The sequence below is a fragment of the Lissotriton vulgaris genome, chromosome 2_1 (genome assembly GCF_964263255.1).
Source record: "Lissotriton vulgaris chromosome 2_1, aLisVul1.2, whole genome shotgun sequence".
In the NCBI taxonomy this organism is placed as follows: Eukaryota; Metazoa; Chordata; class Amphibia; order Caudata; family Salamandridae; genus Lissotriton; species Lissotriton vulgaris.
Genome location: NC_141687.1, coordinates 590,590,663 through 590,879,020, shown reverse-complemented (window position 1 = coordinate 590,879,020; position 288,358 = coordinate 590,590,663). Strand labels below are relative to the sequence as shown.

Sequence of the window (288,358 nt, the reverse complement as noted above, 5' to 3'; positions counted from 1 at the left end):
CTTATTCCAGCTATTGGCATCAGTATTTTCATCATGAGACTTTTGCCTAGGTTGGAAAACCAACTACCTACAGAAGAGAGACCATCAGTCAGTCTCTTCCAGGCACTATCAACCTCCAGTGGTTTGAGTTATTTTTCCAAATTAGTTATGTTTCGCACATATTTCTTAATTTCTACGCTTTTGTCAGGAATGTAAGTGCAATAATGTTGCGCTTTCAGCATCCTGCAGACTCTGCCCTCTTTTGCCAATAAGGTATCAAGAGCAAGGCGATTCTGTAAAACCATTGATCTGATCGCAACCAATTCAGTATTGACCAGCAGAAATCCAGCAGCAGTGTCAGTTGATAACCGATCCACTACTGTAGACAATTTGCAAATACGGTGAGTATTCAGAACCACTCCCACTCCAGGTATAAGTGCACTAAATATATCACCTATAATTTCTCCTACACTTTCTCGTCTACTACGTACTAAACCATTAGTATTTTCATTGCTTCCAGCGGCGTTGTTCACATGGTATATTTTCGGGAAGACAATGCCAAAGTAGCAGCTCCCATACCAGTGATCCGGCAATTTGAAATAAGCCTTGTTTCCACATATATAATAAATTCCGGGAAACACAGGTTCTGACCCATTTTTGAAACCCCAACCTCCAATTACCTTATAATTATGTTCGCATTCACTGGAACCGATGAATACATTGTTATAATAATCAGTCTTTTCTCTATGCAGACAGAGTTTCCCTTTAGTCCAGCAACAGTGCAGGATTAACTTCACCATTTGAGGTGCTTTCCATGTTTTCAGCCCATTTAGGAATTTTATGTCCTCTATCATTTTCCTTTCTTTGGTAACTCTCCCTTCTCTTTTCTGCCATTTTCAAAAACATTTTCTCTTGCTCATGTAATGAACAGGTCAAATTATCTCTGCGTGCTTCATTTAAATCTATGTCACCTATAGTCAGAAAGTATTCTCCCATATAACGAGTCACCTCACTTCTAACATGTACAATGTTCAGGTTTCCCCGAATAGGAAGTTCAGAAAAGATTACGTCAGTGTTTGAATAGTAGTACTGTAAGGTGCTTCTGTAAAATAAGCTAGCTAATATACTATAGGAAATTCCATAGGTTAGGGGTAGATGATGATAGGTCACACCTTCAGCTACAGAAGTAGGTAGCTTCATGCAGACATAACAATCCTCTATTTCCATGGCTTCTACATAGTGCACTAAAAGATTTGCAAAGACATTTAAATGTGTTCTGTTCTTCATTTTGTGAAAATGTAGTCCTCCCTCATCTGATGCATCTAAGTCAGGTTTTGTTTGTCTCAGGCTAACTGCATTGTCACGTCTTTCTACACTTTGTGGTGTTTCTTCAGTTTGTACAGCTTCTGTGTCAGGCGTCACTTGTTTAGTGGGATACAGGTTAGTGTCTTTACTTATCATGAAAGGTATAAAAACTGTTAGTCCTATCCATATTATCAGTACTATTGCTACACTACATAAGCATACTTTACAGCAAGTTTTACAACAGTTTCCTCTAGGTCTTCCATTCACATTTGAATCAGACATTTTGGCTTACGAGTGGCTTTCCAACCCCTCTTTGTTTCTTTACACAAGAGGCTTACGCAGTTTTACTCTCAAGTTGGGTCTTCTTCAGAACTCCGATCAGCAATCGACTCTTCGTCACTTTTGTCACTTGTTTCTGGCTCATCAATTTCTTCCAACATCAAGTAAGTCCATTCAGGACTCCGATAAAGTTTGTTTTGCCTTTTCACTCGTGTGCTTCGTCTGTTTGACTGGACTCTGGTTTCTTTTCTCACTGGCAGCTCTTTTGCGGTCTTCTAATTTCTCTTCTACAGTTTTCAACCTTAGTCTCAGTCTCTTTATGTATCTGGGTTCACTCTTCTTCTTGAGCCTTTTAGCTGTTACTGCAGTTTGGTTCTCCTCACGAGCCCTTTTATTTTCATTCAGTTGTGGCACTGTCTCTTTACCAGTATCTGTTTCCCTTCCTGTCTGACTAGTCCCAGGTCTTTCTTCGGATTCTTCTGCCTGGTTGCTAAGCTGGCCTTGTTCAGGTTCACTTTGGATTTCCTTTTGATTTTCAACAGTTTTAGGCTCTGTCTCCTGAACACGTTCGTCTATGTCTATCTGTTCCTGTTCATGCACTTCGTTCTCTTGATTTTCTTCCGCATGAACTTCAGCTTTAATTACTATCTGTCCCTTTTCAGTGTCTGGAGTCTTTGGAGGAGTGTCGATGACTTGATCTGTCCCTACTTGACCTATTTCCTGATCGGGTCTGATGTGATTCTCGATAACCTGACCTTCTCCGTCTATTTCTGTCTCGTCCTCACTATTCCACTCTCTATCTAGGTAGGTGTACTTTCTGGTTCTTATTGGATCAGGATTCACATCATCTGCTGGGAACCATTCGACGTCTTGACTGGTGCTCGGTAGTTCGATATCAGCTAGTTCCGGACCCTCATCTGGAGACTCCTCAGCTGCACCACCTTCAGCTTCAGTCGCGTCTTCTCCTGTCACCCGCTTCGTATGGCTGGTATGGATCCACTTCGGCACGCCTGCACACTTCACAGCAGTTGTTGTGACAAGGATCACTTGTCTCGGTTTTCCCCACTTCGGTGCAAGGCAACTCTTCCGGGTGTGTTTCTTTAACACAACCCAGTCACCTGGTTTCAATTTATGTGCTGGAGTTGTAGGCCAGGCGACGGCGTCCTCCCCGATCTGGTGAGAGATAGAACGCACTTGGTCACCCAGCTGCCTGCAGTATTCTAGTACCAAATCATCAGAAATACTTAGCAGTTTGTGTCCAGGTACCCATGCCTGTCGCATCACTCTTCCCATTAGTACTTCATGGGGACTCAGGCCTGTTTTCCGGTTTGGAATGCTCCTCAAACTCATCAGAACAAGAGGCAAGGCTTCTATCCAGTTCAATCTTGTAGAGTTACACATTTTCGCCAGTCTGGATTTTATAGTGCCATTCACTTGTTCAACTACTCCAGAAGCCTCTGGATGATAGGCACAGTGCAGTTTGGGCTCAATTTTGAATGCTTTATAGAGTTCTGCTAAAACCTCGTTGGCAAAATGCCCACCTCTGTCTGTTTCAATTGTCTCTGGAAAACCATACCTAGGTATTAGCTCCCTTAACAACAGTTTGGCTACAGTAATGGCATCATTTTTCTTTGCTGGGTAGGCCTCCACCCACCTTGAGAATAGGCAGACTATAACTAGGACATACTTATATCCTTTGCACATGGGCAACTGAATAAAGTCAGCCTGTAGTCTGACAAATGGACCTTCTGCCTTTCCAATTGTACTCTGTTCCACTACTGTTCTTTTCCCTGGGTTAAATTGCTGACAAACCAAGCACCTCTGGCAAAGTGTCTCTGCAATGTCCCTGAACTTCGAATTGTAAAACACTTCATGGAACATACGGCACATCCCATCCCTCCCTATGTGTGAGTCTCCATGTATCAGTCGGGCCATTGGAGCAACCACACTGTCTGGTAATACAGGCATACTTTTCTTATCGACAATAACACCATCCCTGTCCCTAGGGTGACATCCATCTTTTTCCCATCTCTCCTTTTCCTCTGGTTCTGCTGCATGCTGCAACTCTTTCAATTCCCACCAAGTAGATACACTCTCAAACACCATAAGTTGGCAGCTGCTTCCGCCTCCCCACAATTTTATTTTTAGGGACATTTTGTACCGGGCACAGTATTGGGCAATTTGGTCAGCATATCGATTTCCGGCTGTCACATCGTCGTTACCAGATTTGTGAGCAGCACACTTGACCACCGCCAATTCTTTGGGCAATTGAATTGCTTCCAGTAGGTTCTGTACCACCTTTCCGTTTCTGATAGGGGTACCTGAGGAAGTCATGAATTCTCTTTGAAACCATAGCTGGCCGAAGTCATGAACAACCCCGTAACCATACTGGCTGTCAGTATATACGGTTACTTTCTTGTTCTTCCCTTGCTTGCATGCTCTTGCCAATGCAATCAATTCAGCTACTTGGGCAGATTTTATTTCACTTAAGTAGGATGCCTCTAGGGTCGTTTCCAGTGTGACTACAGCATAGGCAGCACTCAGACCTCCATCCTCATGTCTTAGACAGGAGCCATCCACAAACATCACAAGGTCCTCAACAGGTAAGGCTGTTTCTTTTATTATATCAGGACGTGGTTTAGTGCTAAATTCAGTTAGGTCCATGCAGTTATGTTCAATTTCACCCTCCACGTCTGTGTTTTGGGTGATGGGTAGCAAGGTTGCAGGATTGAGAATATTACATCGGGAAATTATCACATTTTCTGCACCTATAAGAATTCTCTCATACTTAGTCAGCCGACTAGGTGTGAGATACTGGGTTTTAGTTCGGGTCAGTAGGATCACAACTGAATGTGGAACATATACTGTTACAGGATGTCCCATCACAATATTTTCACTTTGTTCTAAACTAGTGCAAGTAGCAGCTACTGCTTTTAGGCATCCAGGTAGTCCAGCAGCCACTGGATCTAAAGTGGCCGAAAAATAGGCCACAGGACGCCTGGTCAGACCATGTTCTTGTGTTAGGACTGAGAGCGCACAATTGTCTCGTGTATCACAGAACAATTCAAAGTTCTTGGAGTAGTCTGGCATTCCTAATGCAGGAGCTGAGCACAGACAATTTCGCAATTTTATCCAAGCTGTCATACTTTCATCATCCCAACTAACTGGATCCTCAACCCCTTTCTTTGTCATTTTTATTAGTGGTTTCGCTAGAACAGCAAATCCCACAATCCACTGTCTGCAGTACCCTACAACTCCTAGGAACATTCGGACTTCTTTCTGGGTTCTAGGCAAATCCATGTCTTTAATTATTCTGATTCTTTCTGTTGTGACTTTCCGGATACCTTTCTCTATCTGGTGCCCCAGATATTTCACTGAATTCTTACAGAACTGTAATTTGTCAGGTGACACTTTATGTCCTCCCTGGCCCAGGTGATTCAACAAGGCAATGGTATCAGTGACACAGTCATTTCGACTTTTAGACGCCACCAGGAGATCGTCTATGTACTGAACCAAAACTGATTCTCTAGGTAGGATTAGTGATTCAAGGCATCCTTTTGAAATCTGGTTGAAAATCGAAGGACTTTCTGTGTACCCCTGGGGGACACGATTCCAGACATAGACATGACTGTCGAATTCAAATGAGAAAAGAAATTTGCTGTCTGGATGCAATGGGATGGAAAAGAATGTGTGACACAAATCAATAACGGTAAACCATTCCGCATTCCAGGGAATCTGATACAGGATCACTGCAGGGTTTGGCACAATAGGACAGCAAGGTACCACAATCTGGTTTACCTTTTGCAGGTCCTGCACTACCCTGTACTTTCCACTAGGCTTTTTAATTCCAATTATGGGCGAATTACATGGACTGCTCATTACTTCCTGTATAATGTTCGGTTCTAGCAATCTTTTTACTTCAATGGGAACTCCGGCTTTCACTTCTGCACTCATTTTCTGATACAGATCACTGCAGGGTTTGGCACAATAGGACAGCAAGGTACCACAATCTGGTTTACCTTTCGCAGGTCCTGCACTACCCTGTACTTTCCACTAGGCTTTTTAATTCCAATTATGGGCGAATTACATGGACTGCTCATTACTTCCTGTATAATGTTCGGTTCTAGCAATCTTTTTACTTCAATGGCAACTCCGGCTTTCACTTCTGCACTCATTTTATACTGTCTTGTTTTTGGGTAGATGGTGGTTGTCTTAATGGCTATTTTAACTGGGTTTGCCATTAATCCTACATCTTTCCCAGTGAAATCCCACACAGTGGGTATCACTTTCTGCTGGAGCTCTTCCGGTAAGTCCTGTATCGTTAGGGTCTTAATTTCGGTGTCAGGCCTCAGTAACATCAACTTGTACAGGCTATCTTCATCTGGGGTCTGAATTTCGACGCCTTTTGGTGTGCAAAAGATGGTACAGTTCATTTTGCACAACAAATCACGTCCCAGTAAATTCACTGGACTATAGTCCCAAACCACAAACCTGTGCATTTCTTTAAAGTTCCCTATAGAAATCTCCATTGGTTCTGTTACTGGAGTACTGATTATTTGATTCGACACACCCACTACTTGGATGGCTTCTCCAGAGAGGGGTAGGTTTGGAACATCCACTGTTCTCACAGTAGAACGGGTAGCACCAGTGTCCAACAGAAAGGTGACGTCATTTCCCTCAACCTTTCCTTCATGTATGGTCCTGACTGGTCTACCGGCAAGGAGGCGCCAAGCACGCACTCCTCGTCCTCCCCCCTCAGGCCCCGTCAGTATGGTTCATCACAGAGGAAGGTATAATTTAACAGGAATTGCGAAGTTGCTGCATTTCTTTCAACCCCTCCTTCCCAGACCTCAACCCCCTCATTTTGCTGAGCCTGATTCCTAAAGTTAGGTCTAGGAGCCCGTGGCAATGGAGGCTGTTTTACCTGTTGCTGGTTCTTTCGTGGCCTCTCTTTCTGCACCTGTGGATTTAAACCATTTATGGGGGCATTACCAGCCTGCAAATGCGGACACTCGTCTCTCCAGTGCCCTATCTGACCGCACCCGTGACAGGGGAATTTCTTTTTGGCCTCCTCTTTACTCATTTTTACTCGGGGCTTTCCCCCTCCTCCAGAAGTGGCAATTTGTGCATTATCATTATTCATTTTACTTAACTGTTTCTCTTGTTGTTCTGCCAATTTTACCTGTGCCCACATCACTTTCTCCTTAAGGGCTTTCCTTTTGTTCTCCATCTCATCTTCACAGTACTTAGCGTACTTAAGGACATCATCTATGGGTTTTCCCTGCCAACAGATTTTATTATCCCTGATCCACTGGGATATTTCAGGTCTCAACCCCGACACGAATCGGTAAGTGAAATGAGTCATGTCCTTCATTTCAATATTATCGATTCCACTGTAGGTTTTGAATACCTGTAGAAACCTTTCATAATAGGAGTGCACTGTTTCATCCCGCTCTTGGGTAGTTCTATCTATTCTGGTCCAATCAGTTTCCTTTGCTGGCACTTTCCCTTTCAGGTACTGTATGACTTGATCACACTTTCTCAATACATCTGGCGAGGGAGCTCCGGTTCTGGAGTCTCTCTCATATTCGTCACTGGGCCAATCAACTGCAATTTTGCATTCTGTCCATAAATCTACAGGAACCACAATGTCAAAGAACTCATCCAGGTCTTTCAAGAGACATTTTTGAACTTTCATGAATTGCTCAACCTGCCTATACCACTCTACGGGTTTTTCTCTTAATTTCGGGAAATCATTTGTAAAGGATACAATATCCTGTCAGGACCATGGGACATGAACAGTAAGTATGGGCGGAAAATCCGTTACGCTCGCGGATTTTGTGGATTTTCGGTAAATTCGCGATCCGCGAGATTTGCGAATTTCCCGCAAAATCCGCAAATTCGCACGCAGCGGATTTTTTTTTTCTTGGTGATACAATTTTGCGGCGCGTGGCGTTTATCATCGTTTGCCGAGTTGTTTTTCTCGATATTTTGCGAGTGCTGCGCCATTTTGGATCTTGCTGCGGGATCCCGCGGGAATTTGGCAAGCGCGATTACGTAATCGCGGCTTGCCAACTTTTGCAGCGAGCGTTTGTCAACGCGAGTATGCCGAGATCACGTCTCGCGGTACTTCGCAATTGCGAACTTTGAGATGCGGCGAGCAGCAACAATCCGCACACGCGAAAATATAAAATTTGCAATTCTGCACAAGAAATCCACCAGCAAGCAGCATAAACCTTCTTGAAATGATGATTTTTATCTGAATAACTCCTTAGGTTGACATTTGCCTGCACTTTTTTTGCGAGGAGTCCATTTTGGGGAGGGGGGGAGGGGGGGTGGGAGGAAGGAAGTGCCCCACAGTTTTCAACTTCCTGTTCCTGTCCAGCAGGCTCCTCCCAGTGCTTTGTCCATCTCCTGGTCACTTTTCATTTGGATCTGGAGCTGGAAGGATTACTTTCTGTGGATGCTGCTGGATATTTGGATTTTAGGCCTTTTTGACTTTCTTTGGATCACTTTTGGATTAGAAATTTCACAAGTAAGTTTGTTTGGGGCATTACAGTTGCTGCAACTACAATTTTGGAATTTTCGATTTTTGGGCTGTTTTGGGGCCTTTTGCCCAGGGGTACTCAGTGGTGGGTGCACTGAGTCTTTCTGTGGGGTGTTTTGAATTTAAACATCATGGAGGAGCTGGATGGCTTGGGGTTGTGCTGATTTTTCTGCGATTTTCGTTTTTTTGGCCTGTTGTGGCCTTTTCACCAGGGGGTAGTGAGTGGTGCATGTGCCTAGTCTTTCTGTGGGTTGTCTTGAATTTAAACATCATGGAGGGGCTGGATGGGATGGGATTGTGCTGATTTTTCTGTGATTTTCGTTTTTTTGGCCTGTTGTGGACAGGCCATGTGGTTGGGGGCCATTTTGAGTGCTGCTACAGGCCCTGGCCATGTGCTGTGATGGAGGGGGCCATTTTGAAGGCAGGCAGTGTTCTCAGGCCTGCACCCATTTTGCCTAGCTTTCATCCATTATGCCCAGGGGTAGTGAGTGGTGCATGGGCCTAGTCTTTCTGTGGGTTGTCTTGAATTTAAACATCATGGAGGGGCTGGATGGCTTGGGATTGTGCTGATTTTTCTGCGATTTTCGTTTTTTTGGCCTGTTGTGGCCTTTTCACCAGGGGGTAGTGAGTGGTGCATGTGCCTAGTCTTTCTGTGGGTTGTCTTGAATTTAAACATCATGGAGGGGCTGGATGGGATGGGATTGTGCTGATTTTTCTGTGATTTTCGTTTTTTTGGCCTGTTGTGGACAGGCCATGTGGTTGGGGGCCATTTTGAGTGCTGCTACAGGCCCTGGCCATGTGCTGTGATGGAGGGGGCCATTTTGAAGGCAGGCAGTGTTCTCAGGCCTGCACCCATTTTGCCTAGCTTTCATCCATTATGCCCAGGGGTAGTGAGTGGTGCATGGGCCTAGTCTTTCTGTGGGTTGTCTTGAATTTAAACATCATGGAGGGGCTGGATGGCATGGGATTGTGCTGATTTTTCTGTGATTTTCGTTTTTTTGGCCTGTTGTGGACAGGCCACTTGGTTGGGGGCCATTTTGAGTGCTGCTACAGGCCCTGGCCATGTGCTGTGATGGAGGGGGCCATTTTGAAGGCAGACAGTGTTCTCAGGCCTGCACCCATTTTGCCTAGCTTTCATCCATTATGCCCAGGGGTAGTGAGTGGTGCATGGGCCTAGTCTTTCTGTGGGTTGTCTTGAATTTAAACATCATGGAGGGGCTGGATGGCATGGGATTGTGCTGATTTTTCTGCGATTTTCGTTTTTTTGGCCTGTTGTGGCCTTTTCACCAGGGGGTAGTGAGTGGTGCATGTGCCTAGTCTTTCTGTGGGTTGTCTTGAATTTAAACATCATGGAGGGGCTGGATGGGATGGGATTGTGCTGATTTTTCTGTGATTTTCGTTTTTTTGGCCTGTTGTGGACAGGCCATGTGGTTGGGGGCCATTTTGAGTGCTGCTACAGGCCCTGGCCATGTGCTGTGATGGAGGGGGCCATTTTGAAGGCAGGCAGTGTTCTCAGGCCTGCACCCATTTTGCCTAGCTTTCATCCATTATGCCCAGGGGTAGTGAGTGGTGCATGGGCCTAGTCTTTCTGTGGGTTGTCTTGAATTTAAACATCATGGAGGGGCTGGATGGCTTGGGATTGTGCTGATTTTTCTGCGATTTTCGATTTTTTTGGCCTGTTGTGGCCTTTTCACCAGGGGTATTGAGTCTTGCATGGGCCTAGTCTTTCTGTGGGGTGTCTTGAACTGAAACATCATGGAGGGCATGGATGGAATGGGATTGTGCTGATTTTTCAGTGATTTTCGTTTTTTGGGGCTGTACTTGTGGCCTTTTCACCAGGGGTATTGAGTCTTGCATGGGCCTAGTCTTTCTGTGGGGTGTCTTGAACTGAAACATCATGGAGGGCATGGATGGAATGGGATTGTGCTGATTTTTCAGTGATTTTCGTTTTTTGGGGCTGTACTTGTGGCCTTTTCACCAGGGGTATTGAGTCTTGCATGGGCCTAGTCTTTCTGTGGGGTGTCTTGAATGTAAGCATCATGGATTGTGCTGATTTTTCTGCTTTTTTCGATTTTTTTGGGGGTGTATAACTGAACTGATGTTCCTCTGTCTTCCATTGCTTTTAGGTGCACAAGACTCAAGAGAACCACCAGTGCCAGGAAGAAGTCCTGCAGCGGTGTTTGTGCAGCATAACGTCACGCGACGTCACGTCTGGCCTCAGACAACTCTGCAACTCGTGCAACTGCGGCCTGCTGTTCTGACCTGCTCTGAAGAAGATGCCCCCAAAAAAAGGTCTCCGTAGCTCCTCTAGCAAGAAAGTTGCTAGTAAGGAGCAGAAGAAGCAAGTTATCAAGGAGGCTGGTGTGCCGGCGCCACGTTTTTTGGGAGCAAAAAAAAAAGTACGCCTGCAGCAGCAGCAGGATCTGCTGGGGACCAAGCTGGGAGCAGCACCCCCGCTCCATTGGGTTCAGTGCCTCCACCACCATGCCAACTTAAGTCAAAGCCCTTGAGTGCTTCAGAGGCAGTCAGTGTACTTCTCCAATCACCATCGACCAGTGATGTTGGCTCATCGCAAGAAAGAAGCAGCAATGTCCCTGAATCAACACAGGTTGTTGTAACTCATCTGACAAGTGTTGAACAACCACAGCCGCAACAACAACATGTGCAAGTAGTACAAGCCCAAGCACATGTGGAAGGAGAGGCAGCGCAAGGAGATGCGCAAGCAGAGGTGCATGGAGGGTCACAAGTGCCCACAATAGTTGTTCCTCCCGAAGTAGGGGCACATCAGGAAATTGACAATCAGACCGAGGTATCATTTGAGGAAACCACTCCTCCTGATGATCATTCATTGTCTTCCACATCCCTAGCAAGGAAAAGATCAAGGGGGTGTCTACATCTTCTTCAGGCCCACCTCCTGATGATCTGGATGACGATTGGGTACCACCACGGCAGCCTGAGAGTGAGGCACACCATGATCTGACAAAGATACCTAAGCGTAAAAGGAAGGTCGTCCAAAAACTCAAACCTATGGAGTGTGATGAGGCTCAACAAGAAGTGACAGATACTGCTGCTGATGAAGCCTCTCACGACGACGAGCCAGTCATCATAAAGGTCACTGCAGCCCCAGCGGGCATGCAGCAAAGAGACATTTTGACCCTATCCCGAGAAGCTGCTGAGCGTGATGATGATGTCGACGAGGAGTCAATGGAAACACAACAATCATTGGATTTGGAGTTAACTAGTACACCAACACCTACCGCTTCCATATTTCTTCCTCGCAAGAAGGGACTTCCATCCACCTCGACCTCAATTAGTGGTGGTGAAAGTGCAAAACGTACTGAAGTTCGGCAATCCACATCCTCCACTTCATCTGGCATTAGCAGCAGGACCACCACCACCAGTATCGCCGCCTCCTCCGGCCCCCAAAGACATTTCAAGTCTCCAGTTTGGGACTTCTTTAGTGTTTGCCCAAGAAAGGAAAACGTAGCCATTTGTAGCATTTGTAAGCTTCGAGTTAGTCGTGGTAAGTTTGGTACCAACTATGGTACCGGAGGCCAGAGAGGTCATCTTAGGAGAGCGCACCCTGTCCAATGGTTTGCGCACCTAGAGGCGGTCAAGGTAGCCCGAATTGCACGTAATGAAAACGTTGATTTTTCATCTGATGATGACGAGGAGGAAGAAGACGATTCAAACACTTCACTTACACCCAGTACCCCTGTCAGCAGCACACCCCATGTGAGCCACACTAAGAGTGTGGGAGAGAGTGAGACATCAATGCGGAAAAGTTAATCAGCGAGCGTAACTGGGTCGAAGATATCATCATCATCCCGTAAATCCTTGGTCCAGGGCAACATTAAAAAGATGTTGTTTACAGAAGCGCAATATGAATGCAACCACCCACTGACGCGTCTGTATAACACTAAGCTGGCTAAAATGCTAGCTCTGGACCTTCTCCCTTTCTCTTTTGTAGAAGGGGTTGGTTTTCTAGAATTAGTGGCAGCGCTCTGCCCTAAATGGAAGGTTCCTAGCCGGTTCTATTTTGCCCGAGTTGCGGTTCCAGCACTACATGAAGATGTTCTGGAGGTGATTGGGGCAGCTTTGCAGAAGAGTGCTGTTCACACTATACATCTGACAACAGACATGTGGACCAGTGGCGCAGGCGCTGATTGCATGTGCATCACTGCACACTGGGTCTCTTTTTCAGGGGCTAAAGCAAAGCTAAACGCAGGTGTTGACACAGACATTGTTTTTAAAGCTGCTCGGAAACATGCAACACTAGCCATGTTTGGTTTGGAGAAACGTCACACAGCAGAAAACATTTTGGATGTCTTTAACGCAAAGGTCCTTAATTGGCTGTCCCCAAACAACCGCCAGGTTGGTTATGTTTCCACGGACAATGGCGCCAATATAGTTAAGGCCATGAGGCTGGGTGAGTATTTCAGAGTGCCGTGTTTGGCGCACTGTATTAACCTGGTTGTCCAAAAATTCTTGGGTAATAAAGACAGTGCAGCGTACAGAGTATTGGACACCTGCCGAAAAATGTGCAACCATTTCAGCCATTCTTTTAAGGCCCGGAAGCAGCTGAGGAGCCTGCTATATCAACGTCAAATGCCAGTGAAAGCACTCATCCAGGAGGTGGTAACACGTTGGAACTCAACCTTCTACATGCTTGAGCGTCTGTATGAGCAGTATACGGTACTCGATCAATATTTCTTAACAGAGGGTACAGCTCAGGAGAACCTGAGGATGGGTGCGGCGCAATGGAACATGGTTCAAAGCCTGACACGCATGCTTCGTCCTTTTGAGTTCTTCACGTGTGCAGTCAGCAAGGAGTACTGTAATTTGGGAAAAGCTATCCCATTGTTGTACATGCTGGAGCACCAACTGAAGGAGGTGTATTCTGTGTTTGAAAAAGATGTAAAAAACCAAGACTCTTTTTTTGTTCTGGCTGAGAAAATATTAGAGCTCCTACAAGGTGATGAACGTCTTAAAATGATCCACTCAGAACAGCATTACATTTGTGCTACTATTCTGGATCCACGCTACAAAAAGGCGCTGGCAGGCCAAAGCATTCTTTCCTTTTGATGATGAACATGTTCCAAAGTACAAACGTTGGCTAGCCTTGTCAGCCAAGAGGTTTGAAAGAGAACGGCAGAAAATTGAAGGAAAAGGCAGTACATCAGCATCAGCAGGCCATCCCCAGTCAAAACAATCCACTTCTGCACCTGTGGCTGTGGCACAAGTGACCTCTCAGCCGTTAAAGACACCGGCAACCAGATCATCTGCACCAGACACAACAGAAACATTGGAGGCTGAAGAGGATTGGCTAGCTCGGCTTGGGTTTGGTTCTCAAAAGGTCAGAGGCACAGCAACAGCTAAGCAAAGTGGAGGAACCTTGGATGAGGACCTTGAGTCGATGGTGAAGGACTATCTGAATGACTCAACAGAGGTCTATGTTAATGCTGACCCATTGGCGTATTGGCATGGGAAAAAAGAATTGTGGCCACAGCTCACCAACCTGGCTTTAAACTACTTGTCTTGCCCACTCGCAAGCGTGTCTTCTGAACGTGTTTTCAGTGCTGCTGGTGGCATTGTAACTTCCAAACGGAGCCGCCTCTCGCCCAAAAATGTGGAGAGGTTAACAATGATCAAGATGAATCAGCACCTCATACCACCAGATTTCAGAGTACGAGAAAGCGCGCCGGATGAAGACGAGGTGGCCAGCAACATAGATGAGGGAATTTCTACTCTGTCAGGTGACACTGAGCTCACCCTGCCTGAATTCGCAGAGTATGATGACGAAGCCTTATTCTTATTCCTGGACCGTGATACCGAGCCCTGAAAATGAGACAACCAATCAATAACTTTCTTTTTCGTCCTTATTCACTTTTATTCCGGTGTGTCTGTCTTTCTTTGTTGTTCACAGTTAATATAAATCAAACTTTAATCAGATAATCACAAAACAAGCCCATCAGCAGAACTGTCTTCACTTCTTTGCTAATTGATTTGAAGGTGCCGCAGTCTGCATTCCTCAGGTTCACAAATTCAGAAGAACATGCTCCTCTATCCTCCTCCAGACTCCTATTTCCATCAAAGCAGAGGGCTGGTTTACGCCCAATGAAGAAAGACTCAGCACTTGTGGGGGTGTTGTTTTACCTCTTTGCAGGTGAGTTGACGGCTCTGGGGCCATTGTTGGGAAGCTCTAATACCGGATAAAAGTGGTTTGGACCAAATCCGAGGCGCACATTTTTTAGTGTTTTTGCTGACTTGCTTGCCTTTGAGGTGCTCTTAGGGGGGTTCCGTCTGTTTGTGGGTGAGGTTCGGGGTCTGGGAGCACTGCTGGGACACTCTAATCTTGATTGCATTTGCTTTTCAGGAAATCCGTGGTGGCAAACCGGACCTATGGACTAGCTACGCAGCGCGTTGCGACCGAAGGCCGAGAAATATTGCAAGTATGAGATTTTGCTTTTGGCCTGTTTGGGGGTGTTATGCTTTTTGGAGGGTGGGTTGGTGGGTCTTGGGGCATTCCTGGGAAGGTCTAATACCGGGTAGAAGTGGTTGGGACAAAATCCAGGCCGATTTTTTATTTTGCTATTTCTGACATTTTGCTCAATGTAGCGTTTTCGGGGGCCTGTTTGGGGGGCTTCCTGGTGTTTGTGGGTGGGTTTTGGGGTCTGGGCGCACTGCTGGCTATATATACTTTACTTTGCAAGAGGTTTGAAGCAAATCCATGGTGGCAGAGGGGAGTTAGGGCCTAGCTGCAGAGCGCGCGCGGAGTGATTTGGGAAATTTGGGAAAAAATGACAAAGTCCCCATTTTTGTACTTTTGCTCTTTGGCTGTTTGGGGGTCTTCTACTCGTTTTCTCCTGGGTTGACGGCTCTGGGGCCATTGCTGGGAAGCTCTAATACCGGGTAGAAGTGGTTGGGACAAAATCCAGGCCAAATTTTTTCTTGCTATTTCTGACATTTTGCTCAATGTAGCGTTTTCGGGGGCCTGTTTGGGGGGCTTCCTGGTGTTTGTGGGTGAGTTTCAGGGTCTGTCAGCACTGCTGGGACACTCTAATCTTGATTGCATTTGCTTTTCAGGAAATCTGTGGTGGCAAACCGGACCTATGGCCTAGCTACGCAGCGCGTTTAGACCGAAGGCCAAGAAATATTGCAAGTATGAGATTTTGCTTTTGGCCTGTTTGGGGGTGTTATGCTTTTTGGCGGGTGGGTTGGCGGGTCTTGGGGCATTCCTGGGAAGGTCTAGTACCGGGTAGAAGTGGTTGGGACAAAATCCAGGCCGATTTTTTTTTGTTGCTATTTCTGACATTTTGCTCAATGTAGCGTTTTTGGGGCCTGTTTGGGGGGCTTCCTGGTGTTTGTGGGTGGGTTTCGGGGTCTGGGCGCACTGCTTACTATATATACTTTACTTTGCAAGAGGTTTGAAGCAAATCCATGGTGGCAGAGGGGAGTTAGGGCCTAGCTGCAGAGCGCGCGCGGAGTGATTTGGGAAATTTGGGAAAAAATTACAAAGTCCCCATTTTTGTACTTTTGCTCTTTGGCTGTTTGGGGGTCTTCTACTCGTTTTCTCCTGGGTTGACGGCGCTGGGGCCATTGCTGGGAAGCTCTAATACCGGATAAAAGTGGTTTGGACCAAATCCCAGGCGCAAATTTTTTAGTGTTTTTGCTGACTTGCTTGCCTTTGAGGTGCTCTTAGGGGGGGTTCCGTCTGTTTGTGGGTGAGGTTCGGGGTCTGGGAGCACTGCTGGGACACTCTAATCTTGATTGCATTTGCTTTTCAGGAAATCCGTGGTGGCAACCCCGACTTATGGCCTAGCTACGCAGCGCGTTAGGACCGAAGGCCGAGAAATATTGCAAGTATGAGATTTTGCTTTTGGCCTGTTTGGGGGTGTTATGCTTTTTGGCGGGTGGGTTGGCGGGTCTTGGGGCATTCCTGGGAAGGTCTAATACCGGGTAGAAGTGGTTGGGACAAAATCCAGGCCGATTTTTTTGTTGCTATTTCTGACATTTTGCTCAATGTAGCGTTTTCGGGGGCCTGTTTGGGGGGCTTCCTGGTGTTTGTGGGTGGGTTTCGGGGTCTGGGCGCACTGCTGGCTATATATACTTTACTTTGCAACAGGTTTGAAGCAAATCCATGGTGGCAGAGGGGAGTTAGGGCCTAGCTGCAGAGCGCGCGCGGAGTGATTTGGGAAATTTGGGGAAAAATGACAAAGTCCCCATTTTTGTACTTTTGCTCTTTGGCTGTTTGGGGGTCTTCTACTCGTTTTCTCCTGGGTTGACGGCTCTGGGGCCACTGCTGGGAAGCTCTAATACCGGGTAGAAGTGGTTGGGACAAAATCCACGCCAAATTTTTTCTTGCTATTTCTGACATTTTGCTCACTGTAGCGTTTTTGGGGGCCTGTTTGGGGGGGCTTCCTGGTGTTTGTGGGTGAGTTTCGGGGTCTGTCAGCACTGCTGGGACACTCTAATCTTGATTGCATTTGCTTTTCAGGAAATCCGTGGTGGCAAACTGGACCTATGGCCTAGCTACGCAGCGCGTTTGGACCGAAGGCCGAGAAATATTGCAAGTATGAGATTTTGCTTTTGGCCTGTTTGGGGGTGTTATGCTTTTTGGCGGGTGGGTTGGCGGGTCTTGGGGCATTCCTGGGAAGGTCTAATACCGGGTAGAAGTGGTTGGGACAAAATCCTCGCGGAAAAGCCTTTTGGCACTTTTTGTAACTTAGGGTTCGTTAGGGTTAGCCCTAGCAGCAGGATTGCATGTGTTTCGGGGTGTTCTAGATTTTTGCAACTGAGTTCTGGGGTCTTAGAGCACTCGTGAGAATGTGTAATTTTGGTTGCAAGTCATTTGAAGAAAATCCATGGTGGGAAAGGGGGGATTTGGCATAGTTAAAGAAAGCCTTTGCCACTATTCTTAACTTAGGGTTCGTTAGGGTTAGCAGTATTTCTATTGCATGTGTTTGGGTGGGGGGGGTTTTCGAGTCTTGGAGCGATGCTGGCTATGGATACTTTTGCTTGGTTGCTTGCAAGTGGTTTGAATGCAATCCACGGTGGGTAAGGGGGTACTTGGGCCTACTTTTACTTTCAAAGTACGTTTTGTCACCAGTTTTCTGCTAGGCCTCGTTTTTTGAGATTTGATTGGGGGTCTTCTACATTTTTGCGACTGGCTTTAGTAAGGGTCTGGGCGGGAGCACTGCTGGGAAGATCTAATTTTGTTCTAAAACACAGTTTACAGTACACCTAGCTTGAGGGGAAAGATCCGCTACATTAATTTGCCCATACTTATTTATCCTTCAAAAGGTGACTCAGACACAGTACGCACTTTCAAAAATATTGTACTGTGTACTAGGAAAATCAAAGTGTGACTTTTTGCACTCCACAGCCTACATACCTTATATTTATTTATCAGTGGTGTTGTAATATTATATCACTTCCTGTTTTTCGTTGAATAATTACAGGCCGGGTTTCAGTCTGTGCAATGGGAAAAAAGGATGGAGTCAGGCTTCACATTAGCGAGCCACAATTCAGCATCAGGCAGGCAGTGGACAGGGTGTCTTCTGGTCACCAACATTGATGGACGAAGCGTCAGCTGCAATGGAGGAGTGCCGCTAATGAGAGGAATTTTTTTCGGCATGCAACTTACTTACCAAATTCAACAGGACAACTACAACAACATACAGATACAGTATCCTTTGTGTTTTTCTCTGACTGTGACTGCATTTCTTGGATCTCTCTCTGCTTCTAAATTGATCCCTTAACACATCACTTAGTCCACTCCACAATCACATCTGCACCACACATAGTCATTTGTAAGTGCTCCTACGTAATTCGCAAGTCGCAGCACGCCCCAGCCCGTAGAGGACTGGGATGGCCCCAATGATGAAGCATGTCACCAAGGGGCAACCCTGGTGAGTGAGGGGACACCTAGAAAAAGAGCAATTTCTCCTTTTCTATCTACTATACCTTCCAGACCAACCCCATTGAGTGTGGTGAATGGATTTATAGTGACCAGAAAGGCTCTCAGGTATCTGGCAACAGAGACCTTATGTTGAATATAGTTATCAATAATTCCACACACGCCCTGTACTGTCGCATTCTTTCTTCCAAAGTTGTCGAAAGTACTACTTACTTTTCACTGACATGCATGCAGTAGTGCATGCACTTTCAAAGATTGATGGATAGGTTTGTACCCAAAGATTTGTTTATGTTCACAATTGTTTGTCCATGCTGTGCTATTTTTTCTTGTCTCCCAAAACCTTTCCCAAAAACCCCCGTACCCATCGATTTTTCAAACCCTAACCCTCTTCCCCCGGGCTGTGTGGTTTTGATTGATGTGTGACTAAATTACAGCAATAAATACACACACTTGCTGGGGAGGATAAGGTGATAGCAACAGGCTGGTTAAGAAATCCGAGGATATATTATTACTCTGCTTGACAAAGACCCATGGCTAATGTCAAAGAACTTCAACCGAATTAGTAGTTATACTTTACCATTTGTTAGGCTACAATGTGGCACTGTTCTAGTGTACTTCTGTCACCTGCTATATTCTCTATTGTACTGTTGAATTGCTCAGGAGGACAAACCAGATTTAATTTTCTTTTTTTTCATAGGCATGCAACTGCCACTGTGTCACACCACTAGTACCACACTAGTACCACCGCTATGAGGAAATTTTATCCGCCCAGGATTGCCAACCTTATTCGCTGTTTCCCATGGAGCCAGCCCTGGGTCTAGCCCTACTTTCAAACACAAATTACAGGTAAGATAAGCGTTTGGTGGTTTGGGAGTATATTGGAGTATTAGGAGAGACGAGAGACTGACGGTAGTACTACTAAAGTCCTAGGACTCTTGAATTCACTTCACTTACTGTGTGAGAGGCACTTAGTGTTGAAAACATTTGGGCATTTACACTTAAAGGAAGAAAATGGAACTAAACTTTCAGGAAAACAAAGTCACTGTTAAACCCCCACCCACCAGGAAAGCAGTAAAAAACAGGTATGTTTGAAAAAGTATATTTATATCCCTAACAAAATAATCTCCCGCAAGACCCTCCCTAACCCCAACGATTGTCCTTCAAAAGTCCCCAAAAATCCAACTCCCAATTCCCACCCCCCAAAAGTCTCTAAAAAAGGGGCAAAGGACACTATGGGTGGATGCTGTTTACTTTTTGGGCCAGGGCATCATGCTCCTCGCGGAGCAAGGCGTGCTGTAAGCGGAGCCCCTCCAACACGTTTGTGAAGTGGTGGAGCTCCTGCTGAAGGCGGGACACCATCAGGGTACTGCGGCGCAGGTGTGCCTTCACTGCCTTGCAGGTGCAATGGCTGTGAGAGGCAGCTGTTGTCCTTGCTGCTCGGCGGTGGCGTTTTGCTTTGGCAGCCCGGCTCAGTCTGGGTGGACCACTGTGCTGGGTGGCAGCCCGTGGGGCCACGGAGGCCGATGCAGACGACGTTGTTGTTGTGGTCGACTGCACACTTTCTTCGTCCTCCAGGGCCACCAGCCGCCGATATTCCGCAACAGTGGCATCGATCCTCCGTTGCCAGGCCGCTCTAGCCAGCTCCTTCCTCCTTGTTTGTTTGGAAGGAGCATCTATATGAAGAAAGAAAGACATAGTCTGTAACCAATGCTCTTTAAGATTAACTCAATCATTCAGCAGAAATTTGTGTTGCAGTACAACTAGCAACTTGCAAGCGCATTACATAACTATTGAGGCCAGTATCTATCTAACCTCCCACTTCTTCATCCTTGCTCTAAATAATCTGATTATCTATCACTTCACATGGGATGTTTTTGCTTATATATGGGATGACTTTAGGTGCTTTGCTTTTTATTGAGTGACCAGTGATACATCCACACATGAATGACTGAGTACTACTAAACTTATTAAGAGAGGTAGGGGGTGGCCACCGTAATAACCGGATCTATGCTGTGCTTGCAATACAAACTACTGCTACTATTGATGGTAGTATTTGGACAAAATTAAAACTTCTTTTCCTTGCCTTTCCTACACTGGAACGGGCGTGCGGGTGCAGTGTTACATGCTCTTCAAAGTTACACTTAGTTCATCCACTGACCGTCTACTCTCTCTAGATCATGGGTACTCACAAACTTTCTCTCAGGGGCTACATTTACAGTGTAGTTTGTGGCCGAGGGCCGCACTGGTGGGGGCGGAGTCAGAGGGGGCGGGGCTAAAGCAAAATGAAAACTTGTGACCATGAGGTTGCACACAGGTCCCTGCAGCAGATGCCTTCATCCACTGAGCCACCAGACCCAGCATTTACATACACCTCTCTCACTCCTGCTCTCCCTCCTGCCCTCCCTCTCCATCTCTCTCTCCCTCCTGCCCTCCCTCTCCCTCCCCCTCTGTCATCTCACTGTGTGTGTGTCTGTCTGTGTCAGCCTTCAGCCCGGGCTGAGACAGCTTCCTCAATGCGCACACACAGACAGCCACACCAAAGTACTTAACAGGTCTTTAAAAGACCATTAACATATTATTGAGGCTTTGTTTGTTGTAGCGCCCCTGCATCTCCACCCTGACAATCACTGCTTGCCCGGCCCCACAGAGCAGAGGCTTTGTTCTATTTCACCTCTTTGTGGCCCTGCATCTCCACTCTGCTCTGTGGGGGCCGGGGGAGCAGTGATTGTCTGCAAGGTCTGCGCACCGCCAAGGAAGGCTTGCCGGGCCGCCACCGGCCCGCGGGCCGTACTATGAGTACCCCTGCTCTAGATACACATATGCTATCTAAGAGTCAGATAGTAGCATGATCCAGGTATATGGACACATACAGTTTCTGTGTCACCCACCCAGGCTGTTGTCCTTCCACCAATCATTGCTTCATCATTCACCCAGCCATGCATCTCATATTCTTTCCTTCCCAGCCACGTCTTCAATCTCAATAAGTAAGGAATATATAAGAGCTTACCTCTGCCCGCCACCACCACCGTCTCAACTCTCACAGCCGGCACTGGACCCGCCGCCTCCTCCCCTGAAGAATTGCCCTCCGCCTCCGTGTCGAGCACCACCACCTCTGCGTTGGCCCCGCCACCAGATATTCCACCTACAAAGTACATTTAAGAATGTTAGAATAAAGCACTCACTAGTATTTGGTCTAGGAATGAAGACATGTGAAAACAATGTAATGCAGCACTTTTTGGCACAACTGATGAAGGCTGGCTTTTTAACACGCACCATTTTTTTCCACACAGACAGAAGATGGACTTCTAACAACAAGATCAAGTTGAAACAAGGTGAGAGCTCGGCTCGACCACAAGAAATGTCTTCAATTAATCGGCAGCACTAACCACTTTTCCATTCTCAGTTAAACGTTTCGTTTTTTTATTATGACTTCATTTTAATAAATGTGTTTACTTTTAATAAAGCTTTTAAACTTAGAGAGACTCTGTGTTTTTGGTCCAGACTAGAGTGACTGAGCGAAAGGTTTTGCAATTTTTGCAAGCATGAGTCCGTGCCTCTGACACTTCTTGACTCTGACTCCGGACTCTTCAGCTACGTTGGATAATCATCATTGGGGATCAATGATCGATGAATTCGGGAGGTAAATGACTGTGCCACACTATGTAGTCAGTCAGTAAGGACATTGGGGGTTCAAAGTCTGTTATCACAGAGGTATGTGGAAACTCTAACAGCGCCTATTATAATTGATTAGCAATGCACTATTTATTGTCCATAGTCTGTTTCTGCAGAAGAATTGTCCGCGCCACTGTAGTGGTATGGATTGTCCTCCTATCCAAACCAAAAGGTAGTATCTTATTCTTTCTTGGTGGTCATTCACATTTTATAGTTGGGAATTTTCAAGGCAGATAGAACACTTCAAAAGACATTATGGACAATCCCAGAGGACTGCACTAAGTTGATAGAGCTATTGCTGACTAGAATGGGAGTTTCGCCAAGCGTGCAATCTTAGTTAGCTACACAGACAGACTAATAAGAATAATCTAGTAATACCACAGGGAGTCATAGTAGAGGCAGGATAAGAATTTAGATACAGTCTACAAGAAGATCAAAGACGATTTTGGAAAAATCAAATGAGGAACGCTAGGAAAAATAGGTACTAGTCTAAAATGAAAACTTACTGGGGCCAGCTAAGGAGCCATCGCCTGCCCTATCCTGGCCCTGTTCAACAGCATCCGCCGCCTGCTGCTCCTGTGTCCCCTCGCCCCTGGGGGGAGCTGATGTACAACGATGCGTCACACAAACCCTGCACCTGCTTGAAGCAGACGTACGGCTTGACCCAGCATTGGGGAGATAGGGTACCCCAGAACATTGTTGGAGCTGCTCCATCGTTGCGACGCAACTCCAGCAGTAAAGCTTCGGTGACGTTTTGGGCCCATGGTGCGCCGCATTGCAAATACGGAGCACCATGTTTGGTGGTGGTAGCGGGCCGCACAATTACTGGCGCATCCCTGCTACTTTGCAGGGATGCGACGGTAATTGCAATTCTGCCCCTTAGGGGCATACTTACTTACGCGTTCTGGCGCATCTCCAGAGATGCGCCAGATCAAATGCGTCACGCAAAACTACCCTTGCGACACGGCAGATGCGCCTCATTTACAATGCGGCGCGCCCTGGCGCAAGGGTAGGCACTTGCGTGACACATCTCGTCACGTAAGAGCGGTGCATCGCTGGAGTCATGTCGCCAACGCAATGCAACTCCAGTAATGCTCAGGGCCACCCAATACTTAACATGCTGTGTCAGTCCTTACGCCTGCTTCAAGCAGGCATAAGGAATTGAATTGACGTAGCAGCGTCGCAGAAGTGCCTGCGTTAAATCTTGTAGATTTGACGCAGGCACTTTTGCGAGGCGCACAGCCGCCGGACCGCCCACCCTGCGTACTAGGAACGCACCCATTGTGGCGCAGGCCCAGGGCTTTATAACGTGACGCATCTCCCTAGATGCGTCACGCTGTAAATGACTCGCAGGGATGCGCCACGTTTACGCCGCTGTTGCGTCACGCAAGGCAACGTAAACGTGGCGCAAGGGGCTTGTAAATGTAATCTGCCCCTTAGTGTCTAGCATTACGCAGTTCTGTAAAGTACACTCATACATAATTGTTACTCAGGCCAATGAGACCACAAAATAGAAAACAAATAAGCATAGTAGCAACACCACTGAGAAGGAGAGCAGTGCACCTGAAATGCACAGAAGATTTTGAAATATAATTTAACTACAATGTAATCGTCAGCAGCATTATTGGCTTGCTCCATGTCAAAAACAAATATTTGCAATACAACAACACAGAGCAGGAGAAAACATAGTAGTGAGTGATGAAATAGCTACTACTACTCACCAAGCCCGGGGATCTCCAAGCCGAGCTGGTCCAGCAGGTCGCGCTCCCTGGCCAGGACGTCCGTCCAGCGGTGGGTGACCTGGCTGTAGGTGCGCTGGACCCCGGAGAGTTGGGACATGGCCCAGCACACCTTCTGCCACCGCTTGCGGCGCTCCCGGATGTTGTAGCCGCCGGCCGCGATCCTGCCGCCTCCCGCGATGGTCCTGGGCAGGCGGCGCTGGACGAAGTAGACCAGCGCGCCCACTTCCTCCGGGCTGAATATCTCCCGTCGCGTCACCTGCTCCCCCCTCAATCTCCTGCATGCTGTCCTGGCACTGGGTCCAGGACTACTCCTCCCCGCCGCCGCTGCGGCCCTCAAGTGCCTGGGCAGCTTCACGGCGCCTGGCTTGACCATGGTCTGGGCAGGTAAGGTAGGAAGAAGTAGAAAATTAAGAAAGAATAGGATAGGAAAGAAGAAAAGAAAAGAATTAAAAAAGTAGTTTAAAAGTAAACAAAAATAGCAGAAAAGACAAAAATATACAGCTAGGAAAAGAGAGGGATAGATAAGAAGCAAAATCGTTCAAAAAAAACTGAAAACAAGCAAAGGATGGCAAAGATAGCAAGAGGATTAAACACCATGCCCAGACACAGGAAATGAATGAAAAACAAGATGGCCGCCCGTTCACGAGCGCGAAAGTAAGTTCGCACGCGATTTTCCTCTGCGATCTCGTGCGAACTTGTACTCGCAATGCGCTTACGACGTGAGATTATACATCGCGGGCGGAAACGGAAATACGTCACGCAAACAAAATGGCCACGCCCGTACTCGACCTTGGGGTAAATTCGCGTGTTGCGCTACAAGCGGCTCGCAAATACTACAAAAAAACTCGCGAAACAACACGCTGCAAAAAATATATAAAGCTCATTCGCACGAATTGGCGGCTTCCGCGGTCGGTTTCGCACGACGCCGCGCCTCGTGAATAGCGCGAAAAAAACTAAAAACAAATTTTGCAAAAGCAAAAGCAATGAGCAGGTGCAAAAGGTCAACCTCATCATTTGTAACGATTCCCTGTAGTGCTTCCTGAGGGGGCCCTCCAGAATTCGGTTGCCTGCTTGCAACTATTGTGTGACCCTGCTCTGACCTTAACTGTATGCCACAAAGGTCCTGATTTACAGCTAAGGGAGCAGACAAGCAGGTGCCAGGCTGGAACTTCAAATTCAGTGACACATTAATTAGCCCCTAATTCATTATTGTCAGTTGGGGCAGGGCAGGTGTTGTTAATAAACTAACCCCAAATTAATTCTTGTCAGTTGAAGCAGGGCAGGTGTTCTTGCTTTCCCCCCCCCCATCTTCTACAGTGATGATGAACCAGAGGGTGGCATTGATGTAACAGAGGGTGGCATGGGTCAAAGAGAGGGTGGCAGTGGTGAAACAGAGGGTGCTGGGAGGCTGTGATGATGAACCAGACGTAGAAACAACATAGTCGCGACCGTTGCGAGCCGACAAGTCAGTTCGCAATTGCAAACTAGTACCAAATCCCCGCGAACTGGCAGAAACCCTTGCGAACACAAAAAAAAAAAATCCAGAAATTCGCGTGAATTCGCGGATTTTGCGGATTGCAAGTTCGCAAATCCGCAAAATTCGCGAACGCGAGATCCGCAAAATTCGCCCATGCTTAATGAACATATTTCCCACCTGGCACTTCTCTCATGGGATATAATTGCTCTGCTCTATTAATGTCTTGCAGGACATATTCAGAGGTGTTTTGCTTAGGCTTATTGTCTTCCTTTTTCTTTGCCCATCTGGCTTTCCATTTGTCTAGATCTCCCCATTTCTGCAGTATGTTCAGTAATTCTCTTATCTGAATCTTCTTCCCAGACACATTCATGTTTTCTAAATCTTTGTCTGAAAATTCTGCTCTGTAAGGCTTTTGCAGAACTTTGGATTTGCTAACATCTATTCCCATATCAGCTGCAGTATCCATTAATTTCTCATGGAAGACTCTAGTGTTTCGGGTAAGACTCTTGCTGATAAATAGCAACTCTTCCTCATCTAGGGTGTTTAATCTATCCAATCCCACATTTCCAGCCATTAGTTCCTCCATTTTTATTCTTAATTTATAGATATCTAATGGTTTCGGCTGAGGGGAAGTTTTCTCTAGTTCTCGGGACCATCGGTCTATTTCATCCGGAGTCAATACTGTGGCACTCCGGGTACCTGAAGCTGTTTCTATCAGGACCTCCTTTACTTTTGCCTGGTTTCCTGACCGCGGTACACTGGTTCCGGGTTCCCTTATGGGCAGATCCATTAAGGAGATCACAGACTCACATTCACTTTCCTGATCATCAACTATGAGCGGCTCTTTCCTCGGGGGTGCTATGACTGGTGTAATAACTGGAGTTCGTGGACTGACCTGTCTGTCCCCATAAAGAGGAACAACAGGACCTATAGTAACTGGAATAGTCAATGCGTCAGGACTGGGATTTATCTGAGCTATTGTCTGAATTAAGTCATTTCGCTGTTTAATCAGTGCTTCCTTCTCTCGCTCATGTAAAACCCTTTCCATAGAATTGTCATGCATTACTTGGGGTACTAATGGAGGGTATATACTCGGGGCAGTTGGGATTGCCTAACATGGTCGGTCCTCACTAAACGGTTGGTAATTTGGGACCGCTGTGCTAGGTCTGCAGAATCCGTCACTATCACTGGCTTTGCTACCAGTACCAGTTACATCTGTCTCACTGGCCCTCCTACTTCTAGGATATCGATAAAATTGATTTTTCGAGCTTAGAGGCTCAGACTCTTCAGCATAGGGAGGTGGATTTTTCATCAATAAATCTTCTAGGTGTTCATCCTCTGAGTCCCCCATAGCCATTAAATGTCGGGTTTTCTCTAACCTTTTTCCTCCTCCGTGTTCGGTTACCCCAAACATCGGAAATAGTCCCTCGACCATCATATTCTGTCTCCACTGTTTCATCTTTTTCTCCGTTGTTTCTCGCTGCAATTTTGGATACCATTTGCTTACTCCCTTATCCATTCGGGGTCTGTCTCGCTCTAGAGCCTCAATTTCCCATTCCTCTAAAGCTTCATACTGCGTTAATCTGGGTCTGGGGTGCAGTTCATTCATTCGGGTCCTTAGGTTAAACAGGATTCTACCATTAAAGGTACCATCGAGGGGAAACGCTAAGACTCCATCGACTTCAGTGTACTTTACCCCATTTTCCAACCATACACAGGTATGATACCCTTTGTCAAACATCATAAATGATGCGGGAGTATTAGGTGGTGGAATGATTACACCTTCTCTAGTTCGAATGGGCTTGTCTTTCTTGAAATAATTCTTAATCTTTTCGGCAAATGACAATTTTCTCTTGCCTCCGTACATATTGTGAGGTCTGCCTCTGTACATCAATTCCTTATGAAAACCTAAATTCCTTGGATCAGGTAAAAATTCGGGATACTGCATACACCTCTCCAAACTAGCTTCTAGCTCGGATTGAATAATTTTCTTTACTAATGTGCTTCCAATGCTAACGAGTCTTTCAATTCGCAGCAACCAATCAACACACAGGTTGCAAATACTCTTGACCAATGGGTGCGCGGCCTTTTCGCGAGACGCGGTCTCACGCTTCGCACTCACCCCTCCTTTACAATTCCAGCTTCGCTACACACCCGCTGTTCTGACCAATACCAGCGCGGCACGGAGTGACGTCAGTGCGGCTTTGCGATCGACTCCCTCCTTCACAAGATAACGGAAACTTTGAATTTTTCTTAAAGTGCAAGTGCTCAATTTAGTTAACAACGTATAACATTTGCCACTGTGCTTGAGAGTTCTAAAAAGAAAGAAAGTTTTCCTCTCACTACAAGTAAACCACTTCTGTCTACTTTTCATTCACTTTGGAATGGATAGACTTCTCTGCCTATCTTCTCATACGAGCATTAGAGAACCTGCTACTTCTTTGACTCATCCACCTCTTTTCGGGATATATACTAAGTCAAACTTTCACCAGCGGACTCTTTTGCTTATCACTCAAGCTCCGAGAACCTACAACTCCTTCCGCATGTGACCCTTACTAGGTGATATCACAACGGGAGTTTACACAAAGGACTCATAGCTATCATTTATTCAATAATTCTTTTAGAAATCCTAATTAGCGCTTCCAGTTCTGCCTAACCATGCACTAATTTCCCTCCCAGGCAATGACCTCACAGCCAAGTGGATTCTACTCACCACCCGCTATTTTATTTCCCCGGGGATTTCAGACTACATAGAACAATTTACGTACGGGTTTGTTAGATACATGCAATAATATAGCAGCATTTCATAAAACTATAATTACAAACTTTTATAACATTTCAACACAATAATAAAACATTGATTTTTAGCAGCAATTTAAACTTTAGCAGCACATTTTACTTTTCTCAGTTTGTCAGAAATGATCCTATCTATCTATCCTAACGAGTCCTAACCATCTATCTGCTACCAGAAAATTTACTGATAGAGCGCGCAGGTCGCCAGACTTCTTGATTTACCAATTCACACGCACTGGGCCCATGACGTGTTTTAAATGACAGTGTTTTTGTGAGTCGGGCGAGTTTACACGTTAACCATCAGTAATTTGGGTGTGATTTCCTTATCACAATGATCAGTGTACCTGACTTACCACAGGTACCTAAGTTCCCGACGAATCAGGAGCTAGCAGTGGATGAAAGATAAGATTACTATATATACCTTGTACATTTGTAAAGCAATTTTACGGTTGTAATGACCACGGACACCTGAAGGGTTTTAAAGATTTTATATAGTAGTTTTATATTCAGAATGACATGAGAATGAAACATATGCAGATTAGAATATCGATAATCAAGATCATAACAACGATATAGCTGTGAATGAGGGCAAGCACCATTGAGTGCAAGAGGACAACTACTGGGTATGGGTAACAGGGAAAATGCTATTTCAGGTTCAGGCTTAAACTAAGGCAGGCAAGTGGGAATGAAACCTACTATTTGAATAGGACACTAACGGTCATAAATGAAACTTGACCCTATACTATCTTACTACTTGAAGGCGTATTCACTAAGGGAAGGTAAAAATGGAACACACTGTATAAGCAAACAGTTCAATAATATTCTACAGGTAAGGGAAAAAATGGAACAAACTAAATAAACATTTACATGTAAAATCTTTCGGAAAATGACAGGGAAAAATATCTCAGGCAAGAATGCCTTATTAAAGGAGGAGAAGAAAGAGTATAGAATGACGAACACCCACAATTATATTTACCTAGGACGGGAATGAGGACTAACCCTGGCCACGGGTCAGTGAGGAAAAAGGCGAGGACAAAGACCCTCAAGGATTTAGGATGCCAGTAGGCGAGCAGGTATAGCTCATGGACAGTCAGGATACCCCTCAGGATTTGGACCGGGACTGGGCTCATCAAAGGGCACGACAAACACCTGCAGCTTCGGATGCAACGCCTGCGCTACTCCCTCTCTGCACGGAATCCGCCAGTAACCCCGATTGGGTTTTCGAATCTCCCAGCAAAGTACTTCGCCAGCACTTAAGACTATTTCCACCCCTTGGAGTTTGTGGAAAATATGGACAGAGTGCTCCGCAGCCCTCTGTATCAATCACCTATAGAGTTCGTAGGGTCAGTGACAGGTCAGCTACTCGGACAAGTCGGACAATTTCTCTAGCTAAAACTAGGCTAGTTATACCCTTCTCGGGTCCCTAGACCACCCACAAATGTTGCAAGTGACAGGATCCCCAACTTTGGATTGGACAAGAGAGGTGGTTAGGTCATTGTCACCACCTAAAATTCTATGTTACCACAATGAATATTTAATTTTCGTACCCACCCCTTACATTCCAGTTCCCATGGCATAACCGTTGAAGAGAACAATAGAGCACACAGTGGAAAGAGACAAATGTAGCAATTTCAGGTGAAATTCAGCTTCTTCTCCCTGGGTCAGGGGGCATATTCCCACGAGCATCTCAGCTTCGGTAGCCAGCTGGCTGAGTTCCACTGATGCAAGGCTCGGTTCTCATGTCACGTGATCGGGTCTGTATAGACTTCAAAGATGGAGAGGCTCCCCACTCCCAGGCCCCCAGATACGCGGTACATGAAAAGTAAGCGAAAACAAATTAGAAACACAGAAAAATTGAATACACTGTACACCATGATAATCTACACTACACCCCTTACTTAATAATATCTATAGCGTTAGAGGTTACAGCAGAAAAGATAGATGTGCAAAAGCGGCGGTAGCAGGCGGAGAGCATGTTAAGGACAAAGCGGCCATATTTGCAGTACTGCGCATGAGCGAATATTCCCTCCAGAACTGCAAGTGCGTCACATCACATGGGTATGACCGACGCATGCGCAGACTAGATTTCTGCGAAGCAGCGATTCTGTAGTATGCAAGCATCATTATGATTAATAGACACATAGGCAAGCATCCTTGGGACACCCGCGTGTACTGTAAAAGTGCAATATTAATGACAAACAAATTGATTAATGATATTACAAGTTAATCGAGGTTCTTGAATATGAGCAAGGCACTTTACGTGCGAATCCTTGCTCCATCAGCCCCACGGAGAGTGCTTTTTGTGATTTGGTGGATATCCATTCAGTAGTTTTAAGCAATTGATGCTCAAAAACTTTGTATATTTCATACAGAGCAGGCTCCATGGACTCGAGAGATCTCCTACAAAGATCTGAAAGGCTGCCACAACATCAACTGTCCCGTTAGTCTCACCAGCACACTTTAAAGAATTCTGAGCTCCACTACCCTTGGGGAAATTGTGCCTTTACCACCCTTACCTCAATGAGGCCCTACCCTAGCAACTTTTGAACAATATTGTGCATCGATTTTACAGTATGTCATAATTTTCTGTTATAATACGAACTCTATGTATATTAATCTTTTTCTCTTGTAACTTTGTGCAACTGCTCCTGTAAGCTGTTAAGTACTATATATACATGTATGGTTTAGCTACCTCAAAAGTGCATCGGCACCTTATGCTAATATCTTTTCATATATTTCACCTACATACGGCCACAATATCTGTATGCCTACTCCAAATGTAGTTCACTCAATTGCTGTTATGCAAACTCTATGAAGCGCTGTGATGCATTTGGGTCGAGGTTGCACTATATAAAACTCAATAAATAAATGAAGTGGTCGCAGACATCTTAGGGAAAAAAAAACATTGGGGCAGGGTAGGAATCCCCTGATCACCTAGGCCTGATGGTTGTGTCCCATGCGGGCAACGTAAATGTAAATGTTAATGTATTGGCATTTATATAGCGCACTACTTACCCGTAGGGTCCCAAGGCGCTTCGACCGCTGCGAAACCCTTCCTGGCTTCTCTGAGAGATGGTCCCTTAATGGGTATCTCCAGGGTGAGACCAGGCATCCCCGGCGGTCTGGTGGGGCCGTTAGTGAAGATGAGGCAAGCTAATGCCCAGAGTTGCCGAGTGTGATCGCTGATCAGAGTGGGCACCGAGGCGAGAGAATAATCGAGTCCGCTGACCCTGGTCCAGAAACCTGCCGCGCCGGGAATCGAACCCTGGTCCCGGGCCGTCCTCTGCTCTCGGGTCTGCCGCCTCTAACCAGTGAGCCACACTACAAAAGCACATGTGTAAAAAAAAGACCCTTGAGGTGAGCCAAGACCCAGGGGGGTGGCATATATGCCCTGGCACCAAAATGTGATGAAAAGAGGGGGGCCCCAGCCTGTTCCTCAAAAGGCCCTGACCCCATCTCCTGGGGCCGGCTCCTACACTGTTCCTTGAAGTCCACCCCCGGAACAGAGTTGTTTCCCTGCCCGCACCACAAAAGGACTCTACACAGGTTTAGAAAAATATATTATTATATTCTGAACAAAACAAGACTGAAATAGAATGTGGCAAATAGGTAAAGCACTAGGGGCGTATTAAAAAAAACTTTAAAAAAACCTCAAGTTTATGATGAATAAAGTGAGTCTTCGTGATTGTTAGAAATGGGATTCCTGGTTGGCTGGGATATGCACCCAGGCCAGGCTGGAACCACCACTATAGTCAGTGTAAATAAGAAACACACTAAAAGATAACCAGTGCTCACCCTCGGGTAGCTTGGCACAGAACAGTCAGGCTTATCTAAAGAGGCAATCTGTAAAGTATGTGTGCAGCATACTCACACAGTAACACAATAAATGCACCACAAAAGGATTCCACCCCGGTTTGGAAAAATATATTATTATATTGTGAACGAAACAAGACCAAAACTACAAGAATCCAATGTATAGAAGTTGAGAGATTGAGTTTTAAAAGAGTAAATGCAGTAAAGAGCTTTGAAGCAATAGCGCTAAAAAGGTTACTTTAGGCTGCACTGGAATGGGGAAAAGACAAAGTTTGTGCCGACTGAGATGGAGCACCGCTGGCTAAAGGACTCATGCAGTCCCGGGTGAACAAAATGCTTTTCCTGGTCGCAAACAGCGAGACACGTCGATGTTGAGGCCAGCAGGTGCAGGATGCGTCAATGTTATTTGCGCAGTGATGGCAATGCGTCAGTTCCGAATACAGATGCCGGAGTAGTTAGGCGTTGAGCCATTTACCAGATTCTGCATGCAGTCCAGGGGATGTGTCAATCTCACCAAGCTGCAGCAGCGGCAATAGGCTGTTGATTTCTGGAGGCAAAGCGATGGTTCTGATGCATTGTGCTGATTTTACTCCCGCAACCGGGTCGATGAGTCAGTTCTGCTACAGGCAGACAGGAGATGCATCAGAATCCATGTTGCAAGTGTAAGGGCTGCTTTCAGTGAGCCTGGCACAGCACCCGGTGTAGAGACTTTGATTTCCCTGAGTCTCAAGTAACAGGAGTCAAACCAACAAGTCCTGGGAGATCACTTGGGATGAACTTTAGCTCTCCTTCAGCAGAGTCAGAAAGGAGCAGGCAGCAGAGCATCAAATAGAAAAGCACACTTTCGAGATCAGCAGTCCAGATGAGTCCTTTAAGTAGTACAGAAGTTCTTCTGTCAGAGCTTCAGTTACAAGTTCAGCAATGTCTTATTTTAGATAGTCAGAGACCCAGTACTTATATACAAAAGTGTCTTTGATGTGGGAGTGAGTTCAAAGCAACTTTTTGAAGTGCACGAAGAATCCCTTGCAACCCAGTCCTGTCTGCAAGGCAATTTGTGGGGTGTATTCAGTCAGTCATGTTTGTGGGGACAGGCCAATGTCTATTCAAGTGAAGTGTTAGCAGCTCCCATCCATCCTGCCCAGGCAAGGCCATCAGAAGGCAGATGTATGCAGATGGGTACTCAGACACACCTATCCTTCCTGTCTTGTGACTGTCTAAAAGAAATGTAGAAAGTGTAGCTGTAACCCACCCTAGACTTGTATTGGAGTCAGGCTGTCAGGCACACATAGCAGTAAGTGCAGAGAAATGCCCACTTTCTAAAAGTATATCAACAACAGTGTGCCTCCCAGACCATAAGTGAAAGTCTTTTCATAAGTATAGGAATCTACCCGAGTATTCCTATTTAGGTTCACATGATGAACTCGTTAACTTATGATAACTTCTGAACAGGTGAGTAATGTTCCGTACTTCTACCTTTAAACAACTTCTACAATGCAAAACTCTCTGATCTGGAGTTTTCCAAATGAATTTTTATCATCAATCCTTTTCAGTATATATACATATATATATATATGCAAAAAAGAAGGAGAGAACTCTGGGTAGTTCTCAAGTTTAGGTGGAAAGCAGTTCCTGTTAGAGCACTCTCAACACCAGCGACACTCTAGATCTGCTCACCTCAAATATCTGTTTTTCTATCAAAGTCTTTAAGCATAGGATTAGCACAGTGCCATCCACGCCGAGATAGAAAAGGACAAAGTCTTTTGCCATTTCTACAGCAAAGTCTTTAATCATAGGACTAGCACAGTGCTGTCCTTGCCGAGCTGTAAAATGACAAAATACATTTATCACTCCAGGCACAGTAGTATGGCTTTGAATTGGTAAAATACCAACTCAAGCCAACCTAAAATGAGAAAAAGCAACCCCTGACACACTGTTTTGCTCTAATTAGAGAGGTATAGCTTTGTCCAGACACAAGGGAGCACCCAGTATAAGTCAAAACAAAACCCTTTCAGGCATAGAGTGATGCATAAATTATGCAAAAAAGAAGGAGAGGAGAACTCTGGGTAGTTCTCAAGTTTAGGTGGAAAGCAGCACCTGTTAGAGCATGGGTGCTCACAAACTTTCTCTCAGGGGCCAAATTTACAGTGTGGTTTGTGGCTGAGGGCCGCACCGTTGGGGGCGGGGTCAGTGAGAAAGGGGAAGGGGCTAGAGCCAAAAAAACTGTGACAATGAGGTTGAACACAGGCCCCTGCAGCAGACGTGTTCGTCCACTGAGCCACCAGACCCAGCATACACACATCTCTCTCTATCTCTCTTTCTCTCTCTCTCTCTCTCTCTCCCTCTCCCTCCCTCTATCTCTTCCTCCCTCTGTCTCCCTCCCTCTCTCTTTCTCTCTGTCTCCCTCCCTCTATCTCCCTCCATCACTCTGTCTCCCTCCCTCCCTCCCTCTCTCTGTCTCCCTCCCTCCCTCCCAATCTTTCTCTCTCCCTCTCTCTCTCTGTCTGTCTCCCTCCCTCTCTCTCTCTGTCTCCCTCCCTCTCTCTGTCTCCCTCCCTCCCTCTCTCTCTCTGTCTCCCTCCATCTATCTCCCTCCCTCACTCTGTCTCCCTCCCTCCCTCCCTCTCTCTGTCTCCCTCCCTTCCTCCCTCTCTCTGTCTCAGCCCCTCCCTCTCTCTGTCTCCCTCCCTCCCTCTGTCTCCCTCTCTCCCTCTGTCTCCCTCTCTCCCTCTGTCTCCCTACCTCCCTCTCGCCCTCCCCTGACTCTCCCTCTCTCCCCCTGACTCTCCCTCTCTCTCCCTCCCTCACCCTCCCCTGACTCTCCCTCTCTCTCCCTTCCCTGACTCTTCCTCTCTCTCCCTCCCCCTCCCCTGACTCCCCCTCTCTCCCACCCTTGCCCTACCCTGAATCTCCCTCTCTCTCTCTCCCTCGCCCTCCGCTGACTCTCCCTCCCTCACCCTCCCCTGACTCTCTCCTTCCCCTGACTCTTTCCCTCCCTCCCCCTCCCCTGACTCTCTCCCTCCCCTAATTCTCCCTCTCTCTTCCTCCCTCGCCCTCCCCTGACTCTCCCTCTCTCTCCCTTCCGTGACTCTCCCTCTCTCTCCTTCCCTCGCCCTCGCCTGACTTTCCCTTCTTTCCCTCCCTCGCCCTCGCCTGACTCTCCCTCTCTCTCCCTCCCTCACCCTCCCCTGACTCTCCCTCCCTCACCCTCCCCTGACTCTCCCTCTCTCTCCCTCCCTCACCCTCCCCTGACTCTCTCCCTCCCTCTATCTCGCCCTCCCTCGTCATCCTCTGACTCTCTCCTTCCCTCGCCCTCCCCTGGCTCTCTCGCTCCCTCTATCTCTCCTTCCCTCGCCCTCCCCGACTCTCTACCTCCTTCTATCTCTCCCTCCTTCGCCCTACCTTAACTCTCTCCCTCCCTCTATCTCTCCCTCCCTTGCCATACCCTCTCTCCCTTCCTTGCCCTCCCCTGACTCTCTCCCTCCCTCGTCCTCCCCTAACTCTCTCCCTCCCTCTGTCTGTCCCTCCCACTCTCTCCCTCCCTCGCCCTCCCCTGACTCTCTCCCTCCCTCGCCCTCCCCTGACTCTCTCCCTCTCTCTCCCTCCATTGCCCTCCCCTGACCCTCCCTCTCTCTCTCTCTCCCCCTCCCACCCCTGACTTTCCCTCCCTCTCTCCCTCCCTTGCCCTTCCCTGACTCTCCCTCCCTCTGTCTCTACCTCCCTCGCCCTCCCCTGACTCTCCCTCCCTCGCCCTCCCCTGACTCTCCCTCCCTCGCCCTCCCCTGACTCTCCCTCCCTCTGTCTCTCCCTCCCTCGCCCTCCCTGACTCTCCCTCCCTCTGTCTCTCCCTCCCTCGCCCTCCCCTGACTCTCCCTCCCTCGCCCCCCCGGACTCTCCCTCCCTCTGTCTCTCCCTCCCTCGCCTTCCCCTGACTCTCTCTCCCTCTGTATTTCCCTCCCTCGCCCGACTCTCTTCCTCCCCTGACTCTCTCCCTCCCTCACCCTCCCCTGACTCTCGCCCTCCCTCTGTCTCTCCCTCCCTCGCCCTCCCTCACTCTGTCTCCCTCCCTCCCTTCCTCTCTCTGTCTCCCTCCCTCCCTCCCTCTCCCTCCCTCTCTCTCCTTCCCTCGCCCTCCCCTGACTCTCTCCCTCCCTCGCCCTCCCCTGACTCTCCCTCTTTCCCTCCCTCGCCCTCTCCTGACTCTCTCCCTCCCTCACCCTCCCCTGACTCTCACTCCCTCTGTCTCTCCCTTTCTCGCCCAACTCTCTCCCTCCCTCGCCCTCCCCTGACTCTCCCTCCCTCTGTCTCTCCCTCCCTTGCCCTCCCCTGACTCTCCCCCCTCTGTCTCTTCCTCCCTCGCACTCCCCTGACTCTCTCCCTCTGCGTCTCTTTATCTCTGTCTAGGCGGGGTGTAATAATTCTATTAGAAATATCACGAAAAGCAAGAGCTCTTTGCTGCACCCATCGAACCACCTTCCCCAGCCGTCCCAAAATCTGCAGCACGTTATTAATGACACCCTAATGTAGAGGGTGCACAAGAGCTGGCTGGACCGCCTCAGCAGGGATTAAGTGTAATCCGGAGGGCAGAGATTCCAAGTAAGGCTGGGCTGACTCTGACTTTCATCCCTTCAGTGTCGATAAAACAAATGCTACTTGGGGGAGCACGAGCTGCGCAGAGTGATCTCCAAGTTCATGCTCGGTCCAATCAGTCACGGGGTTTGTCTTTGAGTCCTGGTCACTGTAATTGTCCAACAATTCTCGGATTCCAAGAGAGCAGAAGAAGAAGTGAAGTGGGAGGACTGCTCCCCGTAACCGCAGATGCTTCCCAAGGCCCGGCTCCAGCCATGCGCTGGGTGTAAAGTAAAGCTTTGGGCACTGTTAAGAGTAGGTTGTGAAGGACAGCCCTGCCGTCAGCCAGCGGCAAGCAAGCTTATGTATGTGACAACCAGAAACCTGCATGCCAGATCAAAGCCCTGAAGGAAATATATGCGCCACATACAGGCTTGCAACGCCCATTGAGTTCAAAGGGCTCCTCCCCTCCACACGAGTGTGGCAGCTTGCCTGGCGCACACAGCCGCACCGGAGCACTTCACAGGTCTTTACAAGATTATTAACTTGTTAATGAGGCTTTGTTCTGTTTCACCTCTTCTGAGGCACCTGCAGCTCCACTCCTGGCCCGGCCCCCATAGAGCAGAGCCTCTCCGAGTCCAGGCTGACACTCTTGAAAATATTTTTTTTTAAACTGGTTCGATGTCCCCAAGGTCCGCGGGCTGCCACGGTACTATGAGTACCCCTGTGTTAGAGCACTCTCAACACCAGCGATCTGCTCACCTCAAATGTCTGTTTTTCTATCAAAGTCTTTAAGCATAGGATTAGCACAGTGCCATCCACGCCGAGATAGAAAAGGACAAAGGGGCATATTATCAACAACTAGCGATATTTATCGCTAAAGAAGCTTAGCGACATTTTTTTTTATCGCCAAGCATCGTCGGATTTTATCGCAGAGATAACGTGTTATTAGCAACGTTTATCTCTAATGCGATAAAATAACTGGCGATAGCGGCGAAATGCTGGAATATCACTGGAAAACCAGCGATATTCACGCATCATCGCCAATAGGGTCTAAGCCAGAATATCCACCTCCCATTGGATCAAATGGCTAAGAACTGGTCTGAGCAGGCGTTAGTTTTAGCGATATTCGCGCTTAGCACGATTTTTTTATCGCTACGCCTGCCTAGCTAATAGGCGATAGCGACGTTAGCGATTGCTTTCAGTCGATAACTGGTTGGGTACGCCCACTTTGCATGTCCTTAGCGATAAATATCGCTGACATGCAGCGGGGCCCAAACTGCTCGCTAACCTAAAAGCTCACCTAAAAGCTGTCGCTCACCTAAAAGCTGTCGCTAACTGATGTTAGCGACAGCTTGCTAATAGGGTGATGAAATTATCGCTGCAAAAGCGGCGATAATTTAATTTCGCCTGCCTTGATAATATGCAGGATTTTGTTTTGACTTAAACATATATATATATACATATCCAAACCTCGCAGAACCCCCATTAGGCTTGAGCCATATGGACACCAAATGTCAGCAACATCTTCTTTATTGGCATCTTGCTGGCAAACCATCAATCAGGTAAGTAAAAACAAAATGCAGCCATCGTTCCAGCCAAACGCGTTTCAGGAGTTATATCCCTTCATCAGTGGCTTTTGTGAAGGGCTGACGGAAAGCGTTCTTACGGCACTTGGATTTAAAAAATACCCTCGCCCCGATAGGTGTAGCCAAACTGGCATTATGGGAGCTGTAGTCCACGCCGCTCCAACCACAGTGGGTGCTTTCACCGGAGCCCAAATGTCATTAATATACGGCAACTCTCCTGTTGAAGTCTTTGCCCTGCTTTGTTGCCACCAAAATGCTGAGAGCCGGCACCACTCTGCAAAGGTGTCGGTTCTGGTCCGCTCTGTGATCCGCAGTGCTCTGTGGCGCCGCCACGGAACCGCTCTTGCAAGCGACAGGCTCATTCCACGACCCGGGAAGACCGTTACAAATCCAAACCTCTCAGAACCCCCATTAGGATTGAGCCATACGGACACCAAATGTCAGCAACATCTTCTTTATTGGCAGTTTGCTGGCAAACCATCAATCAGGTAAGTAAAAACAAAATGCAGCCATCGTTCCAGCCAAACGCGTTTCAGGAGTTATACATATGTCAGAAATATTTGCAACATATACTGTGAGAATACTGTTGTAATTTAACAGCGACTAGATTAAGCATTAGCAGAAGACATCTTAGTTTTAGCTATTATCGTGATATTCAGTGGACTCCATTTTGTATTCATGGCAGCCATTTTGTTTGCTACATGCTGCCGCGTGTCGACCATGTGCTTTGTCCTATCTTCCTGTTAACCGCGCTTGAAATCTGCCCGACAACGAGTTATATTTAGCATACCCCACTTTCGCGCATGCCCAGTAGGGTCTACATCTGTTAGTGATTAGTACCAGGCAGGAATGTGTTTACCCGTTCCCAAAACCGTTAGCTCATCCCACTGAGCGATTGTGCCTTTCAATATTACCTTATATGTACATAAAACTTGCTTCTGTGTTTGTACCGCCTTCTTTTGAGCCGTTGTGTGGGTCTAAATGGACCGTGCTCTTTTAGTTTGTGGTGCTACTTCTTGCAATACCGAAAGGTACTGTCTGAACCGTAGCACCACCTCATGAGGTGTAAAAAATGTTATCTTTTCTATTCCAGTTTCTGTGCCAACTTCTTCCTATTGGTCTAAGGACTTTGTGCAGAGAAGGGCGAACCCCTTGCACTGGTGGGCCTTGCTGAGGCCTGCTACTACAAATTGGCGCCCCACGTGGGGCTCATCGATGACTCGGATGCCAGAAGGAGTGGTCGCGACGAAGGATTGGGATTTCGCCGCGGACGATCGTTGCCCGAGGAGAACCCAGTCTTGGCAAACCAAGGCGTTTTTCTCTTCTTTCTGATCTGACTATCCAGGTGGTGCCGGTCCTCGACTGAGATCTCTTCTGTTGATTCGCCGTGCAGTGACCGTTTGGTCGAATTTAGAACTTGGCAGTTGGAATCTGGACACCCTGTGAGTGGTAAGAGCCATTTCTTTGCACAAATGTATGGGTTTTGGATGCCCTTGTTTGGTAAGGTAGTTTTAGGAACACTTACCGTGGCATATTTGTTTGGAAAGGCTAGTCAGATTTGTATCTTTTGAATTTGATATATGAGTTGCAATTCATATAGGCAGGTAATGTGGAGACTTTTCTCCAATTTTTGATTTGGATTTGAACGACACATCGTACTAGAGGTACCTTAAGTGCTACTTTGTTTTTAATACTGCATATTTTGCACTATTTTTGGCATGCCTGTTTTTAGCGCACTTCGTAGGATGTGTTGCTTTTGTAGTGGTACCAGTTTGAGACTTGAGGAATCGCAACCGGCTCCCCCAGAAGAGACGCCTAATAGAGACATGTATGTTAAACATGGTCTTTCTTCCATAATGTACAGCACATTGTGGAATAAATACACTCGCAAGGATCCTGAGTTACGTTGGCCTATGCAGGGGTCATTTGATATACGAAAGATTGAGTATGTGGAACAATGTATGTTTGAGCGAAAGTCTAGATGTGATATGTTTGACTGTGTGCGTATGTGGGAGAAAGAAGTGCGTGAACGAGCGAAACGTTAGCAAGCATTGATTGAAAAAGAGCAACAGACGAATGTGTATGAGAAAGCGTTGGAGTTGAGAAAAGAAAGAGGTGAAAGAACTGAAAGAGAGAGAAGAGAAAGAACACAGATTTCAGGTATCTGGCCAATACGCTGTTCGACAACCTCTCTATCCTGTCCTTAATAAACCGCAAGATGATTTTTTGTTACTAGATCGCCCTCCACCTCCGTATGCCGTTCCGTCTGCCCCATCTGAAGATGATGTGGATTCCGATTCAGATCACCAAAAGACGCGAGACACTCGTTCTATGCTCTCCGTTGATCGTGCGTCCGAACTTAGACAGGCTCCTCGTAAAGCATGTCTTAGCGCTGCTCCTGCTTCCGATCTTTTAGATAACATAAAAGGGTGGCAGGAAAGGGAGCAGTTATATTTTACTGAGATGTTTGCCTCGCAAGTTATTGAATTTTTTCAGAAATATTCTACAGACTTAGAACCTGATGATGTAGCAGCTGATCATAAAAACATGCGTGATGGTCTTTTTGTTCTCTCCCAGGTGACTGATGCGATCAGGCATTTGGTTAAATTACGAACTGAGGCGGCTTGCTTGAAGGAGGAGAAAAAGATTGCAGATGCAGCTGCACGGAAATCTCAGACCGGAGGGTCGCAAGCCTCTATCTTCGGAACGGATAAGACATTGATAGTTCATGCGAAGACCATGCGGGAAGCCGCGCCTTTGTATGTTCCTCCTAAAGGAGCGGGTACAAGTGATGATAAAAGTTCTATTGATGCTAAAGGGTATTTTATCTATAATTGGGTGTATACTCCCTAGAAAAGAGCGGATGTGATGGCACTTAAAGCAGCATTAAAACCAAAAAAGGGACACTGTTCCTCAATGTCGTGTGCAAATAGTCACCCAAAGCGTAAGGGTGCAAATAGTCACCCTTGTTTTCAAATAAGAAAAAAGGGAAAGAAGAAGAAGAAATATACTAGGAACAAAGGACCCACCAAAAAAGTGAAAAAACAAATTTTGTCTTCTGTTGCCCTCACACACCCCTGGGGGTGTCATGCTTCATCATCAGGCGTTTGCTGCTCATAGGGCGGCGCTGCAATTCCCTGCAGGTCCCCAGAAGGGTCTCTTTATCGGAGATCTTTTTAGGACAGCCGGATGGTGCATGCGGGTGTGCGGGGTGGGGGTCCAATGAGGGTGAAGAAAGTGCATGCAAAGTGAAATTGAGTTAAAAAGGGGGGTAAATATGCAGCGAATGTCTCATTTGTATAGCCATAGCAGACTGATCTGCTAAATAAAATCTTGTTCCTGTAGGCACACTGACCCCAGGGGTGAAGAAGATTATGGGTCAACATGTTTCGTGCCTACGACTGTCCTTCTACACACCCACCCGCCAACTAAGATCATCCAATCAAGCACTCGCCGCAGTCCCACGCATCCGAAAGTCCACCATGGGTGGCAGATCCTTCTCCTTCCTGGCTGCCAAGACCTGGAACTCACTCCCCACTTACCTCCGCCTTACTCAAAACCACATCTCCTTCAGAAAAGAACTTAAAACCTGGCTATTCGACAAATAATGAACCCCTTCCCCAAGCGCCTTGAGACCCTCTGGGTGAGTAGTGCGGTATACAAATGCCCGAACTTGAACTTGAACTTGAACCTACATCGCCTTAAGGGTCGTTGGCGCTTCATCAGGACCAATACTATAAAATTAAGGTGCACGTGAAATCAATTAAAATACCCTCTAAATTTAACAGGGCGGGCGGTGAGGTTGTATACCTATGATCTGGCTAAAGCTTCATTATATATACTGCTCCTGTTCAATAAAGCTGTCGAAAAAAACTATGATGCCAGGGGATCAATACTCACTCTATTTATAGCAGGAAAAACATAAATTAGTCCTACCTTCAATAACTCATAAAGAAAAATAAATGTATCTATTTTTCAAAAACTGCCTATAACCAAGTGTAGTCCAGCACACTTAATCAAACAATTATTTTTCAAAGCATGTATCAAATGTATTTTTTCATTTTTTATATGCTTTAAGTACTGTCTTTTCTTTTTTGTCCATCAACAAACAAATATACAAAAAATTACATAAATATATACACAAAATACATACTATACATATACACACATATTATACATTGTTGGTCAAATCACTTGTTGGACCTTTTTTGCCCTATACATTTACAAGGAAAGGATGCTTTGTCAGTAGAACTGTCGACCCGTTTCAGCCCTCTGACTATGGACTTAGTTGTCCTTCGAGTACAACTACTTTCACAAACGGTCTTTAGCTTCGACACGGCTAAAAGTAATGCTATCCAGAACGGTGGTCGTTGTGGATGATAGAGAGTGCCCCAACGTTTAAAACACAAAAAAACTGAAGAGTTCGAAGCTAAAGACCGGTTGTGAAAGTAGTTGTACTCGAAGGACAACTAAGTCCAAGATTAGTCTGGAGACAACATTAGCGCATCCTTACTGGGTGCTTACCCGGCCATTCTTCATGCCCCGCTTTGAAATTAAGTTTGATGATGGACCATGGAAAGCCCATGTCCTGATGAGGCCCATAGTCAGAGGGCTGAAACGCGTCGACAGTTCTACAAGGACACCCCATATGAAATTATAAAAAGTGTTGGTAAAATAAACAAAAGAGAGTACACAAAAATATTGAGGGAGAAGTATTGCACCGTGTGCACTCCATTGTTTTAAGGGTGATCTGTGTTTGAAGGAATGCCATTAATAATCTGACAAAGCATCCTTTCCTTGTAAATGTATAGGGCAAAAAAGGTCCAACAAGTGATTTGACCAACAATGTATAATATGTGTGTATATGTATAGTATGTATTTTGTGTATATATTTATGTAATTTTTTGTATATTTGTTTGTTGATGGACAAAAAAGAAAAGACAGTACTTAAAGCATAGAAAAAATGAAAAAATAAATTTGATGCATGCTTTGAAAAATAATTGTTTGATTAAGTGTGCTGGACTACACTTGGTTATAGGCAGTTTTTGAAAAATAGATACATTTATTTTTCTTTATGAGTTATTGAAGGTAGGACTAATTTATGTTTTTCCTGCTATAAATAGAGTGAGTATTGATCCCCTGGCATCATAGTTTTTTTCGACAGTTGTGTCATTTACCCAGATGCCATTGGGTTACTTGGGTTCCCCCCCCCTATATTGCCCTGTTCAATAAAGCAGCATTACCTGATCCGCAGAAAAATCCAGCCGCTTTCTATGAGGATGTTTAGGGGGCCATTACCTCTTGCACTATGACTTTGTGTGATATTGATTTATTTTTCGGATTGATATTGCCGCCGGATATGTGGAGGTCCGTTCGTAAAGTTAATGATCATGCAACTTTTGGTGCGGAATGGAGGGATTTAGAACAAATGGATGAGGAAAGGGAACCCGCTCAAAATCCATGTCAATTGATATCAGATCTTCCCGCAGCTATATTAGTTAAACTAAAAACGATTATTCCCCCTAAGAAGATAGATTGGACTGTTCTAGCATCGTGTAAGCAAAAGGTAGATGAATCGGTTTCTGATTTCTTTAAGCGCTTTGAGGAAGCTTTTCATGATTTTAGCGGTCAGTCCTTGACAGATGATACAGGCAGACATCTCTTTGTTGATAAATATGTTACGAACTTGTTACCGATAGCTAGCCGTTTAAAAGCCAGTGAAAGCTCTTGGACTTCATCTCCTCCAGCATCTGTTTTAACTATGGCCCAATATTATGAGCGTCAGGAATTAGAAGCGAAAGGTAGTGAGGACAAGAAATCTAAGGAATTAAAAACAAAGGTTATGTTGGCTCAAGCTTATGGTCCGCCTTCTAGAGGTTATGATAGAGGCGGGCATGGATCTTTTAGTTTTTCTTTCACTCGTTTGAATTTGTGTATCAACCAATGTGCATATTGTAAGAAATGTGGGCATTGGGCGGCCGATTGTCCAGTATTACGTTCCAACAGAATTCACGAGGTCGGGGACAAATGAGAAATTGCTCAGGATATTCAGGGCCTAGGGGAAATACGAACGATTGCGCTAGATTTGCTACTAATGTACGAGCGCAGGATGGATTTAACACTTTTGATAGACCAAACCAATACCAGATGTCTGATTATGTGCAGCCTGATTTTCACAATTCTTCTTATGCATAGGATTGCCTAGGATGGGGTAAGGAATCAGTTGAAGTTCCAGTAGATCAGACGGGTCCCTATGTTACAGCACATGTTTTGGGTTCTACTGATCAGTTTCTGGTTGATACAGGAGCTACTCGTAGCGCCTTGTCTAAACAATTAGTTCCAAGGGCTCCCCTGTCTGGCGTAACTATTACTTTGATAGGTTTCGATGGAACGCCTTCCCTTAGCCCATTATCACAACCACTTGCATTCCATGTTGATAAATTTAGTGCTCCATGTCCGTTTTTGCTTTCCCCAAACACACCAGACAATATTGTGGGTCTCAATATGCTCAAGCATTTCAGAGCTACAATGCGATGTTCTCCAGAAGGAGTGCGTGTTATTTTGAACGATAATAATCCCGTGATTGAAAGAGCTTGTCTTGTTAAAGAGGATATTGCATTGGCCTCAGTCCCTAAAACTTTGTGGACTACCTCAGATACTGATGTGGGTCAAATGGTTATCCCACCGGTACATATTAGTGTCAAGGAGGGAGCGTGTTGTCACGTTTGCCTCAATGCAGGATTTCACAGGAGGTTGAAGAAGCACTTACACGAATTGTACATGACCTAATTCGGTTGGGGTTGTTGAGGAAGTTCCATTTAATGTTTGTAACAGCCCGATTCTTCCGATTTTGAAAAAAGATACTGACACTAGGGTTTATAGGTTTATCATAGACCTGAAAGAGGTAAACAAGATTGTTGTACCAGAGTACTCTGTGGTTTCTGACATTACGACACTTCTTACTTTGGTTCCCCCGACTGCAACCACGTTCTCTGTGATAGACTTGAAGAACGATTTCTTTTCGATCCCTATTCATCCTGATAGCCGATATTTGTTCGGTTTCACTTTGAATAATCGATCGTATAGATTTTTCAGAGTGCCTCAAGGCTATACTGAGAGTCCAAGCATTTACAGCCAAGCATTGAAAAGACAACTTGATTCTTTTGCTTTGCCTGAAGGTTTGGCTCTCATACGATATGTCGATGACATCTTGTTGGCAGCAGATACCCCTGAACAATGTGAAAAATGCACTCTGTCCTTGCTTTCTTTTCTTGCTTCACATCATCATAAAGTTTCACAAAAGAAATTGCAATATTGTAGACCAAAGGTAACCTATTTAGGTCACCTTTTGTCTACAGGCAATTTTAGACACACCAGTACCTTCTACACAGAAAGAAGTGTGTGCATTTCTTGGTCTTACTTCTTTTTGCAGGCAATGGATATTTGGGTTTTCATACATTGTTAAACCGTTGCTAGCACTTTTGACAAAAGATACTCCAATACCCCTTCCATGGACAGATGAATGTGAGACAGCTTTTCGGCAGCTACGACAAGCCCTTTGTTCAGCACCAGTGTTAGGTACTCCAGATTATACGAAGCCTTTTACACTCTACGTGAATGAGAAAGATGGATGTGCATTGTCAGTTTTAGTCCAGACACATGGCGATAAGCAACGTCCCAGTGCATATTTGTCAGCAGTTCTTGATCCTGTTGCCCGAGCGTTGCCTGGGTGTTTTCGCTCAGTTGCGGCAACGGCTGTGTCAATACGTCAAAGTGAAGGGATAGTTTTGTCACATAAGCTGTTGGTGCTGGTACCCCATGAGGTTGATGATCTTTTAAATCAAACAAAGACGCAGCACTTAACTAGTGCTCGTCTGACAGGATATGGATTGACATTGCTAGCTCCTCACATTACATAGAAGAGATGTGCAACTCTAAACCCAGCTACTTTGTTGCCGTATCCGGTGACTCAGCCTCAGTCACAAGAAACACATGATTGTATATTCCTTACTGAAGAACAGACAAAGGGATGCATTGATTTGCAGGATACGCCCCTTACAGATGTGGACGGGGAATTGTGGGTTGATGGGTCCTGTTTGAAACTGCCAGACGGTACGACCTCAGCCGCATATGCAATCACTACGCTTGGGACAGTAGTGGAGACAGCTCGCAAACCACAGAAATTGGCTCAAGCAGCTGAATTGATAGCTTTGACACGAGCATGTGAGCTTAGTACTGATTTATGTGTGAATATTTATACAGATAGCCGCTATGCTTTTGGAGTGGCGCATGATTTTGGCCTACTCTGGAAGGAAAGAGGTTTCCTTACATCCCACGGGATGCAAATAATGCACGGAGAACTAGTGCATAATCTTTTGACTGCACTGACATACCCAAAACAAATAGCTATCGTGAAGTGTAGTGCACACAAGAAAGTGACAGATAAAGTTGGACAGAGTAACGCTTTTGCAGACCACGTAGCACGTGAAACTGCGATGCAACGAAGCACTACTCCCATGTATGTAGTGAAGTCACAAGCTGAGTGTTGGCATGATGCTAGACAAGAAGTACTAGAGATACAGAAATCTGCTTCTGCAAAAGAACGTGAACAGTGGTCTGAAGAAGGAGAGTTGGATGATGAGGGTTGTTGGCGGAATAAGCAGATGGATAGGTGGAAACTGCCTTTAGCCTTTGTACAACCTATGGTTCAGATGGCACATGGGTTAGCACATGTTGGAGCTTCAGCAATAACTAAATTGCTTACGCAAGTTTGGGAGCATCCATAAATTGCTAGCACAGCTAAGAGAGTAGTACAGTCCTGTTTGATCTTTCTACAATATAATCCTGGAAAAGGGACACAAACTCCTGCAGGAGGGTTTGCTACATCAACCGCACCTTTTGAAGTTTTGCAAATGGATTACATTCAGTTTGAGCCTTGCAACAAGCTGAAGTATGTCTTGGTGGTGGTCTGTGCCTTTAGTAAACGGATTGAGGCGTACCCCACAAAGGACAATACTGCTATCACTACAGCAAAGGTGTTGTTGAAAGAGTTTTTCCCGAGATTTGGTGTCTGCAAACTCTTATGGAGTGATAACGGACCTCATTTTGTTGGGGAAGTTATTAAATATATCCTGAAAGGATTAGGAATTAAACAGAAGTTCCATGCGGTGTTCCATCCACAGTCAGCAGGATTGGTGGAAAGGTATAACTCTACTCTGAAGCTGAAAATAGCGAAAATACAGGCTTCCACATCTTTGACTTTGCCAGATGCGTTGCCACTGGCATTGTTGTCCATCAGATCAGTACCACATTCTCGAACAGGTCTCACTCCCTATAAGGTTGTGTTTGGCAGGCCAATGAATATTTGGGGAGTTCAGAAACCGAGTTCTGTATATGATGCACCTTATGTCCTGGTGAATTACTATTTGGCACAGTTAACTGATAGCTTGGTTTCTATTCATCAACAGGTTCGCGAAACACTTCCTGACAGGTATACAAGTGAAGGCCATGAACTCCGACCTGGTGACCTGGTCATGGTGAAGTCATTCGAAAGATCAAGCAGCCTGGAACTGAGGTGGTGAGGGCCAGAACAAGTACTCCTGGCCATGAGAACAGGAGTTCGAGTGACAAACCGGAAAAATAGGGTACACAGTACCCACTGTAAAAGAATATTGCCTACCTTGGTGGATCCTGCTGTGCTGACCGATCATTGAGAGATCCTGACGACGGAGAAAGGCCAAGCTGTATCACCTGACGAATCTGTGGAGTTCTTCCCGGACCAAAGGATTCCTGGAGCATCGCGATATGACTTGAGACCAAGAAAAGAATCTGCAGTTTTGAAAAAGACAGGTTGAGCAACCGCCCTGGGTTAGCAGAAACGGAATACCGATATGACAAGGGGGGGGGGATCAGCCCTGCGTAGTGTAGCGACACCCGTCTTGATCTTCGGTGAAGAAATCAGTGGCTGCCCACGGGATAAGAGCTCCAACGGTTGTGTTTTTTAGTTTCTGGAAAGAATTGATTTTCATTGCTGCTAAGATGAATAAGAGAAAGATCATTGGTGCTATAGGGGTTGTTGCTGTTTTGATGATTATGGCAGCAATCACTTGGTCTATCAAGAAGATGGCCCCTGCTCGTGAGCTTTATGTTGTTACTACTCCAGTCCCAGAGGATCACCACTACTACACCCTTCCGTATCATGAGCAGAAACATCATCAATCTTATCTTAATAACACTTTTGTTCAGATGTTGCATCATACTCATAATGCCACAAACACTACCAACTGTTGGGTATGTGGAATGATACCGGCGCATCAAAAGAAAGGAGGAACACCTTTTATTCCTCTTCCTTTCTCACATAATGGTTCTTGTCGAGCCTGGTATACGCTTTTGTTTGTACCTAGAAGGCCTACAGTGGGTGGACTTCTTTTCCGTCTAAATAAAGTGTGTTATAAAGACAAAGATGGGTATCCGCAAGCTAATGGAACTAAATGGGAATGGGAGGAATACCGACCGGACAATATTTCCACGCCATATGTCTTCACCAACACAAGAGACTCAGCTGAAAATGAACAATTTGTGATTACTGTTACAAAGACTAAAGCAGATTTATGTGTACCAAGCATTGGACGAATTCCAGTTGGAGTAAGTGATTGTATCATGATTTTAGATATTGAGGGTGTAAATGATAGTTCTTTTTTAGCTTTACATAGCACATACCTTGTATGTGGCAATTATGGATATCATCGACTACCAATTGGGTGGTCGGGTATATGTTATGTATCTTTATTATTACCTACTGTTTTTTTGACACCTGCATCATATCATCGGGATTTTAAACTGTTTAATGATATTACTATAAACAGATATAAGAGGACAATAAGTACTGATGAAGTAGACCAAACAGACACTAGTCTACAGCAATATGTCGATTTTAATTTTCATTTTGTTCTCTTTTGTAGGTGCTGCATTAAATAGTAGGAAAGTGAGACGATTAACTAGGGTTGTAAAAGCTGTTACTAATCAGACAGCTATAGCGCTTGGAAATATTACTGAGGAACTGCAAATTGCAAGAATTGTAGCGCTCCTAAATCGTATGGTATTAGATGTGATGTTAGCTGATCGAGGTGGTGCATGTCGAATTATCGGTAGTAGTTGTTGTGTCTTCATCCCCAATAATTCGCCCTCAGTATATGATGCAATATTTAAACTACATAAAATTGCTGCAGATATTCACACAAAGAATGGTACCTGGACTTTTGCTTGATGGTTTTGGGATCTAGTCTCTGCTTGGGGTTAGAAATTACGGACTATTCTATGTATTGTAATTGCAGCATTTTTCACCTGTTGTATGTGTATTCATTGTGGTCCAATGCTTTGCTCCATGTGTATTACTGCCTGTATACCAGCCAAGAAGGATGATACAGAAATGAAAGCACAACACATATTAGATAAGGAAATAGCTGAAATGATGCGCATAGATATACATAATGAATATTTAGATTATCCCAGAAAAGCGAATGTCTTCAGCTAATGCTGAAAGGGTCGTCTGTTGTAATTTAACAGCGACTAAGTTAAGCATTAGCAGAAGACATGCTCATTCTACGACCCGGGAAGACCGTTACAAATCCAAACCTCTCAGAACCCCCATTAGGATTGAGCCATACGGACACCAAATGTCAGCAACATCTTCTTTATTGGCAGCTTGCTGGCAAACCATCAATCAGGTAAGTAAAAACAAAATGCAGCCATCGTTCCAGCCAAACGCGTTTCAGGAGTTATACATATGTCAGAAATGTTTGCAACATATACTGTGAGAATACTGTTGTAATTTAACAGCAACTAGGTTAAGCATTAGCAGAAGACATCTTAGTTTTAGCTATTATCGTGACATTCAGTGGACTCCATTTTGTATTCATGGCAGCCATTTTGTTTGCTACATGCTTCCGCGTGTCGACCGTGTGCTTTGTCCTATCTTCCTGTTAATTGCTCTTGAAATCTGCCTGGCAACGAGTTATATTTAGCATCTCCCACTTTCGCGCATGCCCAGTAGGGTCTACATCTGTTAGTGATTAGTACCAGACAGGAATGTGTTTACCAGTTCCCAAAACCGTTAGCTCCTCCCACTGATCGAGTGTGCCTTTCAATATTACCTTATATGTACATAAAACGTGCTTCTGTGTTTGTACCGCCTTCTTTTGAGTCCCTGTGTGGATATAAATGGACCATGCTCTTTTAGATCGTGGTGCTACTTCTTGCAATACCGAAGGGTACTCTCTGAACCGTAGCACCACCTCACTAGGTGTAAAAAAAAGTTATCTTTTCTATTCCAGTTTCTGTGCCAACTTCTTCCTATTGGTCTAAGGACTTTGTGCAGAGAAGGGTGAACCCCTTGTACTGGTGGGCCTTGCTGAGGCCTGCTACTACAATACAAAACAAATGATCTGTGACAACGCTTGAGGCAATGTATGACGCTGCAATTTACATATATAGTGCATTTACCCAAGTAGACATTATTTACAACATATATTTACAAGTATTCCTCCACCCACATTTTCTTGAGAGTAAGTCCTATTTGTGATTACAAATTTAGGGCCTCATTTATGAAAAGTGACGCATCGCTGCGTGAAAACAGCGATGTGTCACTTTTCACTGCGCCCTCCTTGCGACACCAATGATGCGTCATATTTACGGTATGACGCATCATGGCGCAAGGAGTTACAGACACGTCAGTATTTCTGACGTATCTGTATGGCGCAAAAGTGACGCATTGCGAGAGTTTGTCACAAAAAGTGACACAACTCCAGCAATGTGTCCTTTGAGATGGGGCAAGCCCCATGTGAAAGGGCCTGCATCAGTCTTACGCCTGCTGTGAGGCAGGCGTAAGAAATTGATGCATTTGTGTCTTAGAAGTGGCGCAGTGAAATCTTATAGATTTCACCGCATCACTTCTATGACTCTTTCTTGCGTCAGAATGCCCCCCCCTGCATACATTATACTTGGCGTAGGTATAATGTCGCGCAGGGGTTTACAAAGTGACGCATCTACCTAGCTGCATCACTTTGTAAATATGGTGCAACAAGGCAAATTTTTTACGCTGCTGGTGTGTCTCAAAAAGTGATGCACCGGCGGCGTAAAAGTGACGCACAGCCTCATAAATGAGGCCCCTAGTGTTTTCCCTGGTGACCTGTTTCTTAAAGTCCTGGTGACCTGCTTCCTTTAGGTCCTCCCTCTAATTCACATAATGACACTCTTCTAAGGCCTTCGGGAGGTCAGACCCTATTATTATTGTACTAGTTTAGCGTCCTGTGTTATGTTATTCCTTGTAGTGCCCTCTATGCACTAAACTTGGTGGATTTTTTCTTTGGTGGATTTGGGGAAGGTCAGGGACCGGGATGTACAGGGTTTATCTGTTGAGGATGTTGCCCGAGAGGAATCGGGAGAGTGGTGGGTGTGTTTTATCGGAAACTGGAAGAAGGCATTAGAGATGCATGTTGTTACATTTTCCCCCTAACTAATTACGTATTGAGGCTGCCGTGCTTCACAAACACACCAAGTTCCCTTCCCAAAAAGTTGAAAAGCCCCACCTCCCCCACACAACGGCCTGTTTTAGTTGTGTCTTGCATACACCCAGGAGGTTGTGACCTACTTGTGGATACAGCGTTGTTTTTCGCACTAAGTCAGGCTGTTTTTTTATTCTGACCTTTTCTGAATGTGGAAAGCCATCGGAGGGGTTTTTGTACATCCTTTCTCTCTCTGGAGGCACCTGGGTTGTTTCTGGAAACTATGGGTCAGATCTACAAGAAAGTGCTGCAACGCGGCACCGTAAGCCCTTTGGCTGAGCCACGCTGCGGCACTTTCGGAGCACAGGAATGCGACATATTTACAAGAATATGTTGTATTCCTGTGCTCTCCCCTGCGCTGTCGCAGAAACAGCTGCCAAGCACCAGCACTGGCACCCTTGCACCATGGTGCAAGGATGCCTGCGCCATGGGGATATTGTTTCTGTGCAGGAAGGGGCCCCTTCCTGCACAAAAACAATCACTAAAGGCTTTTTCCTCTTTCAATGCGGGCTGTAGAATGCAGCACACATTGAAAGAGGAAAAAACGAGGAGAAATGAAAACATTTCTCCTCGTTGCGCCTCGCTGCACCACCTCTAGGGAGGCGTAGCATTCAGACGCATCTCCAGATTGACTATTTCTCGTAAATCTGGAAATATGTCTCGTTCCATGGGTGTTGGTGGGAACACCCACAGCAACACCCATGGAACGCCCCTTCCACGCACAGTGCTGCGTGTGAAGGGGGCGTATTTACAAGGAATGTAAAAGTCACGCAGGGTGGCTTTTCCTGTCTTTGTAAATATGGAGGAGCGCCCTGCGCCACCAGTACGTCACGAAAAGTGACGTACTGGTGGTGCAGGGGGCTTGTAACTTTGTCCCTGTGTGAGGACCAGCCCCCTCAGGCTGCAGAGCGTGTGTTTTCCAGCCTTAATATGAACACAGAGGAAGAAAGTTTACTGGCAATGCTTGTCCTTAGGGAATAATTTACAGCCGAGATTAGAGGCATGCATCTACTGGAGAACCGGGCCTTTTGGGCTGGGCGGCGCAGGGCAGGCCTAAATCCCCGGATTCACCTGCCTTGTAACTAACAGATACACGAGACACTCCGTTGAGCGTGGAAGCCAGGTTTATTAGCTGCAGCTAAGCACAGTTGTCCTAGAAGTTACACTTGGAGTAGGTTCTAAGGAGACTGCCACTTCAATCCGTGGCGTACAATCTCTTATACTAAATACATTTACAATATCCCACTCCCCACACACACAAAACGAACCAATGAGAAAAGTTGGAAAACCAGCTATCAGGTGACTCAGAATACGCCTCTTTCTCGGACCCCGTGTGTCACCCCTCCCAACAAATTAATCAGTGATGGTGTTCACAATCCCCTCTCGCAGGTAGCAGGACATGCTTGTATATCTCAAAGGACAGTTGTGTAATAGGAGCATACAAGGAGAGAATAGCGAAGGCCAGTCATATAAGATAGTATAAGGGAAGAATAGGAGAGGGCAAATAATCGGCTGAGACAGGGATCAATCGAACCAGACATGGATTAGCGAACTCAGCTAGACCCTGACATAGGGTTTCATGAACAAGGACAATACAGTTACTTTTTAACTGAAAGGACACGTAGCAGCTGGAAAAGCAAAAGCACATCGTTCGCCGTGCTGCCTGAGTGAGGGTAACACAAAATGGCGACAGGAAACAAAATGGCGGCTAGATACGGGACAAAATCTGAAATCGCAGAACCTCAGACCCTCCTTTTGCCATTACTCAGGCAATACATCAGAGACTCAAGTCAATCTGAGTCGATGTCAATGGCCATAAGGTCATCGAGCTGTTGCTGTAACATCATTCTAATGTTCTCTGTTTTTCATGATGCAGGCTTCAGGACACACATAGCGGCACAAAGACCACATATCGCAGGTCCACACTGCACACAAAGGCAACAAGAGAAGATAATAGCTAAGACCATTCCAAGGAAGGTTAGTATCTTCCATCCCCATGTGGACAGTAGTCCCCAAAACCATCCCATCACAGACTAATCTCCTGTGTCCTGATGTATAGACTCGGAGATGGTACGTAACTTAGAGATAGCTTGGTATACTGTAGGGGCATTATCAGGAATGTAAACCCAGCAACTAGACCCAATCGATTTACAGACTCCACCCCTATCTGCAAGGATAATATCTAAAACTATCTGATTTTGTAAAGTCATAAGACGATCCGGCTGAAGCTCGGCTGTCACATTACTCAAGGCTCCGGAAGTTTAATTTATTGTAGCCTCAACAACACGAGCTAAGTGTCTGATGTCTCTGCTATTAGCCATTGGGCCCCAGAAAGGATGCAACCCTTTGATGAAGTCAGCTGCCTCCTGTCCTGCTGTGTCCTTCTGATCAAAGACTCCCCTACCATGTCTCTTTTTGTAATGACTTGAAGGAGCAGTATACGTTGGGGGAAGAAGAAAAGCCACATAACATGTTCCTGAGAAATAAGTAGGAAGCCATGTATAGGCTCTATCATGACAGATGAAATATGTGCCTCGTGATGGCACTAGCGGTGAGGGAATCTGAGGTGTATAGACATAGGTATGAGAACAAATACTCCTCTCTGGCTGATTCTTGACATTCTGACCATTAATTTGTAAGCAGAAATTACCTCGATGAGGTACAGTCCAGATTGGCGGAGAGCTCCTTAGTTTAGCCTTTTCCCTAAGGCTAGTAACATATCGTGTTATGTTCCATCCATCATATGCTCTCTTCTCATCTACAGGAATCTTACTAATCTAAGCAAGCTTAGCCATAGTCACAATTCCCTTAATCAAAGTACTATGACTAAAGTCTGCTCCACCACCATATGGACTGCCAGGAGGATATTGCAGCTGATTTTGATAAAGATTAGAAAACATAGCCAGATAAGCCCAGGCGGAACCTTCATGGGAGAATGGAAAAACCAAATATGGCATGCCCCTCTCTGTATTATCAGGCATGAGCCCACAGACCCAACAATCAGTAGTATTCATTACTAACTGGTGTTGGTGTAGTAGCTGATTGAACGAATTGTTGAAGTATTCAGTCCTCCTAGTCTGCTCATGTGCTGAAAGTGTATAGAACCAGTGTGGGGAGGCAGTAGCAGAAAAAGATACAGGGACGGAGGAGGGGACAGGTAACGGATGTAGGACATAAACAATCCAACTTCCACACGCTAATGAAGTGCAAAAACATATCAAAATACATAAAGTTATCCCACATGGACTAACCATCAGTTTCTTAAATCGCTGTTTCATATTTACAGTCTAATCATTAATTTCCACTTTCGTATCCATTACTCTAAAGGCGTTGCTCACGATAATCTTCCTAGATCACTTAGCTGTGATTGTTAGCCGTCCTATGACACTGCAAGTCCTGTGGATCCTAGGTCACTACTCAGGTCACAGCTTAAGACTCCTACCGTGACCCTGCAACTTGATGGATAGTGGAAGAAAACACAAAAAGAAAATATCTTGTTCAAAACAAAAAGGTATAACCAGAAAAATCGTAAAAATTTAATTGTTCTTGACCACTCTCGGTCGCAAGTTATATCGAGTCTTATTGGGGATCGTCTGGTCCTTAAACAAGGCTTCTGGGTTAACAGTGTTCAAACGCAGATGTGTTGGGACGGCCTCCTGTAACACGTCATCGTCTTCTTTCTCAGAGTTCGTGTGGCCCAGGCGTTCACTACTAAATGGTACAAATCTAGGCACTGTTTCACTTTCGTTGTCCGCTATACCCTCACAAACCCACTGATCAAAAGGCAAGGGCAGGGGTATCTTTTTACAGTGCATGCCATGGACCCAGTTCTTTTTCCCAACAACCTTTACTGCCGTCCTTGTAGTTAGTAGCACTTGACGTGGTGGGCCCCAACGAGGTTCCAAATTCCGCTTCCGCTGAAAATTCTTCACGCAGACCCAGTCGCCAGGTTGGATGGAATGACCTGGGTCTGCGGAGGCCTCTGGCAAAGTGTTGTGAACCTGTTGGTGAAGAACACATAATTTAGTGGTGAGGTCATGCAAGTAGTCAATCAGCATTGGGTATGGAATATCAGAATACTTTTTAGGTCGAGGCACTCTCCAGACATTTGCTGGTTGCCCAAAGACGACCTCATACGGACTCAAACCTAAACGGGAATGGGTAGTAGTTCTTGTAGACAGGAGTGCTAATGGTAAGGCATCAGGCCAGGCGAGACCTGTGCTCGCCTGAATCTTTGCCAATTTGAGCTTGAGAGTACCATTATAACACCCCCCTCAATCCTGCTGACTGAGGGTGGTTTGCCGCATGGAATTTCTGTTTGATACCAAGACCTGCACATACTTTCTGCATGATCTCGCCTACAAATTCACTCCCATTGTCAGACCAGACAATGCGCGGCAAACCAAACCTCGCGAAAAACTCCTTCAAAAGAACTTTAGCAGTAGCTAAGGCAGTATTGTCCTTTAGAGGGTAGGCCTCTATCCATCTGGAGAAGGCACAAACCACCACCAGAACATACTTAAGGTTATTGCAACGATCCATATGAATATAATCGATTTGCAATACCTCAAAAGGATAGGTAGGGGGAGCAAAGTGACCTGCTGGAGTTGGGGTTCCCTTTTCTTGGATTATGCATTAGACAAACAATGCAATGCTTCACTACGTTTTCTGCACATTTAGGAATTCCTTCATTCTGCCATACTGTAGCCAAGATTTTACAAATGCCTTTTGCACTAATATGGGCTGGACCATGCGCCATAGTAACTACAAGTAGTACATAGGCGTCTGGTAACAGCCATCGTTGATGCTCTGATAATTCCGTCCAACACCCAGTCGCGTCCAACATTCCCGTACTCTCTCTCCACTTATTCAACTCTTTCTCCGTAGCCTCTTCTTGAATCATTCTTACACTTTCTATCGTATCCTCACACATTTCTCCTTCTCTGATCCATCTTGCAGGGCCCGCAACATACATACGACTCGTAACATCTCTTGCTGTCTCTTTTGCTACCTCGTCTGCAAGAGCATTCCCACGACCCACATCATCGGTAATCTTTTTGTGAGCGCCACACTTGATTATTGCTATTTGTGTAGGCAAGGCAAGTAAGTCGAGAAGATCGGTCACCAACTGACCATGCTGTATTTTAGTCCCATGGGAAGTAAAGAATCCTCTTTCCTTCCACAAGCGACCAAAACTATGAGCCACACCGAAAGCATATTGGCTATCAGTGTAGACGTTTACTCTCCTTCCTTTCGCCAAAATACATGCTCTCGTTAAAGCAATTAACTCAGCTGCTTGGGCTGAATTCTGTTCAATATGTGCTGTCTCCACTACAGTATGCAAAGTAGTAACAGCATAAGCTGCAGTTGTCTCTCCATTTGGAAGCTTGAAACAAGATCCATCTACCCATAGGATCCCGTACGGATCCACAAGTGGTGTATCTTTTAGATCTATTCTCCCTTTCGTTTCCTCCTCTGTTCGAAGAAAGCAATCATGCTGTTGCTGAATGCCTTTCTCATCCGGTATGGGCAACAATGTTGCTGGGTTCAAAGTATTACACCGCTTGATATGTATATGACTAGCCAAAAGCGTTAGCTCATATCCAGAAAAGCGAGCACTGGTAAGGTGTTGTGTCTTAGTCCTATTCAAAAGAGTATCTACTGTATGTGGTACCATAACAAAATGGGTGTTGTCCAATACCAATCCAGCAGACTGACGAATAGAAATTGCTGCCGCTGCTGTAGCTCTGAGACAACTAGGCAATGCCTTGGCTACTGGATCCAACGTAGCCGAAAAATAGGCACATGGCCATTGTTTGTCTCCAAATTGTTGTGTTAAAACTGACAATGCACAACCTTCTCTTTCTTGCACATAGAGTGTAAAAGGCTTACTGTAGTCCGGAGTACCTAACACAGGTGCAGAACACAAAGCATTACGTAAATCAGAAAAACTCTTTTGGCATTCATCAGTCCATGGGAGAGGTTGTGGTGTATCTTTCAACGTAAGCGCAAGCAAAGGCTTAGCTAACAAAGAAAAATTCGGGATCCATTGTCTGCAATATGAGGTAATGCCCAAAAAGGCACGTACCTCCCTCTGTGTGGTTGGCTCAGACATTTGTGCAATCGCTTGAATTCGTTCTGGGGTCAATCGTCTTCCCTCCTTCGACAAGAGATGACCTAAGTAGGTAGCCTTGTGGCGGAAATATTGCAACTTAGAAGGGGACACTTTATGATGTAAATCAGACAAATGACGCAAAAAAGAAACCGTCACATCCTTACAAACATCCTCTGAATCAGCAGCAATCAGCAAATCGTCAACGTATTGGATCAAAGTAGCACCTGAAGGCAAAGTGAACGCGTCAAGCTGAGATATCAAAGCTTGACTGTAGATAGAGGGACTTTCACAATGAACTTGAGGGGCACGCTTGAACCGGAAACTTCGGCCTCCAGGAGAGAAGTCAAAAATATCTCTACTTTCCTCAGCAATGGGAATACTAAAGAAAGCATTCTTCAGATCAATAACCGAAAACCATGCCGCTGAGGCTGGTATCATAGTAAGCAAAGCAGTGATATCTGGGACAACAGGAAACTGGGGGACAACAATCTTGTTGACCTCCCGAAGATCAATCACAAAGCGATACACAGGTGGTTGAGAAGGATCGCTGCATTTAAGAACGGGGAGAACAGGACTGTTACAAACATTGCCTCTCGTTTCTTCAACCACGCCCTTCTGGACCAGATCATAGATAATAGCCATCAAGGCTCGCTCACCATCATTAGAAATCTTGTATTGCGGAACACGTGGCAATTTAACATTAGGCTTGATAGTAACCACATAAGGAGGAATCTGTAACAAACCAACATCGTTCAGACCTGTAGCCCAAAGCGTAGCAGGAAGAGACTGCAACTCAGGTGGAAAACTATCCTTTGATAGATATATGGGAGAAACCAATTTCTTACCCAAAGTAAGACATACACCAGAGGGGGAACAATACAACGTTGCATGAAGACGTTTCAACAGATCCAGACCCAACAAATTCTGTCCGCAACCAGTCGTTAAAATAAGTGGAGCCTCCAGATCATAAGGACCAATCGAAAGAGGCAAAGGACAAGAAACTGGGTTAGCAACTGGGGTGCCAGAAAATCCTACAGAAATGTTTGTTAAGCCAGACAAAGGTGCCCCATGGATTTTTGAATGGATCATAGAACTTCTCATTGCACCAGTATCCAAAGGAAATGGCTCTGCAACACCCAAAGCAACTACCTCAACATAAGGCCCATTCTGATCCACTGGAACTGATATGACTCCCTTACTTTGTCCATGGCTGTCCTAACTGGAATGAAAATCCTGAATCTCACTCTCAACATAATAATCCTCATTGTAATATTGTGCAGACTGAGTATTCTGCTGATCAAAATAATTTGACGAGTTCTGAGGGGGAAAGGAATGCTGCCCCTGAGGCAACTCACCTCGCCCTCTACCCCTAGGTGCTGATTGAAAATTACCACGGCCTCGCGACCCTTGAAATCCACCATTACGCTGCAATAAAACCGGACAACTATTCTTAAAATGGCCTTCCTCTTTACAATAGGTGCACTGATTAGGACCCAGGAAAGGTCGCGGAACAAAAGGCTCAGGTTTCTGCAGCAACCTTTGAAACTGAATAGGTTGCTGAAACTGACGCTGACCGGAACGAGGAGGATAAGCCTGCTGAAGAAGAACTCTCGTTTCTTAGTCTTCTTCTCAGCCTTATCTTTTTCCTCCTTGTCCCTATTCTCATAATATTGAGCAGTAGCCAATATTTGGGCAGATGAAGAAACAGCCCAAGAACTTTCTGAATCTTTTAACTTATGAGACAATTCAGGAAGCAGATTGAAAACAAATTTATCCACAAATAATCTCTGTCCCCCTTCAGTACTCAAGTCCTGACCACTATGGTCAATAAACGTCTCCTCAAACCGAGTAATGAAATCAGAAACACTCTCATCTTTCTTCTGTTTACACGCAGCCAACTTATCCCAGTTAACGCGCAAGGCAGGCATCATCGTCTTCATTAAAGCGATGATTCTACCAGGCAACTGCGTAATCAAATCATCTGGCTTACCACCACCCACTTGTGCTGCATCTGCGGCAGCTATAGCGGCCCAATTACCTCCAAAAGCTTGATGATGGTCCTCTCTACGAATCCAAGCCCACAATGCTTGTGGAACTACATTCCCCATTAGCATATCAACATCAGCCAAATTCATAATACATGCATCAACAGTCTGGGACAACTCTTTATAATAACCAGCAGGATTTTTACGAGGGTCCGGCAAAGACTGCTTAAGTGCTAAAACTTCAGCTCGTTTCCAAGGAACATGTACCCATACGCGCTGAAAATGAGCAGGGACAGCTTGAGCAGCACCTACTTGCGGAATCTCTTCCCTCCATACTGGAGGAACTTCTCTCATAGGATAATTCTTCGTTTTCTGTCTAACTGCAGGATCAGGTTCGGGAATAGTCCGGGAAGAATATAAGGACCTAAAAGTAACAAGTGTCTGTATGGCATCCTTAACATCAGGACCCACTATAAGTCCTTTATCGAACTTATCCTGTATCTCCAATAGACCCTGAGGAGTTAGATCCAATTCCATATCCTCCCATCCTTTAGTGAGTATGTCACACATAACATTAAAAACGTATCTTTGTGTAGGCGCATTCCATTGGAGAAAGGTACTCAGTATATCAGGTACACTATATAATGGACCATTCATCATCCATCTATGAGCCAGGGAGTCAAATACAACCCGTTCCTCGGAATCTGGGAGTTGACTACGGGATTGCCTTCGAGAAAAAGCAGAAGATCTATTAAATGAACCAAAAAGGGGGGAGAAAAGACCAGAAACAGTATCAACTAACCGATTACGAATCGGAGAAGAAGTAGGGAGTAAAACTGGAGATGAAGTATTAAGCAAAGGTATAGAAGGGCTACCCGTTGGAGGAGACACAAAATGCAAAGGAGACTGAGGTACAGAAGTTTGTGGCAAAGGAGGTGCAGGCGGTATTACTGGAATAGTCAAGGGTGCAGGAGCCGGAGCTCCTGGCTGAACAACAGGTTGCTGCGCAGGTGGTAATAATACAGGTGCATTAGCGCCTGGCGCATAAGGCGGAGGCAATTTCAGCAAATGAGACATTAAGGGTTCTTCATCAAGGTCTTTGCATTGTGGGGGTAACACAGGATAGCACCTATCTATCGCCATCCGATGCTGTCTATCTGAGACCTCAATCGCTCGATCAGTCTCATCATCTTTAAATTGCTGGGCAGCCTGTATAACTATCATATCTTTCATTTTCCTATCTCTTTTTGCTTGTTTAATTTCTCTCTGTTTGGCTTCCTTACGCCAAAGGCGGAAAGACTCAAACATTGCCGGCCGGGCTTTTCTTTTGAACAGAATTGACTCAAAATTATCTAAGATATCAGGCTCAAAGCTACCATTTTGTGGCCACCGTAAGACACCATCTTTCTTTTTGTATCGGATCCATGCATCGTTAAAGGCAATGGGACCAACACCATGCTTAGAATAGAGCTCATAAGTGGGAGTTCTAACCAGAGGAATCGAACATGACTCCTCAAGCAGGGAATCCCTAGTACAGCAAAAACAACAGAGTTTCCTAAATCCGCTCAGACCAGGCATTTTAAGCCCACTGATCCGTTTACTAACTTCGAGGAGTGAAAGCAAAGAACACAGTACAAAAGTACTCACCCCTCGGCTTCGACTATTGCAACAGGCGAAATAACAAAAAAAATAAAAAACAAAACAAAGAAGTGGGCGCTACCCACGAATACTCAACTAAATGGTCTTCCCACGCCAACGGAGGTCCGTCTAACGTCTCGCAATACCAATCGTCACCAGAGGATCCAAGGCAGGGCGGTAGTCAGGGCAGCAGTCATCAGCAGCCGTCGGAAAGGAGTAGCCACACTGCAAAAGACCTTCGGTCCACTTCGACATACAGGGGTCGCTTGGCGTGGCTCATGAATCCTCCGGAATTTTCTTGCGGGGCTTCTCACGACCCTCGGGCTGAACTGCTACCACTGAAACCACCCCACGTTTGGCGTCAGTTGGAGAACCGGGCCGTTTGGGCCGGGCGGTGCAGGGCACGCCTAAATCCCCGGATTCACCTGCCTTGTAACTAACAGAGACACGAGACACTCCGTTGAGCGTGGAAGCCAGGTTTATTAGCTGCAGCTAAGCACAGTTGTCCTAGAAGTTACACTTGGAGTAGGTTCTAAGGAGACTGCCACTTCAATCCGTGGCATACAATCTCTTATACTAAACACATTTACAATATCCCACTCCCCACACACACAAAACGAACCAATGAGAAAAGTTGGAAAACAAGCTATCAGGTGTCTCAGAATACGCCTCTTTCTCGGACACCGTGTGTCACCCCTCCCAACAAATTAATCAGTGATGGTGTTCACAGTCCCCTCTCGCAGGTGGCAGGACATGCTTGTATATCTCAAAGGACAGTTGTGTAATAGGAGCATACAAGGAGAGAATAGCAAAGGCCAGTCAGATAAGATAGTATAAGGGAAGAATAGGAGAGGGCAAATAATCGGCTGAGAAAGGGATCAGTCGAACCAGACATGGATTAGCGAACTCAGCCAGACCCTGACATCGGGTTTCATGAACAAGGACAATAGAGTTACTGTTTAACTGAAAGGACATGTAGCAGCTGGAAAAGCAAAAGCACATCGTTCGCCGTGCTGCCTGAGTGAGGGCAACACAAAATGGCGACAGGACACAAAATGGCGGCTAGATACGGGACGAAATCTGAAATCGCAGAGCCTCACTACCTGCCTCAACAAGACAAGCTGATTGCTGTTCGGAGGCGCAGAGGACAACGGAAAGATAGGGGCAGGTGTCTCCTGAGCTGCTGAGCACTCGGAGTAGCCTGCCAATTAACTTTTTGCACCTCAAAGGTCGCGGAGGGGCTCATGGTTAATGTGTTCTCGTGTTGTGGACACAGCTGACTTCATTTAGGCTGCTTTTTGTAGGGTTCTGTCTATTGGTCACGGCTGGGTGTGCATTTGTAAGCTAATGTTTTGATTACTGCATTATCGTTGGCAGAACTGGGGATTTAAAGAGCCGTTGTTTCTGTCATTTGTGGATTTTTTTCCAAGCTGCACGGTGTTTTTTTCTGCTATGGAGAGCAAGAAGTGTGCGCAGAGAAGGCGGATTGGTTTCCTTCTCTTCTGACTCTGAGGGGAGCCTGCCTGGGGCTCAGAGTTCTAAGAAACCCAGGGAACAGTCCCCTGCCAGTCCTGCTTATTTGACTGAGGCCCAGGTCCGGTCCATGATTGAGGTGGTGGTGGCTATGGCCTTGGCTGTCAAGCCGAAGAAGAAGGAAAAGAAATCAGCGTCTTCCACAATAAATAGAAAGATGCAGGATTCTTCCTCACATTCAGAGTTGGAGAGTCCTAATACTTCTGCTTCTGGGAAGTACATTTCCATAGGATTTGGTCCCAATTTGGATCATGTGAGACATAACCTGGGCTGAGGAGCCTTCAGCCCAGCCAGATGAAGAGGGTCTCTTCCCTCAGTATGCCAAGCCTTCTCTTTTGTCTCTCCCTCTTCATAAGAGGATAAAAGACTTAGGGCCATATTATCAAGAAAGGGCGATACATTATCACTGCTTTTATCGGCAGGAAACTGTCGCTAAAGCGATGATAATGGGCTTGATAATATGCCCTTGTGAATTCCCATAAAAGCCCAGGTTCTGGTGTTAACCTGGGCTTCTATGGGAATTCACAAGGGCATATTATCAAGCCCATTATCGCTGCTTTAGCAGTAGTTTCCTGTCGATAAAAGTGGCGATAATGTATCGCCCTTTCTTGATAATATGGCCCATAATCTTCAGGCATTAGAAAGAGGTGGATCAATCCAGTATTCCAAGTTTCCTCCAAAAGCTGTATGCCCTAACTGAAGGGGAGGAGGTATTTCTGCCCAACATTAAGGTGGATTCTATTCTGGCACCTTTGATTGGCAGGACGGAGGTTAACCCAAAAGATTTCTCTCTTGCAGATGCTGTGGATCGCAAGATTGATGGTGCTACTAAGAAATCTTTTGCTGCCAGTTCTGTGTCCATGAAGACGGCTACTTTTGCGGCATACATAGCAAAGTCTTTAGATGAGGACTTTGAGTCTCTTTCTGTTGCCATCCGGGAGAATTTAGACTGATCTGATTTACTGCTGCAAATGGAACAGGAGGCAAAGATGTTAGCTGATGTTTCTTCAGATATTACGAGATCCTCAGCAGTGGCTTCTGGTGCATGCATCCCGGCACGCTGCCATTTGTGGATACAGGACTGGAAGACGGATTATGCAGAAAAGGTTTTCCTAGCTGGATGCAACCATAACAATGTCTTGCAGAGATAGGAAGCATATTTTTCCTATAATGGGGCTGCCTCTAGATCCTATAGGTCTTGGAATAGGGATCATAATGATTTTTCTAGGAAGGATGCAAAGGTTTGTTCTTCCAGCTGCAATTTCAGCCTAGGAAATTCTCCAGGTCGCTGGACTCTGGTAAACAGGTGGGAACAAGCTAGAATCGTTCCAGAATAGTCTCCCCTTCTGGTGGGGGATGGCCCAGTGGGAGGGAGATTGTTAGACTTTGGCAGCGTTTGGCAGGAGTCCATCAGACATCAATGGGGGCTCAGTCTACTTCAGGGAGGCTATATGATCGAGTTCATTCAAACAGCTCCGGATTCAGGAATTCTCCCTACCTCTATTCCAAGGGATCCAGGAAAGAGAGAGCCTTTGTGGTCTGGCATTCTCACCCTTTCGAAGAAAAGGGAAATTATGGAGGTTACGGCACAAGAAAAGGGCAAAGGAGTTTACTCTAGTCTGTTCCTGGTGCAGAAGGCAAACAGAGAGAACAGGCCAGTTATGGACTTCAGAGGAGTAAACTGGTGGGTAAAGACAGTCCATTTCAAAATGCTATCCTTGCAGCAAGTTACTCCTTTGGTTTCAAAAGGCGACTTTCTGGCCACCATCGATCTTCAGGGTGCCTACCTTCACATCCCCGTTTACAGACGTCACCATAGATGTCTGCCGTTTGATGTGGGTCCCTGGCACTTTTCATTTCGGGTGCTGCCATTCGGTCTGAAATCAGCGCCAAGGGTCTTCACCAAAGTTCTACCTCCTATGATGAGAGTTCTGCATCAGGAGGGCATCGCACTCCTGCCGTATATTGGCGACTGCCTGGTATTCTCATCCTCCCTGGAAACCTGTCTCATATCACGAGAACTCTTTTGGTTCTGGAACATCATGAGTTTCTGGTGAATCAGAAGAAGTCCCATCTGATGCCAGTTCAGGTCCAGATTTTCATTGGTGCATGGTTTCTAACCAGCACAGGAGTGGTTTCGCTGTCAGAAAAAAGGATCAACAAGATTCAATATTATTTGTTGGAATTTATTGGGCAGGCCAATCCCACTGCAGCAGACTGGCTGCAGGTGCAGGGAGACCTTGCAGCGACCATTTTTCTGGTGCCTTGGGCCAGGCCAGGTTCCATCTAAAAAGTGGTGAGACACATTCTGGGTCATTGTTCCCCGTGATCTCAAGATTTGTCTGTGAAGATTCTGATGACAATGGTGATGAGAGAGAAGCTTTCTTGGTGGATGGAGTCCGTACACATTAGGAAAGGGTTCAGCTTAATGCCCCAAGACACCCATCATCTTGACAACCAATGCCAGCTCAACAGGTTGGGGGGCTTGGATTGGTGCATGGCCATTGCAGGGTCTTTGAACAAGGGTGCAGCAGTTGAGGTCCTCCAACTGGAGGGAGCTGGAGGTGATTCATCTGGCGCTGATGGCATTTGCGCCCATGTTTAAGGGAAAAAGTATCCTGGTACGGACAGACAACAGCACATCCAAGTCCTACCTGAACAAACAGGGGGGGACAAGATCTCCAGCATTGTTGAGGATCTTCAATCAGATCTTTCTTTTAGCTCAGGATACTGTCATGGAGCTGAGAGTGATTTACATTCAGGGGACATTCCTTCCTGTCAGGACTTTTTTCCATGTTCTGTTCAAGGGTGAGGCATGAGGGAGCTATGGCAGTGGATGCCCTGTCTTGTCCTTGGCCAAAGGGGATAATTTATGCTTTCCCGCCTCTTCCTCTTCTTCTGTGGTTCCTAATCAGGTTGAAGCAAGAGGATTCGGTGGTGATACTGGTAGCGACAGCATGGCCCCATTCTGCTTGGTACCATCTAGGGGTTCCTTCTTCCAGTAATTCCATCCCCCCTAGCATTTCCCTGCCTTCAGTTCAAACCATTAAGTACCCTCAGGCTGACGGCTTGGAGGTGGAAAGGGTTGGGTTACAGGTAAAGGGAGTCTCTGAGAAGAAGGCTTCCTCCATTCAGGCTTTTAGGAGAGCCTCCACTCTTTCTTCTTATTCTACACACTGTGCCACTTTCCAGGAATGGTGTACAACTAAACATTTAGTCCCACAGTCAGTTTAACTGGTGAGGGTGCTCGATTTTCTGAAGGATGGTTTTGCTTTAGGGTTAAAGCTTTCTACTCTTAAGATTCAATGGGCAGATATTAAGGCTTTCTGACCATCTACAGGTAATTTACAAGATGCAGATGGGCTCATCCAGAGGCTTTTTAAGGGGTTTCTTAATCTCAAGCCTCCGGCTAGGCCAGTATGCCCATCTTGGGATCTTTCTTTAGTCCTGGAGGTGCTGCAGAAGTCTCCTTTTGAACCTCTTGAGAAGGTAGATTTGAGATTGCTCACCTTGAAAACTTTCTTCCTGGTTGCAATTACTTCAGGGAAGAGGTCTGGGAAATTGGGTTCCTTATCAGTAAGGCATCCTTTCTTTAGAGTATTCGTGAACAGGGTCATTTTACATCCTTGTCCTTCTTTCATACCTAAGGTAAATTCAGTATTTCACAGGGAGGAGGAGGTTATTTTACTACGTTTCATCCTAATCCTTCCTCCCCAGAGGAGGTGAAGCTACATTCCTTGAAAGCCAAGTAGGCTATTCTGCTTTATTTGGACAGAGTTTCTGATTTCGGGATTTCTTCTTCTTTGTTTGTGAATTTTGGACCGACTAGGAAGGGTTCTAAACCTTCCACCCAGACTCTGAGTAGGTGGATCAGCTCTCTGATTGCATTGGCATATAGAGAGGTTGGTGTTCCGTGTCCAGTTGGGGTGGAAGGTAGATCCACTAGAGCCATGTCCACTTCCTTGGCAGAGGCTAAGGGAGCATCTTTGGTTGAGATGTGTAGGGCTTCTACTTTGGCTACGCCTTCTACATTTGTACAGCTTTACAGAGTTATGCAGGAAACTGGCCTGGGGGAGGTTTTGGGGTGAAAAGCGCTGTCTACTATGAAGTAATAGGAGGTTTAATTCCAGGATTAAATAAACTGAGTGGTGCATAAATAATCAGTTGTCCTGGTCAATGTTATTGCTTGCTATGTCTCATTACGTAATTAATTAGGGGGGCAAAGGTAATGAGTAGGTAATGCTCCAATTACTCTTTTTTTTTATTGAGCAAAGCAAAAATGGACATCTTACAAACAATTATCATCAGGATATTACACTAATCATTTTACATTCACTAAGCCAATCTTAAATTAGCTTTAATCCAATTAAAATCAAAGGATCAAAACATATTAAAAATCAACATGTTACAACAGTAAAAAGGCTGCATCTTAAACTACTTCCAACTATATACGTTTTGCTATTAAAATGCTAATGCGCTTAGTGCTACAGTACTCAGGGACGATCCCCCTACACTATTTGAAAAAGTGCAGAAAAGTACCAAAGTGCTATAGTGCTTTTTAAGTGTGCTATTTCAGCACACAAAAAGTGCTACGTGCTGAACTGTCAAAGTGTTATAGTACAAGATCTATAAAATTTCTATCCACACCATAGTTTCTAAATTCTTTAAAATACTTCCAAACAGCCTCGAATTTTCTTGTGGTGCCTGCCCTCATAGCATATGCTTCTTCAAATACCATTGTTTGTTTCATTTTATTTATCCACTTCAAGTAGGAGGGGACATCCTCTGACCTCCAATTCTGGAGGCTTAAGGAGTGGGCAACCAGAGAACTGATCATAATATGTCTCCTCTGATTTTGTTATGTCTTCCCTTACTCTAGAAATGCCAAAGAGGGCTACCATATCCTCAGGGTCTACCCTCTTTTGAATTGCCTGGCTTATAGCCGAGAAGATCTTCACTCAGAAAAGCTCTAATTTTGTACACGTAAAAAAAGTATGAAGCCAGTCCCCTCCCCATTCTGATTGGCATCTGAAACATTTATTTTCTACTTCCAGGTATCTTTTACTGAGAGATTGAGGGGTGTAGAATGACAGCTAACGAGACAGGAGGGCTATCCTTTTAAAGTTGGCAGCTCTTAATGCCTTACTGCCCAACTGGGATATTAACACCCACTCCTGACTAGACAACGTACAATTAGTTTCACTTGCTACTCTTCCTAAAAATTTCTCGACCACGGGGACACATTGAGTTTCATCAGCTGCGAACACCAGTTACCTACCCCACTTAATTTGACTCGAAAAAGGGTGCTTACCTGCCTTGTTGGGGCGCCACTTTATGTAAGATTATATTTTTTAATAAAGTTTGTAATCTGTATATACTAAATAAAACACTCCTATTATGATCGCCATGTCTACTTTGCATCTCTTGCCAGGTAATTATTGTATTATTCGTTGAAAAATATCCCAACTCCTCTAACCCACAATCTTTCCAGTTTTTCAGACAACTAGAATGAATTTGGAGACCCAAACTTTTGCATTCCATCAGCTTTAAATAGTGGAATCCGGAGGAGCCGGCCTGTTTAAAAAAAGATTTCAATCTAGAAACAAAGTCCTGTAGCGTCTTATATCTAGTTCTTTTCAGCAGTTTAGCTATTTTTAAGAATGTTGACATCTGTGAACCTGATTCCTGTACCATTTTGGCAAAGATAAAATTGTCTATTTCAACACTTTGGGGCAGATTTATGTTGTGTATGCGCCACGTTTGCGTCACGCAACTGTGGCGTAAACGTGGCGCATCCCTACGACCGATTTACAACGTGACGCATCTAGGCAGATGCGTCACGTTGTAAAGCCCTGCGCCGCTTGTGGGCGTTCCGGCGCAGGGTGGGCGTTCCGGGGCAGGTGCTCCTCGCAAAAGTGGCTGAGTGAAATCTATAAGATTTCACTCAGTCACTTTTAGGCCAATGCTGCGTCAAAACCCTGCGCCTGCTTGAAGCAGGCGTAAGGCTTGACGCAGCATTGGTCAGATAGGGCACCCCCGAGCCTTGCTGGAGCTGCGTCGCGCTTGCGACACAACTCCAGCAATGCGTCACTTTTACGGCACAGATGCGTGACGCATCTGTGCCGTTTTTGCCCCATGGTGCGCTGCATCATAAATGCGGCGCACCATGGGTGGCGTAGCTGTGGCGCATGTTAACTGGCGCATCCCTCGGGATGCGCCAGTTAACATAAATCTGCCCCTTTGGGTCCAAAAAGCTCTCTGTGAGATTTAAAATCGCTGCTTCAAAATAAATTTGCATTTTAGGCCGTGCTAGTCCACCATACTTAATATCTAACTGGAGTATTGTCTGCTTAACCCTGCAGGCCTTTTTACTCCAGACATATTCTCTAAACATGGATTCCAGCTCTTTGAAAATGTTAACATTAATTTTCAAATGTACGTTAATGAAAAGAAATACTAATAAAGGAAGTATGGACATTTTTATAAGGGCTACAAGGCCTATTAACAGTAATGGTAAAATTGACAATTTATCGAGAAATATTTAGATTTTGTTCTGCATTGCTAGATAGTTTAAACTAAATAGTTGTTCATATTGATTTGAGACAAATACTCCCAGATATTGTATTGATTCCGTACTTAACGCCTGGGATTTAAGGTTGGAGGGGTGAAACTCCACGTCCGTATTTAAAATTAAAATCTCTGTTTTATTTTGATTTATTTTATAGCCCCCAATCATTTCAAACTGACTAAATTCTAATAATACTCGTAACAACAAGAGAGGAAGGGAACGGACTCAACGCTCCTACTCCCCTCGAGAGAAATCAAAAAAACAATTAAGGAGCGTCATGCCAAAGAAAATATAAGAGCAAGCATGTAACAGTATTCCCAGTCCAGGATCAACTGTAGAAGAAACCTCCTTAGGTTGTTCAGAAAGCCCTCACTCACCAACCTGGTTGGTGAAATGCTTCATCATCGGGCCCCACCAGGAGTGGCCAAATGCTACCCTAGTGTGCTGCAACGCCAGATTACTGCGGAGCTGTTTTTTTTATGTGTACGATGTGAATTAAGTGATTTAAAAATGTCCAAATTGTGTCCAAAAAAAGTTTTATTCGTTTTGACAATTGGAAATGTATAAAAATAGAAGTGTAGGATAAAGGACCAAAATTTGAAGTCCAGGTTTATCCTTTTTGTGAGGTCAACATGTTTCTGCCTATGTGAAGGTACTTATACAGGCATTCGTCAGGACCAGTGAAATAAAGTGTAGTGATGGACCCCGTGGTATGGGCGCACTAAGGCCCACCCTAACCTGGGGTCACTAGTGTTAGAAAAGAGAATATCTTATGTAAAAACAATTTAACAAGATTCCGTCACAATGGAGTGGAACCGAGTTTATTAGAAGGTGCTAACATTAAGAGCACCATGGGTCTCGGGAGGGGGGTGGTAGCGAAAGTGGCACACCGACCTTGATGCTAGGCACCCGCTTGGTGCCTGCGTGGACCCTCGTTAGACCGGACCTCGAAGAAAACTCTTTTTTTTTATTCTAATAACACCCAGTCCAGATTCAATTTCTCAGGACTTACATATAGATTCATCAAGGTCCCCTTTTGCAAGTCTGTATTAGTGATTATTAAGGAATCACTATTACAGACTCGCAAAACGGGATGCATGTAGAAATCGCAATATTTTTTGCGATTTCTACTGCTTCCTTATTTGCGATTCGCAAATTGCGAATCGCAAATAAGGATGCGATTTCCCATTCATTCCTATGGGCCTAAAGGCCCATAGGAATTAATGGGGAGTCAATCCTTAATTGCGGTTAGCAATTAGCGAATCGCAAATAAGGATGCGATTTCAAGGGTGCCAGGGTGTCCAAAGGACACCCTGTAGCACCCCTGAAATCCAAATGTACACAGGTGTTGCGCACACACATGTCCAACGGACATGTGTGTGTGTAACATACAACTTAGAAAAATGCACTAAAGTGCATTTTTCTAAGTTTTCGCTATTTACCACGAAGTTACACTTCGCGGTAAATGGCAGCCCCATATTGCGAATTCGCAATTTTTAAAAGGTTCATGAATAGCATTTAAGGAATCTCTAATTGAGATTCCTTAAATGCGATTCTTCGCAATTTAGCGAGTTCTGTAATTGCGATTTTTGCATTTGGGATGATGAAGCCAACATGCAAAAATAGCGCTCGCAAAGGGCCGGATTCTCAGAATCTGGCCCTTTGCGAGCCGATTTTACTTTGATGAATCTGGCCATATGATATAGAATAACATCATCAGCGAACAACTTATTTTCATCACACCTGGTTTTGGGGTTCTAATTTCCACATTGCCACGAATGCTTGCAACCAGGGGTTCGATAAAGAAGGTAAACAACAAGGGGGACATCGGGCACCCTTGTCTGGTCCCACAGTTAACCTCTTCGATGCATGAGACAGCCCTCGGCCGTCAGATGCAATGGTGGGAGTGTGCGTCGGACAGCCATGGGGCCGTCGTTCTGCGCATGTGTCAAATTTCGCTGCACCGTGGCGGAATTGGCGCTGTGGCTAAGCGGTTAATGCTCACTGTTCCTATTTGATTTGCGTTGATGACCACCTGGGCCTGGGCACCCTGATAGATGTTCTTAAACATATCTATCACCTGGGCAGGAACCCCAAATTTGGCCAGACCAAAAAAAAGAGCATCCCAATTCACCAGGTCAAACTCCTTTTCACAGCATCCACCATCATACTAAGTGGGGGGGGGTTGTTTTATTCTTTAAAAAGTCAAGAGCTTGAATTAAAAAATCTGGTATTCGAGGACATTGACCTTCTGGCAACAAATCCTGACTGATCTTTATGTATCAGTTCCTGCATGAGTGGAATAAAACGATGGGCCCAAACTTTCATGACAATTTTATAATCGGCGTTTAGGAAACTGATCGGCCTATAAGAATTAGCGTCTTTATGGTTTTCGCCCTTTTTAACAAAGCTTATAATCACAGATTCTTTAAAACTAGAGGGGCCACAGCCCCCTTTTTAATGTTATTAAATAACTTTGTCAAGAAGGTGATCAGTTCCTTTGAGAAGGTCTTGCAAAATTCTATGGGGAGCCCATAGTTACCACACACTTTTGCGCTGGGAATCGATTTCAGAACAATAGCCCAACAATCAAAGCTTTGTGTATTGGTCAAAGGTTAATTCCATATGTTTACAAATTAAGAAGATGCGCAGGATCTTTTTAAGGAGATTTCACCCTCAAATTGATGGGACCTACATGTATACTGTTGATGCTTTCATTGCTGGGGGGGAGGGGTCACCAAGGGTGTAATACCATGACACCCAACATAGAATCACGGGGGTGAGAGGTGGCTAGCGAGGCTGTCCACATTTCTCGAGGGGAGTTTCTTGGGGTGGGAGGGTGGTGTTGGCATGAGTATAGTAGTAAAAAGAGCAATAGCAAATGGAGTAAAGTAAGCAGGATTTGTAGGGTTTTTTTGTTGATACAAAGCATTTTAGAAATGACCAGTAAGTGCTGCACTATTTCTGTTAATGTAAATGGAATCCTAATCAAACAAAATTATGGAGGGCTTATAAGGTGGCTGCTTCTTTTGCACCGCAAGTGGTATTTCTTCAGGAAACTCATTTAAAAACTAATTCCCCAAAACTTTTGTTTCCAAGAGATTTTTCACATGCTTTCTATGCCTCTGCTGAGCTGGCCAAAAGAGGCGTAGCTATTTACTTTGGTAGAGATGTGCCTTAGGAATTTGGTCAAATTCGGAGAGACCCATTGGGTAGATGGATTTTGGTTGAGGTGAAATTAAACGGTCTATACTAAATTTTGTAAATTACTATGGTCCAGTAGTAGAAGATCCCCTACCATTAGTGAAAGTCAGTGAATTACTCAGAGGAATACCGGGGCTGATTATTTTGAGAGAGGATTTTAATTGTATTCAAGATTTGAGGAAAGACACTTCTTGTAAAAATAAGAAACAGTTAAAAACCAAAGACCAAAAAAGTCCTAGAAACTATTAAACTGGAGTTCCATTTGCTAGACCCCTGCAACAAAGTAATTAGCTAACAAATAAATATACATATTTTTTTTTTGCAGAGTTTTATATAGCGCAAACTTGACACCGAACCGAATTTGGTATCAGAGCGCTTTACATAGCACCAGTTACATTACATGAAGAGACACATTCATTTTTGTTAGGCACAGGGAGATTAAGTGATTTGCCCAGAATAACAGGATGTTTGGCGTTGTTACCGAGACTCGAACCCAGATCCCCAAGTCCAAGGTCGAGCACCCTAGCCGTTAGGCCAACTCCTTTCGCCAATTTAAATTGGCCTCTCGTATTGATTATTTTCTTATTTCTCGATCACTGAATTATATGGGTATTGAAATAGGAGCTAATGCATTCTCAAAACACTCCTTTGAAAAACTTGAGCTGGCAATAGAGAAGGGAAGGAGGACAAGATGCAGGTGGCAGATGGATCGTCTCCTACTACAAAATGCCCAGTGGATAGCGGAGACAAGAAAATGGATTGTGGAGTATTTTAGGATTAATGAAGGAACAGCAGAACTATTTTCTGTGTGGGTGGGTTTAAGGCAACATTACGGGGGCAGATGATTGCTTTTTCTGTTGTTCAGTCCAAAAAACGACAGGCTAAAATTACGACACTTCAGCAGGCAGTGGATAGGGCACTTAGGATGTAAAAAACCCATATACAGGGGGAGGCGGGAGGTGGGGGTCGGATTGAAAAGGCAAAGTAGGTACTAAGGGAATTTTTTTTATTAGAAGAGATAAATAGCTCTAGGACCTATCACCAGCGGGTATACGAGGAGAGTCAAATGGTTGGGAAACTGCTAGCTGGGCCACTAAAAACAAACAGGAAGCAGCCCGTATTTCCGAGATCATAGATCCCAAGACTAGCGATGTATAAATTAACGGATAAGGATTGCATAGCTCGAATTTTTATGGAGCATTATCAACAGCATAATACCACTCGCTATGAGGTTGGACTGGACTTAATCCAGGAATATTTTGAGAAGACAAATCTCCCCAGCTTCTCTGTGGTTTGTAGACAACAAATTCAACTAGACATAACAGAAGAGGAAATTTTAATTGTTCTGAAATCAATGCTTCAATTTCTACAGTAATTGCTTTACTCTGAGTACGTTTTCACCCTAATTAAGAAACCCCTCCCTCCTGCCCTGTTGGGACCAGGACTACTGTACTAGGTGGAGGCTTGTGTCAACTAAAACAGGAGGTTCTGAATGGGGAGGTGGTTTTCAACTTTTTGGAAAGGGAACTGGGTCTGTCTGTGAGGCGCGGTTACCTCCATCATCATAAAAAATCCATCATCTACTCCTGATACTGTAGAATGGACCGAAGAACTTTCTAAATTCTTGGAGGACAAAATCACAACCATATGTGAATCTTTAAGCCCAGACTCTCTGCCTACACAGTACCAAGATCACAATCCCACTATCTAGAAATGTCCCTCTAGATGGACTACTTTCGAAATGTTTGACAAGGATACGACCATTACAATAGGGCAAAAGATTAAATCAGGCTCCCCGTATGATCAACTACGCCCGAAACTATTTACTTTACTTGCCCCGGCTCTAGTAGACTGTCTTACTAGCCTCCTTAACAAATCTCTGCTTGAAGCAGATGTCCCAGAGATTTGGAAGGCGGCGAGAACAAGATCAAAACTGAAAAAATCTGGAGCTGACGTAAACATTCATGTAAATTATCGACCCATCTCCCTGCTCCCATATTTTGGGAAAATATTGGAAGCATCGGTCAACAGACAGCTGGTCAAATATCTTGAAACAAATGACCTACTTGACCCTTCACAGTCGGGTTTCCGTGCTGCTCACAGTACGGAGACAGCACTGGTTGAGTTTGCAGACAACATAAGAATTGCCCTGGACAAACATCAATCTTCCATCCTTGTCCTCTTAGACCTGTCTGCGGCCTTCGACACCATCTCCCTTCGTATTCTGATTCAGAGACTATGGGAGAGTGGTGTCAGAGGGCAGGTATTGGAATGGTTCAAGAGTTACCTCTCTAACCGGACGACTACAGTTCAGATAGGCAAAATCCTGGCCAGTACTCGGCCTGTCAAAAGGGAGGTGCCACAGGGCTCCATCTTGAGCCCCACGCGCTTTAATATTTATATGGCTCCCCTGGCCAAAGTAATCAGAGCGTTCGGCTTCGATGTTATATCTTATGCCGACGATACTCAAATTCTAGCCACTCTTGGCCCTGACCGTTTTAAGAACTGTCTGATGGAAATGAAAAGCTGGATGCGTCAAAATCACCTAAAGCTGAATGGCAGCAAATCAGAGGTCATGTTGTTCGGCAAAGCCATTGGACATTGGACCCAGGACTGATGGCATACACAACTGGGTGAATGCCCAGTCCCCAAGGAATCGATCCGCAACCTAGGTCTCCACATGGATAATAAGCTCTCCATGAAAGCTCAGGTAAACCACATTGTTGGTACCTGTTTTGGCATCATGCACAGCTTACACAAGGTCTTTAAGTGGATACCAGCTGAAACCCGTAAGCCCTTAGTACAAGGCCTCATTATAAACAGACTTGATTATGGCAATTCACTGCTACTTGCCACAAATGATTGCCACATTAGAAAGCTGCAGGTTCTGCAGAATACGGCAGCACGCCTCGTCCTGGACTTACCTCGACGATCCCCCTCTGTGCCGTGCCTAAAAACCTTACACTGGCTCCCTGTGAAAAAACGGATCACGTTTAAAATACTATGTATGGTACACCAACATATGTATGGAAGGGGCCCAAAATATTGGACCATGAAACTCACATGGTACATGCCAAGGAGGCAGCTGAGATCAAGCACTGAGTCACTACTCACTCCTTTGAGAATTCAAACTGCCAGGAATGGAGGTCGCGCTTTCTCCTTTTTGGCTCCATCCCTATGGAATAAAATGCCTCTCAGCCTGCGCACAATCTCCGAACACAGTAGTTTCTGAAAGAAGCCTAAGACCTGGCTTTTCTGCTAATCTTTGCTACCTACCCGTTTGGTCAGAATTAAGCATGGGTGAATTTTGTGAATCTGGCATTCGCGAATTTTCGTATTTGCGAACTCGCAATCCGCAAAATCTGCGAATTCTTCCGAATTTGCGTCTTTTTTTGTGTGTTCGCAAGGGTTTCTGCCAGTTCGCAAGGATTTTGTACCAGTTTGCAATTGCGAACTTACTTGTCGGCTCGCAACGGTCGTGACTATGTTGCTTCTACGTCTGGTTTATCATCACAGGTTCACAGCCCCCTCTGTTTCACCACTGCCATCCTCTGTTTCACCCATGCCACCCTCTGGTACATCAATGCCACCCTCTGGTTCATCACTGTAGATTATGGGGGGGAAAGCAAGCACACCTGCCCTGCTTCAACTGACATGAATTAATTTGGGGTTGATTTATTAATGTGTCACTGTTTTAAAATTCCAGTCTGGCACCTGCTTTCTTATCTGTAATTTGCTTTCTCTTGCAGTGCATTTTTTCCCCCAGGACCTTTGTGGCCTACTTTTAGCTATTCTATGAGCCTGCTGTGAGGGTCAGAGCAGGGTCATAGAATAGTTGCAAGTAGGCAACTGAACTCTGGAGGCGCCCCTCAGGAAGCACTACAGGGAATGGTTACTAATGATGAGTTTGAACTTTTGCACCTGCTGAGTGCTTTCAGTTTTGCAAAACTCGTTTTTCTGCAGAAAAGCAACTGTAATGCCCCAAACAAACATAGGCAACTGAACTCTGGAGGGGCCCCTCAGGAAGCACTACAGGGAATGGTTACTAATGATGAGTGAACTTTTGCACCTGCTGAGTGCTTTCAGTTTTGCAAAACTCGTTTTTTCTGCAGAACAGCAACTGTAATGCCCCAAACAAACTTACTTGTGAAAGTTGAATTCTAATCCAAAAATGATCCAAAGAAAGTCAAAAAGGCCTCAAATCCAAAAAAGTGCAGGCAAATGTCAACCTCAGGAGTTATTCTGATAAAAATCATCATTTTCTGAAGGTTTATGCTGCTTGCTAGTGGATTTCTTGTGCAGAATTGCAAATTTTGCAATTTTCGCGAGTGCGAGATTGTTGCTACCCGCCGCATCTACATGTTCGCAATTGCGAACTCTCGCGATGCGTCGCCAAACTCCTGCGGGATCCAGCAGCAAGATCCAAAATGGCTCAGCACTCGCAAAATATCGAGAAAAACAACTCGGCAAACGCTGAATGACGGTAAGTGAACGCTGCACGCCGCAATATTGTATCACCAAGCAAAAAAATCCGCTGCATGCGAATTTGCGGATTTTCGGTAAATTTGCGAGAGTTCGCGGATTGCGATTTTACCGAAAATCCGCAAAATCCGCGAGCGGGACAGATTTTCCGCCCATGCTTAGTCAGAATCGTCTGCATGCGCCATGAGACTCTTTTAGACATGATATGTCCGCAATACAAATATCCTGACTTGACTTGACTTGACCCCATTAAGTAATCAATTACGGTGAAAACATACTCAGAGGAGTAATGCAATTACCGGTAAGTAATTGAAGCATTCGTATATGTAACACTGCAATACTTTTCTTTATGGAAATTTGCATTTTCTTCTAAAAAAAAATGATTTTCAAATGTATATCTTAAGAACTAAAAAACTGTCTAATGTCCTTAACCTGTTCACCTCTGCGAATATTTAGCCGCAGTGCGGGCGTTTCACGGAGTGGGCGGGGCTGCGTCGGCCATAGGCTGTTCGCAACACCAGGGAGGTAGTGCTTGCGACGGTAGCACGTAAGGGGTTAAAAGACGCGTGCTAAAATTTAAAAATTGTGTTTTCATTTTTTAACAGTTTCAGTAGGATTGGCAGTGGTTCCCGAGTTAGTAACGTTTTTTTAGGTTTCGCCTATTATCATTCGCTTGCGAATGTAATAGGCGAGAATTCAAGTGCTCCATCGACTCGTCAAACCACTGCGGTTTTTTCACAGCGCATGTGAGTCACGTGGCCAAAAAAGCGGGTCACATGACCACACAAGCACGCGCATCTCCCTAATCCGCCTGCCACACTTCTCCTCCCCTCGCTCGCATTCCTGCCCCCCCACCAGGCTCTCCCGCCCCCATCCGGCTTCCCTCCACACATCTCCCTAATCCGCCTGCCACACTTCTCCTCCCCTCGCTTGCATTCCCGCCCCCCCACCAGGCTCTCCCGCCCCCATCCGGCTTCCCTCCACGCATCTCCCTAATCCGCCTGCCCCACTTCTCCTCCCCTTGCTCGCATTCCCGCCCCCCCACCAGGCTCTCCCGCCCCCATCCGGCTTCCCTCCGGCCATTTGCCAGCATTGCGAGCCCATTTGCCAGGAGTTCTCCCCCGCCCGCAGCTTGACAATGTAAACTCCTATCGCTACAATACGTATCAGTTTGCAGTTAGTAATCTCTCTTAAACTGCCTATGCACTCCCACCCACACAGAAATAGTACTGCGACTTCCTCATTTCTATCTATGTTTGCATCTGTTTCTCACTAGAGCTAGGGGTTGCACACGCTTCCCCTGGCACAGTCGTACTCCGTTAACATATTGGATTCTACGCATGCCCGCCAGACTCTCCCGCCCCCATCCGGCTTCCCTCCGGCCATTTGCCAGCATTCCGAGGCCATTTGCCAGGAGCTCTCCCCCGCCCGCAGCTTGACAATGTAAACTCCTATCGCTACAATACGTATCAGTTTGCAGTTAGTAATCTCTCTTAAACTGCCTATGCACTCCCACCCACACAGAAATAGTACTGCGACTGCCTCATTTCTATCTATGTTTGCATCTGTTTCTCACTAGAGCTAGGGGTTGCACACGCTTCCCCTGGCACAGTCGTACTCCGTTAACATATTGGATTCTACGCATGCCCGCCCAGTGAAGCCCCCAGGCACCTCGGTTGTAACCCCACCCTCTCGCAGATGCGGGACTGCGGGACTCCTGATTACGGTTACTAAAGGACTTGTAATGCAGTCTGTTCTCTAGGAACATTTACCTTGCCATCAAGTCCAATGAAACAGTATTTGAAATGTGCGGCAGTGGCCGACTGCATCACCACATGCCGCCGGAGCTTAACGCAGGAACTTTTAACCACAGCGGGCAGCACCTCATCTGTTTACTTGTTATGTAGTGAAATGTGCGACAAGGTGCGTGGCAAAATTAAGAGTGGGTTTGTGACAAAATCTTAATTGAGGGCGGTCGCTCTACACGCATGATGCTGACATTCTAAGCATTGACTCTTGAGGCTAGAACCAAAATCGTTCATTGTGATGATATGAAAGTCCCGGGTTCAAATCCAGGCACGGCCATCCCACCCCTTCATCCAGTCAAGGTCAACCAAAAAATAACAGGCAGTCCCGTATGAGCTCACCAGAGAGGGGAATCATGTACTCTCGATCAAAGCGCTATAGCGCATTCCCGTTTGAGATGCTAATCAACAACCAGTCAAACATCACTGGCTCAGGTTTCATCATCGGTGCGGCCCCAGAAAGCAGGCACATAATTATATTATTGACATTTCACGGGCGGGGCCTTGGAGTACGCTTTACACACTAGAACCACCACTCCCCTCGGCCCCTCCCCTACAGGAAGGCTCTGACACGCACCACACCCCCTCCCGGGAGCTCTTGCCCGGCCTGTGGTACAGGTGAGAGGCAGTCTTGACTTCTTCGCCAGTCTCTGGGCCACTTAGATTTCTGTGGGAATCCAAAAAGGCCTTAAGCAAAACAAGCACTTCCGTTGCCAATAGGTTTCGCATTTGGAAAGTTGGAGCTATTGGTTTTGTAAATGACATTTTATATTTATATATCGTTATTGGCATTGTCAATAACAATATATAAATATAAAATGTCATTTACAAAACCAATAGCTCCAACTTTCCAAATGCGAAACCTATTGGCAACGCCAGTGCTTGTTATGGTTTGTGACTGGAATTCCGGTGGCAAACTATGGATACTACTGATCCGCAATTTGGAAGGGACGCTCAAAGTACTGTATGGTATCCAGTTTTAGACTCATTGTAAGAGATGATAAAACTTTAGTTTCAGACATCTGGCCACATAATTCCATCCCTGTCCAATTTTGTACGCCTTTCCCACATTCCTAGTGGTCTGTCCTCGCTGGTAAGATGACCCCTTGGACTTCCTCTGTCTGGCAGACCCCTCCAATGTCCATTCATCACCCCTTTGTGCGTACTCCTGTCCCTTAACACACCACTCCCCCACTTGCCAAGCCGGCCGTCCCTAGTCTCTTAAACAGCGATCTACTACTCTTCCCATTACCAGTGTTCCAAAGTGATGCAGGGCGGGACCTTGAATGTCTCAGGGCTACTATGCTCAGGGCTTTAAATGGTCCGGGTCTTGCCGGTGCATCGGCAGTTCTAAAAGCCATATGCTGAGAGGGGTCCCTCGAAGTGAGGGAAAAAAAGGTCTTTTAACTCGGCAGAGCCAGCGTCGGATTGGTAACGTGGGCATTCGGGCAATGCCCGAGGGGCCGGTGTCCGAGGGCTGCTGTGGGCTGCTATTTTGAGCAGTCTGGGGGCCTATTGGGCGCTGTCTCTGTTCTTCTGATACAGTCAGCGGCCCAGTGGGTGTCTGAGAGGCCTATCTAGAGAGGATGGGCGCTCATTACCTCCGCTTAGCAAAGGTGTCACTCCCTTTGTCTCGCTGGCCGGCCCATTAATGTCTGCACGTACCCAGCGGGAGCAGGGGGCCAGAGTAGAAGTGGCCTCACTTGTCTCACCAGTGTAAACTAACGCGTGCATCCCCCCCCCTAAAGTTTTTTTATAAGATTACACCAAGGCAGTGAGTTCGAGTGAAGGGCCTTCACAAGCTCAAGAAGCTGTAATGGCATACCTAAAGCTGCAAGCTTTCTCCACAGGGTTGGTCGATCGACTTTATCAAACGCTGTGGAGAAGTCTATAAATGCCACGTAAATTCCACCACCCCGAACACGTACATATTTATCAGTAATCACCTGCAGTGCTGTTAAATTATCTAATGTTCCATGATCTTTACGAAATCCAGTTTGTTCCAAAGGTAAAATACAGTTAAAATCTATCCAATTATTAATCAAAGTTAAAAGATATTTAGCGAACACTTTTCCTATTGCATCTAATAAAGCTATTAGACGGTAATTTGCCGGATTGTCCCGTTCACCCTTTTTAAATAGGGGAATTAATATACTACCTCTCCATGAGTCAGGGACAGATCCGGAAAGGAGTGATATGAGGAGTGTTTATGCAAATGTGGGCCGATTTTTTTTTGTGTGCCCGGGCCGATTTTCATTCCCAATCCAACCCTGGGCAGAGCCCCACCCTTCACTTAGTCTTGTTGTAAGTGTATGCAGGGTTTTAAGTGGGCAGGGTCTCACTGGGTCTGATCACCGACAGTTTTTTTAAAGAGACCTCAAAACGGGTCTCTATTCGGCTCTGTTTTGTGCCTGTGCTCTATTTTTGTGCCCTGGCACAGTCGGTCCGTTTTTTTTAGCGTTATAGGGGAAGGGAAATCCTTTGAAGGGAGTCATTTTCTCTCTGGATTTCTCTTCTCGGAACTCAGGAACAGCAACATTGTTGTGGTGTCACCAGGGCTTCATGTGGAAGATATATGTACAAGCACAGTTGCTGCTTATTTATCTCATGCAACTAACAACCATTGACAAAGCTAATAGTCCTGACTTGTTGTAGGTATGATGTTACTTGTTGTGTCGTATAGCTGGATACAATGGCAGAAACAGCAAAATACAAGTGGGGCGACACACTATTCTAAGCACAAACTTTTAGCTTATGTGTTTTAAGCCACGCCCTTAATTTCAATGGCCACGCCCCCTTGAGAGACACCCCCAGTGTTTTCATCCCACCTAAAGCCCTAGGTGTATATCAATGAAAAATACTTTACGTCGGCTTTTTTCCACAAAAGCTAGACATATATGTCAGAGGGTGTATTGTATCTGATTCTGGCATAAAGAGAGGCAGCAAACTGCCAGTCGGGTGGCAATCCATGCTAAACACAAATGTTTAGCTTACATGTTTAAGCCACGTCGGTCACTACATAGGCTACGCCCCTTTGAGAGAACCCCCTAGTTTTCTCATCCCACTTCAAGCCCTGGCTATGCATTCACTTTTCTCCAGTCCTCCTTCGCCAGCCATGAACATGGAGCGTTCTAACCAGCGCCCCCTGCACGCTGCAACATCCATCATCCTCCGGCATCAATAGTTCAGCTCTGCGTCTCCATTGGCAGGTGCAGGGCTGCGCAGCCTCAACATTCTCTGAGGCGTCACTGCCTTATTTCTCATCACTAGAGTCCCCACCAAACACTGCCTCGTGCAGTTGTCTTAGGGCACGCTGAAGACAGGGCCTCGAGTCTCTCTGCCTTCCGTCCTGTATTGGCATCTACTACTGTCTGCCCCTTCCACCGCCCCCTTCGGCACTACCCTTCCCCCCAGGTGTGCCACTCTACCATCCGACCCCTCAGATCACCCCTCTGCTGCATCCCTCTGTTCCCAAGCCAGGCACTTCACTCAGTCCTGGTGACTTGGATAGAGGAATAATGGATTCTATTGGACTTTACTCGTTAGTAGAGGTGCCAGGGGCCCTAATGCAAGCAAAGCAAATGGGCCCATCCACTAGGATTGGGTGATAAAAGACAGCCATACTTCGGTGTACAGTGATACTATCACACCTCTGGGCCTGGTGCCACTGCACCTGTTGTGGTTATGACAGCACCGCCATTGACACCTCTCACTGTCTCCCTTCTGTGCTTTTGTATGTTTCAGTCCAAAGCTTTTTCTCTCACGACACTCTGCATTGACGACGGGGTGATGATGTCAGCACTTTCCAGGGACAGCATGTTCTTTTCATAGAAGTGAGTGCCAGAAACGTATACATACGTTTGATTTTCCCGGCCTCTTTATAATAAAATGTTATTTCTTCGAAGAAAAATTCGGGAGAAAAAGACGGTTTTTTGTAATCGACATAATTTGAAGGAAAAATAATTTTGAAATTAAATATGAACAGTAATAAAAAATGTTTTACAAATAGGTTATGGTTCTACACATAGATCAATTAAATTATGATTAATTACTTTAAGATTACAATTGCGAGATTTTACTTGAAAACGTTTTGTTTGGATATGTCAGAGAGAAAGTGTACAATAATGTTGAGAACTGTATTCGATCCATAACAAAGCGATGTTTTTTTTTGGTTTTTTTATTGGTATTTACATGTTACAGAGTACAAAAGTAACACACAACAAATTGCAGGTTTGTAGGGCAATTGCATAGGACCTTGCGGGTTTCGGTGGTGGTTGTGCTTGCATCTGGTTCAGAGATTGGTTGTACAGTCTTCTCGTGTCTGCCCCTAGTTCCTGCGCCCATATGACATTTAACATAAAGGTTGATGCGGGTGCTTGCGCTATAGTTGGAACATAAAACGTAACATAAAACGAAACGTGAACGCAAAAGTATTTCTGAATCTGTCCTCCGGGAAAAACATGGACCCAAATCTACAACTTTCAATTCCGTAAAAATGCTAGCCTATTCGGCCAAAAGTTCAAGTGCACCGTCCCTCATCTACCTCCACCCTTCACTCCCCACTCCCACAGTGCGAACTGCCCTGGGGCTGACATATCTTCTATTTCTGTCTGTGGTTCCTTGAGCCCGGCTGCCTGCTTTACGAATGACTGAAACTAGAAACGCATAAGTCCTTTAAACGGAATGAAGCTTGCTTGCTTTGACGTCTAAATTGTACGTTTTAAGAAGACGGAGCCCGGCGATAACCTTTTAAAATTGAGCACTATACAAACAAAAATATGGGGTGTGAAAACTTTGACAGGCAGGTAAGAAGTTACCTTTGGTGTAGTAAGTAGCAGGTGCGGAGGTGCCGCGCTGGGTGTGTGTTGGAGGGTGGGCCGATAGGCGCACCCCAGCTGCATCAAGGCACACTGACCAACAGAGATGGGAAGGGTAGAGTCTAATGGAATTTCGAAAGGGATAGAAAGAAATGGATGAAATGCGAGGAAATGGCCAAAGCTAAAAAGAAGAAATAAAAGTGAAAAACTACCAACTACTGCTAGACATAAAAATCAGCCCATCCTTGAAATCCTTTAGAAAGGAAGTTAAAACCTGTCTTTTCTCTGCACAGCTCTAATCAACATCTTCAAGAGCCAGTAGTACATCTCAGCGCCAAGACGCCTTTGGGCATTCCTGCGCTCTACAAATAGATAAATCAAATCAAATCAAATCAAAAAGGAGGAATGTAAAACCAAGGGAATGAGAGAAAAGAGCTTTTAAAAAGAATACAGCAAAGAGAAAGGACAAATTATGAACGAAAGCCCACAGAACAGCAAGACAAGGGGAACACAATGTAAAATAAACCAAAGTGAGAGTTAGACATGATAAAGTCAGAGCAAACAAGTCTGAATTCAAAGCAAAGAAGACAGAGTGCACAGAAAGAAAAATGAAAGAACAGAGAAAGAAATAAGAAGGCGGCACATGGAAATGTATAAAAGGCTTAAGTAGGGGAGGATGTAGCCTTTTTGCTAGAGCGGTCGACCTCGAAGCTGGGAACCGGGTTCACCTAGCTTCACGTCTCGGCAACGGCGCTCAACATCCTGTGATTCTGGGCAAATCACTCAATCTCCCCGGGCCTAACAACATTGATGTGTCCACCGGTACCGAAACTGGTGCTCATGTAAAGCGCTCTGATATCCGATGACTCGGGTCTAGTTCGCGCTATATAATACTTTAAAGAAATAAATAAATAAAACTGTGTATTTCAAACAAGAAGGTAAAGCCGCAACTCCGATAAAGAAATTAAAAAACAAAGCATAGTGTGGAATAAGTTGCAAGTGTGAAAAAAACTAAAAAAAATGAACAACTTGATTATATATAAATGGTTGATGCTACAAAGAAATGAACGATCTTTACAGATTGTGAAAACAGGATTCGCTGGGGAAACAGTAAAATGCAATAGTAGAGATACAGCGGCATAAAGAACGCGGACAGGTACGGAAAAGAGACGCATGAATTAAGGGAGAAAGAAAAACAGAACGAGATATAGGAAGGTGCGGTGACATAAAGTGGATGTAAGAATCCTCCTTTGTTTTAAAAGCTGCTCCTATATCTAACTTCACCAGCCTCGGAATTCTGAGCAGAGCTTTGATCACCGGGAGTAATTTACAATTATTTTAAGCACCGAGACGTGATGTTTTAGAGAAAAGAATGGAGTTGCCGTCGCAGAGGCCGGTGACTTTGCCCTCTGTCCCGCTCCAAAGCCCGTTCCTAAGCTGGGATGGGGCAGGTGAGGGCGGCGTTGCGGGCCCGCTGTCCCCGGTGTACTCCTGAGCTGCATCCAATGGTTCGGTGGGATTGTTGGACGCTGACTGCTGCCGCTCGCTCTCCGAGTCCTGAACCTGTGCAGGGCAGGGTGTGCCGGCAGCATCCACCCAGGTAATGGTACCGCGCACAACCCACGTAAAAAAACACCCCCGTGTTCACGCTGTTGCCTCGGGCCGCCGTCCCAGTGACAGCTCTCCACACGCACCGCCAACATCACACAACCGTGTCTAGAGGCAGCTGGTGCCAAAGACCAGGAAGTGCACCAGGTGTGGATGAAGTGACAAATGCGCGAGCGAGGACCCAGTGCGCGTGAGGACCTTGTATGTCATGTACATCATGTACAGTAACCTTACGGACCTGCCCCCTCTTACATCACTCGAAAGATTAGCTTCCTTGAAAAAACACAGGGCGCCTCACCGCGCGTCTCCTCTACCTGTTCCACCCTGGAGGGACCACTCCCCCTCCCTCCACCTGTGCTGCAATTCCCGGGCATTAGCGCTTTATTCCAGCCCAGGTCTCGACAGGTCAAGGCGACATATTTGATCCCTTACTCAGGGGCGCCACAGAGGCAGTCTATCCCTGATTGTACTCCGAATCACCCAGAACCTACAGCCACAATTTACTCCCCAAGAAGTAAGCATGTTCTTTTTACTTGCTGTATGTGGTGTGCGCCACACTTACTGTGGGAGGCAGAGTTCATTCTATTGATGCCGCGTGTGACGGGGCCCTCTCTGGAAGCCTTTCCAGGGTTATCGCCACCTTCCTGTGAAGGGCTGTGCGTGCACTGCCGCTCTGTGTTGTGAGGTTGGATATTGCTGCGTGATAAATGTGAAGTACTTCTCTGGTGCAATGAGCTGCTGTTTAAGGTAGGGTGCGGCTATTTTCATACCGCCTTTCTGATATTCCCCTGGTGGTCTGCAGGCCACGGGCAGGGCGGACTGAGAGCAAAAAACAGCACTGGCAATTTTATTGAACCGGACGGGGGGTGGGGGCGTTGCAAGGGGTGGGCGAGTGTGCAGGTGTGAAGCACTGCAGCAGCATTAAACCGGGTTAAACAGTGCTGCTTTTGTTATTGGGGTCTGAAAGTTTGGCTTTTCTAGGCAAGGTCACCGCCAGTGCGGCAATGTGTGAACATGTATACCTCGAGAGCTTTTGGATTCCTGCCCTGTAATAGTTATTTACTCTGTGTAATTCTACCAGTGAAGAGTTATTTGCCCTATGTGGCGATTGTGAAGGTTTTGTTCCTGCGTGTTATCCCGTGACAATGTATATTTGCTGGCTGTTTCCTTATAGTTCCTTGTTCACTCTGCTGCCCAGTGTCCATGGTTGAGTGCTCTGTCGAGTTCGGTCCCCTGCTATAGGTCGCCAGAAGTCAGGTTTAGGTGGTGTGATTTACCTACGAGTATGAATTTGCGTTACATGTTGCCTTGGGTTGAGGGTTTGCTGACAATTACGCCTCGTGCTGGGTTTTTCTTTGTTAGGATATCCAACAAAGGTTTATTACTGGCTTCTTTCCCAGTGCAAAGCGTGATTTGTTATGTAATCTCGGTGCAGTGTTTAATCTGTGAAAGAAAAAGGTGTTGGTGCCGAAATTCTGCTCAGGCTGAGCCGGCGGCCGGTGTAATTAAACGACGTCGCTCAGGAAACTAATGACCCGATTCTTTAATTCACTACCAGGCACTCCCTGGCACAATTTCTCGCTCTAGCGTGTTCCTGCTTTCTGTTTGTGACTTAGTCCGTCTGACGCGGAAATAAATTCCCCGCCCCCGCCTATCACCAGGAGCACCGGCTCAAATTAAGCACGTTCACCGTGTAAAATTATAATTGATAGTTTATGTATATGGGCATTTCATTTAAAAAGAACAACTGTGCCAGAAATATAAGCTTCTAGGAGTCCACATCTACAATTGGCATTGTATAAACGCTAGAATAAATAAATATAACATCAGCGATAACAAACCCGTGCAAATAATTAAATAACGCTAAAATCAATGCGGCGATACATTAACAGGTGAACGAGTAAAATAGTTATCTGAACAACTAATGTTTCACGTTCCGTATAAACCATAAAGTGATGGTGTATGCGTAGAAGTATGTATCTGGTCAGCCTCATTGCCTCTGCCTGTTACCCTGTGCGTGCTGCTCTCTGATCTGCGCCAGCCATGGTGCGGTGTCATTTTCCGTGCGTCTGTGCGTTTGCTTGTTCATTTTGTATCACGGCCGTCGCTTGCCACGGGCAGTGTTGGCAGCTGTCCAGAGCCCGCGCTCACAGCACCAACAGACTTCTCTTGTGTATCATTCTCTACTCACGCCGCTTGCTGCTCGTCAGAGGCGCAACTAGAGCCACTTATCGGGGTGGGGGGGGGGGGCTAATACAAATTTCGAGGGGGGGGGGGGCTAAGTCTTCCAGCAGTAGGCAGAGTGGACAGAGTGGAGCTTCAGGGGCTCTAAGAAGGGGTGACAACACAACAAAGCCTACCGCGCAAGTAAATGGTCTTTTAAAAACCTGTGAAGTACTGGGGGTGAGGCTGCAATAAGACGGTCGCCAGCCCAGGAAGCTGTCTCAGCCTGGGCTGACACATTGGGGGTGGGGGGGGCTGAAGCCCTTTAAGCCCAATGGGCCTTGCGCACCTGCTGCTCATGCCCCTCCCTCATCTGTTCTCCACTCGAAAGCAAGGTGTGAAGGTGTGTATGGGCCTCGCACCTCACACGTTGAAGGGCATGGTGACTTTGCATGGGTAAGGGGAGGTGGGTTGCGGAGGGGTGTGGGGGCGTGGGGAGGTGTGATCCATCAACAGCTCGGGAGGCGAGGGCCGGAGGCCTGAGCAGTGGTTAGATTGAAAAACAAGACGTAAAACTTGTGCACCTTTTTATGAGCCGTTTCCTACCAATAGTGCTTTCAGTCAAGTCAAGTCAAGTCATAGAATTTATATATCGCACTACTTACCCAGAGGGTCTCAAGGCGCTTAGGGAGGGGAGGAGGATTACTTGTCAAATATCCATGTTTTAAGTTGCTTTCTGAATGCTAGGTGGTTCTGGGTAAGGCGAAGGTGGGTGGGAAGTGAGTTCCAGGTTTTAGCTGCCAGGTAAGAGAAGGATCTACCTCCCATGGTGGTCTTGTTGATGCGAGGTACAGTGGCGGGGGCTTGGCTGGAAGATCGTAGTTGGCGGGAGGGGGTGTAGAAGGACAGTCGTGAGTTGAGGCATTCTGGTCCGATTTCGTAGAGTGCTTTGTGTGCGTGGGTTAGAAGTCGGAAAGTGATCCTCTTATTGACGGGTAGCCAGTGGAGGTTTTTCAGGTGACCAGAGATGTGTTCGTTGCGCGGGATGTCTAATATGATCCTGGCTGAGGCGTTTTGGATTCGTTGGAGTTTTTTCTGGAGTTTAGCGGTAGTACCTGAGTAGAGGGTGTTACCGTAGTCCAGTCGGCTCGTGACCAGAGCATGGGTGACTGTTTTTCTGGTTTCGGTAGGGATCCAGCGAAATGTTTTTTTGAGCATGCGAAGAATGTTGAAGCAGGATGAGGAGACGGCGCTGACTTGTCTGCTCATTGAAAGTGAAGAATCCAAGATAACGCCTAGGTTCCGTGCGTGGTCTGTCGGGATGGGTGCTTTTCCAAGGGCTTCCGGCCACCAAGAGTCGTCCCAAGCAGAGGGGGATGAACCTAAGATGAGGACTTCTGTTTTATCTGAGTTCAGTTTCAGACGGCTATGTTTCATCCATTCGGCAACTTCTTTCATTCCTTCGTGTAGGTTAGTTTTGGCGGTGCTGGGGTCAGTGGTGAGTGAAAGGATCAGTTGAGTGTCATCCGCGTAGGAGATGATGTTGAGGTTGTGTTGGCGGGCGATGTCCGCGAGGGGGCTCATGTATACGTTGAAGAGGGTGGGACTGAGTGAGGATCCTTGTGGTACGCCACAGATGACTTCAGTGGCCTCGGACTTGAATGGTGGAAGGCGGACTCTCTGGGTTCTTCCGGTGAGGAACGAGGTGATCCATTCAAGTGCTTTTCCTTGTATTCCGATGTTTCTAAGGCGTTGTAAAAGGGTGCTGTGGCAGACTGTGTCGAAGGCTGCAGAGAGGTCGAGGAGGATGAGGGCGACTGTGTCTCCATTGTCCAGTAGAGTTCGAATGTCGTCTGTTGCTGCGATGAGGGCGGTCTCAGTGCTGTGTTTTGCTCGGAAGCCAGACTGTGAGGAGTCGAGGGATTTGTTGGCTTCGAGGAAAGCGGCGAGCTGGTTGTTGACAGCTTTCTCGATGACTTTGGCCGGGAAAGGAAGGAGCGAGATGGGGCGGTCATTTTTGAGTTCGGTGGGGTCCGCTGTGGGTTTTTTCAGAAGGGCGCTGAGTTCAGCGTGTTTCCAGCTTTCCGGGAAGGTGGCGGAGTTGAAGGAGCAGTTGATGACGTCTCGGAGGTGCGGTGCTATGACGGAGTCTGCTTTGTTGAAGATGTGGTGAGGACATGGATCTGTGGGGGATCCTGAGTGGATGGAGTTCATCAGGCGGATGGTGTCCTCAGTGGAGATTGGGTTCCAGTTGTTGAGGGTGTTCAAGGGGGGTGAACGTTCAGCAGATGGTTGGGTGGGTTGGTCTTCGGGTTGGTTGTCGAAGCTGTTGTGGATCTCTGCAATTTTGTTGTGGAAGAATAAAGCCAGGGAGTCGCAGAGGGCTTGAGAGGGGGTGATGTCGTTGGAGTTGGCCGAGGGATTGGTAAATTCCTTGACGATGTTGAAAAGTTCCTTGCTGTTGTGGGCGTTGTTGTCTAGTCGATCCTTGAATGCTGTTTTCTTGGCTTTTCGGATTAGTTGGTGGTGTATGCGGGTGGCGTTTTTGAAGGCGTCCTTGGTGCTAGTGGTTGGGTCTTTTTTCCAGGCCTTTTCAAGGGAGCGGCAGAGTTTCTTGGACTTCTTAAGATCATAGTTGAACCATGAGGCCTTCTTGCTGCCAGGTTTGCTTTGACGTTTTTTCAGTGGTGCTAGGATGTTTTTTCAGTGGCTCCCGGGACTCCATTTTGTATTGTCTTAGGCATTGTGGCTGGGAGGCACCAGCGGCCACACCTTCCCTGTGCCTTCAGGCTGTATTCCATGCAGGTGCAGGGAAGGAAGCTCCTCGATCAGGCCGCGTAGCGCTTAGGTTTGCCATATTCCAAAAGAAAAAAATCCAGACATTTGTTGTTGTAAGAGGATGCATCGACCCAAGAGAATACTAAAGAGGACTTTAAACGAAATCAAATGTAATCATTTGTAGCATTACTTTTCTGTCTGTGTTTACTTTAATTACTAGCCTGGGGTCGTTAATGCAGTTCTAGAACACAATTAAAAGTGTTTTCTATTTACTTCTGCTATTTGAAGTATTTATAGAGAAGTGCTGGAAGTGCTGGAAATACCGGCTTGAAGTGATTTTGCTTCTTGTTTTTAACTGCCAGGACACTAAAATACCGGTGGAGCCGACAGAAAACCGGATAGGTGGAAATCCTAGTAGCACTACATCATAGCTGCAAGGCCCTGAGAAGCCCCACCCTCCTCTCCTGTGTCTCGAACCACTATACAATAACAGGAGGAGGGACAGCGGAGGTTCACTGCACCAGAGCTGCAAGCCATGGGGCTCCTCTCCTGTTCCTCACAGTCACAGTGTGGTGCTGTGAAGCACAGTAGTGGGGGAGTAGGGGGGGGGGTCCGGGGGCACTCCCCTAGGTTTCTAAGCGCTGGACCATGGATGTGAGCCCTAGGAAGGATTAGGTCAGGGCTTTAGGTGGGCTGGGACCCACCCGTGCTGAGCACCGGCAGTTTTTAAAAGGGGACCTCGAAACGGGTCCCTGTCGGATTCTGTTTTCTGGCCTTGTGCAGGCAGTCTGTTTTTCTGCTGTCTGCAGTTAGAGCATGCACATTGAGGTGCACATGCTCAGTTTGTTTACTTCTCACTAGTTACATAACATGTCCCTTTAAGGGTAATAAGCGGCTTGCGCATTTAAAAGGGGTATAGTAGGAGGCAGGATATTAAATGCCTACATATGCCTTGCCCACAATTGCAGAAGGAATTTGCACTTGCAGGAAATTTGAGACTAATAATAGGGATAATTCAACCCAAGGGCAAAATGAAAACTTGACAGATGGCAGTAGACTAATTTGCATGTAGCCAGGTTCTGAGCTGGGATGGTGCAGTGAGCTAAAAAACGGTGATGGATCAAGCCCTGATCTTTGGACTGGGTAAGAGTGGTCTGCTTAATTCAGACACTCTGTTCATCACCACACCCTTTTCTGAATCGTTTATATAATCATGCCTGCCCCAGCCCCGCCCACTCAACTTGGTGTGGTACCTGCACTTATTGTTTCCCCTTTAAAGCAAAGACTTCAGCTATAGTACTTGTGTTCTCTGCGAGATAGGCAGCCAATGAAGGCTCATCCAAAGCTGCGAGCAACGGGCCTCTAGCGGCATTTTTCTGGGGAGCAAAACGTACGTCTCATCATCAGAATTTGACTCGGTATATGAGAGAGAACGGAGAAAGAGGGAAGTGAAAGGCAGAAAGGGAAAAAGCAGGGGTGAAAAGGGACACGCAAGAGAGAAATGACAGATATTGAATGTAGGGTAGAGGAAAAAAGAGATATAAAGTAGAATCGAGACTAAGCAGCCTTTATTCGGCAGTCTGGGTGTTAAACATCACCAGAGCTGCTCTTTCACCTCTAGGAGAGACGTGGACATGGGGGTGCCGTCCAGTGCCCTCAAAGAAGAGATTATGATGATGTGTGCACTCGCATGGCTTTTCTTCGCTGTTTGGAACCTCATGATTTCTGGTGTGTTTTGGGGAGGGCAGTGGTGTGGATATCATTCTTCACCCTGGTTTGGCGTAGTTGAGGTCCACTGCTGCACCGCTTCCATTCATTCTGGGCGCACACATTTGTATTGGGCCCGCAAGCATGACCCTGAGGCAGGGCTGGCTTTAACACTGGTGGCACCCTATGCCACAATGCTTGTGGGCGCCCCCCCTCAATGACCACCTCTGACATGGATTCCTTCATTAGAACCCTTTAACAGTGCCCCTCAATTCTCCATAACCACTGTTTCTCAGATTCATTTAGTTTTATAGCACCACTTATACCAGTGTAAGGTGTCAAAGCACTTTACATCACACACACATTGCTCAGAGACAATCATATGTGTGTAAATCAGTGTATAGGAAATGTTATATCAGACAGGACTACAAGGTGTAATGTAGGAGTGACATGTCATCAATACTGGGAGGTCATATAGTTTAAGTGTCCTTATTCTTTAAAGCACACATGCAGAATGTACAACATAATACCATTGTTAGGAGTTCTCTTTAATAATAAGAATTGTTTTCTATCCAAATGAACACTTTTGGCAAGAAATTAGGATAATGAAAGACTGGGCAAAAAAACATATAGCTCTAAGAGTAACATATACCTTGCAGTTTGCATGCAGCTCTTCGATGACAGTTAATTGCTCAATGTTCAATATTAGGATTTTGATTTACAAATGACAAGTAACAAAAGGAGCTCTCTTATAGAAGCAGTAACCCACTGATCTATTTACATTATATGCACTAAGTTAGCTGCCTGGTACACGTTCTTAGCGGTGGGCATTTTAACACTCAGCACTACCTTAGCATGAGTCAAAACTTCGACTGAACAAACCTGTTGTCTCTTTCCACGAAGAATATTAATCACCGGTTTATTCTTGCCATTTTAATTGATCCTTGAAAATTACTGGAGGCCAAGAACGCAGAAGCAGGTGCTTTAAAAATTATAATAGACTTGCAAAAATGAGTCCCCACCCCAAGTCGGCGCGGTGGCACTAATCGCATCGCCCTAGAGCCAGTCCTGCCCTGAGGAAACGCGGACGTTGAGTCTCTCTGGATGGAAATTTCCAGCTTCACAGAATCTCTTCCAATATATTTATCAGCTCAGAAGACCCCAAGGGTGCAGGGGCACAAGAGGCGGTAGTATTTTCGTTGCTTGATGTCTGAGATCAACAAACCAGGATCCCCACTTCACTGCTCTGCGGTTTAAGGCCCTGACATTCATTCAAAATTGGAACCAGGCTCTTGGACACCCTCACCTCAGTGCCCTTATCATACTGCATGTTACAAAGCAAAATAAGACATGGAGAATGGATAGGAGCCCGGCTAGTCAATGGCTCGCTATTTGCTTGATTTTCAACCAAAAGTGCATTACATTATGTGCATATACTTTTGGTTTTATTTGCTGCTTAATGCTTGCGCTCAGAATGTAAGAATGTATCTTTATAAGGCCGCGGCACAAGATGTTATACCTTTGTGCCAAGAGCACACATCTTGGAATAGAGTTAACAAGAACTTGTACTTCTTGCTACACTTCCAGATGTTTCTCCAAATTTTATGAGGAAGGAAAATGTTAAGGTACGAAGGCTGAAGTGAGGTGCACGACGAAGGGCACACTGTCACTCTGCCTACTTGCCTGGCCCTGGACATGCGTGAGTGAATCTGATTACTGCAAAATAACGCTCAAAAAATCTGCCGGCTCCTCTAGCTTAGCTCCTGAGAATGATTACGAATCTCACAACGATTTAGAAAAGGGGGTGGTGATGAACAGAGTGTCTGAGTTAAACAGACCACTCTTACCCAGTCCAAATATCAGGGCTTGATCCATCACCGTTATTTATCTCACTGCCCCATCCCAGCTCAGAACCTGGCTATATGCAAATCAGTCTGTCCCTGGCCCAGTGCATCATGGGAACAGGGCAGACTAAACTACCAAGCCAATTCTTCACCAGAAAGGAGACAAGCTACCGGGGACCGGTTTCTGGCATTTCAGCCTTCTTCGGCCCGGCTTGCTTGAATCCTGATGGAGCAGTGAGAAAGGGACTCATGTCTGAGTATACCCTGCCACACCTATAGTGGCCAAAAACGATTTAGAAAAGGGGGTGGTGATGAACAGAGTGTCTGAGTTAAACAGACCACTCTTACCCAGTCCAAAGATCAGGGCTTGATCCATCACCGTTATTTATCTCACTGCCCCATCCCAGCTCAGAACCTGGCTATATGCAAATCAGTCTGTCCCTGGCCCAGTGCATCATGGGAACAGGGCAGACTAAACTACCAAGCCAATTCTTCACCAGAAAGGAGACAAGCTACCGGGGACCGGTTTCTGGCATTTCAGCCTTCTTCGGCCCGGCTTGCTTGAATCCTGATGGAGCAGTGAGAAAGGGACTCATGTCTGAGTATACCCTGCCACACCTATAGTGGCCAAAAACGATTTAGAAAAGGGGGTGGTGATGAACAGAGTGTCTGAGTTAAACAGACCACTCTTACCCAGTCCAAAGATCAGGGCTTGATCCATCACCGTTATTTATCTCACTGCTCCATCCCAGCTCAGAACCTGGCTATATGCAAATCAGTCTGTCCCTGGCCCAGTGCATCATGGGAACAGGGCAGACTAAACTACCAAGCCAATTCTTCACCAGAAAGGAGATAAGCTACCGGGGACCGGTTTCTGGCATTTCAGCCTTCTTCGGCCCGGCTTGCTTGAATCCTGATGGAGCAGTGAGAAAGGGACTCATGTCTGAGTATACCCTGCCACACCTATAGTGGCCAAAAACGATTTAGAAAAGGGGGTGGTGATGAACAGAGTGTCTGAGTTAAACAGACCACTCTTACCCAGTCCAAAGATCAGGGCTTGATCCATCACCGTTATTTATCTCACTGCCCCATCCCAGCTCAGAACCTGGCTATATGCAAATCAGTCTGTCCCTGGCCCAGTGCATCATGGGAACAGGGCAGACTAAACTACCAAGCCAATTCTTCACCAGAAAGGAGACAAGCTACCGGGGACCGGTTTCTGGCATTTCAGCCTTCTTCGGCCCGGCTTGCTTGAATCCTGATGGAGCAGTGAGAAAGGGACTCATGTCTGAGTATACCCTGCCACACCTATAGTGGCCAAAAACGATTTAGAAAAGGGGGTGGTGATGAACAGAGTGTCTGAGTTAAACAGACCACTCTTACCCAGTCCAAAGATCAGGGCTTGATCCATCACCGTTATTTATCTCACTGCCCCATCCCAGCTCAGAACCTGGCTATATGCAAATCAGTCTGTCCCTGGCCCAGTGCATCATGGGAACAGGGCAGACTAAACTACCAAGCCAATTCTTCACCAGAAAGGAGACAAGCTACCGGGGACCGGTTTCTGGCATTTCAGCCTTCTTCGGCCCGGCTTGCTTGAATCCTGATGGAGCAGTGAGAAAGGGACTCATGTCTGAGTATACCCTGCCACACCTATAGTGGCCAAAAACGATTTAGAAAAGGGGGTGGTGATGAACAGAGTGTCTGAGTTAAACAGACCACTCTTACCCAGTCCAAAGATCAGGGCTTGATCCATCACCGTTATTTATCTCACTGCCCCATCCCAGCTCAGAACCTGGCTATATGCAAATCAGTCTGTCCCTGGCCCAGTGCATCATGGGAACAGGGCAGACTAAACTACCAAGCCAATTCTTCACCAGAAAGGAGACAAGCTACCGGGGACCGGTTTCTGGCATTTCAGCCTTCTTCGGCCCGGCTTGCTTGAATCCTGATGGAGCAGTGAGAAAGGGACTCATGTCTGAGTATACCCTGCCACACCAATAGTGGCCAAATACGATTTAGAAAAGGGGGTGGTGATGAACAGAGTGTCTGAGTTAAACAGACCACTCTTACCCAGTCCAAAGATCAGGGCTTGATCCATCACCGTTATTTATCTCACTGCCCCATCCCAGCTCAGAACCTGGCTATATGCAAATCAGTCTGTCCCTGGCCCAGTGCATCATGGGAACAGGGCAGACTAAACTACCAAGCCAATTCTTCACCAGAAAGGAGACAAGCTACCGGGGACCGGTTTCTGGCATTTCAGCCTTCTTCGGCCCGGCTTGCTTGAATCCTGATGGAGCAGTGAGAAAGGGACTCATGTCTGAGTATACCCTGCCACACCTATAGTGGCCAAAAACGATTTAGAAAAGGGGGTGGTGATGAACAGAGTGTCTGAGTTAAACAGACCACTCTTACCCAGTCCAAAGATCAGGGCTTGATCCATCACCGTTATTTATCTCACTGCCCCATCCCAGCTCAGAACCTGGCTATATGCAAATCAGTCTGTCCCTGGCCCAGTGCATCATGGGAACAGGGCAGACTAAACTACCAAGCCAATTCTTCACCAATTTCTGCTTAATTCAGAGACTCTGTCCCTCACCACCCCTTTTTGTAAATATTTTTGTCCACCCTAAGCGTGGAAGGGTATTCTCAGATGTGAGACCCTTGCTCATTGCACCATCAGGATTCAAGCAAACCGGGCCGAAGACGGCTGTAATGCCAGAAACCGGTCCCCGGGAGCTTGTTTCCTTCCCAGTGTAAGAATTGGCTTCTGTAGTTTGGTTTGTCCTGTTCCCATCATGCACTGGGACAGGAACAGACTAATTTGCATACAGTCAGGTTCTGAAACTGGGATGGTGCAGTGAGCTAAAAAACGGTGTTGGATCTAGCCCTGATCTTTTGACTGGGTGAGAGCTTTCTGCTTAATTCAGAGACTCTGTCCCTCACCACCCCTTTTTGTAAATATTTTTGTCCACCCTAAGCGTGGAAGGGTATTCTCAGATGTGAGACCCTTGCTCATTGCACCATCAGGATTCAAGCAAACCGGGCCGAAGACGGCTGTAATGCCAGAAACCGGTCCCCGGGAGCTTGTTTCCTTCCCAGTGTAAGAATTGGCTTCTGTAGTTTGGTTTGTCCTGTTCCCATCATGCACTGGGACAGGAACAGACTAATTTGCATACAGTCAGGTTCTGAAACTGGGATGGTGCAGTGAGCTAAAAAACGGTGTTGGATCTAGCCCTGATCTTTTGACTGGGTGAGAGCTTTCTGCTTAATTCAGAGACTCTGTCCCTCACCACCCCTTTTTGTAAATATTTTTGTCCACCCTAAGCGTGGAAGGGTATTCTCAGATGTGAGACCCTTGCTCATTGCACCATCAGGATTCAAGCAAACCGGGCCGAAGACGGCTGTAATGCCAGAAACCGGTCCCCGGGAGCTTGTTTCCTTCCCAGTGTAAGAATTGGCTTCTGTAGTTTGGTTTGTCCTGTTCCCATCATGCACTGGGACAGGAACAGACTAATTTGCATACAGTCAGGTTCTGAAACTGGGATGGTGCAGTGAGCTAAAAAACGGTGTTGGATCTAGCCCTGATCTTTTGACTGGGTGAGAGCTTTCTGCTTAATTCAGAGACTCTGTCCCTTACCACCCCTTTTTGTAAATATTTTTGTCCACCCTAAGCGTGGAAGGGTATTCTCAGATGTGAGACCCTTGCTCATTGCACCATCAGGATTCAAGCAAACCGGGCCGAAGACGGCTGTAATGCCAGAAACCGGTCCCCGGGAGCTTGTTTCCTTCCCAGTGTAAGAATTGGCTTCTGTAGTTTGGTTTGTCCTGTTCCCATCATGCACTGGGACAGGAACAGACTAATTTGCATACAGTCAGGTTCTGAAACTGGGATGGTGCAGTGAGCTAAAAAACGGTGTTGGATCTAGCCCTGATCTTTTGACTGGGTGAGAGCTTTCTGCTTAATTCAGAGACTCTGTCCCTCACCACCCCTTTTTGTAAATATTTTTGTCCACCCTAAGCGTGGAAGGGTATTCTCAGATGTGAGACCCTTGCTCATTGCACCATCAGGATTCAAGCAAACCGGGCCGAAGACGGCTGTAATGCCAGAAACCGGTCCCCGGGAGCTTGTTTCCTTCCCAGTGTAAGAATTGGCTTCTGTAGTTTGGTTTGTCCTGTTCCCATCATGCACTGGGACAGGAACAGACTAATTTGCATACAGTCAGGTTCTGAAACTGGGATGGTGCAGTGAGCTAAAAAACGGTGTTGGATCTAGCCCTGATCTTTTGACTGGGTGAGAGCTTTCTGCTTAATTCAGAGACTCTGTCCCTCACCACCCCCTTTTTGTAAATATTTTTGTCCACCCTAAGCGTGGAAGGGTATTCTCAGATGTGAGACCCTTGCTCATTGCACCATCAGGATTCAAGCAAACCGGGCCGAAGACGGCTGTAATGCCAGAAACCGGTCCCCGGGAGCTTGTTTCCTTCCCAGTGTAAGAATTGGCTTCTGTAGTTTGGTTTGTCCTGTTCCCATCATGCACTGGGACAGGAACAGACTAATTTGCATACAGTCAGGTTCTGAAACTGGGATGGTGCAGTGAGCTAAAAAACGGTGTTGGATCTAGCCCTGATCTTTTGACTGGGTGAGAGCTTTCTGCTTAATTCAGAGACTCTGTCCCTCACCACCCCTTTTTGTAAATACGAATCTCACAACAGCATTTTTAAAATGTGTATTGTGTCATCTTTATGTTTTTAAAAAACTGATTACTAGTTTTAACCTTCTGGCACATTTGTAATTCCACTCACCTGTTTACACGAAGGGCACTCTCCCCGGTCCACCGTGAGAAGTCTCGTTTGTGTGGAGGGAGTCATAGCCCGACACACTTCCGGTGGAACGTGAGTTGGTGGTCTAGTGCCAAACTCACTCACATCAACATAAATACAGATGCCTTGTCAAGGGCGCAGCGGACGAGCCCAGCGGGCGCGCCAATGGCCAGCCCGCCCACGCCCAAATAGGCCCAGGGGCCGGAACCTCTGCCCCCGCAGCACACCACCGGTACAAGTATTCCAGCACGTTGCTGAAAACCATTAATAAATGGCCGGAGCAACAATGCTTACACTCTATATCTATCCAAAGGTCCCATAACAGATGCCCACACTGTCATTATGAGATTCCCTCTCCTCGGGCCCCTCACCCCCGGTGTAACACAATCCACAAACTATTCCAGCTCAACTGCAGATCCCTACCAAAACACAGAACCAAAATCTCAATGCTGCTAAGCGAAGAGGACTCTGATGTACTATTTCTTACCGAAACGTGGCTGAACACCTGTTCAGACCCAGACATAGTCCAAGCCCTACCCCCAGACTACTCCATCCAAAGGGTAGATAGAGAGTCAGGAAAGGGGGGAGGAATTGCCATCATGCATGAAAATCACCTAACCTACCGTCTGATTGACAGCCCTCTATCGGACTGTGAAAACACCCATTTTGTGATCAATTTTACCCCCTCCTTCACACTTACAGGCATCCTAGTTTATCGACCCCCAGGAACTACAGAACAGTTTGCAAAAGCACTACTAGAAACTATTGGCAGCCTCGCGAGCCGCTCTGCAAACTTTATCGGTCTAGGGGATTTTAACCTTCATTTCAATGACCCGTAGCTTCACTCCCCACAGAACTTGCCCAGGACATAGTATCCTTCCAACTTCTCCAAAAGGTCCTACTCCCCACACATGAAAAATGTCACCTGCTCGACCCTATCTTTTCTAACCTCGAAAATTTGTTGGGCTCACACCGTCCCCTCTACCATGGACTGACCATTTCCTAATCCCTCTACTCTGGACACACCAGCATACCATACTCTGCCCCCCCGCCGCGCTCTTTACTTCGACCCTGGTCCAAATTACCTGTAGAGAAATAGGTAGACGAACTGAACAGATTACAACCCAGCCCCACCACCGACCCTGTGATAAACAGTGAAAACTTTCACAACTGGATTGAGGGTTCTCTCAACCTGGTGCTCCCTAAAGTATCAGCCCAAAAGGAAAACAGTCTCCCTCCGCTCTCCATGGTACACTCCCAACCTGCGTACCCTAAAGGCAGCTTTGTAAAAAAGCAGAGAGAAGATGGAGAAGAGACTTTTCACCCACAAAAAAACTAGAATATAAATCGACCCTTCGCCACTACAAATCAGAAATTAAAACTGCTCAATCCTCCTTCTACGAGGGAAAGATTCTAGCAGCTAGCAACTCTCCCCAGGAAATTTTACATATTGCCACCAAACTAATGAAGAACCCTGGCCCCCCAGCACCCATGGACTCCTCTAACCATCGATGCACTGAATTGGCAAACTTTTTTCACTCAAAAATTCAGATCATCCTCACCCACCTGCCTCAAAAAGTCCAGATGAACCCTCAGGGACACATGTTCGAGGACTCACAACCCGATAAACCAGAACTTAGGTAATTTTCCCCCTGTAACCCAGAACTCCTTTCTTACCCTACTATCCTTACTAAAAAGAGGTTCGCCCCTTGACCCTGCTCCCCCAACATACTGGCACTGGCTGGATCTACCATTGCTCCTTTGGCCACTGAGCTTGTTAATACCTCCCTTAACTCTGGTACGGTTCCCACTGAGTGGAAAAAAGCAATTCTCTGCGCCCTCCTGAAAAAACCCAACCATGACCCCTCAGATCTGACCCATCTCTCTACTGCCTTGCATCAGCATAATAACAGAAAAACACATCAATTGCGCCCTTTCAGCATTCCTCTCCAGTGGCAAAGGTAAAACATCTGGGTGTCTTGATGGACGACTCTCTGTCCTTCAGGCCACAAATCAATGCACTGTCCTCGGCTATCCATTACGTGTTTAAAACTATCCGGAAAGTCCTGCCATTCCTTCCGGTGGAACATAAGAAGACAGTAGTGACCGGACTAGTGATGGCCCGGTTAGATTACTGCAACGCTCTGCTTCTGAATGCCCAGCAAGGACTTCTAGATAAACTTCAAATCCTGCAGAATGCAGCAGCACGTCTGATCACGGGCACCCCCAAGTTCGCCTCAGTCTCCCAGGACCAGGAGGGGGGGGGGGGCTAATACAAATTTCGAAGGGGGGGGCAAGTCTTCCAGCAGTAGGCAGAGTGGGCACAGGGGAGCTGCAGGGGTTCTAAGAAGGGGTGAAAACACAACAAAGCCTCCTGAACAAGTAAATGGTCTTTTAAAGACCTGTGAAGTACTGGGGGTGAGGCTGCAATAAGACGGTCGCCAGCCCAGGAAGCTGTCTCAGCCTGGGCTGACACACAGGGGGTGGGGGGCTGAAGCCCTTTGAACCCAATTGGCCTTGTGCACCTGCTGCTCATGCCCCCTCCCTCATCTGTTCTCCACTCGAAAGCAAGGTGTGAAGGTGTGTATGGGCCTCGCACCTCACACGTTTAAGGGCATGGTGACTTTGCATGGGTAAGGGGAGGTGGGTTGCGGAGGGGGGGGTGGGGGGGGTGATCCATCAACAGCTCAGGAAGCGAGGGCCGGAGGCCGGAGCAGTGCTTAGATTGAAAAACTAGACGTAAGACTTGTGCACCTTTTGATGAGCCGTTTCCTACCAAGAGTGCATTCAGTGGCTCCCAGGACTCCATTTTGTATTGTCTTAGGCATTGTGGCTGGGAGGCACCAGAGGCCACACCTTCCCTGTGCCTCCAGGCTGTATCCCATGCAGGTGCAGGGAAGGAAGCTCCTCGATCAGGCCGCGTAGCGCTTAGGTTTGCCATATTCCAAAAGAAAAAAATCCGGACATTTGTTGTTGTAAGAGGATGCATCGACCCAAGAGAATACTAACAAGCATTTACAATGCAATGGTTTCGCCTTTGTAAAAGTTAGAGATATTGGCATTGCTCACACACAGAGCCCCACACACAAATACACTCACACACACACACACACACACAGAGCCGGACACACACACACAGAGCCAGACACACACACACTGAGCCAGACACACACACACTGAGCCAGACACACACACACAGAGCCAGACACACAGACACAGAGCCACACACACACACACAGAGCCAGACACCCACACAGAGCCAGACACCCACACACACAGAGCCAGACACACACACACAGAGCCAGACACACACACACAGAGCCAGACACCCACACAGAGCCAGGCAACCACAGAGAGCCAGACACCCACACACACAGAGCCCCAGAGTATAATTCCAAGAGCCGCATGTGGGGTCAGTTATGTCATAGCGTACTTAGTAACATAGTAAGGTTCATCCATCACAGTAAGAGACAGTGTGTTATACAGTCTACATAGTAAGGATACACAGGTGGGGAGGACAAGTTAAAAACAGAGGGGGCCAAACATGGCTGGTTAACAACACACAAATGAAGTGTACTGTCGTTAGGCCTGACTTACCCAGAGCAAAAGGTGCGCTTACTCCTGTCGTCTCCCCGGCGTATGACACCTCAAGGTGGTTGTCGTAGGGAAAGGGAGAGAGAAAGACATGGAGATGCACCTACAAACAAAAGTAGTGGGGGAGGAGGAGTGGCCCACTTGGTAAGGGAGAGAGTCGAGAGACCCTAAAGGTCAACTCACCGGACCGTGTGAGGTCAGGGGAAGGAAAAGGCAAGGAGGTGCCAAGCCCAAAGGGGTCACGTGCGTGTGGCTCACACACTCGCCACAGTATCCAAAGGGATTCAGAAAAGGGGGGTGGTGATGGACAGAGTATCTGAATTAAACAGAACACTCATACCCAGTCAACAGATCAGGGCTTGATCCATCACTGTTTTTTAGCTCACTGCACCATCCCAGCTCAGAACCTGGCTACATGCAAATTAGTCTGTCCCTGGCCCAGTGCATCAAGGGAACAGGGCAGAGCAAACTACCAAGCCAATTCTTATACTGGGAAGGAAACAAGCTTCCGGGGACCGGTTTCTGGCATTACAGCCGTCTTTGGCCCGGCTTGCTTGAATCCTGATGGTGCAATGAGCAAGGGACTCACATTTGAGTATACCCTTCCACGCTTATGGTGGACAAAACGATTCAGAAAAGGGGGTGGTGATGGACAGAGTATCTGAATTAAACAGAACACTCATACCCAGTCAACAGATCAGGGCTTGATCCATCACCGTTTTTTAGCTCACTGCACCATCCCAGCTCAGAACCTGGCTACATGCAAATTAGTCTGTCCCTGGCCCAGTGCATCATGGGAACAGGGCAGAGCAAACTGCCAAGCCAATTCTTATACAGGGAAGGAAACAAGCTTCCGGGGACCGGTTTCTGGCATTACAGCCATCTTCGGCCCGGCTTGCTTGAATCTTGATGGTGCAATGAGCAAGGTACTCACATCTGAGTATACCCTTCCACGCTTATGGTGGACAAAACGATTCAGAAAAGGGGGTGGTGATGGACAGAGTATCTGAATTAAACAGAACACTCATACCCAGTCAACAGATCAGGGCTTGATCCATCACCATTTTTTAGCTCACTGCACCATCCCAGCTCAGAACCTGGCTACATGCAAATTAGTCTGTCCCTGGCCCAGTGCATCATGGGAACAGGGCGGAGCAAACTACCAAGCCAATTCTTATACTGGGAAGGAAACAAGCTTCCGGGGAACGGTTACTGGCATTACAGCTGTCTTCGGCCCGGCTTGCTTGAATCCTGATGGTGCAATGAGCAAGGGACTCACATCTGAGTATACCCTTCCACGCTTATGGTGGACAAAACGATTCAGAAAAGAGGGTGGTGATAGACAGAGTATCTGAATTAAACAGAACACTCATACCCAGTCAACAGATCAGGGCTTGATCCATCACCGTTTTTTAGCTCACTGCACCATCCCAGCTCAGAACCTGGCTACATGCAAATTAGTCTGTCCCTGGCCCAGTGCATCATGGGAACAGGGCAGAGCAAACTACCAAGCCAATTCTTATACTGGGAAGGAAACAAGCTTCCGGGGACCGGTTTCTGGCATTACATCTGTCTTCAGCCCGGCTTGCTTGAATCCTGATGGTGCAATGAGCAAGGGACTCACATCTGAGGATACCCTTCCACGCTTATGGTGGACAAAACGATTCAGAAAAGGGGGTGGCATGGACAGAGTATCTGAATTAAACAGAACACTCATACCCAGTCAACAGATCAGGGCTTGATCCATCACCGTTTTTTAGCTCACTGCACCATCCCAGCTCAGAACCTGGCTACATGCAAATTAGTCTGTCCCTGGCCCAGTGCATCATGGGAACAGGGCAGAGCAAACTACCAAGCCAATTCTTATACTGGGAAGGAAACAAGCTTCCGGGGACCGGTTTCTGGCATTACAGCCGTCTTCGGCCCGGCTTGCTTGAATCCTGATGGTGCAATGAGCAAGGGATTCACATCTGAGTATACCCTTCCACGCTTATGGTGGACAAAACGATTCAGAAAAGGGGGTGGTGATGGACAGAGTATCTGAATTAAACAGAACACTCATACCCAGTCAAAAGATCAGGGCTTGATCCATCACAGTTTTTTAGCTCACTGCACCATCCCAGCTCAGAACCTGGCTACATGCAAATTAGTCTGTCCCTGGCCCAGTGCATCATGGGAACAGGGCAGAGCAAACTACCAAGCCAATTCTTATACTGGGAAGGAAACAAGCTTCCGGGGACCGGTTTCTGGCATTACAGCCGTCTTCAGCCCGGCTTGCTTGAATCCTGATGGTGCAATGAGCAAGGGACTCACATCTGAGTATACCCTTCCACGCTTATGGTGGACAAAACGATTCAGAAAAGGGGGTGGTGATGGACAGAGTATCTGAATTAAACAGAACACTCATACCCAGTCAACAGATCAGGGCTTGATCCATCACCGTTGTTTAGCTCACTGCACCATCCCAGCTCAGAACCTGGCTACATGAAATTTAGTCTGTCCCTGGCCCAGTGCATCATGGGAACAGGGCAGAGCAAACTACCAAGCCAATTCTTATACTGGGAAGGAAACAAGCTTCGGGGGACCGGTTTCTGGCATTACAGCCGTCTTCGGCCCGGCTTGCTTGAATCCTGATGGTGCAATGAGCAAGGGACCCACATCTGAGTATACCCTTCCACGCTTATGGTGGACAAAACGATTCAGAAAAGGGGGTGGTGATGGACAGAGTATCTGAATTAAACAGAACACTCATACCCAGTCAACAGATCAGGGCTTGACCCATCACCGTTTTTTAGCTCACTGCACCATCCCAGCTCAGAACCTGGCTACATGCAAATTAGTCTGTCCCCGGCCCATTGCATCATGGGAACAGGGCAGAGCAAACTACCAAGCCAATTCTTATACTGGGAAGGAAACAAGCTTCTGGGGACCGGTTTCTGGCATTACAGCTGTCTTCGGCCCGGCTTGCTTGAATCCTGATGGTGCAATGAGCAAGGGACTCACATCTGAGGATACCCTTCCACGCTTATGGTGGACAAAACGATTCAGAAAAGGGGGTGGTGATGGACAGAGTATCTGAATTAAACAGAACACTCATACCCAGTCAACAGATCAGGGCTTGATCCATCACCGTTTTTTAGCTCACTTCACCATCCCAGCTCAGAACCACACTCTGTTCATTACCACCCCCTTTTCGGAATCGTTTTTGGCCACAATAGGTGTGGCAGGGTATACTCAGACATGAGTCCCTTTCTCACTGCACCATCAGGATTCAAGCAAGCCGGGCCGACGACGGCTGAAATGCCAGAAACCGGTCCCCGGTAGCTTGTCTCATTTCTGGTGAAGAATTGGCTTGGTAGTTTAGTCTGCCCTGTTCCCATGATGCACTGGGCCAGGGACAGACTGATTTGCATATAGCCAGGTTCCGAACTGGGCTGGTGCAGTGAGATAAATAACGGTGATGGATCAAGCCCTGATCTTTGGACTGGGTAAGAATGGTCTGCTTAATTCAGACACTCTGTTCATCACCACCCCCTTTTCTGAACAGTATCCAAAGGGCGTGGTACCTTACACCAAGTAAGGGTAGTCCAAAAAAATACCGACATCGAGACCGGCACACCGGAGCCGAATGAGGCCAATGCCCGTCAGGTGACAGGATACGTCCCAAACCGTGCTCCGCCGCGCAGGCAGTAGATGGTGGCATCATGGCAGAGTCCCCCTCGAGCAGTAATTAAGCACGGCAAGGGCACTTGGAAAGAGACAAGCCCACACGCTCTGCTAGTCCGTAGGCAGTGTAGGCTCCGCGTCGGTAACCCCTAGACTCAGGGAGCAGTCCAGGGTAATACTGCTGCCACCCAGTATCGTGAAAGCACTCACCTGTTCTAATTAGAACTAGCGCCGGCAACCTACCCACGCGCTATGTCCGGGTAGACGGGGCAATCCCTGGTACGTGGCACCGCAGTTTAAATGTGAGATGGAGATCGCGCCAAGTCCCGCGGGACAACGTGCATCCTGAATACATCATGGATGACGGGGAGTGAAGCGTACACAGGGAAAAAGGTTCAACATTCGGGCGGCCATACTGGAATGCGGGGATCAGTGCCTGGTGTGCCAGGGTGAATGCTATAAATAGCCGGCAAGTAGTGAGATATTATTAAACCCCAAGGTCGGTGTGAGTATAAATCACAAAAGTTAATATACAGTAAGGGCTTGGAAAAGCTGGACGCTCAATGTCCATGCCAGGTAACAGGAAGTATAGTAAAATCCCGGGGGACACCGTGCGTCACAAAAACGTCATGGAATGGGGCCTTTAGCTGGTGATTCCAGCAGCTAAAGTGCAAACGGACAGCGGGAGGGGGGGCGGGCATACGGACAGCGGGAGGGGGGCCTACAAAGATACGGACACCGGCAGGGGGGCCTACGAGGACACGTAGAGCGGGAGGGGGGGCCAGAAAGGAACGGACAGCAGGAGGGGGGGCGGGAAAGGAATGGACAGCGGGAGGGGGCGGGAAAGGAACGCACTCACCTGGACTTCCTCGGGCGGCGGGCGGCCGCGGAATGACGAACACAAACTTGGACAACAAAAAAAATAAACCCCGCCCACGGCCGCGATGACAACATCGCAGAGGCGGAGAGGAAAAAAATCGCGGAAACGCCCCCGAATCTGGTCTGGCCTTGACGGACAGATCCGGCTTCTAATGGCTAGCCTCCATTTATGGAGCTAGCCAATGGAAGCAGAGGCGGGACTAAGCCTCCCACTGTAGGGACATAAGATTTCTCCTGTGCGGAGCTAGGAGCTCCGGCCCCAGGCGAAACCTAAAAAGGACTTTAAACGAAATCAAATGTAATCATTTGTAGCATGACTTTCCTGTCTGAGTTTACTTTAATTACTAGTCTGGGGCCGTTAATGTAGTTCTAGAACACAATTAAAAGTGTTTTCTATTTACTTCTGCTATTTGAAGTATTTATAGAGAAGTGCTTGAAATACCGTCTTGAAGTGATTTTGCTTCTTTTTGTCACTGCCAGGACACTAAAATACCGGTGGAGCCGACAGAAAACCGGATAGGTGGTAATCCTAGTAGCACTACATCATAGATGCAAGGCCCTGAGAAGCCCCACCCTCCTCTCCTGTGTCTCGAACCACTATACTATAATAAGAGGAGGGACAGCAGAGGTTCACTGCACCAGGGCTGCAGCCATGGGGCTCCTCTCCTGTGACTCACAGTCACAGTGTAGTGCTGTGAAGAACAGTAGGCAGAGGGGCTCCCTTGAGGCACTCCCCTAGGTTTCTAAGCACTGGACCATGGATGTGAGCCCTAGGAAGGATTAGGTCAGGGCTTTAGGTGGGCCGGGTCCCACCCGTGCTGAGCACTGGCAGTTTTTAAAAGGGAACCTCGAAACGGGTCCTTTTGGATTCTGTTTTCTGGCCTTGTGCAGGCAGTCTGTTTTTCTGCTGTCTGCAGTGAGAGAATGCACATTGAGGTGCACATGCTCAGTGTGTTTACTTCTCACTAGTTACATAACATGTCCCTTTAAGGGTAATAAGCGGCTTGCGCATTTGAAAGGGGTATAGTAGGAGGCAGGATATTAATTGTCTACATATGCCTTGCCCACGAGTGCAGAAGGAATTTGCACATGCAGGAAATTTGAGACTATTAATAGGGATAATTCAACCCAAGGGCAAAATGAAAACTTGACAGATGGCAGTAGTGTCTTTATATAATCATGCCTTCCCCAGCCCCGCCCAATGCCCACCTCCCGCTCAACTTGGTGTGGTACCTGCACTTATTCTTTCCCATTTAAAGCACTGACTTCAGCTATAGTACTTGTGTTCTCTGCGAGATAGGCAGCAAAAGAAGGCTCATCCAAAGCTGCCACCAACGGGCCTCTAGCGGCATTTTTCTGGGACCAAAACTTACGTCTCATCATCAGAATTTGAGTGGGCATATGAGAGAGAGAAGGGAGAAAGAGGGAAGTGAAAGGCAGAAAGGGAAAAAGCAGGGGTGAAAAGGGACATGCAAGAGAGAAATGACAGATATTGAATGTAGGGTAGTGGAAAAAAGAGGTATAAAGTAGAATCGAGACTAAGCAGCCTTTATTCGGCAGTCTGGGTGTTAAACATCACCAGAGCTGCTCTTTCACCTCTAGGAGAGACGTGGACATGGGGGTGCCATCCAGTGCCCTCAAAGAAGAGATTATGATGAAGTGTGCACTCGCATGGCTTTTCTTCGCTGTTTGGAACCTCAGGATTTTCTGGTGTGTTATGGGGAGGAGAGTGGTGTGGATATTATTCTTCACCCTGGTTTGGCGTAGTTGAGGTCCACTGCTGCACTGCTTCCATCCATTCTGGGCGCACACGTTTGTATTGGGCCCGCAAGCATGACCCTGAGGCAGGGCCGGCTTTAACACTGGGGGCGCCCTATGCCACAATGCTTGTGGGCGCCCCCTCTCAATGACCACCTCTGACATGGATTCCTTCATTAGAACCCTTTAACAGTGCCCCTCAATTCTTCATAACCACTGTCTTCAAGATTCATTTAGTTTTATAGCACCACTCATACCAGTGTAAGGTGTCAAAGCACTTTACATCACACACACATTGCTCAGAGACAATCATATGTGTGTAAATCAGTGTATAGGAAATGTTATATCAGACAGGACTACAAGGTGTAATGTAGGAGTGACATGTCATCAATACTGGTAGGTCATATAGTTTAAGTGTCCTTATTCTTTAAAGCACACATTCAGAATGTAAAACATAATACCATTGTTAAGAGTTGTCTTTAATAATAAGAATTATTTTCTATCCAAATGAACACTTTTGGCAAGAAATTAGGATAATGAAAGACTGGGCAAAAAAACATATAGTTCTAAGAGTAACATATACCTTGCAGTTTGCATGCAGCTCTTTGATGACAGTTAATTGCTCAATGTTCAATATTAGGATTTTGATTTACAAATGACAAGTAACAAAAGGAGCTCTCTTATAGAAGCAGTAACCCACTGATCTATTTACATTATATGCACTAAGTTAGCTGCCTGGTACACGTTCTTAGCGGCAGGCATTTTAACACTCAGCACTACCTTAGCATGAGTCAAAACTTCGACTGAACAAACCTGTTGTCTCTTTCCACGAAGAAGATTAATCACCGGCTTATTCTTGCCATTTTAATTGATCCTTGAAAATTACTGGAGGCCAAGAACGCAGAAGCAGGTGCTTTAAAAATTATAATAGACTTGCAAAAATGAGTCCCCACCCCGAGTCGGCGCAGTGGTACTAATCGCATCGCCCTAGAGCCAGCCCTGCCCTGAGGAAACGCGGACCGTGAGTCTCTCTGGATGGGCATTTCCAGCTTCACAGAATCTCTTCCAATATATTTATCAGCTCAGAAGACCCCAAGGGTGCAGGGGCACAAGAGGCGGTAGTATTTTCGTTGCTTGATGTCTGAGACCAACACACCAGGATACCCACTTCACTGCTGTGCGGTTTAAGGCCCTGACATTCATTCAAAATTGGAACCAGGCTCTTGGACACCCTCACCTCAGTGCCCTTATCATACTGCATGTTACAAAGCAAAATAAGACATGGAGAATGGATAGGAGCCCGGCTAGTCAATGGCTCGCTATTTGCTTGATTTTCAACCAGAAGTGCATTACATTATGTGCATATACTTTCGGTTTTATTTGCTGCTTAATGCTTGAGCTCAGAATGTGAGAATGTATCTTTATAAGGCCGCGGGACAAGATGTTATACCTTTGTGCCAAGAGCACACATCTTGGAATAGAGTTAACAAGAACTTGTACTTCTTGCTACACTTCCAGATGTTTCTCCAAATTTTATGAGGAAGTAAAATGTTAAGGTACGAAGGCTGAAGTGAGGTGCACGACGAAGGGCACACTGTCACTCGGCCTACTTGCCTGGCCCTGTACATGCATGAGTGAATCTGATTACTGCCAAATAACGCTCTAAAAATCTGCCGGCTCCTCCAGCTTAGCTCCTGAGGCTGATTACGAGTCTCAAAACAGCATTTTTAATATTTGTATTTGTGTCATCTTTATGTTTTTAAAAAACGGATTACTAGTTTTAACCTTCTGGCACATTTGTAATTCCACTCACCTGCTTACACGAAGGGCACTCTCCCCGGTCCACCGAGAGAAGTCTTGTTTGTGTGGAGGGAGTCCTAGCCCGACACACTTCCGGTGGAACGTGAGTTGGTGGTCTAGTGCCAAACTCACTCACATCAACATAAATACAGATGCCTTGTCAAGGGCGCAGCGGACGAACCCAGCGGGCGCCCCAATGGCCAGCCCATCCACGCCCAAATAGGCCCAGGGGCCGGAACCTCTGCCCCCGCAGCACACCACCGGTACAAGTATTCCAGCACGTTGCTGAAAACCATTAATAAATGGCCGGAGCAACAATGCTTACACTCTATATCTATCCAAAGGTCCCATAACAGATGCCCACACTGTCATTATGAGATTCCCTCTCCTCGGGCCCCTCACCCCTGGTGTAACACAATCCACAAACTATTCCAGCTCAACTGCAGATCCCTACCAAAACACAGAACCAACATCTCAATGCTGCTAAGCGAAGTGGAACCTGATGTACTCTTTCTTACTGAAACGTGGCTGAACACCTGTTCAGACCCAGACATAGTCAAAGCCCTACCCGCAGACTACTCCATCCAAGGGAAAATAGAGAGTCAGCAAAGGGGGGAGGAATTGCCATCATACATGAAAATCACCTAACCTGCCGTCTGATTGACAGCCCTCTATCGGACTGTGAAAACACCCATTTTGTGATCAATTTCACCCCCTCCCTCACACTTACAGGCATCCTGGTTTATCGACCCCCAGGAACTATAGGACAGTTTGCAAAAGCACTACTAGAAATTATTGGCAGCCTCGCGAGCCGCTCGGCAAACTTTACCGGTCTAGGGGATTTCAACCTTCATTTCAATGACCAGCAGCTTCGCTCCCCACAGAACTTGCCAAGGACATAGCATCCTTCCAACTTCTCCAAAAGGTCCTACTCCCCACACATGGAAAAGGTCACCTGCTCGACCCTATCTTTTCTAACCTCGGAAATTTGTTGGGCTCACACCGTCCCCTCTACCATGCACTTACCATTTCCTAATCCCTCTACTCTGGACACACCCCCATACCATACTCTGCCCCCCCCGCCGCGCTCTTTACTTCGACCCTGGTCCAAATTACCTGTAGAGAAATAGGTAGACAAACTGAACAGATTACAATCCAGCCCCACCACCGACCCTGTGATAAACAATGAAAACTTTCACAACTGGATTGAGGGTTCTCTCAACCTGGTGCTTCCTAAAGTATCAGCCCAAAAGGAAAACAGTCTCCCTCCGCTCTCCATGGTACACTCCCAACCTGCGTACCCTAAAGGCAGCTTTGTAAAAAAGCAGAGAGAAGATGGAGAAGAGACTTTTCACCCACAAAAAAACTAGAATATAAATCGACCCTTCGCCACTACAAATCAGAAATTAAAGCTGCACAATCCTCCTTCTACGAGGGAAAGATTCTAGCAGCTAGCAACTCTCCCCATGAAATTTTACATATTGCCACCAAACTAATGAAGCACCCTGGCCCTCCAGCACCCATGGACTCCTCTAACCATCGATGCACTGAATTGGCAAACTTTTTTCACTCAAAAATTCAGATCATCCTCACCCACCTTCCTCAAAAAGTCCAGATGAACCCTCAGGGACACATGATCAAGTACTCGCAACCCAATAAACCAGAACTTAGGTAATTTCCCCCTGTAACCCACAACTCCTTTCTTACCCTACTATTCTTACTAAAAAGAGGTTCGCACCTTGACCCTGCTCCCCCAACATACTGGCACTGGCTGGATCTACCATTGCTCCTTTGGCCACTGAGCTTGTTAATCCCTCCCTTAACTCTGGTACGGTTCCCACTGAGTGGAAAAAAGCAATGGTCTGCGCCCTCCTGAAAAAACCCAACCCAACCATGACCCCTCAGAACTGACCAACTTTCGACCCATCTCTCTACTGCCTTGCATCAGCATAATAACAGAAAAACACGTCAATTGCTCCCTTTCAGCATTCCTCTCCAGTGACTCCCTGTCCTTCAGGCCACAAATCAATGCACTGTCCTCGGCTACCCATTACGTGCTTAAAACTATCCAGAAAGTCCTGCCTTTCCTTCCGGTGGAACATAAGAAGACAGTAGTGAAAGGACTGGTGATGGCCCGGTTAGATTACTGCAACGCTCTGCTTCTGAATGCCCAGCAGGGACTTCTAGATAAACTTCAAATCCTGCAGAATGCAGCAACACGTCTGATCACAGGCACCCCCAAGTTCGCCTCAGTCTCCCAGGACCAGGAGGGGGGGGGCTAATACAAATTTCGAGGAGGGGGGGGCAAGTCTTCCAGCAGTAGGCAGAGTGGGCAGAGGGGAGCTGCAGGGGTTCTAAGAAGGGGTGAACACACAACAAAGCCTCCTGAGCAAGTAAATGGTCTTTTAAAGACCTGTGAAGTACTGGGGGTGAGGCTGCAATAAGATGGTCACCAGCCCAGGAAGCTGTCTCAGCCTGGGCTGACACACAGGGGGTGGGGGGCTGAAGCCCTTTGCGCCCAATTGGCCTTGTGCACCTGCTGCTCATGCCCCCTCCCTCATCTGTTCTCCACTCGAAAGCAAGGTGTGAAGGTGTGTATGGGCCTCGCACCTCACACGTTTAAGGGCATGGCGACTTTGCATGGGTATGGGGAGGTGGGTTGCAGAGGGGGTGTGGGGGAGTGATCCATCAACAGCTCAGGAAGCGAGGGCCGGAGGCCGGAGCAGTGCTTAGATTGAAAAACTAGACGTAAGATTTGTGCACCTTTTTATGAGCCGTTTCCTACCAAGAGTGCTTTCAGTGGCTCCCGGGACTCCATTTTGTATTGTCTTAGGCATTGTGGCTGGGAGGCACCAGAGGCCACACCTTCCCTGTGCCTCCAGGCTGTATTCCATGCAGGTGCAGGGAAGGAAGCTCCTCGATCAGGCCGCGTAGCGCTTAGGTTTGCCATATTCCAAAAGAAAAAAATCCGGACATGTGTTGTTGTAAGAGGATGCATCGACCCAAGAGAATACTAACAAGCATTTACACTGTGTGTGAGCTATTGGTATTGGTCACACAGAGAGCCCCACACACAACTACACACACACACACAGAGCCGGACACACACACACACAGAGCAAGACACACACACTGAGCCAGACACACACACACAGAGCCAGACACACACACACAGAGCCAGACACACACACACAGAGCCAGACACACACACACAGAGCCAGACACCCACACAGAGCCAGACACCCACACACACAGAGCCCCAGAGCATAATTCCAAGAGCCGCACATGGGGTCAGTTATGTCATAGCTTACTTAGTAACATAGTAAGGTTCATCCATCACAGTAAGAGACAGTGTGTTATACAGTCTACATAGTAAGGATACACAGGTGGGGAGGACAAGTTAAAAACGGGAGGGGGCCAAACATGGCTGGTTAACAACACACAAATGAAGCGTACTGTCGTTAGGCCTCACTTACCTAGAACAAAAGGTGCGCTTACTCCTGTCGTCTCCCCGGCGTAGGACACCTCCAGGTGGTTGTCGTAGGGAAAGGGAGAGAGAAAGACATGGAGATGCACCTACAAACAAAAGTAGTGGGGGAGGAGGAGTGGCCCACTTGGTAAGGGAGAGAGTCGGGAGACCCTAAAGGTCAACTCACCGGACCGTGTGAGGTCAGGGGAAGGAAAAGGCAAGGAGGTGCCAAGCCCAAAGGGGTCACCTGCGTGTGGCTCAATCACTCGCCACAGTATCCAAAGGGCGTGGTTCCTTACATCAAGTAAGGGTAGTCCAAAAAAATACCGACATCGAGACCGGCACACCGGAGCCGAATCAGGCCAATGCCCAACTGGTGACAGGATACATCCCAAACCGTGCTCCGCCGCGCAGGCAGTAGATGGTGGCATCATGGCAGAGTCCCCCTCGAGCAGTAATTAAGCACGCCAAGGGCACTTGGAAAGAGACAAGCCCACACTTTCTGCTAGTCCATAGGCAGTGTAGGCTCCGCATCGGTAACCCCTAGACTCAGGGAGCAGTCCAGGGTAATACTGCTACCACCCAGTATCGTGTAAGCACTCACCTGTTCTAATTAGAACTAGCGCTGGCAACCTACCCACGTGCCATGTCCGGGTAGATGGGGCTATCCCTGGTATGTGGCACCGCAGTTTAAATGTGAGATGGAGATCGCGCCAAATCCCGCAGGACAACGTGCATCCTGAATACGTCATGGACGACGGGGAGTGAAGCGTACACAGGGAAAAAGGTTCAACATTCGGGCGGACATACTGGAATGCGGGGATCAGTGCCTGGTGTGCCGGGGTGAATGCTATAAATAGCCGGCAAGTAGTGAGATATTATTAAACCCCAAGGTCGGTGTGAGTATAAATCACAAAAGTTAATATACAGTAAGGGCTTGGAAAAGCTGGACGCTCAATGTCCATGCCAGGTAACAGGAAGTATAGTAAAATCCCGGGGGACAGCGTGCGTCACGAAAACGTCATGGAATGGGGCCTTTAGCTGGAGATTCCAGCAGCTAAAGTGCAAACGGACAGCGGGAGTGGGGTGGGCACACGGACAGCGGGAGGGGGGCCTACGAGGACCCGGACACCGGGAGGGGGTCTACGAGGACATGTACAGCGGGAGGGGGGGCACGGACACCGGGAGGGGGGCATATGAGGACACCGACACCAGGAGGGGAGCCTACGAGGACACGTACAGCGGTAGGGGGGACGGGAAAGGAACGGACAGTGGGAGGGGGGGCGGGAAAGGAACGGACAGCGGGAGGGGGGGCGGGAAAGGAACGCACTCACCTGGATTTCCTCGGGCGGCGGTCGGCCGCGGAATGACGAACACAGACCTGGACAACAACAAAAATAAGCCCCACCCACGGCCGTGATGACGACATCGCAGAGGCGGAGAGGGATAAAATCGCGGAAAGGCCCCCGAATCTGGTCCGGCCTTGACGGACAGATCCGGCTTCCAATGGCTAGCCTCCATTTATGGAGCTAACCAATGGAAGCAGAGGCGGGACTAAGCCTCACACTGTAGGGACATAAGATTTCTCCTGGGTGGAGCTAGGAGCTCCGGCCCCAGGCAAAACCTCAAAAGGACTTTAAACGAAATCAAATGTAATCATTTGTAGCATGACTTTCCTGTCTGTGTTTACTTTACTTACTAGTCTGGGGCTGTTAATGCAGTTCTAGAACACAATTAAAAGTGTTTTCTATTTACTTCTGCTATTTGAAGTATTTATAGAGAAGTGCTGGAAATACCGTCTTGAAGTGATTTTGCTTCTTGTTTTTAACTGCCAGGACACTAAAATACCGGTGGAGCCGACTGAAAACCGGATAGGTGGTAATCCTAGTAGCACTACATCATAGATGCAAGGCCCTGAGAAGCCCCACCCTCCTCTCCTGTGTCTCGAACCACTATACAATAACAGGAGGAGGGACAGCAGAGGTTCACTGCACCAGGGCTGCAAGCCATAGGACTCATCTCCTGTGCCTCACAGTCACAGTGTAGTGCTGTGAAGCACAGTAGGCAGAGGGGTTCCCTTGAGGCACTCCCCTAGGTTTCTAAGCACTGGACCATGGATGTGAGCCCTAGGAAGGATTAGGTCAGGGCTTTAGGTGGGCCGGGTCCCACCCGTGCTGAGCACTGGCAGTTTTTAAAAGGGAACCTCGATCCGGGTCCCTGTCGGATTCTGTTTTCTGGCCTTGTGCAGGCAGTCTGTTTTTCTGTGGTCTGCAGTGAGAGGATGCACATTGAGGTGCACATTCTCAGTGTGTTTACTTCTCCATAGTTACATAACATGTCCCTTTTAGGGTAATAAGCGGCTTGCGCATTTGAAAGGGGTATAGTAGGAGGCAGGATATTAATTGTCTACATATGCCTTGCCCACAGGTGCAGAAGGAATTTGCACATGCAGGAAATTTGAGACTAATAATAGGGATAATTCAACCCAAGGGCAAAATGAAAACTTGACAGATGGCAGTAGTGTCTTTATATAATCATGCCTGCCCCAGCCCCGCCCAATGCCCACCTCCCACTCAACTTGGTGTGATACCTGCACTTATTCTTTCCCATTTAAAGCACTGACTTCAGCTATAGTACTTGTGTTCTCTGCGAGATAGGCAGCAAAAGAAGGCTCATCCAAAGCTGCCATCAACGGGCCTCTAGCGGCATTTTTCTGGGACCAAAACTTACGTCTCATCATCAGAATTTGACCCGGCATATGAGAGAGAGAAGGGAGAAAGAGGGAAGTGAAAGGCAGAAAGGGAAAAAGCAGGAGTGAAAAGGGACACGCAAGAGAGAAATGACAGATATTGAATGTAGGGTAGTGGAAAAAAGAGGTTTAAAGTCGAATCGAGACTAAGCAGCCTTCATTTGGCAGTCTGGGTGTTAAACATCACCAGAGTTGCTCTTTCACCTCTAGGAGAGACGTGGACATGGGGGTGCCATCCAGTGCCCTCAAAGAAGAGATTATGATAAAGTGTGCACTCGCATGGCTTTTCTTCGCTGTTTGGAACCTCATGATTTTCTGGTGTGTTATGGGGAGGAGAGTGGTGTGGATATTATTCTTCACCCTGGTTTGGCGTAGTTGAGGTCCACTGCTGCACTGCTTCCATCCATTCTGGGCGCACACGTTTGTATTGGGCCCGCAAGCATGACCCTGAGGCAGGGCCGGCTTTAACACTGGGGGCGCCCTATGCCACAATGCTTGTGGGCGCCCCCCTCAATGACCACCTCTGACATGGATTCCTTCATTAGAACCCTTTAACAGTGCCCCTCAATTCTCCATAACCACTGTCTCCAAGATTCATTTAGTTTTATTGCACCACTCATACCAGTGTAGGGTGTCAAAGCACTTTACATCACACACACATTGCTCAGAGACAATCATATGTGTGTAAATCAGTGTATAGGAAATGTTATATCAGACAGGACTACAAGGTGTAATGTAGGAGTGACATGTCATCAATACTGGGAGGTCATATAGTTTAAGTGTCCTTATTCTTTAAAGCACACATGCAGCATGTACAACATAAAACCATTGTTAGGAGTTCTCTTTAATAATAAGAATTGTTTTCTATCCAAATGAACACTTTTGTCAAGAAATTAGGATAATGAAAGACTGGGCAAAAAAACATATAGCTCTAAGAGTAACATATACCTTGCAGTTTGCAAGCAGCTCTTTGATGACAGTTAATTGCTCAATGTTCAATATTAGGATTTTGATTTACAAATGACAAGTAACAAAAGGAGCTCTCTTATAGAAGCAGTAACCCACTGATCTATTTACATTATATGCACTTAGTTAGCTGCCTGGTACACGTTCTTAGCGGCAGGCATTTTAACACTCAGCACTACCTTAGCATGAGTCAAAACTTCGACTGAACAAACCTGTTGTCTCTTTCCACGAAGAATATTAATCACCGGTTTATTCTTGCCATTTTAATTGATCCTTGAAAATTACTGGAGGCCAAGAACGCAGAAGCAGGTGCTTTAAAAATTATAATAGACTTGGAAAAATGAGTCCCCACCCAAGTCGGCGCGGTGGCACTAATCGCATCGCCCTAGAGCCAGCCCTGCCCTGAGGAAACGCGGACGTTGAGTCTCTCTGGATGGAAATTTCCAGCTTCACAGAATCTCTTCCAATATATATATCAGCTCAGAAGACCCCAAGGGTGCAGGGGCACAAGAGGCGGTAGTATTTTCGTTGCTTGATGTCTGAGATCAACACACCAGGATCCCCACTTCACTGCTGTGCGGTTTAAGGCCCTGACATTCATTCAAAATTGGAACCAGGCTCTTGGACACCCTCACCTCAGTGCCCTTATCATACTGCATGTTACAAAGCAAAATAAGACATGGAGAATGGATAGGAGCCCGGCTAGTCAATGGCTCGCTATTTGCTTGATTTTCAACCAAAAGTGCTTTACATTATGTGCATATACTTTCTGTTTTATTTGATGCTTAATGCTTGAGCTCAGAATGTGAGAATGTATCTTTATAAGGCCGCGGCACAAGATGTTATACCTTTGTGCCAAGATCACACATCATGGAATAGAGTTAACAAGAACTTGTACTTCTTGCTACACTTCCAGATGTTTCTCCAAATTTTATGAGGAAGTAAAATGTTAAGGTACGAAGGCTGAAGTGAGGTGCACGACGAAGGGCACACTGTCACTCTGCCTACTTGCCTGGCCCTGTACATGCATGAGTGAATCTGATTACTGCCAAATAACGCTCTAAAAATCTGCCGGCTCCTCCAGCTTATCTCCTGAGGCTGATTACGAGTCTCAAAACAGCATTTTTAATATTTGTATTTGTGTCATCTTTATGTTTTTAAAAAACTGATTACTAGTTTTAACCTTCTGGCACATTTGTAATTCCACTCACCTGCTTACACGAAGGGCACTCTCCCCGGTCCACCGTGAGAAGTCTCGTTTGTGTGGAGGGAGTCCTAGCCCTACACACTTCCGGTGGAACGTGAGTTGGTGGTCTAGTGCCAAACTCACTCACATCAACATAAATACAGATGCCTTGTCAAGGGCGCAGCGGACGAGCCCAGCAGGCGCCCCAATGGCCAGCCCGTCCACGCCCAAATAGGCCCAGGGGCCGGAACCTCTGCCCCCGCAGCACACCACCGGTACAAGTATTCCAGCACGTTGCTGAAACCCATTAATAAAGGGCCGGAGCAACAATGCTTACACTCTATATCTATCCAAAGGTCCCATAACAGATGCCCTCACTGTCATTATGAGATTCCCTCTCCTCGGGCCCCTCACCCCCGGTGTAACACAATCCACAAACTATTCCTGCTCAACTGCAGATCCCTACCAAAACACAGAACCAACATCTCAATGCTGCTAAGCGAAGAGGACCCTGATGTACTCTTTCTTACCGAAACGTGGCTGAACACCTGTTCAGACCCAGACATAGTCCAAGCCCTACCCCCAGACTACTCCATCCAAAGGGTAGATAGAGAGTCAGGAAAGGGGGGAGGAATTGCCATCATTCATGAAAATCACCTAACCTGCCGTCTGATTGACAGCCCTCTATAGGACTGTGAAAACACTCATTTTGTGATCAATTTCACCCCCTCCCTCACACTTACAGGCATCCTAGTTTATCGACCCCCAGGAACTATAGGACAGTTTGCAAAAGCACTACTAGAAATTATTGGCAGCCTCGCGAGCCGCTCGGCAAACTTTACCGGTCTAGGGGATTTTAACCTTCATTTCAATGACCAGCAGCTTCGCTCCCCACAGAACTTGCCAAGGACATAGCATCCTTCCAACTTCTCCAAAAGGTCCTACTCCCCACACATGGAAAAGGTCACCTGCTCGACCCTATCTTTTCTAACCTCGGAAATTTGTTGGGCTCACACCGTCCCCTCTACCATGCACTGACCATTTCCTAATCCCTCTACTCTGGACACACCCCCATACCATACTCTGCCCCCCCGCCGCGCTCTTTACTTCGACCCTGGTCCAAATTACCTGTAGAGAAATAGGTAGACGAACTGAACAGATTACAACCCAGCCCCACCGCCGACCCTGTGATAAACAATGAAAACTTTCACAACTGGATTGAGGGTTCTCTCAACCTGGTGCTTCCTAAAGTATCAGCCCAAAAGGAAAACAGTCTCCCTCCGCTCTCCATGGTACACTCCCAACCTGCGTACCCTAAAGGCAGCTTTGTAAAAAAGCAGAGAGAAGATGGAGAAGAGACTTTTCACCCACAAAAAAACTAGAATATAAATCGACCCTTCCCCACTACAAATCAGAAATTAAAGCTGCACAATCCTCCTTCTACGAGGGAAAGATTCTAGCAGCTAGCAACTCTCCCCATGAAATTTTACATATTGCCACCAAACTAATGAAGCACCCTGGCCCTCCAGCACCCATGGACTCCTCTAACCATCGATGCACTGAATTGGCAAACTTTTTTCACTCAAAAATTCAGATCATCCTCACCCACCTTCCTCAAAAAGTCCAGATGAACCCTCAGGGACACATGATCAAGTACTCGCAACCCAATAAACCAGATCTTAGGTAATTTCCCCCTGTAACCCACAACTCCTTTCTTACCCTACTATTCTTACTAAAAAGAGGTTCGCCCCTTGACCCTGCTCCCCCAACATACTGGCACTGGCTGGATCTACCATTGATCCTTTGGCCACTGAGCTTGTTAATCCCTCCCTTAACTCTGGTACGGTTCCCACTGAGTGGAAAAAAGCAATGTTCTGCGCCCTCCTGAAAAAACCCAACCCAACCATGACGCCTCAGAACTGACCAACTTTCGACCCATCTCTCTACTGCCTTGCATCAGCATAATAACAGAAAAACACGTCAATTGCTCCCTTTCAGCATTCCTCTCCAGTGACTCCCTGTCCTTCAGGCCACAAATCAATGCACTGTCCTCGGCTACCCATTACGTGCTTAAAACTATCCAGAAAGTCATGCCTTTCCTTCCGGTGGAACATAAGAAGACAGTAGTGAAAGGACTGGTGATGGCCGGGTTAGATTACTGCAACGCTCTGCTTCTGAATGCCCAGCAGGGACTTCTAGATAAACTTCAAATCCTGCAGAATGCAGCAACACGTCTGATCACAGGCACCCCCAAGTTCGCCTCAGTCTCCCAGGACCAGGAGGGGGGGGGCTAATACAAATTTCGAGGAGGGGGGGGGCAAGTCTTCCAGCAGTAGGCAGAGTGGGCAGAGGGGAGCTGCAGGGGTTCTAAGAAGGGGTGAACACACAACAAAGCCTCCTGAGCAAGTAAATGGTCTTTTAAAGACCTGTGAAGTACTGGGGGTGAGGCTGCAATAAGACGGTCACCAGCCCAGGAAGCTGTCTCAGCCTGGGCTGACACACAGGGGGTGGTGGGCTGAAGCCCTTTGCGCCCAATTGGCCTTGTGCACCTGCTGGTCATGCCCCCTCCCTCATCTGTTCTCCACTCGAAAGCAAGGTGTGAAGGTGTGTATGGGCCTCGCACCTCACACATTTAAGGGCATGGCGACTTTGCATGGGTATGGGGAGGTGGGTTGCAGAGGGGGTGTGGGGGGGTGATCCATCAACAGCTCAGGAAGCGAGGGCCGGAGGCCGGAGCAGTGCTTAGATTGAAAAACTAGACGTAAGATTTGTGCACCTTTTTATGAGCCGTTTCCTACCAAGAGTGCTTTCAGTGGCTCCCGGGACTCATTTTGTATTGTCTTAGGCATTGTGGCTGGGAGGCACCAGAGGACACACCTTCCCTGTGCCTCCAGGCTGTATTCCATGCAGGTACAGGGAAGGAAGCTCCTCGATCAGGCCGCGTAGCGCTTAGGTTTGCCATATTCCAAAAGAAAAAAATCCGGACATGTGTTGTTGTAAGAGGATGCATCGACCCAAGAGAATACTACCAAGCATTTACACTGTGTGTGAGCTATTGGTATTGGTCACACACAGAGCCCCACACACAACTACACACACACACACAGAGCCGGACACACACACACACAGAGCAAGACACACACACACAGAGCCAGACACATACACACAGAGCCAGACACACACACACTGAGCCAGACACACACACACAGAGCCAGACACACACACACAGAGCCAGACACACACACACAAAGCCAGACACATACACACAGAGCCAGACACACACACACAGAGCCAGACACCCACACAGAGCCAGACACCCACACACACAGAGCCCCAGAGCATAATTCCAAGAGCTGCACGTGGGGTCAGTTATGTCATAGCTTACTTAGTAACATAGTAAGGTTCATCCATCACAGTAAGAGACAGTGTGTTATACAGTCTACATAGTAAGGATACACAGGTGGGGAGGACAAGTTAAAAACGGGAGGGGGCCAAACATGGCTGGTTAACAACACACAAATGAAGCGTACTGTCGTTAGGCCTCACTTACCTAGAACAAAAGGTACGCTTACTCCTGTTGTCTCCCCGGCGTAGGACACCTCCAGGTGGTTGTCGTAGGGAAAGGGAGAGAGAAAGACATGGAGATGCACCTACAAACAAAAGTAGTGGGGGAGGAGGAGTGGCCCACTTGGTAAGGGAGAGAGTCGGGAGACCCTAAAGGTCAACTCACTGGACCCTGTGAGGTCAGGGGAAGGAAAAAGCAAGGAGGTGCCAAGCCCAAAGGGGTCACCTGCGTGTGGCTCAATCACTCGCCACAGTATCCAAAGGGCGTGGTTCCTTACATCAAGTAAGGGTAGTCCAAAAAAATACCGACATCGAGACCGGCACACCGGAGCCGAATCAGGCCAATGCCCAACTGGTGACAGGATACATCCCAAACCGTGCTCCGCCGCGCAGGCAGTAGATGGTGGCATTATGGCAGAGTCCCCCTCGAGCAGTAATTAAGCACGCCAAGGGCACTTGGAAAGAGACAAGCCCACACTTTCTGCTAGTCCATAGGCAGTGTAGGCTCCGCGTCGGTAACCCCTAGACTCAGGGAGCAGTCCAGGGTAATACTGCTACCACCCAGTATCGTGTAAGCACTCACCTGTTCTAATTAGAACTAGCGCTGGCAACCTACCCACGTGCCATGTCCGGGTAGATGGGGCTATCCCTGGTATGTGGCACCGCAGTTTAAATGTGAGATGGAGATCGCGCCAAATCCCGCGGGACAACGTGCATCCTGAATACGTCATGGACGACGGGGAGTGAAGCGTACACAGGGAAAAAGGTTCAACATTCTGGCGGACATACTGGAATGCGGGGATCAGTGCCTGGTGTGCCGGGGTGAATGCTATAAATAGCCGGCAAGTAGTGAGATATTATTAAACCCCAAGGTCGGTGTGAGTATAAATCACAAAAGTTAATATACAGTAAGGGCTTGGAAAAGCTGGACGCTCAATGTCCATGCCAGGTAACAGGAAGTATAGTAAAATCCCGGGGGACAGCGTGAGTCACGAAAACGTCATGGAATGGGGCCTTTAGCTGGAGATTCCAGCAGCTAAAGTGCAAACGGACAGCGGGAGGGGGGGCGGGCACACGGACAGCGGGAGGGGGGCCTACGAGGACACGGACACCGGGAGGGGGTCTACGAGGACATGTACAGCGGGAGGGGGGGCACGGACTCCGGGAGGGGGGCATATGAGGACACGGACACCAGGAGGGGGGCCTACGAGGACACGTACAGCGGTAGGGGGGACGGGAAAGGAACGGACAGTGGGAGGGGGGGCCGGGAAAGGAACGGACAGCGGGAGGGGGGGCGGGAAAGGAACGCACTCACCTGGATTTCCTCGGGCGGCGGTCGGCCGCGGAATGACGAACACAAACCTGGACAACAACAAAAATAAGCCCCACCCACGGCCGTGATGACGACATCGCAGAGGCGGAGAGGGATAAAATCGCGGAAAGGCCCCGAATCTGGTCCGGCCTTGACGGACAGATCCGGCTTCCAATGGATAGCCTCCATTTATGGAGCTAACCAATGGAAGCAGAGGCGGGACTAAGCCTCACACTGTAGGGACATAAGATTTCTCCTGGGCGGAGCTAGGAGCTCCGGCCCCAGGCAAAACCTAAAAAGGACTTTAAACGAAATCATATGTAATCATTTGTAGCATGACTTTCCTGTCTGTGTTTACTTTAATTACTAGTCTGGGGCCGTTAATGCAGTTCTAGAACACAATTAAAAGTGTTTTCTATTTACTTCTGCTATTTGAAGTATTTATAGAGAAGTGCTGGAAATACCGTCTTGAAGTGATTTTGCTTCTTGTTTTTAACTGCCAGGACACTAAAATACCGGTGGAGCCGACTGAAAACCGGATAGGTGGTAATCCTAGTAGCACTACATCATAGATGCAAGGCCCTGAGAAGCCCCACCCTCCTCTCCTGTGTCTCGAACCACTATACTATAACAGGAGGAGGGACAGCAGAGGTTCACTGCACCAGGGCTGCAGCCATGGGACTCATCTCCTGTGCCTCACAGTCACAGTGTAGTGCTGTGAAGCACAGTAGGCAGAGGGGCTCCCTTGAGGCACTCCCCTAGGTTTCTAAGCACTGGACCATGGATGTGAGCCCTAGGAAGGATTAGGTCAGGGCTTTAGGTGGGCCGGGTCCCACCCGTGCTGAGCACTGGCAGTTTTTAAAAGGGAACCTCGAACCGGGTCCCTGTCGGATTCTGTTTTCTGGCCTTGTGCAGGCAGTCTGTTTTTCTGTGGTCTGCAGTGAGAGCATGCACATTGAGGTGCACATTCTCAGTGTGTTTACTTCTCCATAGTTACATAACATGTCCCTTTTAGGGTAATAAGCGGCTTGCGCATTTGAAAGGGGTATAGTAGGAGGCAGGATATTAATTGTCTACATATGCCTTGCCCACAGGTGCAGAAGGAATTTGCACATGCAGGAAATTTGAGACTAATAATAGGGATAATTCAACCCAAGGGCAAAATGAAAACTTGACAGATGGCAGTAGTGTCTTTATATAATCATGCCTGCCCCAGCCCCGCCCAATGCCCACCTCCCGCTCAACTTGGTGTGATACCTGCACTTATTCTTTCCCATTTAAAGCACTGACTTCAGCTATAGTACTTGTGTTCTCTGCGAGATAGGCAGCAAAAGAAGGCTCATCCAAAGCTGCCACCAACGGGCCTCTAGCGGCATTTTTCTGGGACCAAAACTTACGTCTCATCATCAGAATTTGACCCGGCATATGAGAGAGAGAAGGGAGAAAGAGGGAAGTGAAAGGCAGAAAGGGAAAAAGCAGGGGTGAAAAGGGACACGCAAGAGAGAAATGACAGATATTGAATGTAGGGTAGTGGAAAAAAGAGGTATAAAGTAGAATCGAGACTAAGCAGCCTTTATTCGGCAGTCTGGGTGTTAAACATCACCAGAGCTGCTCTTTCACCTCTAGGAGAGACGTGGACATGGGGGTGCCATCCAGTGCCCTCAAAGAAGAGATTATGATGAAGTGTGCACTCGCATGGCTTTTCTTCGCTGTTTGGAACCTCATGATTTTCTGGTGTGTTATGGGGAGGAGAGTGGTGTGGATATTATTCTTCACCCTGGTTTGGCGTAGTTGAGGTCCACTGCTGCACTGCTTCCATCCATTCTGGGCGCACACGTTTGTATTGGGCCCGCAAGCATGACCCTGAGGCAGGGCCGGCTTTAACACTGGGGGCGCCCTATGCCACAATGCTTGTGGGTGCCCCCCCTCAATGACCACCTCTGACATGGATTCCTTCATTAGAACCCTTTAACAGTGCCCCTCAATTCTTCATAACCACTGTCTCCAAGATTCATTTAGTTTTATAGCACCACTCATACCAGTGTAAGGTGTCAAAGCACTTTACATCACACACACATTGCTCAGAGACAATCATATGTGTGTAAATCAGTGTATAGGAAATGTTATATCAGACAGGACTACAAGGTGTAATGTAGGAGTGACATGTCATCAATACTGGTAGGTCATATAGTTTAAGTGTCCTTATTCTTTAAAGCACACATTCAGAATTTAAAACATAATACCATTGTTAGGAGTTCTCTTTAATAATAAAAATTGTTTTCTATCCAAATGAACACTTTTGGCAAGAAATTAGGATAATGAAAGACTGGGCAAAAAACATATAGCTCTAAGAGTAACATATACCTTGCAGTTTGCATGCAGCTCTTTGATGACAGTTAATTGCTCAATGTTCAATATTAGGATTTTGATTTACAAATGACAAGTAACAAAAGGAGCTCTCTTATAGAAGCAGTAACCCACTGATCTATTTACATTATATGCACTAAGTTAGCTGCCTGGTACACGTTCTTAGCGGTAGGCATTTTAACACTCAGCACTACCTTAGCATGAGTCAAAACTTCGACTGAACAAACCTGTTGTCTCTTTCCACGAAGAATATTAATCACCGGTTTATTCTTGCCATTTTAATTGATCCTTGAAAATTACTGGAGGCCAAGAACGCAGAAGCAGGTGCTTTAAAAATTATAATAGACTTGCAAAAATGAGTCCCCACCCCAAGTCGGCGCGGTGGCACTAATCGCATCGCCCTAGAGCCAGCCCTGCCCTGAGGAAACGCGGACCGTGAGTCTCTCTGGATGGAAATTTCCAGCTTCACAGAATCTCTTCCAATATATTTATCAGCTCAGAAGACCCCAAGGGTGCAGGGGCACAAGAGGCGGTAGTATTTTCGTTGCTTGATGTCTGAGACCAACACACCAGGATACCCACTTCACTGCTGTGCGGTTAAAGGCCCTGACATTCATTCAAAATTGGAACCAGGCTCTTGGACACCCTCACCTCAGTGCCCTTATCATACTGCATGTTACAAAGCAAAATAAGACATGGAGAATGGATAGGAGCCCGGCTAGTCAATGGCTCGCTATTTGCTTGATTTTCAACCAAAAGTGCATTACATTATGTGCATATACTTTCGGTTTTATTTACTGCTTAATGCTTGCGCTCAGAATGTAAGAATGTATCTTTATAAGGCCGCGGCACAAGATGTTATACCTTTGTGCCAAGCCCAAGATCACACATCATGGAATAGAGTTAACAAGAACTTGTACTTCTTGCTACACTTCCAGATGTTTCTCCAAATTTTATGAGGAAGTAAAATGTTAAGGTACGAAGGCTGAAGTGAGGTGCACGACGAAGGGCACACTGCCACTCTGCCTACTTGCCTGGCCCTGTACATGCGTGAGTGAATCTGATTACTGCCAAATAACGCTCGAAAAATCTGCCGGCTCCTCCAGCTTAGCTCCTGAGACTGATTACGAGTCTCACAACAGCATTTTTAAAATTTGTATTTGTGTCATCTTTATGTTTTAAAAAAAACTGATTACTAGTTTTAACCTTCTGGCACATTTGTAATTCCACTCACCTGCTTACACGAAGGGCACTCTCCCCGGTCCACCGTGAGAAGTCTCGTTTGTGTGGAGGGAGTCCTAGCCCGACACACTTCCGGTGGAACGTGAGTTGGTGGTCTAGTGCCAAACTCACTCACATCAACATAAATACAGATGCCTTGTCAAGGGCGCAGCGGACGAGCCCAGCGGGCGCGCCAATGGCCAGCCCGTCCACGCCCAAATAGGCCCAAGGGCCGGAACCTCTGCCCCCGCAGCACACCACCGGTACAAGTACTCCAGCACGTTGCTGAAAACCATTAATAAACGGCCGGAGCAACAATGCTTACACTCTATATCTATCCAAAGATCCCATAACAGTTGCCCACACTGTCATTATGAGATTCCCTCTCCTCGGGCCCCTCACTCCCGGTGTAACACAATCCACAAACTATTCCTGCTCAACTGCAGATCCCTACCAAAACCCAGAACCAAAATCTCAATGCTGCTAAGCGAAGAGGACCCTGATGTACTCTTTCTTACCGAAACGTGGCTGAACACCTGTTCAGACCTAGACATAGTCCAAGCCCTACCCCCAGACTACTCCATCCAAAGGGTAGATAGAGAGTCAGGAAAGGGGGGAGGAATTGCCATCATACATGAAAATCACCTAGCCTGCCGTCTGATTGACCGCCCGCTATCGGACTGTGAAAACACCCATTTTGTGATCAATTTTACCCCCTACCTCACACTTACAGGCATCCTAGTTTATCGCCCCCAGGAACTACAGGACAGTTTGCAAAAGCACTACTAGAAACTATTGGCACCCTCGCGAGCCGCTCGGCAAACTTTACCGGTCATGGGGATTTTAACTTTCATTTCAATGACCCGTAACTTCACTCCCCACAGAACTTGCCCAGGACATAGTATCCTTCCAACTTCTCCAAAAGGTCCTACTCCCCACACATGGAAAAGGTTACCTGCTCGACCCTATCTTTTCTAACCTCGGAAATTTGCTTGGGCTCACACCGTCCTCTCTATCATGGACTGACCATTTCCTAATCCCTCTACTCTGGACACACCCCCATACCACACTCTGCCTCCCAGCCGCGCTCTTTACTTCGACCCTGGCCCAAATTACCTGTAGAGAAATGGGTACACGAACTGAACAGATTACAATCCAGCCCCACCACCGACCCTGTGATAAACAATGAAAACTTTCACAACTGGATTGAGGGTTCTCTCAACCAGGTGCTCCCTAAAGTATCAGCCCAAAGGAAAACGGGCTCCCTCCGCTCTCCATGGTACACTCCCAACCTGCGTACCCTAAAGGCAGCTTTGTAAAAAAGCAGAGAGAAGATGGAGAAGAGACTTTTCACCCACAAAAAAACTAGAATATAAATCGACCCTTCGCCACAACAAATCAGAAATTAAAACTGCACAATGCTCCTTCTACGAGGGAAAGATTCTAGCAGCTAGCAACTCCCCCTATGAAATTTTACATATTGCCACCAAACTAATGAAGAACCCTGGCCCCCCAGCACCCATGGACTCCTCTAACTATCGATGCACTGAATTGACAAACTTTTTTCACTCAAAAATTCAGATCTTCCTCACCCACCTTCCTCAAAAAGTCCAGATGAACCCTCAGGGACACATGATCGAGGACTCGCAACCCGATAAACCAGAATTTAGGTAATTTCCCCCAGTAACCCACAACTCATTTCTTACCCTACTATCCTCGCTAAAAAGAGGTTCGCCCCTTGACCCTGCTCCCCCCAACATACTGGCACTGGCTGGATCTACCATTGCTCATTTGCGCCCTCCTGAAAAAACCCAACCATGACCCCACAGATCTGACCAACTTTGACCCATCTTTCTACTGCCTTGCTTCAGCAAAATAACAGAAAAACACATCAATCGCGCCCTTTCAGCATTCCTCGAAAAAAAAATGGTGTCCTCCAGCCCTCTCAAACCGGTTTCCGTCCCGGCCAGGGGACAGAAACTGCAATTTTGTCAGTGGTGGAGGAAACAAGGAAGATCCTGGACGCAGGAGGTACAGCCGCAGTCATCCTCCTAGACCTAAGCGTGGCATTCGACACGGTCAACCACCCCCTCCTGGTTCACCGCCTCAAGAGGGCAGGAGTGTCCGGCGACAGCGCTAAAATGGCTGCAGTCCTTCCTTGAGGGCAGGACCTTCCAGGTCTTCCAAGACAATGACACGTCACAAAATTTGCCCTTAGGGTGTGGAGTGCCTTAGGGCTCCTACCTCAGCCCCACCCTTTTTAATGTTTATATGGCCCGACTGGCAGAGATAGTGTCCCCATTCGGAATCCACGTGGTGAACTATGCTGACGACACGCAATTGGTAGTAGCCCTGAACCACCCCGGCCAACAAGTCAAGGACCTCCAATCATGCCTGGAGGAAGTTGTGAAATGGATGAGTCTCTCCCATTTGAGACTTAACAGAGAGAAGACCGAACTCATGATATTAGGCGGCCGTTCGAGTATCGATCTAAACACACTCTGGCCACTCTCTATGGGATTACCACTGACCCCCAAAACAGAAATAAAAAGCCTAGGAATATGGCTAGACAAGAACCTCACTTCAAAACCCAGGCTAGGAAGACAGCTGGCTCATGTTATGGCCTGATCAGAATCATTCGGAAAGTCATTCCCCTCCTCCCCCCACTCGCAAAAAGACTAGTCACTCAGGCCCTCATCTTATCCAGATTGGATTATGGCAATGCCCTTTATTTAGGTGCCCCGAAAGAAGTCATTTCCAAGCTACAAATTATACAGAAATGGGCCGCAAGGCTGCTCACCAATACCCCAGCTCGCTGCTCAGCAAAGCCATCCCTACATTCTCTGCATTGTCTACCAGTCCAGCAGAGAATTAACTTCAAAGCCCTCTGCATTGCACATAAATCTCTGAATAAACAAAGACCCCTAATCATCTGAGACATGATTACCCCTTACAGAGCCAACTGGTCACTTCGCTCCAACGAACTCCACCTTGCAACCATTCCCAGAATAAAAAAGGCCAGAAGTGGAGGTAGGCTTTTTTCACTCAATGTATCCAAACTATGGAACAGCCTCTCAATCCACCTACGGAGTGAGCATGATCATCTAAAATTCCGCAAACAACTGAAGACCTGTCTATTCATATAGACTCCCTCCATTTCGTCCTTCGTATTCCTTCAGCGCTGGGACGCCTACGGGTAGCTACGTGCTCCATAAATGCCAAAAATACAAATACAAATACAGAAATGTCCCACACGATGCCCCTTTCTTGAAGGGGCAATGTGCAGAATGCAGGCTGAGGGGCAATGGGTTCAATACAAGGGTGGATCCCTGCAGGAGTGCTCAATGAAAGGTAAAATGAGCTGGGAAGAATCCAGTGGAAGAAATGACCGGCAGTAACCTCACACGCATTTACTACTCCGAATGCCTATTGAAACTCCAGATATGGAACCATAGCTATGGCATAAGCATTGGGCTAGAGGATTGCAACATGACACCTTCCTTGGCCTATTTAACTGTGTGCATTCCACACCCCATCAGTAAGGCACTATATGTGAGAGCCGTATGCAGCCTACAAAACTGGTTTGCTTGACAAAGTGTCTGGGCAAGGATACCAATGACTTAAGGCTATTTTGGATCAGGTGGCACATTTCAGTCCAGTGTTTTCCTCCTACAAATCATTGGACTATAGAATTTTAGTCCATTTGCTTTTGTTAATGTACAACAGACATATTGTGCTGGCTCCTTAAATGAAGGGCCTACAATGGGCATAGTGTATTTGCACTTACTGGGTAGACTTTTGCATGAGCATACAAACAGGCGCAATGCCAATAAGTCTCACATTTGCAAGAGTTAGAGCTATTGGTGTTGTAAATTACAATGGCTTTTACCCAAGTACTTTGGTTTTGAGTAGAGAGGATATAAGTGGTGTGGAGTGGAATTATGTAGATTGGATTGGAATTGTTAGTAGTGGAATTGTGTGGAGTGGAATTATGTGGTATGTAGTGGACTTGTGTATTGGAATTATGTGGCATGGCGGATAATTGGGGTGGGAGCAGCACAGAATAGATAGACAGAGAGGGGTGGGCAGTTTGTGCACAAAGTACTCAATGAACTCCAGACAGAGTAACAGTAAGAGTGTGTGAGATAGAGAGAATAAAGGGGAGAGCAGGCAAAAAAAGAATAAAGCGGCATCACCTGTGTACACAGAAGACAACCCAAGAAGAGAGTGTGGCATTTAGGGATGGAAACCATGAAAAGGCACAGGAAAGAAACTGTGCTTGAGCACCTGAAGTCAACCAAATGAGAGAGGGGAGAAGAGTGCCTGCAAGAGTTAGAGCTATTGGCATTATAAATGATAATGTCTTTTACCCATGTGTTGAACAAGCATTTGCAATGCAATAGGTCTTGCATTAGGAAAGTTTGAGCTGTTGGTATTGTAAAGGACAACTTTTTCATTTATGTGTTAGTTTTGAAAATAGCGAAATTAATAGCTTTGTCATTTACAATGCCAATAGTTTTAACTTTCGCAAATGTGACACCTATAGCATTTGTAATTCAGCATGTGTTGTATTTACGTGATTTAGATGTATTGATATTACAAATAACAATGGTTTTTAATTTTTTCAATAACTAATACTTAACTAAAAGTTATTGTAATTTATAATGGCAATAGCTTAAACTTTTGTAAATAACTTTTGTGAAGATTATGTTCAGTGTATTTTATTGTGACGAAAACCCAAGAACAGAAGTGAAATATTAACATATTTTTGTGACATTTGTAGTAAAGCTTAAAACATTGAGAGAACATATTTGAACAAGTTGTTGTTGAATGGTTGCACAGATTGATGCTGTGGTGACGAGCGGTGATGCTGTGGTGCGTTGAGTGATGGTGTGGTGGCGCTGAGTGATGCTCTGGTGGCGCTGAGTGATGCTGTGGTGGTGTTGAGTGATGCTGTTGTGGTGCTGAGTGATATTGTTGTGGCCCTGCTGAGTCATGCTGTGGTAGCGCTGAGTCATGCTGTGGTGGTGTTAAGTGATGCTGGTGTCATGCTGAGCGATGTGGTGGTGGCGCTGAGTGATGCTGTGGTGGCGCTGAGTGATTCTGTGGTGGCGTTGAGTGATCCGGTGTTGGTGCTGAGTGACACTGTGGTGATCCTGAATGACGCTGTGGTGATGCTGAGTCACTCTGTGGTGGTGCTGAGTGGCGCTGTGGTGCCGCTGAGTGGCACTGTTGTGGTGCTAAGTGATGCTGTGCTGACGCTGAGTGACGCTGTGGTGGCGCCGAGTGATGCTGTTGTGGCGCTGAGTGATGCTGTGGAGGTGCTGACAATGACAATGCAAATGACACAATGTTTTTCACATGTTTTTTTTGTATGCAGTGGAGAGGATGTATGTTTGTAGCGGAATTAAGTAGTTTGAATAGGAATTGTTAGTTGTGAATCAATGGGTTCTTAATTGCACACAGGGAAGAGCACAGCAAACAGGGAGCAGAGCTACAGAAGCTGGGTTATTTCAACCTAAAGCAGGCCTTTTGTAGCTTCTTAAGAGTTCAAGTTCAAGTTCAGAGATTTGTATAGCGCACTACTCACCCAGAGGGTCTCAAGGCGCTTGAGGGAGGGGGGTGCTTTACTTATCGAATATCCAAGTTTTTAGTTGCTTTCTGAAGGCGAGGTGGTTCTGTGTAAGGCGGAGGTGGGTGAGGAGAGAATTCCAGGTTTTGGCCGCTAAGTAGGAGAAGGATCTTCCCCCCATGGTGGATTTATGGATGCGCGGAATTGCGGCGAGGGCTTGATTAGACGATCGTAGTTGGCGGGAGGGGGTGTAGAAGGACAGTCGCGTGTTGAGGCATTCGGGTCCTTGGTCATAGAGGGCTTTGTGTGCGTGGGTGAGGAGGTGGAACGTTATTCTCTTGTTGACGGGGAGCCAATGGAGGTCTTTTAGGTGGTCAGAAATGTGAGCTTGCCGAGGGATGTCCAATATGAGTCTGGCTGAGGCGTTTTGGTTTCGTTGGAGTTTTTTCTGTAGTTTGGCTGTGGTTCCGGTGTAGAGGGTGTTTCCGTATTCCAGTCGGCTGGTGACCAGTGCGTGGGTGACCGTCTTACTTGTTTCGGTGGGGATCCAACGGAAGATTTCTTTGAGCATGCGGAGGCTGTTGAAGCAAGATGATGAGACGGCGTTGGCTTGTCTGGTCATCGAGAGGGAGGAGTCCGGATGAAGCCAAGGTTACGTGCGTGATCCGTAGGTCTGGGTGCGGTTCCCAGGGCCGGTGGCCACCAAGAGTCACCCCAGGCAGAGGGGGATGATCCTAAGATGAGGACTTCCGTTTTGTCCGAGTTTAGTTTTAGACGGCTGTTCTTCATCCATTCTGCTACGTCTTTCATCCCTTCGTGTAGGTTGGTTTTGGCGGTGTTTGGGTCTTTGGTGAGGGATAGGATCAGCTGAGTGTCGTCTGTGTAGGAGATAATGTTGAGGTGTGTTGGCATGCAATGGATTCGAGGGGACTCATGTATACGTTGAAGAGGGTGGGACTGAGTGATGATCCTTGTGGTACGCCGCAGATGACTTCAGTGGCCTCTAATCTAAAAGGGGGGAGGTGGACTCTTTGGGTTCTTCCAGCGAGGAACGAGACGATCCAGTCCAATGCTTTCCCTTGTATTCCGATGTTGCTGAGGCATTGTATGAGGGTGCTATGACAGACTGTGTCGAAGGCTGCGGAGAGGTCGAGTAGGATGAGGGCAACTGTTTCTCCGTTGTCCAGTAGTGTTCGAATGTCGTCTGTTGCTGCGATGAGGGCAGTTTCGGTGCTGTGTTTGGCTCGGAAGCCGGACTGTGAGGGGTCGAGGGATTTGTTGGATTCAAGGAAGGCGGCGAGCTGATTATTGACGGCTTTCTCAATGACTTTGGCAGGGAATGGGAGGAGCCAGATGGGGCGGTAGTTCTTAAGTTCAGTGGGATCTGCTGTGGGTTTCTTCAGAAGGGCGCTGAGTTCGGCATGTTTCCAGCTTTCCGGGAAGGTAGCGGAGTTGAAGGAACAGTTGATGACATCGCGGAGATGGGGTGCGATGATGGAGTCTGCTTTGTTGAAAATGTGGTGGGGACATGGGTCGGTTGGCGATCCTGAGTGGATGGAGTTCATCAGGCGGATGGTGTCTTCGGTGGTGATTGCGTTCCAGGCGCAAAGGTTGTTAGAGTGCAGTTTTGGTTCGGAGGTGGGTGGAGTGGGCTGGTGTTCGGACAGGTTTTCAAAACTGTTATATATGTCGGCGATTTTGTTGTAGAAGAATGAGGATAGAGAGTCGCAGAGGTCTTGGGAGGGAGTGATGTCGTTGGTGCCGGCGGTGGGGTTGGTAAATTCGTTGGCAATGTTGAATAGTTCCTTGCTGTTTTGGGCATTGTTGTCAAGTCGATCCTTGAATGCTGATTTCTTGGTGGATCGGATCAGTTGGTGGTGTTTGCGGGTGGCGTTCTTGAAGGTGGCCAGGTTGTCAGTGGTTGGGTTTTTTCTCCAGGCTTTCTCGAGAGTACGACAGATCTTCTTGGATTTCTTAAGGTCATCGTTGAACCAGGGGGCTTTTTTGCTACTTTGCTTGAAAAGATGGTTCTTCAAGGGTGCTAGTTCATCGGCGTTGTGGGTGATCCATTGTGTGAGGTTGGTGGCTGCTTGGTTTGGGTCCGATGATATGGCAGGGGGGTTTTGGTGGAGTGAAGTGAAGAGCTGGTTGGTGGTGATTTTGTTCCAATTTCTTTGAGGAATAGGATGTGGGGGGTTGTGGGTCGTGGTCTTTTTGTAGCTGACGTGAACGCAGCTGTGGTCAGTCCAATGGAGGGCTGTGGTCTGGTCGAAGGAGATGTGCTTGCTGGAGGTGAAGATAGGGGCGAGCGTGTGTCCGGCAAGGTGGGTGGGGGTGTCAACAAGTTGTTTGAGTCCGAGATTGTCCAGGTTGTCCAGAAGGGAGGTGGTGTTGTTGTTGTTTTTCTTTTCCAAATGGAAGTTGAGGTCTCCCAGTAGAATGTAGTCCTCGGAGGTGAGGGCATGTGGGCTGATGAAGTCAGTGATGTCTTCACTGAATTGTGTGCGGGGTCCTGGTGGTCTGTAGATGAGGGTGCCTCTGAGTGTGGTCTTGGGGTTGGTGTGGATCTGGAAGTGAAGGTGTTCGGCGTTAACAAGGTTATCGTCGGAGCTGGTTGTGATGCGGATGGTGTTCTTATGGATGATGGCGATGCCTCCTCCTGTTTGGTTGATGCGGTCCTTTCGGATGATCTTGTAGCCATCCGGGATGGCTATGGCGATGTCGGGTGCTGATGAGGCGTTCATCCAGGTTTCTGTAAGGAAGGTGATGTCCGGTAAAGTAGTGTCGAGTAGGTTCCAGAGTTCAATGGAGTGTCTGTGGACCGAGCGGGTGTTCAACAGGATGCACTTCAGGTGGTTAGAGTCAGAATTATGTCTGGAGTTAGAGGATTTAGTGTGGGTCCTGATGCAGTCGAATTTGCAGGAGTGGCAGGAGAAAGGTCCATGGGTGTGTCCTGGGGCAGCTTGGTAGCATTGTGGTGTGCGGCTGGGGTTCAGGGCTCAGAGGGTTGCGGCGTTGTATGTTATGCGGGTGGAGTGGGTTTTGCGAGGACCAGGGGGTCTGGCGCTGGGCGCGGTCCAGGCGCGGCGGGCGTAGACGGGCTTACCTTTGGTGCACCTTCGGCGCGCATGGGGCGCGACCGCTGCGCGTGAACGCTGTGCGCAAAGGCATCTGCCATATGTGGATGGTGGAGGGGGAAGGGCGAGGGAGGAGCAGCTGGGAGGCGGGGGCAGGGTGGAGAGCCGGGTAGGGAGGCACAAGAACAAACAACAAAATGAATGGCTGTGAGCCAAAGGCGAAAGAGGATTGGGGCACAAACATTAAAACGCGAACAAATTGGCAATGGCACCGGCCCAATCAGGCACAAGACATATAATTAGGCAAAGGCAGCACAGCACAGTGCAATGATATTGAAAGCGCACTTTCGCAGTATAGCGCTATTATACAAATATAATGAGCAGTCAGGCACTATTAATTTCGTGAGCAATGCGAGCTAGCAGGTATGAATTTGGCAGTCTGGCGCTACGATACCAATCAGCAGGGAGCTGGGAGCAGCGTGAGGAGCGACCGCTTCTGATCGGATCAGGTCATTGCTCCATCTCCTCCAGTACATCAGAACATAACGAGGAACACCAAAAATAAGAGTAAGAACCAATGGCATCTTTGTGAATACTGCACTAAGTGTTCGAATATATGGTGCATGTACTAGTGTGCACGAATGTTTATATATGGTACACAGCAATTTAATTCACCTCAAGATGCGCACTCAGCAAAATGAACAATAGTGTCACAGTGTTTAACTAGCTTATATCAAGCGAGGCAGCTTGATAGTTTTCTGGAAGTGGCACCCTTATATGATATCTGACACCACAATCTTAACTCTACAAGAAACCAGTTCAATAACTGTGCTACAATCGTTGCCTAAACTAATGCCTCTAAATATTATTTATTTTAATAATTGTAATATGTTGCACATTTGTATTCCTTACCTGTGTTTGCGATTTCGGATTAGGGAAACATTGAAAATATTATTTGATCAACTACCACTGGCTACTGAACTGAAAGCTTATTTAATTCTCCAGGAGTACTTAAATATAACCTTAACACTGAAGAATTATTTTAATACTTCAATAAAAATAATCCAATTTCAAACATTTACAAAGCAACAGGGCTTTTTGCTCTAGGCTATCGGGTAATGGATGAAGGAAAGTATATGGCTTGTCACTTATGATTAGAGGACTGTGCCTCTGCGCTTTGAATGAGAGCCCTGTCTGGTTAAAGGATGGGCAGATATTAAAGATAATAAAATAAGGGGATAATAAAATAAGGCGGAATAGCACATATATGAAACCTGATCAAGTATGGCATAGAATGCAGTATACATTATCCTGCTCAGACAGATCTGCTGGCTAAGTATTTTATGACAGGCTTATTTTCTGAATTCATATAGAATAGTGCAAAATGCAATATCCAAATTGAAGCGCGCATAAAAATAATTGGACTTGCATGTATATATGCAGGGTCCGGTTTGACCTTTGGCTCCTGCCATCCACAACCAACGCTGCTGCCTGCAGGTCTGCGCGGCGGGCGCAGGAGGTTTCAAGACATGATTGGAAAGGCGCTAAAGATAAAACAGCCCAGGAAGTGACATTACTCTTTGCGGATATGATTAATCCTGTTTATGGAGCAAACTGCAGTCTTTAGATCCAGCATTTACCGTTCTTGTACCCTGTGCCTGTAAATAAGAGATATTTTAGAAAACCAGCGCACGGAAACTGTAATTCACGAGGGTAGCGTGAAGTATAGGTGTGGGGTTAATTAAACAAGAAAATGATTGGCCATCCATCTCTGCAACAAATAAATCCACTACCCAGGAAGAGGGAGACCTGTTCTCGCGTCTCTGAGCTGATTGAACCAAGCTGGGGGTATGCCCTAAATCAGGGTCGGATTGGGATCACAATTTGGCCCGGGCACCCTACGAAAAAAGTGGCCCACATTTGCGGGGCATGGGCCACATTTGCGGGGCGTGGCCCAAATTCGCGGGGCGTGCCCACATTTGCGGGTGTGCCCTTTCATAATACACAAGGAATGTAAGTGGGAGGATATTGTTCTTGGGAAGGACACAGGGCCAAGGTGACAATGTCCTAAAAGCTGAGCACCTGAAAAACAGCAAGGTCCCTTTCTATTACCAAATTATTCCCCAGTACTCCAACGCAGGAGAACCTGAAAAACAGCGAGGCCCCTTTCTATAAAAAAATTATTCCCCAGCCCTCCAGCGCAGAAGAACCTGAAAAACAGCGAGGCCCCTTTCTATAAAAAAATTATTCCCCAGCCCTCCAGCGCAGAAGAACCTGAAAAACAGCAAGGCCCCTTTCTATAAAAAAATTATTCCCCAGCCCTCCAGCGCAGGAGCACCTGAAAATAGCGAGGCCCCAGCTATTTGTAAATTACTCAGCCCTCCCCAGCCCTCCACTGCCTCGGGGCAATGGCGTGGCCAGGAGAGGGGCTAAAGCAAAAACACAGCTTCTGGGCCATCAATGAGGGTGGGGGGGAGGCTGAGGTGAAGATGGTGTGAGTTCCCCACATCACCTCGCCCCCATAGTGAGACCTTTTCTTCCTCGCCCACTATGCCCTGAATGAGAAGGGCTGTGGGCGAGGACTAATGCAAGCACTGTTTCTGGGCTGTGTGGGCCCCGGGGGGCTGAGGTGAAAATGGCTCATAAGCCTGAACAACACCTGGCGCCCGGGGAGTGCGATTCTGGCACACAATCCCCCCTGCCCAGCCCACCATCAGCATGATTGCTTGGCAGGGCAGGGGGTCAAGGAGAGGCCACAGCTGATCATCGCTGAACGGTTGGCCGCACAGGGAAGCTGCTTTCCTCTCCCTGTCAGTGCTCTCTGTGGACTGGTAAAGGGGGAAAAAAACAGCCCACAGAGTGCCCTGAGACTCCGGCCCTTCGATCCATGCCCGAGTGCCCTCATTGCCAATCCGCCCCTGTCTTAAATACATCAAATGTTCTCCCTTAGCGATAATTATTGAGATGTGATGGCGCAACAGTTCCGATCCCATGTGGGAGGGAGGAGGAGGTGACGGGGTTTACATCAAGTTAAATATTTGCAGCCTAGGCTTGCAGGCAGCTGTAGTTTCTTACAAACCATGGTCAACTTCTGTAAAACAAAAGAAACAAAACTAAGGATGTCACAACATAATTATAAGGAGGCGTATGAGAGAGTAGACTGGTCTGTCAATGAACGTTTTAGAATGAAGATAAAAAGGATTCGAGAAGGTATGCTCAGGTCTAAAAACAAAGCATTTGCTGGCAGCCCCCGGATGCGGTGCTTCACCTGACAGGAGGCGGAGTGTGGCTGCGCCTGTATCGTTGCTGGTCTGAAGTCAGCTGGCCTCAGCCTGCTAATTCAACACAGTGTAAAAAAATAACTCGTAGTTGTAAGAACATAAGACCAAACCAGACAGTACAGGTATGCATTTAACCACTGCAGCACCATTTTGGGCCAAAAACCATTGATTTTGCACACAGCATTGGACCCTGTTTTAGGAACAGCCTGCATGGTAAACCTTTTCTGTTTCCACCGGAAGAGTACGCTGACAGTGTTATTGTGAAACAATCGTCACAGAGCCCTTCTGATTGAATTAGCAGATTGTCCTGCTTTATAAGCCAACCTATTTATAATCAGCCCAACTGCGGAAGCAGCGCCCGTGATAGCTCACCTCTCACAATGGCTGTGGTGTAGACTTGAAATAAGGCCCGCCAGCTGCAGGGAGATTCATTTCAAGTTGCCGTGTGGGAGGACTTGATAAACAGCTGCACTGCCAGCCTGACAGCGATGTTGAGCTCGGTAGTGAAAAATGATTCCCACACAGGGGTTTGCTTGAAGTGAGCAAGAATGGAGGGTGGCGGGAACAAAGGGAACGGGGACACGGACAGTGGGAGGGGGCGGGAACAAAGGAAACGGAGACACTGACAATGGGAAAGGGGGCAGGAGGATGGAGTACACGGCCAATGGGAGGGGGGCGGAACAGGAGGTCGTCCGTTCCAAACTCAGCAGCTAGTGGTGAACGGCGGTGGAAAATAAACAAGGAAGTAGTCCCTAAATGAGTAGATAACGTGGAGCAGCGGAACTAAACTGTAGTTGGTCAGTGCTGCTTCCTGCAAAACGGCGCGATACAAAAGGGGATGATCGACAGAGCGTTTGAGCAAATCAAACACTCACCCCCAGTCAACTGATCTGGGTTTAATCCATCACCATTCTTTAGCTCACTCAGCCACCCCAGTTCAGACATGGCCATATGCAAATCAGTCTGACCCTGTGCCTCATGGGAACAGTCCAGCCCGAACTGCCAAGCCATGTCTTCCCTGGACCAGAAACAAGCATCCTGGGACCAGTTTCGGATTCATAATCCTCATCAGCCAGGCTATCTTGAATCCAGTGGCCAAGTGAGCAAGGGACTCACGTCTGAGCATACCCTGCCAACTTAGGGCAAACAAAGCGATACAAAAGGGGATGATGGACGGAGCGTTTGAGCAAATCAAACACTCACCCCCAGTCAACTGATCTGGGTTTAATTCAACACCATTCTTTAGCTCACTCAGCCACCCCAGTTCAGACATGGCCATATGCAAATCAGTCTGACCCTATGCCTCATGGGAACAGTCCAGCCCGAACTGCTAAGCCATGTCTTCCCTCGACCGGAAGGCAGCAAAAGGGAAGTGACGTTTCGGACCACCAGCCAATGAATTAGCTACATAAAAAGACCAATGCCCGATTTAACCAATGGCAAGCTAAAACACAAATATAACTCAATGGGTGGAGTTTCACCACTTATACTGACTGCTTTATGCCTCGTGGAGGCAGCGCATGCGCTGACCTTTACGAGACCTAAAAATGAAGTGGATGTATGTGGTTTGAAGTGGAATTCTGTGGGATGGATTGAAATAGTTAGCTGTGGAATTGTGTGGCAGGCATGGAATAGTGTGGTGTGGAGTTGATTTGTGTAGTAGAATTATGTGGCATGGTGCGCAGTGGAATTATGTGGATAGCATTTATGTGGTATTGAGTATGAAGTGGAATTATGTGGATTTGTATTGTGTGTTGTGGAGTGGTATGCATTAGTGTTTTATTATGTGGTGTGGTGCTGAATTTTGTGGCATGCAGATATGACCACACAATGGATATTGTGCACCCTGCCTTAGGGATGTATGGCCTGCATTATGGTTGACACACCTATATCTCATGAAGTGTTTGTAGGCATGACACACAGGGATGTTTGCCACATTGACTCACTCTTCAGTTTTCTCTGCACCAAGACATGCAGCTTGCAATGGCAGTTTGATGGTCTTGGTGGGGGGTCCTTATGTGGCACGGTTTGTGCTGCAACCCTAGTGGACCATCTTCAGTCCGAAAGCCCTAGTTACCAGGGGCACCATTTACTAGGGATTTATATGAGTTGCTGAAGTTGTGCCATTTGTGGTACATTTTTAGAGAATGTACACAAGTACTGGGACCCAGGTTAGCAGGGACCCAGCACACCTTGTTCAAAGTTGCATCAAAAACCAGGCAAAAAATGGGGGAACCTGCAACAAGAACCCAGTTTCCCACAGTGAACCTCTGCTGCCATTGGGTAGCACCAAGTTCTGTGGTATGGTACAGTGGTACGCATAAACATGGGTTGTCAGACTACAATGCAGTGCATGGCTGTTACTACCTTTGAGGTAACACAAAACAGGTTCCTTGTCAAAACTACTCCACGTTGCATTAGTAGTCACGTAGATTATGTTTGGAAGTATAGTAGAAATGACGCTATAGGGGCAACAATGAGGTCATGGACCTTAAAACAAGCAAGTAAAAGGTACCTCAATATGAGTTTTAATTTGAAAACTCAATACCCAAAGTGCCACTGCACCTGCAGCCCTAATGGAACATTTGCCCCTGACATTGGCAAAGCAATACCTTAAGAAAAAACACCTCAACAATGCAACAAAATAAAATAAAGATTTATTTGTGAATTACAAGAGTGATCAAAGATTCAGGGACTCAAATTGCAGTTTTGGGAAATTATTTAGTTACAAATGATATTGTTTGCTTCTAAATGTTAAAATGAAAAATACAGTATATTTTCTCAGATGGTGTTCTGTGCATTCCTCCCCTGCTGGAAATTCTTTAGCCAGGTTTAATATCTGTTTGCTTTTTCAAGTGCTAATATGAACTTTCACTGCTTTTTACCCCATGTAACAATTGCCACTATCACATTTGTGAGGGTGGAGAAACTGACAAAGTGGAATTTACTTTTGCAAGATTATATAAAATTCCCTCTTTCTGGCCGCATCAATCCATTGTGGCTGGCTTCTGCAGAATCTAGCTATAGGACTTGTATTAAAAGACGTCTTCCCCTCTCCCGCTTCCTGTTACACTCTTATTCACTCGTGTGCACACACAAACACAAGTAAATAGTTATTATCTGATTCTTAGAGGAACCCAGCCCTGCCACAAATATATATGTTTTAATGGTTAGATTATGTAGAATGACACACACTCCTAGCACCAAGAAGAAGCCGAATGTTTTAACAGACAATATTTTTCATGGCAGCAGAAGCCTCTCTAACACTCAAAAGCAGAATAATGGGGGCATCTAGCTGATATAATGCATCAAACTAATTTAGGTACATGGTGTGCATTTTGCCCTTCTTTAAGAAATACACTCGCCCATTAGATGTGTGTATTCCTCAACCTCAACCTCGTACACCTCTTAAACAGACATTCCAATGATCTGTCTAAGTTGCAATGGTTAAGGGAGGGGCGACTAGAGGCGGGGCTATTTGTTACATCTCTGTGGGTTACAGGAACGTACAACAAAGAGATACATTAGGTGAACCACCCTCTAATTATAGAAATTAGACAAACCTTTTGAAACCAAACATCTGGGCAATTTAGTTGTTTTGGTGCAGAGTGTGGGTGGAGGTAAAATGTTTGTCTTTTTGTTTCTTGGTTTGTTCACACATTATGCCTTTTTGTGCTCTTGGTAGCAGTTAGTCACTGAAGGATTCTGCGATGAAAGAGGCAGTATTTACTGAGGCATTTTTCTCACTAACCACATTTTTGATATTCATAAAATGGAGATGAATTGGTCCTAAAGACTGCTGTGTTTTGATAGGAGCCAGAAGAATCTAGTTTAATTAACAACAGGGTTCCTTGTGGGGGTTGATTAGTCACACTCTGCAAGACATTCTTGCAGTGACCGGAGTTCCGCCAGCTCGTCCTCCCTGCACACAAAGGTAGGTGCCATTACTGTAGTGAGCGGGCAGAAAGTAGTTTTGCCTCAGGGGAAATATAAGCTAATTATGGCTTTCAATGATAAACATCTTCCTCCTTATCCCCATTACATGCCTATTGAAGCGTGGCAAATGAAGCTTCAGCAAACATTTCCCTTAACAACCAGGCGCACACAGTAAACAAAACGCAAACACTTATCACTACAATCCAAACAAAAACAGCAGCAGATTCAGTACTACATAGGCTAGAACTAAAAAAATAGTGCACACAAAGTAATATAAATAATAAAAAGGGTAAGTCCACGTGTAACAGAAGCAATCTCCATGGGAGGTTCCCAAACACCAAAAGGAGGTACTATTGGAAGGGTGAGATTTTGATCAATACCTTATCACTATCGATCTAAAACCCCGATCTGGTCGACTGAACCTTTATTGCCTGTCTTTGAGGAAAGAAAGTGCATCTCTTACCAAGTTAGTTCTCCCAATAAAGGACTCTGCTCAAAGGATCACAAACAACTTCTAGCTTTCAAAGGTTTATTATAAAGTCAAGATAAGTTGTAGATACAAGCATCTCAAAATGAGATTAACCAGATACACAGGCCCAACTACGTACATGTGTTCTCTGAAAGCCCTCAGACGAACAACGGAAATTACCAATACCAATTCTAAAAACAATAGTGCTATTAGCATAGACACATATTGAAATCTGTCGGTCATTACAGGCGGAGGGAAAATACAGGTTAGGCTTTCCCTACCCTGATCTAGATGGTATCCCTACTTAATCAGGTCCCAACCTATCAAAAGGTGTCAGCAGTGAATGACCCCCAAAGGAAGTCACCCACTCTCAGTCTCTTGGTGTTAACCTAAAGTCCTCCAATCATGGCCCCTCTCTGCCTACCCATCCGCTCTCTAAAGGGTCCTCAGGCTTCTGCTCTAACTCCACCCAGGGGTGCTGTCCCTAATACAAAATCACAACAACATTTAGGACGCCCCTCGCGAGACGCCCCTCACGTGGTGTAGCTTCTGGCTTTTTCCATGATGAGGCCTTGTGGTTAGAGTCGACCTTGCTTCTCAGACGCTTCTCCGGCCCGCTGATACCCCTTAAACATTCCGGAACCCTCCTCCATGTCTGGTCCATTTCAAGAACAGGCTTCTATTCATATTTAATTATTGAATACCCCCTTTTCTCTTCCAGACAGACATTTGGAGCCAAATCCCAAATCTTATGGTTTTCCAACTGCGTTGCAACATTCCCCGTCCCAGACTAATACGTGTAAATCAACGTTTAAGGCTTTCCAGCTCTACAACAGTTTTATAATATTCAACTTCTTCTTAATTGTTAGCATGTTAATACTCTTATTCTACTGATTAAGTAAACACATCTATAAATCAAACCCTACTCATTATTACTAAACATTAGTGCCATCCACATTATGCAATTTAATCGCCTTCCCCCTCCCTCCTAGCTCTGGCCCTGAGGCCTACCACGTTCTACGTTTCCGTATGCCATCTTACATTTAACAGCTGCACAACATAGATTCAAGAATATTCACGTTGAATAAAATCACATAGTATCACATTTTGTGAATTAATAAAAGAACTCACATCTATATAATATAGCTCTCCTGAATAATATAATGTAATCATAACATGAGTGCGGTCCAAGAAATGAAAGGTATACCAGTCTGATTCCTTCTGTCATGGCCATGCATGAGGCCTGTCTCTTTCTGTGCTCGCAGCACGCCATCTTCCTATTAGCAGCTACATTTAACATGAACCATGATTAATCACATCTAATAAAGTTATACATTGCACTCATGTCTTCATTAGTTCCACTTCTATATGCATTCTCTAAGTTAACTACATATTTCAGAATATAGATGTAGTTACTATCAGCACTCATGGCATTTCTCTTCATGATTTATGCTTACTACGTGTAAGTGTGGTGCACTTCTACATTTTGATCAGTTTGCGCTCTCTCAGTTCCCCCCTTTGATGACCTCTCGGGGTCATCACTAAATATTTAAACTGCGGTGATTGCTAGCATAACTCGCTTCTGTGTTTCCAGAGCCCTCAGACTCCGGTACTGACTATCTTGTATGGCAGCCAATCTCTGCAGCTGTTTTCTCTGAGCTCTCTCTGACCTTCTGGCTCTGTTCCATTTAAATACCCTCACCAAACCCCATAACACGATTCCACAGATCAATATTATGATGATAGGTTTTAGTATTTTCCACACAAAGCTTTTGCCTAAGGCGGTGAGCCAGCTTCCAGCTTCACTCATTCCTTGGCCCACCTTTTCCCAGACATTTTCTCTGCTCAGGTCTTCAATCTCCTTGTGAATATCAGTTATATTTCTAATAACTTTCTCAAGGGGCTTCGAATTGTCTGGAATGTAAGTACAACATTCTTGGACCTTCAAAGCCTTACAGACTCCGCCCTCTTTTGCTAATAGGACATCTAACGCAAGGCGGTTTTGAAGAACCATAGCCCTTATCGATTGCATCTCCCCTTCTACTAGCATTAAGGACTGAGCAGTGCTGGCAGACAACCTGTCTACGACTGTTGCTAGCCGTCTAATTTTAACATCATTAAGAGCTAATCCCAGAAGTGGGAACACAGCTCCAAAGACATCTCCAACCATTTCTGCACTCACATCTCTCCTTCCTCTTGATGATGTCTTGCCCTCAATGATCTCTAAGTCTTGGGCATGATATATTTTAGGGAAGATAATTGCCAAGTAACATGAGCCATACCAATTATCAGGTAGCCTCACGTAGGCATTTCTCCCACATACAAAATATACGTTAGGAATCACTTGCATTCCCTTCAGGAAGTCTTTGGTGTAATACTCCAAATTGAAGGCATGTTCACAGCTAACCTCCCCCACGTATACATTTTCATAATACGTTTTGGCTCTATGAAGACATAACTTTCCTCTCTGCGTTCTATCTAAAGCTATTGGACCACTACTACCCTTTCTTTTGTGTGCCTTCTCTTCTTCGGTCCAATCTGTTTTCCATTGTCCTGATTTTTTCAAAATCTTTTGTCTCCTATTCCGATCATCCACCTGCCCTATAAACTTTTTCTCGACTTCTGACACCTTGCATGTCAGATTATTTCTGCGGGCATGTGAAGTATCTAAAGTAATCCAAGGAATGAAAAATTTTGCCAACCTGTCTTCACTCTTCCAGTAGTCCCATTTGTTCATCTGTTTATAATTTGGGACTTCTGGTAACACTGCATCATAATTGGAGAAATAATAGTCAAAACTATCTCTCCCATAAAATATACTAAGCAACAAGCTACAAGTAATGCCATATGTCAGCGGGAGGTGATGGTATCGAATGCCTTCATCTACAGACGCCGGCAACTGCATGCAGACGTAACAGTCCTTCACCTCCATGGCCTCCACATACTCATATAATAATTTAGCATAAGCATTTGACCTAAAGTCACCTTGGGACTCATCCACGTGTAACCTGCGGGCTTCTGCAGCCAATAACGCTTTCTCGTGTGTGTTTTCCCCCTTCTCACCAGCAATGGTGGGTGTAAGCGCTTCTACAGAGGCCACATCAGTTACCTTTGCCTCCTCCTCACGTCCCTTTACATAAGAGACTGTTACCACTAAAGCTATTAGTACTATCACTCCTACTATTAGTGTACCTATTATACATTTCGCTCTGCGGTTCTGGGTACCGGCCTCCATTTCGTCAGATAGTGTGGTTCTCTCTTAACTCAGCACAAAGTTCCTTTCTTTTTCGTTCCTTTACTGTCTCTTTTACTCCTTTTGTCCTGAGAACCACGCAACTGGAAGCTGACAACCCTTTCCGCCAAAGTTCCTTTTAGTTCAAATACAGACAACCCTAGCCCTTCTCCATCATCTCAGGGAGTATCCCTAAGAATCTCTGCTTCCTAGGCGCTAGGTAATCTTCTTTTCTTCACGCTTATTTACAAAGTCTTTTAAGCATCCACTATCAGGCGCTCGCCTGCAGCTTCAACAGCAAAATTCAATATTTCCAGACGAAGATTGTGCTCTTCTGCTGCTGATATCTTTGTACCAAAATCGGGGAATTGCAATTCTGTGAGAAACATGTCCTTTATCTTGCTGAGGCGGGGAGGTCGGGGAAGCATGAATGTCAGTGACCCTTCTTGTTCTACTCCGGGTACTAACAGTCGTATCTCCACTGTTACGATGGGCTCAGAACTGGACACCACCACCGCTCGGATCCTCCCTGTCACTGGCTTCGAAGCCATCTGTCGCCAGGTATGTCCACTCAGGGGTGGAGTATCTTCTGTTAGGCACACGCACTCTTCTTGACCTCCTCAACTCCGGTGCTTCAGCGCCCTGAGCACCTTCTTCGGGGTCTGAGTCTTCTGATATCGGAGGAAGGGTTCTCTCCAGAGTTGACCTTAGGCTAGAGCTCCTTCTTTGCGGCCAATCAGCTTCTCCACGTACCCTTCTACTCCGTCTTCTTCTTGTTCTTTCCCGCTCTCTGTCAGACCTGTCAGCGTCTGACTCGTACTCCCAGCTACTTTCCCCTTCAGTAGCGTCGTCTGTCTCGCTGTTGTACTGACCGTCCTCAGCTTGGTCAGATTCGTTCCCTGCTTCCGCTGGCACCTCTACAGCTTGGCTAGCCCCCTCTATGGCTTCTCGGTCCGCAGCTGGACGTCTATCCGAGAGAGGAGCTGTTTCTTCCAGAGGTGCTGGAACTCTCCGCGTGTGCGACGCGTGGATCCAGTTGGGCAGGCTTCCCACCTTCACTGCCGTATTTGTGGTCAGGATGATCTGGAAAGGCCCACGCCAACGAACATCCAGGCAGCTGTTTCTCACGTGCTTTTTCACCAGGACCCAATCTCCAGGAAGCAAGTCGTGACAAGGGTCCTGGCACGATGGTACCTCGGCAGCCTGCACCTGAAGGGACACAGAATGAATGGCGTCAGACAGCCCCTTACAATAGTCCAGGATCATATCATCTGTGATGCTAATCAGTGCAGCAGTTGGGACAGAAGGTAACCTCATTGCTCTTCCCATTAACACCTCATGTGGTGACAGCCCCGTTCTTCTGTCGGGGGTACTGCGGAGGCTCATAAGAACCAATGGCAACGCATCAGGCCAACTCAAGGATGTTGATGAACACACCTTTGCAATTCTGGCCTTGATGGTGCCATTTATTTGCTCCACAATTCCTGAAGCTTCTGGTCGATAACTGCAATGTAGCTTTTGGTCTATATTTAAAGCGGCACAAATCATTTTTACAAGCGAGCTGTTGAAATGCGTTCCCCTATCTGATTCCAAAGAGGCCGGCACCCCGAAGCGCGGTATAAGCTCCCTAAGCAGTAACTTAGCCACTGTGAGGGTGTCGCACCTGCGTGTAGGATATGCCTCAACCCATCTGGAGAAAACGCAGACAACCACCAGGATATAACGGAGGCGGCTGCACCTTGGCATTTCGATAAAATCTATCTGCATTCTATTGAATGGACCTCCTGACCTCCCTATGTGGCTCAGTGTAACGGGTGTCTTCTTCCCTACATTCAACTGCTGGCACGTCACACAACGCTGGCACACTGCTTCGGCTGCTACTCTGAACTTGGGGTTGTACCAGGTCTGTCTAAACACTCTCAGCATAGCATCTCTTCCTAAGTGGACAGGACCATGTATGTGTCGGGCCATTGGGCTCACCATCTCATTGGGCAACACTGCTCTGCCATCTGCTGAGACCCAGAAATGGGCCTCACCCACCACACATCCTGCCTTTTGCCATGTTTCCTTTTCACCGTCAGGAGCATTCTCTTGCATCTCCTTTAGTTCGTCCCAAGTATCAACAGTTTCCAATATCATAGCTAATTCAGTCCTTACATTTATTCCACCCACTTCCACCTCTGTGAAAGAGTATCCTGTCTCCGCGCAATACCGTGCGACTTCGTCGGCATATCTATTGCCTTGTGACACGAAGTCCATATTTCTGGTATGCGCGGTACACTTCACAACTGCAATACCTGCTGGACATTGCAATGCCTCTAACAGCAGGCGCACAAACTCTCCATTGCGAATGGGAGAGCCTGAAGAGGTCATGAACCCTCTTTGAGACCATAACTGCCCGTAATCATGAACTACCCCGTAACCATATTGACTGTCAGTGTATATGGTGACTCGAATTTGATTGCTTGCCAGGCAGGCACGTGTCAGGGCAATAATCTCGGCTACCTGAGCGGAGTGTACTCCTTCCAGGCATCCAGCTTCCACTACTCCAGTAATTGTGCAAACAGCATAAGCTGCTCTCAACTGCCCAACTTCGTCTCTTACACATGAGCCATCGACAAAGAAAATTTCATCTGGGTCGGTCAGTGGCTCATCTACGATGTCGGGTCTTGGTTTGGTGCATAGTTCAGTCACATCGAGGCAGTCATGGTCTGTACATTCATCATCATCTTCAATATCGTTTGGAAGTGGCATCAAGGTAGCAGGATTTAAAACAGAGCATCTCCTGAGGGTCATGTTCTCTGCAGCAAGAATGACTTGCTCATAGCGCGTGAGCCTGCTGTTTGTCAGATGCTGTGTTTTGGTCCTGGTCATCAACAGTTCAACAGAGTGGGGCACATGTACCTCTAACGGGTGCCCCATAACTATATTCTCACACCTCTCAATGCTGACACCTGTTGCGGCAACGGATTTGAGACATCCGGGCAACGCTGCGGCTACTGGGTCTAAAGTAGCCGAGAAATAAGCGACTGGTCTACGGGCATTCCCATGGATTTGGACTAACACAGACAGCGCGCATCCCTCTCTCTCACAACAGTAAAGCAAGAATGGTTTATCGTAATCCGGCATTCCCAGAGCCGGAGCACGACACAAGTCCTCTCTCAGCTGCAGGAACGCCATCAAACAGTCTTTGTCCCATGGTACCGGATCGCTCACTTCCTTGTGCGTCAGTTTTTGCAAGGGCTTTGCTTTCAGTGAAAAGTTTGCAATCCACTGTCGGCAATATCCCACCATTCCTAGGAACATTCTGACTTCTCTCTGTGTTTTAGGCGCATTCATTTTCATGATGGCCTCTATCCTGTCTGGTGACACCTTTCGCTTACCTTTCTCAATTCTGTGTCCCAAGTACTGTACCTCTGTCAGGCAGTACTGCAATTTCCCCGGGGATACCTTATGCCCATTTTCAGCTAGGTGATTTAACAAAGCAATAGAGTCTTCCCTACAAGCTTCTTCTGTTCCTGACGCCACAAGGAGGTCGTCTATGTACTGGACCAGAACTGACCTCTGGGGCAGCACTAGACTTTCAAGATTTTTCTTCAGGAGCTGGTTGAAGATCGATGGGCTCTCTGTATACCCCTGAGGAATACGACACCATGTTAGGACGCGACCTTCCAGCTTAAATGCGAAAAGAAAATGGCTTTCTTCGTCCAAAGGGATCGAAAAGAAAGCCTGGCAAAGATCAATCACAGTGAACCATTCTGCTTGGAACGGTATCTGAAACAGTATCACTGATGGATTCGGTACCACTGGACAACATGGAACGACTATGTTATTAATCTTTCTGAGGTCCTGCACTATCCGAAATTTCCCATTTGGTTTCTGCAAACCCATAATCGGGGAGTTACATGGACTACCTACGATTTCCTTCAGTATTCCCTGCTTAATCATGGACTCAATCACGGGTTTTATGCCTGCAATCGTTTCTGGAGTCAATTTATACTGAGGGGTTCTTGGAAACTCAGCATGAGGTTTCACTACAATTTTCACTGGGTCTACCCCTTTGACCAACCCAATCTCTTCCCCAGTGAAATCCCACACTTCTGGAGCGACTGTCTCCCTCAAGTCCCAGGGGAGCTCGTCTACTGTCAGAGTGGGATACAGTTCCACACATATTCTGGAATTCGCGACTTTAAAGTCTGCATCATCATCATTTGTCAGTACCTCCACTCCTTGCGGAGTACAGTATATAGTGCAGTTCAATTTGCACAAAAGGTCTCTTCCTAGCAGACATACAGGACTAGAATCGCAAACCACAAACTGGTGCTCCTCACTGTACTTCCCTATTTTCACCTGCACGGGCTCAGTCAAGGGACTGGTCATTCTCTTGTTAGCGACCCCCACCACTTGTATGGTCTCCCCCGACATGGGCAGGCCTGGGACTGCGGCTGATCTGATTGTGGATCGAGTGGCTCCTGTGTCCACTAGAAATGTCGTGGGGAACCCTGCCACTTCGGCCTCAACATAGGGTCCCCTTTGGTCTACTTCCAGAGCTGCCCCGAGGATGCAGTCATCTCTTTCCACTCTCTGTCCAGTTAGTGGGTCCACATAATAGCATTCCTCTCCTCCTACAAACAGGGGCATCTGTCTATATGTCCTACCCATAGTCCCTACTCTGGGTGCCTGCGGGAACTGGGCTCGGGGAGGAGGCCCCCCTTTGAGCACCTTTCCCTGGTATTGCGTTATCCCTCTTGTAGGCGCACTCTGAGTCTCTTCCTCTTCCACCTCTTGGTCTCCTATCTCAATATTATAGGGACACTCGCGTTTCCAATGCCCCAGCTCGTTACACTGGTGGCACCTAGTCGTTTTCTTTAAGGTAGCTATATCTACCCTAGGTCTAAAGGTGGAGTTCTCCTCATTGCCCTTGTTCTGGCTGTATTGTTTCCTTCCTCCAGTACCGGTTCCTGGTTGTTGTTGCTGCTGTCCCCCCTTTCCTGCTGCCTGCATCTGTACCACCATCAGTTTCTCCTTTAGTTTCTTAGCCTTAGAATCTATCTCATCACAGCAGTACCTGGCATACCTCAGTATTTCATCCAGGGGTTTATTTTGCCAACAAATCAAGTGTTGCTGGATCATTAAACTAATATCCGGTCTCAGGCCTAGGACAAACTTGGACACAAACTGCCCTATGTCCCTCGGATCCATGACATCCAGACCGCTATACTGTTTAAACGCCTTCAGCAATCTCTCATAGTATTCATGTACTGTCTCTTTGGGTTCCTGTCTCGTTCGGTCAATTTTTACCCAATCTATGTCTTGCATTGGCACTTTCTCTTTCAGCCACGTCATTACTCTTTCGAATTTTGCCATCACACTCTCGGACGGCCCATTAGTCTTTGCGTCTCTCTCTGGCTCTATGATGGGCCACTCAGCGCTAACCTTGCATGCGGTCCACAAATCTCCTGGCACCACTATGTCAAACAGCGTATTCAAATCTATCCATAGGACCTTTGAGATTTTTACGAATCTCTCAACTTGCTTATACCACTCCACAGGGTTTTCCCGCAGTTTGGGGAAAGAGGTGGTAAAAGCAGCCAAATCCCCCCTACTCCAAGGGACGTGAACATAGGTCCCATTTGCGACTTCCCTCAAAGGGTACGTCTCTACTCCCTGCTGTCCTCCTGGTGTCATCCCAAGTGTACTTCTCCTAACGGTCCCTCTCTTGGACCACCTCTCCTCCCACTTATCTAGGGCCCTCCATGTCCTTATTCCAGTGATCAGTTCCCTTATGTGTGTTTTCAATCCGATGGTCCTCCTCTCATCTAGATCTCGGTCTGTGTAATGTAGCCTGTGGTTACCCTGTAACGCTTTGGTTCTTGACAAGTCTACCATATATTTGCCTGCTAGTTCGACCAATTTCTCATGTGTTGCTCTCGCCTTTCGAGTTACGTCCTTTGCCATGAACAGAATTTCATCCTGCTCATACATGTCCATTCTTTCTAAGGGCAGGGTACCGTCTACCATGTCATCCAGATCTGACTTTAAACTGGAGACATCGAGTCTTTTGGCTTTTATTTCTGCTCGCAATAATTCCTTCGAGGGAGGTTGACAGGTGTCTCTCCCATCCCAACTTCGGGCCCTACGTTTGGGTCCTGGAGAGTTGGGGAGTGCTCTCTCTTGTTCCCATCTCTCCAGATCCCATGCTCGGCCATCCGATCTTGGAAGGTGGTGGAACACGGGCCTGTTACCCCCCTTTTCATTTTGCCCATTCTCTTCTCTCTTCTCACAGTAAGTCTCTCTGCTACTCTCCCTTCGGTCCCCATTCTCCCTCAGCCTTGTATCACTCAGTATCTGATACGATCCTTCCTGGTTTCCCGTCTTCCCTGGGCTGCGCTCATGTCCGTCTTCACAAGGACTATGGTGTGGTCCCACGCAACCCCCACTCTGTTCTCTCCTGCCGGGCACGCAGTGGATACACTTAAAGCTGTCCCTGTACTCCCGAGCCCTCCTGTCTTCTCCATTATGTATCGGGCGAGACACCCCCCCGTTCTCTGGGCCCCCATCTTCCAAGTCCGATCTATCTCCACTCCGGGCCCAATGGGTGTATCTCCTACTGTCCTTCTCCCTCCCGTCCCACTCCGGACTGCTCTCTTCAGCCCCGCAGTGAGTCCGGGCCCTGCTGTCCTGACTTTCCCTTTCAGCTTCTGCCGCTATGATGTTCTTTTGAGCCTCGACTGCCTCATCCCATTTCTTCATGTACTCGCTGAACTCTTGAAAAGACTTCCGTCCTGGTCCCCTCATATCTTCTGGCCATCTAATATCCCCCAGATCGCCTGTTGTGTGTACTGGGGTGCTCCAATCTCTTGGTATCGGCAACTGACTTGGGGAATTGATCATATCTTTCCTTCTTGCCATCTCTGCTCTCTCTCTGTCCCTTCGTACCCGTTCTTCCCCTCTAGCCCTGTCTGGGTCATATACCGACACTATAGGACCTATGGTAACAGGTACCTGTAGTGCATCAGGTAATGCGTAGGATGTGGCACACACCGTTTCTGGCGCTCTTTGCACCACAAACCTCCCGACCACCTGTTGCACTTGGCTAGGCTGGGACAGTTCTTTCTTTGCAGCGGGATCCCAATCGGAACTGGGAAGCGGCCCATGCTCTCCTGCATTGCCCCCCCCTTTCTCGCCGTTCTCGGCATCTCCCCCTGCTCTGTTATACGGGGGTGGCCTGTCTGTCAATAATCTGTTTATCAGGCTGTCCTCTGTCTCGCTCTCGTCATCCTCTTCTAGGGGGCTTTTGTTCCCGGGCATCTCTAACACTGGATACAATTTATTTACTTCCATGTTATGCACCCTCCATCTTTTAGCATCCTCATCCCACTTGGCGTCCTGTACTGCCCTTACCGAACGTTTCACTCTTTCTTGCCGTTTGTTCATGTTCTTTTCATGCGCTGCCCTAATCCACGCATTAAGGGCTTCAAACTGAGTTGGTCTAGGCAAGGGTCTAGTTGCGGTCATAATTGCTTTTAATCTGTGCAACACCTCTAATCTGAACGTCCCGTACTTCGGGAACGTGAGTTCCTCATTTCCATCTGTCATCCTACTCCACTCTGAGATCCACAGAATCGTGTGCAACCCAACATTTGTTCCCATGAAATGCGCTGGCGTACCCTCTGGCGGGGCTTCTTCCCCTTCATACGATCCCCTGCGCTCTCTTTTAAACAGCGCTCTTAACCATTTAAAACACTTCATAATTATGCGCAAAATTTCCAGCTTGAATACTTTGTTTACTTCCTGATGACAATCCACCAATCCTAGCGCGGCTTTGCTAGCTGGCCTATCGCAGCGCGGTCTTTCACCGGCCGGCCAATCCCAGCGCGGCACTTTCTGACGTCACTAGTCTCCGCTTCGCAGCAGCACCCCTCCTTTCTCAGCTCTCCTCGCGGTCATGCATGCGTCCCATTCATACACCGAAAAATGACTACTTCCGACCAAGCGGTCACTTCCCTCGACTGTACGTCCACAGTCTATCTATAATTGTCAACTTAACTGACGAGATGTCTATCGTCTCTCTGATAGGTTCTTTTCACACTCAGTAACTTCCGACCAGCGTCCGTTACTCACGCACTCACTCTTACGTTCCCCCTATCTGGTCCTTCGGGTGATCACTGGTACCTCATGACCCCCTTCACTCTAGTTAACAATTACTCTGGGCGTCCGATACCCCCGAACCACTTAAGCTCTCTTTGAACTTAAGATTTCCACCGGTTGCGCGCGCTCACAACCTGTTCCACAGTCTCTCTACAGTCATTCAACTCCGCCAGACATTACAACATAGATACAATACAGAACACCGCAATCTTAACACGCATGACCCTTTATACTCACTCTCGACCGATACTGCTGCTTTTCTGTCTCACGTCATCCGGTCCTTCTTCCGCGGGCGGTTCTTCCGATCATCGATCTCTAGGGGCCTGGGGGTAATCTAACCTGGCCTAGATCACCTTCCTCAAGAAGGCAACCATTCTCTATAGCTACCAACTGGAAGGGTGAGATTTTGATCAATACCTTATCACTATCGATCTAAAACCCCGATCTGGTCGACTGAACCTTTATTGCCTGTCTTTGAGGAAAGAAAGTGCATCTCTTACCAAGTTAGTTCTCCCAATAAAGGACTCTGCTCAAAGGATCACAAACAACTTCTAGCTTTCAAAGGTTTATTATAAAGTCAAGATAAGTTGTAGATACAAGCATCTCAAAATGAGATTAACCAGATACACAGGCCCAACTACGTACATGTGTTCTCTGAAAGCCCTCAGACGAACAACGGAAATTACCAATACCAATTCTAAAAACAATAGTGCTATTAGCATAGACACATATTGAAATCTGTCGGTCATTACAGGCGGAGGGAAAATACAGGTTAGGCTTTCCCTACCCTGATCTAGATGGTATCCCTACTTAATCAGGTCCCAACCTATCAAAAGGTGTCAGCAGTGAATGACCCCCAAAGGAAGTCACCCACTCTCAGTCTCTTGGTGTTAACCTAAAGTCCTCCAATCATGGCCCCTCTCTGCCTACCCATCCGCTCTCTAAAGGGTCCTCAGGCTTCTGCTCTAACTCCACCCAGGGGTGCTGTCCCTAATACAAAATCACAACAACATTTAGGACGCCCCTCGCGAGACGCCCCTCACGTGGTGTAGCTTCTGGCTTTTTCCATGATGAGGCCTTGTGGTTAGAGTCGACCTTGCTTCTCAGACGCTTCTCCGGCCCGCTGATACCCCTTAAACATTCCGGAACCCTCCTCCATGTCTGGTCCATTTCAAGAACAGGCTTCTATTCATATTTAATTATTGAATACCCCCTTTTCTCTTCCAGACAGACATTTGGAGCCAAATCCCAAATCTTATGGTTTTCCAACTGCGTTGCAACATTCCCCGTCCCAGACTAATACGTGTAAATCAACGTTTAAGGCTTTCCAGCTCTACAACAGTTTTATAATATTCAACTTCTTCTTAATTGTTAGCATGTTAATACTCTTATTCTACTGATTAAGTAAACACATCTATAAATCAAACCCTACTCATTATTACTAAACATTAGTGCCATCCACATTATGCAATTTAATCGCCTTCCCCCTCCCTCCTAGCTCTGGCCCTGAGGCCTACCACGTTCTACGTTTCCGTATGCCATCTTACATTTAACAGCTGCACAACATAGATTCAAGAATATTCACGTTGAATAAAATCACATAGTATCACATTTTGTGAATTAATAAAAGAACTCACATCTATATAATATAGCTCTCCTGAATAATATAATGTAATCATAACATGAGTGCGGTCCAAGAAATGAAAGGTATACCAGTCTGATTCCTTCTGTCATGGCCATGCATGAGGCCTGTCTCTTTCTGTGCTCGCAGCACGCCATCTTCCTATTAGCAGCTACATTTAACATGAACCATGATTAATCACATCTAATAAAGTTATACATTGCACTCATGTCTTCATTAGTTCCACTTCTATATGCATTCTCTAAGTTAACTACATATTTCAGAATATAGATGTAGTTACTATCAGCACTCATGGCATTTCTCTTCATGATTTATGCTTACTACGTGTAAGTGTGGTGCACTTCTACATTTTGATCAGTTTGCGCTCTCTCACTATTAAGCAATTCACCAAAGAGAAGCAGGCACTTTTGAAGAGCACTAACAGGAACCAATCAAAAAGATGGGAGGTGTTCAAAGCTCACAATGTATAACCAGCATGTCTCGAAGAGAAAGCGCATGCAGTGCATGCACTGCCTAGGCTCAACCTAAAAAGTGGATTAAGCCCAAGCAAACGTTTGTTTACGCCAGCATAATCTCATATGCCTGAAATTATGCCATTGCACAATGTCATAGTGCAAGGATTCCTGTGTTGAGGAGAGTTATTGTTTATGTGCAGAACGGTGTCCCTTCCTGAACATAAACAATCTGAAATGGCGTTTTGAAACAAACGTGTATGTGTGCTGCTTAATGCAACACACATAGAAGTTGCAAAATGTCATTTAAAAAAAAAAGATTGTTTATGTGCAGGAAGGGACACCTTCCTGTTCAGAAACAATCAATTGCATGTTGCTGTTTCTATGTGTGCTGCACAACACAACACACATGGAAAGAGCAAAAACGAGGAGAAATTAAACATTGCTCCTCGTAGCTCCAGGGTAAGACCAGATTTTCCCTGGTCTTAATTTTGGGGCTGCCTCCTATATAGACACCACTCTTGTAAATATGGGGCAGCATCAAAATCAATGGGTGTTGCGGTGGAACACCCACCACAACATGCTTTGACGCCCCTTTTACAGGAAGTATTGCATGAAAGGATGCCTTATTTAGAAGGCGGCGATAAGTTACATTAAATGGCTTAACGCCGCCTAGTGACTAAGGCGGCGCCACCACAATGTCGAGAAAAGTGACATTGTGGTGGCAATAGAGGCTTGTAAATATGTCCCTCTGTCTTTTGAATGGTGGTGCAAAGTCACAACGTTTTTTTTCATGAAATGTTTTGAAAAGTCTCTGAATATTTTACATATATAAACTTTTATAGCAAATGTGTTTCCCAGGTATCTCACAGGGCATTTGTATCATGAGTGCACAATTTTCATGAACGTTATTTGTCTTGTACCCACAAGAGACAGGTTTGAGAAGAAAATGCTCCAATAAGTTATTTTTCTGCATGAATGAACAGCCCCATACAAAAAATTATGCTAAATTAAGTGTGGCACATTTTCAATAAATATTTTGAATTTCTTGCATTGTAAAATTGAAAATTATACTTCTATTTAATACTTTGTTTAGATTAATGCATCAATGAACATTTATTACAGTTTAGAGTTTCTAACAGTAAATTTATAAGACGTTGGGGTGCTTTGCATGGACTATGGGACATCTGTGATGGGCGAAGTATAGTCAATACTAATATATATTTAGCAACACCCTACTTCATTAAATTATATTTGAATTGCGTTTGCTTTTCCAGACGGCTGACTCTTATTGGTTTTCCACTTTTTGCACTCAAAGACAATCAGGTATGGTGTTGTAAAGCTGTTTGCCTAGGATCACATAATTTTACAAAGTGGCAAATCCTTAATTTCTGGCCAATTTTTCCAGACACACAGAGCCTGATGCAGATCTTGGAAGATGGGTTACTAACTCTCAACGGTGATGGTTATCCTGTCAGCAGAAATATAAATCCCATTATGTGCTATGTGATTTATATTTCGGCGGACGGGATTTCCATCACCATTGTGAGGGAGGAACCCATCCGCCAAGATCTAATTCAGGCCCACAGTCTTTAGCTTAGTCAGGGAAGTTTAACTTCCTTGTTTATTTTATTTTACAAAGATGGTGAATGCTTTGGGCATTTTTTTCAGATTTAAATTAGTACATGATGTTAAAAATGTTCAAGAAAAGTGATTTGCGAAGAATAGAAATCACATAGTAAATCTTCCTGGCAATGATCACGAAATCTTTTCAGAAAGTTAGAAACAAAATGAGTAAACCAGTGAGAATAAAAGATCATCAGCAAAATTAGTATAAGTCAATCTGGCAGACTACCTGGACTTCAAAAATGCTTGTTGTACACATCAGAAAGAATCTAACTATAAGGAACTTGAATAACCAGTTACTTGGAAGTTTATATCTTGCCATCACTTGTCGTCATCCAAAATTTGCACATCATGTTATGTGGCTTTCCTTTTTTTGTTTCTCACTAAACCGTACTTGAAGCTTCATTGGCATGTGATGTGGGCACTAAAACTAAGCATCCAGCAATACAAGATGTGTAACTGCCCATTTTGAATAGCAAACTAGAATGTTCCGCCTACATTGTTATTACCTGTCTGGTTAACTCCTGTGTGGTTTGTGCTGTATCTGTTTCTGTAACCTTTGAATTTGCAGTGTAGGTGATAGTGATGCCCTTTAACAAGATGCATTACTTCTTCACAGCTTTGTGTAGAAACAGTTCTCTGAGTCAAGAGGAACTACTGCCACTTTCATCATCTTGCTGAGACACAAGAATCATTGGCACCTTCTACAGTCCCATTATAACCTTTTGGGCAACAGTTGTTTGCTGTTACATGCCTGTCCTATAGATCTTCCTCTCTCAAGTGGTCACATTGTTGAGGTCTGTAACCATCTGGGCTCTATACTGGTCTTTTGGGGAATGAGTTGTACAAAGGCTGAGCTATAGTGAAAATCTTCTTTCTTGTGTGATGGTTGTTTTACACTGAATCTGCAAGTTTAATCTTCCGTAAATCTACGTGTGAACCCTACATCCTGTGATCCTCATTGTTTATAAGTGAGGTCTTGCTACCACAGTTCGTCGATTTGGGCAGTTTTATTAGCAGCAAAGAAGCAAGTTGCAGCCATTAAGAAGAAACCAGCATTGGCATAGTCAATAGGTCTCGCCTTTGTGACCTTATAAGTGTTTAGTCATGCAGCACATTATCCAGCAAATTTAGAAGAGCGAATGTAGCCTTACGGCTAGAGTGGTCAACCTCGAAGCTGGAGAAGCGGCTTAGTCTCGACAACAACGCTCAACATCTTGTGATATTTGGCAAATCACTTCATCTCCCTGTGCCTAATAAAAAGAAATTAATGTGTCCTTGTGTAACGAAACTGGTGTTATGTAAAGCGCTCTGATGCCCAATATTTTCGGGTCTAGTTTGCGCTATAGAAAACTCAAAAAAAAAAGCTTAGAAATAATACACTATCCACATCAAACCCAAACTTTCTGCTCCTTAAGTAGAAAAATCACCACCACAGGCAACTCCAGTTATTACACCCTTTGTGTTCGCCTCTTATTGAAGCAGAACTCTTAACGAAGCTCTCACGCTCTGTATCCATCCTGTCTTCAATCCATCGATACCACATTTAACACACAAATGTAACAGTATAATTCAATTTTCACTGCAACAATAGGCACGTTCAAGGACAGCACTGACCACAAAAAGCTAAATACTTCTACCTCTTTCATCATCCCACACAGCACACCAAAATAACTGCGTCCAAACTGCTCACAAATGCATATCATGCGGACATTCTCACCAGTATCAAAGTCGCTAGATTCTTCGATGACATCGTCCTACCCCTAATTGTAAAATCCCTCCCTGTGGAAGTACACTGACTCCTCCTGAACACAGTCAATACAATTCTCATGTGAGGCATATTCCCTGGTGCCCTCGAAATCGACAGCTCTTTCAACCAGTGTATAACGCAGACATGAACCCAAAACATCTAATCAACAATCGATCCATAACATATGGATGAACAGTATTGAAAACCAGCTCATCCATACAGGTACCTCCAGTTTCCAGTCCATTTGCTACTGGTGATTTAAAGCACTCCAAAGATACATTATGTCTATAAGACACATAATATGAACCCATCTGTACTTTAACAATATTCAGCACTATTTAAAAAATATCCACAATTCCACCTCCATTGATCTGCTAAAACAGGACATGATGCTTATCCAAACTTGGGTGTGAAGTCTGTCTCAAACTGAACTCAACAACGCCTGAATTTACCCTCATTGCCAACAGCAAAAAGCAAGTCTCAGCAATGCCTCTGGAGCATAAAGTTAGCTGAATTCACACTCATATTTTCCACAATCACAAAATCACTAGGATTCACCATTCATAATAACCTCTCTTGATGGAACTCATATTGTAGGAAAACTGAAATGGCCTTGTATTAGCTTTATCTTAAGCTTCCAATAAACAATAGTGTACCTTTAAAGCCACTGTGCAACCCTGATCATTTACCATGGGTTTTACGACACTATCCTACTTGCAAATGTTTTTAATGCTTCCTTTACTCCACTGGAAAGCATTCTGCATACCAAATCCCAAGTCAGCAAAGTCCAAAAGAAATAGGACCTCATCATTTCTAGTTTAGTGCAACCACATTGGCAGACCCTATATGCTCCCTTAATGTTCAGGACCTGTGAAATCACCTGTAATTCAGTAACAGCCAACACATAACCCTTCTTGCTTATACAATTGAATACGCCAAGACAATAGATGAAGCTTTGCGATAATCAGACTTGAAACTAAAAAGTCATGATCATTTATATAGCACATTCTTAAAAGCACCATTACAGCACCTTCAGAAGGTTTTCCATGTGCATGTATATATGGATGGAAAATATGTTGATTGTTCTAACTCATATGAAAAGTGTATGGAGCTGGTGGTTGGTAGCTTCAAATGGGCTTTGATCAACATTCTGCTGGCTTGTCATAGAGCAATAAACATAATAGGAGGTGATGGAAGTGATGTTGATAGCTATGCCGAGGAAAAGAGCCAGAAGGAGGGATTGTGAGTAACCGTGCAGAAACCGGTCACACAAATACACAGGATGAGCTAAGTGTCCATGTAGGTGATGTACATGTAACCCTTGGATGTACTTTAATTGCGATTCTCCTATTAACATGACCAGAGAATCTGGATTTCATTAAAGACACGGAGGCTAACAATATGCATTAATCCTTTAATGCAGTCACAAGCAGCCGCTCATACATCATAGATAGAAAGGAGTAGAATGCAGTGACTTAGTATGAAAATTGAAGGGCCCCTACCTTACAGGATAAACCCTAGCAGGGAATCTATACTTTTTGGAAAAAAGGAATTTGCACCGGATTATGTGCAAGGATTTAAATTACCCAGTTAAGACGCTGAAAGAAGATTCAGGTACTAGTGAATTTGTATATAAACTATTTTTTGTTTAATTTTATTGAGTTGTATCAAAAAGTTTGTTCACCTATTTATTTTTATATATTTGTTTTATATATAAAAACATTACATATTTTGTAACTATACAGAAAGCATCCTATTACCAATGACCATATGTACAAATCAATAAATTACAAACACAGATAAATTTCAATGAGTTGATCAGTCTTTTGTTGAAATACAGAACCAATTCCTCTTCAACGCGTTTCGGCGTTTCGCCTTCCTCAGGAATTCTGTATTTGCTATCTATAACACATTGATACTAAAATAGAAAAAAAACTGATTTTAGTTCATTAATCTTACAGATTTGATTTCAATTCACAGCGTCTCACTGATTACATTATTTACATTCACTTTGATTATCTATAGGACTGATATTTGTATAGGGAGCTTCTCTAACACCAAAGGGTCATGTGTCTAATCAACCTGGCTGATTTTAATACTAGTACATGCCTATATCTGACTGTATTAAACCCCTATTCACATTCAAAATTTACATCTCACTAAACATATACATATTTACATTATATACAATATTTACAAAACAAGATGCATTTTAAAATAAAAACTTTTTCAGCTAGTGTCTCATCTTATGAACTCATCAGTGGATAGAGGTGAATCTGTGTGTACATCAGCATGAGTCATACTCCCCAAAGGTCATGGAGAAAAAAACTAATGCGTTGTAGAGAAAAAGTCGAATAAAGGAAGCAAATGGCCTTTCAGTGAGGTTGAAGATGATATATATTCTACAGACCTTTGTTATAAGCTGGAAACACCCTGTAGGTACGACCTGTACGATGTTAACTGTGTTGTTCTAGGGAGTTGATGTGTTCAGAAAAGCTATGGATACAAAATCATTGGTTGTATTTAATGGGTCCCCAACTGCACAAGGTTTATAACTAATGGCACAGCGTGGAGATTTACCTACTTGATCAGATGACTGTAAAGGACATTCTGTGTTGTTCCAGATTTAAAAAGTAGGAGTAACCTTCCTGGTGATTTCTAGTGCTCGTCTTCAGCACCCATAATGATCTGAAACATTGCAAATAAACCAAACTCATGTCCTCTCTGTAATAATAATAAGTGCTTCTAGTGTTGATGAAGGCGACTGCTGGAGAGTAACATACCTGTTTATGATATAAGTATGCCGGATAAGCGGGGATCCAGTAGAAGGTAAGTTATTAGGAATCTTAATTTAAATCGATATTGTCCTGTTGCAAGTTGGAGATGATGGGGTCTGTAAATATTAAAACGTCTCAGTTAACTGAAGAGTTTTCTAACGTGTAATGTTGAACTAGATGGTGTCTGACTAACTAGCTAATTATGCTGCCATAAAAATGAATGCAGTGACAACATAACAATATAAGGCATGAGCAACAACAGAGCTGCCTCTTTTAAATGCAACAAAGCAAAAAGAAAAAGTTTGCAAGTCCGAGGTGCAACTTGGACTAGAGAGCGATGAAGAAAGGGAAATTCCGAAGAAGGAAATGAATAGAAGTCCAGGAGACGATCCTTTAGGTCGAGTTATCTGAAAAAAAGAATGTAAAATTAAAAGGTTGAAAGAACCTTTGCATCAAAGACAAAATGCATATTGTAAACAGTAAAGGAACAAGACCAAGAATCAACAGCATATGAATGTAAATAATCAATAACATAAGAATAGGTACTCAGTCCAAGGGAGGGACGGGTGGGATAATGTTACCCTCCGTGTCTTTAATGAAATCCAGATTCTCTGGTCATGTTAATAAGAGAATCGCAATTTCATTACAAGACCGGAGGCTACATTATGCATGTTGGCAGCCTTGAAGAACAACATCGGACATGTGTTAAATAGGTTTACAATAATGACGAGCAAAAGTGGAGGCATTGGACCAATCAGCAGCTTTAAGGATATCATCTAACTTACCACTAGACCAAAAGGACTTGCTAGCCATAGCACCTCTGAGAGAGTGGGCTTGAAATTTAGAAAGGTCAATGCCAGCGAAGCTCATAGCCAACTTGACCCATCTGGCGATAGAGAGGGAAGAGATTGGTTTAAAAGGTTTAACAAAAGAAATGAGAAGTTGATTGGCATCCTGAGGGCGAAGGTCTTTCAATCTGGAATCGTATTCTTTCATACAATCAACAACACAAAGTTTTTTGCAGTAGTCAAAGCGAGGGTAAAAGATAGAATGTGACATGGTTTTAGTTCTCCTAAGGATTTCAAACTTAACACCATACATGTCATAACATCTATTAGAAATATCAAGAGATTTAAAATCAGATACCCTACGAGAAGAAATCAAACATAAGAGAGTAGCAAGTTTAATGGAAAGACATTTCCTGTTAAGAAGAGAATTATCAGGCCATGAGGAAAAGAAGTCTAGGAGAAGTTTAACATCCCACAAGAATTGGTATTTGGGTCTAGGAGGTCTAATTAGTCTAATACTCTTTAAAACTCTACAAATAATAACGTTCTTACCTACCGTCTTACCGCTGGCGAGAGAATGTCCAGCAAAGATAGCTGATCCGTAACAATTAATGGATCTGTAAGAGAGGCCATTGTCGAATAATTCAACAAGGAAATTAAGTGTATTAACAATAGGAGCCTCCACTGGATCCAAGTTCCTCTCCATGCACCAACAAAACCATTTTCTCCAAATGTATTGTACTTGTAGTGAGTCCCCAGTGCCTAGGACTCTCTGAGGAGAGAGAGATCTGATGAAGAAAGTCCAAACAACTCGTTAGATTGCCTGATACCTTCCAAGCAAGAAGGTTAAAATTCCCTGAAAGTATTAGGTGATGATCTTCGCCATTTGCGTTCAAAAGCAGGCCTTTCGTTACCGGAATTAGGAAGGGTATGTCGCACAACAGCTCCACGGTCGTGGAGAACAACGCTTGAGAGGGCCAGAAGGGAGTTATCAGGACCAGGGAGCACTGGTCTTGTCCATTTCTGAAGAACCCTCTGGATCATGGCAAAGGGAAGAAAGGCGTAAGGCTGAAGATGAGACCAGGGCTGGAAAAGGGCATTCACGGCAAGAGCGCCTGGATCCGGCATCCAGCTGAAGTATTTCAGCAGTTGAAAGGTCAATCTGCTCGTAAATAGGTCCACATCGAAAGGGCCCCAAAAATGAAACAGGGATTTGAAAACGTTCACATTGAGTTTCCAATCTCTGAAGCATAAAAGGAATCTTGAATTCCAATCTGCGGAAAGATTCAATTTTCCGGGGAGATATTCTGCCTTCAGGGAGATTTTGTGTTCTAAACAAAACATTCAGAGTCTCTTGGCTAAATAAATTGGAGATGTCTGCTGATCTGGTCCCACCAAGGCAGTTGATATAGGAGACTGCGGAGATGTCCATTTTCAGGACAACAGATCTGCCCTTAAGAGAGTGTTTAAAACTCATTAGGGCGTAAAGACCGGCAGTCTGTTCTAAAAAGTTTATACGATAGGAGGACTCCGCTTGAGACCGAACACCACCCGTGTCTTGGTCGAGGAGGCGGGCGCCCCAACCGTGAGGGCTGGCATCTGACTCCAAGATGAAATCCGGGGTCGAGCCGAAGATGGCTCTTCCATTCCATGCATCCAAATTGTCCAGCCACCAAGAGAGTTCCGACCTGGCTTGTTGATCTAGGGTTACAAGGTCTCCGTACCAAAGACCAGATCTAAGGGCTTTGGCTTTCACTATATGGAGGGCACGATAGTTGAGAGGTCCCGGAAAGATGACTTGAATGGAGGAAGAGAGCAAGCCCAGAAGTCTGGCTAATTCTCGACGAGTAAGGGATTGCTGTTTTAGAACAAACCTGATCTCTGTCCGAATCTTGGCGATCTTCTTGTTGGGAAGAAGAAGGAGACATTTTGAGGTGTCTACGGTGAACCCGAGGAATTCTAGATATTTCGAGCGGGTAAGGATGGATTTTTCCTGATTTATAATGAAACTGAGACTCTCTATGAGATTCTTGGCGGTCTTGAGATCTTCCAAGAGTTGAGAGTGAAGTTGGGACATGATGATGATATCGTCTAGATAGATAATTAGGTGAATCCCCCTTTCTCTCTAGAGAGAGGCGATAGTTCTCATGATCTTGGTGAAACACCAAAGGGCGGACGACAGCCCGAATGGGAGGGCTTGAAATTGAAAGAGGTGATTGTCCCAGATGAATTGCAGGAAGGGCTGGTGGTCTTCTGCCATAGGGATGGTAAAATAGGCGTCTTTTAGATTTAGTTTGACCAGCCAATCTCCTTGAAGAAGAAGGTCTCTGAGGACGTGAATGCCCTCCATTTTGAAGTGTCTGTACACTAGGTACTTGTTTACTTCTCGTAGGTTTATAACTGGTCTCTATTTTGAAACCCTGAACTGTCTCAAGAACCCACGGGTCTTGAGTTAAAGATTTCCAAGCATGGTAAAAATGTTTGAGTCTTCCCCTGACCTTGGGAGGGGAAGGAGAGAGACTTACTTGGAGGGTTGGTGTTGGGATTTCCACAGGAGGAGAAATCTCTGTTGCGGTAACCTCTTCCTCTTTGAGTGTAGAACTGGCAGTTGGAAGGGAAGAAACCTCTGCCTGAAGCTCCTCTGCCTCTCGAGGATGTGAAGGCAGGGGCATTTTAAGAATTTTGAGAGCCGTGTGCCAAACGTATTTTGGCCCATGTTTGAACAGCTTTGAATTTATGTTCCAACGTCAGCTTTTTCAATGCCCTCGTTGACTGTGTCATTGACACTGCACAGACACGCTGGTCCAAATTCTAAATGTATTTCCATCTAATATTCAGGGATATTGATGGGTGTTTTCAATATTGTAATATAGCAGCAGCTCAAGAATATTATTGCAAATATTCTCTGCTGCCCTCTGCCATTTCTCATACGTGAGGTCATGTTTTGATCAACTTTTTATGGATGTTGCATGGTGTTGAAACACCTAACAACAAGACTTCTCTGAACAAGCATTGGCATAGAAAATAGGTCTCGCCTTCGGACCTTATAAGCGTTTGGCCATGCAACACTTGATGTTGTTGCACCAAGGATATTGTGCTGGATAACTAAACACTTATAAGGTCCCAAAGGCGAGACCTCTTGGCTATGCCAAAGCTCTTATTATTACCTAGTCTGGGACCCATAGTGACCAGGTCCTGAAACCAGTCATGCACGAGAACTTAATCTGCAGAGCCTAGGGAAGAGGATGCACCAGACTGATGCAACTGACCACGTTGACCTTTAAAAGCCTTGTGATATAATTCAGCTTATTTCACATTGCAACAGTTGACCATGGGCGGTAGGGGTGACGGAGGGCCTCTGTCATGAGCAAGCCTTTAACTGCGTCCTTGAAACATTCCTTGCCTCTCGAGGAGACCACACTTCCACAACCAGCTTTAGGGCGGTGCAAACAGTACCAGGGCAACGGGTGCTGGCTTTGGGGGCACCGTGTTTTCAAATATATTCTGGATGTAAAAGCACCTGCTGCAGCTTCTTTGCCTCCAGCCATTTCCAGGCAACAATAAAAATGTAAAAATTACTCTGGTGTTTAATGGGTCTGCTGCAGAGAGATCAGAATTTCGTCCAGTGGAAGTTTTAACTCATCATAAGGTAGCCTAGAGGGTTAATATGCTTTCTGCAAGGGCGTCTACTATACAGATCACAGAAGTGCATGCAAATAGTACAGTGGGTTACTGCTTGTGTCACAGACATCCTTTTGTTACTTGCACTTTGTAGGTTAAAATCCTAACGTAGAACAGTGACTTAATAACTGATATCAAAGAGCAGCCTGCAGACTGCAAGGTATAGGTTAGAACATTGTTTTCTTACCCAGTCTTTCATTATCTTAATGTCGCAAAAGCGATTAATTTGGGTAGAAGTCCATTCTAATAGTGAAGACAAGCCTCTACCATGATGTTATGTTTTAATTTCCGAGTTAATGCTTTCCCAAACCAAGCACTCTTAAACTATACAGTCTGGCAGTATGGATGACATGTGTTTAGCCATGCAACAGGTGATGTTGTTGCACCAAGGATATTGTGCTGCATATCTAAATACTTATAAGGTCCCAAAAGGGAGACCTATTGGCTATGCCAATGCTTGTTTTATTTAACCTTCCAGTAACGGTATCAAAATAAAGTGTTAACATTCCTCAAAAATCTCTCTTTTCCTTCCCTTCATCAAAGATCTGATTCTCCCAGGTGTGTTCATCAGTAGCACATCCAATTCAGGAATCTGTTCGGAATTGTGGGACTTGTAGTCCTCACTTTCATATTAGATCAACAGGAACACAGATCCCAGAATCCAAACAAAAAACCTGGACCTGTAGTGTGCGCTGGGACTCTCGAGTTCTGAAGAGCCTTGGGTTTGTTTATTTTCAAGGGTTTGTTTGCAACCGGTTATCCAGACGAGAAGATTTATTTGTGAATATCATGCACATGTTATATTAAACTATAAACATCTTCTTCTGATAGAAAGTCACTTACACTTTATTGCTAAATTGCCTAGATTACCAGATTCATGCCCAACTAGTGGTGCCAGTCCAAGTTTTTCTTTGCTTTCTGGAACTTGTAGTCCGGATTATAGCATGACAAACAAGGAATACACGTCCCAGAATGCAGAGAAAAAACTTGGCCTGGAGTGTTAGCTGCTTACGGTCCTGCGGTTTTGGATCACAAGATGGGTTGAGTTTTGTCACCACCCTACACAAGATTTCTACATTTTCTGCCCCCCAGGTGCCAGGAGCATGGCACCCAAACTTTCCCATGTCCATGTGTGAGTAGTTCCTCCAGCCCAGTATTTTTCTTTGCACGCTGGGACTTGTAGTGCTGATTTTATAATGGGTTAAGAAGGCCTACATGCAAAGAAAGTACCTGGGTTCGATAAGCTGTTCGTGCATAAACTTGAGATATTTGGGACCTCTGCAGGTTGACCACCACTGGGTTTTATTTGCACGCTGCCCATCTACATGAGCATCTAATCAGCCCTGCCAGGTTTCCCAGGTCCAGAGTTGAGTAGCTAGACCAGTTCCGGTTTCTCTTTGAATTGTGGGACTTTTCGTCCTAAATCCAGGCCTACAAGTCCCAGCATTCAGCTCCTCTTCTTGCAAGAACTGGGAAACTTGGCAGCTGTGCAGATTCCGTGGAATCCTGGCACATGACCCTTCTGGTACAAAGCCACCCACTTCTCAAAATAGATAATGAAGACAGCCTCATCTCACAATCTCGGCCGTGCCATGATTCCCAGGTCCGTGCATGACAACTTCTGCAATCCATTCTATTCTGAGACTTGTCGTTTTATTTTTTCCTGTTATAAAACCAGGACTACAATTCCCAGAATGCAAAGACCAAACGTGCACTGAGCAGCTAGGAGTGGCTTTACATTGGACTCTTTGCAGCTGCGTGGCATAGCTTCACCACATCCACTCCTGGTTTTCCAGCCGAACACACTTTGCATTCAGGCACTTGTGACCCTGCTTTTCTCGTCAGAAGCATGGTCTTACAAATACTGTCATGCGAAGGGCAATTTGCTGAAAAGCGAGAAGTAGTTGAAGGTGTCAAACATGACCTGAGCCCTCTTGACAGCTACGTTCAGGTTTATTTTAATTTTTCTTAAGTAATTTTCCAATGTATAGCAATACATTGACACTAATCTAATTTAATCACATTTAGCTCACAACACACACTGCATTATTTATCGGTGCTTCGATAATCAGTACTCTTATAATGTGATCTGCACACAATCCGCTTGAAATCAGCATATTTATAGCGCACACCACAATCTGAATTATTTATTGCACTTACATTATCAGTGCTCTTATAACCCGATTCTTTATTTCTGTTTCAAACTTAGAAGAATAAAGGACTGAGTCAGTCCTGGAAGGATTCACGCCTGTGAATTACGACAGACGCTCACGGGGCTTTGCGGCGGGGGCTCAGCCTACTGAGTTATCTTTCCTTTGACGCCTGGGCACACCCCACACCTGTCTCCCGAGGTCACGACCCGTTATCTAGAGGTAAACTTGGGTGCGACCCAGGCCCGGTGTCTGCGGCTGTACCGAGCATTGACATTGACGGACACCAATTACTTCCAAGGAGCTCCCACAATGCACCGCTCCAGATCCAGCCCTGTATTATGCATAATTGATTGATTACGATAATAATGCAGCAGGAACAGTGCTTTAAATGGGCCGGTACTCATCGGTACTGGGTACTGGCACTTCTCATTTTACCGCTCTGAGTACCAGCACTTCTCTGCTGCCAAGGAGAGTACCGGTACTCATCAAAGGTGAGCTCATTGTTGCTTTGGCTCACGCGCACGAACGAGGTTGTCTGACAGCCAAAGCGCCTCTAGCCCAAGAAGAGCCACCTCTAAATAATTCAGCAGGGCTCATCTGCATAATGTCCGGTGTTCACCGCCAAGCTGTGTTTGACAGAGCAGGGTCCATTCAGGCACTGCGTTGTCAATCACCTTCACACGATGATGTGCATTTGTGCACACTCGAATCCAGGCATCCCGCTGACTGCAGCAATTAAGAAAGCCACCGGAGATAAGAGGTGTAAAATGGCCTTTATTCCAACTGAGTCTTTTGTGTGAGTGTCTGCTTCTGTCTGGATGTTTGCCTGCTTGTGTGCGCATGTTTGTGTGTGTTTGTGTGTGTGTGTGAGAGAGAGAGAGAGAAAAGCGAGTGAAAGAGAGAGAGAATCCAGACACTAGGGGGGTATTTTAAAGGACATTCTTGAAATGCTTTGTGTGAGCATTGCTGCTTGTTTATGTGAGTGCTCAATCAAGAATATATAAGTATTCGGTGACATAGTAGAATTGTCTTATATGCCTTGTCCTTAGCCCCACCCCTAGCCCCGCCCACTTGCTATCAATGAATCAATTTAGGAGTACCTGCACTTATTTTTTCCCATTTAAAGCACTGAGCAGGAATGTGGTGCGTTTTAAGTTTGGGAGTTATGACAGTGTATTTACGTGCTTATTTTTTATTATTGTGGATTACAAGGTGCATCAATACACATTACTAGAAAAAATTGACTGAGGATAAACCACATTGCATTAAAGCATGGACCAGAGTAGCGTGGGGATGTGATCCTGGGCCGGGCTCGCGCGGGAGGCTGGGTTTACAGAGGACGAGCCAGTGTGCTGGAAGTAAGCGCATAACACACTCTGGGAGCTGGGCAACTTCTAGGCGCCAGAGCGCACAGAACACTAAAGTGAGCGATGTACAAGGGTCTACAGGCCTCTGGTTGGTCTTGGCAGGCCGACCCTCTGCCAAAACCCCCCCACCACCGGGGATCATCCCAGAACAAGACATATGGGAGACACAGGATACAGCGACTCCCCCCTGGGAGGGGGTTTACAGGTTGTTAATAATAGTGCGATGGAGTAAAAGCAAGCCTCCCACGGGGCACCTCGCCCCCATGAGCTTTAGTGCACTACGTTTCACAGCTGTAGGTGCCCCCTGGTGATCCAAGTTGAGACCTCTGTAGAAAGTGTATCATCCTTGAGAAATGAGGTGTATGATTGCAGTTTGGGCCTCCGTAGGCAGAGTGCAGGGTAGGCTCCGGCAACAGCTGGGCCTATGGCCTTCACTTCTGACCTTGGAACTGGGGAACCAGGTCCGAGTCCCGGCCTCAGCTCGACCCCCAGTGATTCTGGGCAAAACACTTAATCTCCCCACTGGAATGTAATTTTGTTCTCGGGTAAAGTGCTCTAATGACATTTGTGTAAATTTGCGGTATATAAAAATGCAATAATAGAAAAAAACTAAAAGATACAGCTAAATGGCCGCATCTGTGAAACTGATCGCAGGGACGCGCTCTGTGGTGGGGGAGGGGCAGAGCGAGGCACTTGGGAGAGCACTGTAAGGCTTTATGAGCCATGATGGCCAGATGGAGGAAAGACAGATGGCGGCTGCGCACGTGCACGCGCTCGTGAACACAAGCTTGAGGCCAGGAAAAGCCTCTGGTAGCATTTTAAAAATCAACTAACTAAATGTCTCTCAGAGCAGCGCATGCACTGGCTCAGCGAGACCTAAAAAATATTTCTCTCTTTCTTTGCATCATCTTATATGCCTTCTGTCTAACCCTCTTTAATCTCTAGCTGTCTTTGATTCTATCCTCATTCTCTCTCTTCTCCCTCTTTCCTCTTAGTCCATCTCTTTCTCTTTCTATCTCTGCCTGTCTTTCGCTTTCCGAGTCTCTCTCGCGTCATGATCACTACTCCCACGCACACACACTACCCCGTCTGTCTCGTTAACCACGTATCCTGCCTGTCTCCTTACCTCTGGCCCTATGGCGTGTTTTTAATGGGTCTTTATCTGTCTCCCCCTGTCGTCATCTCTGTCTCATCTCCGGCTTCCCCCTCCCCTGGCTCAGCTTTATTTCTGTATCTCGTAGTCTCTTTCTGCACATCTTCCAAGTATCTGTATGTTGCTTTGCTCAACCCTCTAGCTTTCGCTCAGTGTTTCAGGTACGTGAAGTAATTTAATCACTAAGAAGACCACATTGTGTGACTACACGCAGGTGTTCATTACAAAAGTGAGGACAGTAGAGGTGAGGAGAAGGTAAGTGTATGCAAATCAGCTTAAATACTTGCAGTTTCACAGACAGAGTGGCTGCTGCTGCGCCACGCTACAATGAATGTCCACAACAACCAACCGTGATGATGCGTCGACGCAAGGCTTCATATAGGTATGTTCAAAGGCAAATGTTCTACTTTTAAAAAATTCATTTTATATGGTTCTTTCCATAAGGGTTAAGCTGCACGTGAGCAATGCATAGAAGATTTTCCTTCTATGTCAATATGATGTAAACGTTCCTTGTAAATGTTAGTTAGTGATACACATATCATGCGATCTCCCAATGGAGGGCTTGTTAAGATTCTGCTCCAGGCTTCCGGTACATCCGCACCGCAGCCTTCACGGCACAGTTGCTGACACGCCCGTCCAGGCTCGCCCCTCTCGGTTCATTCTTATGGTATCAGGTGATGCAGATGTATTATTTCTCATCCACGCCTCAGCACAAGGTCTCCACCCGCTTCCGCAATAAAACATCTACAGCGCATCAAAACTGCAGGCGTGCGGTGTCTATACGAGAGGCCAAGCAATGGCGAAAGTAATTTCAACACTCATCAGATGCGCCCATTTCCCTGAATACCATTTATTCCTAGAGAATACATAGAGAGGAGGCCAGGGTTCAATTCCCCGCCTCGGCGGGTCTTGGGCTCAAAATTCCACGGACCTGATAATTCTCGCCTCGGTGCCTATTCCAATCATGAAGTCCCACTCTGCAACTCTGGGCAATAGCTTGCTTAATCTCCACAACGGCCCCCACAACGCTAAGGATGCCTGGCATCCACCTTGGGGGTGCCCAGGAGTAGACGCCTCAGAGGGAAAGCCAGGATGGGTTCCACAGCGGTATTCGTACAAGTGCCTTGAGACCCTTTCGGGTGAGTAGTGCGCTATACAAGTATCAGTTTACATTTTTTACATTTACGTAGTACTACTGACTTACTCCTGCAGTCATGGAGTAAGCCGGTAGCACTCCAAACTTACTCCTGGAATTCAGGAATAAGGCAGCCGTAATTAGATCGCACTTTCAGCTGAATGTTTGTGAATCAGGGCAGTAATCTCCAAGAGTCACACTTACTTCTTTACTTATTGTTCTGCCAGGTCTGTAGACCTCTTAGAGGCGGCCTCCCCCTCCCATTCTTGTGAAAGGCAGTTCCATTCATCTACTGCTCTGTCACCAATGGAGTTTTATAACTTGCTTGGGGCTTTCACCCCTCCAGTATTATGCACTAATTTAGAAATGCCAACACTTCTATCTTCTGTAGGGTATCCTTCTTTTCATTATTGAGCGCCTTATATAGCTCACTGTTTGAACCTTGCACCGCACTGACTACCCATCTCTGGTCTTTCTGAGATCTTTGCCCTTCGTGACCTCTGAAACTGGACCCGGTACTATGCCTCATGAGGCCAATAGGGGTGCACAGGAGTAGCACAGCATCCTTTCCTTCAGATGACCATCTCACCAGGGGGAAACATAATAACTGCAACATTACTCTCAGTTAGGTGGCTTTTGGAGACCTTACTTCACTTGCTCCATCACTCCCTAATGTTTACTCCTCACACACTCAGATTTCCAGTTCTCAAAGGTTTTGCAGTTACTTACTCTTGTAGTATTTATGGCTTACTCCTTACAATAGTAACACACACTTAATGCAAGTTTTTTTCTAATAGGCCCACACAGGGTAGGCAGCTATCTACCAGCCCTTTTCTCTAGTTTTGCTATTTTTCTCTCCATACCTCAGTGCACACAGTCAGTCTTTGTGAGTCGCAGTGGGTGTGACGGGTTGTCAACTGAATGTTCTCCCATTCTTGAGACTCACAAAGAATTACACAGTTGAGAACATGCAAGCTAAGCATCATACAGAAAGTGTAAGCTGTCAACTTCTGGCAGTAGACACCTGGATGAGCAGTCTGCGGACATTTCTAGGAGCAGCAAGGGTTCTACCCATGGGTGTATTCTATTCCTGATGCCACACTCACAGTAAGCCACTCTTTGTGCCCGCACAATGCACATGTGAGGCTGAGATGATGGTTCACTGTACCACGCAGACCTAAATCTCAGCATCTGAATTAAGGCATTAAGTTGATTCATGGCCCAATCAAATTTGAGCCGGGCAGTCTGGTACTCACTGCACACTGACGGACCAGTAGAGAATGAATCAGTACCAGGTTATAGGTAAGTACGAAATACACTTCTATTTTGGACATCTGTTTTTATGGGATTGCTTGTCATGCCAACAGGAAACAGACACCATTCAGACATTTAAACTCTTCATGCAGATAACCACTGCAATGGCCAAGCAACCACCAACAAAAGTAAGACTCTCTGACTTTAGCCGATGTTTTGAGATCGATATGGAGTGATAACTCAATTTAGATAACTCCCGGCCATATTGATATATTCCACTTGTACGGGTGTGTGCATGGTTGGTTTGGTGATATTTGAAAGGAAATTGATTGGATTAATGATATGCTCCAATCAGGTAGACAAAACCGCATACTAAACAGCAGATTTCCATCCTAAGATCACAGTAAGGTTTATAGTTAAGACCTTTTGCTGTCAAATCCTATTCTGCCGATATGGTTTGTTCATGTAATGTGTTCTGATGTGAAAGAACATATAAACCTCAATCAACGTTTTAGGTTTTGTAGTCTTCTTCCAATTCACAAAATCAGTGCAACTTTTCTACAAAAGAAAGTGAAACTAGGCAGTGCTGACATCCTCATAGGCTTGCGCCGCTTTTGCATCATTTTTAGCATGGGGAAAATGACGCAAAAGTGTCGCAAGGGTCTTGTAAATCTGCCCCCCAGTGTTTGTGTTATCTACCAGGCAGCGATAACCATCTCTGAAGGAGTCCAACAAAGCTCTCTCTCTCAGACACACACGCACACAAGCACATGCGCTCACACCTCTGCTAAGCACACCACACATTAGCTTAGGAGAGGATCGCAATATAATATGCCAATGTCTTCTAAGTACCTTGCCCTTTTAGTATTGGGAGTAGGTGCATTTAAGTGAAGGTCTCTATCTCTTTTATACTTTTTGAAATATCTTACATTGTCATACTTTTGGAACTTTGAGATTTTGGGTGTGTCACTTATATCTTTGTTAGGTTATCACCCTCCAGAGAGATTCAGAGAGATGTACTGTTTTGCTTAACTAATTGGGTGCAGTCCTCAAGGTTCTGTTTCACTTTAAATTGTCCAATAACTAATCCTTCTGTAACTGGAAGCAATCTTAATTTCCGCACTCACGACCAGCTTCTGGTTATGCCTTGTTCAATGCAAGTTTCCCATTCAGAGTTAAATGAACATAAATCAAATTTGAGTTCTCCAAGTAAAAAGTAGGAAGTGAGTGGCATACTGTGTCTCACTCGCCTATTTCATACTACTTAAATGGCCATCCAATGTAGAGGAAAAACACAGTTCTCATTGTCCAGCCATACAGCTCTAGCAATCACCAACAACAAGCATTCTAGCCGGGTCTGGTCACTTAGTGGACTATCCGTCCAATGTAGGTGCCTGTGTTTGACCTCATGGTCACACTATCAAATCTTGGTGGGTCCACTCAGCCTTTCAGCCTTCTGAGGTCATTATGTTGCATTACAATAAACATTTGATATTCAGCACCAAGATACTCTTTTGGATGAATGTGCACTTTGTAAATACACATTATGTCATTCTAGAATATTATTTTGTTTGATGATATCAGCTGGGGGTTTGCAATGTATTTGAACACCATTTGCTGGATGACCCTTTTAAACATATCTCTCTTATTATTCACACTAGTCAATATTGTTGAGATTAAGTTTCAATATCCTCACAAGACATCTAACAGAAGACATCTTAGTAACATTCTTTCATTGGCTATTTCACTTGGAGATTCTCAGTTATGTGTCACCAACCAATGCTTATATTGAAAATAATACATATAAGTAATCCTTTGGGGTAAAAAAGAACAATCCTATTTTTATCAGAGGTACCTTCAAAATGTCAAGTGAGATCTTGGCTGTAAGGGTGCTGACTATGCAATATTTCACATTTATCTTTACTTTTCCTAACCCAACTCATTTGAATAGATGTTAGATGTTATTGATATAATACTGTATCCATGCAACAGTATACAATATATCCCAAAGATATTTAAGTTACATTTTAACATTCTCTGAAGACCATGTTCCATGTTTTATAGGATTTCAGTGTTAGTGTACACAATTTGCTTAAAATCCCACCCAATAAATGGCAAGTCAGTAAGTTTGTTGCTTAGACTCACATTTAAAAACCCTTTTGTCTTATGTACAACCAAGGCTTGTGTAAATGCCAATTTTTTTCAGTTTTCAGTTATGGAGATATACTATTATTTAACTAGATATATCAACTAACAGACATGGATAGGATGAGTTGGAGCATAATATTTTTAAAGATTAGAATTGCGATCCTCTGACCCTATCTTTACCCTTCTGATGGAATAATTACAGTATGTTAATGGATAGAGGCTCAATGGTTAGACTGATGTATATTGGAGAGAATGTGTTTTTGATTGGTTCATTTGTGTGTCTTTAGATTTTCTTACAACACCACAATTGCATGCAGAAATATTTTGGCACATAACTCTGAATATTTGGACAGCAAGTTCAATAGACGTTTGGCCAAAGTGTTTGATATTTGGAAGCATATGACCTTATAGCATAAATAAAAGACATTGTCTTTTACAATGCCAATAGCTTAAACTCGCGTAAATGAGGGATCTATTGCATTGCAAATGCTTGTTACTCCTTTGCCATTGCATAGCAGTTGAACTTTGAGGTGGATGGTTTGGGGAACTATACATAACAAGAAAAACATGGGTATACAATGAATTATGGTGTTGGTTTTCACCTCGGGGTTCTGAGTGACATAGACAACTTGAAGTTTGCTCTGATTGTCTATTTGATGTTACTCAAACCCCCCCTGTGAAAATTATCACTTTAATTCACTGTTACCTATCTTACAGTGTTTAATTTGTGGTAGAAAGCGTGCTGGTAAGCCAGCGGCTGGTGTAGTTGAACATTTGCGCACCAAATAACAAGTCCGCTAGTCTTTAACTCACTACCATATACTCCGTGCCCCTCTTTCCCACTCTTGCAGGTTCCTGCTTTCTGTTTATTACAGTTGTGCCATATTTTGATTTATCCATCTTTCCAATCCATGTGATTTTCCTTCTCTTGCAAAGATCTGATACAGAAAAATAGCAGTTGGTCTGCAAAAATAAGTTTGTTGCCTCGCTCCGGCAACCACTGGCTCAAATTATTCACTGCCTTTTATAATTCTATATATTATTTACCTGCCTCCATGGACTACTATTCACTGCATGAAATACTTGGCGGTTGGCTGCTGTTCACATGCCGTTCTTCATGTCTGTCTGCTGTTCACAGTGACTACTTCTTAGGTGGTTCTTGGTTGCACGGGTTCTTTTCTGGGGTGCTGCTATTTGCATAGTGTAATTTGTGACTGTCCGCTGTTCGCATGCTGTATTTCATGTCTGGCTGCTTTCCACAGAGAGTACTTGTTGGTTAATTGATACTTGCGTGGAGAACTTACAGGGTGCCTGATATTGCAAGGGGTACTTTTTAGATGGCTGCTATTCGCTTGAAGTACCTTTCAGTTGGCTACTTTTCGCAAGCTGTATTCATTGGCTGGCTGCTCCTCAAAGCCAGTACTTTTTGGGTACCTAATATCCGCCTGCGATACTGCGTGAAAAAAGTTTTTTTCAACATTCACAAAGCTCTGTTCTATGGAAAAGAGTTTCCAGCAATTTATGCTGTATGTATCTTTGTTTAACGTCACCAAAAGGGATTTTGCATAAGATACACATCAGGTCACTGTTTCTCCTGCACGATGTAAATGTGCATCGAAAAGCTCAGGAGAAGGCAATCCTACGGAGGAAATTCGTGCATACATTTCCAATTGTGATTATACAAGCGCAGAAAAGGGTAAAGTTGCTAGTAGAAATATTCTATATTTTCCCAAGCATAATCGGATTTCATTAAAGTAAAAATGATCATGCTATGCACAGAAAAAAATATTTCCCTGTCTGGAGAAAAACTGCAGCACGGCAACCTACTCAAAGGGCAAACATTAGAAACGATGCAAAACATGGAAATCGAAAGAACACATTTTCACATCCTTAATGGATGTTGTTTGCATACAGTCCTTGTTAATAAACATTACAGGGACAAATCTTAAAGAGAGTAACAGACAAATAAATGTCACACAGAGACATCCAAAAGAATAGATCTCTAAATCCAGTGACAGACAGATAAAGAGATGCACAGCCCCAGGGAAACACCTATTCAGAGGTGTCGACTTTGGAGCTAGGGAGCCAGGTTAGAGTCTCAGCGTCGACTCAACATCCTGTGATTCTGGACAAATCACTTAATTTCCCGGCGCCTACCAAAAATGAATGTGTCTTTGTGTAACGTAACTGCTGCTCAAGTAAAGCGCTCCAATACCTACAGGTCAAGTTCACTATAAAAACTGCAAAAAAAATAGAGAAATCAATTTAGATATGGAGAAAGACGCCCACCGAAACAGTCGCATACACAAATCTATAGGCACAAACAAATGGCGATCACTAAAGAAAGAGACGTAGAAAGAGCCACAGACAGACCACCAGAATCAATTAACGAAAGAGAGATGACCTTAGATATAGACTCCTCATCGAGCCAAGGGGAGCGACACTCACAGAAACAGGTGCACGCATCCACCTAAAGGCACAACCCCTCGGCGACCGCTACAGAAAGAGACATGTAGAGACACCCACAGACAACCAGAGTCAACCAATGAGAGAGAGAGATTATTTTAGCTATAGACAGTCTTAAAGAGCTATTGATTGGGAGAGACACTCAGAAACAAACATACACACATCCAACTTTGAGGCCAGCCACAGAAAGATACACATAGATACAGCCACAGACTGGAGGCAGTCATTTACAGAATGGAGGGAGGTGACAGCCACAGGCAAAACAAGCATTGAAAATGCAATAGGCCTCGCCTTTGTTTAAGTTAAAGCTATTTGCTTTGCTAATGGTATTGTATTTTAGCTATGTTGTATTGAGTGTATGTATGTGCCATGTTGTGGCTTTATGTTGTTAGAATTGTAATTGTTAGCTGTGTAGTGGTTTAAAGCATAGAGTTAGGAGGAGAAGAGTAGGGTTTAAGATTTGGGAAGGAGAGTGAGGAGAATGATAACATGAGGGTTAATGAAGCATAGTGAGGAGGAGAGTAGCATGAGGCAGAAAAAGGGGAAATGAGGAGAGCAGTATGAGGGAGAAGGAAGAAAGCGAGGAGGAGATTAGCGTGATTTTGAAGGAAGGGAAGTGTGTAGATTAGTATGAGGCATAAGGAAGGAGACAGGAGTAGAAGAGTAGCAGGAGTGTGAGAAGTAGAAGAGCAGTGGAAGGTGGAAGGAAGGAAAGTTTATTAGATTAGTATTAGGCACAAGGAAGTAGATAGGTGTAGACGAGCAGTGTGAGGGAGATTGTAGTAGAAGTAGGATGGTTAGAGCAGTGTGATGCAGAAGGACTGAGAGGGATGGGAGTAGGAGCAGTGTGAAGTACAAGGATGGAGAGTGTGATGGAGAAAAGCAGTGTGTGGCAGAAGGATTGTGAGTGTGGATGAGAGTAGTATGAGGCATATGGATCTAACTGGCATGAGTGATTCCGTGAACATCGTGTCAGCACCGTGAGGGGACCGGTTTACTGGAAATCACTATATTCAATACAGAGTTGTGTACACGCACACAGCACAATTTTAGGAGCTGCTATTTAGAGGCAGACTGAAAGGGGAGCGTATATGCCCAAAGCATTAAATATCATCAGGGAACATTGTGCAAACATGAAATAAAAGTGAAGGTAATGTAGCAAATACCTATTGAAAAGAAGAGAATATTCTTTGAAAGTAACATAAAAAGGAAATGGACTTTGGCTGCGGTGGTAGAGGCGACATTTCTGCTTACCTTCCTCCTTAACATGCCCCTGCCACCAATAATTGGCTATGAGTATATAGTATAGCACTTCATTGACACCACAAGAAAGTGTTTATGGGGTAGAATGAAAGGAGTGGTACCAGGACACCCATTTTAGGGGTTTAGATAACAAGGAGGGGGGAGTTAATAGGAAATGTAATGAAAAGCGGAAATAAGGCAAAAGATGGCAGAATTGACCTGGCGTCAACCCCGGCAATGGACGCTGCCTTTCAGCGGCAGTCCCTCCATGAGCGCCCCCCTGTTAATGGCCAGCAGGAATATGTGAGACCCATTGTATTGGAAATGCTTGGTATATGAAAGAAGAAGACAGAGTGCTGGAAATGTATACAGGGAACAGTAAATAAAAATACAACTGAGAGGAGGATGACGGGTTGGGGCCGCCCAGGGATTTTATTTAATGTGCTTTTATATAGTACAAACTTTACACGAAGGTGTCAGAGGGCTTTACCATAGAATTAGTTGCATTACATGTGGACTTTAGAGTACATAAATAACAAAAGAAATTGTGCGCCCACTTAACCGACAAACAAACACTTCTCTCTTAACCGACGGACAAACACTTTTCTCTCACACATGTTATGTTATGCTATGTTAAATGGCTATTTACAGAGCACACAGCTACTCAATTGAGTGTCCCGGCGCTGAAGTAGGATGAAGTCCTAGCCAAGCAGGGTGACCCCCGCGCTGGATGTTTAAAGCTGGAACAACCAAGTTTTCAGTGATTTCCTAAATGCAAGGAGATCATGTGTCAACCTTAAGTCCACCGGTAGATTGTTCCACAATTTTGCCACTTGCACTTGGAAGGAGCGACCCCCGATGCATGCCCGTAGGTATCTGGGGGTTCGAGCCAGCTGAAGTGCTACCGACCTAAGTACACGATGGGGGTGGTCAAATTGGACTCTCTTTGCAAAGTACCCATCCCCTAAGTTGTGCAGAGACCTAAAAGCCAAAACCATTGCCTTGAAATGGATCCTTATGCAAACAGGGAGCCAATGCAAGGTTTACAGCTGCGTGGACATGCAGGCTCTGGGGCCGAACATGAGCATTGCTCTTGCTGCAGCGTTTTGGGTCACCTGCAGTCTTGCCAGTAAATACTCAGGCAGCCCCAGGTAGAGTACATTCATGTAGTCCTGTGGGTGATAGACAGGAGGGGCAGGAACTGTTTCAGCATTTTGAGATGGCCAAAGCAAGAACCCACCACTGATTGGATCTGTGCCTGCATGGAAAGATTTTCATCCAGATTCACCCCCAGATTTTTCACTATCTTTACGGGGGACGTGGGAGGAGACATGTCAGCAGGCTGCCAACTGCGCCAGAGGTTGCTGGGGCGGTGGACAAAGAAGATAATCTCCAATTTACCAGGATTACATTTAAGCTGGTTGCACTGGAGCCAGGAAAACACTTCTATTAGACAGCTGTCAATCATATCTCCCTTGAAATCCATGTCATTGTTACAAGTGAAGAGCAGCTGCGTATCGTCGGCGTACAATACTATTTTTGCACTGTGGTTCTCAGCCAGAGTTGCGAGAGGTATAATATATAGATTAAAAAGGATGGGGCTCAAGATCGAGCCCTGCGGCACACCCTCCTCAAGAGGGGGGATAGGGGCAGCAAAAGGTGGAGCCCACGCTATTTGCTGGCGGTCCTTTAAAAAGGCGGTACACCAGTTGAGTACCGTATCCCCCAAACCCACACTCTCGAAGTCTCAGCAGAAATGCTCAAAAGAATTGCCAGGGGCTTAAGAAAGCTCTCCCAGAGCCCGTTTCTATATGTAGCATTTCACAAGTGCTGAAGGGGGGAAGGGGCGGCACGAGAGGGGGGCAGCGCAAGGGAGGAGAGGTGCTGAATTGAGGAGAGCCACAGGAGCAGCCATTGTGCATTACAAGTGTGCAAGGCCCAAAAAAACATTAACTAACAAGAATTTCTTGTAAATGCCTGGCAATGTTTAAGTCTCTCTCATTCCTTTGAGAGGTGCAGCTTGTGGGATTGTTAGACAAACCCACACACGCTGTACAATAACAGTGCTCCAGCCCCACAACACTGGCATCTGAGCGCTCATATCTGTAGCATGAGAATGTAAACACGCCTCAGCCACTGGCGTTTAAGGGAGCATGGTGTGCCCGTGCTAAGTATCGGCAAGCTCTGAAAAGCCATTAAGGCAAGTTTGACCAACAGCTACCACCAATATTGAATTTTTCCTTACCATTTTGGGGATGCGAGGACCATCGTCTTAAAATAAGTAATCCAGATTTGTTTTTTAAAACATAGTACAAAAATAGAGACAATTCCTGAATCTCCAAATCAGCGCAGATGTTGTTTGATTATATGAGGACAGTGCCTGGCGATTAACCAAAACCCGGTCTGCTTTTATTTTAGTGCTGTGATTTAAACACACGCAATACCTCCCGAACATATGTTTTATACGAATGGAGCCTGACGGCGGGGGTAGCACCTCCCGGGCGTAGTGACATACTGCCTGGTCTCCCACTAACCGGGTGCAAGCAGTCCCAAAAAACAAAATGGAAAGAAGCAAAGAAAAAATGGAAAAGCAAACTAAAGAACTGGTGCTCTTACTCACCCACAGCGTATTTTGTTCCTCTTTCTTGGTGGGGACCCATAGAGTCATTTTTAGGGAGATCTTCGGTGGGGTACCCCTTTCTTTGGAAGTGTTATCTGGGAGTCACTGACTACCCTCAACCCTTTGCTCCTCATCACATGAGCGCAGGCAGGGAGGGTGGTGGAACTGGCAGGAAACTTCACTCTTCTAACTGGCCATTTTCTATACCTTTGGCCAGCAGCAGGAAAAAGTTTTAACAAGACGCTGTTGCACCACTGCCGGAGAGAGGCGAGCTCCGAAGTCTGACGGGCCTTAGAGGTGCCTGGAAGTGGGTCCTGGTATCCCAGCGCTGGGAAGGAGCAGAGCTGCAGGTCCTAGGGCTAGGAGTGGGAGGCAGCTAATACCTGGCAGCCAAGATGGGAGGGAGCTTTGCAAAAACCACGGGGCTGGGTTGGGAGGAAGGTTGGCCACAGCCTCTGGGAAGGGAGGCAACTCAGTGCGGCTGGGTCCACAAGAACAGCTGGTGCGGACACAATCAGCTAGTGTGGGGCATTTTCTTGAAATACTGTAAGACATTCGTAGTAAGTAACACACGGGGGATGTTGACCTAGTGTTGAAAGTAAAATGTTAAACTTTATTTTACTACTATAGGTATCTTCATAATAGAACAAGCCTCACCAGAGAAATGAAATGCACAGCAGCCATTGTTGAAGATAAAAGTTCTAATACAAGAAAAAAGTGCTTAGCGCCTAATTAAGAGACACTGTCTACCGCCGCAAGTAAAAGATTCAGCCTGGGTGGGTGGGCCAAAAAAGGAAAGGATGGCAACCAGGAGGGACTAAAAAGCCTCCCGTACAATTAGCAAACTTTATTCAGCATAATCAATGACTCCAAATGACGCACACCAATGAAAATTACAGGCGGAGCCGAGAAACGACTTCAGACACCATATTGATTCCAAGAAGCCTTTGCAGAGCGAGCAGTGACTGCACGTTGCAACGCCAGGCGAGACCTAAAAACGAAGCGGTCCAAGAGATAGAGAGAGAGAAGGAGAGAGAGAGAGAGACAGTTTCACAGACCGAGGCAGCCAGAGACAGTGATACATAGCTGTATATAGAAATATATGGAAAGGCACACAGAGATACCTTAAGTGTGAGCCACCAGAAGGCAGCCAGGGACATCCAGGTAGTCACCCAAAACAACAGAACAATGCAGTTGGTTAAAGTAATAGACATCAAGAGATAGCAGAGAGAAGTAGAGAGAGAGGTGGACACAGAGAGGAGCCAAGAGACATAATGAGAGACAATCACAAGCTACAGACCGCTTCCTCCATGACCTCACCCCAAAAATCAAAGGAAGACCTAATGAGGCAGCTACAAAGATTGACAGTATAGAAAGACGAAGCCGCGAGAGGCTTGACAGGGTGAGGTAGTGTCCTTGGAGTAAGTGAACAATAGGCACCTTCCCACCGGTTTAAAGGCTCATGGAGCATTATCTCCTTAGGGATCAAATCATAAAGTAGTATACCAATTTAGGTATTGTATATTGTGTATGGTTATTTAGCATGGTCATCACGTAGTAAATACTACATGTACACACACTACTTTTTAGATAACTTATAGACATCGCTCCTTAATATTTGGTGAGTGTAGAAGGGATCATCTTGGTCCTGAAGAAGAAGCCAGGGGAGGGTTTCGAAACATGTAGGCAGACATAGGAAGGACTGCTCATTAAAGGCAATATACCTCCAACCCCGTTTCCCCACTTTTAATAATGCCAGCTCAAAGGAATATTAACGTTTTTTAGTCCAAAGACCCAGGTATTTTTTAATTCACTCTTTCATTCACCCCTGAACCTTCCACTCCCTTTCCTACACGACACATAGTCTGATTGTTTCAAAAATCGTGCTCCTACGTAGTCGTAGGTCGTAGCATGCCCCATCCCACAACAGGTGGGAAGACCCGTATGATGAAGCATGACACCAAGGACCCTTTTGGTGTGTGAGGGGTATTTTAGCAAAACTGTGTGTTTTTCCCAGCACTGTAGGAAGCACACTTAGTCTGGGAGGACACGGTTCAGCATTTATCTGAGAGTGGATCTCTATGTTTTGTGAGTATAGAAAGAGATCCAGAAGGAAAGAGAGTGAGAGACAGCAGGACTGACTTTAGTATTGGTGGGGCACGGAACCACAGTTTTTGTTTGCACTCTCCCATGCCCTCCTTCTTCACGGATTCTTCTTCACTACCACCCTCCAATGGTGCCCCTCATTTCTCCTTAGCCCCTCTCTTACATTTATTTATTTTTTAAGGCTCTACTCACCCCATTGTAGACTCTCAGATCACTTTACGTTACAAAGATATCCTACTGAGGCAAAGAGTCATACAAATGTTTAAATGAAAGTACAGGAAATGCTACTTAGAACAGTGAGGATGACAAGGTGTAAGAGTTACATGTCATCCATACTGGTGTGCATGATAGGTGCTTGTTCTTTAAAATCAAAGGGGCAAATCGAGTACGTTTTTACGATGCACAGTAACAAAAGATTCTGTGCTGCGTTGCGAGAAAAGGAGAGAGCACAGCAGCATCATATCTGCTAAAAAATGGTATTGTTGCTGTCCTCTCTAGTGCTGACATATCTAAAACTGCCTAGCGCTAATGCATAAACTTTTGCACTATAGTGCAAGGATGTGTGCATGATTTATACTGGAAGGGTATCCTTCCAGGAAAAAGTCTATGCTTTCACAAAGTTTAAAACTTTACCACTTTGTGTACACGCTGTACGGTACAGAACACATGCAAAGTTGCAAGGGTTTGAGGAAAAGAAATCTATTTTACAACTTTACACCATAAGGAGGTGGAATTTTTTCATTTAAATCCCCTTTTCTCACAGTTAGTAGATAGTGGTTACTGTCAAACGTCCATTTGTCATGCCTTCATGATGTACCTTAAGTTATGGTAGGGCTACTGTCAAACGCAATTCAGAATTTACTCTACAAAGTAAGCCCCAAAATAACACTTTGCACCAGGTTTGCGTTGCTTTTGTGATGCAGACCAGATGCTAAGTAGTTGTAAAACCACCCCATTAACTCAGGATTTTTAATGATTGAGGTGTCATATTAATAATATTTTTTATAACTACCCAAAGATTCACATTTTTAGCAACCTTAGAATAAGAAAAGTTGGAGGGGAAAAAAACAAAAAGGTTCTAAACCTATGCCTTTCAATATGCATGTAGCACGTGGTTGTATGTCAGTACAACACATGCTTTTACCCCGCATGCCATTACAACGCGGGGATTACAACGCAAGTCGTTACAACGACTTGCATTGGGGGGCGCTGGATAGTGGAATAGTTTAATTTTCGATTCCAACTCCAGTCCCCGTGGATAGTAGGGAAGGTGTTGGATAGAAAATTAAACTATTCCCCATCCGACAGTGCCCTCCAGCGAAAGTCGGTGTAACGACTTTCGTTGTAATGGTTGTAATGGTAGTGCTGGGTAATAGTTGCGTCGTAAAGGATGTTCCCTGTAGCACGTTGATGCCAGTTCATAGATCAATGAGCTATATTAGAAAGATTGTAAATTATGATCTTCAAGTAACAAAAGGATTTATGTGGCAAAAGCAATAACGCAGTGAACTATCTACATAAAATACTAACCTGTGATCTGCATGTCACATGTTCTTTTTTCGGAAGGCATCAACCCTGTATGCTACTTTGTCGTGAGTAAAAACTGTGACTAGATAAATCTCAGATCTCCCCGTCAGGTGAATTAACCACCAGAGCTATCAAGCTGTTGCAATTATCCACTATAAAATGCAGTGTACACAACAATATCTGCAGGATGTTCCCTTTTGGTTCAGCTTGTCATGCAGAGGTCGACCCTAAAGCTTGGACCGAGTCCCTCTGCCCTGAAACTGAGAAATGCAGAAACAGGAAGAGATTGAGATGGAGAAACAGGCAAAGAGGGAGAAAGTTAGGGAGAAAGAATGAATAAGAAGCAGCAGCAGCACAGATGCAGGCATATGGCGAAACAGAGAAGCAGCTAAAAAAGAGACACCGAAAGAAAGCAATATAGAGGGTCCTCCAGAGAAAGTTATACATAGAAAGCCAATGAAGACAGGGAGGGAGAAAGAGAGAGAGGGGGGCTCAATTGCAGTCACAGAGACGCCCAGGGGCAGCAACAGCAGGCTGTTACACAAAGTCAGTAATAGAGGGAGAGTGCTTCAGAGAGGTAATCTGAAGCAGCAGGGGGTCGAGGGCAGGGCAAGGGGTTAGACTCAAAGGCAGAGACAGTCAAAGCTAAATACACACAGATATGACACAAATCAGAGACAGCCATTGTCAGCCACTGAGAGAGAGAGGGGTAACAACAGGAGGTTTAGCCACACACTAAGGCACATATAGCAGACAGAGACAAACCCAAATAATGACACCAAAAGCCGACCACATGGAACTGCTATGAAATGGTAAATAACACATATCGACACATCCAAGGTACTGTTCAGCGGACCAAGTAGGCCCCCTGTATCCGACCTGGGCTCCATCATGGTCCGCCTGAACTTTTGAATTTGACCCAGTCAAGTGTGAACAGATATCCCTGGTTGGCACTATTTGTTTCTAAGCACTATAAAATAGTTTATTCTTTAAACATCATAATGTGACTTCTTCTTATTTGATTTGTGTGTTTTGGTCTTGTTTTACTCATAAAAATATAAGATATTGGTCCAAACTGATGTGGAGTATTTTTATGGTGTTTTCAATGTGCTACTGTTTGAAGTGTTCCACAAATACTTTACACATTCACTCTGCTAAATTAAGCATGACTGCTCTGTGCCAAGCTACCAGAGGGTGAGCACAGGTTAAATTTAAAGTGTGTTTCTGACTTACTCTGACTAGGATTGTGGTTCCTTCTTGTAGAGGGTGTATACCTCTGCCAACCAGAAACCAAAGTTCTAACAGAAGGGGTATGCATCCTCCCACAGACTTTCTGTGGGTGGCTGAAAATGGCTTTCTCCATGAAAAAAATGATTGCTATGCTGGAGGGGAAGGAGGGGGGGGGGGTGGAGGCGGAGGGAGGAAACAAATGTGCATTTGCACATTTGGCTCAGGGTCAGACTGGCTACCAGGCTTTTTGGTTGACTGCCAAGCTGAAGCCCGATTTTACTGCAGTGGGGGCTTATTTATGTTGATGGGGACCTGCATTTGCTTCTAAGTAAAGAAATCAAAACAAATGGTTTTAAAGCATACTTTAAAACCATTTGGTTTTCCATTCTTTACTTAGAAAGGCCCAGCAGCTAGTCCGATTTGGATGTCCATCCTACTGTGTGGAATTGAACACTATGTACAATTCCACACTGGTGGTATAGGTACCTTTAAAAAAGTCACATGACTGGTGCAACAGTAGTCCTGAAAATGTGGCTTTGCAGGAATGCTCTTAATCCTACATAGTTTGTGTGTAAGAGTAAAAGTATGTTAAATTTGAGTAGGATAACTCCAATAGTGCTTTTTACACTTATCTTGCAAGCAATGTATGCATGCAGTCAGGGCCGGCTTTAGCACTGGTGGTGCCCTGTGCGACAATGTTTTTTGGCGCCTCCCTAATGACCACGTCCGTTACTGATTCCCACACTACCACCATTTGACAGTTCTTCTCAAGTCGCAATAACCACTGTCTCTTAGATTAATTTTGTTTTATATCGCAACTCATACTAGTTTAAGGTGTCAGAACACTTTATATCACACACACATAGCACAGAGACAATCATACATGTGTAAATGAGTGTATAGGAAAGTAACGTAAAACAAAGGCCTACAAGGTGTAGGAGTAAAATGTCATCCATTTTGGTAGGCAGTATAGTTTGAGTCCTTGGTCTGTAAAAACACAAATTCTTTTTTGTTTTCAATGTTACACCAATGTTGGGAGTTTTCGTAAATAATAAGAATTGATTTCTACATAAGTGAACCCTTTTTGCAATATTAGGATAACAAAAGACTGGCAAAAAAACAAACATAGCTCTTAACACATTCCTTGCAGTTTACATGCAGCTCTTTGATGACATTTGAGATATTAGGATTTGAACTTATACAAGTAACAACAGGGTCACTCTGACAAAAGTGGTTACCCATTCACCAATTAATTTTTTATGCACCTTGTGATATAAATGGGGCACGTTATTTGCAGCAGACATATTAACCTTCTGCACTGTGAGTCAACATTTCCTAGACAAAGCCCTGGTCTCTCTCCAGGAAGAACATTAATCAGATGAGTTATCTTGACATTTGCATTGCTGGAACTCAGAGCGGGCCACCAGCTGCCTCTAAAACTATAAACATGGCGCCCCACCCCAAGTCAGCGCCCGGTGCGATGGAACCGATCACACCGCCCTAGAGCCTGCCCTGCATGCAATGAATGGTCTAAACTGAAACATTTCAAGGGAAATTGGGATTATATTTGACCTTTCTAACCAAGGGAAACAAGGTTTATCGAAAGCACCCGTTTAAATGAAAAATAACCCCACCAGGCATCAATAATAAGTATTTCTTTACTTCAAAATTAAGCAATCATTTCCTGAAATATTTTCAACAAAGGGGGCAATATATTCAGTGGGAACCGACACTGCTGATAGAAAATGTATGCTTCGTTTAAGTATATTATGTTTAAGTATTTTGCAATAGCATTTTGAGCAGAATCACTGTGCATTATATTAGTAACTTTAAATAGGCTACATACAACAACTGATTAATGGATGGCAGGCTGGTGGACATCAACCAGGGTTATCGTTTTGGTGTAGATGCAAGCGCTTTTATGTGGACGGAGAGGACAGACGATACCGGACAGACGCACAAACATAAATGTACATATTTGCACTGATCCGTGCTGAGTGGTGTGGGTATGAAGAGGAAGTTGCAAGTTCATGCACTTGGAACTTTGTTAATAAATTGAAGAGACTTTGAAGAGAAATTTGAATTATTTTAGACTTTCTAGCCATTGTGCAAAAGAAAATATGGTAGCCACTCTACTTTAAAAAAAGAATGAAAACAGATTCAGTACTACATAAATGTAAATGCAATGCCAAGTGTATATTGAAGCAGTCCCCAGTCTAAGGACATTTGTATATTTATAAACTGTACTAGCAGAAAGGCTACATGCCGAAATGTGCCATCCGTATGGGTAATAGCAGTCTTTGGGATACATGCGACACAATGTACATAGAGGCTTTAGAACCTAACAATGCGTACAGGCCCTTCTCCCATCACTGTTCTCGTGTGCTGTATGAAGGGGTTTTCGATATGCACTGAGTTGCACATTCAGTGTTAGTTTCTCCTCTGACTCCTGGGGGGGGAAGGGGGTGGTCTTGAGTAACTGAATGTTACATGTGCTGTGTTGCTATATTGTGTTTCTGTATGTCACTCTAGTTAGGGGGTGCTGGCTACATGTTCCATAATGTTGCAGAGGTTTTTCGAACAGATCACTATTGAAAGGTGCTTTATTCTTTTGCTTCTGTTGAGAAACTCTCTGGATCATCAGCAGGTTGAGAATTTGCCCATTGCAGTGCTTCCACGTGGGCGGAGGATACTATGGGGAAAGACATTTAAAACCTTCCACCTTACTCGTAGGTGTCATTTGCAGGTTGTGGGATGTCGTGCTGGGGAATGATCCTTATGGTGGAGCCTAGCCTTATGATCAGCTACCTAACCAGTGCTCTGGAGACCACTGATGCATACGTTTGTTTCAAGGGCTGTCTGGACCATATGAGATCGCGGTCTTGGTTAACTTAATGTGTTTTGTTCAGTAGAAAACTATGGGGCATACTTAAAAGCCCCTAACGCCACCGGAACTTTGTTTGACGCTCTGGTGGCATTGCACCATTCCCCATATTTACAAGGTGGCACTAAACCACTTAACATGGCTTAATGCCACCTTGTAAATATGCCCCTTCCCCCACATTCTTCTATGGCAAAGGGGGGTGCAATCGGTGTTGCTGTGGGAGTTCAACCGCAACACCCATTGCTTTTTGATGCTGCCTCAGATTTACAAAGCAGGAGCAGCACCAAAAACGAAGCACAGGTCAAACCTGGTCTTTGAATAGCGATACGAGGAGAAATGATTACATTATCCTTTTTTTTAGCAAATCGCAATTATTGATTGTTTATGTGTCGGGTGGTGTACCTTCCTGCACATAAAAAATCGCCCTTGCAGCACAGGCACCCTTGCAACATGGCACAAGAGGGCTTGCACTGGCACTAGGCAGCATTCTTAGCGCCAGTCCTATGGGAAACACAGGGGTGCACCACATTTTAGTACAAAATTGAACATCCCTGCATTTTGGAAATGTCAGAACGCGTTGTTGCCAAAGTTTGCAGAACACACTGCTCCGGTATTTTCTTGTAAATATCTCCCTTTGTGTTACAGTATAGGTTTGGTATCCAGTATTATTAGTACTTTTGTATGTATGAATAAATGAATGAATATATTTTGTATAGCGCAAAGCTGCTTCCACTGAAGTGTCCTGGCGATGCTGTAATTGTAAGATGTGAAAAGCTAGTCTCTAGTGGAACAAGAATTTTTCAGCTCTTTTCAAAAGTTATTTTCCACCGTTAACTTCCATAACTTGGGGCCAGATGTAGGTAAAATAGATTTACCGATTTTTAATTACCGAATTTTACCGATTCGGTAATTAAAAATCGGTAAATCTAAGGGGTGGATATGTAGGTTTTTCCAGATGTGGAAATACCGAATCTGTAACATTCTGTATTTACCGATTCTGTAAATACAGAATCGGTATTTCCCATTGATTCCTATGGGCTTTGAAGCCCATAGGAATCAACGGGAAATACCGATTGTGTATTTACAGAATCGGTAAATACAGAATTTTGCAAGGGTGCAGGGGGTGTCACTTTGACACCCTCTGGCACCCCACAAATAGGCAAGTGCGCAATGTGGCACACAGACATGCCCTAAGGGCATGTCTGTCTGTCACATGGCTAGGTGTGCATGCACACATGTGCATGCACACCTGAATTCGGTATTTTACCACACAATAGGATTGTGTGGTAAAATACCGATTTTGTAGGGCCTTTGGGACTCAGAAGAGTCCCACCTACATCTGAGATTTACCGAATCGGTAAAAATACCGATTCGGTATTTTACAGAATCGGTAAATTTACAGATTCGGTAAATTTACCGATTCTGTAAAATTGTGCCCCTGCATGCCAATTCTTGAATACCGGTCGGTAATGGCCGAAAATACCGATTTTCGGCCGTTACCGACCGACCTACATCTGGCCCTTGGTGGGTAGATCATTCCAGAATTTGGTCGCCATTTGGGAGAAGGAATACCCTCCCCTTCTAACTTTAAGGATTTTAGGAATTGTCAGCAGGCCCTGATTACCACATCGAAGCGATCTGGTAGGCATATATCCTGAGAATCTATCTCTCAAATAGGTCCTTATTGTGAACTGCTCTAAAGGCCATCATTAAGACCTTAAATCAATCTTCGTTTTTCGACTGGAAGTTAATACAACTGCCTCAAATGAGGGGAGTTGGACTGCCATCTCGGGGTATATCGAACTAACTGCAGCCTTTGAATGAGGGTCACAGGTTAGCCAAGATAAAGTCCCACACAGTCCAAACTGGAAGTTACAAGAGAGTGCACTATTGTCTTTCGAGTGGTCAGAGAGCAACTTCAGCAAATATTTTTGGACATTTTAGTAAGACAAAACACAATGATGTGATTGATTGACTCTATCTATCTGCAGTGTAAAGGATAATTCCCAATTTCGATATCTAGGTTCCTCACCATGTAGACTAGTAGACAGCTTGCCCAATACCTTCGGCCACCAATTATGTGACTTAAGAGATACATTATTACCACAGAACAAGAGTTCAGAATTCTCAATGTTAAATTTTACGCAACTATGATGCATCCAGTTGGCCACTGATCTTAGTCATCTGTGGAAACTTGCCTAGACTTCATGATTAGCTTGCTAAAAGGACACCATTAGTTGTGTGTTATGAGCATCTGACACCACTTTAAGTCCCAGTATTTCAAAATTTCTGCTAGCAGCACAATGTATATAATGAACATTGTTGGGCTACAAGCTAAGATGTGGAACACCATATCTGAAATCTTAAGGGGCCGTTGTAAATGGAGGGAGACGTGCCACCTGTGATCTTTCCAGTGGGAAGGAGTGCAACACAGAAGGGGCTGCTCCCGCGAAGCAGCAGTAGGGCAGGGAGGGGGGACGAGGGGAATTTGGGGGGTTAAAAAAAAAAACTGCTGGCCGGCCAACTGGCCAGCCGCCTCTGCCTTTCCTGTGTCCTCTTCCTCGCTTCTTCTCTGCAAGAAAGCAGGAAGCACATCGCTCCCAGCCTCTCGATAGCCAATCACAATGCTGCAATGCAGTGTTGTGATTAGTTTGAGTGCTCTGTTTCCGGCTCAGCCAGGAAATGGGAGGCTGGGCAGATCTCCCTCCCCCAACCCCGCCCGCCGGACGCCACTGCAGGAAAAATAAAATGGTAATAAGAGTTATTATCATTTTATTTTTCCTTTTTTTCCACTGCGAAAAGCAGTGGGGTGACACTCCTTCACCTTAGCAGAAGATTCACCAATGGTGCAACAATTATTTAGATAGTCCATGTATACCGACTTCTAACAAATTATCATGGGACACAATGCCACCACCGGTGAGCCCAGGATTAAAGTAATCCTTATAACTCAGCTATTCAAGTAGAGTTGTTTCCGTACTGAAATCGGGCAGAACCCCCAGATTGCATTCTGTGAAGTAGTACTTTTTCTTCCAAGAATTGTGAAAGCTGTTTATGAATCATTTAGCTCCCTATACTTTGTATTTCACTCTAAAGTACCGGGTTCGTGGTAGCTGGGAGCTGCCTATACTGCGAGGGAAAAGGCTTAAAAATAAGGGACAGAGGAAGCGGACGTTCTACCCACCCTTATCTCGCTAGATCTAAGATGTGGGAGCAGCAAGAAACTTGAGTCACACCAGAATTAATCTATACAACAATGGTTACCGTGGGTCGCATTTGTGAGAATTTAAGCTATTGGCATTGTAAATGACAATGCCTTTTATTTATCTGTTCTAAAAACAACTCATAAATATAAGGCATGGTCATTTACAATGCCAATAGCTCACACTCTCATAAATGCGAGACCTATTGCATTTCAATTCAGAAAGTTTCCCTGGGAATGCATTCTGCCTGTTGTTTATAATTGGCTTTGTGGTTCGTACTCATATTTGCTTGCTTTCTATTTGCTGGCTATGTTTGTTTTAGGCTGTCCAGCTTGATTTTGTTCCTTCCCTGCCCAACCCCTATTTACTGTATTCGTCCATTAGTGATCAATTTCTGTAAACAGGCCTTTAAATCCTGTTCTTGTCTTGTCACATTTGCTGGGATTTCAAAGACAGAAGTCAAATGTCAGTCTCTTTCTTCCAGGAAGCTTGGTGTTTACTTTTCTTTCTCTGATTGCAAAGTGCAAAGATATCTGTGACAATCATGCTGGCACTGGGGAGTGCTTGATGAAGGCTGCACAATGTTATTTTTTCTAGCACACACCAACATTTAAATGTCTGTAAATGAATGGGCAAGTATTTCAGAATTATAGCAGCCCAAATACACCAAATTTATGGTAATTTCCGTGGGTGGAGAAACAAATATTTTAGAACGATCACAACAAATCTATACACTAGTCGATAACATTATCGGTTGAAGGATGTTTACTTTTTCAGTGAAACTGCATGTCTGTACAAATGTAATGGTGATTTCAATTGAAGTAGTGTTGTCTGTAATGGCAGTGTGCTACCACACCACGTACGTTCCACTTTACGCCACACTACTCTACTGTGCACCACTCCACACCACTGCACCTTACTCTGCACCACTTCACTTTACACAATACCACTGAACTTTGTGTAACTGCACTCTAATCCAATCGATCAATCAGTCAATCAGTAGGGCCTCAAGGCCCTGGGGAGGGCTGCAGGTCTGATTGGGTCGCTGAGGTTCCATCCAAGAGCCTGGTCTTGAGATCCTTCCTGAATTGGGTCAGTGACGGGGATAGCATGAGGTGGAGAGGCAGAGTGTTCCTGGCTTTGGTGGTGAGGTAGGAAAAGGATCTCCCTCCAGTTCGGGTCTTGCAGATCCAAGGAATGGTGGCAAGGGTCAGTTGGGCGGAGCGGAGGTGTCTAGTGGGTACGTGGAATGGTGGTTCAGGCATGATGGTCCAGTATAGTGGAGGGTTTTGTAGATGGGTTAGAAGAGCTTGAAGGTGACTCTTTTCTTGACTGGGAGCCAGTGGAGTTCTCATAGGTGTTCAGAGATGTGACTGTGGCGGGGGATGTTGAGGACCAGTCCAGCTATGGAGTTTTGAGCATTCTCTAGTTTCCTGAGGAGTTTCTGGGTGAGGCCTGCGTAGCGCGTGTTCCGTCAGTTGAGTCTGCTGATGAGTGCATGGTTGACCATCTTTCTGACTTTAGTGGGGATCCATCTGAAGGTCTTTTGAAGCAGACCAAGAGTATAGAAGCATTATGAGGAGAGGGTGTTGATCTGGTGGTTCATACTGAACGAGGAGTCCAGTATGATGCAGAGGTTTGGTGCAAGGTTGGTGGGTATGGGGGAGTTCCTAACATGGGGGGCCACCAAGAGACTTCCTAAGCAGAGGTGTTGGGCCCCAGAATGAGGACTCCAGTCTTGTCCAAGTTCAGCTTGAGGCATCTGTCTCTCATCCATGTGGTGATGGCCTTCATCCCATTGAGGGAGTTGTTTCTGGCAATTGTGGGGTCGTTGGTGAGGGAGAGAATCAGCTTGTTGTCGTCGGCAGAGGAGACCATGTTGAGTCTGTGGTCCTGACTATGGCAACGAGCTGGACCATCTAGACATTGAAGAGGGTGTGGCTCAAGGAAGAGCCCTGAGGGACTCTGCAGCATATCTCCGAGGGTTTCTTAGAGGCATGTGAAAGTCTGACTCATTGTGCTCTACCAGTGAGAAAGGTACAGATCCAGTCCAAGGCTTTGTTGCAGATGCCGATGTCGTGGAGTCTCATGCTGAGGGTGTGGTGAGAGATGGTGTCGAAGGCAGCTGAGAGGTTCAGAAGGATAAGTGCTGCTTTTCTCCCCTGTCAAGGAGGGCGGCGGATGTCATTGTTAATTGTAATTCTAAATCGGATTTATAAGGCGCAGCTACTGCCCAAAGGCGTTTTGGCGCTTTAAAGACTGAGGACAGAATGGACATTAGTGCTGAGAACAGGCAAAAGAATAAATTAGTTAACTCATGCGGTCTGTGTAAATAGCCATGTTTTTAAGCTTTTCCTGAAACTCAGTAGGGATGAAGCTATTTTTAGGGTAATAGGTAATTTTTTCCAAAACATCGCTGTTGATCTGAAGAGGCTCCTGCCTCCCAGGTAGCCTTCTTGAAGGGAGTAACTACCATATTCCTAGGCAGTCCTTACCGAAAGGTTCTGCTGGGGACTTACCACTTTAGTTTGTTCCTAAACTGCACTGGTCCCTGACCTTGCAAAGATTTAATAGCCATACAGAGGCCTTTAAACTTACATCTCTGTCTAATCGGCAGCCAGGAAAGCTTTTTTATAGCTTCTCTTGCTGAAACATTTTTAGGGATCTTAAAAATGAGACGGGCTGCAGCATTTTTTACGATCTGGAGTCTGTTGACCAGACCTGAATTGAGGTTAAGATAAAGTCTATTGCAATAGTCTATACGTGAGAGGACCATTGCCAGGGTCACTGTTTTCAAGACTTCCCCTGGTATGTATTTCATAATTCTATTGATTAGTCTTATAGCTCAAAAGGAAACAGAAGTGATTTTGCTAATTTGTACTTTGAATTTAAGTTCCTTATCGATGGTGATGCCCTTTGTTTTGGTAGAGGTTGTGGGCAACGCATCCAGTACTGGTGGCCACCAGTTGGGCATCTGGAGGAAGGGTTTATTACCAAAGATAATAACTTCTGTTTTTGATGCATTCAACTTCAGACAGTTTCCATCCATACACTCACTCACATTCTTCATACATGCACTTAGCCTCTCCCAGGTTCTTTTCTCCATTTGTTAGGGACACCACAATTTGCGTGTCGTCAGTGTATGAAGCTAAGGAGAAACCCACCTGTTTTATAATCAGGGCTAGGGGCGCTACATATAAGATAAAGGGTGTGCGGCTCAGGGCTAAGCCCTGAGGAACTCCACATGGTAGGGAAAACTGCTTAGAGATCGCTGTTCCAATTGCCACATTTTGCTGTTGCTCTGTTAAAAATGATTTTATATGCTCTAATGCTGTGCCTTTTACTTCTGCCTCCTGGAGACGGTCAGCCAAGATCTCATGGCTGACAGTATCAAAGGCTGCCAAGAGGTCACGCAGCACCAATGCCACCGATCCACCTCCATCAAGAATTTCACGGATATCCTCAGTTGCTATGATAAGGGCAGATTCAGTACTATGATACTTCCTGAAACCATGTTGTGTTTCATCTAGTAATAAATGTGTTTCAATGTGTTTTGTGATTTGTTTGTTCATTCATTTTTTTATACGTTAGGCGGCAGAAGGGAATCTTGCATTAGGGCGGTAATAGCAGGGTTCAGTGCTATCCAGATTGTCTTTTTTTAGAAGTGGAAGGATTGAAGTACGTTTCCACTGAAAGGGAAAAATCAGCTGAAAAACACTTCATTAATAATTTGCCCCAGATGCACTGCCAATTGGGTGGGTATCAAATGCATTATGCTGGGCGGGCGGGGTTGTATGGGGAGCCAGACTTGATTGACAGAATAAGGTCTTTTAATTGGTCCTCAAAAGTCTTGATTTGATTCAGTATGACTAGCCTTATTAGATTTTACTAGCTTATTGATAACCGAGAAAAAAGTTTTATTAGTGTTGCAAGCATTATTTATGTGCTTAGAGAAGTATTCACTTTTTGCTTCTATGATATCTTTCTTATGCCTTGCAAGTTTGGCTTTATATGTGATTTTCTATTCTACCTCATAGTTTTTCCTCCATCTTTGTTTCTGTCTTTGACATTCCGGTCTTGATAGTCTTAGATTCTCATTGTACCAGGGTTGGGACATCTTTCTTTTTACTGTTTTGATATTGATAGGAGTTATCTTATCCAACACATTATTAAGCCAGCCAGAGAGGATCTCAACATTATGATCCACATTATTCTCCAGTTGATATGGGGTAGCAGTGATCACCGCTTCAAGTTCAAATTGGTGGTGGTGCAGAGGGAAGGCTCAGTGCTGTGTTTGCTTCAGACACTGGATTAGGGGAGTCCAGGATGTGGTTGGCTTCGATGAACTCGGACAGTTGTGTGTTGATGACCTTCTCGATGACCTTGGCCGGGAGATGGGTCTGAAATTCTTGAGTTCTGTCAGGTCGGCGGGTGTTTTCTTTAGCAGGGGATTGATATTGGCGTGTTTCCAGGCACTGGGGAAGGTGGCAGTCTTGATGGAGCAGTTGATGGTGTGGAGTAGTCCAGGGGAAATAGCCGTGGTGGCTCTGGAATGAATGCTTTTCATGGTCTTGAGGGTGTTGTCTACTTTTCTTTAGCAAAATCTCTCAAGCTTAGTTTCCAGCTTTCCAACACAGGTACAACTTCCAGAGGCACCACACATGGGCCAAGAACTCCAGGAAGGGCAGAACTCTCTCAGTAGAGCTCAGGGGAAGCTGGGGGTGAAGTCTTTTTGTTCCTAGGACTTCAGAACAGGGAGCCAGCTCTTTTCAGGCCCTTGGAGATTCCTTCAAGCAAGGGGACACAGCACAGCAAAGTCCTTCCCCTCTCCTTGGCAGCAAAGCAACAGCAGGGCAATCCAGCAGAGCAACAGCTGGACAATTTTCCTTCTTCAGTTTCAGCTTTCTCCTTGGCAGAGGTTCCTTCTTGATTCCAGGATGATCTAATTTTCTGTTGTCAGGGGTCCTGTACTTATACCCCTAAAAGTCTTTGTTCTCTTTGTGCAAGTGGGCCCTGAGCCCGGTCTGAACCAGTTCTGGGTGTTTCTTGAGCACTTTGTTTTCCTGGCTACTCCTTTCCTTTAAGAGTGAGGGACAGAGTCATCAGCCGCCCAGCAGGAGGTGGAGCCAGCATTGTGAAAGGCAGGGACAGCCCTATTCAGGCCCAGGTGCTATCTCCTCCCACCACTCAAGTTGCAAATGTAGTCATTCAGCCTAGGGCTAACTCAGCCAGCCTCCTGGGGAATCCCCAGCCCCTGTCACTCTCAAACCAGACAGTCAATACACAAGCAGGCCAAGGCACATAGAAGGGCCAGACAAGAGAACAGCAGCTTTCTAAAAGTGCCATTCTCAAACACAGGATTTTAAAACAACCTTTCCTAAAATATGTGTTATTAAATTCTGAGTTCAGGATACTAGACTCTTATGTCCTATCTTGTTCCTATAGGAAGAAATGCTGGTAGCCACTGTAGTCAGCATCCCCCATGTTAACCTATGGAGCAAGATAGCCTTACAATAGTGAAAAACGAAAAATGGCTGTAATTCACTACCAGAGCATGTCACCTGGACCAGTACATGCTCTACCTTTACCATACACTGTCATATATCTGCTTGATCTTGCAGGGGAAGTAGGTGACGAGTTATTTGCAGAGGTATTGGGATGGTGGGACTTCTGTGGTCTCGCCGTTGGGTTTGGCACACTCCTTGATGATGGCAAAGAGTTCTTTGCTGTTGTACTCCACAAAACACTATTCTATTCTGAATGTCTGACATAATATCGACAGACAACATATCTACATACAAAAATATCGACACATAAATATCGAAATCAAAAATATCGGAGTTATATCTTTATAAAGGTAAGTACAAAAATATCGGAAAAAAATATCATACTACAAAAATATCGAAATTAAAAATATCGTTTTTTTAAATGTATTAATAATAATTTAAAATAATTTAAAAATACATATGATGTTACAAATATTAAATAAAAATATTAAAACATATTTAAACAATAATAAGTAATACATATACATTTAAAAAATATTTAAAAGTCTACATATAAATTAATATATATACTTACTCCACATATTGCAACAGTAGGAAAAGCGGTGGATAGCGTAGGGGTTTAAATTACTATTCCCACTCCAGAGGGTGCAAATGTAGGGAAAGCGTTGGATAGCGTAGGGGTAAAAATTACTATTCCCACTCCAGAGAATGCAACAGTAGGGAAAACGTTGGATAGCAAATGGGTAAAAATTACTAATCCCACTCCAGAGGATGCAACAGTAGGGAAAACCTTGGATAGCGTAGGGGTTAAAATTACTTTTCCCACTCCAGTGGGTGCAACAGTAGGGAAAGCATTGGATAGCGTAGGGGTTTAAATTACTATTCCCACTCCAGAGGGTGCAACAGTAGGGAAAGCGTTGGATAGCGTAGGGCCTAAAATTACTATTCCCACTCCAGAGGGTGCAACAGTAGGGAAAGCGTTGGATAGCGTAGGGGTTTAATTTACTATTCCCACTCCAGTGGGTGCAACAGTAGGGAAAGCGTTGGATAGCGTAGGGGTTTAAATTACTATTCCCACTCCAGAGGGTGCAACAGTAGGGAAAGCATTGGATAGCGTAGGGGTTAAAATTACTATTCCCACTCCAGAGGGTGCAACAGTAGGGAAAGCGTTGGATAGCGTAGGGGTTTAATTTATTATTCCCACTCCAGTCGGCGCAACAGTAGGGAAAGCGTTGGATAGAGCAGGGGTTTAAATTACTATTCCCACTCCAGAGGGTGCAACAGTAGGGAAAGCGTTGGATAGCGTAGGGGTTAAAATTACTATTCCCACTCCAGAGGGTGCAACAGTAGGGAAAGCGTTGGATAGCGTAGGAGTTTAATTTACTATTCCCACTCCAGAGGGTGCAACAGTAGGGAAAGCGTTGGATAGCGTAGGGGTTAAAATTACTATTCCCACTCCAGAGGGTGCAACAGTAGGGAAAGCGTTGGATAGCGTAGGGGTTAAAATTACTATTCCCACTCCAGAGGGTGCAACAGTAGGGAAAGCGTTGGATAGCGTAGGAGTTTAATTTACTATTCCCACTCCAGAGGGTGCAACAGTAGGGAAAGCGTTGGATAGCGTAGGGGTTAAAATTACTATTCCCACTCCAGAGGGTGCAACAGTAGGGAAAGCGTTGGATAGCGTAGGAGTTTAATTTACTATTCCCACTCCAGAGGGTGCAACAGTAGGGAAAGCGTTGGATAGAGTAGGGGTTAAAATTACTATTCCCACTCCAGAGGGTGCAACAGTAGGTAAAGCATTGGATAGCATGGGGGTAAAAATTACTTCATACACTACTCCCCCTTTAACACACAACACAGTACACAGACAAAAAACACAATTAATATAAATATCAATTAATCAATTAATAACAATTAATATTATTAAATTGATGTAATTTTAATTGAACTAATTAACACATATTAATTATCAATTAATTAACAATAAATACCAATAATAAAATACAATCTCTTTAATTATTTACATTTAATTATATGACACCCTATTACCCTATAAAGACACAACCCACTACACATAAAAAAATCATATTGTTTAATCACTTAATAATGATTAATTACCAAATAATTATTAATTAACAATAAAAAAATATTAAATATATTAGCACATCAACTCTAACTAATTTAATTAAATAATTAATCATATGTTATTACTTATTATTGATTAATTAACAATAACAAAAAATTACTTTTATGACCACATTAACTCTAATTATTGTAATGAACTAATTAATATTAATTAATTACCAATTATTTACTAATTACCAATAAGAAAATATTCAATGTATTTGCACAATAACTCTAATTAATGTAATTGACTAATTAATATTAATTAATTACCAATTAAATATTAATTAACAATAAATTAAATATATTACCACATTAACTCTAATTAATTTAATTAACTAATGATTATTAATTATTAACCAATTAATTATTATTTAAAAATATTTAAATACATATATAAATTAAATTAATTAATATTAAATTACTTCCCACCCTATTCCCCTATAAACCCACAACCCGCTCTGATACTAAAACGCAAAATGTAAAGTAAATTACTAAATTTCAAACATACATTTATTAACATATTTAACAAACATATAAACAACATAATAAAATACATAACACTAAACATAATTTCGATATTAGTATATTTCGATATTAGTAACATAGAAACGATATTCTGTCTGTCGATATTTTGGACATCGATATTCTATACCATCGAAATTTAAACTTCGATATTATTGTATTTTGTCTGCCTACCTCTATTCTATAACACTACACTCGAAGCCACTTCACTCTATACCTCGCTACTCAACTCTGCACCACTCTACTTTAAACCAATGCACTGTACATCACTCTATTCTACACAACTGCACCCTTCGCCATTGCACCCAACACCACTCCAATCTAGGCCACTTCACTCCACTCTGCACACTCCACTCTATGTCACTCCACTCTAAACCACTCCAAAACACTGCACTCTACACAACTGCATTCTATGCCAATAAAGTCTACACCAATGCACTCTACTCAGTATCATTTCACTCTACACCTCTGCACTCTATGCCAATCCAATGTACACCACTCTAATCTACTCTGTGCAACTGCACTTTATGCCACTGGACTGTACATCACTGTACACCATTACTCTATGACACTCTACTCTATGCCACTGCATTCTACCTTGCACCACTCCACTCTACCCCACTTTATTCTACTTTGAAACAATCTACTCTGTACCACTGCACTCTATGCCACTGCACTCTAAGTCACTGTACTCTAGTTCGCTGCACTTTATTCTAACCACTTTAGTCTCTGCCCCTGCTCTCTACGCTTCTCTACTCTACTGCGCTCTATGCCATTCTACACCACTGCATTCTTCAATGTTCTTATCTGCAACACTGCTCTCTCTGCCACTGAACTCTATGTCAATCCACTCTGCACTATTGTACTCTTTACCAGTGCACTCTACGCCTCTTAATTCAATGCCACTATACTGTATGCCACTGCACCCTACACCACAACTGTACTCTGCACCCCTTGCACTCTATGCCACTGCACTCTGCTATGAATCACTCTAATTTACACTACTGCTTTCTATGATACTGCATTGTACACCCTTGAATTCTATGCAACTTCACTCTATGCCACTATATTCTGCAACACTCTACATCAATCCACTGTACATCAGTACACTCTACTCAGCAGCCCTTCACTACACTGTAACACACTATATGCCATTGCACTCTACTCTACTCTGCACCACTCTATGTCAGTGTACTCTGCGCCATTTTACTCTATGCCGCTGCAATCTACCCGACTTCACGTTATGCTACTCTACAGCACTGCACTCTATAGCACTCTACTCTGCAACACTGCCCTCTATACCATTGAATTCTACGAGACTCTACTTTGCAATACTGCATTCTTTGCTAATGCACGTTATGCCACTGCACTCTACACTCTGCACCCTATGCAACTGTACTCTGCATCACCTCACTCTGTGCCATTACACTCTGCAGCACTCCACTCTACGCCATTGCACTATATGCTACTGCACTGTACGGCACTATACTCTACTCTGCACCACTTTATGCCACTGTACTCTGAATCACTCCATGCTGCTCTACTCTATGCCACTCTACTCTGCACCGCTGCACTCTACGTCACTCTATTCTATGTCACTCTACTCTACTCTCCACCACTGCGCTCTCCACTACTGCACTCTACGCCACTGCAGTCTGTTATACAAAACTCTAATCTGCATTCTACATGCTGCATTGGACACCAATAAATTATATGCTGCTGCACTCTTCTCCAATGGCTAAAACACATTGGCAAAGCCAGTAGCTCTTGCATAAGTGAAACCTATTGGCTTTGCCAATGCTTTTTTAAAGTGTATGCTCTAAAGTATTGAATGACATTGTAATATTGTAGCTTCCTGAAAAGTTGGTGCTTGGCTAGTTGGGGATTTGTTCTTGTCTCCATCAAAAATAACAATAATAAAATGCATGTCACTGCTGACAGGCTTATTTAAAAAAAAATAGGTAAATCAGCTGCAATAGTGAATATTTTTTTTATATAATATAATTTTTACAAGCATAAATTGTAAAGTTCGGGAGATGATATATATATTTTTCCTTTTTATTTTTGAGGCACATACTTGCAACAAAAGAAAAAAATACCCATTGCAACAGCATGCCAAGGCCAGACCTATTTGCTCTGCCAATGCTTATTATTGACTAGTATTTGATCTCTGCAAACGCTTTGTTATGCAATGTTAATACATTTCCTGTTCAGAATTATAATTATTACACAATACACTTTTCTAAATTGAGTATTGTGCAACCCTTTCATCAACAAAGGGTTCCAAAGTAAGATGGATTACAGAGCCACTAATCCTGTTGCTGCCGCTAAGGGACTACAGTTGATATATGGACCATATTTTCATGGCCAGCTTTGGAGCGGTGTGACCAGCTGAGCTCAGTAGGAACTATGTTTTGAAATATCTTATGGGTTTAAAAGCACCTGCTGCAGAGTTCCATTAGTGTCCTTCAAGATTCAGCCAATAGAAATGTCAAGATAACCCAGATGGTCAATGCACCTCTGGAAAGATATCAGAGATTTGTTTAGTGGCAGTTTGGGCTCATAAGGAGATAGCCCGGTAAAGAATGTGTCCCATGCAGATCACAGAATTTTATTATAAGATAGCTAAGTGGTTACTGCTTTTGTCACAGAGATAATTTTTTGGTCGTGGCATACCAGACAGTGCAACTGTGTGGTATGCAAAATACATATTGGGTGCAGTTTCAAAAGTTGACCCTGGAATGCATTCTGCCCGTTGCTTGCCATTGGCTTTGCAGTTTGTAACTCATGTTTTCTTGCTTTTTCATTTGCTGGCTTAGACTCTCCAGGATCATTTCATCCCTCCCGTGCTAAAACCTTATTTACCAGTATTTTTCCCAGCCCTGTAAATCTTGTTCTTATCACGTCACATTTACTGTGCATTCAAAGGCCGAGACTGACTTCCAAGTGAGTGCATTTTAGGGTGGAATGCAAATTGCTCTCCTCATGAAGTAAAGGAGTCACAATGTCTGATGACAGATTGGCAATTATTTGCAGTTGGGCAGTCTTAACCTATAGCGATCACGGGCAGATTTACAAGAAAGTGACACATCTGTAGAGATGCGTCACTTTCCCTGAGCCACAGTGCTAAACCCTTGCGTCACCATGGATGTGCCCTATTTTCAATACGGTGCACCATGGCACAAGGATTGACAGATGCGTCAGAAATTCTGACGCATCTGTTGACGGAACAATCACGCATTGCTGGAGTCGTGTCGCAAGCACGACGCAACTCCAGCAATGCGTGTTGCAGCCTATTCCCAATACACTGAGGGGCAGATTTATGAAGGGCTTGCGCCACGTTTACGCCGCCGTTGCGTGACGCAACGGCACGGAAACGTGGCACATCCCTGCGCCCTATTTACAACGTGACGCATCTAGGAGATGCGTCACGTTGTACAGCACTGCGCCATGAGGAGGCGTTCCTGCGCAGGGGGGGGGGGCGTTCCTGCGCAGGAACGCCTCCTGAAAGTGGCTGAGTGAAATCTATGAGATTTCACTCAGTCACTTTCAGGGCAATGCTGCGTCAAAACCCTGCGCCTGCTTGAAGCAGGCGTAAGGCTTGAGGCAGCATTGAAAGAATAGGCCCCCCCAGAGCATTGCTGGAGCTGCGTCGCGCTTGCGACGCAACTTCAGCAATGCGCCACATTTCCGGCACAGATGCGTCACGCATCTGTGCCGTTTTTGCCCCATGGTGCGCTGCATCATAAATGCGGCGCACCATGGGTGGCGTAGCTGTGGCGCACTGTGGCGCATGTTAACTGGCGCATCCCTGGGGATGCGCCAGTTAACATAAATCTGCCCCTGAGTTACTCCTTAACCTTGCTTGAAGCAGGCTTAAGGTATTGATGCAGTGGCGTCCTAAAAGTCACGCAGTGCAATCTAGTAGATGTCACTGCGTTACTTTTATGAGGCTTTCCTGCATGGGAACGCCTACCCTGAATACATTATACCTGACGCAGGTATAATGCATGCAGGGCTTTCCATGCATTAACAGGTGAATAATAAACTCCTCTAAAGCTCCTCGGATTGCAACCTTTGCTGGCACGGAGGAATTCGGAGAAACGCCCTGGGCACTAACTGCGGCGTCAGGTGATGAGCACTCGGCACCTCGGATGTCATCAGTGGGTGGGACATCAGAGCCTCCTCTCCTTCCCCCGCCTTCACACAGAGCTCTCCAACTTCCCAGGCTCCGAGGGTATTGTTCGCATTCATACAACTTAGAAACCGTCAGCAAAAAAACTGATGTAAGATACAGTGGACATAAAGAACAGGGTCTATACTACCAGCAATAATCCACACGTTCTGAATCGGTAAAAGGGGGCCCCAAGGCTGCACGTAACGGGGAAATGTAGAAACAAAACACGCCGTAGCGAGAAGGCGAGGAACTACACTGCAATAGGACCTTAAACCGGCTCACAATTGCTACCTCTGAAAAGAGAAAGCTAAAAGGCACCTGTATATGTTGTAAAGAACATCCTCCATCAAATGATGTTGGTGATATGCGCCGATTTCTGCACCCACCTTTCCAGAAGCTGCAGTGGCCTGGCACCGAGCCTAGGAGGGTGGCACCTGTGCTGGTGTCCAAGATAGCGCCAAGGGGCAGATTTACAATAAGTGGCGCATCCCTGCATATCAGCAGAGATGCGCCACTTATTGTTCGCCATGCCTCCGCCACCATTGATGCGCCGCATTTACTATGCGGCGCATCAATGGGCAAAACTGGGTCTGTCATAAACTGGGTCCGACCAAAGAATAAGTCCCCGCATCGCTGCCCTTACCCTCATTAAAAGGTTCTCCTGCAGCTGCCCTTTTTAACTGCTGCGGCCACCAAAGAGCATAGGAAAGGACTGCTTGTGCTGAACACCATTCACTGTTAGCGGTTCCAGCCTCCCTGCCTTTCTTTCACCAATGTGCTTTTTTAAATGTCTTTATTTTTCAGTGCTTCAAGTGTCAGCGGTAGTACGAAGAAGTCATTTATTAATATAAAAAGACCCATAAGCAGCCAGCAATGAAGAGAATTGCTAGTAGGGAAATAGGCAGAAGAATGAGCTAACATTCCATGACGTGTATTTTAGACAAGTGAAGAAGGTTCTATATGACAATACAAAGCCACAGCAGGGGGCTGACAAGTGTAGTGCAAATTAACCTAACTGTATGAAATAACTTTATTAAACAAGGACAAACTACAACAGTGCATACTCGAAAGTGCGAACCTTTCGAACATGCATTTAAAAAAAACATACTCAAGAACAGTCTTAACAAAGACTTGTGACTTATGCCACGTATTCGTTGTTCCCCTTATGTCATGTGTCATGTGCACAGCGCTGTCGCATACATGTCAGGCATACATTCCAGGCAGCCAGCAATGCATAGAAGCGAGCACTGTGAAGGAGTGGTCTACAGAGGGAGCGGCAAGCGATGATTTGACTGAAAGTCATCCTTGAGCGGAGAAGGCATGTGCTTTGCACGAATCCTCGCGTTTCCAGATTCTCTAGTTCGGCAGGTTCGTGGACAGGAAGACGCCGCCTCCTCGGCCGTTGGGTTCGAGGACAGTCTCTTAAGTAGTTTGCGCTGTTGATTGCAAACACACCCGGAATCGGAATGTGATGATACCGCGAGCAGGGGCAACTTGTCACAATTTTGTTCGTAGGTACAAGTAAAGCTCGCGCGCTACAGCCACAGAATCAGGAAAAAGATGTGTTATATGTCTGACTGCGCCCTCTTGCGGTGAGATACATTTCTGCAATGTTTAAGAATTAAAAAAAGAGACTGGCATACAAAACAAGCACAAGCGCGTAAAACTATGGAAAATCGCATGTATAGCCATCAGTGGCGGCTGGTGACATTTGAAGGTGGTAGGGCGTAAAATGTGCGGTGGCGCGAATCGCAGAGCACAAGCATAGCGATCTAGCCAGAATGACCGAACGAGGCTCAGGGGGGGGAGGAGAAAGCAAAGTAATATATAAATTCTGCCAGTTCCACCAGTACTAGACACATTGTCAATGTGTTTTATCACCACACAGAGGTTGAGATGATGTGCATGTCTCATCCATGTACTAACCACACCTCACCCCATCCGCTTTTCCCCAGCTGGTGCTTATTCAAATCTATACATCTTATGTACTGCGGTAATGTACTGTTGTTCATCAAAGTTAGTAGTTTATTCACATCCGACTGCAAATGTATATACCCCTACAATACTAAAATGCATGTAAATGTTGCGCAGCTGCGCTTGTATTGCTGACGGAAAGGTAATTTCTTGAGCACTCGAGATGGCTGGGCCTAGCATCAGATACATTTACGAATGTCTGCAACTCTGTGCTTGTCTGCGTTTCCGCTATATAAACATCAACACTCTTGGAAGTGCAGAGTCACTCTGCACTTCAAAGACTGTTAATGTTTATATAGCGGAAACGTGACCGAACATATTAAGAGCTGCAGCCGTTGTCTGCTTTACATCCTGGCGATTGGATTTTGCTAAGTCCATGATCAAACATCGAAGTATGGCCATAATGCTGGCTAGAGCAAGCACAACTGAGCTGCCGACTTTGGAGGGAGTGTCTGTGTGCAACGTGTGCACTGTAGTAATGGCGGCGTTAGGTGCAGAGCAGACCTGACTACTTTGGAAGCACTAAAGTAGGCAGCTCTGCTCTTGCCATGATGTCACACACAACAGCAAAATAATACATACTCACTCAGAGTAATTAGGCAGGTCGGACATTCATCCAACATTCACGTTGCAGCCAGGCTGCCAATATAGAAGTAGAGACGCACTGTGCACACGCAGAACACTAAGTACCTTCTTCATATGGGAGCCTCAGCCACGGCGCGCTTTGTACTTCGAGACAGCACACACTACAATCATGTGTTCGAGGCGGCTCACATGCGTGCGCGATACTCACACTTAGTTGTCAGGTTTCTCCCATTCATAACCAACATAACAACCCACCCACCTTATCCTGGAGTCCGAACCCGTACATCACCGCCGCATGTCCTCAAACACATCCATCTGCTGTATGGTCTAACGTGACCAGTCACGGCTCGCTCACAGTGGGGGCCAGGGGGGTGGGGATAAATAAAATAAAAAACTTACCTTGTCTTCACTTGACCGGGTCCGCACCATCTCTGCTCTGGGGTCCCGTTGGCGCCTAGACTAATTAGTAATGGCTGCCAACTTGCCGAGACACAGTAGTAGCCAATCCTGATGCTGCTCTCTTTAGAGGGGAGCTGCTCTCTAAAGAGAGTAGCATCAGGATTGGGCTGAGCATTAAAAAAACGTCGTTCGTTTTTTCAGCACTGGGATACGTTGCATTAGGCAGGCAAACCCCTAATCCGTTGTTTTTTTTAAAGCCACATAGTTTACTAGTTGGAAAAGCCCTGCCGGGCAAACACCACATGCGCAGTGAGTGCGCACTGTGCCGGCACAGAGTCAGTCCAGCGCCACCCAGTGTCAGACAGTGCATACTACTGTCCATGTCCATGACACACACACACACTACGGCCGCAGGGCAATAATTATCGGGCAATTTATTCGAGCGGCGCGTTAATTTATAAAACTTTTATTAACGCGCCGCTCGAATAAATTGCCTGATAATTATAGGTGGGGCAACGCCCAAACGCCCTAATGGTAAAACCGCCACTGATAGCCATGGCTGGATAGGCCTTTAATTCCACTGGACATTTACCTGATGGGCTGGAGCCCTTGGAGGCTGGTTATGAAAGCCCAAGCTCACAAAAAACAAGGGGGTATATTATCAAGAACAGGTGATAACATTATTGCCACTTTATGGTCAGGAAACTGCTTCTAAAGCGGCGATAATGGGCTTGATAATATGTTATTGTGAATTCCCATAGCAGCCCAGGTTAACACTAGAACCTGGGCTGCTATGGGAATTCACAATAACATATTATCAAGCCCATTATCGCCGCTTTAGCAGCAGTTTCCTGACGATAAAGCGACGATAATTTTATCGACTGTTCTTGATAATATGGCCCATGATTCCCTTATGTGCCGTGCTACTGACCACAAGCTGTATTAACTGAACCAAATCACAAGGTCCAGTACTCAATATCTAACAAGGCTATTTGAATACAATAATTTTTTTATTTCATACAATACAAAAAAGATAATTTTTTCTATTAATATTAATTCATCTGACTATCACAATGCATATTCATTCATACACGAAACAATACAGTTGTCTAATTATCACATTCATTTTGCTAACATGGGAAAGATTGTATCTAAGAACAATATCTTAAGGAACAGTTTGTCAATAAAAGGTATCAAATAACAAAGTTATCAGAGAACAATGTGTTGACGCAGTGTTTCGGTGTATCTTTTTATTTTCTTGCAACCTTCCTCAGAAATCATTCATATTTCACAACTCTCATATAATTGATAAAAATCAGAAAATACATCTAAAAGCTAAGAAAAATATATAATTAAAAATCTTTTTGTAAACATGGACTCTATTGGTTCAGTGCACACTCTCACGTTAGGATATAATGATTGTAACTAATGAGTTTACTATTCAATTTCAATTCAATTCAAAGATTCTTTATTTCGGCTTTGTTGCCATAAAAGAAACAATTCATATGCATACAATAAAAGCAGAATAAAACTGTGCAGCATGGAACATAAAAACCATTGATTACTATTCAGTGAGGCCAAGCTTCATAGTCAATTAGAGAACCTTAGTCACAAATGTACTTTTAGTTAATTTCTTAAAGTAGAAAGTAAAAGGTAAAAAGTTTATGGAGACCAGGTGGATAGTCAAGTAGAAAACCTTAGTCAGTGTATTTACGTTTGTTCAATATAAAGAGAGTAAACATGGAATCTCACCTCCATTTCATTTAACAGGGAAATTTCAGGTACCCCAACATATTTAAATTGCGTTGCTCCTTCTCAAAGATATGTTTTCTTAGTTCATAGTATCCTGAAGATAATGAACCCATTGTTAGCGTCACTTTACTAATGGTCCATTCAAATTATCGAATAGCCCTTCCCATAACTTACTTGAGAAAAAGTAGAATTTATTCAGACTAAATAGGGCTTCTTGAGATGCAATCTCCAATAAGAGCATTGTATTTATTCTGTTGAAAATATTTTTATACTTTTAATAATTAGGCAAATTTGTGTATGGACTTGATTATACACAAGTATAATGATATGCTTCAATTAAAACGTACCCTCAAATTTATCCATATCCTCTCCTGTTTCATTTACAGAGATAGTTTAATTAGTGACCTGTGATCCTTTCATATTCCACTGTTTAGGGACCAATGTTTTTCAATTGATAGGATCCAAAGATACTGTATTGGGAGAAATATGTAGTTTATTTCAAAAATTATTATTTACCCCATATATAATACATCTACTACTCATGATATCTTCTCCTTTTTACGGTTTCCTTTGTTGAAAAATAAATACTTTCCATTCTACCCTTCATGCATAAACATATAGCTAATTGTTTAAAAAAAACTTTGGTAAAAATAATTTTTCTATCAGTAACTCATAGACATTCCACTTTGCCTACTACCTTTCGACTGACTCCCCCTTTCTTTTGCAGAGCACTCATATAAAATGTTTCTTAAATTTCGTGCACCAGTTTAGACAGGTGATTGATTAAATCCGACAGCAGGGCCTATTCCACCTTAGCCTGTATCGGTATAAATTAACTTATGCCTCTTTGCTGGGTTCCGTTAGGTTCCCCATTATAAATTGATGGCTGGAGGGTTCCTTAAAGAGTGGGGGTCTACCCACTGCTGGTGATCTAAAGTCTCCCCTTATTACTATATTATTGGCTATAAAATACCTAAAACATATGGGGTCAATCCACTGTTAGTTATCTAAAGCCGACCATATTGAAAACTTGACTCGCTTGTTTTTTCCAAAACTGATGTTTTAATCATGGCACTCAGATTAAAATATAAAGTAACGCCAGATCAAAAAACAGATTGGTATACCGTTTTTTCTGGATTTTGTAATCCAATTTGCAGAATCATGGCGCTTGTACTGAGACCAGGCCAACCCATTAAATCAATTGTGAATTATTAAAGGTATGTTTAGTGTTCATTTCAATGCCTTAAAAACTGACAAAAGTAGTCAACACATCTTAGCTAACTCATTAGATTTGGGTATATTTGCAATATGAAATATTGCAATTGAACAAATTGGAAGCATGTAGAAAAGTGAAACTGGATGTCAGTGGTGGCCGGTGACACATTGAAAGTGGTGAGCCATAAAAGGGTGGGATGAGTGTCCAGTTGCGAGTGAGCGTAGAGAGCGAGCCTAACCAACATAAGTGGGGTTTGGGGGAATTCTCTCTCAGGGGAACATTTTGAAAAAAGTGTAGGCAAATGGAGAATTTTCAAGCAAATTTATAATGAATAAAGAAGTTTAATAAAGTAATTGTGAAAGTGTAGCGATGACATAATTAAATACATTTTATATGATAATTAGGTAGGTAGCTGCTTTTTCAGTATAACCAGAGAACTTCACTTCACAACCCTCATACACTCAACACTGCGACTCACCTGTAAGCACCAAATTTTAATTTACTTTGACCTTCTCAATATTTTGGCAACTGTGTACCTCCTTCACACACAGTTGCAGAGAATCACAATTGCAACTGGAATAGGTGACCATTCCTCTGATTGCTCAGTAGAGAGGCCAAGGATTGGATGGCCAAGTATTCTGAACACTTTTTTGAGCCACCGACTGGCACTGTGAAAACTTTGCACCGCCTTCAGCCTTTGCACCAGAGCTCTCAATGGTGGCCCATTCAAAACGCCCGAAGAAGACTCAGTTCAAAGTATGCACAGTGCAAGAGAAAAATGGTAGACAAAAAAATACAGGAGTACAACATCCTGGAAATAGGGAGCACTCTTAAGGAATGCAAGGTTAAGTAAAACATGTGAAATATGAACAGGAACTAATGTCCACATGTATGAAACCATTTTGAATCCTCAAACGGTGCAAACTGCTAAATCAGACCATTTATAAATGCAAAATAGCCTTTCTAGATGTATGAAAGGATTTGTAGTTGCAATTTAAGGTAAATGCAAAAATTGCGATTACCTAAAATTGCAATTACAAATAGGGAATCCTAATTTACGATTCCCTAAGCACACCTACCGAGAATTTTCTAAATGCAAAATTAGCATTCAGCAAATGCTATTACCATCGATTCCAAGTCTAGCAGTTGATCTCTCCCCCCATAAAACCCACATGCCGGTTGCTAAGCGCAGCGGACGCGCTGATGGACAGGCTAACAAGCTGATTGTATTGTAAGCAGGAGCGCCTGGTAAAGGGCACCCATGCTTTCTCTTTTGCTCATTTAAAAAAATAACTCTTGTTTCCACAATATTTCGTTTTTTAACTTGCACAGAATTGTTTTTAAACAGTTTTTACCTTCTTGGCTTGCCTTGCGCATTTTCACGGTCCACCGATGAATATTCAGTTTGAGTGGAGGGAAGCTAGACGTGCACACCGGAAGTGAATCACAACTTCTGGTGAATCCAACCAGGTCAGCAGTCTAGCAGTTGATCTCTCCCCCCATAAAACCCACATGCCAGTTGCTACGCGCAGCGGGCGCACCGCCGGCGTGCCAATGGCAAGCCCGTCTGCGCCAGTCCACGTCTGGACTGGGTCCAGGGCCTTGCCCCCTGGCCCTTTTAAACCAGACCCTCACAGCAAGACAATAACTTACACCAGTAAGCAACTTAAACACATACTTCGCGCATGCAAAGACAAACAGATACGCCCTTGTTTTAACTTGAAGTCCATACCCACCCAGTCCACTGCCTGCTGCCCAAACTGTTCATTCACACTAGATACCTTGGACAGCTCTCCACCCACTCGCACTCAAGCTCAGTCCATAAAACACAGAAAAATCGACTCAGCTCTCATAAATGCACGCTCCCTCCCCAAACACAAATATGAAATATTGACCCTCCTAGAAGACTATAAACTAGACCTTCTATTCATAACAGCAATCTGGGGGGACCCTCCTCCGGGCCAGACTTCTGTACAGCAACCCTGATGGCTCCCCATCTGCAGATTTGACAGAACTATCAAAAAAGGAGGAGGCCTGGCACTCATTCACCAAGACAAATACTCAGTCAGGACACCAGCAATCCCTTCTAAAATCTGTGAAGCATTTACCTTCACAATCATGCTCACCCACTCCCTTCCTTTCAGGGGTATTCTCCTGTACCGCCCACCAGGCTCCCGAACTGAATTCCTCTCGGCCATGGGCTGCTTACTAGAAGTAGTAGCAGGAGAATCCAATTTCTCCATTCTGGGAGACTTCAATTTCCTTCTAGAAGCCCACGTTGACCAGGACACCTCAGTCCTCATAGCTGAATTAGAGGCGGTAGGCCTCTCACAAATAGTGACCAGCCCCACTTACTCCGCCGGCCACACACTGGACGAGCAATTTTTCAACATCCAGCAAATCTCCTTAGAGAACGTCCTCACGCTGCCTTGGACAGACCACTGTGCAGTCCTCTTCAAAATTTAGACCAAAAGGAACATTTCCTTCCAGACCAGCTCCCTTCCCCCCAAGCAGTTCAAGGCGTGGGGTAATATCGCCCGCAAGACCGTAAAACTCACCTGCAATCCACTCAGCAAGACCTGCCGCACGACTCCGAACTTGCAGGCATCAACTACACACAATGGCTCTGGAACGCAGTGAACACTGTGGTCCTACTCAAAAGTGCTTCCAACAATAGAAAGACCCCATTCGCCCCTTGGTTGTCTGAGACACTAAGACTAGAGAAACAAAGGTGCAGGAATCAAGAACGACGTTGGCATCCCGACTATGATCTCGCAGACAAAATCCTCTATATAGAGGCACTAACCAAATACAAACTCCTCCTAATCACTGAGGAAAGTAATTACTACCTCAAACAAATTGAATCAGCACAAGACTCCGCTAAACAGATGTTCCAGGTAGTAACCAAGCTATCAGGACAAGGGACAAACCCCCCACAATCGCCACCCAAACGCTCTGTAACTCGCTGGCCAGCTACTTCCAAGAAAAAGTCAGTCAAATCCATGCCAATTTTTCAACCCACACGAATACCGACAACCGCACAGACTCACCCAGTGAAGTTAAAAACCCTCCTTACCCACTCAAAATCAACTCAAATGAGGATCAAACCGTTCCCAACCTAGAGGAATTTAGTCAAGTCTCTCCGGAACAGATCATTCACCTAATTCCCATGGTTAAATCCGGATCCCCCTATGACCCTTGCCCGCCATCCACTCTGAAACTGATTCCTGACATCATAACCCCCAACCTAGCAAACATCTGCTACTCAATGTTCAGGACAGGCACTTACCGTTCCATCTGTAAAAAAGCTGTCATCAAGCCCTTACTAATGAAAAACAACCTCAATCCCACAGAAACTAAAAACTACAGGCCAATTGCCTGTCTCTCATTCCCAGCAAAAATCGTCGAAAAGATCATGAACACACAGCCAGCACACTTTATTGACGAAAACAAACTACTAGACTACACCCAATTTGGCTTCAGAAAGGGCCATGGCACTGAAACAGCTCTCATCAAGGCATCCAATGAAACCAGGAAGATACTTGATGGGGGGGGGGTGCTGCTGTCCTGGTGTTGCTGGATCGCTCTGCGGCATTCAACATGGTCGACCACGCAACCCTGATCGACCATTTCGCAGCCATCGGCTCACACATAAACCCAAGGCCCTCCTGGCCTCTTCCCTATCCAATTGGACTCAACTAGTGACGCTCTGTGACTTTAACTCCCCGTCATTTGCTCTCCCATGTGGTGTGCCACAAGGATCATCGTTGAGTCCAACCTTGTTTAATATATATGTGTCGGATCTGGCGAGGGTCATCAAAACATACAGCATGGGCCTAAAGTCGTACGCCGACGACATTCAACTGGTGCTAGTGGTGCACAATGATGGAGGGGCAGTTGCGGCTAACTTCTGAGGCGGAATGCTAGCCATCAGTGCTTGGATGGCAAACAACTGCCTCAAATTAAACTCAGACAAGACGGAGGTGATGATTTTGGGCATCCTCTCCCCTACCTGGTCCCCTACTTGGTGGCCAACTAAGTTAGGCTCACCTCCGTCCCCCGTCACAAAGGTCAGAAATCTAGGTTTTATGTTTGACGACAAGCTGTCATTCATACATCATGCTAACGCAGTAATCTCTGCATCCTTATAGACTATCAGGATGATAAAGAAACTTCTACCTTTTCTCCCAACCAGCGCCGGTAGGACTCTCATTAGTGCATTAGTTATGTCTGAAGTCGAATATTGCAATGGCCTACTCATCAATGCCAAGAAAGAGTCCTAAATAAGTTACAACTAGTGCAGAACGCAGCTGCCAGACTTCTGACAGCCACCCCTAAATTGAAGCCAATATCCAAGGTGGTGCGACAGCTCCATTAGCTACCCATCAGGAGCAGAACCAAGTTCAAGGCGCTATGCATTACCTACATGGCAATCCACAACATCGGACCGGAGTTTCTCAGGAAAACTCTCTGCCCATACAAGCCTATCAGACCCTTACGTTCATCAGCAGCGAACTTGCTGATTGTCCCCCGAACAAAGAAAGCCTCCTGGGCAGACAGAACATTTACGGTCGCCACTGTAGTAGTGGGCCTCAGCAAGGCCTACCAGTGCTAGGGGTTCTCCCTTCTCTGCACGGAGTCCTCCGACCAATTGGAAGAAGTTGGCACAGAAACTGGAATAGAAAAGACAGAGTTAATTAAACCTCATGAGGTGGAACTACATTCACACAGCACCCTTCGGTAATGTATTAAGTAGCACACTGAATGGAAGGAGCTTGGTCCTTTTATACCCACTCAGGGGCTTAAATGAAGGTGGTACAAGTACAGAATGCTGGTTTTAGGTACATATAAGGTCATACAGAAAGTGTACTGGCAACAAGTGGGAGTAGCTAACAGTTTGCTAATTCTGGTGGACACATCCTAACAGTTACAGACTACAGTAGCTGCAAGCTCAACTGAGCATGTGCGAAGGTGGAAGATGCTAAAAATTTCTCGTCTCTAGGCAGATTTCAAGAGCAGTTAACAGAAAGGTAGGGCAGAGCACAGAGCACATTGCGAGCACATGGCAAATTAAATGGCCGACAGAAATACAAAATGGATTCCACAAAACTTACAAGATAGTCTCTAAATACAGGATGTCTTCTGCTAATGCTTAACCTAATTGCTGCCAAATTACACCACCACCAAACTATGGAACATGCTCCCCCTCCACATCAAGACGAGTCCCACCCTGCTCACTTTTCAAAACCAATTAAGGACCTGGCTTTTCAACCAATAACTACCTGCGCTAGCCCTCCCTCTGCCTAGTCAGCAGTACTGAGACACCCAAGGGTATTTGAGCGCTTTCTAAGTTCCCTAAATAAAAAGATGGTAACCGTGTGCAATTTTAAAAAAGGACATATGTGTGCTTTACATGTGATCATTTTTTTTTGCTGCTTCAGGGGGAACTTGAGCACCATTGGTTTTTAATTTACCTAATTTGCAATTACCAATTACGTAATTGCAACATATGTAATGCAGCATCATTCGCACCTATGGGCCATTAGGACAATAGGAACAAATGGAGCAGTATTACCTAACAGATTACCTACTTGTGATTGCAAATCTTAAGGAATCACTATTAGCTAATGGCTATTTTCTTACATACCATTTAACATTCCTTAAATAGCGTTACCTAAAATTCGCTATTTAGAGTGAGTGAGTGGATAAATGAGTTTGAGTAGGATTGATGGATGAATGGGCAAATGTGCTGTTAGGTGAATTAATGGATGTGTGAGTTATGGATATCTGGATGGATGAATGAGGTTGTGAGGTGAATAAACGGACCCAGGAAGGAAAGTATGGATGAACTGGATAGAAGAACAAATGGTGTTGCAGAAGGATGGATAACTTGGTGAACAGAAAGATGACATATGGATTGATGAGTGAATGGATGGTCAAACAAATAATTTTGGTGGCAAGATGGACGGACAAAACATGATGGAAGAGGTGAATTCATGGATAGATCTCCAATGGAAGGATGGATGGATTTTTGATGGAAGTTGAATGGATGGATATGTGTATGGTAGGATGGGTGCCTTTATAACTTCTTTAGCACAATACACAATGCTAACAGCAGTGGACAGAGATTGTGAAAACTTGTAGCATGTATCTAGCTATAATCATCATTAAACTGATTGCATATTAAAACAACTATATCTGTATATTGCACAAGAGCTACTGACTACTGAGAATCACGACTTCTCTGCCAAAAGACTATAGATTGCAAGGCAAGCCTGGGTCTGCAACTGACAATTTCAGGTCATAGAAATGCCATGTTTTTAATTGACTAAACACAATCTATATAAGTGTGCTGACACGCATCGTGGGAGCGGGAACGAGACATAATTTATTCCCTTGATGCTGCTAAAAGGCGGTGCATTATGCGGGTGCACAGTGGTTTGAATAGGGAACACATTTTTGAACTTTTGGGGGGGATATGGCCATCTGAGTCTCGATGTAGAGGCTAGAGAAATGTTTTGCATAGTTAGGAGCATCTGTCTCTTACTGGAACATGTGATGTGTGCAGACACACTGTAATAAACCCTATACTGAGACCACCCCTGGAGCCAACCTTCACTGAAACTGAATGTACATGAATGGGAACTCACCTTGTCTCTTGGATGTTCATTTTATAATGATTCAGTTCCTTTTTTATGTCTACCACTCTTTCAGATCAGAGATGGTTTTCCTTTGAAGGAACCTTCAATACTGGAAAGCGGCTTTCTCGGGAGGATGGGGCATGTAAAGCACAGCTTAACAGTGTGTACACCATGACACACTGAGTCGTGCTTATTGTAGCTCACAGTAGGAAAACATGGTTGGTGTCTTTCTTCCAGAGAAGGTGTTTGACTCTAAGCCCCTCTCATATATCCTCTGCCCCAAAGCAACAAGTGCATACAACCAATGCAAAGATCACATGTCGCTGGTTCCTGTAAACAATCGTTACTGTATGGAGGTGTGTAGCCCTCATTTGTCAGCACTATTTCACAGAAAATTGAGAAAAGGGGCCTTTGAGGTGTACAATTACGCTGCAGAGGGGCCCTGGAGTGGTTTCTCAGTGTAAGTGACTCACAACTTCCAAGAGTGACTTACTGTTATTCACAGCAGAGAAAATAAAATGATAGACTTCAGGTAAGTCCATAAACCTGCTCCCAGCCTTCATTTCATGCAGACGGAAATTACGTTATTGTTCTCGTAATGCAAAAACATATTGAAATTACCACTGCTGAGAAGTAAAGCACCGTGCAGGGGCACATGCCATTCGAGCAATGCTTTCAGGGAGGGACTGGAGGGACTGGAACCCAAAACCAGACCCGGTACAGTGCTTTGCCAACCCCCAGGGGTTTGTGGGTGCGGCCGAGCTGTTTACCAGGGCCGGTTTCTGCCGATTTCGTTACATCGGCCGATATTGCAGCTGTGGCAAAAACGGCCCTGTAACAAAATCGGCCCCCAGGGGCCCACAACCGGCCCTCAACCCTGGTGGCCCACTGGAGAAATACCCGGTGCCCTCTATGGCCACTCCGGCCCTGAATGCTTTACACGCCCCGCCCTTATTGAACACCTGAGCTCCATTCTGATGAAGTAAACGCTCTTCTGGGGACATCAGTTTCAATTATGGTGAGAGATTTAAAACATGGATGCCCTTGTTTAATAAGTGAAGTTTGTGATGTGTGCTCTGTAGACACACTGCATTAAACCCTGTAATGAGACCGCCTCTGCACTCACACCTTCCAATAGTGACTCAGCGTCCGTCAGTGTCCTACTTTTGTCCGCTTGAGACCCCTTTCAGGCGGCCATGTCTCCCTCCAAGAGTGCACGAAAACTGTAATGGCAAAACAGCATCACTAGCTGTGGCCAGGCCCTCCCTGAGATGGCAGGTGACCTCGTGTTTAGCCACGCCTTCATCACGATTCACCGTGTGAGAGATGCCAGGCGTTCGGCTGCGTCCATATGTCAACGTGTGGGCCCCACATGATTTCATAGTCCCCACTGATCGAGATGTGAGTGAGTGGACTCATGACCCTGCCCTGCTGCAAGTCAAATGAAGTGTGAATGAATGAGAGTTCCTGTTCAGATCTGAAAAGGGGGAAAAAGACTTGTGACTTGAGCTGCCTTGGGCTTTCATGGAAGTTGTACCAGCTCGGCAACTCACAGTCCACCCCGCATCTCCCGAGCCATTCGAGATGCTGCTCCCTTCATGTTTATGTAAGTAAACAGAATGAGAACAGCCCAAGGACTGGCTTGATTAGGCAGCTAGTGCTCCCTAGAGGACTTAGGACTGTGGCCGTGAGTCACCTAGTGCTCCGAACACTGCACAGGCGGGAAAGTGTTCAAGTGCGCATGTCAGGGTGGTCACAGCAAGGCACTCGTCCAACCTGACATGCACACTTCACCACAAAGCCGAGCTCAACCTGTCTGTCGATTATTCAACCAGAGCGCCTGCCCTCACTAATGTAAAAGGACAAACTCTGCCCAAGCCTTGCTAAAAATAAAAGCAGTGCACTCACACTGCGGCTAAAAATGGAATCAATCAAAACATTTAATATGGGGCCTGTGGGAAACAAAACAAACAGGTGGGCAACGCCCCCCACAACCCAATAAAGAAACCATCACTGCTGGATGTATTAAAAACCTGTTGGAGAACTACTGATTGAAGTAGTGATTAAATAATACATTGCACAATAAATGGGAGATAAGATGAAAGAGATTTTTTGCTCTGGGCTTAACTTTTCTTGCATATTAACAGAAATGTACTGAAAAGATAGAGTGGAGCCTTCATTTTATTTTTAGTAATATGTCCCAATTGCCCATTCAGCGATCCAGCCTTTCAGGGAAGACTAAGCAAAGGTGAAATTGACAACAACGTGCTTCACAAGGACTTGTAACACAACGTTCCATTACATTACATTGCACCAATGGTTACCCTTGCCATTACCTCAGTCGGGACTCCTCCTCAGTGACGGCTGCTATGGGGCTGTTGTTGTGAGGTGAGTCGGAAAGGCAGGTAGGAAGGGAGCTTAAAAAAAACCAAAATAAAATCCTACTCACCTGGCCACCGCCTCTCCTCCATTCTTTCATTGGAACAGGAAGCACCCATGCTCTCAGTCACCCCCACCCAATCACGACATTGATGATAGCAGCATCGTGATTGGTCCGGGACCCATGGTTTAGAGTTCAGACAGGCAGTGGAAGCTGGGGAATGTTCTCCACCCAGGCTCTAATACACCCTGGAGGGAGAACATGCAAAGTGCGCCTAACAGTTTGGCCAGCCTGAAACTGCCAGCCAAAACGTCATGCTCACTTAAGTGCACATACCACTCCTCCCACTGCTGGCTGGCAGCCCACCCCCACCCTTAACCAAAACTTGGCAAGAACCGTAAAAATAAAATTTTAATAACATTATGTTATTATCGTTTTATTTTTCTTGTGGGGGGTGCACCTCTGCTTTAGCGGAGGAGCTGCTGCTGGTTTTCCTCTTCCGATCCTCGTCCAAGTCCATATGACATGAGCAACTGCTCCTTGTACAGAGATCACACCTTATGTTATAACCTCTGTTATTGGCCCCTCCATACCTTATATCTTGATCACATGACTCATAGAGGAGGGTCCATGTGATGAAGATGTCCACACACATAGGGGAGTGATCCAATTTAAATATTTTATATAAAGAAGCAGGATACAAAAATCTTCCCAGCCGCCACACCAGCAGGAGCCAACTGCCATTTTAATTCTCCCACTAACATTCTACCTACTGTGTTCTACATTCTTTAAAGAAGATTTACTACTCTAGACATTACAATAAGCATTGATTCATACAAAAGTACATAGATACCACACATTTTCCCATTTTAGATTTTTTCTTAAACTCAACCTCAAGAGGAAAAACAAAGTACCTTTATACAACAAAAATATTACACATAATCTTTCAAAAACTGTGCTGAAACCACAACCCATCCACTATGTTCAATAGATTGTGATTTACACATCCTTGCGTGGTTTCTCACTATTTGGGCAATGAGATACCACCACAATTCTATTTAAGTTCCAGATAGGGTTGGCATTACATTTCACCGATTTAGGAAATAGTTTAACATATTTTAAAACTGAAGAAAACTTTCAAACTGCATTTTTTGAGGCAGTTTGACTTTCACCATGTCACCCACATTTACCAGTGTATGACACACCACTTTCCTTTTATCTAAGCTTTTCTTCCTTTTCCAGATGTTTTCTTGATGGGGATGCACTCCAGCCGCGGTCGGTGTAGGTAAACACGGTGGGGCGTTGGGGCTGTGTAAGGGGAAATTCCGAGGTACGATGCAGAAGAAAAATTAAATAAATAAATAATTTTCCTGCTGCATAGTCCCTCGAAATCCCCCCTTACACAGCCCCACCGCTGTTACCTGCAGGGACCACGGCTGATGCCCTAAATTTTCCACATCAGGTAAAGCACTCACAGGCACTTTACCCTCCATCCAGAACGCTGCATCACGGTATTAGGTTTTCTGCCCCAATAAATCAAGCCGGACTCTACCTGTGGTTGTGTGAGGTGTTAGACAATACATCTCAACCCTCTTAGTGAACTCTTCTTTCCAATCCTTATTTTGAGATTTCGAAATGTGAATACATTCTTTGAAAACTCTGTTAAATCCCTCTGACATCACGTTGGTTGGTGAACATTTTTTATGTTAAATATCTCTAATAGACAAACATTCTTCCATCTCTTTTTAATACAGTTCGGAATTGCTTCCCTACTGAAAACATAATTGAGAAAAGCAATCACCCTGCGTGTCTAAATGTTCAGTGTGATGCTTATTTCCAGTCATTGTGAAAACATATCCATCAATACTACGAAAAATGACTGACCTGTTAGTAGGGGTGAGCGGTGCGCTCCGAGGTCACAGAGTTTTGTCTACTCCACACTATGCCTTGAGGGCAAAGTTGGGCAAAAACTCTGCTAAAAACCCTCTGAGTGGCGGAATTTACCAACCATGGGCCTTATTTATGAAGGCCTTGCGCCACCGGTGAGTCACTTTTAACATGGGAAAAAGTGACGCACCGGTGGGGTAAGGCCTTCATAAATAAGGCCCTATCATCTTTAACAGGCACTGATGTTGTACATTTTGACCCGTCAAAGCGCACAAAATATTGTGCAGTAGGTGTGAGTATCTGAGCTTGAGTAACATATAGAGACAACCGACATTTGTGAATATACATTATTCTCCTCACCACACTAGTGATAACGATTGATTGTCTACTACTTTTGAAAAAAACAACTTCGCCATCTAGCTAACACAAACATTGAACCAATTCTGATCTCGGCCCATGCAGTGATCATAATGTGTTTAAAATGTGGTACCTCTAATATGAACGAGAAAACTCCATCTCCGATATTATGGAACACACACATAAGAGGGTTTCTGACAAGTCTGCAGTCTAAACACAATAAAAAGAGAAAAAATAATTTAGAGGAATTGGAAATAAAAATACACAACTAGACTCTAAACTTAGGCGAGCCAGGCATAATTGTTTGCTTTATTCTATAAGGAAATTTAAATATTAATACAAGACTTTAAACAACAGAGCACGTTTCTGTATTAGGCAAGAAGCACTAAAGCTTTGTGAATTAGTAAACTACTTAAAACGCAAACAACTCATACCATACACTACTGCAACCAAAGATGAAAATCGTGCGATATACACAAACCCAAACAGGATTGCTAAAGTCTTTAAAGGCCTTAACGAAAATGAATTTTCGAGTAACCAATCCATCAGTCTGGAGAATTTCAAATAATATTTACCTAACACCTATCTTCCCACTTCATCAGAGGATGGTGCATGATCAACCCATTACAAGTAATATCATTTGTATGGCTATCCAAGGCTTAGATACCGGCAAAGCTCTTGGCTCAGAAGGCTTCACAGCTCAATGTATATGATACTCGAAAAACAGCTAATCTATCCGCTTTTAAACCTGTTTAAACATTATCAAACCGCTGGGGAAGTATGAAGTACCACAGTAGAAGTCATGATAGTTGTTCTACCCAAAGAAGGGAAAGACAATGATTTGCCCCAAAATTATAGATTCATATCACTAAGAAATATAAATTGCAAAATCTGTGCCAAGATTTTAGGTATCAAAGTAAATCATTCCCCCCTGAAGTCAATTCATCCCTGGCAAACAGAGTTTATGATTAATTGATTCTCCAGTGATAACACTGACCTATACAGACACATCTTACAGAAAGCTAAACGTTTGAACTCACCTACTGCCATCATTGTCTTGGACGCAGAGGGGGCTTTTAAAAAGGTGTGTGGTTCTTCTTGCATGCATTCTTAGACAAAGATAACTTTCTGATTCTTGGGTAATATACTTGCACTGGAATAATCATTTGAAAGAAACATATTATTGTGATAAGGATGACAAGAAGGGTGAAAAAGAATAACAGTTAAAACATTTTGCTTTTTACTGAGAATATATGCTTTCATACAAGTACTATAATATATTGTACTTCTACCTAGCATCTCCGAACTTATCATGTCTAGGGTGAGGGAATCTGCCAAATCCATGTAGGGTGATCTAACTCCCCATTACCTGTGGGTTATTATCGTCAAGTTGCCTGTCTTGTTGTGCAGCTGGACTGCATCTCTCACATTAGGTAAACAGTAATCAACTGAGCTGGAATTCTGGTATGGATCAACCTACAGTGCCTGCGAAATACTCCTCTGTATAAACAAATGCTTGATGAACATCTGTTAATCAGCTCCAAGATACCTACGGGTGAACGTGTGCTTTACAAATACAAATACACATGTTATATATAATAACATTCTCCATATTACCATGTGGAAGCCCCAGTCATGATGCTATTGCTTATTCTGTTGTGATATCTCTTTTGCCAAGCAGTCAAAACAGATACCAACATCTTGCTCAATGTAATTAGCCCTTGCCAAGAATGTTCTAGGTGTTCTGATAGAGTGCCTATAAAGTGATAGTGAGAGCAAAACTGAGTTCAAAGAATATTATCCTATATGTGCATGCAAATTAATCTGTGTCAAATGTCATCGTGTTTAGGTATGTAGAATGCCATTTCTTAACCGGGCCTAATGTACCCATTTGACATCAGATCAAATATGGTGTCTTGCATAAGGCTCTAACAGTGCCTTTAACGTCTAGCCCTGTGTCACTAATCCACTCATGAATATTTGCTTCGTACATTATGGGGCAAGAGTACATATTTCAAACACAAAGGTAAATCCTTGCCTAGTTTTGGTCTCCAGTTCCAGAAACCATGCCCTAACTTTAAGGTGACCCTGAGGGCACCAGAGGTGCCAGCATCTCCTGGGTAAAAAAGCTTCATTGAGTAGGCAACTAACTTGGGGAATTGGCAGTTCACAGTGCTGGAGTGAGCTGTTGTTGATAGTAATCAACTAACTTGCACTTGTGCAACTGGGCTCGAACTGTAGAAAGTTGAGTCAGCCATGCTAGAACTCAAATCTTTCAAGTGCAAGTTGCCCACAGATCTCAGAAGCAAGAGCTTAACTCGAAGAGTTGTGTTAAGAGTGTACATAAAACAAAAAAAGTATCAGAAATGAAAACAATGGATCTGAGTTGGTGTTTGCAGCAGATGTTATGTAAGGCTAATTGGAAAGAATGTGAACTACAGCATTTTCGACACTGTGCCTCCAGTTGAGGGCATAAACCAGACAGGGTCAATGTGCCTGTAAATGGTTGAAAGAAATGTAGTATTTAAAGATTTGACAACGTGAGTGCCAAGAGCTCAAGAGCTCATTGATGACACAGGGGAGAAAGCAGATGTTTATCTAATACGGTACTATTCGAGGTGGGAGTTGATAAACTTCATCAGAAGGCTCGAGCTCCTGAGACTTTAAATCTCAGCAAGAACTGAATACAGTGGACTTAGTTGTGGTAGAATTCATGTATGGATCATAGTCCAACATCCAAGAATCAACGTCTTGCAGACACCTTCTGAAGTTCCCTGACTTAAGATCAATGCTGGCACTGTAAATATCTATGGCTAGAGTTGCACCACACCCTGTACACAACTTTACACCCTTGCAGACTGGTGGCGAAGCCAATGTGTGGTGTTGTTTCCCAAGCAGATCGTAGAAGAGGTAGTACGCTCTTATCACTCGCTGGCACTTCTTAGGTTCGCATGGTAGAGGAATCCACACACATTCATAGATATGATACAGTTGATTGGCATATGGATAACTTCAGCTTCAGCTTTCATCATGCTGAACCCCAAAATAACAGATGTCCTGTAGGCAGCCACGGCCCACGGTGGGAGTTCCATGGGGCAGACTGGCGGGGCGGGGGAGGGGTGGGGGGTGGTAAACACCGGAATATGGATGATTGCAGGTAAGTAAACAATTAAAGTAATACAACGAATTTCGAAGCGCACCCTGCATCACATTTTGCAATGCAGGGCACGCAACAAAATTCGTTTTTCTAATTTAATTGTTTACTTAGCTGCAATCATCCATATTCCGGTGTTTACCACCCCCTCTGCCCCTCCCCCGCCCCACCTGTCTGCCCAACGGAACTCCCACCACAGGGCGCGGCTGCCTGTAGGATGTAATAAAATTACATAAACCACAAAGTACATCACAACACCTCGAGGTGAGCGAAAAATCTGCATGAAATGGTGTCTGAAGAATCACTAGGGGCCTAATTACGAGTCTAGGCTCATGGTGGCCCTGGGCAGGGAGCGTAGGTAGGGGGCCCCAGAAGAGGGGGTCCGGGCGGGGCGACGGGGGTCAGGGTGTTTGGAAGTGGAACAGAGGCTGCCAAATCCCTGCCAGGGGCCACCACGCAAATATGTATCCATCCTCAGAGGATTATTATATTAAGGATATATATTGGGCATGGTGGCCTCTGGGATTTGGTGGCCCTGTGCAGGTGCCCCTGTAGCAATCCGACGACCCCCAGACTCAAGATGAGGCAGCAGTGGCGGTCCAGCCACCGCTGCAACAGTGGTCCGACTGCCCCATTATGACTTGGCCGGTTGGACTGCCCCTGGGACCGCGGCCAGGGAATCGCCATTCACCATTAAGTTCATTTTTAATTTCCTATTTAACTTTGGGAAGTAAAGCTTTAATTTGGCCGTACGTGAGACCAGTTCTTAGATAAGTACAGTTTTAAGGCAAACCTGGCTAATAATGCACAGTACAGCTGGTAACGGGTGGTGTGGGTCTGCGATAAAAACATTTTGAATGCTTAGCAGACACATATCAAAGGATAAACGGAATAAGGGCCACTTGGCTTCCAACATTGCTAACAAGAATACCGACCCCAACTATTCCTTGAGCAGGGCTCAGTGATTCCAGCAGAGCCCGGGCTGCACTCGGACCCCAAGTTCCTGATTTTAATAAACAAGGTCAAAAACGTGGAAACACACTGTACTGCAAGCATTTTTTGCACCTGCTATCTATCTCTGCATAGTCATCTGTCTCCAGCAACCACTCGCTAGAGGAACGACTTATCAACAACAAATCTACTTTCCTTATTATCGAATGCTTCTTTTGACTATACGAGAGTGTGTGTTGTTATCGACGTTTTCCTCATACTTCAGAAAAAGGGACCGGACACTTTACATCTTGGAACTACATGAAAGATTGTTTTGCATGTTTCTCCCTTTCATCGTCCCCCATACGGTGTGGTGTTTCCGCACGACTTGGAGAAGGAGATCGTATAGCGTGTATATCACTAATTTGTGCTTCTGTTGTGGAAGTAACATAAAGATTCCTCCGTTAATTATTAATAGGACCCTGCCTCTACGTTCCGAGTATCGTCATTACTGCATCAACATTTAACTAAAGAAAAAAGCTCAACTACGTTCAATGCTCAGTTCCGATTTACTAGATGAAAAACCCTCACCCACTTATGTGGCAAGCTACATCATCAGGGTCGCTCCTTGTTGGACAATCAAACATTCAGCTTATCTCAATGGGTTCTCTTCATTTAGGCGGGCTCTAGATTGAAATCTGTTTATGGGGATAATGCCAATTGTTTTGCAAATATACCCCCACCTGTCTGGAATACCGTAGTCAAATAAAATTACATGCAGGTTATCTAGGAGCCTTTTTATTAGAGGTCCCTGATGGCTAAACACATCAACAAGTGGATATTTAGGATACCTGTTCCGGCTAATATCCTAATTATTGATCAATTGCCATATTTCTAGCAGCTCCAAGCAGGGTCAGTGGCATTCATCAGGGCCATCATAGGGGGCTCGGCATTGTCAAGCCTGTTTTAATATAATCAATGTCACCGGAAATGTGTAAGGAAGTGGCTGTGGATGCAGAATGGAGCTAAAAAAGGTTATACAAAACAACCCCTTGCTAGTTATTTTACCCTAAAAGCTCTCTAAAAAGGCTATATAGAAAAAGAAGCCATCATTACCCTTTATGTTAACCAGTGCCTGCTTTAACGCTGGCCTGGCGACACCTGGTGCGACAATGTTTGTTGGCACCCCAATGCCCATCTTTGACACTGATTCCATCACTACCACCCTTTAACAGTGCCTCTCAAGTCTCCATAACCACTCTCTCTCAGATGCATTTAATTCATTTTATAGCGCCACTCATACCAGTGTAGGGTGTTAACACACTTTACATCACACACACATTGCACAGACTACCAATCATGCATGGGTAAATCAGTGTATAGGAAATGTTACAGAAGACGGAAGACTACGAGGTGTAGGAGTCACATGTCATTCTTACTGGTAGGCAATATAGTTTAAGGGTGCTTGATCTGGAAAAACACAAACTCAGAATGAAAAATATAACACCATAGTCGGGGGTTCTTTTAAATAATGGGTATTGATTTCCACCCAAAGGAACCCTTTTTGCAAATTTAGGATAATGAAAGACTGGGAGAAATATCATAACGCTCTAATCTATACTTGCAGTTTGCATGCAGGTCTTTGAAGACAGTGAATTGCTCACTGTTCTAAATTAGGATTTTCGTATATAAACTGCAGGTAACAAAAGAATCTCTCTGACTAAAGCAGTGACCCGCTGAACTATTTACATTAGATGGACCGTGTGATCTGCATAGTACACATTCTTTGCAGCAGGCATCTGTCATACCTGACTTCAGAGGTCTTCAAACTTTTGGATGCCGAGACAGTCAACATTTTGAGGCGTAAGGACCCCCTCCTGACAAAAAAATTCTAAACCTGTAGGCAGGGCTACGTGAATTATGAGGCAGGTGAGGACCAAATTACGCGGCAGGCTTGACTAAATTGTGTGAGAAGAAACTGTAAATGATGTAATGTGATGCTGTGTATTTTGTGATTGCATTGCTTCAATATTTTGAAATTAATTTTTTACACACAGTAACTCTGAGGAAAGATTTCACCCAAACAGTACCTGTTTATAACCAAAAAACAGCAATTAACATCAGATAGAGTTGTAGTCAACCTTTGTGAAGGGCCTTCCACTCCACACAAATACGTGCTGCCACATTAGAAGCGCACCTGACCCTGGCCGGTAGAAGCAGGGGTCCCTGAAAACCCTGGCGGTTTTGTGCAGAGTTAAGCAGTTTACCCATGCAGCTTTCCTCTCACCCCTCCCTTCCATCCCTCTCTCCTCTCCCAACCCTGGACCCCTCTTTCACTTTGCAGGCCATTTTCTTTCATCCCTTTTTACAACTTCTGAACTCTCCCCATTAAACCTCTCACTTCACCTTTAATCACCTCTTTCCATTCTGTCTTTTTACTGCCCTCATCTCTAAAAGTTTACTGCATTTATCTCATGGCCTCTCTAGCCCGTCACCTCCCGTGCACCCCAGCACTTCTCATTCACCTTGTCTCTCCATTCAAATTGTTGCCAATTTGTATCTTACACCTCTCCAGTCCCCCATTCATCTTTCACATCTCCCCTTTGTTCTAACAGAAGCCCTCACCTTTGGCTCACACTCACTTCTTGCGTGTCCACACTTCTCTTCGGCAATTCACATTTCTCCTCATCCCTGACCTCTTCAATCAAATTCTCTCACTCCCTTGCTGTCCTCTCATCCCTCCTCACCGAGCACACAGGTGGGACCCGTATGCTCCTCTCAGCCTGTGCCACTCTGCTTATTGTTCCCAAAAAAATGAAGGCACAAAGTGTCTGTTTTGCTGTTTTGGTGCAGGCCGCACAGTTATGGAATGTACACCCTCCTTTGCTTCCCCACCAAGAATCTATTATCCTTTAGGAAGTTATAAAAACCTTTCTCTATGCTCTGTAGGTTACCCCATGCAGGGTGAGCGTGAAAGTAAAGGGCGAAAATGAGGAGTGAGTTGTCTGTATGCAGGGTGCATTCCCAGATATTTGAAGTTACTCAGCATTTTATTGACGGACGCAAAGGGTTTCAGATATAAGTTAAACTATTGCTATCATGGAATCAATCAAGAATCGAGGGTGGAGGAAATAAATAATGTGCTGATCCTGCAACAAACTTCCAGTCCTATGGTTAGGGTTGCCAGTACATTATTTTGAAGACCCAGTCGGTAAAAAAATAAGCAGTCACCAAAAGCTGTATTTTAAGCACTTATCTGTGCATAGTTCAAAGAGCAAATATTAATTGAAAGCACTTTTAATTGTGTTCTAGGGCTGCCTCAATGATCCATGACTGATAATTAAAGAGAACAAAGACAGAAACAGTACATAATGAATGAATACATACTTTTTTATTTATAAGTCTATTTAGTATCAAGAGGAGGTCTTTGCAGGCTTTTTAAACAACATACAGCAGGCCTTTTTCTATTGGAAACCCTACTTTATATTCCTTTTCATAAAATGCATTCTCACACTACAGCAGTAAATGGAAAATACGAATGTAAGGAGTAGGCAGAGTGGGGACCCAGGGGGTACTGGAACCAGGAAAAAAACACTAAGCCTCTGTAACCAGTTTACAAAGGCATGTAAATATGCAAATGGTCTTTAAAGACCTGTGAAAAACTCTGAAGGGCGTGCCGGAGAAAAGAATCCAGACACAGCCCAGCTGAGCCCGCAGCAGCTCGAGATGCACAGCAGCAGCTCGGGCTGAGACACAGGACGGGGGATGAGGGGGCATGAAGCCCTTGGGCCTGGGCAGAAGGGTGACTGGGAATGCGCGACCCCCTTTGCATCGCTCCACGGCCCCCCTGGGGGGTCACACCTCACAGTTTGAAGAAACCTGCCTTAGGATGAGTTAAAACTTCCACTTGACAAAACTCAGATCTCTCTCCAGGAAAAACATTAATCACCAGAGTTAGCTTGATGGTTTATATTTGCCTGTACATTGCTGGAGGCAAGGAACACAGCAAAGTTTTGCAACAAGAGTTTAAGTGTCTGTAGTCCAATACTAGACAATATGAATTAGCTGGTTTGGAGACAGGAAACAAAGGATTGTTCCTTGATGAGGGGCATGTTTCAATCACCCCTTGGTATTCAAGTTGATTTAAAATCTCCCTGACTGGTTTTTTAGCTTCTTGCTTAACTGGATACTGCCTTTGTGCAGTAGGTTGATTTTTTAACTGGATTTTAAGGTGAGGATTGTCCTCATCCCATCCTACGTGATTTTTATATAATACTGGAGCCTGAGCCACTGCCCATTTTCTGGCAAATGTGTATTTTTTATGAATTGGAATGTGATTTGAGAAGGCTGGCATATTTATCTCTTCATAGGAAAACCTTACAGGTGTAAGGTGGGGACCTTGAGCACACCTACGTGCGACTGCACTTTATATAATGGTAAACATGCGTAGTCTTAGAAGTGAAACAACAAAGTTTGTTGTTTCACTTCTAAGACTATGCATGTTTACCATTATTTAAAGTGCAGTCGCACGTAGGTGTGCTCAAGGTCCCCACCTTACACCTGTAAGGTTTTTCTTTGCCATATATCTACAGTGCCTCGTGGACAGGAGGTGAACACCCTGAGCACCCTCACTTTATTGTTTCTTCTAAATTTGGATTAACTCACTTTTACCTTTCACAACAAAAGGAGTTCAGCGGACCTCTATTAATATTCTCATAATATCTCTTCGCCATGTGGGCACTCCCTGACAAATTCAGGCGGCCAGTCTTGTTCAGCTAGAAGAATGTCATAGCCCTTAAAGAGCTTTTCCCAAAAGAGTGCTCTTATTTTTCTAGTTATGCCCCCCTCCATCCGGAGTGTTACTTCATATAACTTGTGGGGTACACTAACCCTGGTGTCAGCAGTTTCAACCTGAATGCATTAATTCAAGTCCACTGTCTCCAGATGATCCTTCAGTATCCTGCGAACTATGGTGACTTCTGCTGCGCTGTCTTGCATTGTTTGAGCCCACTCCCCGTTCTTGAGTTATGTCCTCAAGATCCTCGGCATGTCTTATTTTTACGCTTGCTACCTTCTTTTTGGGAAATTGAGCTTTTTTACTTTGGTGAACGGGTTCTTTGTCTTTGGACTTGACGAGTTCTTCCTTGCGTTCTGACTCTCCTCTTCTTTCCCATTTTTTTTTTGTTGCAAAGAAGTCTGAAAAGATCGAGAGGGATGTGTATCATTATCTTGATATCTGTCAGGTTTATTCAAATTATCCCTGTTCCTAAGGTTATACCTTTTTTCAGAGGGCTCCCGTTGGGGAGACCTACCTCCCCTTTGGGGAGATCTTCCTCTGGACTAAGAACTTTTCTCTGTAGGAAGTGTCTGTTTAGTATTTTGCCACTTCTTTTTAGGAGTAGTGAGATTATTTTTAATAAACACCTTTTCAGGATTATCTGTTAATTCAGGTTTTACTGGTTTCCCACCCAAACTATCTCTTCCTAATTCTTCATAAGATTTTTCAATAATTCTAGCAAGCTCATATGGTTGATCAGTCATATCTGTTTCTTTTAACTTTTGGCGGATTGCCACAGATGCTGCTTCACGTTTAATGTTAGCTAATAATATAGCTGAGACCTGTTTGAAATCTTTTAGTAATTTCATACCTAGATTTAAGGCCGGTTCTGGACGTATTAATTTTGAATCTGTCTCAGAACGTCTGGTATTACCGCCATGGATGGTACACCATGTGTTCTTGTGTAGATTGAAGCAAAGACTGTACCCCAAGTGACACAGTCCTCCACATGTGGTGCTATCCCCCTTGGTAAACAGATTGTCAGAATTCTGTGTTTCTCATGAGGTGTAATATCAGGAAATACTGCCTCTATCTGAGTGATTTTTTGAGCTAACCAGAACGGAATGGGTTCCCTTTTTGCGGGTAATTTACCAATGACTGACTGTATAGTCTGTGGTGTAATTGTGTTTGTGTTCCCCTGGTGAGGAGTGTGCTGTGGAATCCTTATAGCAGGTTGACTGTTAAGGTCTGCATGACATATTGAACCAATTGTCTGTATATTTTATTTAACTGTTTCAGCTGAGCTAACAGTTCTGGACCGGTCTTTCTGTTAATGTCAGGATGTGGTGTATAGCTGGCTAGTATCGGCCATGTAGCTCCTGGTCTACCTAGTGGACCGAGCCTGGTAATGTGATTTTGATGTTGTAGGGCGCCTTTAAACCAGAGCTGATGCTCTTGGTAAGTTAGTGGAATTTCAACATCCTCGAAAGGAACGTATTCCGCTGGAGGTTCCTCCGCTTTGTAGTAGTGGAACTCCTGTGTTACTGGAGTTGCTTGTGGAAAAGTAATCCATAAATAGAATACATCCGTCTGCCGATATTCATGTGCCTCTATAACAAATATAACTTTACCACCTCTCGATGATACCCCATTTTCTATACGTTTTATAGTTATGGTTTTCCTTCAACGTTGAAAAAAACAAAAACTAATACATAGGATTTTCATCCTACTCAGTTCTGGCGGATATAATCCTTTTACCCACTCCAGATGTCTATTGGAGTATTTTACGGGAAAAAAGGGGTCTGTGTGAAAAGCACGACTGAGTTACTCTAGTATCTAGCGTTAAATTATCGCTTTACCAAACGTTGGGCGCCATGTAGTGTAGTTCCTATATTCCCAATAGGCTCTGCGCATTGGAATAATATATACTGTAGTTTAGACGTAGGACTGAAGTCGACTAGGTCTCTACCGAATATATTAAACTTAATAGTGAGTGCCAGCTAGCTCAGAGGTCACTAGAAACTTTCTCGAATTCACAAGAAGGGATTATTTTCTGACAAGCGCATAAACATGACAATTTGTTTCCCAAGAATAAGAAATCAATCACTAGAGTCGCGGAAACAATAGATAACTATTTTACTCAGTCAATCGTGCATGCTTCGTTTCACCAGAGATGCAGAGAAATAGAGAGACGGGCGTTTTCAATAAAAGTATTTATTGAACAGTCTTCTTTCTCAAGCATTGGAAATGAACTGCTACAATCGTAATACTGGTTATAAAGTACACTGCATATAATAAGAACAGTATTATAAAGTAGTACTGTAAAAGCATGATATGGTTTATTTTTTTATTTTTTTTTTAAACATTTTTATTGTTGCAAGAAGTGACAAAATTCATTGCATTTCAATTCCATACTAAACATACATATACAATTGATACAGACAGAAAATAGATGAGTGGAAACAATACAAAATAAACTGTAAGCAAAACTTCATGTTAGCTCTACCGTTGAAGTAATGAGCTGCTAAAGCAAAAAGAACAGAATAAGTATAGGCCTAATCACATTTCTTGACCTTCAAAGAAATGCTTCCATATCCTTTCTTTTCTCAGAAGAGCTTTTGGACCTCTAAGTTTAGCTAAAGAGAACTCCATAGTTCTAATTTCGTAAACCAATGATAACCAATCCGCAACCTTAGGGGGTTCTTTAGATATCCAAACCCTAGCTACTGTTAATCTAGCACATGCTAACAAAATCGTTAAAAGATCCTTATTGGGACAGTTCCTATCTTGGATGTCTAATAAAACCATTTGTACTGTAAGATCCGGTGAATTTATCTGATTAAATCGAAGATGATAAGATATTCGATTCCAAAAATTGGGGAGTGCTGGACAAGAGAATAACATATGTTCTATTCCAGCTGCAGCAGTATTGCATTTAACACACATAGATTTATCTGATATCGAGTTACCTTGCGCCCAGCTGGATATTTTTTGTGGCGTGTAGTACAGCTCAGTGATTGTCCTATATAGTTGCATTTTGAGATTAGAAGAATGAACTATATCACTTAGATGGGTTAAGGCACTTCCGATCTGTACTGAATTTATATTTTGATTTAGTCTACGGGACCATTTGGCTGCGATTTGAGTTGTATTTTCTCCCTTATCCTTGATAAGCCATTGATATCCCAATTTGATTAATGATTTAGTTTTATCAGAGTAAATACCCTCAAGAATATCAGATTGTTTGACTTCCGTTATTCTCAATTTATTACAAAAAAAATCTCTCAGTTGTCTATATTTAAAGTGCATATCATCCGTAAGCCCGTTTGTAATTTTTAAGTTCTCAAAATCAATCAAACCATTAGTACCGTAAAGGTCTCCTAGTGTATTTATATCCTGTCTTATCCACCGATTACCCAAACCGTCCGAAAATATACCCGGAAGGCCAGGATTATTCCATAGTCTAATTCAGCGTTGTAAAATGAGCTGTTACTAATGTGCAGAATTTTGTCCCAGATTCTTATAGCATGCTTAGCAGTCTTGAATTTTACTCTTTTAAAGTAGTTTGGATCGTGGACCCGTAATAGAAATTGATTGGCATCAGCCCCCAACATATACTGATGAAAAAATAAAGAAGGAGTATTTTTTAATAAGCTCCTAATGCGTAAAAGAAAAGTAGCTAGAAAGTAAAGATTAAAATCCAGAAAGGTAAGTCCCCCTTTGGAAATTGGTAGTGTCAAAAATGTAACCGCCCTTCGTGCCTTTTTATACCCCCAGATAAAGCTACTACAGATGCCATCCAACTTTCTAAAAAAAAGCTTATTTGGTTGTAACGGTATGGCTCTACACAAATAAAGAAGCTTGGGTAAAATTTTCATCTTAATCAGATTGAGTCTCCCTAGCAGACTCAGGGGTATCTTATGCCATTTTTTAAAACTCGCAGCGGTTTCTTTAAGGAATGACCCATAGTTTATTTCCACAATTTTCCCCACTTTAGCAGTAAGTTTAATACCTAAGTATACGGCTTCTTGCAGGTTTCGTAAGTACGTGTAGCCGGAGTATAATTGAGTATAATTTGGGTTTTGTTGACATTTAATTTATACCCAGAGATTTTCCCATAATTTTGTGCTTCTTCTACAATTGCTGGCATAGCTTTACTGACATCCGATGTATATATTGCTATATCATCCGCGAAGGCGGTTAATTTGAGAGTTATATCCCCATGGTGAGCTGGTATTATATTGATTTGGTCGTTTAAAGCATTTAAAAAAGGTTCTAAAGAGAGGGCGAACAATAGTGGGGAGAGGGGGCATCCCTGTCTTGTACCTCTTGCAATCTTAAAATTATCAGAATCTATGCCTCCATAACTAATCACGGCCCGTGGTTCATCGTAAATTGACCTAACCCAATCTAAGTAAGAGCCATTTATACCCATTTTGCTTAATACTGTCCACAGATATTCCCACCCCACTCGGTCGAATGCTTTTTCAGCATCTAACATTATCATACCGAGTGGGGTGTTTGTGGTTTCTGATACATCAAAAGCTGTTATTGAGGTATTAACATGCAAAGTGGTATCTCTACCAACTACAAAGCCGTGCTGTTGAGGATTGACAATGTCAGGCATATAGGGAGCTAACCGATTAGCTAAGATTTTAGCAAAAATTTTCACATCAGAGTTAAGTAGAGATATGGGCCGATACGAACCACACTCTTTTTCCGGTTTTCCCTTTTTCAGAAAAAATATAATTTTGGCAATTTTCCATGAGGAAGGTGCTTGTTTAGAAACAATAATTGAATTAATTACCTTTTGTAGTAATGGTGCCAACTCTTGATAGCAAAGCATGATATGGTTTCTAAGCCATAAAGTGCATAAAATGTATAAAATACATACAGTAATAAATAATGACTAAAAGTACTCAACTGGTGCTTCTAAAATACGCCTACCCCGGTGTACCTAACCTAAGTCTAGTACCAGGGAAGGAGTAAGTGAGGAGTAGCCTAAGTTTAGTAGTTCTCTGCCAGGAATCTATTCCAAGAATTCTCTAAGAGGTCTAATCAGCTCCGTACCTTGGTTTTCGAATGAAGGAGGTCTTGTATCTCACTCTCAGGACTCGATTTCCCAGATACCCACATGGGCAAGCTGGAAACACTGGAGCTGGATTTCTCGGCAAGAGAAAAGACAGCGTTTCTCTCAGTGCGTCAGCTGGAGGGTCGGCTTCCTTCGGCACTTGCTGCTGCAGGGCATCGGGCAAGTAGATAGTCGATCTGCTCCAAACCACTGTGTGTTTGTCTGGGCAAACCTAGGCATATTTATACTTTGAAGGTGCCGAGTTTGACGCATGTTTGGACTTAATAACGTCACTCAAAGGCAACATTCTTGGAAAATGCCAGGAGTTCTTGGAGAACTTAATATTCAAGCAGTGGGAAGTCCCTAGCTGCTGAAGGCAAGTTTTTCCAAGAAATTGTTGTTAATTCACGGTACTTAGTGGAAGTAGCCATGCAGTATTTGGGCTGTATGGCTTAGGCCAAATATGGTAGTGATTTCTATGCCTATATAAGGATATGACAAAGTATACCTATATAAGGGCATGAATCAGGTAAATTACACTAGGGTCCTAGATTTGTTTACAACACTCCATCACCTCCTTCCCAATGCCTCCTACCTTTTCCCTCCTACCACTGTTACCTGGCTATTTACTTTTCGTTATCTCCTGTTATAACTCCCTTTTCCTATCCTCCTCCTCTCCCCCTTTTTCTCTCCTCTCCAATCTCTCTCATCCTTTCCACCTTCCTGAACACTGTCTCTCCCTCCTCCTTTCTTCAGCCTGCCCTCTCTTCCATACTTATCCTTCTGTCCATTTTTCCTGTTGCATCCTTCTCTCGCACTCCCCTCAATCCGGTCATCCAACCATTTCTCCTTCCTCTTCTCCTATCTCTGTATCACTCTCCTTTGCTCAGCTCTCCTCCTTGTCTCTGCTTCCTCATCTACATTCTCCCTCACCTCCTCCTCTCTTCCATTTCTCTCGTCCCTATTTTCCCAAAATTTCACCCTCCCAGACGTTTCTCCTCATCTTACCCTCAATCTCTCACCTTTCTCTCCCGTCTTTGCCATCCCCTTCTGTTCGAAATGGGTTATCTGGGTGGCTAGGGTATGCACCTAAACCAGGAAGACTCCACCACTCTAATCAGGATATGGAGGTTACATTGAAATCACCCCTGCTCACCCCCTTGGTAGCTTGCCACGACACTCAGACATATCTCAGAGGCAATGTGCAAGGCGTTTGCATATAACAAACAGTAATACAATGAAAACACTGCATAGGACACCTGACCAGTTTGAAAAAAATCCAATATTTATCTTTGTAAAACAAGACCAAAATGACAAAAATCCATCACACACTAATCTACGATACAAAAAGAACAAAATAGACTATATATACAGTTCCTTGTAGTCAATAGTTCCACCTGGGGCTGTCATGGCATCGTGAGCAAACAAATCCAACAGTTCCGGCCGGTCATTGCCCAGCTACAGTGTCAGTGTGACCCATAAAACAGTACCTTTGGAGATGCAGGAGGATCTGGAGGAGAGGAGTCAGCAGTTGTCAGTTCCGGAAGTAGGCGCAGGAGTTGTCAGGTGAAGTCACATGCGTTGCAGGTCAAACTCCATGAGTTTGTAGTAAGGGACGTCGGCAGGCGTCGGTGCTGTGGTGTCAAGTTGAGCTTTGCGACATGTGGTGCCCTCAAGTCGCTGTACAGGCAGCAGCTCAGGGACGGTCGTCCAGCGGCATCGGTAAGACCAGGGCTACTGTGCAAAGTGGGGATGTGTTGTTGCGGTGCTGACAGGTCACGAGGCAGGCAGCGGCTTCTTTAATGCTGAAGTGCAGTCATCGGTCGACCTAAGCCTGATGTACTAGATGGGGCAGTGTGTTGTGTGGGGCCCACAAGTCACGGTGCAAGCAGTGGTGTCGTTTGACGATCTCGAGTCAATGGCGCTGGCATTGGTGAACCAAGGCTGTGATGCTGGATGGAGCGCAGCAATATGTAACTTATGAGCAGTGCCCGCAACCCACGGTGCAGGCTGTGGCGTCAATGTCAGCTTTGACAAGGCATCGGGAGACTAGGGCTGCTGTGCGAAGTGGGACAGTGCTCTGTGTTCTACACAGACAACAGTGTCTCAGGCAAGGGTGTCAATTGGCGAACAGTTATACACGGTACAGTTAATTTACATGGGAATGGATCCAGGGGGAAGGAAGCCAAGGAGACAATAAATCAACAAGAATGCAGTGTATTTGAAATGTTACTCATGTTAGACATATTGTAATTCATATGTACAATCACATGAAGAGGAAGCACTGTGTTACATTAAATGGCATGTAACCAAAAATATACAGTGTGTCAGTGCTCGTGAGATTCTGGTGACGACGCAGGTGGGACGTGAGTGGGTATATACAGCTATCGTGCTGGGCGCAAAACAAACAATAAGTGAACTTTAAAAGGTCTTTACACAGTTTGAGATACCCCAACAGTGAATGCTTTATGAATACAAAAATTTAGGGCGGGGTATCCACAACAGAGAAGCGCCAGGGGTTCCACTGTGGAAATTGACGGCGTTTCTGGCTAGTAGGGAAGTTAGGCCATCATCATGACTTAGTTACAAGATTTACAGAAACAGTGTCATGGATCAGAAACGGGCTGTATCCGGAGGGGCAAGAAATGTCCACTGTGAGTCTGGGAAGGGGGTAACTGTCAGTTCCAGGATACCCACAATGGATTTGCGTTCAGGAGCTGGCGGAATCAATCTCGTGCCGGGATTAGTCAGGCTGACCCAACAAAGACACAGCAAGGGGGCAGTACTCCTTCTGGCAGCACTTTCAGCTCTCGTTCCTGGCAGGTTCCTTAGTTCTGGGGTCAGGGTCCCAATATTTATACCTCATTTTCCTTTGAAGTTGGTACCATTCAGAGACAAAGAGAGAGAGAAAATACATCACCGTAATATGCACAGGGAGAATTGTATTTATTTAAGTAGAAATATTGCTGTCGAAGGCTGCATCGCGGTGCTCTACAGACAAGGCATATCAGCTTAAAACGAACCCCAGTAGTTAGCTAACTGCTGTAGCAAATACCTAAAAATAAGCATCTTAAAGTTTTGTTTGAATGGCTTCATGTCCCTCAAACTCTTGAGATGTTAGACTGAGTAATTCCATTGAGTAGCATAAAAGTATCTCAGTGACTTCCCTCGAACTCTGGCTTGCTAGATGATGGGATTGTGGACTATGACAGAGAACCTGATCACAGTGAACTCAAAGGCATATGGTGCCCATCTCTAGTGTGCAAATAATAAAGACCTCTTCTTCCAAAAACTCTACTGCAGATGCAGAGTACTTGGGTTTATGGTTTCAATAGGTTGCCAGCATAAATGGGGAGTGATGCAACTCTAAAATGCTGATCGATGGATAATGCTGTAGGATTCTGCACCAGACGCATTTTGAACCTTATCTTTTGGTCGGGCACATTGGTAGCTTGTGTTTTTGATTATTGTTTCGAATTGGGGGTGGGGAAAAGGTTGTTATCTTACAAAAGTCCTTTGTCTTTTAATGTGGAGAAGTAAGGACTTGGAGAACTAACAAATGTTAAGAGAAGGCATTGGGTTCATCTAAGCCTAAATGGGTGAATCTCATATTTTGATCAATGAAGTGCAGTTTTTTTTCTTGAATTTATAATTGGACATACTCTAGGAAAGGCAAACAGCCAGATGCATCAACCTGAAAAACGGTCGCAAACGGGCTCAGAATCTGCCCCTTTGCGACCGGTATTTTTGCATTTGGGATGCATCATCCCAAATGCAAAAATCACAATTAAGGAATCTCTAAATTGAGATTCCTTAAATTGCAATTGCATGTAAGGAATCCCAAATTGAGATTCCTTAAATGCAATGCATCAAAATAAATTGCGAATTCGCAAATAGGAGTAGCAAATTACCATGAAGTTGAACTTCATGGTAATTTACAAAAACATTGAAAAATGCACTAAAGTGCATTTTTTAAAGTTCCATTTTACACACACACATGCCCTTAGGGCATGTGTGTGTGCAAGATATACCCATATGCAGATTTCAGGGGTGCAACAGGGTGTCCTTTGGACACCCCTGCACCCTTGAAATTGCATTCTCAATTTGCGATTCGCTAATTGCTAATCTCAAATTGAGAATGTCTTCCCATTCATTCCTATGGGCCTCTAGGCCCATAGGAATGAATGGGGAGGTATTCCTTAATTGCGATTCGCAATCTGCGAGTCGCAATTAAGGAAAGTGTAGGAATCGCTATTTTGATAGCGATTCCTACATGCATAGGCTTTTGCGATTCCTAAATAGCGATTCCTTAAAAATCGCTATTTAGGAATCGCAATTCAATCTGTTGATGCATCTGGCTGAAAATGTTTGCAGAGATATTTTGGTGTTTGTTTAATTTGATGTGCAAGGAATAATCATTATCATACACGTAGTATACAACTACATGCCTGTGAATTATATTAGCAAGGGTTTCATGTATGGATTGAAGAATGCAAGGACGTAAGTAAATTACTTTATTTGATTTGGTTTAAATCATAAAAAGAGTGGAATGCAAGAATAAGGATGACCTTACTAGAACACATATTGCTAGACAGTGATTATTTTATCCAACTTGTTCAGATAAACGGTCAATTAAGAGCTAAAGTCAGTGTGCAGGGCTCATGACCTGCTCCGAAACTGTGTAATTTGTCACTGCAGACATATTATTGGTCACAGAAAGTTAGTGAACTTCAGCATGTTCATAAAGGGCCTGAGATATGCACAGTCATCGTTAGACCTTAACAAGCTGTGCCCTTTGCAGGACATCTCTTTGCTCATATGTCGATATGTTTCTACCTAGGAGTGCTGTAATTGTCGCCTCTCTTCAGTGCCTGTACTAATGTCTTACCCATGTTCTGTCACTCTATCGGGCCATCTGAGCTTCTTCCCTTTGTTGCTGTTTTTTGATGTTACTTTTCGGTGACTAATCTCCTTCGTCTTACTCCTCTCTAGGCACTGGCATGGAGTACAAGATACTGTCGCATCTGCCTTCGACCAGACATATATTCTTCATCTTCTTCATACAGTTCTTGGTTGGCTTTTGTATATTCAGCTATGTTCGGATCTACGACGACACCAGCATCGTCATATGTCCAGCGACAACACCTAAGCTTAGAAATGAAGCCAAAAACAAGGTGGTCATCCTCCTCTGGACCTGGCCTTTTGGGGGCCACTTTGACCTGGACAATTGTGAGGCGCTGTATGGAATCTCTGGCTGTTACCTGACAGCAAACAGGAGCTGGTACGGGCAGGCAGATGCTGTGGTTTTCCATCACAGAGATGTGTGCAATTCTATCAAGCAGCTGCCCCAGGATCCAAGGCCTCCCAATCAGCGCTGGCTTTGGTTCAACCTGGAGTCACCCACCCACAGCCCCAGGCTGGGCCTGATGGATAACATCATTAATATCACCATGTCCTACAGACAAGACTCTGATATTTTCACTCCCTATGGTTGGGTAGAAACAGTGGAAGAGCCCCAGAACTTCACCATCCCACCCAAGTCGAAACTGGTGTCCTGGGTGGTTAGTAATTGGAACCCATCGTCCAAGCGTGTGCAGTATTTTCAGGAGCTGCAGAAACACATCACTGTAGATGTCTTTGGGCGGGGGCATATCCCTCTGCCTAGGGACAAGAAATACTCAACTGTTTCGCAGTACAAGTTCTACCTGTCCTTTGAAAACTCGCAGCACGAAGACTACATCACAGAGAAACTTTGGAGTAATGCACTTCTCTCAGGAACAGTGCCCATCGTCCTTGGCACCACCCGCGAGAACTATGAACGCTTTCTTCCCGCGGAAGCTTTCATCCATGTGGACGATTTTCCTACTGTCAAGGAAATGGCAGATTACCTGAAACTGTTGGACTCCAATGATGAGAAGTACCAGCAATATTTTGAATGGCGACGCTGGCTTCGTGTTGTGGGTGAAACTAACTGGAGCACTCATTACTGCAAAGCCTGTCGACACCTGGCACAGAACCCAAACTACAAGACCATCCGCAGTGTGGCAAAGTGGTACAAATGAACAGTCACATAGTAGAATTGAGAAGGATTCTGGCACAAGTAGAGAATGGGGCCAATTACTATGAGCGCAGAGCACTTGAAACATTTGACTAACTCAAAAATAAGTTACATATAATTAATAAATATGTTCGAGACAGCCACCAACGTCCTCTACTAACCTTGTTCTCTACTATTATGACCTAGAGATGATCTGTCATCAAATCTCCCTCATCAGGACCCATAGACAGGCTCTAGCTCTAGTCAAATTGCCAACTATATCGCGAGGTTTGGCCAGGTGGTTTCATAGGTGAAGGGAGACTCTGCAGAAAGGTCTAAATCGGTAAGTGCAAAGTAGGGATAACAAATTCATGAGGTAGCTGTAGAGCTGTAGATCAGGAATGCATTTTCAGGCATCAGACGATGAAAGCCTCAGTCTCTCAGAAAATCAATTTCTATATTAACATTATGTCTAAATACCCACTCAACCTGACTTCAAATGTGTTATGACTTGTCATAGTTGCTATGCATCCTCTCCATAGTTTCCAGCTTCCTGCTGCTCAGCCAGTATGTGTGTGAGTTCAAGTAATGCTGGAGAGTGCCTTGTTGGTGTGAATGTCAGTTGGTGAAAGTGGGCTGAACAGCAAGCGCGCTGCTGGTGGTGGAGGGTTACCTCAAACCCGTAAGCTGTAACTAAGTGGTATCTCCTTAAATAAACATACATCAATTAACCTACAAAGGATCTATCTTTACTTATAACACCAGCGATGACTGGAGAACAAATCTACATGAAAAAGGATACAATACAGAAAATCTACTGCAAAAACAAAGTGAGTGAAGCCTTAAAAGGAAAACATAAGATGAATGAATTGAAAAGTAGACACCTTGAGCTCCACCAGTGTCCCTTCCCATCACACAGCCTGCAGAGAGTGGTCTACTGAACTGCACATACTGAATGGCTCTAATTGGCACTAACTCCAACAAAAGGTACTGTTTTTTTTTATTTACTACCTGTGTTGGTAGGCTTAGGGGCATGAGGCTTAAGTGCGTAGTTTTTAAGGGTGCCGGTCACGGGAGGATTATACCATTAAGACAGTGCCTGGCATGTGTGCTGAATCGTTAGTGGTGTGTGAAGAAACCTGAGGTGTGTATCTTTAAACTTTGAGTCAGAGGTAATTATTGAGCCTCGGAGAAGTGCGTGTTTCCGAACGTGCTGGTAATTGTGAGTCTGCCCCCACTTTGAACCCCATCGACTAACGGCTGAGGACAAATCATTTCAGATGCCTGTCGCCGTTAGAGAGGAAAGCTGTACAACTGAAGCGCATTGCCAAGGAAGGCATTTCTACAACCACATTGCAACTTTGAGCTCTGATAGAAATTGACGAGCATGAAGAGGGGAAAAAATGAACACAGTAAACATACGTAAGTACCACCTTGTGAGGGTTCTTTTGAACCTGAGTGTCGGAAGAGGCAACATTACATGGCATCAGGAGATGCAACTGCTGTAGCGCCTAGGGCCCATTTTCTTTTTCTCAATATTCCTGGCACTGTACTTCAGAGGCATATGTTCGGTCCACTGATTAATCATTTAATCGTGCTGCAAGGGGTGGGATATAGAGGATCCACTCCCATTATCCAATAAGGACCAAAATTGGACAACTGACCTAAAAACTCATAATTAGATTCATGAATATATATAACCCGTAGAATTATGCTAAAAATATACAGGGTGATTGTCATGAGACAAAAAGACGACACAATCGAAGGGAAAATAGTCATTTCAGGTTTTGTAAATGATCAGATCATGCAGTAGAGTTGGACCTTTAAACAAAGACTTTTTAACAAAACCCATGAACAAGTTTGAAAGGGCAGCTTCCCAGGAAGATGTTCCTGGTGTAACACATTTTGTATCCAGTGGTTCTGGCCAAACTCTCGGGAAACTCTGACACAGGATACCATTGCAATACATTTGAGATACTAAAATATTTTCTCACAGAGACAGAGTCAAGCAAGAGGAAAAAGAGAAAATATGCATGAAAATCAGACAGACCTATTTCAATTTAGGCTAATATCAGAAAGAATATAAGCACCCAACTATGCACCTTTATTATAAACAGCCGCAGCCCGTGGAGGGTGTTTCGGTGGGGCAGAGAGGCGGGGTGGGGGAGGGGCAGGGTGGGGGAGGGGTGCTAAAAACCGGAGTATGGATAATTGAAGGTAAGTAAACAATTTAATTAATAAAACGAATTTCGTAGCGCACCCTGCATCACATTTTGCGATGCAGGGCGCGCTACGAAATTCGTTTTATTAATTAAAGTGTTTACTTACCTTCAATTATCCATACTCCGGTTTTTAGCACCCCCCACCCTGCCCCTCCCCCGCCCCGCCTCTCCGCCCCACCGAAACTCCCTCCACAGGCCGTGGCTGATAATGAATTATGACATTTAGATATCATTTGTGGTGCATATATGGTCACATGTTAATGTTAATGTTAATGCTAATGTTCATGTTAAGGGGGTGTTTTGTATAGCGCTCAGCTACTCCGAGGAGAGTCCCGCCACTTATTTTAACCTACAGCGGACAGAGGGCAAGCCGGTGCAAGGGTGCGCCTACTGAACAAACAGCCAGGATTTCAGATATTTCCTGAAAGCCAGCAAGTTGGTATTCCTGTGAAGGGTGACCGGCAGGGTGTTCCACAGCTGAGGTGTAAGACGCTGAAAAGACCGGCCACCCATCCGAACTCTTCTTATGACTGGGACCGAGGCAAGAGCCAGCGACTCTGACCTCAGAGAGCTGGCGGGCTGATAGAAAGCCAACCGCTTTTGAATGTATTTGGCCCCGGTAGCATGCAGAGCCTTATGGGCCAGAGTGAGAGCCTTTAAGACTATCCGTTTCCGAACGGGCAGCCAATGGAGAGTCTGCAAGAGGTCAGAAGCCCTGGCTCGCCAATGAAGCCATAAATGGCCCGCGCAGCTGAATTCTGAACCACCTGCAGACGTTGAAGAAGGTACTCAGGCAGACCAAAGTACAGGATTTTGGCATAGTCAAGGCGTGACCCAAAAAGGGCCTGCACCGTGATTTTCCTGTGTGCCACCGAGAGCAGAGGAAGGAATTTGCCGAGCATTTTAAGGAGGCCAAAACAAATTCCTGCTAAACCAAGAACCTGGGGTTTCATCGACAGAACATTATCGATTACTCCGAGGTTTTTGGCCATTGTGGAGGCAGCCACTGGAGGAGACATATTTACTGGCCACTAGGCTTGCCAACTAGGGTCAGACCGACAGCGGAAAAAGAGCACCTCAGATTTGTCTGGGTTACACTTGACGCTGTTTTGCTGGAACCATTTAAAGACAGCCTCAAGGCAACCTCTGATGCTCTCCCCGTCAAAATCAGACCCCTTCCCACAGGTAAAAAGAAGCTGGGTGTCGTCGGCATACAACACGATCTGGGCACCAAAAGACTCTGCCAGTGCCACCAAAGGGGTCATAAAGATGTTAAAAAGAGTAGGGCTCAAGATAGAGCCCTGAGGAACTCCGACCTCCAGTGGCGGCACCACAGCAAAGCAAGGAGGGGCCCAGACCGTTTGAGACCGGCCCGCTAGAAAGGATCTGAACCAGCTAAGCACCGTCCCCCGCAGACCGATCTCACTGAGTCTGATGAGAAGACCCTCGTGGGGGACGGTATCAAAGGCCGCTGACAGGTCGAGCATTACCAGCGTAGCCTAGCCTCCTACATCCAATACCTCCTTGACTGCTTCACATAAAGATATTTCCATTGCAAATGACGTGTAACTGTAGAGTACTACTGCATTTCGAAAATACTGATGTATATTACTTTCAAAATTAGGTAAACTAAATCATTTTTCATAAAATCTCATTAGTACATGCATGCAGATTATTTTCTGAAAGTTTCAATAAAACTGGAATTGGTACAAATGTGTAGTACCTGTTTCTCTTCACTTACATGGTGCACTTGGTGCACATTTTTCACATAAACAGAACATGGAGTATTAAATCAAGCCTCCTAAAATACACATAATGTTACCTAAATTGCATTAGTTTTATTAAATCTTTAACACAATATTCTTTTTAATGGAGGATGGTCAATAACATTTCGATATATGTGAGTTACCACATTATGTTCAACCTTCTGTTACATATTTAAATTAATAATAACATTGCTGTTTGGTATAACACGAAGCTATGTTAGTAAATTGAGCATTTCTGTTTACTTTACACTCTTCTGCTTGCTTTTACGATGCAGTAAGTTTCTTCATCGTCGTTTTCCAAGTCTCTTCAATGTATAGTTAGCACATTTTATGCACGTTTGTCGTTTTCTTCACAAAGTGTCTAAAATCAGTAAAACATGTCAAAACCGAATTCAGCAGTTGATCTACTGCATCACAACTAAGAACTTAGGGACTTGGCAAACTTGATCAAAGCCTTGAGAAAAAATAAATAACAAGTAGAGAGAATTCGTTTACCCCTGTAAAATTCATTCATCCTGTTTACTGTGTTGCTCCACCCCTTATTCTGCAAGCGAGGTCATGATATACCTGATCTGTTGCCAGAGGTTTTCTGAGAAGAAGACTAGAGCACCTACTTGGCAAATGGGAACAGTTTGTGTGCAGGGAGAACTTTTGTGCCAATTTTTTGTATGAGAATAAATAACTGTGAGTGCTTCTTCAATGGAATAAAATATGGAATGGCAGTGTGTTCGGGTGAGAAGTTGCTCACTGGTGTGGAAGATTTGATTATTCTGCAGGGAATATTTAACATTAAATATAATGTAGTATGCATATTACTTTATAGCATACGTTGATGGAGTGTATCTTTCTATGCTCGCATACAGTATTTTAAATATGTGATTATGTATGTTGTATGGTGGAATCTAATGTAGTTTTGTAACTTAGTAGTAGTACTGGTTGAAGAGTCCAGCGGTCATGATTGTGGTTAATTTTGAGTAAATACCCAATGCCCGGTAGGGAAGTGAGTGTAGTTTAGTCTAGTAGTTTTAGGCTAGGGAGATGGTGTTGGCTCTAAATGTGCATTGAGCCTGCTGTATTTCACACTGCAATGATTGGAAGACACCAATTGTTATTTTCACAAGATGCCCTGTGTTCTGGGGTTACATTTAAAGTCTTTCCTACGGGGTTAAGGGTGTGGTGTAGTGATCTTCCTAAGAGGTAGTAGGGGCATGTATGTTGCACCCTGACGTGGTTAAGGATGACGTGTTGTAGAGGCTCGTGTTTTGCACCCTGACGTTGAGTAATGTACTTCTTTTTAAGGGTTAAGGGCATACAGTGTGAGGTAGGGTTAAACTGGATTTATTTGTTGATGTTTTATGAGTCTAATATTAATATGACTGATTGATAATTTCTTCCAACTTTTGTCTTTTTATTTGGTGTTTTATGAGAATTAATATTTATGGGACTGCTGATTGAATATTTATATTTTCAATTGTTTCTTTAAGGGGGAGATGTGTTTTGACTAGTCATGGCTGCTATGCATCCTCTCTGTTGTTTCCCGTTCCCTGCTGCTCAGCCAGTGTGTGTGAGGTCACAGAAGTTGATGAGTGCCCGGTTGGTGTGAACGTCAGTTAGTTAGAGTGGACTGAGCAGCAAGGATGCTGCTCCTAGTGGGGCTTGACCTCAAACCTGAAACTTGTAACTAAGCTGTATCTCCTTAAAGATGCCTACATCATACAACCTACCAAGGATCTATATTCACTTCTAACAAAATGTAGTTCTGTTCGACTTTTATAATGACAGTGATTGAATTAGGCTTTCATTGACGATCCACTTTAGCTTAGTTTCATTTTCACATATTAGCTGGAATTTCAAATTATGGGACAGCAAAATATGCAAGATGGAGCTGGCAGACCAAAGTACTTATGGTGCTACAGAGCCTTATTCTCTTTATTCAGAACACAATAATACACAATGGAGTATAATATAGTAAAACAGTGCCCAAATATGTTGCTCTGGCTACTTGAAATTAGCAGATACTTGGCTAATTAGGATACCTGCTACAAAGGGGGTAGTGATTCTTATCAGAAGAGGCCTGGGCAGCTCAAAACGTACTAAGTCACACCAGTACGGCCGGTGGATAATAACTGAAATCCATAACGACAGTAACCCTTGGACCATCTGTTCAATCTATGGTCCAAATTCGGATGATTCAGATGTTTTAAACCTGCTCAGTATAGAATTAGCTGATTGGCCGGCCCCACTAATACTCTGTGGAGATTTCAGCATACATCTTGAAGGAAATTTTGATATTCGGGCAGACTCGCTTTATACTGGATTAAAAAAAAAACTATAAAGCATTAGTAGGTTTATTAAAACAATTTGGGCTTAGTGATGTTGGCTTTTTAAAAAGATTTACTTCATTGGGTTATACTTTTTTCTCCGTGCCCCATCAGAAATTGTTTTTTCGTGCCCCCGCCTTTCATCGTTCTTATCCCCAATTCAAATGTTTCTGCTTTTATTATGTGGGTCTACAGTTGTCTTGACAGGGAAACTAGTGCTAATTGGAGTAACATCTGATAAATTTTCTGATGGTCAGAGAAAATTCTTATTTATTACCATGGCAATACTACGGGCATGTATCACTCAAGAAGGGATAAGCCCAGATCCTCCCTCTTTCTTTACTTGGAGAGCCCGACTCCTAGCTACTTACAATGTAGAAATGGCTATTTATAGGACGAAGGGTCGGAAAAAAAGAGCCCTTGGTGCAAAGATCTGGGCGCCTTTAGAGCTCTGGATTCAAGGGGAGTTGAAGTGATTGTATATTGCTTTTAGTTTAACTTAAATACTTTCTGTATGTAACCCTTTTGATCCCAGCTTTGCATATCTGCTGTGAAAGATTTATCGATGTAACTTTGTGATGCCTGCCTATCTATTCTGTAAAGATTTTTTTTTCTCTTCCTTTTTCTTTGCTTTTTGCGGGCTCCTGATATGTCTCTCATTCTGGGGTTATGTGTTCCTGCCCTGCTTACATTAAACAACAAAAACTCAAAAAAAAGGATACCTGCTTAGATATCAAGAACAAATAGAATGTGGGTCAGATGTATTACCTGATTATTTACAATGGTGAGTGGCAGAACAGACACAGGTGATCATTGGATACTGTTTTCAACATTAATTATCACAATTATAAAGGGGTATCCCAAAATAAAAAAAACCACCCTCTCAAAGCCTTATTCAGTGGAAATTTCAAAAAAGTTATAAATTACCCACTAGTTACTTCTTTCTGAAGCGTCAGTCAAGTCACTTCAAAAATATCCTTCCCAAATTCCACCCTTGCAGAGCGGTATAGAGTCTGAGGGATTCTTGTTTTGCAGACATGTTGAGGATGCCCAGGGATTGCAAAGGGCGGCATTGATTTTACATGGGACATGGGCAGCTCCATACAATCATGTGTGGGACAGAATTAGCATCCGGACAAACCCAGGCGGGCTATTTGTTTGGATCACAGTGCCTCAAATACCTCAGGACAACCACAAACAGGCTCTTTGTCTGAACAACACAACAGTGACTTGGACAACTTAAGATAACCCAGCTAGGCCGTTTGTCTCAACAACACCACAGCGTCTCGGACTTCTCAGGACAACCCCAGGCAGACTCTTTGAACAACACAAGGGGGCCTCGAAAATCCCAGATCAGCCTCAGGCAGACACTACATACTGCCTCTCACTGCTGAGGGCCCCCAGCTTCAAAGAACAAAGGGGCAGATTTACTCACATTTTGCATCATGGTCGCACTACTTTTGTGATGCATCCATGATGCAAAATGCTAGTTTATATATATATATATATTATATCTCCCTTTCAAACTAAAGTCTCACACTTTCTTGATTTGAAATGATGCTCTCGACAATTTGCACGCTCCGTTAATCTTATTTAAATGAGCTGGTGTGCCCCAGAACAGAAATAGATTTTAATATTTGCCTTCAGGGCTTGAAGGAACATCTATAATGCCCTGAGGGACCCTTTTATTTCGACGTCGACAGTTAAAAAGAGACAGACCACGCCTAATAGTTGCCCATACTTCCAACTCTTGTACATTTATTATAAACATTTCACTTTGGTCCCCTCTTTCTGAAGAAAATCAAATACGAAACAGAAATCGCTTTTTATGTTATTTATGTTTCACTATAGAAGTATAGGTTCTCTAAAAATATTCACTTGGGACACACTTTCACTTGATATACTGTGTATGTATATGTTTTGTATACTATGTGTTGATAATCCCCACTGTCTATGTGTGTATAAAATATGGAAATATCTTAACAACTGACTAAGTGTGTATGCAGCTCCTTTATTTGACGTCCACCCTAAACACCCACATTGCCATTGTGCAAAAATACTTATTATATGTGTTCCTTATCTATCCACTGGAGCTGTTGTTGTTTTGCCATAACCTTATACCCAGGCTCCAAGTGAGTAGGGTTCCCTTGTTCTCCTTCCCACTAGTAAATGAGGGTGCGCAGACATTAATGTATTCATTTCCTGCTGTTTACTTTGCCCACTCCAAGCCCAGAGATAGGCCATAGGTGAACGTTATTCCTGTACAACAAAAGCAATGTTATTACCAAACATTACAACGTAATACATGGATGTCAACGGCCTGTACCATCAGCGTGTCTTGCAGGATAAGGTGCTTCCTTTCTGGGTTTAAGGATGTTTGTAAAGTGATGAGACTGTGGGGACTGCTTTCGGCAGTCTAGATATCTGTGAACAAAGCGACAGGTACTCTCACAACCCTGTTGTCTGATGATGTCTGATTGGAGAACCAGCTGTCTTGGGGAGCTAATGACAAGCTGGGTTCAGTCGCCCGAGTGCTTTGGTAGTATGTGGAATTACTAAAATAGTCCCAGGTTATGGTGTATCTCCGTGAGTGAGTGTGCTTTACCTGTGCAAGCCAACTGACCTGTAAGCAGGGCATACATCCAAAAAAAACAGAAGTGGAGGAACTTATCAAGCTAGGCAGTATGCAAGGGACATCATGGCATGTGCCATCACAGTGCATGGCATGACGGCACATGAAATCGCACGTGGTGTCGCTGGAAGTGACCTGACTGGAAGTGACACCACATAAAGTGACATCAAAAATTAAGACCTCACACATATGTTTATCAGGTATGTCATAAGTACATTTCGTGTGAGAACAAAATGGGGGTTGGCTCTGATCAGCAAGGCAGAGCCTATACAACAAATAACAAAAGAAGTGCCAGTGCTGATTACATTTATTCAATTATCACTCTTAGCATCCACACTAAGAAAGCTAATTCAAAATGGGGTATTTGCTTATTACTCGCAATTTTTATTTGAAAATTAACAATTTTTTACACAATTTTTTCTTTTTAAAAAAGAGAGAAGCATAGGAAATGAGGACACATCAACAAACCACATTGGATAGAAACTTCATGCATTCTACGCCTTCAATCATATCACAATCGCCGCGACATTCGTCACAATCATACCTCAATCAATCATACCACATACTACCACTATAGTAAAACAGAAAAACTACTGGATCAGCACAAATTTTACAAACATTTAGTGCTATTTTAAGAGGTCACATTCCTATCTGTTAGTGAGTTTAGAATCATACAATAGAACTCATTGCAGTCCAAGGTAATGTGCATAGGATGGTGAGAGATCTGGGAGAGAGATGCCCCCTAGATACTCTAGCAGACCAGTAGAACAGGGGCCTACGCGTTTCAAATCCCTTATTGGTCATCAGGGATTCTCATCAGGGCCTCAGGCACTAGAATCAAAAAGGAGAAAGAAGCATAACAGAGAGTGGTTTTAGAAAAATGGCGAAGAAAAACTTGTATAGAATCGCACATCAGCAGTCTAAAAACGTAGGCATACACCACTAAGGCACAAACAATGTCAATGAGCTGTTCAAACACATGGAAGTGGGGAACGTGGAGAAATAGGGGCCAACTGTAGTTTACAGGGGGGGGGTTGAAACCGGGTGGGAAAAGACTTACTAACCCAATGACTGGAAGAATTTGCAAGGGGTTCATGGATTAGCCATCCAAGCCACAGCCTTGTTATTTCCGGCGGTTGTCCTCCGTTCATTAAGGTATCTGCGCCAATATTATTATCAGTGCCTACCAGTGTAGCACCTGGCAAATAGGCTTGTTAGCGACCTATTTATGCTAGATCACATCCCCAAGAACTAGCTTTGTATGAATAGATCTCTTATGCATAACTAATCCATGAACCCCTTGCAAGTTTCCACAGTTCTTTGCTCAAATGCATGTATGCTGGGTTCTCACTTAGTCGTTGTTTATTTTTTAGATCCTTTCCTTCCAGAGAAGCCTCCAGTCTATGCCTCCATTAGACCATTCTTCCAGTCATTGGGTTAGTAAGTCTTTTCCCACCCGGTTTCAACCCCCCCCCTGTAAACTACAGTTGGCCCCTATTTCTCCACGTTCCCCACTTCCATGTGTTTGAACAGCTCATTGACATTGTTTGTGCCTTAGTGGTGTATGCCTACGTTTTTAGACTGCTGATGTGCGATTCTATACAAGTTTTTCTTCGCCATTTTTCTAAAACCACTCTCTGTTATGCTTCTTTCTCCTTTTTGATTCTAGTGCCTGAGGCCCTGATGAGAATCCCTGATGACCAATAAGGGATTTGAAACGCGTAGGCCCCTGTTCTACTGGTCTGCTAGAGTATCTAGGGGGCATCTCTCTCCCAGATCTCTCACCATCCTATGCACATTACCTTGGACTGCAATGAGTTCTATTGTATGATTCTAAACTCACTAACAGATAGGAATGTGACCTCTTAAAATAGCACTAAATGTTTGTAAAATTTGTGCTGATCCAGTAGTTTTTCTGTTTTACTATAGTGGTAGTATGTGGTATGATTGATTGAGGTATGATTGTGACGAATGTCGCGGCGATTGTGATATGATTGAAGGCGTAGAATGCATGAAGTTTCTATCCAATGTGGTTTGTTGATGTGTCCTCATTTCCTATGCTTCTCTCTTTTTTAAAAAGAAAAAATTGTGTAAAAAATTGTTAATTTTCAAATAAAAATTGCGAGTAATAAGCAAATACCCCATTTTGAATTAGCTTTCTTAGTGTGGATGCTAAGAGTGATAATTGAATAAATGTAATCAGCACTGGCACTTCATAAGTACATTTCAGCGCATTACGAGATTTAACAAATTAGATTTTGGTTCGGGGTTGGGTCAAAAAAGTGGCGCAAACACTGGGCCTCAGCTAATACATTTAATTTTTCTAAACTCTCCCACAAAGAAATTGGCAACAAGGAGAAGGATGGTAGTACATCTGTCTACTTAGTTGGTTGCAATGTCTGCATTGAAAAATATTTTAGGGGTTGAAGGCACCTGCTGCAGAGATCTTTGTGTGTCCAGTAAATCTAAAGAAATAGTAATAATGATAGGATAACTCAAAAGGGTAATGCTTATGCTGGAGAGAACTTTGTTTTGTGAAGTCCCAGATTGTAATCAAAGTTGTATAGATGGTTAATGTGTCTCCTAAAAAGCACATCGTGTAACATGCAGATGACAGATTTTTATTTTATGTAGCTATGTAAGTGGGTTACTGCTTTCAATACAAATTGTTTTGTTACCTCCAGTTCATAATTTGTGATTTTTTTTATGTAGTAGAGATTTATAAAGGATATGTGACTCCTATACCAATGTAACCCTTACTGTCTTATGTAACATCTTGTACATTTATTTATACACTTACATGAGTTATTCTCAATGTGAAATGTGTATGTTACGTAAAGCACTCTGACACCCTGCATTGGGATGAGTAGCGGTATGAAATGTAAAAAATAGTGCCATTTATATTGTTATTTGTGTAAATACTGGGACAAACCAATACATCTCATATTCTTACAGTGCATACACTAAAATACAGGGACGAAAAAGTGTCAAAAGCATGCCTCTCTTAAGTACCTGTGAAGTCAAGCTGTGAGCTTTCGTTTCCCATCTGTTGAGTGTGCATGTAAGTATGAGGCTCCAGGCCTCGTCCAACTGCAATACTCGATTGAAATGAGGCCAATGGCCCCTTAACTTCGGCCTTTAAATTTGGGTAAGCTGGAGCTGAAAATAAAGAAGTCGCCCTCACTGCCTGCAAGTTGCTACTGGGAATGGAAAGTAGACAACGTTCAGGCATGCTGAATGCGTCCTGGTTTCTGCAAATAACACTGGTACAAGTTGAGCATATTTATGTGGGGCCTAACTTCTTGGCAGGGTGAAAATAGTGGATGGATGCTGTCTACCTGTGTGTACCCTCGATTTGAGCTCTGCCTTTAATTATGCACAGTAAATGAGGGGGAGTGGCATTAATCACTTCAAAACACCCCTTGGAATGAGTACAACATAAACTAACAAGCAACAATGTGATAGAAGAACCACTACTTGCAAAATAAGGTGAATTATAAAAAGGCATATAATAAACCAACTAAAACAGAAGGTATTAGCCAAAGCAAATATATCATACACAAATGGCAGATGTAGGGGAAACCTTTATGTTCACCATCTCCTTCTCCACCCAGGTGTCACTGACATATTAATGTTGTCATGTAATGGGTTGAATTCCATGGTGTGAAGGGCGCTCACCAAACGTTGAGCTTAAGAAGCTGAATAGTGCACAAATTGGAGGTGCGGGACACCATTTTGAGGCTCCGGGCGGAAGTGCCAATTGCTATGACTTGGGAAAGGTGTAAGAGATTCAGGACAGTTGACACACTAAAACATTAAATGAGGCAGGATGAGTCCATCAAGCTTTTTTTCCCTACAAACCTTCTTACCTGACCGGCAGAGTTCACCATTTTACAAGTATCTAAATCAATTTTCCTGGAATTACTGTCTCAATCAAATACACAAGGGCAATTAAACTGCAACAAACAATTTCTTGAGAGTCTTTAGGGTTCTTTTTACCCCTTTCGCTACTAGTTTTTCTCCCCCACTGGTGCTACGCTTTTGGTTATTTGAGATAGTTTGTGCTTCGGCCCTTTTTTATTAATTCAACATAAGTTATCCACGCCAAATTTGTGTCCCTTTTTTCCAACATCGTCAGAATTCTAAAGGTACCTAGGGTTTATGGATTCCCTTGAAGGGGACTGAGAAACCTACCAAAACATAGCTACATTTTGGGTTTTTGTGGGGAAAATGGGAAATAGTGCTGCAGAAGATAGTGTCTGATTTTTTCCTGCAAATGGCATCAATAAAAGGCTCATAGTGCTAAAATCATCATCATCCCAGCTTTCAGAATAGGCAGAGTTTATACAGAAAACTAAATGAGCTACCGCCGTTATGACATTTGACTGGGAGATTGCCCATTTCTCCTATTTTGTATGCTTTCAACCTCCTTCTAGTTTGTGGTTGAAATAGTGGTAAAACCTACAGTGGATATCAGAAAGCTATATATTTCTGAATTGAAAATTAGTATTAAAAAAATCTGTTTGTGACAATGTTTTTATTTGTAACTCCTTCTCACACTGGCCAATTTACAAAAAGAATATGCCGTTACATCTGCTAGACCTTTCTGCTTGCAGGAATATATAGGGTTTGCAGGTTTTCTAAGAACCTGAGGTATTATTATTATTATTAAAAATTATTTATAATGCGCACTATCACCATCGGTTTCTTGGCGCTCATTGACATCTAGCGTTGATCCAAAGTGAGAGGGTTAGTCATAAGCGGCTTGGAAGAGCAGGGTTTTTAAAAGTCTGCGGAAACAGTCGTACTTTGGGCAGAGACGGAGAGAAGGAGGTAGGGAGTTCCAGGTGGAGGGGGCCAGGACAGAAAAGCTCAGGCCACCGTGCTTTTTTCTTTTGAATCTGGGGACCTCGAGGAGGTTTAGTGATGCAGAGCGAAGAGCTCTAGAAGGGATGTGACGGGACAAGGCCGAAGAGATGAACATGGGGGCTGCATCCGAGAGGGCCTTGAAGGTAGTGCATGCCAGTTTGAAAGTGCAGCGTTTGGAAACAGGGAGCCAATGTAGACTGCGGAGGAGGGGAGTGACGTGCTGAGGTACACAGAGCTAATCACTGAGCTGCACCTTGCAATGGCTTTTCATTGTTTATTGGGAATGGAGCAATTCATATGGTAAAATATGAAGATGTAAAAACAGGTGTCAAGGAAACATAAGCATTTCTGCAATGGGCACTAGATATGGTGTTTAGAAACAGTGGTTATTTTCAAATCTCTGAGTTTGTGAGCAGCTACTTTACCCATGTAAATTAGAGGGAATTTCTCAAAATGTCTTCTTTCTTACACACTGCCTTAGATTTGCCAATACAATTGGTAATAACACTTAATCTACTCTTCTGTGTTACCTTTAGTATTCCAATAAAAATGTTACCACACTTGTGTGGGTAGGTCTGGTGCCTACGATAAGAACAATCCTAAAACGCAACATGGACACATCATATTTTTCCACTGAAAGCTGACCCTTTTTTTCCAATGTAGCTACTTGTGAATTTTAGGCCCTAGCTCAGCTGGCACCTAGGGAAACCTAGCAAACCTGTACATAAAAACTAGGCACCTAGGAGAATCCAGAGTGGGGTGACTTGTGTTGCTCCCACTGCATTTACCTACCCAGACGCCCTTGCAAACCTCAAACTTTAAATTAAAAAATAAATTTCAAGGGCGTGGCCAACTGCCAACAGGGATGGCCGCATGGTAGCTGAGCTCCGGCACGCCACTCACAAAATATCTGCCTAAATTGATCAGCCCCAACCGAAACATCGCTCCGAGGGGTTTCCTGTATGCTGTGGATGCTTGCCGAGACACTGACAGACTTTGGGGCCGATCGCGACTGCTGTTCGGGGACGGCTACTGACACCGGCTCCAACTGCAGCGGCCTCGCCGTGCGGAAGTATCGCCATGGGACAAGTGTGCAGAGCAACAACGCGGCTGAGGCAAGGTCCACGAGTGGAGCAGAAGAGCCGGCCGGGTGGTTCCCCCACCTAGACTGCATTCCATCACCCCGGAGCCTGCCAGCACGACATTGATGCAGGTTGAGGAAGACTGCAGGTGGGGTTATTATCGGCGTTGATTTCTGCGGACCCCCCTGAACTGCTGTGTGTCTCCGCCATCGGGATGTGGCATGCCCGGGCGGGAGTTTCCCTGCAGACCCTAGGGACCATAAAGACTGTGACCCCTTGCGCTCCACAATAGACTAGACAATTCAGGGGGCCGCTGCTTATTTAGAGAGGTGGCGTGCTCTGACACTTCGAAGACCCTTGACTGCCAGAGGGCCTCTCCAGGCTTACGCGATACTCCGGATAGAACGCTGGGTACCCTGAAGGACTGTTTGTCGCCAGTCATGTGCGAGGACCCAGCAGTGCTTCCCTGAGGGGGCCTGGGAGCGTCTGTGGCCCTGTTGGAAATTGAAGGAGTGGCGAAGGTAGAAATTGCACACCAAGCGAGGGGCTGCTGCTACTTTTGAGAGGAGGTTTGCTCTGGAACTGCAGGGACCCTTGACTGCTACAGGGCCGCTTCCGGTAAAAGCAATACCCAACATAGTACCCTGGGCCCCCGGTGGGGTCACTAAAGGACTGCTTGTTGCCCATCATGTACTAGGACCCAGCAGTGATTCCCTGGAGGGGGATTTGGGCATCTGTGGCCTGGTGGGAGATTGAAGGAGTGGCAAAGGCAGCGGTTGCATACCACGCAAGGGGAAGATGTGAAGCATTACTACGGCTGGGATTAGATCTGGGCCTAATACATTTGTGTTTGGCGGACACGGAGAAACTGGACTGGAGAGCCATGACGCGCACCTAAGTGGTGCTCTTCACGCTTGGAGCTGGAGGCAAGTGACTGAAGCCCCAGAGAGAGCTTGTGGGGTGCTTCATCGACCCAGGGTTGGAGTGCCGAGTGCTGCAGCCGACAGGCCAAGTGGGTCCCCACGGCAGGCGGCGGTAAGTGGTGTGTGCCCCCTAGCCCTGCAACCTCACTCCTCCCTAGAGTGCTGAGATGGCGACGGGCCGTAGCGGGAGAACGGCGACACAAGCGAAGCTGGACAAATTCGCATGGCAGAAATCTCAGGAGGAAAGGCCAACCAGGGCCGGATCTCAGGTGGAAGATCTGGAGCCTTCAAACAAAGATCTCCTAGCGACTATAACCACGGTGCGGACCTCTCTTGAAAACTGAATCGACAGTCGCCAAGGAAATGTCCTTAAGGAGGGAGGTCATGAGGAAAATAGCTGACCGGGTGAGCACCATCTAGAGTACGACTTCAGACCTAGTGACTGACACCACCCTCCTCAAGACACAGGTCACTAAAATGTGCAACTCCTAAGAGGCGATGGAGATACGACTTGATGACTATGAAGGAAGAATGCGGTGCAATAATGTCCGAATTCTTGCTGTTCCGGAACGGGTGGAGGGGCCAGCCGCAGATTTGCTTGTCAAGGAGCTGATTTTAAAACATCTCCAGCCAAGAGGACACTCCAAGTGCTTCTCCATTGAACAAGCCCATAGAGTGATGGGGGGTAAGCCGAAACCAGGGCCCCTCCACCCGCTTCTGGCCCGAATATTTAATTTTCATGATCGCAACATGATCCTACAAACTGCGAGAGCTGCCCCTCCACTGACGCTGGAAAACATTTGAGTTTCATTCTTCCCGGACTTCACTTTAAGGGTCCAGAAACAGCACCAAAGTTATTCCGGAAGTGAAACGCGCACTCTAGGTCCAAGAGATTAAATATGCCATGTTATTCCCAGCCAAACTTCGAATTGAAGCAGATGGAAAACTGTGGTTCTTTACCAGGCCTGGGGACGCTTGGGACTGGCTCGATGGCTGGCACACAGTGGGCAAGAGATCAGATAAATCTACTCCTGTGGCTGGAAATATCAATGAGTGGCTCCAGCAAAGACGTTCCCCACCTCCCTCTGATTCAGAGTCTTGGAGCCCACCAGGATGATAACGAACAATGGACCATTTCCGGGAGTGGTTGGAGTTCTTTCTGGTTCTCTTAGGTTGCAGGGACTAAATGTTGTATTCCTATTATATTTCCCTCTTGTGTCGTTTGCTGGACATACTTGCGTGCCACGAATCTTCTGAAATCCAAAGATGTTTGACATGTTGGATCTATACCTCTATGCTGCTATATAACTTGAATATGAGGCAGTACTTTTCCCCCTTGGGGGCTTTTGGCCGAGGCTGGGTATTTGGTTTACTGTTTGTTGCCTCAGGGATGGGGGTTGGGCACGTTCCAGCAGTTTCTAAGGGTGGGCGACAGGCACTCTGCAAGTTGGGGGTAGAGGGTGGTTTTTGACCCGTATGCAGGGAGGGGGGATTCACCTGAGGCGGGAGGGGTTGTTTTTGTTGTATTTTCTATGTTTTGTATCAGTACTACACAACGGTTGGTACTCCAATGTCACCAATTGGTCCACAGCATTTAGTTACTATAAAGGCCGTTTCCGCTGCCTCTGGGGACCAATGATACTCTGCTATGTGATGGAGGGAGGCCCTGGGGACGCTCCACCGGGTGAATTCAACTGCCTGCACATATCGCTTAACGACTGGAGTGATGACGCGTGGCTTAACACTTTATTTGTCCATGTGGAATGTCAACAGCCTTGGGATAAGATCAAGAGGGTTATTGTATTGCAATATATTAAACGACAGGAGCTTGACATGGTGATGCTGCAGGAGACACACTTGGTCTGTAACTCCTGTGGGGCTCTGAATAGAAAAGGTTGCAACATGGTAGTTCACTTTGGATTTACCTCAGGCTCCAGGGGGGTGGGGATTCTCCTTCGAAAGAGTTGTCCATACATTAACCATAATACCAGGACTTATGCTCAGGGAAGGTACGCAGCAGTTACGGGCTCCTGGGAGGGGCGTGCCCTTAATGTTGTCTCTGTCTATGCTCCCCCAGGGTTACAGCGATTGACATTACGTGACATAGGCACCTTGGTGTTGGAGATGCCTCTGGGGGTGCTAGTGCTAGGGGGGACTTCAACCTCACAATGGATGGTTCTTAAGACCGTCTGCTGCCCCGGGAAGACCCACCTAGAGGCTTGCAGCTCTCAGAATTTGTTAACGCACTGGGAGTGGTGGACATATGGCAGTGGCTTTCCCCGCTGCGTACACACTTCACATTCCAATCTAGGGCGCATGGTAGCCAATCTCGAATAGATTACATATTCACGCACGCTCAGGATATCCACAACTTCATCAGCTCTGGCCACCTGGCCCGAGGGATCTCCGACCATTCTCCAGTCCGTACGACTTTTGGGATACAGCAGAACAGGCGTCCCGGTACCATTAAAATAGAGCAGTGGGTTTTAAAGATACCTCAAATAAGAGAGGCCCTCCAAAAAGATACCGAATACTATTTCTCTGAGAATGTGGGATCTGTTGACTCAGCTGTGACAATATGGGGAGCATTCGGAGCTGTCATAAGGGGCAGGGCGTTGTTGTTGACTGTGGGGTTTTGGGCTGAGCGAGCCAAGAGGGTGGCTGAGTGTTAGGGTTTGTGCACAGCAAAGAGCATGTCCCCTCTCATTGCACTAGTGGTCTCTGTAATAGCTCTCTTTAAACATACTACTGAAAGCCTTTCTTGTTATCTCAGCCCCTCCCTAAGACCTCTGTGTATGCTGCTCAATGTATTCACAAGTTTGGACATTGCTGTCTTGTTTGCACATTGGACCTTGCTTTTACCAAGGCTTATTTAGAAAACATTGGACCTTTCTTTTACCAAGGCTTATTTAGAACACTCTTCCCTAGGCCATGTGTTACTTCAACTCATTAGCATAATAACTGAAGCTCTGCACACCTGCATGTGAGAACCACACCCAGTTCTTCGAACCACACCCAGTTCTTCGAACCACACCCAGCTCTTCGAACCACACCCAGCCCTGTCTATAAAAGGCAGCCCCTGAGCCTCACCCAGTGCTTGTGCTCGTCTACCTCCCACTTACCTGAGAACAGATCCTTCGGCGCTGGCACTCCTGCTCTCTCCAGACGTTCATTGACTTCAACGGGCGCGGCTTCCGGCTCTTCCTTCTTCTGGTTTCCGGATACTTCTTGCCTCAGCCCCTCTTCTGTCCACTGCAATCGACCTGCAAAAGAGAAAGAGGTCAAGGTTAGACTGATCAGTATCCCTTTTCAGCAACAAGTAAGTTTCCAAACCTTTTATTACCTGAAAGGACTTTATCGGCGATTTCTGGATTCATGTAAAGACAATTTGGAACAAGATATCTCCCACAAACTTTGTGGTTCAAACCCTTTGTTACAAGAATACTTTGTGGAATAAACATTGTTTTACATGGAACTTTTTTAAGAATCGAACAGAGGAAACCATTGACATCAAGGCAAACAGTAAATCAAGGACCTGCACAAATTAACCTGCTGTTTTTTGATGTAAAAGTAAAGAATTTGTTTTATAAAAAGTCTGGAGATGTGTGAAAAGGGAGTTTGCTATTAAGAATTTAGGCTTTAGTTATATTAAGGTGAATGTTAGACGTTGGTAATTCTGATAATGATATTCGTTTGATTTTACAGAAGTTTTACAGTAATAGAAAGCACATCCCAGAACAGTAACACATTCCAAACCTGGAATCTTTAGACCAGGATCCTGGAGGTACTTTTAGAAGAGAATTTCTAATAAGATTAAGGTTTAGTCAGGAACACATTTAGGGATAGGTTGCACTTATCTGTTCTTTGTTTATGTTTCATTAGGCACCAGTTTCTACAGAAGTCAGAAAGGGCCGCAGATTTTAGCAGCTCTTCTACAGTGGAAACGCAAGACCGGTGTTGTCTCTCTTTTTTTATTTTATCCACTTCCCTCTTCCCTTGAGCTTCTGGTTCTTAGTGCACTGTTTTAAAACTAGTGTGCTGGAACAAGCAGTTTCAGGGTGGGGTCGGACTGTCTTCAACCTTCATCAGAACTGAACAGAAACTCAGGTGAGCTGGGCTTTGACACTGAGCTGGAAGCAGACATGTTGGAACTTGAGGATGTGGTGGAGCGAACCATCAACCAGGCTGACTAACATAGCCTTACGATCACGATTATAAACAACTTATTTTAGAAGAAGCCACGTTGCAGTCTCTGTCTTCCCGACATAGGATCTATGAGAAAGGGGAAAGGACAGGCAAACTCTCGGCATGGGTGGAACGCAGAGAGCAGGAGTCACGGTGGGTATGTGCAATATGCAGATGATACTTTTCTCACTGACCCTCAATTGATTGCTAATACCTTTGCATCCTATTTTGAGGAAGTTTATAACATTCCACAGGTGTCTAAGGCCCCAATGTCGGCCGACCTCCTTGCGACTTTTAATGTGATCAATATCTCTCCACAGGATAGAGAGGCCCTAGAGGTGGACATCATGGAGACAGAGATTCAGAAGGCCATACATGATGTGTGAACCGGCAAAGCAATAGGTGTAAATGGGCTTCCTGTCCAGCTTTTTAAACCTATGATAACAATACCAGCTCCCCACCTGTTGAATCTATATAACAAATGTTTTGTGTCGGGTCTCCTTCCGGCAGATGTCCGCACGGGCGCTATAGTAGTCGAACAAAAACCAAACACGCCGGAGGAAGACTGTAAATCATATCGCCCCATCTCCCCATCTCGCTCTTGATCGTTGAGGCTAAGATCCTTGCCAAACCCCTGGCCAATCGCCTCCTTCCCTATATTACCAACCTGGTCCATCCGGATCAGTGCGGATTCATGCCAGGCTGGAAATCTGCAATGGTTACACAGGGCCCTCGGTAGGATTCATACAATTGAGGAAGACGTGATCCTGTTATCCTTAGATGCCGCCATGGAGTTTGACACCTTAGAATGGGACTTTCTCTTCGCGGTGTTGGCCTATATGGGATTTGGACCCAAGTTTCAGGTTCCACCTTTTCGGTTCCTCAGGGTTGCGTTCATGCTCAATGGGGTCCACCTCTCGACTGCCCCCAAGTCCGGAATATAATATACACAGACCCGTAGGATAGTCAAGCGAGGGAAGGAAAGGGTAGGGACAGCATGGAGGAAGACCTATGGAGAGACAAGTAGCGCACCGTTAGTACTTCCTAATGATATTGACAGAAGGCAAACAACACAGTGATCCCTGTATACTATAATGGTCTCAATAACACTCTACCTGTAAAGTAAAATAAGAATGACGTCATCAGAAGAGGAGAGGAGAGAATAGGTGAGAGCCTTCAACGGGTTTCTGCATGTAAAAAAAGAATACACAATAATCCATCTGCACGCATGCAAAATATATAACTCTCTCTTCTTCCTTATGTGGGGTAAGTGTTGTCCTTTCCTACATACCCTAAATATGTCAGTGGTTCCACATTAATGCCGACTCTATCTCTCTTCTAGGATAAACAATAAAGAACAGAACCCAACTTTAGTTCATGCGCACAAATGGAAGCACAATGTCTTCTTGTACCAGACAGGATCACACATCATATTACTTCATAGTTAGTGATCCCAAAATCCGCAGCATTCAAAGAAGGTTCACATAGAAAATGTATTCCACAATTAGGGATATCAATGAGTGGTCAAACTAGAAGCAGATAGGAACAAAAAGGGATCGGAAACTGTACTGTGAAGAATCCCGAACCGATACCTTACTTCTGGGTTGTTTCTCCAAGATACGAGTAACAACACGCTCTTCTGTAGAGTTGAGTGCTCTGTGCCAAATCAAAGAGCAGAATCCTCTTTCAATATTACGCTCCTCTGCCTGAGACCTCAGTCCTAGGATCTCTCCAACAGAGGAGCGAAGCGCCAAGCAGAGAACTAATAGCGCTCTTCTGCAAGAGACGCCCACGGGCGGTCTCGCCAACAGAGGACCGGTGCCCGCAAGAATAAAACAAAGATGCTCCTCTGCAAGAGACGCCTACGGGCAGTCTCGCCAACAGAGGAGCGTAGTACACCAGAAACAAACCAAAGACGCTCCTCTGCAAGAGACGCCTACGGGCTGTCTCGCCAACAGAGGAGCGATGCGCTCGGCCGAAATGAATCCAATCAACAAACGGGCAAAATCTCCGGCGCCCAAGCAGGAAACAAACAGGAACTTGAAGAGCCGCAAAACAGGAAACCAGACGGTCCGACCCACTGGCCATGAACAAAGAATAATCGGCAACGTTCCCTGTTCCTAAGGTGGCTATATCAGGGTTTGCGAGCAGAAACTTCACGTGGACCGTGACTGGTGCTAAGTCCCCAGGGAAATGTAGTCTTTTCTCTCGGGTCTGGCCGCTTTGCCCCGTAGACAGCGCCTAACCGGTTCTACGGCCTGACACCAAGCTCGTACCCTGGATTAGGCTCCTATATACACAACCCACTGCGCGCATTGTTGTCAACAATCACTGCTCGGACACTTTCGCCGTTCACCGGGGCACGAGACAGGGATGCCCTTTGTCTCCCTTACTATTTGCCCTGGTGTTGGAGCCACTTGATTTCTGGGTTAGGGGAGATCTGGAGATCTGAGGGGTCAAATGGACCGCTGATCACAAGGACCGCATTTCGCTATATGCGGATGACATCCTCTTGTATCGGGCATCTCCAGCACGGTCTCTGTGGCAGGTGTTGCACATTTTCCATGTTTATGGTGCTCACACTGGTGCTCAAACTGGATACAAGATAAACTGGTCCAAGTCCTAGATGTATGTGTTATGGGACACTCCGCCAGCTAGCCCTCAGGGCTATGAGATCCCGGTGGCACTCAAAGGCTTTTGTTATTTGGCCATTTTTGTAACCCCAGACGATATCCTCTTCTAGGAACGTAACCTGCTGGGGGCCTCTCCAGTGTCTGAAAATCTGATGCAGCTTACTGGCGAACCTTCCCTCGCAATCTCCTGGGGCGTGCATCCCTGTTCAAGACACTTGCACTTCCACATTTTCTTTACTTGTTACAAAACACTCCCAATCCTATTCCTGACCCCTATTTTGCCCAAATTGATAGCACACTGCGGAGCCTCTTATGGGAAGACTGTACACCACGAATCGCGATGATTATGCTTAGCATGGGCTGGTATGATGGAGGTATAGGGCTACCAGACTTACGACTACATTATCAGGCCTTCCAGCTAACTCCAATCAATACGTGGATGTTTGGTCCGCATGATGAGCCTAGCTTCCGCACAGATCATTGTATTATGGGACGAGCGGCTATAATAGGGTGCTATATACTAATCCCCGTAAACTTCATTTAACTGGACCTACAGACCGTGTGGTAGAGACTTGGCATGTAGTTACTGGTAAATTGGGATGGAAGGGACGACTGACTAAAGCGACACCACTATGGGAGCCTGACATCCTTAGTCGATGCCCGGGATTTGATAAGTGGGACACAATTGGTATATACACAGTTGGGAACATGTGGGTTAAAGGGAAGCTCGCCTCATTCGCTGACCTCCAGTCAAAGTACCAAGTGGCTCCATCCGAGGCCTTTAGATACTTGCAGATTAGTCACGCAATCTCGTCTGCTCTGCGAAAGGATACTCCACTCCCTGACTCTTCCCCTTTGGAAGATCGGTTATTATTGGGCCCCATGACTAACAAGACTATATCGCTCATTTATAGGAAACTGGTAAATAACCTTGCAGATCCAATGCTAAAAGTGAGGGTTAGTTGGGAAATGGACCTGGGAAGCATGGAAGATGACGACTGGCGAGACACACTGGCCTCCTCCAGGGAAGTGGCCATTCCCATACGCCTACTGTTCATTTAGCTGAAAGTGCTCCATCGGGTCTACTTTGATGCTAAGCTCCTGTTTAGAATTGGCAGACGCCATGACCCGCTCTGTCTCCGGCACTGTAATCAAGTGGGTATCTTCGTACACATAATATGGGATTGTCCACAAATCCAGCAGTATTGGGTGGAGATCACCCGCTGTTAGAATTGGGGGTCTCTGGTTGGCGCAAGTATGCACTTGTGACAAGCAGGGACCCTCTCCTCTAAGTCAGGGCAAAGGATGACCCTTTAGAATTACCCTTGCTCACCCTCTAGGTGCGTGGCGTGAGCAGCCAAGGCTATTCTTCAGGCGTTTCTGAGTTAAGCATATGTAATAACACACACAGTAAAAACACCAATCCCCCCACAAATGGACACCAGGCTGTGGTTATATATAAAAATATGTCTTCTTCATGTAAAAATATATATGCAGGCCAGTATTTATCACAAGACCATAGGTAACGCTTTTCTTAGCCACTAGGTTGTAAATAGGCAATTGTCCTCTTGGTATCGCAAGCTTTCTCTTACTTTAGTCTCTTTGAACAGTTCGTAGGTCCTTGAGTCCTTTCAGGACTCACTAGCCGCTTTGTTGCGCTTCCGTGTGCTCCTCCCGGTGCGAACAGCGAACCCTACTGCGTCTCACGCATCCGGCATGAGCACGGGTTCGATTCGTACCGTGAGCGCTGTCCGCTGAAGGACCGGCTCAGGCGGGGAGACCAGTGCACTAAGGCGATCGCCGCGCACAGTGCTCTCGCGGGGAAAGAAGAACGTTGCGGGTCCCTAGCCCGTGGTGAGCACTGTGCGCCGGGGAGCGGCGTCTCTTGGGGGTTTCCGTGAAGGCGGGTGCGGGGCACACGGCGGCTCTCAGCAGAGCGAGGCTGGAATCCGAGGCTCCCGAAGCTTCAAGGAGTCTGGTCTCTGGGTCTGTTTCGTCCGGTGGGGACGTCAGGAGGGAGCGTGGGGGGTGCACAAGCGAGCCTCCAATGGCGGTGATACAGCGACTTCCCTCAGCGGGGGGAGAGCAGCTCGACGGAGCAGGGCTTCTCCCTCAGCGGGGATAGGGAAGCACAGTTCGATCACAGCCTCGAGGAGGGGCTGGGGGGCACCAGAAAGGTCACGCCAGCAAGCCTCCAAGGCGAGGTGACACGGCGATTTCCCTTAGCGGGGGTAGAGCGTTTCGACGGAGCGGGGCTCTTCCTCGGCGGGGACGGGAAAACACGGTTTGGTCACGGCCTCAAGAAGGGGCTGGGGGCACCAAAGGTCACGGCTCTGGCGGGGCAGAAGTCCTCGTAATTACCGGCAGACGGGCAGAGAGCAGGTTGAGCCAGATGGTCTGTGGCTCAGGTCAGGAGGCAAGCTCAGACAAGCCCTTGGAGAAAGTTTCAAGCACAAATCAGCAAAGTCTTTTCAGCAAGTCTTTTCCTCTCCTTCCTCATCAAGGCAAGCAGCAGGCCAGTCCTTGCAGCGTCTTCTTCTCCTTCTGGTTGGGCAGAGGTTCTTTGTGGGAAACAGGATTCTGATTTACAAGGAGCAGAGCTCCTACTTTTATACAGCATTTCTTTTGTCTTTTCAGGCCAGGGGAGCCTCTGCATAATTCCTTTCAGTCTTTGAGCACTTGTTGGGGGCACTCTGGCTTCTGCTTTCAGTGTGAGGGGCAGTCACATCAGATGCTCCACAGGAGGTGGAGCCAGCATTGTGTGGACAGGGGCAGCCAGGAGTACCTTGTTGACAGTGCTTCGCTTCTCCTGGGCCAGGTGTCGGCTGAGTCATCAGTCGCTCCCCCGGGGGCGGAGCCAGCATTGTGGTGGCAGAGCACAGCCCTATTCAGAGCCCAGGGGCACTCCAACCTCCCACCAAGGTGTAATCCTTGCATTCACCACCTGTCATCCACCAGCCCTGTCACTCACATAACCCAGACAGTCAGATACACATCCTAGCAGAGGCGGGCTGAAATGGTTAGGCAAGCAAATGCTAGCTTTCTAAAAGTAGCATTTGCAAACACAGGATATTAAAATAATCTTTACTAAAAGATGTATTTTATTATTCTGAGTTCAGGCATACTAAACATGACTTTCTACTATGTTCCCTGAGCCTGCTGGGATTATAGAGTGTAATAATTCCAGCAGCCCATCTTGGCCTAAGAGAACAGGTAGCCTTACAATAGTGAAAAACAAATTTGCTGTAATTCACTATTAGGACATGCCACACACATCAAGGCCTGTCCTACCTTACACTGACAAAGCACCCTGCCCTAGTTCCTACCATAGGGGTGACTAATATGAAGTTAGGGGAAGGTTTAGAGGCTGGCAATTGGGTGCACTTGCCCAGCCAGCATGACAGTACCAGACTGCACGCAGGTTCTGCAATGGCAGACCCTAGACACATTTTAAAGGGCTGCTTCTGTGGGTGGCGCAACCAGCGCTGCAGGCCCACTAGCAGTATTGGCATTTACAAGCCCTGGCACTCCTGGTGCACTTTACTGGGGACTGACAGTAAATCCAATGAACCAATCATGGAAATCAATCACATATACACTTTACATAGGGAGCACTTGCACTGCGGCACAGATTGGCCATGGCGCAGTGCCCTGAGCGGCGGACACCAGCAAAAACATCTGAGGCACATCAACAAACATTGGAAGGGAAACTCACGCCAAGGTGCCAGGTCTAACACCCGCTAACTTGAGAGGACGTGTGATAAGCCCCTACGATTGTCTTCCCAGCTCTGTCTTCTTAATATTTGAGGAGCGACAGACCTTTCCCAGGCAGAACAGAGTTGGGCCTCGATGAGCTTTATCATTGCTAAGTGCAACATAGCGCAGAAATTGGGGGTGGACATGGTCCCGCTTGTGGGTGAGTGGGCAAAAGACATGGGCACAGCTATGATTGACGAAGAGACGTCGTTAAAGGGACGGGGCTGTCCTAGGAAGAGGGACCATAAATGGGGGAAGTGGAACACATACAGAGGAGACATTTGCATTTTCCCTACAGAAGAGATGTGGAGAGAATGGCAAACTTTGATGGCCCAGTTGACAGCAGAGGTAGTGTCTCCTCCTCCTTCCAATTAGCAGATGTTCTAACGCCTGTTTATGTCATTCCATATGTCATGTTGTACAACCTTTTCTTCGGTAATTTCTAATGCACTGGGTTGACCTTTTTAACAGGAACGGTGAACTGCAACACAACTTGCTTACTTCAGAGATGGATGCAAAGCTCTCTGAAACAGGTATGAACAATGTGAATATGGTTCAGATGTGTAATATGTACCGATGCAATGTTGTTGGAAAACGAACAAAAATTAAAATAAATTAAAAAAAACACACATTTCACTCAAATTTCTGTGAAGGAAAATTCTGGTATCTGCAGGGAGCAACTACTTTCTTACCAACTACTTTTGCCCTAATTCTCCTGATAAAAATGGTACCTCACTTATGTGAGTAAGGCTATTATCCGCGAAAGGAAAGTTGCCAAAATGCAGCATGGACCCATCACCCTTTTCCACTGAAAATGGACCTCTTTTTTGCAATGTGCTGAGCTGTAGAGTTTGGGACCTAGCTCAGCCACTGCTTAGGGAAACCAGCAAACCTGTAGATTTTATTAAACTAGACACCTTGGAGAATCCATGGTGAGGTGACTTGTGTGACTTTCACCAGGTTTTCTACCCAGAGGTCCTTGCAAAACTGACTTTGACTAAAACACATTTTCCTCACATTTCTGTGATGGAATGTTTTGGAATCTGGATGGAGCAACTACTTTCCTACCCCCTACAATTACGCCTAGTCTCCCGAGAAACCCCCCTTTATTCCCCAGGGTGTCTAGTTTCCAGAAATGCCATGGTCTGGTAGGTTTTCCTGCATGCCACAGAACCGAGGCCAAAAAACTGCAGCTACCCCTTTTGATAATGTTGCCACACTGCGTCTTGGACACAGAATTATTGCAAGAACTAGGGACACCCACACAGGTGAGTTGCCATTTCTATCAGGAGATATATGGGAACTCAAGGTGGAAAGAAATTTGAGGCTTCCAGCAGATTCCAGTACTTTGAGGGATCCCTTCAAGCCACTCTCCCTGTTGTCTAGTTTATGAAAATATCTACAGTGGGTAGATTTCTCTAGAGACAAAGTACAGAGAAAGACAGAAAAGACAAATATTACTGTACAACCATTTACTAATATAATTGAAAGTTCAGAATACTGAACCAGTGACTCACAGCTTGTGAGCTATAAAACCACCACAAGGAATCAACCGCCTTCTAGACCACTCATACACCATTTATGCATCACACACAAAATACCATTCACACAGCCAGCCAAGGACCCAGCACATTACAACACTCAGATCAACAAACAGTGCCATTCAAGAGCCCATCACTTTCATAGGCCCACAGTACTGACACAGCAATCACAATGCCTGGTAGCTGGTGGAGTGTGTGGGCTGGCGTCTGGCTGGCAAAGTGTGTTTAGTGACCAGTAGCAAGTGACTACAGACACCGCCAGCAAAATGCCAGCTCACACACATCACCAGCTGGAGGCCAGCCACACACACCACCAGAGCACACACCACCAGCCAGATGCCATTTCAGACATAACAATAACACCACCTGGATGCTGGTGGGATCAGTGGACTGGGGTTTCGGTGGCAGTGTGTGTATAAAGTGACTTGCTTCCAGAAACAGCACACACACACACTAGGAACCAAATGCCATGCCACACCTCTGCCAGCCATAGAAACCACCATCTAAATGCCAGTCCACACAGAACACCAGCCTAGTGCCAGTCTATGAACTCCTATAGTCAAGCTCCAATTTACACACACCACCAACAAGGTGCTAGTCTACACATTAACTTTCAATAAACAAGAAAACACAAATCAGTTTGAATGAGATGAAAAACCAACTATGACTACAAACACAACAGGTCTAACTAAATACATCAAACAAACACCAACCATGAAACTGACGAAAAAATATAAAATGATACAGATCTGTCAGTTCACTTTTACTTGCAAGGTTGCTCCCAATACATGAATTTAGCGTAGTATGATTTAGAACATGTGGGCACGCATAGCCCACGATTAGAAGGACACTTGGGGCAGTACATACAACTCTTGTTTCTCACGCTTCCTTGTCCATCGACTCTACATCTCCTACAGGGAAAGGTTTTTTGGGTGTGGGATGAATTTAGTCAGGAAAGTGGCTATTTTTCAATCTACCCTTATCCTTCACCACTCCAACTCTAGAAACATTTGCCTGCTCAACTACAACAACAGTGCCTATTACAGACTGATGAAACTGAACAAAAGTAATCTCTGAATCTGTAGAACAGTCCTTGAATACAACAAAAGCGTTGAAGGTTGCCAAATGAAACAAATGACCAGCCAACCTCTTACACCAAATATGACAACCTAACAGCACTGTAAGGCTCTGATCTACTTCATCTACACAACTCTATGTTCTTATTGTAGTCTAAAATCACACAGGTTTGTGCATTTAAGGGATCTGACCCCAGTCACAGGTGAAGTACTTTCATCATGAATGATTGCTAGCATGTGGACATCTCTCATACCTGAGGATTTCACATCTAAATGTTCATCACTAAGCAGGCACTGCTCTCTCCTCTATGAATATTTTCAAATACAAGCTCTTTAGGGCTAAGCATGGGCGGAAAATCCGTTCCGCTCGCGGATTTTGCGGATTTTCGGTAAATTCGCAATGCGCGAAATCTCGTGAATTTACCGAAAATCCGCAAATTCGTACGCCGCAGATTTTTTTTCTTTGTGATACAATATTGCGGCGTGCGGCGTTCACTTACCGTCATTCAGCGTTTGCCAAGTTGTTTTTCTCTATATTTTGCGAGTGCTGCGCCATTTTGAATCTTGCTGCGGGATCCCGCGGGAGTTTGGCGACGTATCACGAGAGTTCGCAATTGCGAACATGTAGGTGCGGCGGGCAGCAACAATCTCGCACTCGCGAAATTACAAAATTTGCAATTCTGCACAAGAAATCCACTAGCAAGCAGCATAGACCTTCTGAAAATGATGATTTTTATCAGAATAACTCCTCAGGTTGACATTTGCCTGCACTTTTTTGGATTTGAGGACTTTTGACTTTCTTTGGATCACTTTTGGATTAGAAATCAACTTTCACAAGTAAGTTTGTTTGGGGCATTACAGTTGCTGTTCTGCAGAAAAACGAGTTTTGCAAAACTGAAAGCACTCAGCAGGTGCAAAAGTTCACTCATCATTAGTAACCATTCCCTGTAGTACTTCCTGAGGGCCCCCTCCAGAGTTAAGTTGCCTATGTTTGTTTGGGGCATTACAATTGCTGTTCTGCAGAAAAACGAGTTTTGCAAAACTGAAAGCACTCAGCAGGTGCAAAAGTTCAAACTCATCATTAGTAACCATTCCCTGTAGTGCTTCCTGACTGGGGCCCCTCCAGAGTTCAGTTGCTAGTTGCAACAATTCTATGACCCTGCTCTGACCCTCACTGCAGGCTCATAGAATAGCTACAAGTAGGCCACAAAGGTCCTGGAAAAAAAAATGCACTGCAACAGAAAGCAAATTACAGATAAGGAAGCAGGTGCCAGACTGGAATTTTAAAACAGTGACACATTAATAAATCAACCCCAAATTAATTCATGTCAGTTGAAGCAGGGCAGGTGTGCTTGGTTTCCCCCCCCATAATCTACAGTGATGAACCAGAGGGTGGCATTGATGTACCAGAGGGTGGCATGGGTGAAACAGAGGGTGGCAGTGGTGAAACAGAGGGTGCTGGGAACCAGTGATGATGAACTAGACGTAGAAACAACATAGTCGCGACCGTTGCGAACCGACAAGTAAGTTCGCAATTGCGAACTGGTACAAAACCCTCGCAAACTGGCAAAAACAAAAAAAATCCGCAAATTCGCGAGAATTCGTGGATTTTGCAGATTGCGAGTTCGCAAATACGCAAATTCGCGAACGCCAGATTCGCAAAATTCGCCCATGCTTATTTAGGGCAACCTTTACTGTTAGAGCGTATTGTGCCACATGCAACAGTGTCCACTTTAAACAATTCCTTGAACAAATGCACACCAGTGTAGAAGTTATTCGACAGCATATATGTTAGACCTGGGATCCCTGGTTGGCTGACGTAGGTACCTTACGCCAAGTAGGGATTCACGTTCCTACGTGAGGGAAAGGAAGGTCAACTTCTTAGATATCCCCGCTCACCCCTTGGTAGTTTCGCATTAGCAGCCAGGCTTATCTTCAAGCCATTTCAAACAAGCATTTGCAATGCAATAGGTCTCGCATTAGGAAAGTGTGAGCTATTGGTATTGTAAATTACAATCTTTTTTAATCTGTGTTGGCTTGGAAAATATCTAAATTAATAGCATTGTTATTCACAAAGCCAATAGCTTACACTTTCCTAATGCGAGTACTATTGCTATGGCAATGCGTGATGGTAGCAAGAAAATACAGTGCTGTTGTGGTGCTGAGTGATGATGTGGTTGGGCTGAGTGATGTGGTGGTGTATTAGAGTGATGTGGTGGTGTATTAGAGTGATGTGGTGGTGTCCCTGAGTGATGTGGTGGTGTCCCTGAGTGATGTGGTGGTGTCCCTGAGTGATGTGGTGGTGTCCCCGAGTGATGTGGTGGCGTCCCTGAGTGAATTGCTGGTGTTCCTGAGGGATGTGGTGGTGTCCCTGAGTGATGTGGTGGTGTCCCTGAGTGGTGTGGTGGTGTCCCTGAGTGATGTGGTGGTGTCCCCTAGTGATGTGTGGTGTCCCCGAGTGATGTGGCGTTGTCCCCGAGTGATGTGGCGTTGTCCCCGAGTGATGTGGTGGCGTCCTGAGTGATGTGCTGGTGTCCCCGAGTGATGTAGTGGTGTCCCTGAGTGATGTGGTGGTGTCCCTGAGTGATGTGGTGGTGTCCCCGATTGATGTGTTATTGTTCCTGAGTGATGTGGGAGTGTCCCTGAGTGATGTGGTGGTGCCCCTGAGTGATGTGGTGGTGTTCCTGAGTAATGTGGTGGTGTTCCTGAGTGATGAGCTGGTGTCCAAGAGTGATGTGGTGGTGTTCCTGAGTGATGTGGGGGTGTCCCCGAGTGATGTAGTGGTGTCCCTGAGTGATGTGGTGGTGTCCCCGAGTGGTGTGGTGGTGTCCCTGAGTGATGTGGTGGTGTCCCTGAGTGATGTGGTGGTGTCCCTGAGTGATGTGGTGGTGTCCCTGAGTGATGTGGTGGTGCCCCTGAGTGATGTGGTGGTGTCGCAGAGTGTTGTGGTGGTGTTCCTGAGTGATGTGCTGGTGTTCCTGAGTGATGTGGTGGTGTCCATGAGTGATGTGGTGGTGTCCCCGAGTGATGTGGTGGTGTCCCTGAGTGATGTGGTGGTGTCCCTAAGTGATGTGGTGGTACCCCTGAGTGATGTGGTGGTGTCCTCGAGTGATGTGGTGGTGTTCCTGAGTGATGTGGTGGTGTCCCTGAGTGATGTGGTGAGTGATGTGGTGGTGTCCCTGAGTGATGTAGTGGTGCCCCTGAGTGATGTGGTGGTGTTCCTGAGTGATGTGGTGGTGTTCCCGAGTGATGAGGTGGTGTTCCTGAGTGATGTGGTGGTGTTCCTGAGTGATGTGGCGGTGTTCCTGAATAATGTGTTGGTGTCCCTGAGTGATGTGGTGGTGTGCTTGAGTGATGTGGTGGTGCCCCTGACTGATGTGGCGGTGTCCCCGAGTGATGTGGTGGTGTCCGCGAGTGATGTGGGGGTGTCCCCGAGTGATGTGGGGGTGTCCCCGAGTGATGTGGGGGTGTCCCGGAGTGATGTGGTGTCTTCCCTGAGTGATGTGGTGGTTCCCCCTGAGTGATGTGGTGGTGCCCCTGAGTGATGTGGTGGTGTCCCCGAGTGATGTGGTGGTGTCCCTGAGTGATGTGGTGGCATCCCCAATTGATGTGGTGGTGTCCTGAATGATGTGATGGTGTTCCTGTGTGATGCGGTGGTGTCCCTGAGTGATGTGGTAGTGTTCCTGAGTGATGTGGTGGGGCCCTGAATGATGTGGTGGTGCCCCTGAGTGATGTGGTGGTGTTCCTGAGTGATGTGGTGGTGTTCCTGAGTGATGTGGTGGTGTCCCTGAGTGGTGTGGTGGTGTCCCTGAGTGATGCGGTGGTGTCCCCCAGTGATGATGTGGTTGGTCTGAGTGATGTGGTGGTGTATTAGAGTGATGTGGTGGTGTATTAGAGTGATGTGGTGGTGTCCCAGACTGTTGTGGTGGTGTCCCAGAGTGATGTGGTGGTGTCCCCCCGAGTGATGTGGTGATGTCCCTGAGTGATGTGCTGGTGTCCCTGAGTGATGTGGTGGTGTCCCCGAGTGATGTGGTGGTGTCCCTGAGTGAATTGGTGATGTTCCTGAGGGATGTTGTGGTGTCCCTGAGTGATGTGGTGGTGTCCCTGAGTGATGTGGTGGTGTCCCCGAGTGGAGTGGTGGTGTCCCTGAGTGATGAGGTGGTGTCCCAGAGTGATGTGGTGGTGGTCCCAAATGATGTGGTGGTGTCCCCGAGTGATGTGATAGTGTCCCTGAGTGATGTGGCGCTGTTCCTGAGTGATGTGGTGGTGTCCCTGAGTGGTGTGGTGGTGTCCCCGATTGATGTGGGGGTGTCCCTGAGTGATGTGGTGGTGTCCCTGAGTGATGTGGTGGTGCCCCTGAGTGATGTGTAGGTGTCCCCGAGTGATGTGGTAGTGTCCCTGAGTGATGTGGTGGTGTCCCTGAGTGATGTGGTGGTGTCCCTGAGTGATGTGGTGGCGTCCCTGAGTGAATTGCTGGTGTTCCTGAGGGATGTGGTGGTGTCCCTGAGTGATGTGGTGGTGGTCCCAAATGATGTGGTGGTGTCCCCGAGTGATGTGATAGTGTCCCTGAGTGATGTGGCGCTGTTCCTGAGTGATGTGGTAATGTCCCTGAGTGGTGTGGTGGTGTCCCTGAGTGGTGTGGTGGTGTCCCCGATTGATGTGGGGGTGTCCCTGAGTGATGTGGTGGTGTCCCTGAGTGATGTGGTGGTGCCCCTGAGTGATGTGTAGGTGTCCCCGAGTGATGTGGTAGTGTCCCTGAGTGATGTGGTGGTGCCCCTGAGTGATGTGGTGGTGCCCCTGAGTGATGTGGTAGTGTCCCTGGGTGATGTGGTAGTGTCCCTTGAGTGACGTGGTGGTGCCCCTGAGTGACGTGGTGGTGTCCCTGAGTGATGTGGTGGTGTTCCTGAGTGATGTGGTGGTGTCCCCGAGTGATGTGATGGTGTTCCTGAGTGATGTGGTGGTGTCCCTGAGTGATGTGGTGGTGTCCCTGAGTGATGTGGTGGTTTCCCTGAGTGATGTAGTGGTGCCCCTGAGTGATGTAGTGGTGCCCCTGAGTGATGCGGTGGTGCCTGAGTGATGTAGTGGTGCCCCTGAGTGATGTGGTGGTGTCCCTGAGTGATGTAGTGGTGTCCCTGAGTGATGTAGTGGTGTCCCTGAGTGATGTGGTGGTGTCCCTGAGTGATGTGGTGTGTCCCTGAGTGTTGTCCCTGAGTGATGTGGTGGGGCCCCTGAGTGATGTGTGGTGGTTTCCCTGAGTGATGTATTGGTGTTCCTGAGTGATGTGGTGGTGTTCCTGAGTGATGTGGTGGTGCCCCTGAGTGATGTGGTGGTGTCCCAGAGTGATATGGTGGTGTCCAGGAGTGATGTGGTGGTGTCCCTGAGTGATGTGGCGGTGTCCCAGAGTGATGCGGTGGTGTCCCAGAGTATTGTGGTGGTGTCCCCGAGTGATGTGGTGGTATCTCTGAGTGATGTGGTTGTGTTACTGAGTGATGTGGTGGTGTTCCCGAGTGATGTGGTGGTGTCCCCAAGTGATGTGGTGGTGTCCTCGAGTGATGTGGTGGTGTTCCTGAGTGATGTTGTGGTGTCCCTGAGTGATGTGGTCGTGTCCCTGAGTGATGTGGTGGTGCCCCTGAGTGATGTGGTGGTGTTCCTGAGTGATGTGGTGGTGTTCCCGAGTGATGAGGTGGTGTCCCAGAGTGATGTGGTGGTGGTCCCAAATGATGTGGTGGTGTCCCCGAGTGATGTGGTGGTGTCCCCGAGTGATGTGGTAGTGTCCCTGAGTGATATGGTGGTGCCCCTGAGTGATGTGGTGGTGCCCCTGAGTGATGTGGTGGTGTCCCTGAGAGATGTGGTTGTGCCCCTGAGTGATGTGATAGTGTCCCTGAGTGATGTGGTGGTGTCCCTGAGTGAAGTGGTGGTGCCCCTAAGTGATGTGGCGGTGTTCCCGAGTGATTTGGTGGTGTCCCTGAGTGATGTGGTGGTGTCCTTGAGTGATGTGGTGGTGTCCTAGAGTGATGTGGTAGTGTCCCAGAGTGATGTGGTGGTGCCCCTGAGTGATGTGGTGGTGCCCCTGAGTGATGTGGGGGTGTCCCAGAGTGATGTGGTAGTGTCCCCGAGTGGAGTGGTGGTGTCCCTGAGTGGTGAGGTGGTGTCCCAGAGTGATGTGGTGATGGTCCCAAATGATGTGGTGGTGTCCCCGAGTGATGTGGTAGTGTCCCTGAGTGATGTGGCGCTGTTCCTGAGTGATGTGGTGGTGTCCCTGAGTGGTGTGGTGGTGTCCCCGATTGATGTGGGGGTGTCCCTGAGTGATGTGGTGGTGCCCCTGAGTGATGTGGTGGTGCCCCTGAGTGATGTGGTAGTGTCCCTGGGTGATGTGGTAGTGTCCCTGGGTGATGTGGTGGTGCCCTTGAGTGACGTGGTGGTGCCCCTGAGTGATGTGGTGGTGTCCCTGAGTGATGTGGTGGTGTTCCTTAGTGATGTGGTGGTGTCCACGAGTGATGTGATGGTGTTCCTGAGTGATGTGGTGGTGTCCCTGAGTGATGTGGTGGTGTCCCTGAGTGATGTGGTGGTTTCCCTGAGTGATGTAGTGGTGCCCCTGAGTGATGTGGTGGTGCCTGAGTGATGTAGTGGTGGTCCCAAATGATGTGGTGGTATCCCCGAGTGATGTAGTGGTGTCCCTGAGTGATGTGGTGGTGTCCCTGAGTGATATGGTGGTGCCCCTGAGTGATGTGGTGGTGCCCCTGAGTGATGTGGTGGTGTCCCTGAGAGATGTGGTTGTGCCCCTGAGCGATGTGATAGTGTCCCGGAGTGATGTGGTGGTTTCCCTGAGTGAAGTGGTGGTGCCCCTAAGTGATGTGGCGGTGTTCCCGTGTGATTTGGTGGTGTCCCCAAGTGATGTGGTGGTGTACCCGAGTGATGAGGTGGTGCCCCTGAGTGATGTGGTGGTGTCCCTGAGTGATGTGGTGGTGTCCTTGAGTGATGTGGTGGTGTCCTAGAGTGATGTGGTGGTGTCCTAGAGTGATGTGGTGGTGTCCTAGAGTGATGTGGTGGTGTCCTAGAGTGATGTGGTGGTGTCCCAGAGTGATGTGGTGGTGCCCCTGAGTGATGTGGTGGTGCCCCTGAGTGATGTGGGGGTGTCCCACAGTGATGTGGTAGTGTCCCCGAGTGATGTGGTGGTGTCCCTGAGTGATGTGGTAGTGTCCCTGAGTGATGTGGTAGTGTCCCTGAGTGATGTGGTGGTGCCCTTGAGTGACATGGTGGTGCCCCTGAGTGATGTGGTGGTGTCCCTGAGTGATGTGGTGGTGTTCCTGAGTGATGTGGTGGTGTCCCCGAGTGATGTGGTGGTGTTCCTGAGTGATGTTTTGGTGTCCCTGAGTGATGTGGTGGTGTCCCTGAGTGATGTGGTGGTTTCCCTGAGTGATGTAGTGGTGCCCCTGAGTGATGTGGTGGTGCCTGAGTGATGTAGCGGTGCTCCTGAGTGATGTGGTGGTGTCCCTGAGTGATGTGGTGGTGTCCCTGAGTGATGTGGTGGTGTCCCTGAGTGATGTGGTGGTGTTCCTGAGTGATGTGTTGGTGTCCCCCAGTGCTGTGGTAGTGTCCCTGAGTGATGTGGTGGTGCCCCTGAGTGATGTGGTGGTGCCCCTGAGTGATGTGGTGGTGCCCCTGAGTGATGTGGTGGTGCCCCTGAGTGATGTGGTGGTGCCCCTGAGTGATGTGGTGGTGTCTCTGAGTGATGTGGTGGTGTCTCTGAGAGATGTGTTTGTGCACCTGAGTGATGTGGTGGTACCTCTGAGCGATGTGGTGGTGTCACAGAGTGTTGTGGTGGTGTTCCTGAGTGATGTGGTGGTGTTCCTGAGTGATGTGGTGGTGTCCCTAGGTGTTGTGGTGGTGTCCCTGAGTGATGTGGTGGTGCCCCTAAATGATGAGGTGGTGTCCCAGAGTGATGTGGTGTTGTCCCCAAGTGATGTGGTGGTGTCCTCGAGTGATGTGGTGGTGTTCCTGAGTGATGTGGTGGTGTCCCTGAGTGATGTGGTGGTGTCCCAGAGTGATGTGGTGGTGGTCCCAAATGATGTGGTGGTGTCCCCGAGTGATGTGGTATGTGTCCCTGAGTGATGTGGTGGTGCCCCTGAGTGATGTGGTGGTGCCCCTGAGTGATGTGGTGGTGTCCCTGAGAGATGTGGTTGTGCCCCTAAGTGATGTGATAGTTTCCCTGAGTGATGTGGTGGTGTCCCTGAGTGAAGTGGTGGTGCCCCTAAGTGATGTGGTGGTGTTCCCGAGTGATTTGGTGGTGTCCCCAAGTGATGTGGTGGTGTCCCCAAGTGATGTGGTGGTGTACCCGAGTGATGAGGTGGTGACCCTGAGTGATGTGGTGGTGTCCCTGAGTGATGTGGTGGTGTCCCTGAGTGATGTGGTGGTGTCCTAGAGTGATGTGGTGGTGTCCCAGAGTGATGTGGTGGTGCCCCTGAGTGATGTGGTGGTGCCCCTGACTGATGTGGTGGTGTCCCAGAGTGATGTGGTAGTGTCCCCGAGTGATGTGGTAGTGTCCCCGAGTGATGTGGTGGTGTCCCTGAGTGATGTGGTAGTGTCCCTGAGTGATGTGGTAGTGTCCCTGAGTGATGTGGTGGTGCCCTTGAGTGACGTGGTGGTGTGCCTGAGTGATGTGGTGGTGTCCCTGAGTGATGTGGTGGTGTTCCTGAGTGATGTGGTGGTGTCCCCGAGTGATGTGGTGGTGTTCCTGAGTGATGAGGTGGTGTCCCTGAGTGATGTGGTGGTGTCCCTGAGTGATGTGGTGGTGTCCCCGAGTGATGTGGTGTGTCCCTGAGTGTTGTCCCTGAGTGATGTGGTGGTGCCCCTGAGTGATATGGTGGTGTCCCCGAGTAATGTGGTGGTGCCCCTGAGTGATGTGGTGGTGTCCCTGAGTGATGTGGTGGTGTTCCTGAGTGATGTGGTGGTGTTCAGAGTGATGAGGTGGTGTCCCCGAGTGATGTGGTGGTGTCCCTGAGTGGTGTGGTGATGTCCCCGAGTGATGTGGTGGTATCTCTGAGTGATGTGGTGGTGTCCCTGAGTGATGTGGTGGTGTTCCTGAGGGATGTGGTGGTGTTCCCGAGTGATGTGGTGGTGTCCCTGAGTGGTGTGGTGGTGTCCCCGATTGATGTGGGGGTGTCCCTGAGTGATGTGGTGGTGTCCCTGAGTGATGTGGTGGTGCCCCTGAGTGATGTGTAGGTGTCCCCGAGTGATGTGGTAGTGTCCCTGAGTGATGTGGTGGTGTCCCTGAGTGATGTGGTGGCATCCCTGAGTGATGTGGTGGCGTCCCTGAGTGAATTGCTGGTGTCCCCGAGTGATGTGATAGTGTCCCTGAGTGATGTGGCGCTGTTCCTGAGTGATGTGGTGGTGTCCCAGAGTGATATGGTGGTGTCCAGGAGTGATATGGCGGTGTCCCAGAGTGATGCGGTGGTGTCCCAGAGTATTGTGGTGGTGTCCCCGAGTGAGGTGGTGGTATCTCTGAGTGATGTGGTTGTGTTACTGAGTGATGTGGTGGTGTTCCCGAGTGATGTGGTGGTGTCCCCAAGTGATGTGGTGGTGTTCCTGAGTGATGTGGTGGTGTCCCTGAGTGATGTGGTCGTGTCCCTGAGTGATGTGGTGGTGCCCCTGAGTGATGTGGTGGTGTTCCTGAGTGATGTGGTGGTGTTCCCGAGTGATGAGGTGGTGTCCCAGAGTGATGTGGTGGTGGTCCCAAATGATGTGGTGGTGTCCCCGAGTGATGTGGTGGTGTCCCCGAGTGATGTGGTAGTGCCCCTGAGTGATGTGGTGGTGCCCCTGAGTGATGTGGTGGTGCCCCTGAGTGATGTGGTGGTGTCCCTGAGAGATGTGGTTGTGCCCCTGAGTGATGTGATAGTGTCCCTGAGTGATGTGGTGGTGTCCCTGAGTGAAGTGGTGGTGCCCCTAAGTGATGTGGCGGTGTTCCCGAGTGATTTGGTGGTGTCCCCAAGTGATGTGGTGGTGTACCCGAGTGATGAGGTGGTGCCCCTGAGTAATGTGGTGGTGTCCCTGAGTGATGTGGTGGTGTCCTTGAGTGATGTGGTGGTGTCCTAGAGTGATGTGGTGGTGTCCCAGAGTGATGTGGTGGTGCCCCTGAGTGATGTGGTGGTGCCCCTGAGTGATGTGGGGGTGTCCCAGAGTGATGTGGTAGTGTCCCCGAGTGGAGTGGTGGTGTCCCTGAGTGGTGAGGTGGTGTCCCAGAGTGATGTGGTGATGGTCCCAAATGATGTGGTGGTGTCCCCGAGTGATGTGGTAGTGTCCCTGAGTGATGTGGCGCTGTTCCTGAGTGATGTGGTGGTGTCCCTGAGTGGTGTGGTGGTGTCCCCGATTGATGTGGGGGTGTCCCTGAGTGATGTGGTGGTGCCCCTGAGTGATGTGGTGGTGCCCCTGAGTGATGTGGTAGTGTCCCTGGGTGATGTGGTAGTGTCCCTGGGTGATGTGGTGGTGCCCTTGAGTGACGTGGTGGTGCCCCTGAGTGATGTGGTGGTGTCCCTGAGTGATGTGGTGGTGTTCCTTAGTGATGTGGTGGTGTCCACGAGTAATGTGATGGTGTTCCTGAGTGATGTGGTGGTGTCCCTGAGTGATGTGGTGGTGTCCCTGAGTGATGTGGTGGTTTCCCTGAGTGATCAAGTGGTGCCCCTGAGTGATGTGGTGGTGCCTGAGTGATGTAGTGGTGGTCCCAAATGATGTGGTGGTATCCCCGAGTGATGTAGTGGTGTCCCTGAGTGATGTGGTGGTGTCCCTGAGTGATGTGGTGGTGCCCCTGAGTGATGTGGTGGTGCCCCTGAGTGATGTGGTGGTGTCCCTGAGAGATGTGGTTGTGCCCCTGAGCGATGTGATAGTGTCCCTGAGTGATGTGGTGGTTTCCCTGAGTGAAGTGGTGGTGCCCCTAAGTGATGTGGCGGTGTTCCCGTGTGATTTGGTGGTGTCCCCAAGTGATGTGGTGGTGTACCCGAGTGATGAGGTGGTGCCCCTGAGTGATGTGGTGGTGTCCCTGAGTGATGTGGTGGTGTCCTTGAGTGATGTGGTGGTGTCCTAGAGTGATGTGGTGGTGTCCTAGAGTGATGTGGTGGTGTCCTAGAGTGATGTGGTGGTGTCCCAGAGTGATGTGGTGGTGCCCCTGAGTGATGTGGTGGTGCCCCTGAGTGATGTGGGGGTGTCCCACAGTGATGTGGTAGTGTCCCCGAGTGATGTGGTGGTGTCCCTGAGTGATGTGGTAGTGTCCCTGAGTGATGTGGTAGTGTCCCTGAGTGATGTGGTGGTGCCCTTGAGTGACATGGTGGTGCCCCTGAGTGATGTGGTGGTGTCCCTGAGTGATGTGGTGGTGTTCCTGAGTGATGTGGTGGTGTCCCCGAGTGATGTGGTGGTGTTCCTGAGTGATGTTTTGGTGTCCCTGAGTGATGTGGTGGTGTCCCTGAGTGATGTGGTGGTTTCCCTGAGTGATGTAGTGGTGCCCCTGAGTGATGTGGTGGTGCCTGAGTGATGTAGCGGTGCTCCTGAGTGATGTGGTGGTGTCCCTGAGTGATGTGGTGGTGTCCCAAATGATGTGGTGGTGTCCCTGAGTGATGTGGTGGTGTTCCTGAGTGATGTGTTGGTGTCCCCCAGTGCTGTGGTAGTGTCCCTGAGTGATGTGGTGGTGCCCCTGAGTGATGTGGTGGTGCCCCTGAGTGATGTGGTGGTGCCCCTGAGTGATGTGGTGGTGCCCCTGAGTGATGTGGTGGTGTCTCTGAGAGATGTGTTTGTGCACCTGAGTGATGTGGTGGTACCTCTGAGCGATGTGGTGGTGTCACAGAGTGTTGTGGTGGTGTTCCTGAGTGATGTGGTGGTGTTCCTGAGTGATGTGGTGGTGTCCCTAGGTGTTGTGGTGGTGTCCCTGAGTGATGTGGTGGTGCCCCTAAATGATGAGGTGGTGTCCCAAAGTGATGTGGTGTTGTCCCCAAGTGATGTGGTGGTGTCCTCGAGTGATGTGGTGGTGTTCCTGAGTGATGTGGTGGTGTCCCTGAGTGATGTGGTGGTGTCCCTGAGTGATGTGTTGGTGCCCCTGAGTGATGTGGTGGTGCTCCTGAGTGATGTGGTTGTGCCCCTGAGTGATGTGGTGGTGCCTATGAGTGATGTGGTGGTGTTCCTGAGTGATGTGTTGGTGTTCCTGAGTGATGTGGCGGTGTCCTGAGTGATGTGGCGGTGTCCCTGAGTTATGTGGTGTGTCCCTGAGTGGTGCCCCTGAGTGATGTGGTGGTGTCCCTGAGTGATGTGGTGGTGTTCCCGAGTGATGTGGGCTAGTCCCCGAGTGATGTGGTGGTGCCCCTGAGGGATGTGGTGGTCCCTGAGTGATGTGGTGGTGTCCCTGAGTGATGTGGTGGTGTTCCTGAGTGATGTGTTGTTGTCCTAGAGTGATGTGGTGGTGTCCCCGAGTGATGAGGTGGCGTCCCTGAGTGATGTGATGATGTCCCCGAGTGATGTGGTTGTATATCTGAGTGATGTGGTGGTGTTCCTGAGTGATGTGGTGGTGTTCCCGAGTGATGTGGTGGTGTCCCCAAGTGATGTGGTGGTGTCCTTGAGTGATGTGGTGGTGTTCCTGAGTGATGTGGTGGTGTCCCTGAGTGATGTGGTCGTGTCCCTGAGTGATGTGGTGGTGCCCCTGAGTGATGTGGTGGTGTTCCTGAGTGATGTGGTGGTGTTCCCGAGTGATGAGGTGGTGTCCCAGAGTGATGTGGTGGTGGTCCCAAATGATGTGGTGGTGTCCCCGAGTGATGTGGTATGTGTCCCTGAGTGATGTGGTGGTGCCCCTGAGTGATGTGGTGGTGCCCCTGAGTGATGTGGTGGTGTCCCTGAGAGATGTGGTTGTGCCCCTAAGTGATGTGATAGTTTCCCTGAGTGATGTGGTGGTGTCCCTGAGTGAAGTGGTGGTGCCCCTAAGTGATGTGGTGGTGTTCCCGAGTGATTTGGTGGTGTCCCCAAGTGATGTGGTGGTGTCCCCAAGTGATGTGGTGGTGTACCCGAGTGATGAGGTGGTGACCCTGAGTGATGTGGTGGTGTCCCTGAGTGATGTGGTGGTGTCCCTGAGTGATGTGGTGGTGTCCTAGAGTGATGTGGTGGTGTCCCAGAGTGATGTGGTGGTGCCCCTGAGTGATGTGGTGGTGCCCCTGACTGATGTGGTGGTGTCCCAGAGTGATGTGGTAGTGTCCCTGAGTGATGTGGTGGTGTCCCTGAGTGATGTGGTAGTGTCCCTGAGTGATGTGGTAGTGTCCCTGAGTGATGTGGTGGTGCCCTTGAGTGACGTGGTGGTGTGCCTGAGTGATGTGGTGGTGTCCCTGAGTGATGTGGTGGTGTTCCTGAGTGATGTGGTGGTGTCCCCGAGTGATGTGGTGGTGTTCCTGAGTGATGAGGTGGTGTCCCTGAGTGATGTGGTGGTGTCCCTGAGTGATGTGGTGGTGTCCCCGAGTGATGTGGTGTGTCCCTGAGTGTTGTCCCTGAGTGATGTGGTGGTGCCCCTGAGTGATGTGGTGGTGTCCCCGAGTAATGTGGTGGTGCCCCTGAGTGATGTGGTGGTGTCCCTGAGTGATGTGGTGGTGTTCCTGAGTGATGTGGTGGTGTTCAGAGTGATGAGGTGGTGTCCCCGAGTGATGTGGTGGTGTCCCTGAGTGGTGTGGTGATGTCCCCGAGTGATGTGGTGGTATCTCTGAGTGATGTGGTGGTGTTCCTGAGTGATGTGGTGGTGTTCCCGAGTGATGTGGTGGTGTCCCCAAGTGATGTGGTGGTGTCCTTGAGTGATGTGGTGGTGTTCCTGAGTGATGTTGTGGTGTCCCTGAGTGATGTGGTCGTGTCCCTGAGTGATGTGGTGGTGTTCCTGAGGGATGTGGTGGTGTTCCCGAGTGATGAGGTGGTGTCCAGGAGTGATGTGGTGGTGTCCCTGAGTGATGTGGTGGTGTCCCCGAGTAATGTGGTGGTGCCCCTGAGTGATGTGGTGGTGTCCCTGAGTGATGTGGTGGTGTTCCTGAGTGATGTGGTGGTGTTCCCGAGTGATGAGGTGGTGTCCCCGAGTGATGTGGTGGTGTCCCTGAGTGATGTGGTGATGTCCCCGAGTGATGTGGTGGTATCTCTGAGTGATATGGTGGTGTTCCTGAGTGATGTGGTGGTGTTCCCGAGTGATGTGGTGGTGTCCCCAAGTGATGTGGTGGTGTTCCTGAGTGATGTTGTGGTGTCCCTGAGTGATGTGGTCGTTTCCCTGAGTGATGGGGTGGTGCCCCTGAGTGATGTGGTGGTGTTCCTGAGTGATGTGGTGGTGTTCCCGAGTGATGAGGTGGTGTCCCAGAGTGATATGGTGGTGGTCCCAAATAATGTGGTGGTGTCCCTGAGTGATGTGGTAGTGTCCCTGAGTGATGTGGTGGTGCCCCTGAGTGATGTGGTGGTGCCTGAGTGATGTAGTGGTGGTCCCAAATGATGTGGTGGTATCCCCGAGTGATGTAGTGGTGTCCCTGAGTGATGTGGTGGTGTCCCTGAGTGATGTGGTGGTGCCCCTGAGTGATGTGGTGGTGCCCCTGAGTGATGTGGTGGTGTCCCTGAGAGATGTGGTTGTGCCCCTGAGCGATGTGATAGTGTCCCTGAGTGATGTGGTGGTTTCCCTGAGTGAAGTGGTGGTGCCCCTAAGTGATGTGGCGGTGTTCCCGTGTGATTTGGTGGTGTCCCCAAGTGATGTGGTGGTGTACCCGAGTGATGAGGTGGTGCCCCTGAGTGATGTGGTGGTGTCCCTGAGTGATGTGGTGGTGTCCTTGAGTGATGTGGTGGTGTCCTAGAGTGATGTGGTGGTGTCCTAGAGTGATGTGGTGGTGTCCTAGAGTGATGTGGTGGTGTCCTAGAGTGATGTGGTGGTGTCCCAGAGTGATGTGGTGGTGCCCCTGAGTGATGTGGTGGTGCCCCTGAGTGATGTGGGGGTGTCCCACAGTGATGTGGTAGTGTCCCCGAGTGATGTGGTGGTGTCCCTGAGTGATGTGGTAGTGTCCCTGAGTGATGTGGTAGTGTCCCTGAGTGATGTGGTGGTGCCCTTGAGTGACATGGTGGTGCCCCTGAGTGATGTGGTGGTGTCCCTGAGTGATGTGGTGGTGTTCCTGAGTGATGTGGTGGTGTCCCCGAGTGATGTGGTGGTGTTCCTGAGTGATGTTTTGGTGTCCCTGAGTGATGTGGTGGTGTCCCTGAGTGATGTGGTGGTTTCCCTGAGTGATGTAGTGGTGCCCCTGAGTGATGTGGTGGTGCCTGAGTGATGTAGCGGTGCTCCTGAGTGATGTGGTGGTGTCCCTGAGTGATGTGGTGGTGTCCCAAATGATGTGGTGGTGTCCCTGAGTGATGTGGTGGTGTTCCTGAGTGATGTGTTGGTGTCCCCCAGTGCTGTGGTAGTGTCCCTGAGTGATGTGGTGGTGCCCCTGAGTGATGTGGTGGTGCCCCTGAGTGATGTGGTGGTGCCCCTGAGTGATGTGGTGGTGCCCCTGAGTGATGTGGTGGTGCCCCTGAGTGATGTGGTGGTGTCTCTGAGAGATGTGTTTGTGCACCTGAGTGATGTGGTGGTACCTCTGAGCGATGTGGTGGTGTCACAGAGTGTTGTGGTGGTGTTCCTGAGTGATGTGGTGGTGTTCCTGAGTGATGTGGTGGTGTCCCTAGGTGTTGTGGTGGTGTCCCTGAGTGATGTGGTGGTGCCCCTAAATGATGAGGTGGTGTCCCAGAGTGATGTGGTGTTGTCCCCAAGTGATGTGGTGGTGTCCTCGAGTGATGTGGTGGTGTTCCTGAGTGATGTGGTGGTGTCCCTGAGTGATGTGGTGGTGTCCCTGAGTGATGTGTTGGTGCCCCTGAGTGATGTGGTGGTGCTCCTGAGTGATGTGGTTGTGCCCCTGAGTGATGTGGTGGTGCCTATGAGTGATGTGGTGGTGTTCCTGAGTGATGTGTTGGTGTTCCTGAGTGATGTGGCGGTGTCCTGAGTGATGTGGCGGTGTCCCTGAGTTATGTGGTGTGTCCCTGAGTGGTGCCACTGAGTGATGTGGTGGTGTCCCTGAGTGATGTGGTG

At 45.8% G+C, this 288,358-nt stretch overlaps 1 protein-coding gene across 1 annotated transcript; it reads left to right on the top strand.

Annotated features, from left to right (window-relative positions):
- The first annotated feature begins 85,344 nt into the window (after window positions 1-85,344).
- On the top strand, window positions 85,345-243,437 carry LOC147730807 (4-galactosyl-N-acetylglucosaminide 3-alpha-L-fucosyltransferase FUT6-like). Its single transcript, XM_086955632.1, has 2 exons — window positions 85,345-85,512; window positions 242,218-243,437. Exon 2 carries the CDS (start codon window positions 242,226-242,228, stop codon window positions 243,285-243,287), a length of 1,062 nt encoding a protein of 353 aa, XP_086811758.1. The 5' UTR covers window positions 85,345-85,512; window positions 242,218-242,225; the 3' UTR covers window positions 243,288-243,437.
- The last annotated feature ends 44,921 nt before the right edge of the window (window positions 243,438-288,358 follow it).

What these genes read in the sequence shown, in the direction of transcription:
- LOC147730807 (XM_086955632.1), top strand. Translation starts at nt 242,226, where the DNA reads ATGGAGTACAAGATACTGTCGCATCTGCCTTCGACCAGACATATATTC.